The 288,358-nt window shown below is 37.9% G+C and overlaps 1 protein-coding gene and 1 long non-coding RNA gene across 8 annotated transcripts; both read left to right on the top strand.

The window, feature by feature from the left end:
* The first annotated feature begins 53,171 nt into the window (after nucleotides 1-53,171).
* LOC309974753 lies at nucleotides 53,172-55,374 on the top strand. The gene is made up of 3 exons (XR_014326908.1): nucleotides 53,172-53,232; nucleotides 53,541-53,621; nucleotides 55,010-55,374. It is a non-coding gene; the product is annotated as an uncharacterized lncRNA (long non-coding RNA).
* A 43,275-nt stretch (nucleotides 55,375-98,649) lies between these two features.
* On the top strand, nucleotides 98,650-255,875 carry LOC309974752 (uncharacterized protein). Of its 7 annotated transcripts, none has more exons than XR_014326902.1 (6): nucleotides 98,650-98,896; nucleotides 100,745-100,848; nucleotides 110,749-110,786; nucleotides 136,866-137,936; nucleotides 143,750-143,833; nucleotides 246,622-246,706. XR_014326902.1 is itself a non-coding variant. In XM_082859488.1 (5 exons), the coding sequence occupies exons 1-5, from the start codon at nucleotides 98,758-98,760 to the stop codon at nucleotides 255,804-255,806; spliced, it is 399 nt and encodes a 132-aa protein (XP_082715614.1). In that variant the 5' UTR covers nucleotides 98,650-98,757; the 3' UTR covers nucleotides 255,807-255,875. The 7 variants fall into 7 exon arrangements, 1 of the variants encoding a protein (XP_082715614.1); XR_014326903.1 differs by lacking the exon at nucleotides 246,622-246,706 and adding an exon at nucleotides 236,413-236,908; XR_014326904.1 differs by lacking the exon at nucleotides 246,622-246,706 and adding an exon at nucleotides 225,120-225,187.
* The last annotated feature ends 32,483 nt before the right edge of the window (nucleotides 255,876-288,358 follow it).

The raw sequence follows: 288,358 nt of genomic DNA, 5'->3' as shown, positions 1-288,358 counted from the left end.
TTGTCTGATATTTTGGTTCTGTTACCTTGTTACATTTTAATGCTAAAAACTAAATATTATTGTTATTATTTTCTACAGTCAATACTTGTTTAGGTTTAATCACAAATATAACAGTATCTTTGCTTATGATTCCTCCTTCTTTGCACTCAGTCCTTCCCTCTGGCTTCATTTTAATTCTGCCTAAAATATATACTTTAGACTTTTCATTATAAATGATTTTTGTTGATAAACTCTCAGATGTTTTTGTTTGTTTCTTTTTTTCATTCTCATTTTTTCTACCTCCCCTTTACTAAAGAGATTCAGTTTTCTTTTGTTTACTCAAAAGAAAGCAGTAGTAGTTAAAATGACAAGAAATGGCGGAGGGAGCAGGGAGGAAGGAGGATTTTTTGCCTAAAGGGTATAGAGTTTCTGTATGGGATGAGGAAAAAGTTGTGGAAATGAATAGTGGTGATGGTTGCACAATACTGTGAACGTACTTAATGCCACAGAATTGTACACTTGAAGATGGTTAAAGTGGTAAATTTTATTTTATGTTTTTTTTTTGTTTTTTTTTTTTTGCGGTATGCAGGCCTCTCACTGTTGTGGCCTCTCCCGTTGCGGAGCACAGGCTCCGGATGCGCAGGCTCAGTGGCCATGGCTCACGGGCCCAGCTGCTTCGCGGCATGTGGGATCTTCCCGGACCGGGGCACGAACCCGTGTCCCCTGCGTCGGCAGGTGGACTGTCAACCACTGCGCCACCAGGGAAGCCCTATTTTATGTAGATTTAAACACACACACACACACACACACACACACACACACACACACACAAAGCAGGCTCAGGAGATGGATTGCCTATATTCAAATTGCCTATCTTTCATGACATAAGAACCTCAGGCAAGTAAATCAACATTGATTTTGTTGTTCAGCCTTTGTTTTCTCATCTGTCAAATGGGGAGATAGCATTATTTACCTCATAAGGCTCTTATGAGGACTGAATGAGTTAGTATACGTAAAATGCTTTAAGTATTTTGCCTGTCCATATTCTCCATTCAGTGAGCATTAGGTACTATTATTTTTCTTTGCTTCTCATATAGAGAGATTACTATCCCAGGATAAAAGTGAGAACACAGACCTAGGAAGGGCATGTAACTCACCTAGAGTTTAAATATAATGTTATGACTGAAAGTCTATGCTTCTTCCCCGGAAATCTTGGCTGTATATCCAATGGTGTTTACCCAATTCTGTCTTAGTTTCTATTTCTCTGCCACGTTCAGAGATATGAGCATGTAACATGACAGCTATTATTTTTCTTCATGTATTTGCTTGCTTAGTTTCTGTGAGTTTACTGAATGCCACCATTTAAAAAACAAGTTTCTGTCATTGATTAATTTAGTGTTTAAGGTCGTTTATGAAATAAAAGTCTTCATACTGTGAGAGTAACTGTCATACTCTTTCATGTTACTATTATGGTACTTGAGTACTTGTCAGAAAACAAACACAACTTTGGCTGCCTTTCAATTCTCATAGTAGCCTGAAGGTACTTGTGAGGATGACAATTTTTAGCTGTTTTATGTATTTGTTTGTAGTTCTGAACAAAGGAATATATTTATCTTGGACTTTAAAGACCCAGTCTATTTCCATTCTTTTTAAAAAACTTTATATTCTTTCTTTGTTGTGACAAAAGTTAAGAAAAAATTAAATTAAATATATAACTGTAGTTTATGAAGAAAAATAATAGAAGATTATATAATATAACCTTATCTAGTTTCTTAATCTGTAGGTCTTCTGGGCATAGAATATATATTTTGAATACAGTTAAGTAATTCATAAAGTTTTTTTAAAAATAAATTTATTTATTTATTTTTGGCTGCTTTGGGTCTTTGTTGCTGCATGCAGGCTTTCTCTAGTTGTGGCGAGCTGGGGCTACTCTTCGTTGTGGTGCACAGGCTTCTCATTGCGGTGGCTTCTCTTGTTGCAGAGCACAGGCTCTAGGCACGTGGGCTCAGTAGTTGTGGCACGTGAGCTCAGTAGTTGTGGCTCGCGGGCTCTAGAGCACAGGCTCAGTAGTTGCGGTGCATGAGCTTAGTTGCTCCATGGCATGTGGGATCTTCCTGGACCAGGGATCGAACCCGTGTCCCCTGCATCAGCAGGTGGACTCTCAACCACTGTGTCACCAGTGTTAACCCTATTGATCAGGCAATCTAAGTACCTTTTAAAAGTCTATAGAATGTTGAAAATACTTATATATATGTAAACAGGAAATATTTTATAATGTTCGTGAAATAGTCCCAATTGTTTGATTTGGAAAAAATTTTTTAATTCTGTGTAATTGCATTTTTAAAGTGAAACTTATAGTGGAGACAGAAAGTAATTTAATTGATTAGGTCAGAACCCATCAACAGAGAAAGACTTTCCAAGTGTCCATGGGACATTTACAAAGTAAACTTCATACAAGGACACAAATAAAACTTCAACATGTTCGAAAAATTTAAAATGTACTAATCACGTGTTCTGAACACAATAAAGCTAAACATTTACAACGAAGTTAAACAATTTAAAAAATATTTTAAAAACATGTATAAAAAAACTCTCCTAGATTTTATGCAGAGTGAAAATCAGAAATGCAAAATAATTTATTTAGGAAATAGATTTAGACATTGAAATAAATGGGCAGTAGCCAGATCTATAATTCAAGCAAAATCATAGCCACAATGCTTCCATTATGGAAATGAACGAAAATAAACTAAAAGATCAACTCAAGAAGTCACGAAAGAAGCACAAATTAGTGATAAGGAATAAAAGAGAATAAAAATGAAAAAGATAATGTAGAAACAATAGATAAATAGAAATGATAAACAAATCCAAAACTAAGTTTGGCCAACCTCTGGCAAGTCAAAGAAAGAAAGAGAAAATTAAAATGCAGAGAATCAGGACTACCACAAAAGATATTAAGGATGACTAAAATTTTGAATAGCTATGTTAATATGTTAATATAAAAATGACCTTTTGTATTCTAGAAAAATATAAATAATCAAAATGAGCACATCCATAAGAAAAACTAAGTAAAATTTAAATGTTAATAAATGAAGGATATCCAATGATCAAATTACAGCACATGCTATAGCAGTTTTCAAACTTTATTACCATGACACATGGTAAGAACTACGTTTCACATCATAAGCCTTTGTATAAACAGTTATATGTATATAACTGAAACACAAAAGGCAATCTATGGAATGGGAAAAAAATATTTGCAAACCATATTTCTGAAAAACGGTTAATCTCCAAAAATAGAAGTCCTATAACTCAATAGTTAAAAAAGACAAACAAAAAAACCCCCACTAATAACCTGATTAAAAGATGGGCTAAATACTTGAATAGACATTTCTCTGAAGAAGAAAAACACAATGAGATATCATCTCTGATGATATCAGCTCTGAAAGCCGAAACCACAGTGAGATATCATCTCACATCTGTCAAGATGGCTATTATCAAAAAAACAAGACAAGTATCGGTAAGGGTGTGGAGAACACTTTACACTGTTGATGAGAAAGTACAGTGGTGCAGCTGCTATGGGACAGCATGGAGGTTCCTCAAAAAATCAAAAATAGAACTACCGTATGTTCCAGCAATCCCACTTCTGAGTATTTTTCTAAAAGATTGGAAATCGGGATCTCAAAGAGATCTAACACACCTATGTTCATTGCAGTATTATTAACAAGATATGGAAACAATGTAAATGCCCATCAACAGATGAATGGATAAAGAAAATGTGGTTTATACATATAATGGAATACTCTTCAGCCTTAAAAATGAAGGCAGTCCTTCAACACGGGACAACTTGGGTGAACCTTGAGGACTTTCTGTTAAATGAAACAAGCCAGTCGCAAGAAGACAAATACTGCATAATGCCAGTTGTGTGAGATATCTAAAATCGTCAGTCTCTAAGTGGCTCCCACACCACTCTAACTCTAAACTCACAATCTCAGGTGTATGGAGGAAGGCTGCCCATCCATCCTTTGGCTGCAGCCAGAGCAGAAATAGGGCTGTCTGTGTAGGGGTGAAGCAAATCTGCAAGGTTGATTGTGTTCTGTGCTGGTTTCCATAGTGTGCTCCCCTAATTTGGCCTTGGGTTCGAGCAAGAGAATGTGGTATATTAGTACCTGGCCATGGGAGCACAGCTAGGTACCTCCAGAAGTCCCTTAAAATGAAGGACCTCACAAAAGACACACATACTTTAAATACACATTTTTCCCAGAAGATCATCCACTTCATGTAAGTTCCTGCAGGAATATTTCAGCAAGCTGGAAGATAAAAATATCCTTTAGCATCAGGCACTTCAAAAATTTTAATGAGATGTTTTTAATTGGCTCTTCAGCTTTCATTTTTTAAATAAGGCAGCATTTCCTAACAACTCAGAGCTGGCATAGCTTTTGGTGGCAAAATGTAAGAAATGCATGAAGTTCAACCCTTTGGTGTAATAAAGATCAAGTTGCTACTGATTTTCAAACCAATTGAAGTTATGTCATAAAAACTTTGTTGATGTCTACTGCATACAACTGACCTTACTAATGTAATCTTTTAAGGGCAATTAAATGTAATATTCATCCCTAGGAGAAACTGTGGACTAATTGTTGTAATTTTTGTTTGTTATGAGACCTACAGTCTGGATGGTCCCACCCCCAACCTGGTGAGAATAAATAATATTTAAAAAATGGAAGAACCATGGAAAATTCAATTAATTTTCCTGAGTCTGTTTTCTTCATCTTTAAAATATAACTGTTGGATAAGTTGATCTCCAAAGTCTAAATGTATGAAATTCCAAGATTCTAAAATTCTGGGTATAAATTTTTATTTTCACCTTTGCTATCTAATAAAACCGGAAATTAATGTTTTTCAGTGATTAAGTTGATTAACTAGTGTACTGAAGACAATTGCAGAGGTTCTCCATAGCACAAATCTGAATGTTATTACCACCAACATATTTTTATTGTTGTTCTAATTTACTATGACTTAGAAATCATAACCATTTTACCTTAAAACGGTAATGGTGTAAAAAAAAAGTTCTGATTTAGTAATTTCTTCACTTTTTACTTTACATATGTTAGAAATGTAAGGATTCTATATGGTAGGTAGCCCTAATAGTTCAGGTGTACCTTTGTACAATATGCTATGTCTGTCACTTTTAAGCATTGAATTTGAAGAACAAACGTTTAAGACATTTATGACAGTCAGGATATTTTAAAGGTGGAGGGGAATATATGGGTTTCTCTGATCCCCGTGTTTTACAGGTGAAGAAACTGGGACTTGTTTATGCCAAAAGAACACAGGCGTTAATGTACGTCCATTGTCGACTCAATTCCGGACATTACTACTTTCCAGCCCTTTGACCCAGTGCAAATTACTTAAACTCTCTGAAGCTCAGTTTTCTAGTCTCTAAAATAGAGATAACAAGACCTACCCTGTAGGATTGTAGGGAGTATTAAATAAGAAAGTTAAGTGTGGGACTTCCGGGAAGATGGCGGAAGAGTAAAACGCGGAGATCACCTTCTTCCCCACAGATACACCAGAAATACATCTACACGTGGAACAACTCCTACAGAACACCTACTGAACGCTGGTAGAAGACCTCAGACCTCCCAAAAGGCAAGAAACCCCCAACGTACCTGGGTAGGGCAAAAGAAAAAAGAATAAACAGAGACAAAAGGATAGGGACGGGACCTGCACCAGTGGGAGGGAGCTGTGAAGGAGGAAACGTTTCCACACACTAGGAGCCCCTTCGCGGGTGGAGACTGTGGGAGGCGGAGGGGGGAGCTTCGGTGCCACGGAGGAGAGCACAGCAACAGGGGTGCGGAGGGCAAAGCGGAGAGATTCCCGCACAGAGGATCAGGGCCGACCGGCAGTCACCAGCCCGAGAGGCTTGTCTGCTCCCCCGCCGGGGCGGGCGGGGCTGGGAGCTGAGGCTCGGGCTTCGGTTGGAGCGCAGGGAGAGGACTGGGGTTGGTGGCGTGAGCACAGCCTGCAGGGGGTTAGTGCGCCACGGCTGGCTGGGAGCGAGTCCGGGAAAAGTCTGGAGCTGCCGAAGAGGCAAGAGGCTTTTTCTTCCCTCTTTGTTTCCTGGTGCGCGAGGAGAGGGGATTAAGAGCGCTGCTTAAAGGAGCTCCAGAGACGGGCGCGAGCCGCGGCTAAAAGCGCGGACGCCAGAGACAGGCAGGAGACGCTAAGGCTGCTGCTGCCGCCACCAAGAAGCCTGTGTGCGAGCACAGGTCACTCTCCACACCCCCTTTCCGGGGAGCCTGTGCAGCCCACCACTGCCAGGGTCCCGGGATCCAGGGACAACTCCCCCGGGAGAACGCACGGCGCGCCTCAGGCTGGTGAAACTCACGCCGGCCTCTGCCGCCGCAGGCTTGCCGCGCACGCAGTGCCCCTCCCTCCCCCGCTGCCTGAGTGAGCCAGAGCCACAGAATCAGCGGCTCCTTTAACCCCATCCTGTCTGAGCAAAGAACAGACGCCCTCAGGCGACCTACACGCAGAGGCGGGGCCAAATCCAAAGCTGAGCCCCTGGGAGCTGTGAGAACAACGAAGAGAAAGGGAAATCTCTCCCAGCAGCCTCAGAAGCAGCGGATTAAGCCTCCACAATCAACTTGATGTATCCTGCATCTGTGGAATACATGAACAGACAACAAATCATCCCAAATTGAGGAGGTGGACTTTAGGAGCAAGATTTATGATTTTTTCCTCTTTTCCTCTTTTTGTGAATGTGTATGTGTATGCTTCTGTGTGAGATTTTGTCTGTATAGCTTTGCTTCCACCATTTGTCCCAGGGTTCTATCCGTCCGTTTTTTTGCTTTTCTCTTAATAATTATTTTTTTATTTTAATAACTTTATTATATTTTATCTTACTTTATTCTATTTTACTTTATCTTCTTTCTTTCTTTTTTCCTTCCTTCCCTCCCTCCTTACTTCCTTCCTCCCTCCCTCCTCTCTTTCTTTCTTTCTTTCTACTTCTACTAATTCTTTCTTTCTACTTTTTCTCCCTTTTCTTCTCAGCCGTGTGGATGAAAGGCTCTTGGTGCTGCAGCCAGGAGTCAGTGCTGTGCCTCTGAGGTGGGAGAGCCAACTTCAGGGCACTGGTCCACAAGAGACCTCCCAGCTCCACGTAATATCAAACGGCAAAAATCTCCCAGAGATCTCCATCTCAATACCAAGACCCATCTTAACTCAACGACCAGCAAGCTACAGTGCTGGACACCCTATGCCAAACAACTAGCAAGACAGGAACACAAACCCACCCATTAGCAGAGAGGCTGCCCAAAATCATAATAAGGCCATAGACACCCCAAAACACACCACCAGACGTGGACCTGCCCACCAGAAAGACAAGATCCAGCCTCATCCACCAGAACACAGGCACTAGTCCCCTCCACCAGGAAGCCTACACAACCCGCTGAACCAACCTTAGCCACTGGGGACAGACACCAAAAACAACGGGAACTACGAACCTGCAGCCTGCAAAAAGGAGACCCCAAACACAGTAAGATAAGCAAAATGAGAAGACAGAAAAACACACAGCAGATGAAGGAGCAAGATAAAAACCCACCAGACATAACAAATGAAGAGGAAATAGGCAGTCTACCTGAAAAAGAATTCAGAATAATGATAGTAAAGATGATCCAAAACTTGGAAATAGAATAGACAAAATGCAAGAAACATTTAACAAGGACCTAGAAGAACTAAAGATGAAACAAACAATGATGAACAACACAATAAATGAAATGAAAAATACTCCAGCTGGGATCAATAGCAGAATAACTGAGGCAGAAGAATGGATAAGTGACCTGGAAGATAAAATAGTGGAAATAACTACTTCAGAGCAGAATAAAGAAAAAAGAATGAAAAGAACTGAGGACAGTCTCAGAGACCTCTGGGACAACATTAAATGCACCAACATTCAAATTAAAGGGGTTCCAGAAGAAGAGGAGAAAAAGAAAGGGACTGAGAAAATATATGAAGAGATGATAGTTGAAAACTTCCCTAATATGGGAAAGGAAATAGTTAATCAAGTCCAGGAAGCACAGAGAGTCCCATACAGGATAAATCCAAGGAGAAATACGCCAAGACACATATTAATCAAACTGTCAAAAATTAAATACAAAGAAAACATATTAAAAGCAGCAAGGGAAAAACAACAAATAACACACAAGGGAATCCCCATAAGGTTAACAGCTGATCTCTCAGCAGAAACTCTGCAAGCCAGAAGGGACTGGCAGGACATATTTAAAGTGATGAAGGAGAAAAACCTGCAACCAAGATTACTCTACCCAGCAAGGATCTCATTCAGATTTGATGGAGAAATTAAAACCTTTACAGGTAAGCAAAAGCTGAGAGAATTCAGCACCACCAAACCACCTCTACAACAACTGCTAAAGGAACTTCTCTAGGCAAGAAACACAAGAGAAGGAAAAGACCTACAATAACGAACCCAAAACAATTAAGAAAATGGGAATAGGAACATACATATCGATAACTACCTTAAATGTAAATGGACTAAATGCTCCCACCAAAAGACACAGATTGGCTGAATGGATACAAAAGCAAGACCCATATATTTACTGTCTACAAGAGACCCACTTCAGACCTAGAGACACGTACACACTGAAATTAAGGGGATGGAAAAAGATATTTCATGCAAATGGAAACCAAAAGAAAGCTGGAGTAGCAATTCTCATATCAGACAAAATAGACTTTAAAATAAAGACTATTAGAAGAGACAAAGAAGGACACTACATAATGATCAAGGAATCGATCCAAGAAGAAGATATAACAATTGTAAATATTTATGCACCCAACATAGGAGCACCTCAATACATAAGGCAAATACTAACAGCCATAAAAGAGGAAATCGACAGTGACACATTAATAGTAGGGAACTTTAACACCCCACACATGATCTGAGATTTTTCTCATTCAGTCCAATTTTAAAAAGAAACATTTATGTACAATTGAACTGAACTAGCCATTCTTAGGTGATTCAGTTTTTTTCAGAATGATGTTTCTGACATCACTGCCATAAAAATCCACGTGTGCTTTTTATAGAATATTGATATAATTTTTTTTCATTTGAATACCATTCACTCTTGAAATCAGCATCTTAAAGGTGAAGTATTGAATTTTAAATTTCCAAATTACTGAATCATAGGTCTTCAAGGGATCTTGTTTTGTTTTTAAATTCCACTTTTCTGGCTGTTAGGAGGACTGTACATAAAGTATCACAGTCAACTAAGGTTATACCCTGCTTTGAAAATTCCCCCAAAGGGCTGTAGTATGTAGCTCATTTTTTCAATAATAGACAGCTATTTGCCTTATCGGAAGCATAGGAATCTAGGCTAATAGTTTACCATCTCCAAGCTTTTGAAGATAACATACTCTGTCTTTTATTATTTAGAAATTGCTGTCAGCCTAATTATTGAACCCATGTAAATAATCTTTTTTTCTGGTTGCTTTAAATGTCTTGTCTATGATGGTCACTGTATAGATTCACTATTATCTTTTTTTTTTTTTTTTTTTTTTTTTACCAGTACGTGGGCCTCTCACTGCTGTGGCCTCTCCCGTTGCAGAGCACAGGCTCCGGACGCACAGGCTCAGCGGCCATGGCTCACAGGTCCAGCCGCTACGCGGCATGTGGGATCTTCCCGGACCGGGGCACGAACCCGTGTCCCTTGCATCGGCAGGTGGGCTCTCAACCACTGTGCCACCAGGGAAGCCCTATTCACTATTTTTGTTTTTTGTTTTTTGCCCTATTCACTATTATCTTTCATCCTCATCATCTATCTATCCATCTCTTAGTCTTGAATGGATCTTTTGTTCTTTGAATCATAAATTACAATTGGAATATTTTATCACTTCAGGAACAATGTCAACCATTATCTTTTGTGTAATACTTCTCCTGTGTTCTTTTTGTTATCACCATCTAGAACTTCCATTAGCTATATGTTGGAACTTCTCATTTTGTCTTCTTTGGCTCTTAAATTCTCTTTTACTTTTCTAATTCTTTATCTCTCTGTGGTACATTCTAGGTAATTTCCTAAGGTCTGCCTTATCCTTCAGTTCAATAATTGTGTCTTAAACTGTGTTTTATTTGCTGTGTAATCTGCCTGTTAAAATGCAATTTCTGTGATTATATTTTTCAATCTTAGAAGTTTTAATTATTCTTTTTCAGATATACCTAATCTTTTTCCATTGTGTCACGTTCTTTTCTTAAGGTTTGATTCCTCTTTTAATAATACTTAAAATGTTTATTTCTCAAGGGTTTATCAGATTCTTTTTTATGTAAAATTTGCGGGGTTCTAAGCTTTTTGGTGGTTGTCTCGGCTAATCATTGCCGATGGTGCAATATATATATATAATTATATATATAATCTTTAGCATTGCATGTTTAGAGTACCTGTAAGAATATAGTGAACTTGGATGGAAGTTTTAGCCCTCCAATACAGTTTTGTTTTTGCTTCTACCAGACACCCAAGAAGTAATCAGATGCCCAGGATCACTTTTGTTGTTGTTGTTGTTAATTTCTTGGTTTGGGAGTTCCTAGATAACCTGGTAGGAGAATTTTGAAACCCAAACCCATCCAAGGTGCTGGCCCATGGTTTGTTTTCAAAGGAGAGTTATTGTCTTTTTAAATTTTTTCTCCACCAAAACCCATGGCAGAGACTGTTTCCTTGTTATCTTGGGGAGTTTGTGAGTACATTTTTTTTTCTAGTCTACTTCTCACTGAGAATGAAACATTTTGAGGTCCCAGATTTATGCAGGGGTTTTAGCTCTAATTTCCTACTTTGCATGGGCCCAAGACCTTGTTTCTTGCCACTCATGGATATTTAAACCCAAATTGTGTGTTTACAAAGACTGTCCATATCAACCACTCGTAGGCAAGGAGAGATGCCTGTTGGTATATTCATTTACTGCATTAGTTGTCAATTCTCCTTTGTTTCCAGTTCCTGCATATTTTCCTTTCTTAGACTTTCAAATATGCATTTAGGTGAATTTTATCTAGCATATCTAGATGTTTGTGCCTGGATAATTTTTAGTATATCCTATTCCACCATCTTGTCAGAACATGTCATATAGTTATTAATGGCTGTTCCCTTAATTAAGTACTTGAAAAGCCAAATGAAGCTTTAAAATGACCTCTTCTTAGGCAAAATTCCATGTTCCTCCTGGGCTTTTCTTTTGAAGTAAGTTAGTTGTATTTACCTTTTATTGAGTTCTTACTACATACTCACTGCTTCAGTTATGTTGCTTTGGTTAACCGTCACAAAGTAATGAAAGGTTGGGTTTATATGCATTTCATAGGAGAGGAAATTGAGACTCGAAGAGGTTAAAGTTTCTAAGGTCACATAGTCGGCAAATGGCACAGGCAGGATGACAGTGAAGGTCTATTGGATACAAGAGTCCTTGCTCTTAAAAACTTGTCTGTATGGTGCACTGAGATGACCATTTTCAAGAGACAACAATATTTGATGTGTATTATCTGATATACTTATTTTAAAAAATTTTACCTCCTTTTGTATTTGGCTTTACAATATGCTATAAATTTGTATATGTATACACACATGTATCAATATATATTTATTTAAATAATGATCTTCTTGTTAATGTTTGGCTTTAGAATGCACTTTATGATTTAAAAAGTGTGCTCCCTAGCGATGTTTCCTAGGCAGATGTTAAAATCAATCAGTGCATCTTTATCACTAATGGTAATTCACTAAGTACATTATATTCTTTCATTTACTTATATGACAAGGCAATGCTGGCCATGATTTAATGACTCATGATCATCTACAGGATAATGCCCATCATTTTCAGCCTGTCACTTAAAGCCTTCATGAACTAGTCCCACCCCCCCTACCACTGACCTCACCAAACGTTGTTCTGTGCTTTTGGAGTGAGAGAAGATCTAGGAAGGGCCCCTAAGCATATGGCTCCCCTGATTCAATTTAGGGATTGGGTGGGTCAGGGCCAGTTGCTGAGGGAGAGAATGCAGGAGGTGAGGACCACAATGGGAGACAGAAGGAGAAAACGCATTCAGCATTGCACATAGTAAGTTTTAGCTACTAAACTTGGGTGGGCCGTTCAAGTGGAGATGTCTATGAGGCAGTTTGGTTCTGGAGACAAGGAGAGGGAGTTTGGGGCTTCATCTTCTCAATCACAGTGAAGTTCCTGGGTACCAGGAACTGCATTTATATTTTTTATAATGTCTTACTCTGTGCCTGGCTCAGTAGGTGTTCTCTGCCTAGCATTAGAATCTTTGGAGTTATTTACATTGTACTTCCATGTATTTCCAGAACACCCTACCTACCAATGCCTTAGCCCTTATCACACTGTATACCTTAGCTACTATCACACTGTACTGAAATCTCCTGCTTAATTTTCTGCTCTCCCCACTGGACTGTGAGTTTCTGGAGAGCAGGGACAGCAGTTTCATTTATTACTATAAAAGGTACCTGGTGTTAAATACATACTGTGGAATAGATTAGTAGATACTTCCTAATTATATTTCTAATTCAATATGGTATTAGGAAAACACATGAGGAAAGCAAGTAAGCCAGACAAGTGTTACCGAGAAATGAGTAGTAAGAAATAAAGGCATTCTCTTCTGACTGGCCCAGGAGGAATGTGCCAGAAAGTATAAGCCCTCATGAAATGTACTTGTTTGGAATTATTTCTTACTCTTTAGCCTGAGAATGAGCTGGAATAAAAGCTCACTTATTTCTGCTCTTATTATGCTTTAGTGCTCTATACACACCAGTTCCGTATTCATTTTTCACAAGGTTAAAAGGGTTATTTGGAATTGTACAGAATGTTCTTACATTGCTATGAAAGGAATGCATGTTGGCAACTCCCATTAGCATTTATCAAAGTTTATATGTACCTAAATGAATGTAAACAAAATGCTTCAAATTCACATTTCTTATAAACCTTGTTTATCACTAATAGTTTCACTATTTAAGTGATAGGAACATGGACATGCTTTAAAACTCTATTAGTTGTTTAAAAATGTCAAGAAAGGTAAAGTTTATGTAGTCTGCCACCTGCTAATGCCTGTAAAATCATTCCTGCTGGTGATACCAAATTGTTTTCCATTATATTAACATTGCATGAATAAAGACCCAAGCCTTTTAAATCACAAGTTTCATAAGGTGTTGATTGGCCTGGAGCAGGATAAATTCAGACCAATATTTATGGTGCCAAGAGTTGTGTATATAAATATCCTCCCTTGAACATGTTTCCAGTCCACTGTTAAACTGCCAGGGTGATATAATTTAACAGGTAGAGCAATGAATAGAGAGCCAGGGGTCACCAAGTTTGAATTCTTTCTCCATTCTCACTTTAATATATGATCCTGAACCATTTGGAGCTTTCCAAAGTCAAATTCCTAATCTGTGAAATGAGGAAAAATTAGCCATACACTTGTTGGGGCATGGGGGCAGCGTCCATGGTTATAAACACTTCTGAAGTGTTGAGTTATTATTAAAATTCAGAACTGCATAACATTGCCATTTATGAAAAAACTGGTTTGCATTTATTGTTAATCTTCACGATGTATTTGAGAACTGTAATTTCTAATAATACCAGTTACCATTTATTGAATGTTTGCTGTCATCCAGACACCATCCTGAGTGCTCTGTATGCTACGTTTACTTCTTGTAACAAGCCTTTGAAGCAGGTATTATTCTTCCCATGTAATAGGATTAACATTGCAGATGTGATGTGCTCAAGATTGCTCAGTTTGAGGATAGACCAACCAGGATTCTAACCCATGGGATTCCGACGCCAGAACGTTGGGTTCTTACCCTCTATGCCACATTGCCTTCATGCTTTACAAGTGTGGTCTCTGAAGCTTAGAAAGGCTGAGCTGATCGATGAAGATCACAGGTTAACCTGCTGGATGGTTTGAAAACCCAGAGAGTTTGATGAGGGAGCCCTAGCTGTTTCTATTATTGCTTCTCTAATACCAATGTGCTTGGTGTCTTTCGTACCCTTTCTCCATTGGATTACCAGGATAATTGGAGTCAGTGTTCTACTGAAGGCCCTCACCTCTCTAATCTCAAAAATCCAATCTTGCTAATGAATTCTACTTTAGTGGATATGAAGGCAGAACCGGTTGCATTTAAATCTCTTTGGAATTCAGTTCCTTGTGGCTTACGTGAGGGTCTAGGACGGTAGAGTCTCCAAGTTTTCAACCTTCATTACAGTGTAGCCTCTTTGAGAGAACATACTGATTTCATCTATTGAGGCTCTGGTGCCTAACTTAGTGTCTGAAACTCTGTAGATATATCAAAACTATTTGTAAACTTTTAATGAAGTTGCATTAAATTCATTAAGACTAAATCAAATAGAGTTTCCACTCTACTTCAATGCTTACTAAAATGGCACATATATATTTCCTTTATAAGATGAAGGGAATTAATTATAGTGGCCAAATGATTTCCTTGAATAGTTGATTACATCTTTGTTCATAAGACAGAAAACGTGAGCTAGTGTCATGGCCACACTGCTGAGGTAGATACACTTAGAATCATCCATTTACTTTATCCAGATGAAGCTGCCCAAACCAGTCACGCCATCCTGCATCTTTTTTTTTTCGTTTTGTTTTTAAGGGATTATTAATCACTTACATCTGATAGTGAATGAGTTAGAACATACAGTGTGATATTCCCAGACAGTGCAAAGTGGTTAAACAGTAAATCTCCAGGTAGTTGTATCCATGGGATATGATGATTCCAATAGGAAGATAGTTCCAGAGAGCCTGAGGATTTCAGCATAAATGGACTTAGTTTTAGTTCCTCTTCCATTTGCACACTGCTCTCTTATAGGTAGTCAAAGAGTGTTATGATTGCTTCTAACGATAGAATTTATTCTAATGCTTTCATGTTGGTAGAGGAAGCATTGAAAGAGTCTTTAGGATCAATTTACACGTTGCCAAGGATGTCCAGGACAAGCAGCAGTTACATCTGAGTTCTTGCCATTTGTGCCTCAATAAGGCACCTCCCGGTTGGTCCCAGTGTGCCTGCAGTAGGCAGAATAATAGCTCCTCAAGATGTCCAGGCTTCAACCCCCAGAACCTGTGAAGATGTTACCTTACATGGCAAAAGGGACTTTGCAGATGTGATTAAGGTTACAGACCTTAAGATAGGGGAGACTGTTTTGGATTACCTATGTGGGTACAATCTAATCACGTGGACCTTAAAAGCAAAGAACCTTTTCTGTCTCTGGACAGAGAGATGGATGAGGAAGGACTCAATCCGCTGTCACTGTCTTTTTTAAAGGGGTCACAAGCCAAGGAATGCAGGTGCCTCAAGAGGCTGAAAACGGCAAGCAAACAGCTTCTTTCCTGGAGCCTCCAGGAAGGAAGGCAGTGCCTTTGATTTTAGCCTGGTGAGACTTGTATTGGATTTATGATCTATGAACTGTAAGGTCATAAATTTGTATTGTTTAAGCTGCTTAATTTGTGGTAATTTGTTACTACGGCAATAGGCAACTAATACAGTGACACTGTACGTGATCTTTCCTGAATCACAACATTAGATTTATTAAAGACTACCTTTTGAGGAGTATTTATGATGTCTTAGGTATCATGCTAAACAGTGTGTGTGTGTGTGTGTGTGTGTGTGTGTGTGTGTGTCTAATCATCATGCAACAACCCTAAAAAACCCAACTATGTTATCGTTCCTGCTTCACAGATCAGAAAACTGAGGCCTGGGAAGTCTAAGTAACTTACATAAATCACCTATCCAGTAAGTGACATAACTATTACTTGAAAGCAAGTCAGTCTGGTGCCAAAACCCACACTGGGTCTACTATACCATTCATATACAAAATGTGAAGATTAATTGCCTTTTTTAGAAGGAGTTCAAAGACAATGAAGTTCATGTAAAAATAGACTGTCATGTCAGATCTTTAGTTATCTTAGGTGTTAAATAACTTTCCCCAGCACAGTGCCTGGTGTGTTATAGGCACTCAATATAATGTAATTAAATAAGTGAAAAATCATTGTTGTTGAACAAAAATAAGGGTTCTAGGTATATATTATTACATTTATTGTATTCCACATATATATTACCTGTACTGTTGATGCATATGTATAGGAATCACATTTTTTCTTCATAAAAATAGCATAGAGATGTTACTATTTGCCACAAACATCAAGGATTCAAACAGATTTCTTCTGCATTTATAACATTTCAAGTTATAATCACATATTATTTTTAAAGAAGTGATTTGTAGGTCATCTGCAGTTTATATTTAATACCAGTAATGAGTCGATTTAATAAGGTAAAGAGATTAAAGTGGAAAAAATCTATATAAACTTTGGCATGAATGTTCTCATTAAAGTATTAAATGAAGATTACTGAACAGTGCAAAGGAAATTAAATGACCTTTGTTTTTCAATCAGTGTTTCATTTTCTTATTTAAATTGCCAGTAAAATTAGAAAGATAACAGCAACTAACTAAATCATGTTCTTTTGATTCACAAAAAGTGCCCACTAATATTTAAACACAAACTTATGAATAATAGTGCAACTTATTTATTAGTTAAGCTCCATTCCAAATTATTCCATTTTAAAATGATTTCTAGATGCCCTAAGGAAAAATATAGATGCTACAGAAACTTCAATTTTATAAGAAGATCAGTTACAACTAAATTGGTCCAGAGGACTGCAAATACGAAATAAAATCTTCATATAACCAAAATAATATTTTACTGTTTATTTCCTTCCAAATCTTTTATACCTGTTTCAACAAAGACTCCTAAATTATACTGGTTCATTTTATTAATTAAAAAAATGGTCATCATTTTTTATTAAAATGACAAAGGTTAATATTTGGCAACAATATAATCAGAGGAAATGGAGAATGTTATCTTCCATTTAGTAGAAATTTATTAAGTAGCTATGAGTAAGATAGTTAACTATGCACTAAAGAAATTTTTAAAATACTTAGTTTTGATATTAATAGCGTGTGCATTTATTTTAAATCTGTTAATATAATTATACCTATATGCATCCAATATAATAATACATAATTATGTAGAATTAATTATATATAATATAATATATTGATGCCTAAGTAATCTAAATGCAAATACTTAACTCTGAAGACTTAGGGGACAATTCACATGTGTTTTGTATCACAACAATCTAGACTGTAACATATATCAAGTAGCCAAATGATTAGGCCATTCGAACATTTTTTAATGACTAAATAGTCCCAACCTTGGGAATGGAAGTGGGTAGTTTTAGGAGAGTGAAAAATAGAGGAAATTTCAGATGGGAACAGCCATGGTGATTTGGGGAATTCGAGTCAGAAATCAATCATGGACCCCAGTCAGGTCCACAAAGCACCAGTGTCCAGAGAGTAGTTATCAAAATGGAAATAGGGCTTGGAGCACAGGGAGAGGGGTTGAATGCAAGAGATCTTGAAGCACTTCCACATACTGGTGACCAAGAAGGAGTGGTTTAGAACCAGAGAAGACCGCAATTGGAACCTATGAAAAAGTGAATGTCTTGACAACTAGTAGCTAATTATATTTGTCTTCCTTTTCCCCCTTCCCTCCTATCTCTGCAGAACCATTGTTTCTCTGCATTTATTTCCAGGGTGATCCCCCTCAACGTGAGTACAGGATTCTCACTGCTTCCATCTTCCATGTCTGGACCACTGCTTCCTAATTAGCTCTTCTTTTTTGCATTTTTATCCTCACTCTCTTTTCTACCTCTGTCTTCTTTATTATGACAAAGTCAGGCCTGTCTATGAAAACTCTTCCATGAGTACTCCTAATTTTAAAGGGAACCTAGTTGATTCTTTTTTCATTTCCTGTAAATATTCACACACATTTAACTCAAAATGCTTTATTATTTTCTGTAACTTCTGGTTTGCATAAATGCTAAAATAATGTATATATTAATTATGCTTTGCCATTTACTTATCTTTGGCTTCTGTGAAGGAAAACGCCACTATTTTTAGTTCCTGATCTTAAAATAACTCACTTTGAAATGCTGTAAAACCTTAATGAATATCTAAATTCATATAAATTATTTAAGCTATAATTTCCTATCCTAAACAGTCATTAGATTAACATGCATCCTTAGATCTCTTTCCAGCTGTACCAAATTAGCTTTTTTGAGTCCTTTTAGTTTATGATTTCAGGCAACGCAGAAAGTATTGCTTTCCTAAGTTGTATTCTAAGGTTACAAACAGCAATCTGACTTTAAAATGCCATTTAGAATGTTTCCTCCAGTTAGCATTCATGTAATAAAAGCGCAGTTTTATCCAAAGAATTACAGAATGTATAACATCGCCTGATTTTCTTATTTAGAGACGACGAAACTGAAATATAGAAAATTGGATGAAGTGCTCAGGGTTTCAAAAGGAAGTCTGTATTTGGGGATGCTCTCTTTTCTTTCTTTTTTCCTTTAAGAAATCAAGTGCAACAGAACGGTTTTGTTTGAATAGTAATGACTAAGAAATCAAGCAATTGAAATGGTGGCATTTTAAAATTAAAATATTACCTTAGATTTTAATTTTTTAACTACACAATATCTAAGCATTTATAAATTCCAATATATGTTTTTCAGAGCATCCCTGATTTTATTTTTCACTACATTCTTTTTCTGAGGGTTTCAATCTCCAGAAGACAACAAGGAAGAATCATCTTCATCCGTTCCAATAAATGCATTTTCTTGTTCTTATATTTTCTCTTTCTAGCCTTTAGATTTGGGCTGTCTTTCTGTTTCTATCTCACATCTCTTAGGGATTCATTCCACATACTTCACTCTGCTAGTTATTAACGTTTCCTCTCTGACAATTCCTTATTTCTTTTCTCTTGAAAGGGAAACCCTGGTGCTGTCATTACTTGTTCTTTGGATTTCCTTCAGACGTCCCCTTTTGCCTGCTACCCAATTCCCAGTTTGCAAAGAACCTGTGGATGCCAATATTTCTTCTTCTTCTTTTTTTTTTTTTTTTTACTCAAAATGCTCAGAATGCTGTTTGCATAATAATGATGATAGGTGTATTGTATTTATAAATAACACTTCATTTGGTGACCTCAGTGTAATTTATGTGCAGAAATTCATTAATAGTCTCAATTTTCCCATGAGGTGGTGGATCAGTGTGTTTTTCCTCCCCATGAGTGAAAGGGAAAGGAATCAGAAAGACAGGATTTGGAACCACTGTTAATGTAGAAACACGATGCTGGTGCAAGGTCTAATGGGACAGGTTTTGAGGGAACAATACAAAAATCTGTGTCAAAACCAGACTTCACTAATTTTAAGAAAATGATACGAAGTGGAGTAAAATTACCAGAAAATTAATTTTATTTCAAAAACACTCTACTTTCAGTTTCCCTTCCCCTACTAGCACTTCTAGACTCAGACAAGACATTTAAGGGGTAGCAGATCACTTTCTTCTTGCCATTTCTTTTTTTTTTTTAAGATTTTTTTTGATGTGGACCTTTTTTTTTTTTAAGTCTTTATTGAATTTGGTACAATATTGCTTCTGTTTTATGTTTTGGTATTTTGGCCACGAGGCATGTGGGATCTTAGCTCCCTGACCAGGGATCGAACCTGCACCCCTGGCATTGGAAGGCAAAGTGTTGTCCTTCCAACCACTGGACCGCCAGGGAAGTCCCTTGCCATATTTAAGGTGGATTCAATTTAGTCTTGTTGGCTTATTACATTGCCCTATGCATTTGCATTTCAGCCTTTTATGTCAAACTGTGTCCTGATTATGATTGACAATGAAAGAATTCTTGGAAGTTATCTTAGGTTTCCTGAAAGCAGAACTTGAGATGGCAACTTTTGAACAAGTGGTTTATCGTGGGAGTACTTGCTGGAGAAAGCGAGTGAGGGAAGCAGGAGACGGCAGAGAAGAAAGCTAAGCAAAAATTTCAGATGGAAACTAGCTTCAGTCTATTCCCAGAGGGAGCCTTGTGGAGCAGAATTGCTTCACTGAGTCAGTCCCACTCTGAGCAGGCGCTTGGCTTGTACTCGCCTGTCAGTCATATTTTTGTGCACCGCCCTCTGGAGAGAGTGTAATCACCCAGGTGAGGAAGTTCTCCAGCGCAGGGGGCAGGTCTGAGCCCTCAGTAACCTCAAAGAAGCTGAAGAATGGACACCCAAGACTGGGACAGAAGATTAAAATGTATGTATCATATAGCTTTTATGGTGTAGCAAACCACTTAGTGGCTTAAAACTACAGTGAATTATTACATTTCACATTTCTTTAGGTTGGCCATTTGGTGGGGACTCAGCTGGACAATTCTTCAGGTCTTGGGAGGTTTCAGCTGTCCTCAGCTGGGTCTTGCCCACATCTCTGGGGCCTCTGCTGGAATGGCTGAAACAGTTGGGGTAGCTGCAGCTCTTCTTCATATAATTTCTCATCATCTATCACAGGGATCTGCCAGGTACACCCTGTGGACCAAATCCAGTTTGCTGCTTGTTTGTGTAAATAAAGTTTTATTGGAGTATAACCACGCTTGTTTACATATTGCTTTATTAAAATGATGGTGTTGAGGAGTTGTGGCAGAGACTGTATGATCCCCAAAGCCTAAGATATTTACCATCTGGCTTTTTACAGATGAAGTTTGCTGATCCCTGATCTATCAGGACAGCTTCAAGCTGGCTTGAATGGTAGAAGAAGCATTCTCAGTGCAGAAGTGGAAGCTGCAAGGTCTCTTGAGGCCCAACCTTGGAACCTGCACAAAGATCCTTCTGCCTATTTCTGCTCATCAAAGGAAGTCATGAGGCCAATTTGGATTCAAGGAACAGGGGAAATAGACTGCACCTCTGGGGAAGGAACTGAGGAAGTGGGTGGCTGCTGTCTACCACAGTGGTGTCGCCATGGCATCCGCTACAGAAGTTAGCCTGAGGTAGGTATATTTTGCCAATGAGGAGACCCTGACAGATGATATATGTGTGTCACGTATCATACAACTTGTTAGGAGGAAAGTCCAAACCAGAATCTTGGTTTTCTGATCAATATTGTACTACTATTTGAGCTCTGCTATGGCGCTTTTGCTCTATAGTTACATGTTGGAAGCAACTTTTGTTGGATGTTGAATATTGCTCCCCAGGACTTTTAAGCTGTTCAGTATGACTTCTATTACATACCAAAGAAAAATACCATCAAATATTAATCAATCACTGAAATTTAGACTTTCCCATTTAAAATCAACTGTAATATAAAAATTTAAAACTTTATTTATTATATGTTGTATATAGTGCCATGACACAAATGCACTCTTCAACCAGGTAGACAAACTAAAAACATAATAATGAAAAGTTAAATATTAAGGGATCTCATTGTAGACCAACTATTTACTATTAATCTTACTAGGATATGTCATTAGAACAAACATGAAAACAAAAGTATGTGATACCCTGCATATTTCTTATACATTGTCTTTAAAACATTTTGTGATTGAAACTGCCAATATAGGATCTGGAACACAACATTTATAGGCATCATAATAATTCATAGGTTTATTGAGCATTTACTACATGCCTGGCACTGTTGAAAGTTCTGTATATATGTTGTTTCATTTAATCTGCAAAAATCTATGAAGTCCTATTATTATTTCCACTTTATTGATGATGAAATGGGGACAGAAAGGCACACAAATAGTTAGTGATTGAGGTAGGATTTGAATCTAGGCAGCTGAAATCCACTCCCTGTACCTTCAACTATGTAAGAATCCTGTCCCAACCACATCACTTACCAGTTCTGTGACTTTGGTCAAGTCACATAAATATACTGAGCCTCAGTTCCATCACTGAAGAGTGGAAATAATGATACCTATCTCCGCGAGCAATCCAGTGGAGTGATGTACGAGTATATGGATTTCTCTGGGGAGAGCATCAGATTATCCAATGGATATGTAACAACAAGAACTATAAAGTTTATGGACCGCTACACAGAATGGCCAACTTTAATTATTAGATGGATATTTCTGTTTTTTTAGGGCGAAAATTCAAGGCAAGAAAATTTTCTCAAAACATGGACGATAATTACATAAAACTTTAATGTTCATTTCAGTTTGTGGTAAGTGATTCAAGGGAGCAGACCTTCTTCAGTGACTTATACTTTGGTTTCTGTCTTTCATGGAATCTAGAGAGAGACTGGGCCTACATAGTCCCTGATGGCCAATGAAATTCACTAACCTGAACATCAGGCAGAAAATCAGTACAAGTGGTTTTTTCCCCCTTTATTCTTTCTTATATTTCCACATTATTTTTGAAGTTGTTTTGAGGACTGCGATGCTGATTTTTTTCTCCTGCGTGTGTATTGTCAATATCCCAAACACAAAGTGAGGAGAGCTGGAGATGCTAAAAACATTAGCTTGCAAGGTTTTTTTGCACTCTTCACATTAAGCCTGTGATAAAAGGCCCACTGGAGGGCTGTGTTCAGTGCCTAAAGTGAATGCTTTAAATTTAATGATACAGGGCTTCCCTGGTGGCGCAGTGGTTAAGAATCCACCTGCCAATGCAGGGGATACGGGTTTGAGCCCTGGTTCGGGAAGATCACACATGCCGCGGAGCAACAAAGCCAGTGCGCTGCAACTACTGAGCCTGTGCTCTAGAGCCTGCAAGCCACAACTACTGAAGCCCGTGCACCTAGACCCCGTGCTCGGCAACAAGAGAAGCCACCGCAGTGAGTAAGCCCGTGCACCGCAACTAAGAGTAGCCCCCACTCATGGCAACTAGAGAGAGCCCGCATGCAGCAACGAAGACCCAACGCAGCCAAAAATAAATTAATTAATTAAAATAAATAAATAAATTTAATGATACAATCAACATCATTTTCCCCTAGTAACTACTATTATGCTCATTTAAGTAGATTCCAGTGTAGTTGTTTTTCCTTTTACTTGATGCTTTGTGTATAAATATAAGTGAGATGGGTTAGTTCAGGTATAACAAGTATCTAGCTAATAATTTACTTTGCCTGTTATTTATCTCTGTCAAGATGAATGTCTGCCTCTTTCCCATTCTTGGTTCATAGCCATTATTCTAATAATGTTAGTTCTGCATTTTAAGAATTCCACGTGGAGTTGCTGAAAATTGCTTAGAAGTACTTCATACCAGAAGGTTAAACCTCAAAGAATTTTGGTCTTGGATCTAGCAAGCTAAATTGCTGCTAACAACATTATATTAATTAATGTCAGGTCAAACTATTTCCTTTCCTCTGCGCTCAGTTCCAAGTACCCCAGCAAGTGATCTCAGCTGTGCCAACCACAAACTGATTCGAATGGTAGAGGTTGAATGGACTTAAGCTACTTGGTATTCTGAAAATAGCTACTTAGTTACAGATTTGACAATACTTTATCAGCTTTCAGAATCACTTTTAACAGTAAATCAACTCTTTCTTGAAAAACTGGTTTGAAATTGCCTAGATACCGTTTATTCCTCTTTTCCCCAGATACTTGTATAAATGCGGTAGGATGGAATTAGTTTACATTCAGAGACAGATCTAGCCCTGGATGATTTTTCTGCCCTTTGGAAACAGTGATCATGCTTTTCTTGTCAGTCTTAGCAGGCTAGCAAGGAAGTCAGAGCTGAAGGCAAAAGGGAAGGGAGGATGTTAAGTGGATAAATCGTGGTGCGCTCACTGCCCACCTAGGCACCCTCTGTTCTGGTCCTGAGATTCTGCCCAGTGCATGCTCAAATTGTCCTTCCATACGCCCTTGGGCTCTAAGTGGAGCCCTGTTTCAGGCCCGCTCACAGTGTGAGAAAGGTCCTTGTGAAACTGATTAACCAACTGATGGTCTACTTGTGGTTTAGTACACTAACCGAAGCATTCTTAGTTTCAGGAAGTCGGAAGTTCAAATGAGCTTTAACCCATGAATTGAATTCTTCTAGGTGTGAAATATATGTGGCTATTATAGCCATAGTTATCTAAGAATTTCTTAACCACGTTGATAGGAATGAGTTTGTTAATATTTGAAAGTCTCATTAGGAAAATATCATATCATTAGCTAAGCCTTAGATAATAAAAATGCAATAATATATAGAATATTTCAAATTTATTTATGGTATATTTCTAAAGAAATGTTTTATCCAAGGGGAGAAAGGTTTTATCAATACACTTTTCAAGAAGAAGAAATAGAGGAAAAATCTGAAAAATCTAAAGAGATTTAAATAGAAACCAGAATAAATACTGATTATATCAACAGGTTATCACCAATGAGTGATATTTTGCCTTGTACATTGTCGGTTATAATGAAATCAGTTTTATAATGAGTCACCATATCTACACCAAAGGTGCCTGGGACTGCCATGTTAGAAGCTGAGCTTTCTAAAATTTATCTCAAGACAATTGCTGCAGTTAAAGGGTGCTAGTCGATAATACAATATGTGCTGCCATTTCTGTTAGTAATTTTGGAGGACAGCACTACGACATATTTAGAGTCTAAACAAAATTTGGATTTCTCCATTGGGCATTAGATGGCAGTATTAATCAAGACATTCAGAGCTGACTTGTGTTACAGCTATTTCTAAAGGTCCTCATAATTCTCCTAAGAACGTTTCATGAAATAGTTATTTATCCTGCACTTTCTACTTCTGCAAAGGGAAAGCATATAATATACCACAGGTCTGGTTTTGTAATCTTTTGCCTCTTCTATTTACTTTTGTTTTAGGGAAGCTGCTAAAAGACAAGTGACTTTATTTCCAGTTGGTTATTTCTAATGTTAAGTGGTCAAAATGTTTCTTTTGTAATTTTTAAACAGTTTTTCTCTTCTTGTGGATATAACTGCATATATGTCATGATTAAAATTTCAAAGTTAGAGAATGGCCAATATGTTTTTTTTTACGGGCTTTAAAAACTAATATATTATTATTATTTTTTAATTTTTAAATTTAATTTTATTTATTTTTTATACAGCATGTTCTTATTAGTTATCTATTTTATGCATATTAGTGTATATATGTCAATCCCAATCTCCCAATTCATCACACCACCACCGCCCCACCTGCCACGTTCCCCCCTTGGTGTCCATACGTTTGTTCTCTACATCTGTGTCCCTATTTCTGCCCTGAAAACCAGTTCATCTGGTTTTCACCATTTTTCCAAGTTCCACATATATGTGTTAATATATGATATTTGTTTTTCTCTTTTTGACTTACTTCAGTCTGTATGACAGTGTCTAGATCCATCCACGTCTCTGCAAATGAACCAATTTCATTCCTTTTTATGGCTGAGTAATATTCCATTGTATATATGTACCACAACTTCATTATCCATTTGTCTGTCGATGGGCATTTAGGTTGCTTCCATGACCTAGCTATTGTAAATAGTGCTGCAATGAACATTGGGGTGCATGTGTCTTTTTGAATTATGGTTTTCTCTGGGTATATGCCCAGTAGTGGGGTTGCTGGATCATATGGTAATTCTATTTTTAGTTTTTTAAGGAACTTCCATACTGTTCTCCACAGTGGCTGTATCAATTTACATTCCCACCAACAGTGCACAAGGGTTCCCTTTTCTCCACAGCCTCTCCAGCATTTGTTGTTTGTAGATTTTCTGATGATGCCCATTCTGACTGGTGTGAGGCGATACCTCATTGTAGTTTTGATTTGCATTTCTCTAATAATTAGTGATGTTGAGCAGCTTTTCATGTGCTTCTTGGCTATCTGTATGTCCTCTTTGGAGAAATGTCTATTTAGGTCTTCTGCCCATTTTTTGATTTAGTTGTTTGTTGTTTTGATATTGAGCTGCATGAGCTGTTTATATATTTTGGAGATTAATCCTTCGTCTGTTGATTCATTTGCAAATATTTTTTCCCATTCTGAGGGTTGTCTTTTCGTCTTGTTTGTAGTTTCCTTTGCTTTGCAAAAGCTTTTAAGTTTCATTAGGTCCCATTTGTTTATTTTTGTTTTTATTTTCATTACTCTAGGAAGTGGGTCAAAAAAGATCTTGCTGGGCTTCCCTGGTGGCGCAGTGGTTGAGAGTCCGCCTGCCGATGCAGGGGACACAAGTTCGTGCACTGGTCCAGGAGGATACCACATGCCGCAGAGCGGCTGGGCCTGTGAGCCATGGCCGCTGAGCCTACGTGTCCAGAGCTTGCGCTCCGCAACGGGAGAGGCCACAACAGTGAGAGGCCTGCGTACCGCAAAAAAAAAAAAAAAAAAAAAAAAAAAGATCTTGCTGTGATTTATGTCAAAGAGTGTTCTTCCTATGTTTTCCTCTAAGCATTTTATAGTGTCCAGTCTTACATTTAGGTCTCTAATCCATTTTGAGTTTATTTTTGTGTATGGTATTAGGGAGTGTTCTAATTTCATTCTTTTACATGTAGCTGTCCAGTTCTCCCAGCACCACCTATTGAAGAGACTGTCTTTTCTCCAGTGTAAATCCTTGCCTCCTTTGTCATAGATTAGTTGACCATATGTGCGTGGGTTTATCTCTGGGCTTTCTATCCTGTTCCATTGATCTATATTTCTGTTTTTGTGCCGGTACCATATTGTCTTGATTACTGTAGCTTTGTAGTATAGTCTGAAATCAGGGAGTCTGATTAATCCAGCTCCGTTTTTTTCTCTTGAGAATGGCCAATATTAAGCATTATTTAGAATGATCACATGTAATCTTATTTCAAGTGTACCATTTACAGGGAGTGGAGTGCCACCTCTGACTAGAGTCCCTGCTCATCCACCAAATAGCTGTGTCCATGGGCAACCGATTTAACCCCCATGCCTAAAATTGCTTACCTGCAAAATGGTGATAATACTAGTTTCTATCTCACAGTCATGTTGTTGAGGATTAAGTGAATTCATATACATAAAGTGCTTAGAACAGTATCTGGCACACAAAAAGCACTATGTAAGCGTTTGCTGGTAACGGGGTGGGAGATGCCACTGTAATCCTTAATTCTAACACCTGCTCCCAGAGTGTCTCTCTATAAAATCAGTCTGATTTCTTCTGTCTCAAGTATTTTGCAGAACACACCAATCAGGAATGACATTTTAAAAAGTGAGCTCTCTTGGCTGCTGTCGCCAAGCAGGTCGATGTTCAATGGAGCCAAACAGATGGCATCGTGGTTTGCATGCCACACAATGGGGGATTCTTTTCAGCAGTGACCGAACTCAGAGGTGACTCTTCCTACCAGAAATGTCATGGAATCTGTTTCCCCCCATGCCCGCAGCAGAGCAGGGCACAGGACGCAGACCTGGCAGCAGGCACAGAGGTGTCAGACTAGCAGCCATCAGAGAGGACCAGGAAGCTGCAGGATGCATGAGAGAGAAACCATTTTCAGGGACATGAGTAATCCTTGGCAGGCATTCAGAGGGGCACTTTGGAGGACAATTGGAAGATCATTCACCGCTGGAGACAAAGACTTGGATATTGAATGGGGACTTTTGAGATATTGCAGATAACACCTGAGATTTCTCAGCCCCAGTCCTGGGAGGCATCCGACCCCCACTAGGGGCAGGATAAGAACATTGTGAGGGACTCCAAAGATGGTATGCAGAACCCAGAGATCAGAAGAGAACCGTAGATCAGATGCTTAGCATCGTACACAGCTAATGGTTTTCACCACTTCTCAGTGAGGAGAAAGTATATTTTCCATGATATGTATGATGAAAAAAAATAACTAGCCTTTTAAAAAGCTAGGTGCACTTTATGTGCATTATTTCACTTCATCCACAATATAAGAGTAAGGTATTCTTTCCTATTATGATCCTCAGGAGAAAACTGAAGTTGAGAGATGTTAAGTAACTTCCCCCAAGGTAATAATTCAGTGTCAGGGCATAAGTTAACTGATTAGTAAAACTGAATATAAGGTTTTACTATGTTGGTTCAATCGTTCTCCATTAAGTCTTTTATTGTTTCCTAAAGCTCTGAATGAAAGAACCCTTCTAGGAAATTTTAAAGATACTCTTGTATTGTTACTGATACAGAAGGACTGAAAGCATTCTACCTGTTGATTTCAGTAAAGCTACTGGGTCCAAAGACAGGGAAACAAAATAAGTAGCTTTCTGTTAAAAAAAAAAAAAAAAAAAAAAAAGTAGCTTTCTTTAGAGAATACTGCCTTCATAGGACTGACTGTGGTCTGAGTGTGTTACATATATGTGTGTCTGTACCCACATACACACACAACATGCACACACATGCATACATTTAAGTATATATTTGTATTTATATATTTATATGAATGTCTATATTCAGGCATATGGATCGTGCCTTCTTTATGCCTACTAGATCATCCAATCAAAATTAAATATAGGATAGTTTTTGTCATTCCAAGGCTGGGATTTCAGGAGCTCTGGACTTAAGGTTTTATATCTTTTAATTTTCTAAGACATAACATTCATTGCAATGTTTGAATTTGACCTTGTGTGCCCTTATAACTCCCACTCATCTATATTATCAAATGGAACAACATCTCATTCTAATGTTAATATCAATTCATGGAAATTAGGTTTTTCATGTAAACATTCCTAACTTAACCTTTCTAATAGAGAGGTAAACCTCATTTAGAAGGTTTTTTTTTTAACTTGAAGTAATCTGAATGAAAGTATCATTTTAAAGTCTCCCTGACATCCCCTTTCATCTTATATTTCATAAAATGTATCATTAGCGTTCAATAAAGCTGCCAGTGATTTTTTTCATAATGCTTGTGTCTGACACTAACGAAAAAAATATGACTTATCTGCCACAGTGGTTGGATGTAATGTCTGAAACCACTGTTTACAAGGTCCATTAGTGTTTACAGCTCTGCCACTTTCCTTCATGGTCTGCAAAGCATTTTAGTTCAGGCTGAGTTTTTCCTTCATAGCAACCAATTTTCTATAGGGTGACTTCAACTTATCTCTTCAACTTAGAAACTCCAAAGGGAGTTCTGATATCTTCCGTGTGAAGGCCAGGTAATACATTAGTGTTGCCGGGCAGCAGAGCCCAGTAGACTGTGATTTGTTTGTGGTGAGAGGGGAGACATGCATCCTGAACTCCAAAGTCAAAATGGTATCACAGATGACAATGTCTGGTTTCTACTAAACAGTTCGAAAGCTTGTTTTATTTTTTCTATTGTTAAATTGTTAAAGAAACAATTCTTGGTGCCATTGCCTCTTCAGATCCTCCATACCTGCAAACACTTCATGCATGAATATATATGCATATTGGAAAATGTGATTTGGATGGAGTGAGAACTTGGGCTGAAAACATCTATACAACTTATCTATAAAATGAGCAAAATACTTGCTCATTAAAAAAATTACTACACAAGATGTCAAGCAAAGCCAAGAATACAGTGAATTAAGAAAGATGCCTACAGAGATAGCCTTTGCAGTGTCCTGAGAGGGAATATGCCTCCTTAAAGTTCATGCCTGAGGAGTCTCTTGCTTTGCCCTGGTCTCATCCCTCACCCTCCCATGAGGCTTCAACCTACACCTTCATACATACATATTATTTTCATGAAGGGATATTGTCATTTAATAGATTTTTTAAAAATTACTTCAAGTTAAAGTTGTGTTTTTACAACTACATGCATAAACGAGACTTCACGTGGTAGCTGGCTCCAACTGAATTTACCTAGGTACTCTGTACTTGACAATTCTGAATTTCTAGATCTTAAAAATATTAGGGTTTCACTGTAGTAGATTATGTGGGTGTCGCTACACCTCTTCTTAATTTAATGGCAAGTGAGGTGTCTGGATGGCAGGAAGTGACTTTGAAACATGACCATTAATTCTAGTGGGATTAAATGTGAGGGAACAGTCGTTTGCTTTTGAATCAATGGCTTCTTGTTTCTTTTTCAGAAGAAGGCTACCAAATCTCAAAATAATTGCCTTTTTCGAAAATTACAATATGACATTTGGGGAAAAAAAACTTAAAACACACACACACAACAAAAACTTAGCTTCTTATTAAAATACATAATACTGTGCTGAAATGCAATAATTTCATATTAATTCTGGATTAAAAGAATCACATATTTTAAAGCAGATTGCATGCTAAATGGAGTGCAACTTGTGAACGTATCTGTTATTTAGGATTTTTTCTTTTAATAGAATTCATTTTAGCCTCACCACAGCCAAGTAGTATTAGTAATGGCTCTCTGCCAGCACCTAGAAATAACATCATTCAGTAGAAATGGATGCTGTAATTCTGGTCTTTAAAATTGAAATCTAAGCATACATGTATAGTTTGCTAAACTTATGAAGAATGGTGAATAGAGAGGTGACGCAGGTGAAGAAATAACACTAACATTAACCGACAATAAGCTTTTCCAATGAAATATTTATTTTGAGTGGTTAAAGATATGCCCCATTTTATGCAGCGATACACTGTTTTATCAAAGACAGACATTACTGGCTTCCCCTGCTATCGAAAAGTAGAGCGTTCCTATGAAACCTTTCGTAAGCCGAAACAGCTTAAAGTGAAGCAGCGAATTGCTTAGGACACATCTTGCTAACGGATGCACAAAATAAATCGAGATGAAGCCCAGATGTTCACAGACACAGTTCAAAGCTATGGAGGCCTGATGCTGAGATGCTGAGTGTAGTTCCTGGGGAAGGAGCTCGGCGGTGCCACTCTTGCTGCTGGGACGCACCCTGCCTCTATAGCAGCTCCCTGCAGAACAGATGCTGAACGCAATTTTCACTTTTCACCTTTTTTCATAAAAATGAAAATCCTTTTTGGATTTCTTTCAGTTATTGAAAACAGGTACTAGTGCAGAACTTTCATAAGAATAAAGTTAGAAAGCAGAGGATACCTGTATTTCTTATAAAAATAAAACATATATATATAAAATCTTCATTATTTTAGATGCCCCAAAGCCTTTATTTTATTCAGCCTCTTCTTTATCTGACAGTTGGTACAGTTTCTCCAAATACCAACCTAGCACATATGTGGAGAGCTGGCACTACATCTTGGGGAACCACATGTAGGCATTTAAAACACATTGAAGGGCTTCCCTGGTGGCGCAGTGGTTGAGAGTCCGCCTGCCGATGCAGGGGACACGGGTTCGTGCCCCGGTCCGGGAAGATCCCACATGCCGTGGAGCGGCTAAGCCCGTGAGCCATGCCGCTGAGCCTGCGCGTCCGGAGCCTGTGCTTCGCAACGGGAGAGGCCACAACAGTGAGAGACCTGCGTACGGTAAAAAAAAACCAAAATAAAATAAAAAAAAATTTTGAGTACATAACCATTTAAGGACCTACTGTGTGCCTGTCACAGTACTTCAGGTGATAAATACAAAGATAAACACAGCCTCTATTTTCCGTCTTCAAGGAGCTTAGGGAGAGCCAAACTCCACACAAACCTCTGTGTAGATGCAGAGCTGCTGGATGGGGTCTGAGTATGGACCTAGCTGACGTCACAGTCCACTTGGAAGACTGCTGTGACTCACATGTGCCGCGTGTACGGCCTGTCCTACATATCTGTTTGTTGGATGCTCATAATAATGCCTGTCTACAAAAAAAGAGGGAAAACGGACTTTGATCTCAAGTGATTTTAACACATCCTCTAGCAAGCCTGGTCTTTCACACGAATGAGAAGAAAATGTATTTCCCTCTCTCTATTCTTTGTACCTTCCTATCCTGTCTTTCCCTGCCCTTCCCAGCACCTCACTATTTCACACAATCTCTCAGTGTCCTCCCACTGCCTGTGGCTGGTGAGCTAACAGAGTCTCCACCATATGACCCTCTAGTCTAGAATGGGGCCTTTTTCTGTAAGAGGCCACATGGTAAATACTTTTGGCCTTGTGGGCCACCTAGGTGTGTGTACAGTGTTCTTTGTCTGTTTACAGCCCTTTAAAAATATTCCAATCTTTCTTAGCTTTCTGGGTGGCACAGGTCAGCCAATCCCTAGCGGTTCTTCAGCACCCCAGTAACCTGGAAGGCTTGTTGAAACACACATTGCTGGGCCTCACCCAAGAGTTTCTGATCCAGTGATCTGGGGTGGGATGGGAGAATTTGCTTTTCTAACAAGCTCCCACGTGATGGTAACGCGGCTGGTCTTGAAGCCACACTTTGGAAACTGCTTTAGAGTAACCGTTCTGAATTATGCCAGCCTTTTAGCATCACCCGAGGAACTAAAAAAATCAAAACAAAATGAAAAAATCCCAAATTATGTCTAGGCCTATCACAGGACATAGGAATAGCTGCTCTATTTTTAAATGGTTGATATATACCCCAGCCCCAATCCTGGTACTTTGTGTGTACACACACACACACACACACACACACACACACACACACGCACGCACACACACACACACACACACACACACACACACACACACACACACACACACACACACACACACACCCGAACCCCTCCATTACATCTTCCTGTTTCCTAGGTGATTACGACACGCAGTCAGGACTGAACGCCATTGTTCTACGCCTTGCGGGACTCACCCCTCCCCACCAGGAAATGGTATGTCCTGGGTACTCTTTCCCCAGGAACTCAAAGCTGGGCGTTTATTTAGTCCGCTTGAGAATTTTGCCCAGAACCAGTGATTCTCTTGCACTCTGTTTTCAGGTGTGCGTGGAGGGGTGGGTGGGAGATGCCCAAAATAATTTCCGTTGATTGTCTCCAGCAGCTTTATCCTTTGCTATTTCTTTTTCAACCCTACTTCGAAGGTGCTTCCAGGAATGTGCAAGGTCAGGAGTCCAGTACGGCAGCGGCTCCCTCCCACCTTTAAAACCACTGTGTGGGAAGAGAGCCGCAGAAGGGTCCAGAAAAGAAGGAGCAAGCGAAGGGGAGGACGCGGAAGAAGGGCGCAGCAGGTGGGGCAAGAAAGGGAGGCGACCCCAGGAGGCCGAGAGGTACCGGCAACCCTGAAACCCCGCCCTGCTTCCCTGCGCACCGCGCAGCGCGTCCTGGCCGCCCAGGAGAGGCGGAGAGGGGCCGCCTCCGGCCGGCGGCGGCCGACTTGCTGTCCCCCACCCCACCCCCAGGAGGCCGGGAGTACCAAACCCCAGGCCCAGTTCTGACCGCTGACTGTCCGCTCCCGGGCGAGGGCTGGTCCCCGCGTTCCCGTGGCGCGCGCTGGGCACTGGGAGCGCGCGTCGTGCCGGCGGCGGAGACAGAGGTGCGCCCGGTAGGAGGAGCCGGGGCAAGCGGCCGGGGAAGTGGCGCCGTCGTCCGGAAGCTTCTTCCTGGAAAGCCCCAGCAGATCAGCCCTTCTGCTTTTTCTTGCTTCTCGTTTGCTCCTTGCCTTCCTTCTGGGTTGCACGGGAGGACCTGGGCTTAGCTGATGAGGGACCCCTGGACCAGAAGGAACTGGCGCACACCGAGGGGGTGTGTGTGTGTGTGTGTGCGCGCGCGCGCGTGTGTGTGTGGTGTCTGTCGGAATCTGGCTTCACTTGGGTGCTGGGCATACTGGGTCAGAGCCTTTAAATTCAGCAAACCTTGACCGGTCAACTTCTGAGAAAGGCTGGAGCTGCAGTGGGGTCCAGCAGATAAGGAAATGCAGCTTGCCATTTATTCCTCTCAGTCTTGGGCTCACTCTGTGTAACTGGGCTGGCAGATCTCTCATCAGAAGATGGAAAGTAAACAGAATATTTGGGTTTAAAGTCACCAGCCTGTGGTCTGTGATGACCCGCCAGATATGACCTTGTCCATGGTTTCTTCCTCTAGAGTTTTATAGTACATGGTTAATCTTTCCTAATGGTACTTATCACACCAAATTTGATTTTTTAAACTGTTCTTTCATCTTTATATACTGAGTGCTTGGACACAGGAGGGACTCACAAAATGTCATGGAATGACTGTCCTAATGCAGTCATTCTCAAACTTGAGCGGGCATGTCAGAATCGCCTGGAGGTACTGCTAGCAAAGAGTCTTCAGTCCTACCCTTGGAGTTTCAGATTCTGTAGAAGCCTGAGAATCTGCATTTCTGACAAGTTCCCAGGTGCTCTTGTTGCTGATCTGGAGACCATACTTTGAGAACCACTGTTGTAGGGATTGATCCTCAGTCCTCACTGAATATTAGCATTAGATTCATCTTTGGAACTTTAAAACACAAACAAAACAACAAAAAATATGGCTCAGCCCCAGTGCCAGGTATTCTGAATTAATTGGTTTGTCATGACACCGGGCCATTTTGATATGTTTTAAAATCTCCTCTGGATTCATTCTTAGGTGATTCTCATCTGCTGCTAAGGCTGAAACCCAGGCCACAGCACTGGCAAATACCACCATTAGAACCACCCATTTAGAGTAAGACATTTTTCCCCAAGCACACTCACTGCCTCATTCGGGGATCAGTTTGATTGATTTGCTTATCCTGAAAAATGGGAAATGAGACATATGTAGTCCCACATAGGGAAATACTCTGGAAAGAAGGAGGGTTTGTGTTGCAGGCAGATGATCCAGAGAGAGGATAAAGCAGAGGGAAGGACATTCAAGTAGAGGTGACCTCGTCGAGAATGATGCTCTTGGGCTTCCCTGGTGGTGCAGTGGTTGAGAGTCCGCCTGCAGATGCAGGGGACACAGGTTCGTGCCCCGGTCCGGGAAGATCCCACATGCCGTGGAGCGGCTAGGCCCATGAGCCATGGCCACTGAGCCTGCGCGTCCGGAGCCTGTGCTCTGCCACGGGAGAGGCCACAACAGTGAGAGGACCGCGTACCGCAAAAAAAAAAAAAAAAAAAAAAAGAATGATGCTTTCATGTGGGCCTGAACTTCATCCCACCTGCATCCCCACTCCTCCAGCCTTCTTCTTCCTAATTAGCCAAGAAACCCTCTTTATAACGTTGTCATTTAGTTTTAGCCAAAGGAAGTCATTATTTAGTGCTGGCCTTTTTAGGGAGGTGATCATATTTAAAGGTATGAACACCAGAAAGGATCTTCTGGAATCTAGACAAGAACAGAAAAAGAGACTGGTAACTATAGGTGTGAATAAAGGCACATCTACTGAACCCCCTGAGGATCAGAACACAGGAGAGAGAGATCCTGTCAGTCTGGAAGAGACGCCCCTGGCGAGGCACAGGTCATCCAAGTGGGAGGAGAGATTTCATAAACCTCAATTCACACCTACTCTCCAATCTGCGAGTTCTCCTGCTAGTGGAACGAGCTTCTCTACCAATCTGATAGTTGAAATATAGCCTCTCGTTTTCATTTTGATTTGGAATTTTGAATTGCTAGTGAAGCTGAACATATTTATATGCTCACTGTCAATTTTAATTTACTATTCCACGACTTGATTATTCAAATCCTTTGTTTACTTTCTATGGGAATGTTTTTTCATAGTAACGCTTAGAGTTTTATATGTTTTAAAGACATTGATTTCTTTTGTATACATTTTATATATTTGTCATTTTTCTTTGAATTAAAATTTAGTACTGAAGGTTTAAATGTTTGCACAATCAAATCTATTATTAATTTTTCCTTCTGGAGGTTCTGTCATTATCAAAAATTCTTTTTCATTTGTTAGTTAAATTAGATAAATATTCACTGTGAAATTTGTATATTTATTTTTCATTTAAGCTTCTAGTTGGTCTGGAAATAATTTTGCTCTAAGACATGAGGTGGGGATTGATTTTTGCTGCAGTTTTCAAATGGAGAGTTAGACCCAACACAATTTTTATTAACAACTTGTCTTTTTTCTTGATTTGAGATACCACCTTTATCTGTAATTATACCTAAGTGTATCTCTCTCTATATATATGTTTATATATATATATATTCTGTCTCAAATATCAATCTATCTCTTCTCTGGCCAGTACCTCCCTTTTAAAACTTATTGTAGTTTTCTTTAAAGAGGATTTTAATATTTCAAAGATCAAGAACCTCCTTATTTAAAAAAGTTTCTTGTGTATTCTAGCTCATTTTTTCTTCCAAATGATATAAGAGTTTGCTTTATTGCCTTCCCCAACTCAAAAATTATAATTATGACAATTTGGAACAGCTAAAGATGTTCAAGAATGTCATTCAGATGGAGGGAATAGTGTCAAGAAAATATCCCATATCATTTTCCCACATCACTGGGAAAATACCGCTCATGGACAGTTATCAACAGGTTCATAAGAGATTTCCTTTAGTTTGCTCAGGAATGACAAGATAGTGAATATTCGAAGTTGCCTTTTGATTAATAAATTAGTTTAAAAAGAATTAACTAACCGAAAAATATGACTAGATAGACTATAGAATGTCTTAGAATGTATATTATTTGAGATAAGCTAAACTGCAAGGGATGGAGGTTTAAAGAATATGGAAGATGATTTCTTTCACAGGTAATATTTGCAGGTCGATAGGGCAACTATACTCAAAGTTATTTGGTACCCAGGTTTCTGCCAATTTCATGTGGTGCATGGCAGTCAAGAAACTGGATTGCTGCAATGTCTGAGTTACATCAAGAAAGAAGGGGAGAGAGTGCATGGAACAGATAAGCTCAGGGTTTTAAGGCACGGCCTTATTTCATTATGAGACTGAAAAGGCATCCATCACTTCTGTTTATATTCCTTTGCTGAAAGTGTAGTCATGTGGCCACACCTAACGGTGAGTAAATTTAGGATGTACAGTCTTGATTGGGAGGGGACATGCCCGGGACAACTGTTTAAACACATAGTGGGAGAGAAAGATTAGATCTTGATGGCCAGCCTGCAGTCACAGCTCAGGAAGAAAAGAAGCTTCTGTGCCTAATCCTATTTGAGCTTTCTGAAATGAATCCCACCTTCCCACACAAAGGATGTATCAATATATGAATCTTGATTCATTTAAATGAAGGATGAGCCCTGGCCAGACTGCATCTCCCTTTCCAGCTCTGCTTTTTCTCATTCTTGTTTTCCTGGTTCTTTGGCTTTGCCTTGGCTCCTTCTTATATGGAGGCTAGCATTCCCCACTTAGCTCCCAGATAATATGATAAGATTTGTACTTGGCAGAGAACCTGGTGGCTCCTCTCTCACTTTCCACCCTGGTCATGACGTCCAGGTCTCACTCTCCGGTTTCACATTTGTGAGAGAAGCCAAGAGTTACCCCTCTCCTGTATCTTGTCTCTCCAATGGGCTTGTTGATTCTTTCTTCAACCACACCTTGACAGGAGAGAGGGGCCTGAAATCTGGTGCGGTATTTTTTGATGGTAAATGAAATATTCGGCAACTTGCTATTCAAAAATAAGACAGAGTGAAAAAATGCAATTCAAGCTTGGGGTGTTCAGATATTGGTAACACTATTAGTAGCGATGGGAGAAACTGATAGGTAGTTAAATGGAGGCTTGGGTAAGAAAATAAAATAAACATGACATTTGATCTGCTCTGCTAAAACATTTGTTTCTGTGTTGAAAACTAGCCTATTTGTGGTGGGTGGATAGAAAGACATCATTGTAATGCATCAATCACGTAGGTCAGTCCATGGGTGATTTGCCCCAGCAGGTTACTGTTTTACACCATCAAGTGATAGCAGCTGAACACAAATACAGTAACACAGCTGGTGTACAGGAATAGAGTCTGTGCGTGATGTTCCTTACCCTACGCTCTTCCTGTTGACTCAGCGTGGCCACAGGACACGGGCTTTGTCTTGGAAGTTCCTATTTTGCAACTCTCCCCAACATTTGTCCATTTTGATCTTGTTTACAACTCAGCAGCCTCAACTCTTCCTTATATCCCCTTCCGCCAATACTTTCACTTAGTATTTCTTTATTTATTAGGAATGTCAATGTCTTTTTAACAGAGCTAGTATTTTTCTCAAAATCATTATTGTTTTTGCTAGCATTCTTGTTATGGATTGAATTGATAGTGAGTGGTCTGCCCATAATCTCACTTTTTGCATAATCTGTGGTTATTTTTCATGTATGATTTTGCTGAGTGTGGGTTTTTTTTTTAGGAGTGGATATATTGCCTCATAGCATAAATTATATTTTGTAAATGCAACATGACCTGAGAAATGAAGTCAGCTGGTGATCTTGCTGTAGCATTTGATTTTTATTTTGTGTATATTTTGTTTTTCTCAATAAGAAAAGAACCCTAAAAACTTAGGGATATTTTTAAAAAATTATTCCTTATAAGGCCCAGCTTAGGGCTGTGTATTATATGGCTTCTAATGTTATTTACTTCTTGTACATCTGCCTTCCTGGGTGTGGGGAACTGAGAGTCTCCCCTTTGGCCCAAAACATGCCTTTCCCCGGGACAATGAAACCATCTTTATTGAGGACAGTGGCACGTAGAACTTACTAAATGGTGCTGTGTGTGACCTAGGTACAGTGACTTAATGCGAACAGTTGATGTGCATCTTTTCCTTTGTAGATTTAGTAATAATCTATTAGATCAGATTAGGCATCCTAAGTCAATGTGGGCATCCCCCGTCACACATAGTTAGGTTGGTACATCTTCTCTGCCTCTGAAATGAGATGGATGGCTGTGTATTTCAAGATGCAGGACCAGCCAATGGGTCAGCGCTAGAAAAAGCAAGTGGGTACAGTATTGCTCTAAAGCACTCTATTGGCTGAACATCTAAACTCCTTGCTTCCCGTAATTCCTATTAATGTTACAAAGAGCCAAAGCCAACTCTTTGCTTTGCCAATTCATAGCTGACTTTGCTGGTCCCTTATTATGTGAGCAGTTGGAAGGGCAATGGTACAGGAAGCTTGAGATGACCTGTAAAAATTGGCCCGGAGTCATTTGGAGTGATAGCTTCCGTTTCTCCAGACACTGTTGAACCAAACTAGTGAAATTGTTGGAGATGTTGGATTGGCTACAATGGATTTGTCTGTCTGGCGTTTCTGCTGCTGTTCTTGGCTGCTTTCCCTTGTCTGCTGATGTCTCTGCAGCAGCGGGAAAGGGCAGAGTGATCTCAGGGGCATCATACCTTGAGAAGTCTCAGGCCACTTGTGTCTCTATGGAAGCTCCTAGTGTACCCATAGGCATGATAGGTTAAGAGTAATACATATCCTTTTGCTTGAGTGGCTGATGTTTGAGATGGTTGCTTCCATATTTACTAAACCTGTATCAGGAAAAGCAAACCCACATGGTCTCGAGTTAACTGAGAAGGTCGTACACTGACATTTAGACCAAATCTGTTAGCAGCCAAGCCAATACTTGATATAGATTTAAACTCCATTTTTATTCACTAGAAGTCCTGTGTTTACTATTATTTTTTCAAGCAAAGATTTATAGCTGTTTAAGTATATAGTGTTTTCATACAGTTTGAGTGAAATTATGTTTGCCGCTGTGTGAAATTCTTCCCGGTATTCTAAAATTAAAGCCATTCTTTGGCAATTTTCACACCCTTCCCCCACTGAGAGGGTCATTCTAAAATATTTATCTGTCATTTAATGAAGCCAATGCTATTTAAGGCAGTTTTGTACTAATTAACTTGGGTGTCATGGATTTTTTTTTTAAATAATTAGACCCTAGGTCTGACAGCAGGAAAATAAGATTTGATCTCTGTGCCTTTTTAGTAGCTGTGAAGCACATGAAACTGAATTTGTTTAATTTCGTTGAAAAGATTTTCCTTTCTCACCCCATTGCCTTATGTCTCTTGGGGGGAAAATCCCTTCTTTAACTAAATACATAGATTTCTGGGTACAGATGGAGACTTCTTGATATTCTGTTTACTGGTAATGGAAAACCAAACCTACGTTATGGATGGTGGGATCAGAGAGCATTCCCCAGAAGGGGCTAGACCAGGGCTATTTGATTTCCAACTGAAAACCAGAGTTGAGGATTACTGACTCATTTTTGCCTTCAAGAGTATCCATTGCCATTTTCAAATAGTATTTTTCTTGAAGATTTAGTATGGCCAAATCAAGTAGGCAAAAGACTTCTCAGCCTCTCTCTGTGTATATACATATGAACGTAGGGAGTGTGTGCAGATGTATGTGTCTTAGCCTGGCACCAAGGAACCTGAGCCCTTCTCCTCGATGAGGTTTTCTCTAACACCACTTTCATTGTATCTTTCTTTTTCCTCCTCAAGAGTTTAGAGGAGTTTCTCATGGGCCATCCTATTTCTGTCTCTCTTGGTGTCCAGAATTTCACTCCACCCAATTTCTATGTCTTTGCAACCCCTTATCAAACTGTCTGTTCCATCAAGTAGCTTCTTCATTGTTCCCTGTACACATCATGCTGATTTCTCTCTTTACTAGAAGTCTGGCATGTATTAGGTTTACTTGTCAGATGAATGAATAATTAAATGAATTCCTGGCTTAAGTGCTTTGCTCAGGCTGATTCTTAACAGGCCTGGGATGAAAGGAAAAGACATTCACACCCTTTTCTCTATTTGGCTTCAAATCCTCAGTGCTCATCTTCCATTTCTCTTCCTTCCTGAAGCCTTTCTTGGTAAGGGTCTAGCTCTTTCCTTTCCCTTAATTCATCCTGAAGGTATCTATTATATATTTTAGTACTTAATTTTATGTTTAATTTAGCACTTTAATGAACAATTTCTTATATCATTTGATTCCCTATTTCACAGAGAGTTTTAACCACACGAAGATTTCTGAGTGCTGGGACCCTGCCATCTTTTTCTTTCATATCCTCCAAGGAATGTAGTGCACATATCAAGCACGTAATATGCCCTTGTTAATAAATACTTAGAGAATTGAAGTGAATGATGTTGATTAATCTCTGAATGTGATCGATTTGTGTTATTGCTGCAGTGCAATCCATCACCTGTCTCTCTCTACTATGACCACTAAGCCAATAAATCACGTTGTCTACACACGCATAGCCATGTGTGATTTGCACACACAGACACACACACCAAAGAAGCAGTTGTCTACTGGAAGATTAATTTTTAGGTGGTTTGTGATGCTGTGCAAAAGAAAAGGAAGTAATTCGTTGCAATCTCTACTCAACCTCCTTCCCAACCATGGGAAACTTCCATGAACAGTCAAAAATGTTCTACCCTCTCCATCCTGGGCAAGCCTCTGTTGTTCAAAAGTTGTCCTGCATTTAATGACTGCTCTTCCATTTACAAACTGTATAACCTTGGGCAAGTGATGGAACCTCTCTAAACCTTGATTTCATCCTTATAAAGTGAGAATAATCATGTCAACCTTTTAAGGCCACTTTTGGGATTAGTAAGAATGCCAATACCAGTCACCATTTATTGAGATTACTCTGTTCCTGGCAGTGTGCTCTGTGCATAAATTTTCTCCTTTAATTGTTACAATATCTTTGGCATATACTAGATGCTCAGTAACAGTGGCTATTATATTTCATACCTTGACTTAAATACACACTGAGTCAGATTGAAGATTGCCAAAGACTCATTTTTCATTTCCCAGTATTGGCAGAGAAGCTTAATGCAGTCAGGCTACTACCAGGTGCCTGTGGCCACAGGCCAATGTAAGTTGGTCTGCATGGAGGCCACGGAGGTCATTTAAAGGTCTGCCATCCCATCCCCATAAATGGCCCTCGGGCCCCGGGCGGCTTGCTATCACAGCAAAATCTGGCTTAGGAAACAAGAAGGTACTGCCCTGCGTTGCTTGAGAGCTGATTCACACTACAGTTCAGTAGAAATGGCAAGTCAATTTTATTAAGCACAAAAAGAGCTCACTTATGTAAAGTGAGGTGACACTTCAAGGATGGAGAAGTGTACAATCTGAATGCTGTGAGCAGGTCTTGTTTCCTCTGAGCTAAACACTGGAATAATAGGACTTAGCTTTTAACAGGAGGGATTTAGATTAAACTTTGGTTAAGAGTTTCTTGATGGTGAAAGTTTTGAGCTATTCGAGCACATGAACAATAGCACGTTCAGGAACTTATCTAGGGGTTTTATCTTTTCTTTACAGATTTCAGGGAACTTCTAGGAAGCAAAGAAATGTCCTGGATGGCCTCGAACAGTAATTTCCCAGGACAGCGATTCCTTTCCCCCTCGTTTCCTCTTCCCCTTCCTTTCTAAAATAAAATTACATTTTAAATTTTATTTCTTCCCCCGTTTCATCCAGTTAAACATTAGACTTTGGGGTGCGGCCTGGAGATTGGTGCTTTTGAAAAACTCTGCAGATGATTCCATTGTGCACACAAGGTTGGCACCTGCCCCTTGGGTAGAACGAGTCCCAGAAACCGGGAGGGACTGATCCTGTGATGGGATCCAATACTGGAATGTAGTCCTATTACCTGGCACCTGTGGTTGCATCTTCCATTGTGATCCACAGAGCTGAGGTGAATGGAGAAAAGCTGTCTCCCCTCCACTTTTACAATAATTTTATAAAGTTCCCTAATGGAGTGATCTTAATATTAGTTTCTTACAGGTACTCTGACTGGTACATCTTCTAGGAACTTCTTACTGCAACCCCTCATGAGAAAATCAGTTGTAGAGCCTTTTCTATTACTGTATCCCACCAGAAGCTTTGCCTACTCATATAATTAAGAACACTCATTGAGATAATAATCAAGGGTATTTTTTATGTGCCAGATTCATTAGCATCCTCATTATACAAATAATGCAGACGAGGCATTGTTAAGGTTAAGAGAGGTTAAGTAACTTGTCTAAGGTCACACAGCTTAAGAATGATAGAGCTTGATTCAAAGCCAAATCATTGACTTTCGAGCTCATCTTCATGGTAGTGGGATCCAGCCACAAGGGAGCTAGAGATTGGTGGCCAGGTGGTTAGCAAGAGATGAGCAGGACAGTAGTACTAGAAAGGGCTGTTGGAATACTTATGTTTTTTAACCCAACATGGAACTGAAGAATGCTTTTATTTGCAAGGTAGCAGCCTCAGGAGATTGAGGTCAAAATAAAGAGAGATGACTAGAACAACGCAGGAAATCCGTCAAGATCACTGGAAGCAGATGGCTTACATCAGGGTTCTCCTCAGCTCTGGGAGGAAGAGGAATCAAAAAATCAAGAATTTGTTCAGAGTAGCTGTGTGTGTTGGGAGTCCCGTGAGAGGGCGATGGAGCCCCACCGTGTGAGTGGTTAGAGTGGCTGATGCTCTACGAGCACTTGCCCCTGTTCTAAGCAACCCGTATGCAAGTGGGATGCTTTTTTAAAATGTCATCCTCAGAATAATTCGAAGAGATGAATAGCCTTTTCATTTCCATTTTAACTGTCACACATATGAAGCTGTAACAAAATTACCCAAGTTCAAAGACAATAAATATTATAACTGAGATGTAAACCCTAGACTTCGGAGCCTCGGCCCTTCACCCCACACATGACTGTCCCCATCCCCAGCCTGGGGACTCCAGCTTCCTACTCATTCCTTTTTTTGTGAGGAACAGATCAGTCAGGAAAACTGAATTCTAACTATTTCCATTTATTAATTCAACTAAGTTAAACTGCTAGCACTGTCAAACATTCAGTATTTATGGAGGGCATTCGATGTGTCTGGTTTGGTGGGAGGGTAGGGAAGAGATTTCTGTTTTTGAGGAAGTCCCCTACAGTCTGTGAGCCGTGGTGAGAGACATGGCAGTTCACTCTCTCCCACGTCCTAGAAGTGATCGTGTGCTACAGGCCCAGTCAGCAAGGAGAGGTTCATGCCTGGGGCTTTGAACTTTCAGATCTTCAGGGGAGAAGCGCCCAGTGAGACATTTCCCACAGCGGTCTTGGAGGCTTCGCTTGAGTGCCCGCTGGGAGCACTGTTAATAAGAAAACACCCTAATCGGGCTGTTCTGTGGGAGCGCGGAGCCCACCTCCTCTCCCTTGGGTGCTGTCCATTTGTGAGACTCATTCCCCAGCTGCCTTCCACCTCCCTCAAGCAAGCCTTTGAGATACTAGATACCCTTCAGTATTTTGTTTTTCTGCTTAAATTTTTTTTTTTTCTGCTTAAATTTGAATTGATTTCTGTTGCTTGCCACGAAGGACCCCTACTGATGCTGACTGCTACACTTTCGAACAACTTATAAGCAGACAGATCATATACAGGAAATATACAGACTCGATATAGATATATATATATATATATACACACACATATATTTCCCTTAATTGTTATCTTACACTTTAGCTCCCTCAAAATCTTGGTCATATTATAGAAAAGTTTTTTCCTTCTCTTCTAATTCACTTACATTTATCTCACTTTCCAACTTTCTTTTGATCTACTTTCCTGATTTATTCATTTGACTGCTTCTCCAGATTTCTTTCCCAGCCAGGTGGGCCACATATGGCGTCTTTAATACTTCCGTCAGCTCTCTCTCTGGGTATTCTGCACCTTGGCTTACCCTAATCATAACCATGATCGCCTTGTGCTTTTACAAGGGGTTCGCTTATTTCATTTATTTAGTGTAGTTCATGACGTAGTCATTGTCAGCTGAAAGTTTCTGCACTGCTTCAACTTGGAAATAGAAAAAGAGAAGTGCTGCCTTTTTTTTTTTTTTTATCTCTGAACTGGTTTGTATTGAAACAGAAAATGAGTATTTTAATTTTTTCATCGCTGTTGTATCTTCTGTGACCTCAAGTTAGATCATCAGAAATTCTTTCTCTTGTAACAGCACTTCTAAAACTTGAGGGTATTCAGGGACTATCTTTGGTTATTATGACCCTGACATAAAGGACAACATGAGCTGTTTTTGAGTAAAATAAAGTAACACGGAGGGAAAAATAGGCTGGTTAAAACTGCAAATAACATAGCTGTTCTTGCCTCTAAGGAAGTGGCATAGTTTCTCTCTGGAGACTTTGTTTAAGAAAATATTTAAAGGTCTGACCTTGGGAGCCAATGCCTATATGATTTGAAAGGAGACAGCAAAATAGAAGATTGGTAAATTGACTGCAAAATGAAGAGAAATTGAATGGTGGGAGCTTCCTAGGAGAAGTGAGAGGGACAGATCAGGACTTGCAATATGGGAGGAGGTCACCACCACACAAGGGTAAATGTTCTGTAGCGCAGGAGATAGTTGAGGGACTTTTAAGTGTGGAATGTCTAATATTGAATTTTTGTTCCAAACCTCCAATAAAGAATGCTACATGTCCCCTTGATTTAATGACCTTCTGAGGTGTGAATGGGTAGGGGTGATTGCCAATCAAGAGAGTAGAGGCCTCAGATGGGATAATGAAATAGTGCAGAGGGGAAGTGACTTAGTAATTGACATGAACCAGTTTCTCTTTCCCCAAATTGACCAGAGGAAGGAGAATCCTGAAAGAGGATAAAGGTGGCCTGGAAGTACTCAGGTTGTAATTGTTACTACACAGCCAACGTTTTGGGGAAAGAAGTTGACCAAATAGGAAAGCAGAAAAGGAGACATTAAAACAGGTATAGCAAAAACAGGATCGGCTTGCTGAACAAAAGCAGAAAGAACTGGAGCTTCTCCTGTTTTCCCCGTGTTTTGCAGTGTGGCAGGTCTATCACTCCTCAGTAAATATAGCTCTTAAGTGTGCAACCAAGTGGCATTAACTCTGTTTAGCACCATCTGAATGAGATGAGCAGGTTCAAGGTATTTTTCTCCAAGAGCCTTAGTCAGAATCAGAAAATATAAAAGAATATTTGAACATCTAACAGAAATGTAATTAAGCGTATTTAGAATGTAAATTTCTTAGTGGGAATGTTTGTGTAATGGAAATTATTTCCTTATAGATGATGGGTGGAGGAGGCTACTTTATATTCATGTTTATAATGCCAAATGTATGATTTATATGACTGTAGTCACAAATTCTTAAAAAAATTTTTTATCCATGTATAATTGACATATAGCATTATATTGGTTTCAGGTGTATAACATAATGATTTCATATTTGTATACATTGTGAAATGATCAACACAATAAGTCTAGTTACCATCTGTCACTGTACTAAGTTAACCTTTAGGATTTCTCTCTTGGCAACTTTCAAGTCTGCTGTACAAAATGATTGACTATAGGGCTTCCCTATGGCGCAGTGGTTGAGAGTCCGCCTGCCGATGCAGGGGACACGGGTTCGTGCCCCGGTCTGGGAAGATCCCACATGCCGCAGAGCAGCTGGGCCCGTGAGCCATGGCCGCAGAGCCTGTGCGTCCGGAGCCTGTGCTACGCAACGGGAGAGGCCACAACAGTGAGAGGCCCGCATACCGCAAAAAAAAAAAAAAGAAAAAAAATGATTAACTATAGTCACCATGCCCTATGTAACATCCTTATGACATTTATTTTATAGAAATTTGTACCTCTTGATCCCTTTCACCTGTCTTGCCCATTCCTCAAACCCCTGGCAACCACCATTCTGTTCTCTGTATCTATGCTTTCGTTTTGTTTGTTTCTTTTCTTCTTTAGATTCCATATGTAAGTGAAAGCATACAGTATTTGTATTTCTCTGACTTATTTCACTTATAATTCCCTCAAGGTCCATCTGTGTTGTTGCAAATGTCAAGATTTCATTCTTTTCATGGCTGAGTAATATTCCCTTGTATGTATGTACCACCCCTTTATCTGTTCATTCATAGATGGACACTTAGGTTGTTTCCATATCTTGGTTACTGTAAATAATACTGCAGTGAACATGGGGGTGCATATATCTTTTCACATTAGTGTTTTTATTTTCTTCAGATAAATACCCAGCAGTAAAATTTCTGGATTGTATGGTAGTTCTATTTTTAATTTCTTAATACAGCAGGTCTTGTTAATCTCTTTACGACCAAGAAACAACTTTCCAATTTTAAAAAATGTCATTAAACTCCATGGAAATGAACAGCATAAACTGGTTAGAACCAACTAGGTCCAAGACGGTGGAAGATTCGGCTTCCAGTAGACCTTGACCCTCATTATACACTCATAATACATTAGCATGTAAATGACATACCCACAGGTGCCATGACAGTTCCCAGGCCGACCATAAAAGATCAAAAGGTGGGTGGTGGCCCAACTCCTGGAAATCCCCGCCCCTTCCTCAAAGTAGTTGGAATAATCCCCCCAGTCATTAGCCTATGAAATTACCCAGCCTATAACAATAACCACCCCATATTTTGGGGCCTCCCGCCTTCTGAGATGGCCCACACTCTGTCTGTGGAGTGTGTATCTCCCTGATTAAACCTTCTTTCACTTTACTGTGGCTCACTCTTGAATTCTTTCCTGCAAGAAGCCAAGAGCCCATACTTGGCAGCCGTCTCAGGGACTCACCTGAGATCTGGGACATGATCATCCTCTTGCGCCCCACTTTCTTTCCTGCAGCAGAGCTACTTTTAAAATTATGAGCAGGTAGTTTTGCTTCCTGTCACTTTGTCCAATCTCTACCACACACTGCAGCTACTTCAAACGTCCCCTAGCATGGAGATGATCACGTCGCTCTTCTAACCAAGGACTTACAAAGAGTGATTCTTCCCTGTGTGTGCATTTGATTGGCAGCAAATAACAATTACTCAACTTATCTTTTTATTCTGTATCCTGCTCTCCTATTTCCTTAATAATTTTTTTAAATTTAGGTGAAATTCATACAAAATAAAATTAGGTATTTGAGAGTGAACAGTCCGGTGGCATCTGGTACATTCACAGCGTGGTACAACCACCATCTCTCTCTCTCTACTCCCAAAACATTTTCATCATTTTGAAAGGAAACGGCACAGCCATTGAGCAGGAGCTCCTCATTCTCCCCTCCCCCCAGCCCTTGGAAACCATCAGTCTGCTTCCTGTCAGAAAATGGATTTGGCTTTTCTGGATATTTCAGATATTTGGAATTATGTAATATGTGACCTTTTTGTGTCTAGCTTCTTGCACTTAGCATAATTTTTTTGTTTGTTTGTTTTTAAAGGAATTTCGCCTTTTTTATTTTTAAATTTTATTTATTTATTTATTTATGGCTGTGTTGGCTCTTCATTTCTGTGTGAGGGCTTTCTCTAGTTGCGACAAGCGGGGGCCACTCTTCATCGCGGTGCGCCGACCTCTCACTATCGCGGCGTCTCTTGTTGCAGATCACAGGCTCCAGACGCGCAGGCTCAGTAATTGTGGCTCACGGGGCTAGTTGCTCCGCGGCATGTGGGATCCTCACAGACCAGGGCTCGAACCTGTGTCCCCTGCATTGGCAGGCAGATTCCCAACCACTGCGCCACCAGGGAAGCCCAGCATAATGTTTTTGAGTTTCATCACTGTTAGCATGTATGAGTACTTCCTTCCTTTTCATGGCCAGATAGTATTCCATGGTATGGATATGCCACATTTGTTCATCTCTTCACCCATGGATGGACCTCTGGGTTGTATTTAGATAGCGTGAATAGTGCTGCTATGAACATGCATGTATATATAGTTGTTTGAGTACCTGCTTTCATATCTTTTGGATAGATACCTAGGAGTGGAATTTCTGGGTCATAAGGAAATTTTATGTTTAACTTTTTTTTTTTTTTGCGGTACGCGGGCCTCTCACTGTTGTGGCCTCTCCTGTTGCGGAGCACAGGCTCCGGACGCGCAGGCTCAGCGGCCATGGCTCACGGGCCCAGCCGCTCTGCGGCATGTGGCATCTTCCCGGACCGGGGCACGAACCCGTGTCCCCTGCAGCGGCAGGCGGACTCTCAACCACTGCGCCACCAGGAAAGCCCTATGTTTAACTTTTTGAGGAGCTGCCAAACTATTTTCCACAGTGGCTGAACCATTTAACATTTCCACCAGCAAATAAGGGTGCCAGTTTCTCCACATCCTTGACAACACTTGTATTTTTAAAGAAATTATAGCCATGTTAATGGGTGTGAAGCAGTACCTCACTGCAGCTTCAATTTACTTTTCTTTAATGGTTAACGATGTCGAGCATCTCTTCATGTGCTTTGGACAGATGTTTATTTAATTTAAGTCCTTTGCCCTTCATTAACTGTGTTTTTTATCCTTTTGTTTGTTTTTGGGTTTCAAGAGTTCTTTGTATATCCTATTTACCAGATGCTTGTCAGATAAACGAATTACCAGTATTTTCTTCCATTCTGTTGGTTGCCCTTTCACTTTCTTGATAATGTCCTTTGATGCACAGAAGTTTTAAATTTCTGCTGAAGTCCAATTTATTTTCAATTTTGGTGTTTGTACTTTTGGTGTCATAGCTAAGAATTCATTGTCAAATCTAGTGTCATGATTTGCCTCCATGTTTGCTTCTCGGGGTTTTAAGTCTTATATTTAGATCATTGATCTCTTTAGAGCCAATTTTTGTATATGGTGGGAGGTAGAAATTTCCCCCTCATCTTTAGATCATCAGGCAAACAGAAATGCATTCATTCAGAATAAATTACTGTCTCCAAGCCCTTATTATTCTTTCTGCCTCCAATGGCCTTACTTACTATTGTCACTACCTGGGTTTATATTAACAATCATTCAATGTGCTGCACAAATCCCAACTATATTTTATATCCTTTCTTAAACTCCTATAACTTGTCTCCACTCCCCAGCTTACCAAAATTAACAGAAATCATTTGTCTTTTCTCTGAACTCCCATAACCTCTCTTAGGACACTAATTCATAAATCCATTTATTCATTTATCCAAATAGTTATCCACACATTCGAAAATATAATTATTGGGCATCTACTCTGCTAATTGCTAAACTCTTTTCAAATATACTATGTATTTGTGAGCCATATTATGTCACATATATTTATGTAAAAATATATACATATAATATATACATATATTATGTATTTATGAAGATATCTTCTTTCTCCTACTGGGGTGGAAGTTTTATTTTTTTTTTTACTTTTATTTTTTTGGGGGGTGGAAGTTTTAAAACATGGAGACATCATCTCATTGATCTCTCCATCACTCTTTGGTCTCAGCTCAGCAAACTGAGTGAATTAATGAAACGCAAATGCAATCATTTTCTAAACATTCTACCATTGTCTGTATAAACAACTGTCTTGCCCCTCACATATCTTTCGCTACCATGAAGGACTCACCTCAGCTGCAGTTTACAGCAGCACACTTTCCCCAAACTTATCAGATTTACTGCACCCTCTCTCCTTTGCCCCACTACTCATCCTTTCTTGGTCAACGTGGTTTGCAGTTTCTTCAGGGTGGGAATTGTTGCAGCAAGATGACCTTCAGCTATTTCCCGGCAGTGAAACCAAAGAATACAGGATTATTTCAACTTACTTGCTTATAGAGTTTATATAGATGATTGTGCCAGGCTCATCTGAAGTTTTAGTAGAGCCCTTTTGCAAAGTGCTAATATTAGAAGTGGTTGATATATCTTTTAAGTATTTTTCCCCAAATATTCCTTATGTAAAGATTAGGGGAAGTTATGATAGTTTTATTGTGTGTGTGTGTGTGTGTGTGTAGGTGTGTGTACATGTGTGTGATATGCTTCTTTTAGCTCAACCATGGTGAACAGGTTTTCAAAAAATTTTTTTCAAAATAGTCTTGAAGCAATGAAAATGGCCATGGTGGATACAGGATTGATAGCTTCTAACACAACATCTGACATTTTAATCACATCCCACATTGAATAAAGACACACTGATGGATCTTTTCTAGGTCTTTGGATTTTTTCAATTGATATGTTTTGATGACCTGTGTTCTCCAAGCTACAAAGCAGCCCTCAGATAGAAAAGGTCTTAATTTAAATACTATTTGCTACACAGCACTGGTAAGATAAAAAAAAAATCTATTCTTGGAAGATGAGAAAAGATAGAGGTATTCAGAAAACAAGTACTGCTGGTGTGCTGAAAAGTAAGGCAAAAGAGCCATGATTTATGTGAATACTGTATTCCATTTAATGTAAAGTAAAATCCTGACGGTGGTGATCTTCCTTAGGTGGTTATTTTCTGTTTCTCTTGCTTCCCAGCAAAACTTTCCGAAGCACTTGCCGATTTTTAGCAATGCATTAGATGGCAGTGTTCACATAGTTTACAGTGGCACCTACTGCCATCGTTTTATTGCACAGAACCAAATATACACCTTCATTTTGGGTTTTACACCATTTCAGCTCTGTCTCGAAAGCTGCTCTTTTCTTGGAGTCCTTTTATGCCTTTGGTGCAACGAGGGAAAAAACGTTTATAAGAATGTTAGTAATCGTGGATATCCCAGACAGACATAAGAGCATGAATCCTGATGCCTTACTTAAGCCATAAGGAAATATGGCAGATCATATCTGTTTTTCCCTCACGAGTATTTGAAGTTCACCGAAATACACATTACTGTCATTGCTGATCTGAAGCCACCCATACTCACCTGAAATTAAAGCCAGGTCTTTTTTTAATAAGAAACTTATAAGGTTTGAATCACAGTTTTATTAAAAATTGTGTCCAAAAAAAAACTTGTTTCCAATTTAAAAGTCTTAATTTCACTGTTGCTGTTGTTTTTTCTTATGCCTTTATCTTTTGACTTTTTATTGACTCTGAGCCTTTGGCTTTGGAAAAGAAAACCTCAATTCTAACCCTCCTTGTGCTTCTATTTATTTTTATCCTCAAATCCAATAAAGATAATTTACCAAGTCCAAGGCTGAGTAACTCACTTAGAGCTGAGTCCATTTCACACATGGACCAAATGCCAAATAATTTAATATGTCTTAAATGCCATCAGGGAAATATCTCAAAGGCCTAAATCAAGAAGGCTTTTTAGCATTAGGGCATAGCTTTCTTTTAGAAATTTAGTTTAAAGCAACCCCACATCCTCAAGTCACTGTTTTTCTCCAAATAATTGAATGGTCTTCCTTCTCCAATTTCTACCACCCAGCAAAATCTGTCTTCCAGTTTTCCAGAAACACAGGGACCTCTTGACCCAGGAAGGTATGATGCCATATGTTAAATCCACTTAGACTATATTTAGAAGCATCTCTTTCCCTACCCCAAGTGAGATCAAGCTGTCTGCATGGAGAGGATAGGCAGGACTTCCAGAATTAAGGGTTTAGAGGTCAGAGGAATAAAGCAAGCTTTGTGATACCTGAGATATAACCCTTCTTATTATTTCCAGAAACACCAGAGGTTTTGGCTACACCCAATGATAATAAACATTTAAATGGAATAAAATCCTTTCGGAAGGTGGAACTCTCAAAATGAGTCTGTTGAATGAATACCCTCTAACTGTGAATGATAATGTATATCTGATTATAGTTATGAAATTCTCACATAAAATAAAGATTGGCCTAATGGATTCTCTTATCCTATTTTGTAGATGAGGAAAGTGAGAATCAGAGAGGTACTGCTCAAGTTTGCATATCTAAGACTAATACCCACATCTTCTGATCCCTGATCTAGTCTTTCCATCAAACTCTGAAAACTCAACCAAATCCAATACAATTTTCTTTTCGGTATAACAGTCTGGATTATGGATGTCCTATTTAAACATTGGCTCAAATTTGTCTTGACTTATTAGCTCAAGGTGAAGCTAGAAGTTATTTTCTCTTCTGGTCAGGAAATCATGAGGAATAGCTAGAAAGGCCCACATACTTCTTAGCTGGCTAAACTGCCGTATTATTTCCAGGTTAATCTGAATACTTTTAAGAGCCACTTTTCTCTGGATTTAAGGATTTTGAAAGCGGCGGGTAGTGTTTTAGAGAATTCATCTCTTAAAGGAAGACTGAAGCAGGAAAATTCCCTTTAAGTGAGAGGTTCCATGAAGAAAGAAACAAAAATTTACAAAGTTGCGATAGACTACATTTGCTTTTTAATACCCACCATATGTCTGGTTTTATTCAGGGACTAGAAGAGTGGGTTAATGCTTATTTTCACAGATTATATAAATAACAGCCCTGCTATTGCTTATTTTTTCTAGGAGATACACCTAGATTGGATTGTACTAAATAAAGTGCTAGGGAAAAACTTAAAGTCATCCCTAATTATTAATAGAGACAGTTCAGTGATAGGTCTTTGGTCAGTGTCTGTAATACTTTGGACTTGAGTTTTAGAGTGTGGACTGTTTTACAGCTAGAGATAAAGGTGATTGCTTTTAGGGGTTTCAGCATTAATATTTTCATTTCCTGTTGTCTTTTTCTCCCTTTGATTTTTTTTTCAGGCTTTGCTCAATGACTTATCAATCTAAAACTGAATTTTAAAATAAGAGTCCAGCAACATTCTTTCATATTTTTCTTTTCTTCTGTATCTATCCCCTCTTAGGACACCAGCTTTCCCCTATCTCGGTGGTAGAAATGCAACTAGACCCGCCTAGGTTAGTGCCCAGAGGGAAGGAAGGCACTCCCTTTCGTGTCCAGGCGCTGTGCTAACCTGTTACATATGTGCTGGGGTAATATTTCAAAGTCCTAATTGTCCAGTATAACTGCCAATTCTCCCCAGCTTGGCAGCTAAATGGAAAAGCAACGTGGCCTTGGGGACGATTTACAGTGGGGAACAAAGTTCTTTAGCTTTTAAGTTCAAAGGGCACCATCTGGGTATGAGAAAGGAAAATTTTTGAAAAGGAATGCAGTCAGGGAGAACAGGTTTTTCTTCCTAATTTGAGACGGAAGAGATAAAGGAGCCTGGAGCTGGCAACCAAAGTCGTTCAGTTCCCAAAACACTGGACCTGAGGTTACATTTTTACTTTCCTTCCTCAAAATGCGTGTGCTGCAGCTTTGTTTCTGAGGCCACCCAGAATCAGCAGTTTCGCAAAGGGTAACAGATTGAGGTTACTTCTCTGGGATTTGTCACAAAAAGGGAACAACTGAGTACCATGGACATTGACGGAAGACTTGATTAAACATTTTGGTTGAAGCGCTTATGGAAATGCTGTTGAGTAGTGGACTTAAATCTTCCTGTCCTTCGTCGCTTGTGAGTTAGTAGCCACAGGTCCTGCCCCAGCCCTGCCCTTCCTGACCGTTCTTTCTTTTGGTTTTAAGGGTTTAGAGGCTCCTGGTACAGTGAATCCACCTTCAAGGGGCAGCACTTTGAGGCTTTTCTAGCCTTTGTAGCCGGTCTCGGTAAGTTCCCCATTTTCTTTCAACTGCTCTCTTTTCTTATCCAGCCCTGACTGCTCATCACCTACCATCTGCCTTTCCGTCTTTCCTGGCCCTTCTCTCCTTCACACCCCCATCCCCAGCGCATGCAGCCTCTGCAGCACACTGCCCTGGGTCGCACGTCTTTTTCCACGGAGTTCCCTGGCCATATGCAGGACGGGAGGGGTTATTTATTTCCTTTAGAAAGCTGTCATTTTGGGGGTGAAAAGTGTGACTTCCAGGAGTGACCAGTTTAGCATCCTGCTAAGAGGAGTTCTCCTGCCCCAGAAAACAAACCCAAACGCTTTCTCTTACTTCCCGAGTTTCTACTTTTAAAGTGTGCCTGCAGCAGCCATCTTCAGAAGGGTAGTGACCACTGCTGCTGGAATTGCAGAGGGAGATAGGAGCTTTTATATCAGTCGCCGTTGCTCCTGCAGTGTTGGCTACTGCGAGCAGAGCAAGTGGCGCTGGATGTGAGGGTCTTAAGTTCACGCAGGGCCAGCCCTTATGCAGATGTCACTTTGGACAACAAATCATTTGTCTCTGTCTCAATCTTTCATCTGCAAGATGGATTCTACTGCCCCTGAATTAGGATACAATGAGATGAAAGATATTCCAACTTTTTCAAGATAAAGATGCTTTTTTTTAAATGCAGAGTAGTGGTATTATTCTGCAGAGGCAGTCTGATAAAAATATCCACTATCTTTTATTAAAGACTAATAGACTCAAAATGTATATACTAGTTAGATTGGATTTCAAAGCAAATCTGTTTTAGAAGATAAGTAAAATCTGAAGTGTTTTTGACATCTTCATTCTGTACAAATTATTTAAACCAAACAGTTTTTGTAAAACTGAGCAAATTGTGTTGATTATAAATCAGATTCTTCCTTTTACTTTGAAGGTAACAGTTGGGCAAATTAGAAGTCATTGTGTAAGGAAAGTGAACACAAAGAACAAAGGCTGTTGGATTCTTTGCTACTTAATGAGAGATCTTGTTTCGTTCCAGCCGTTAGGAAAACTCATCACTTCTTATATTTGCTGGTGACAATCAAATGCAAGAAAACACAGCTTTAAAGAAAAAAAAATCTAAATAAATACTTTAGAGGAGATGCGGATCCTTTTACATTTCCTCAGATGAAAATACTGCAAAGTTGGTTAGAGGATATTTATTTCATTCAGGAAATCCCAGTCAAATCTTTCCTTCTATTCAAAAAATTGGAATTTCAATAAAAAACATGTCTTCATGTCACAGTAATGTCCTACGTGGCCTACATTTCAAAATTAATAGACGATATGCATAATTTTTTCTATCTTGTTAAAAAACTAAGGTCAAATCATAAGTTTGTTTCTCTTCAAATGTTGTGATGTGGCAGGAAAAGAGGAGAAGATTTGGTCAGGGATTAAGGCGGAAAGATTGATGAAGTCCAGATAGTTGCAACATGAGACGGGAAGAGGGACAAGGTGACTGCGGAAAAAACCATCTCGAGTTTCTGCAGGAAAATTATGAAGAGTGGAAGGAAGCCTAATCTGCCTCAGAGATGCAAAGGCATCTCAAATCTCTGCTAACTACGTTCCTGGGATGAAATGCAGAAGTATCACAGCTCTCACTTCACCCCCCACCACAAACACTCGCACGACTGCCGCGGAAATTTAAAGCTCTACGCGTAAGGACGTCAATATTTCAATTTAGAATTTTACACCTGATTAAAGACACAGCCTCCCCTCCCTTTCAGTTTGTTCCATGTACTGGTGGGTTTTGGTAAATATTTCTATCTTCTGCATAGTGTTATGAATAACTTAGAGGTCAGGGAAACCCTCTCCCCGCTTTTCCCACCTTTAATTGTTTCTCCGGCAAGACTTACTTATTGTGAGAGCTTAATAAATACCCTTAATTAAAATTTAAGAAATGAAATGTATCCAGTTTACAAGGTGTTTGTTTACTGTACAAAAATTATAAACACAGGTTCACAACCTGTAGAATGATACTGATCATAGGGCCGACTAGGCAGAAGCGTACACAGACAACTGAAAAACATGTAATGAAATTTCAGAAAAATAAATACTACTTTTAAAAGAAAAATCTCGCTCTGGGAAATACTAGAAGAAAATATTTGCTTACAGCAGAGACATGCAGTTTTCTCTATTTGCCCCCTGCTGTCTGGCCCCCAGGCCTTTCTCTGCCTTTCTTTGCGCTCTAGGAATACAGCTTCTATGAACATAAGTTTTTATTTCTCTGAGATAAATGCCCAAAAGTACAACTGCTGAGTTGTATGTTCAGTGCATGTTTTATTTTGTAGGACAGCCCCATTTTAACCTTTCCCATAGCTCTGTCAATATTCTCTTAATCCTTTGAGTTAGCCGTCTCTTTCCTGTTTGAACTGATACACGGAAATTGGAGAAAAATGAAATGCTGGAAATATAAGAAGTCTCTGATTTTGTAAAAGTTGTTTCACCATGTGATCTCTGCATGTAAGTATATAGGCCACCAATTTGTTAAAACTCACAGCTGTAAACATAGGTCAAGAAAGTTGAACAAAGAAAAATCATTGTCTCTCCCCACCTCTCACAAGAAATCCGAGATAACATCATCTTCTGAAATACAGCAGCCAAGGCTTAATTTGGCTCCGGTTATACCTCTTAGCTATTGTCTTCCATAGGTCATGTGGATTCTACACAGTGAAAAATAAAATAAAAACAGCAAAAAGCTACAAAACTCAAATTAACAGTAAAGTGAGAATCACCCACCTATATGTGAATGTGTGGTATCACAAGCATTTCCAGCATTGCCTAGCACAACTGCGTAAGTTGTTAGAAAGGGCAGAGAACATACAGCGTGTCCAAGGTATGGTCCTGAAATAGTGGGATGATCTGAGCCTCTCTTCTAATTAAAGTGCTACGTATCATTAATCATCCATCCATTCATTAATGCATCCTGCAAATATTTGTTGGTCATCTACTGTGTAAAATGCATTATATGGGGAAGTAAGTTATCTCTCTATGCTCCAAGTTAATTCTCTGAGGACAGAGTAATTCATCAGAAGTAGCTTGACCTGGAGGGGTGGGATAGGGAGGGTGGGAGGGAGGGAGATGCAAGAGGGAAGAGATATGAGAACATATGTATATGTATAACTGATTCACTTTGTTATAAGCAGACAGTAACACACCATTGTAAAGCAATTATACCCCAATAAAGATGTTAAAAAAAAAAGTAAGAAATACTGCATGAGAGAAAAGTAAAAAAAAAAAAAAAAAGAAGTAGGTTGAGATATCATCCAAACACTAGTGAATGTGTTAACAAACTTGAAAGAGGAACTCTGTACTTGAATTTAGATAGCTGCCCAATTCTGCACGAGAAAATAATGGAATCATATAAATTCACCCCAAAAGAAAAGCTTGATTTTAAAAGGTATTGGTGGCAATGGTACAAGAAAAATATTGATTTAAAAATTTTTCTTACTGAGCTTATCATTCATGGATGGCATAAACCTAGATATAAAACTGCTAGATCTTACAACATCAAAATTGCTGCCTTACAAATACTATGAATGGTGTGTTAGTTTAATACATGATCAGAAGCTTAACATGCTATATGGCTCAAAAGAGTAGTGTAGATGAGGAAACAGCTCAAAGATAAAAAGAAATACAGATATCCTTATTACTCTCCAGAATGCGTGGCACTAGAAAATGGGCAGGGATCAGAAGATGCTGGACAAATTCAGCCTCTAGCACTTTCCCACTGTGTGTAATCTTGGGTAACTCACTGCCTGGGTAGCCTACCTGTCTCTGTCTCTGTCTCTCTGTCTCTCTGTCTGCATGTCTGTCTCTCTTTCTCTGCAATTCTAATATTTTTTCCCCAGTTTTATTGAGAAATAGCTGACATACATCACTGTATAAGTTTAAGGTGTATAGCATGATGGTTCGATTTGCATATATTGTAAAATGATTACTACAATAGGTTTAATTAACATCCATCATCTCATATAGATGCAAAAAGAAAAAAAAAACAAATTTTCTCCTTGTGATGAGCACTCAGGATCTACTCTTTTAACAACTTTCCTATACAACATTCAGCAGTGTAAACTATAGTCCTTATGCTGCATATTACATCCCTAGTACTTATTTATCTTATATCTTATAACCAAGGTTTGTTCCTTTTGACCACCTTCCTGAAATTCCCCCTCATCTATCTCTTCCCCTCCAAAATTTAAAGGAATGGGATATTAACCCCTGCCTTCCTAAAGTGATTATAAGCCTTACTTCACCAGATTTTTGGAGTGGCCCAAATGAGAAGCTATATATGGAAGCACAGTTAAATACATGCCTTCATGATCAAATAGCATGATTTCATACAAACAGTACACTTATTCCTATCAGTTTTTTCTAACCATTAAAATTCTTGGAAGTCACCTTTTGAAATGATATTTTTGTGACCACTTTCTGTGCTTCAATAAAGAATCTCATTATGTTACAGCGGCACTTCCTTTCTGGTCAGAACACCTTTCCTGGGTTTAATCACCCACTTTACTCAACAGCTTCAAAATTACCTTTGATTTTTTTCAAAAAGTTCACACCCTCAAAGAAGTGAACATTTGCCATTACTGAAGATATTCAAAAGAAATTCCCCACATTTTCATTTTAACTTTTTAGTATAAATATTATATACATATAGATAGCTCCGTAAATCCTAAGTGTAAAGCTCCATGAATTTCCACAAAATGAACACGCCAGTTAGTCGCAGCCCAGTTTCCGTGTCAGAAAATAGAACATTGTTAGCATCCCAAAGCTCCCTTTTTGCCCTCTTACAGTCTTTAACAATTCTTTTCTTCCCCAAAGGTAACTACTATCCTGATAGCCATTAACATAATTTATATAGATGAACTTTATATACACAGGGTCACAAAATATGCATACTTCTGTGTTATTTACTCAAAACTGCATATATCTACAGTTGCATATATCTACAGTTCATTCATTTTCACATGATGATATAGTGAATGAATATTATGAATATGGCGCCATTATCTACTATAATGGTCTGATGATCTTTTGAAGGGAATGTCAACCAATTTGGGACTATTTCAAATAGTGTTGCCGTAAACATTTCTGTACATGTGTTTTTTATGTATGCATTTCTCTTGAGTACATTCTTAGGAGTGGAATTGCTGCTTCAATGGACATGCATCTTTTTTCAGTTTCATGTGATACTACCTGTTTTCAAAACCGATGATACCAATTTGGACTTTTATGACTGGTATCTAAAAATTCCACTTCCTCCCTTCCTCCCTCCCTCCTTTCCTTCTCCCCCTCTTTCTTTCTTTCTTTCCTTCTTTCTCTTTCTTTCTCTCTTTCCTTCTTTCTTTCTTCCTTTCTTTTTCTTTCTTTATGAATTACTCAATTTCTGAACATAAGGTGGTTTTACAGTGATTTGACTGTTATTGATTCCATTATACTGGAGAAATACTCTGTCTGATTAAATTCCTTTGAAATTTGTCACAGCTTGCTTTCTAGAACTGCATACAGTTTTGATAACTACTCAATGTTTATTTGAAAAATAATGTACATTCTGCAGTTCTTGGTGCTTTGTCATATATTAAGTCAATTAGGTCAAGAGTGTTAGAATAATTGTCCAAATCTTTTAGAACCTTAATGATTTTTTTGTCTGATTTCTCTTTCCATTACTGAGATAGGTATTTAAAATCTCTCACTATGACCTTTCTACCTCTCTTTATATTCTGGAAATTTTTGCACTATATATTTTGCAGGTATATGTTATTAGGTGCGTACAAATTTAGAGTTGTTTTACCTTTTTTGTGGAGGAATGTGAAAGAATATCTCTTTTTATGTCTAGCAATGCTTCTTTCCTTACTTTCTTTCCTCTACTTTGTCTGATATTAATTTATATATGCTAGTTTTATTTGAATTTGTGTTTGCATGAAATATCTTTTTCTCATGCTTTTGCTTGCAGCCTTTCTTTGTCTTTTCATGTGTCTTTGTTAATGTGTCTTTTAAGCAGCATTTAATTTGGATTTCAAAAAACCCAGTCTGGTAGTTTTTAAAAACATTTAGAGTATTTAGTCCACTTATTTTTATGCATGGGTTTTTGTTGTTTGCTTTCAATTTTTTATTGAAGTGAAATTTACATACAGTGAGATGTATCTTAAATGTATAACATGATGAGTTCTTACAAATGTATACACCCATGTAAGCAACACCTCAATCAAATATAGAACTTTCTCGTAGTCCCAGAAAGTTCTGTTGGCCACATTACGGGCAATCTCCATTCCACTTTCATAGACAGTCATTGTTCTCAGCTCTAATACCATAAATGAAATTAAATATGTAGTTCATATAAATGAATGATACACCATGTGAGCTTCGGGATATGGTTGCCTTTGCTCCACGTGAAACACCTGAGACGTGCTTAGCATGTATCAGCAACATATTCTTTTCTATTGCTGAGTAATATAACATTGTATGACTGTTTTTCTGTCAACATAGAATTGACTTGTTTCCATTTTTTGCATATTATGTATAAAGTTCTTATAAGCATTTGTATGTGTATACATTTTATACATTTCCTCCTCTCTTGGGAGAAATACAAAGGGTTGATATTTCTGGGTCATAGGATAGATGTACATTTAATTTTGTCAGAAGTTGTCAAAAAGTTTTGCAAAGCCATTAACTTGCTTTACACTTTTTCTAGATCATTTATATGTGATGTAATCATTGATACATTTGACATTAGCTCTATTATCTCACTCTGTTTTCCATTTGTTCTGCTTGTTCTAAGTCTCTTTTTTGTGGGGTTTTTTTTTTTTCCTTTAGCTTTCATAAAATATTTTTATAATTACATTTTCCTTCCTTTAGCTTTTTAGTTACACATTAACTAATTATATTAGAAATCATAACATACTTGACCTATAAGAGTCTAATATAAATGGAATCTTTATTACTTCTTAGACTATATGAGGATCTTAGAACACTTTAATAGCATTTATTGCCACGCCTTGCCTTTTGAATTATTGTTGTCATGCATTTTAATTCTATAAATACTTTTTATCACATAGTGTGAAATTATAATTATTTTCAGTTTATATTTATTTATTTAGACATACATATTTAAGATTTCATAGTTTTTTATTCTTGCCTGCATTTCTGTGCTTCTATTATAATTTTCCTTTTGCTTGAAAAAGTACTTGTACTACTTCTCTTATGAAAATCTGTGGGCAACAATGTTATAATTTTAGTTTGTCTAAAAATGTCTTTATCTGTCTTCATTTTAGAAGAATATTTTTACTGATTACACATTTCTAAGCTGGTAGGTTTTTTTTCTTTTTACTTAAAAGATGTAAGTGCATTGTTTTCTGGCTTCATTTATTTCTATTGAGTTATTATAAGCGTCATTTTTCTCCTTGAAAATAAAAACTTGTAATTTTTCTCTAGATGTTTTGAAGGTTATCTCTTTTCTTTTTTTCTTTTTTTCTTTGGTCACATTCTGGTGGTTTGCCTAGGTGTGTTTTTCTTCGTATTTATCATACTTGAGGTTCATATTGCCTTTTGAATCTGAGGCTTGATATTTTTTATTTATCTTAAAGAATTCTTGCCTATTATATCTTCAAATATTAATTCTCTCTCTTTCGGCCCTGTTTTCCGCTTTGGGACTCTAATCACACATATACTGGATTTTGGCGTCTTGTCCAATAGTCTCCTAGTCTCTTTTCTAGCTTTGTTTTCTCTATACTTCAATCTGGATATCTTTTCCTTGGATCCATTTTCCAGGTCATTTTCCTTCCTTCAGTTGTGTCTAACCTATTATTATGCCTATCTATTGCATCCTTAATTTCACTTTATCTAATTTTTAGTTCTAGAGAGCTCGTTTGATTCCTCCTTTGAATAGATTTCAATTTTCTTATAGTCTTAGTCTATTCAGGCTGCTATAACAAAATACTATACACTGGGTTGCTTGTTAAACAACAGTGATTTATTTCTTACAGTTCGTGAGGCTGGGAAGTCCGAGGTCAAGGTGCTGGCATATTTGGTATCTGGTTAAGTTCACACTTCCTAGTTCATAGATGACCATCTTCTCACTGTGTCCTCACATAGTGGAATGGTCAAGGGAGCTCCCCGGCATCTTTTTTATAAGGGCATGAATCCCATTCATGCAGGCTCCACCCTCATGACCTAATCCCTTCCCAAAGGTCCTATCTCCTTATATCATCATACTGGGGATTAGCTTTCAACATATGCACTTTGGGAGGGTGTAAACATTCAGTCTATAGGACTAATGATATTCTTCATTTTTTCAAGTACTTTCTTGACCTGTTGTAAAGTCTGTACCCCATAATTCCATTATCTGTCTTATACCTGCCTCTGTCACCTAGTTTCTCTATACATCTGATCTCAGATTTTTTGGTTCTCTTCTCTGTGTTTACTTTCTCTCCACGATCTTGGCCCCTCAGTTCCTGGACTCCAATTTTTCTCCCCGCAGCCCTGTGAGACTGTAGAAAACTCTGCTTATCTTTTCTGCCCCTTCACACCCACATTCTCCTCAATTTGTCAGTCTTTATATCTGTGATGTTTGGGAAGGGCAGAGAGCTCAAGGGAAAACTGACATAAAATGGAGGCTAATCTCAATGAGTGTCTCTTCCGCTTGGGATCTTGGCCCCTTAAGACTGGCTGCCCCGATTGCTCTCCAAAACCTTCACGCAAATTCTTAAAAAGTATTTTGTCAAGCTTGTCAAGTTGCTCTTGGTGGGAAGACCAGTCTACACTAGTCTGCAATAGCTCGAGTTATTTACCTTCAGTGTTTCTGGCAAAGCCACATGACCTACTAGCTATAGAAACTCTGGGGTTGTGCAATAGTCCAAAAGCCCTTTTAGCTTCAGGGCAGAGGCAAACTGCCATCAAGAAAAGCCTGTGAAGACCCTGGGGGTAAGACGGGAATAAAGACACAGACCTACTAGAGCATGGACTTGAGGACATGGGGAGGGGGAAGGGTAAGCTGGGACAAAGCGGGAGAGAGGCATGGACATATATACACTACCAAACGTAAGGTAGATAGCTAGTGGGAAGCAGCCGCATAGCACAGGGAGATCAGCTCGGTGCTTTGTGACCACCTAGAGGGGTGGGATAGAGAGGGTGGGAGGGAGACGCAAGAGGGAAGAGATATGGGAACATATGTATATGTGTAACTGATTCACTTTGTTATAAAGCAGAAACTAACACACCATTGTAAAGCAATTATACTCCAATAAAGATGTTAAAAAAAGAAAAGAAAAGCCTGGCCAGCTGTTCTTCCAAGTCAGCCATAAGCAAAGCTCAGAGAAAATCAAAGAAGTAGGTCCTTGGCTATCCCAACCCCCTTAGAAAAAGTAGATCCTTGACAAAGTCTGCTCTGAGGAGCAGCTCTGAACTATGCATGGAAATTTCAAAATGTCCGAATTTTCACAATACTTTTTGTCTGATTGTTACACTATAGGAATATTATAAAACATGAGGCACTACCCTCTCACCTACAGAGAGAAGTGGAGACTGATACGATCATTCCATCAACTTGGGCTGTGTCTATGCTATTAGTTGAAATATCTTAATCATCAAATCTCCTGCCTCTCTCCCAAATACACACACACCCCTTCTAAAATGCTCTAAAATTCATATGTGTAAATTTAAATATAGGGTACATCAAGAGGAATACCACAAACACTAATTTGAAAAGATATATGCACCCCGATGATCATAGCAGCATTATTTACAATAGCCAAGACATGGAAGCAACTTAAGTGCCCATCAACAGATGAATAAAGAAGATGTGTTGTGTATATATATAAACAAGGGAATATTACTCAGCCATAAGAAGAATGAAATTCTGCCATTTAAGCAATGTGGATGGACCTAGAAAATATTATGCTTAATGAAATAAGACAAAGACAAATGCTGTATGATATCATTTATACGTGGAATCTAAAAAATAATAGAAATGAATGTATATGCAAAACAGAAACAGACTCACAGATTTAGAAAACAAACTTACAGTTACCAAAGGGGAGAGGGAAAGGGGGAAGGGACAAATTAGGGGTATGAGATTGATAGGAACTACTATGTATAAAATAATAAGCAACAAGGATATACTGTATAGCACAGGAAATTATAGCCATTGTCTTATGATAACTTATAATGGAGTATAATCTGCAAAAATACTGAATCACTGTGGGGTACACCTGAAACTAGTATAATATTGTAAATCAACTATACTTCAGAAAAAAAGAGAAATACCACAAACTTCTGTTTCAACTTTAATTGGACTAAAATACTGTAAGAATTACTTTTTATTCTCTGAGTTTTTTTTTTAAAGAAAAAGCAAAAATAGAATTTGAATGACTAAACACTAAATATACAATTAACAAAATAGTTGATTAATTACTGTAATAAATCAGAGTAACAGAATTAGAAAATAAGTTTATAAAGACAAATATTGTTCACTCATTTCCTTTCAGTTACAATGAATTTCATCCCTTACTATCTTAATGTATTCTAACTTCTGGATTTCTCATTTTGCTGGATTATTGAGATTAACCTCAAAATCCTTAGAAAAAGAAATTGAACAGCAAAAGCAACATTTAAAATACTGTGAACCTTTTAACTATTAAATATACTTTTGAAACTAGCATTTACCAACATTTCAGTGTCTACTGTTTACCTAACAACTGTATAATAATGCATTTCTGCCCAAGTAATTTTATCCTTTCCTTCTTTTTAAAAATCAAGTCCTGGGGCTTCCCTGGTGGCGCAGTGGTTGAGAGTCCGCCTGCCGATGTAGGGGACATGGGTTCGTGCCCCGGTCCGGGAAGATCCCACATGCCGCGGAGCGGCTGGTCCCGTGAGCCATGGCCGCCGAGCCTGTGCGTCCGGAGCCTGTGCTCCTTAACGGGAGAGGCCACAGCAGTGAGAGGCCCACGTATCGCAAAAAAAAAAAAAAAAAAGAAAGAAAAGAAACAAAGGTACTCCTAAAAATCAAATCATATTTTAATTGTGGTAGAGGATTTTACTATTTAAACAATCCTGTAATAAAAGCATGAGGAAAAAGAATTTCTTTGGTAAAGTCAGCTCTTCCTTTTTGTTTATGTTTTTCCAAGTTTGGAATATCTATTATTAAATTGAAAAAAATGAAGCAGAGCTTTTTTTTTTTTTTTTTTTTTTTTTACAGTACGCGGGCCTCTCACTGCTGTGGCCTCTCCCGTTGTGGAGCACAGGCTCCGAATGCGCAGGCTCCGGACGCGCAGGCGCAGCGGCCATGGCTCACGGGCCCAGCCGCTCTGCGGCATGTGGGATCATCCCGGACCAGGGCATAAACCCGTGTCCCCTGCATCGGCAGGCGGACTCTCAACCACTGCGCCACCAGGGAAGCCCGAAGCAGAGCTATTTTTGAGCAGGTATAAATTTTAAGTAATTCTGAAACCCTATTCAAGAATTGAATTATATTTGAGGTAATATGACAGATTTTGAAAACACAATTAGAGCCTTTGATATTAATGAATGCATATTTAGCTAAATTAACATTTATGGGTTGGTTGTCAAGAGAGCTATTTCCTAGGAGGGACATCTGCCTCCCTGTGTTTCCCCCTATTGAGAGGCCATCTTCAACACAACATTTTCCCCTTAAAGCTTGCAGTAATGTGAATTCATTTTTAATCATAAGGTTAAACGTAGTCTTATGCGTTCTCTAAGTTCTCATTCTCTTTATTTGCTTTCCTTTGGTAGTTGTCTGAAGCCAGAATCCTGCAGCTTATTCAGAAATGTTTAAGCCAGACTGCCAAACATCTCTTCCTGCAGCTTTTGAAAAACCATTTCTCAGATGTATAGGAATTCTTGTTTGTCGAAAATCTGCATGAATCTAAAATTAAACACAACAACAGAAATTCGTGTTGAAAAGAATTTGTAAAGAAGGAAACCATGGCAACAGAATCATTTATTTTTAAACCGCAGCAGCCCTTATCTCTACCTTCACCCCAAAACTAAGCACACTTAAGCCATAGCTTTCTCCATGCTGCTTTATTCCCATTGTAATTCAGCAACAGTCAAAAATAGCCACAGGAATTGTTATATTTATATTACTAAGTACTGTGCAAGCCAGGCTTCTTCATGTTTACTCACTCACATTATCCTGCAAATGGTCTTGGAGGAACCTGCATGGTTGTCAAGGGGAAGCTCAGGTAATACATCCTTCAGGGGCAACACCACTATTAATGCCAAGGAAAGGCTCTTTAGTGGGGAGACTAGAGTCCTGATTTAATTACTCAGGGATTACCCATCTTATCAGAAGTGGGCTGACCATGCTGGGCAAGAGCAGATGTAACTGCAGCAAATTCCAACATGGTTTCCCTTGGCCCCCAGGGACCCTGTCTGTGCACAGTATCTAGAAAGCTCTGTTCCTGCTATACCACTGCCTTTTATATCAGTGCCCGATGTTACATCACCATGCCAGGAGAGCTTCCACTTACAATGTACGGGCTTTCTTTAAGCAAACGATTACAAACTTCAGGCAAAGACTGTTTGGTTAAAATGTCTTAAAAGTGCTCATCAGAAATTTTCAGGTGATTGATAACACTGGAAAACACAAGCATACTTTCTATGAATAATTTCAAAACCAACACACTTTCCAGATGGGTATACATTTGAAAATCTACTAGCCTCTTTTAATAAATATCAACTGGTAGGGTATGGTATTTGCAACGTGTCTTTCCTAATTCCTTTGTCTATTCTGATTTCCCTTAGTTCAGTCGCTTGAAAAACTTAGGGTGTCTGCAGATACGGGTTCATTCCTCATTGATTCAGTTGAGCTATGCAACCCAGAAGAGCCCTAAGAGAAATGCAGACTTTAGTTTTGAAGATCAAAGCCTTGAGTAATAGAAATAGGCACAAGAATACATTTGAAGCCATGAAGGGCATTAACCCAAAAAGCCAATTGAATTACTTGGAAAATTGATCTTATATTTTCTGAAATAAATCAAAATCTGAGAGTTAAAAGGATGCTGGCCCACTATCTGTGAACCACGTTAATTAGGTGAGCAAGTGACAGGGAACATTTTGAAATGTCTGAACAAATTGCTTTTAGGCATTCAAGGTGCACCCACTTTGGGGAGGACTTAAGTATTTAAACTCCTTTCTGTTGTCAGCAAACACCGTAATGAAAAGAATGCTGAAGTGAGAATAAGGATAATGGAAGAGCTGTACTTGAATATTTTATTTATAGTTAACCTATTATTGTTTTAATTTTTATTTTATATTGGAGTATAGTTGATTAGCCTTTTTTTTTTTTTTTTTTTTCTTCAGTACGCGGGCCTGTCACTGCTGTGGCCTCTCCCATTGCGGAGCACAGGCTCCAGGCGCGCAGGCTCAGCGGCCATGGCTCACGGGCCCAGCCGGCTCCGCGGCATGTGGGATCTTCCCGGACTGGGGCACGAACCTGTGTCCCCTGCATCGGCAGGCGGACTCTCAACCACCGCGCCACCAGGGAAGCCCCAGATAGCCTATTCTTAAATTGATGTTTTAAAGTGTCTGATGTGTAATAAGATAATGAGAATTAATATGTGAGGCAATCAAGGAAAGGAGAAAGCAGGGTAGAAAACAGCTGAGATTAGCGGGAGGAGGCCTGGGATGCAGAAGGTATGTTTCATGAGGTGCTGCCCCCTTGCCAGGAGGGAGCCACCGCATGGCCCAGAAGCTTTCTGGCCACCATCCTAAGTGGAAGACAAGCACTTACATGATTCACATTGTCCACAAGCTAAATCTGGAGCAGTTGTTCAGAGGAAGCATAATTATTTCTGGTACTTAGACCTGAGAGAAATTTCCCCCTCTCATGGGTCCCCGTAAAAAAGCCAGTGAGTCATCTGGTGAAGGTCTGGGAGAGCATCTTCCCCGGGGCGGAGAAGGGGGGCAGGGACATTTCATGGAGGAACTGCCTCCTATCAGGCCACTCTTCCACTCAGTAGTAAATGAAGTCACTTAACCTCTTGGTGACAGAGATGCTTCAACTGGAAAACAAGGGCCTGGGTGAACTCTTGGGCTCCATCCAGCAGTAAAATTCTGTGTCTTGGATACTGATCGCTGCAGTATGTCCTTTAAAAGCTCTGCTTGCTACAAATTTTTCATCTTAGAAGGCATATTTCAATATTCTTGAGATAAAACTATGTACGTGCGCTTGTGTGTACGTATTCAGACTTTTTATTCATTGACCCACTGTTCCAGACAGAGTCCAGGGAAACAGAATCCACACCAGTAATTTAAAAAGGGAACATTTCATACAAAGAATTATTAACTGGTAGCAGGTACATAGCCTCTAAGAGGGCATAAAGGAGAACTCAAAGAATCTCCTCGTGCTGAGAGACAGTACTCAATGAAGGAAGACCACTGGGGTGAGAGGGGGCATCCTCTCCAACACAGATGTAGAATTCATTGCTGACAGTGTGGCTGGACCCACTGGATGGCAGAGAAGTTCACTGAACAGCGCCAGGACAAAACTGGTCACAGCCAGCTGGCAGGGGCTGGTGAGAAGGGAAACCTGCCAAGGGATTGAATTCAGAAAGCCTTCCACTGGGGTCCCGGCAAGACTCGCTGGAGGACTGTGCCACTGGGCCTCCCGAACACACACCTGTAGCAGCTGCATCCTAGGAGCAAGATGAGAGGATGCGACCAAGTCAAGAGAAGTCTTTTCTCTGGCACTGTCCCTGCTCTGACACCCTCTACTGACAAAGCTTACTACGCTGCCAGCTGGCAAAGGAGAAATCTTCATGGGTTCCAACTCCAATATCATAAAGCAAGGCAACAAAGGGTACATTTGGAGCCCAGAGGCAATTAACTGATCATGGGCATACCTACCTTTCCTTAAGTCATTAAATTCCAAAATGTGTAGTGTGCAAATGCTCATGACACATTTTATGCTACAGTATAAAAAAAGCGATGCATTTTACAGTGTTCAAAGTGTTGGAATAACAAACAGTGGGAGTGAGGCCTAGGTTATCAGTCATTTCACCAACAGTCACTCAGTAAGCCAATAGTCATCTGAAAAATATTTGGGGTAAACGTTAATTCATTTATTCAGGCAGCCAACAAATATTTTATGAGTACAGTCGGCCCTCTGGATCTGTGGGTTCCACATCTGTGGATTCAACCAAACATGAATTGGAAATATTCTACAAAAAAAACTTCCAGGAAGTTCCAAAAAGCAAAACTTTGATTTCTCATGTGCCAGCAGATATTTACATACCATTTACATAGTATGAGGTATTTTAAGTAATCTAGAGATGATTTAAAGTATACAAGAGGATGTGCATAGGTTATATGCAAATACCATGGCATTTTATATGAAGAACTTGAGCATGCATGGATTCTGTTATCCATGGGGGTCCTAGAACCAGTCCCCTGTGGATACCAAGGGACAACTGTACCTACTATATGCTAGGTGCTGGAGATACAGAGAAAGATAAAAATGAAAAAAGCCCCAAGGACTTTGCAGTGATAAGTGCTCTGAAGAAGTTGCATAAGTGCTGTGGAAGAAAAGTTAGGGAGACGTTACCTACCCAAGAAGGGGGAGAAAAAATGTCATCAGGAAGTGCAAGTGAAGGTGAGTGGAAAGGAGTTAATTGCCCAAATGGAGGGTGTGGTGGGAAAAAAGTATCCCAGGACTGGGGACATCAGGTGCAAGGACCCACCATGGGAAGGGACATATATTCAAGGAACTGAGAGAAGGTCTGTGTCCCTAAAGCCTGAGGATCCCTTCTTAGGAAGGGGTCACTAATAGAGATGAATATTCCAGTGGAACACCTTTCACTTCATCTGTGCCATCTGTTCTTCTGGGTCTCCAGCCTGTTGGCCCATGCTGTGGATCTGGACTTGCCAGCCTCCCTATTTGCCTGAGCCAATTCCTTATAATAAATCGCTTTCTATCTATACTACACTTTTGTTTCTCTGGAGAACCCTGAATAACACAGGTTTTGATAGGTACAAAAATACCATGCAGACACTTTTTATTTAAGGATTTTTGTCTCTATCTCAGTGCTTCACAACACGGGGAAATTTGAGGACATTTGGCAATGTCTGGAGACATTTGCGGTTGTCACCACTTGGGGAGGGTGATATTGGCACCTGGGGAATAGAGACCAGTCTCTATCTTCTGAAATGAAAGAAGACAATCCCCACAACAGGGAATTATCCCATCCATATTGTCAGCAGTAGCAATGTTGAGAAACCCTGCTCTATCTGGATGGATAGTGACTGACATGTGTTAAGCAGAGCTGCGCGTGTGCAGTTCGGGAGAGGTGGTGGAAGGTGAGAGCAGTGAGACCGATGTTTTGCATTTCGAAAACATCTTGCTCTAGAGGAAGTCCATAGTAGGGGGTCTTGAGAAATACTGCTGTCAATATTAGCCTTGTAAAACCCTAAGTAAAATTGGTTTGTTTACTATCTTTCATAATATTATTATTTAAAAATCACAACTATAAAAATTCTAGACCCTGTCTTTCAGGAAGAAGGAGAAAATGAGAGACAGCAGTATTTCAATGACTCAAAGTAGGGGAAACACTTAAAACATGGATAATGTCCATCAGTTAGTTATCCAAATGATGTATCACAGATTTCTGTGAAATTAAGGGATCAATTTATTTTCTATTGACTCAACTTTCAGCCTCAAAAACATGTTCGGGTAAGAAATTCAACAAATTCCCTCAAATTTCCATATGGTTAATTAAGTTTTATTGAAGACTAGCTCTACAGGAAGTCATAAATATTCCAGTGGAAAGGTAACAAAGACTAAATTCTGAGATTTCTAATTTGAAACCACAGGACCCTTAGCTGAGATCTGAGGGGAAAAGATCCTTGTTGCTGCAGGAAGTTTTTGGTATTGTGGTGATAGAAGTGAAAATTAGGAAAAAGTACATTGGAATAGCACAGGATGTCATATAGTATGAAACACGTTCAGAGAGCATAGTATACCTACCACTCCATAGTTTGCTGCCCATTCACTTTACCTTACCTTGACCTTAGGAAGGATAACATTTTAAAAGTTGGACACCTTTCTAATGAATTCTGTCTAGAGATTACGAAAACTATAGATTGCAGATATACTTCTATAAACAGATTTGTATTAAGATTTTTAAAAGAGATTTTGTTTTCAGCTGTGTTTAAAATGAATTACAAATACTGAAAAATCTTTGTTGCAAAGATTTTAACTAGACTTGTTTGAGTTCTTGGCAAACCCTTAATTTTCCTTCTAAATTATAATTGAACCAGGTCATTGCTTATCTAGAACTAACTTCATCAATGTGCCAGTTTTCACTGTATTTTCAAAGTAGCAAGCACTTCTTTTGATCCTTAGGGAATGAGAAACTATCAGGAAAAAAATGAAATTGGCGGATTTCCACTATACAGCCAGTGAAAACAGCTAAAAATTAAACCGTCCCCAAAATAAATATTAAAATATTCTATCTTAATGCAAAAAAAAAAAAAATCTCCATGCGGGCTGGGAAATAAGTAACCACAAGAGTATTCCTTAAGTAGACAAATCCTACAGTATTAAAATTCAAGAGATTCCATTTCTTCTCATCCTGGTGGAAAAGCATACATCACTCTTTGCTGTATTGAGCCTTCTAGACACTTTTTTAATCTGTATCTTCAAGTGTCCCCTTCCCCACTATTCGTTTAAAATAAATAAGCAAGGAAATAAACGAGTATTAGAAAGGAAAACTAGTGAAAACTCGAATTACTTGATAGTTAACCAATCAGTAGTGTATATTAGATCCTTAACAGTTGATATCCTAAAGACTAAGTTTGGGATTGACATGTACACACTGCTATATTTAAAACAGATAACCAATAAGGACCTTCTGTAATAAATAACTAATAAAAATTTAAAAATCACTGTAAAAAAAAAAGACTAAGTAATATTTGGGACTTAATACTGTATATATTCAGTAACTGACTATTCAATCCAGAGGGCTCCTGTATACATTTTTACAGCTATGAACTGCCTTGGTTCCTCAGCTGCACTCGAGCTGGTTCCAATTCTACATTTTACTCCCAGTGTTTACACATATTCACCTTTCACTCACAATCCTGATAAGGGGAATTGCATTTCTTTGGAGATGGAAGCAATTTAGATAGTGGTTAAAAGGAAGTGTTGATGAACACACAGCTGTGGGGGTGATGTCTGCAAGTTTTAATGACCCACCTGCAAAGAATCAGAAGCACAATTTATAACAGCACCAACCTTCCCACCGCTTGCTACATCACATTTTAAATCAAAGAAAACAAAGATTTTAAGAGAGGGAACATGTGGTCAACTGTTCACACTGTAGTCCCTGAAATCAATCTGCTCCACCGGAGGACACTTTAAATGTTAGCCATTTTCCTTCGGGCTTTGTGTTTTTTTGTTTTTGTTGTTGATGCTTATCTTCTCTTGGCCAGACTGTTGGCTGACACACTATTTTTAAACATTTATATGACTTCTTCTTATGCATTCCAGAGGGGGAAAGACCTTTTGTTATAGGTAGTAAAAATCAAGTGAAACAGAGAGTCAGGGTTGTGATTTGCCAAAGGTCAAAGGTCATGACAAGTGAATGACTCCAGAGGCCTTGAGGTCAAAGGTGCAACTACAATCCCATAACCTCCACTAGGTTTTTTACATCACAAAGGAGAACAGAGCTTTTCTAGCTTCTGTGAAGGAATCCATAGGCATGTTCACATTTTTCCTTGAAAAATGATTTCGAAATGATTCTGCCCATGATTATTTTTCCTCTTGAAACCAAGTGGCATGAAATAAGCTTTTATATAAATTGAATGTCTCCTTAGCCTTTTATTAGTATTCTATATTGGCAACCTAGAGGAGGAAGAACTAACAAAGATTAATATGTGCTTTATAAATGGAAAATAAACACATTTTTTTAGAAGATCAAAACCCAAACCAAAGAAGTACATTTATCTTTTTTGTTATTTTTTCCATGTGTGTTTATTGAGTGTACCTAAAAATCTGTTTTTCTTGAAAAGCTAACAGCAATAGTGATCTCTTATGCTTTCTATTTGACATATATCTTTACGCTAAATTCTGAATACAGGTCCCAAATAAAGTTTTTGTAATGGGCACCATTCTGGTACTATTTTAATGTGTTTTTTCTTTCTTTCTTTTTTTTGCTAATTTAAAACAAGTAAATACCAGGGCCACTGTTTAGGTCAGAATGTCTGTGGCCCATCTCATAATATATTAGTAGCTGGAGCTATATCTATACCATGTAAACGGGAAGAAAAATGCAAAACCTTATTTTTCAACTCCATTGGTTTCTAACCTCTCACGAGCACTTAATTCCACACAGAGAAGGAAATAGTCACGCTGTAGAATCCTGTGGCCCATGAAGGGTAATTGGATAACATCTTTTGAAAGATTTACAAGGCTGCCAAGGATTTTGCCAGCTTTAAACCTGATTGATTCAGTGTGAAAAGATCTGAACAATTCTGACCTAAAAGTTTAAAGGCAGACCTTTCCTGTGAAAGTGTAATTTAAAGCCTGTAATAAAATTGTATTGGAAAACACCACATTGAAGAACACAGCCATAAATTGCAAAACAGCATTATGTTAAAGGACATTTTTTGTCCGTTAAGTCCTCTGAAAGAACCCTAATTGTTCACCAGATACTTTAATAATGAGGTGTTTTGGGTTTGGCTTTTTTTTTTCCCTGGAAAAAGTCCCTAAAGAAAGACAAAATTAGCCAATTATTTTGCCTCCCTAACCACAGAGTTTTACTTCTTGCTTAGAAATGCAGGTGGAATTTCTACAACTTTTTTCTTATTAGGTAAAATAAGGAAAAGTGAAATTTCATTTATCTTTATCAAACAAAGAGTAGACCAAACAGACTTGTTTCATATTTTAATTTTTCAGAGTGCTGATTCTCATCATATATTTATTCCCATCTTGACAAAATATATATACACATAATTAGTGCAATACTTTGTGGGTAGGCGCAAATGCTTGTGATGACTCAGACAGATTAATGATTAAACATCTTCCAGCTAATTACTCCAGGCCATTAATTATTTATCCAAGTCCATAAGTCTATCATCTAGTTTAGCCTCTCTCTTCTACTGCCCATTTTAGAAAAGACAGGTTTAGAAAAATGGAAGTGTAAAAATTTCAAATAAACAAAATTACGTAGAGTACATACATTTTTTTTCTTTTTCTTTAAAATCAGGGAAAAACTGAGACCATGGTATTTAGACAAAAGCCTGTTTATCTTTAAACAATACCTCCTTTGTGACACGAACACTAACTTTGCATTTCCTCCTCAAATTTCAGTTTGAAGGATTTAGGGAAAAATTCCATGTGCCCACTTACCTGTGATTTGAGCAATATGCCATTTGCCTGTTGATTCTTTGAACCATGTGAACTGGTCTTAGATGTTTAAAATAGGAATCTTGATTTATGGGTACTTTTGTCACTACATACATATTTACATGTGACCAGAAATGATTGCTTTCTATGTAAATTTGTGAGCACACTAACTTTCCAACAAATTGAAAGCCCTCCCATCTTTTAAAAAGGCAGAATAAGAACAGAACTGTGGCACTGAGGGAAAAAAAGCTTCAATTAAGAAACACGTAAAGGAGGAGCCCTCTTCTGCGTAAAATAGTTGGTACCTAGAAGAGGCATTCAGAAAGGAAGGAGGGACAATGTGCTGGGCTCTCAGATTTCTTTCCTGAAGAATTAGGTAATTAGTTAGCTCGGGTTTTCACCTCCTTCCATACTCTAAGTAGAGTTCAGTGTCTAGGAGGTAATTCAACAAGCCACCTGAAAATCCTGCCTTGTGAATTAAAAGAGTTCCCCCTTATTGCATAAAGAGTCGAATAATTTCCACCGTATCAGCTTCCAGCTGGCTGTTAGCAATTTCTGCCGGATGCATTACTTCATTGGTCTATACCAGTACTCTAACCTGGCAGGGTCCCCAGAAGCTGTTCTTCAGAACGTTACAGTTAGTTAAGCTGAAAATTGTTAACTACTGGAAAAATACCCCAGGGTGAATGAAGAGACAAATTAGGAATTGGCAATAAAAACATTTTTTGATATGTTCAAATCGCATCAAATATCTTTATACAAAGTCATCCTCCAAGAACGGCTAAGAACAGAGACAGCCTTTTCTAGTGGCCTGATTTTGGGTTCTGGTGCCACCTAGTGGGGCAGGGAGGAAGAGAAGATGCAAAAGAGGACTGACCCTAGTCATCCCTCAGGAGATCAAGACGACTGTGTTAATTTCCTTCATATCACTATGTATATATATATTTAAAACTTTATCACTTTCCTCATGCAGTACTTTTCAGCACTCCCCGTCAGTTAAAGGACTGAGATCGAATCCCTCTTTTGCTGACGTTCAAAGCCTCCTGCAATCTGATTCCTGTCTATCTTTGAAGCGCTACTCGGCAGCCATCCTCCGTGAATTTTTCGTAACAGCCAGGCTGGTCTGCTCTGGACAACATTCCTTACCTTTGCTCATATTGCCTTTTCGGTCAGCATAGATTCTCTTACCCTTTTAGAATCTCATATGTAGAAAGATCTTATGGTTAGATTAGATGTCTTCAATACTAGCACCTCCCAGAAAATTCCCACTGAAGAAGTCCTCCAACCTCTTTCTGAGGCAATGAATTTAATCTTATCTGAAATGGCTTGTTATATTTTCAGCTACTCCTGGTACACAGTACTTTCTTATACTGGACCCACACCTCCAGTTCAAGAGAGGGTAAGTGCTAGATGTAGGTGGTTCAGTGCACAGACTCGGGAACAAGGTGGGTTCAAATTCCAGCTTGGTAACTTTTTAGTTGTGTGACATTGAGTACATGGTAAGTTCCCCAGGTCTTAGTTTCTTTACCTGTAAAATTGAGATAAGAACAGTGCTTATTATCATTCAGGGTCATGAATCAGCGTATATGTGTGAAAGTGCTTAGAACGGTATGTGACATGCAGTACGTACATGCTTTGTAGGTGTCCGATTTATTATATTTATAGCTTTGGGAAATCATTAAGATACAGATGATGACTGCAGTAATGAAAAGAGTGTACTGAACAACACATCTCAGTGTGTATACTTGGAGCACCCTACCTGTAAGATGCTCCCCTAGCTAAGGTTCCATGGGGACATAAGCTGGGGAGATGCTACATGCTATAGGCAGCCCTGCTGTATGCAGCTATATCCTATATTATATAGATATATGATAGCTAGCATAATCAAGGCTGTCAACTCCTGACATATAACAACCTACCTTTGGTATTTCCTAAACCTGTTTGACTCAAGAATTCTTTTTTTTTTTTTCTCCTGATGTGGACCTTTTTTTTTTTTAAGTCTTTAGTGAATTTGTTACAATACTGCTTCTGTTTTCTGTTTTTCTGTTTTTGTGGCCACGAGGTATGTGGCATCTTAGCTCCCTGGCCAGGGATCGAACCCACACCCCCTGCATTGGAAGGTGAGGTCTTAACCACTGGGCCGCCAGGGAAGTCCCAAGAATTCTTTTTAATATAACATCTTAACATCTCATTACCTATTTATGTTTTAGGAGAGGGAGCTTCAACTCAGATCCTTAAAGGACAAAGCAAACAGTGTAAGCCAGGGAAGTAGGCCGAGTAATACAGTATGGAGTTGGGTGAATTAAGGAAAACCAGAGGACACATGTCTTACCTAAGTGCATTTCAATTTGGTTTGTGTAAAAACACCGTGTAGGCCAATGAAAACAGAGCTGCAAGCTGAATCTGGGCCATGTTCAGCAAATTTGTGATTCCTGTAGAGCAAGAAAAGACAACTAGCTGCGTAACCTGGGGAAGAACCAATTTTTAGAGATATTCAAGAGAAGCTAACAAGAAATTGCGAAAGAACAGTAAGAGATGTGGAACCAGGAAAGAGGAGTACCCTGGAAACAAAAAGAGGCAGAACGGGGAGGTCTCTGGGGCCACAGAGAAAGTGTATTGGTTTCCTTTTGCTGCTGTTACAAATTAGCACAAACAGTGGCTTAAACAACACACACGTATTCTTTATCAGTTCTACCGGGCAGAAGTCAGACCTGGGTCTCACGGGCTACAAGGAAGGGGTCAATTGGCAGGGCTGTGTTCCTTCTGGAGGCTTTAGGGGAGAATCCACTGCCTATCCTTTCCCAGCTCCTAGAGCCTGCCTACAGCCCTCGGCTGGTGGTCCCTCCCTCCAGTGAAGACGTGTCCAGTCCTCTTCACCTCACATCACTCTGACCACCTCTCCTGCCTCCCTCTTCAACTTCCAAGGAATCTTGTGATTACATGGGACTCACCTGGATATTCCAAGATACTCGCTCTATTTTAAGGTCAACCAGTTAACAACATGAATTTTATCTGCTGAATTTTTCCCTGCTCTGGTATATATGATATTATCTAGGTATTATGTAGATATTTTATAGATATCTATTGTGTAGATATCATACCACCATACCTATGATCTCTGAAATTCCTATAGGCACCTAAAGTAGCTCCTTTATTACTGACTTAACTAAGAACAAACCCAACTTTGCTCAGGTCTGCGTGAATCACGCAGCACGATGAACACATGCAGATGTCAGCATACCTTAACTGTAAGTGAAAGTCTCCATCATTACATGACAGAGTTCCAGCTGCACATGAAGCAAGACCAGCTGAGCAACAGCAGCGATGCCAAGCTCCACCCGGATTCCACAGGTCCCAGGAATGGAATCCGCCACATCCTCATTCCTTGATATGCCCCACTGGCAGCAGACATGGGCCCCTGCAGGCAATGGACAGCCAGGAGTTATAAATAAACAGTCAAACAGCCCTTTGCTCTGAATGGCTAATTGCTAGCTGTGCTTTGAGGCTGCTGCTTGGGGCAATACAGTTTTACTCTTGGAATCCTGGGCATTAATTGTTCAACCGTATCATCCTTAATCTAGCCCGCATGAAACCAGGAATTTTGGAGGGAAAATACTTGAGCTATAAAGCCTATTAATCTTCTCAGGCTTTCAAAATAGCCGTGCTTCCTGATGCAGATAAAGGAAAATGCTTGTCATGATTCTGTAGTCTGTTTACAAGTAAATCTTTTATGGGGTCACATTAGGGACATTGCAAGGCTGTGTTATGCTGACTTGAGTTTTCCAAATGCCAAAATGAAGTGATTCATGAGTGGCTTGGAGTGTAGTTTTAAGATCAGGAGGCCTGGGGCATTTGTACCTATGGAATATCACTCACCTTTAAGGGAATCTCATTATTTGAAAATTTAGGGAAACTGGCAATCAGCCCTGTATTCACTACAGAATTGATTTAATAATCTATGCGTTTCTAGTATGAATTGTTGACAATTGAAGCCATTTTATTATCTAAGACATTCCAATGATCACTTCTGCATGTAAAATAACATCAAAATAGATGTAAGAGCTATAATTTAATGTTTATCAGATATCTTGTGTTTTTTTTTTTTGTATCTTCTCACTTAATCCTCACAATTTCCATTTTACAGGAGAGAAAACTGAGGTACAGTTGAGTTGAATCCAGGCAATCTGAGGGCCAAATTCAAGCTCTTAAGCCTTTCATTCCCTGCTTGTCATGAACTGAAACTTCTTCTTTTTTTTTTTTTTTTTTTTTTTAGTTAATAGTGCCTGTGAAGCATGAGTCTGTAATATTAGGGAAAAAACTGGCTGGCTTTAAATGAAAATAAATTGAAATGGAAAGCAATTAATTTCTCTTAATGTGAATGAAGCTTGATCTAAATGCTTATAGAGAAGGGATTTCATGTATGAAAACTTACCAGAAAAAAAAATACTCTTCTCTGAATAAGCAGTCATTGCATTAATCCTTCTGGTTTTTTAATCTTTATATTTACATTTTTTATATTCTTAAAATTTGGTATTTTCTACCAAAACCACTGGTATATTTTCTCTCTCTCTCTCTCTCTTTCTATACATACAAATAATGGAATATATGTATTCCATTATTTATCCATAAACCAACTGAGAATCATTGCCCTGGCCCTCTTTACTTGTCTATAAATCTTTCAGTTCTCCAGTGTTTGGAAAGGAAGTACAAGCAGTAGAATAACCTGCAACCAAAGAGGCTTTTAGTCAAAGCCTTGCCCAAGCCTCACTGGCTGCGCCTCAGTATCTTCTATACGTAACATGAGAACCATAGCAGAACCTAAAAGACAGGGTTATTGGGAGGATTACATGCAGTAAGGAATGTCAATAGTACCCTCCCTATGGAGGAACTTGAGGATTCGAGGCTTCTCAATCAGCCTGTTTGCTGATGTGCTGGTAAAAGACATAGTCTCGTTTTGGGAGGTGCTGGTTAAATTCCAGCCCTTCTGTCTGAGTCAATAAGCTAGGACTCAATATAAGCCCCACTCAGGCTGACCTGCCTGTTCCGTGTCAGTTATAAACTGCACCTCTAGCAAAGACAGGTTTTCCTCCAATGTGCGGTGGCCTTGAGGGAGATTGAGAAATAGTGAAACAGAGATCTAGGAAAATTAAGTTACTGAAAAATGACGTTGGAAAGCGCATGATGGCACTGTATGTATAAAATTTTCAAATACAAAATTTTTTTCTCTGTGGTTATTGTTAACAAGGCTGTTGCCCCAGAATCATACCCCTGCCCCTCCCTCTAATAGAAACCAATTACTCTTATCTCAGTTTCAGGAGGAAGCTGCAAAGAGAAAAAACAAGAACCGGTTAGGACCAACTAGGCCCAAGATGGTGGAGAATTTAACTTCCAGTAGACCTTGAGCCTCATTATTCACTCCTTGTAATGTATTAGCTAAATGACATGCCCACCAGCTGATGATTGCCATGACAACAACCGGAAAAGCCCAGACAATTGCGGAAAAGGAGAGTTGCATCAGTTCCGGGTTCAAACCACACCCCTGTTCTTGGATAACTCATGAATATTCCTTCTGCTCTTTCCAATTCCCTCCCTTTTTACCTGGACCCTCCTATATATTTGGTGTCTCCACCCAAATTGGGTTAAGAAGTTAAGTTTGTGAACTAGGCTCCCACTTCTCCGTTCCTTGATCATTGAATAAAGCTTGTGCTGTTCCAGTCTCAGCATTGGTTTTGCTATTGGTTTTGGTGCAGAAATCTGATCAGAAGAGAAATCTCCAGGGTCTCAGCCCTGGCTATGACCCCAGCCTAGGTCTGGTTGACCAGTTTGGTAACATTTTGACCATGGGTGCAATCATTTATATGTGGCCATGAGACTTACATATGGATTGTTTAGATTTCTTTCTTTTGTATCTTTCAGGAAATCAGCCTCTTTTTTTTTGTTGTTGCCATTATGAGATTCCTTAAAGAAATCTGAAAAAAGACACTCAAATGTTTCAATTTCAAAATAACTATTTTGCAGTCCTAAATTTTTTATACTTAGAATGTATTAGAGTATTTATAATTTTAAAACACTTTATTTTAAAATTACTTTAGATAATGTTTTCTGAAATGGCTTTTTAAAAATTGCTTTTGAGGATGTGTATAGCCATTGTGTGGAGCCAGCAATTAAAGAAGGATTTGACACTTCAAAAAATAAAAGACTTTTGGCATGTGAAAAAAAGTCATTTATAATCACACTTCAAACTTTAGCTGTTAATATTAACAGGGATAGTTATAGCTGAAAGGGTCATTACACACATAAAGGAAGTTTCACTAAATATAGTCAGCATTAATGAGAAGTGTTGACAAGAAGAACTGAAAATAAAACCTTAAGACAACTTTTTTGATTTAAAATTCTAAATTTTGTGTGTGAATGTCATTTTTGAGGCAATTACACTTTTATGCAACATAATAAAGAAATGAGAAAATAAGCCAAAAAAATGCTATTTAGCTAAAGTAGTAGGATAGTCTTAAAATAGGCACATAACTAGCCCATGGGACAGCTGGAAGCTTCAGCTTGGTCACCCTGTTGGTCTGTTCAGGAGACTTGTCTATCCCAATTTTATTGCAATATATCGTCTTATAGTTTTAATTGAATTACATGAAAATGATTTTGTCCTGATAAATAATCTGGATATTCTTCACTATAACACAGGGTTAATATTCTTATAAATATTAAACCAACATTTAAATTTCTTACTGAAAACATGTTTCCCTTCAGGTCAAGGATATAGGGGAAGACAGAGTTTGGTTTCCTTACTTAAAATGATAGCCTTGCAAACCCAGTTATTTTCGTGAGAGGGTTTTCCTAATTTATTTATATCTTCTATAAGCATATCAGGGAATAAACCTGGAGGCCCTGAACTCAGGTTTTCCACAGAGAAGATAATCTTTCCGACATAAAGACACAGTAAACTCTTCTATCTTCATATTTTTAAAAACCCACAGGACTCAAATAACCATTATTTCTTTCATTGTGCTATAGAATAGCAATATTCTCATAATGACATTTGAATCTTTAAAAGAAGGTTAAATTCATCTCATTATAAATTGAGTGATTACATTCATTTCCTCAAGTTTGTGCCCTGAGGAATCTGGGAATCAACCCCAGTGCCACTGGATTTTAGATATGAGATGTTGGACAAGTTACTTAAATTTCTCAGAGTTGATGGAAGCATAATACACACACACACACACGTGTATATATATGCCTATGGCTACCATGGCTCATAGAAAGCACTTATTAACTATAACACAAATTACAGAAATATAGTAGTGATTTAGGCAGCCAAGATATCAAGCTAACTAAACATATTCCAATGCTCTGGTCATACCAACATTCTCCAAAATGTGCATAGTTTTCCCCAAAACGTGCGTAGTTTACTTCAAATGTGTGAGCACAGCCTAGGTGTATCAGGAACACTAGTAATTTGACTGCAATAGTAGGATGAATATGTTAAATAATTAATTGCTTAGCTTTCATTCATTCACTTGAAATATATTTAATGAGCTTCTGCTCATTAAATGCTATATGCCAGGCAAGGGTCTGGGCAGTGTAGATACAATGGTAAACAGTACTCGCCCGAATGGAGCTTGCATTCCAGAAGGTAGAGACAGCTCAGTAAGTAAGTAAACAAACAATTCACCAAGATAACTTCAAATAATGGTAGGTACTTTGAAGAAAATCAACAAGAGTCATATGTTGAGTGACGAGGTTAGATCTACTTTGAATTGGGAGCCAGGGAAGTCCTGGATGAGGAATTGACATCTAAGGTCATAAGTAAGGAAGAAGGAGCCAGCGAGGCACAGGTCTGGGAAATCAGTGTTCCCAGCTGCGTCTGCAAGGAAGCAGAAAATGCAAAAGACTCTAAAGAAGAAGGAAACTTGCTTATTTGAAAACAGGAAGAAACCGATGAAGGTAAGAAAAGCACAGTAAGTGAAGTGGGAGTGGCGGATGGGATCTGGGTCATGGAGAGCCTTGCTGGTCATGGTAAGAGTTTGGAGGTTTTTAAGCAGGTGAACGAGATCTCTGATTTGGAATTTAAAGATCGCTCTGCCCGCTGTATGGAGAGTAGCTATATGGGGATTTAAGAGTAGAAATAGAAGATGGATTAAGAGGCGATTTTGTCAGAGAAGACATGAAGAGATTTGGCTTCAGGTAGTAGCTGTGGAGATGGAGAGAGTGGATGTTATAGGCCCTATAACATACATGCTCCAAAAGGGCATGTTTTGGAAGTAGAGTTGGTAAGACTGCTTGACATGAGGAGAAATGAGAAAGGAATCAAGAACAACTCTAAGGTTTTTGGCTTGCAGTTGGGTAGTTTGTGATACCATTTTCTGAGATGAGAAAACTTAAGGAGGAAGAAGATGATGCCATGAGGAAAATTTTCAGAGCCACCTGGCCAATCTCAAGTGTTGGATGTTGTCCATTTCTCCAAATGTGATGCAATGACTTGGGAACTGAGAAAACCTGCCTTTTCCTTCCACCTTTTAAAATATCATTCACCTTCTAGCTCATGTCTAAAACTTTATGCAAAAATTTGAATCTTTATGCTTAACATATGTCCACAGCTCCATATCTGCAATTCTAAGATCCATTTAGGTTGAAAAACTAAAAGATTTGCATAACTCACTTGGTGGCAAAACTCATCTGATGTGATCTCATTTGGTGGCAAAATCCAACTTGGATTTAAATGAGGCCATTTATAGCCTTCATTCCTCTTAGTATCACAATTCACACATTTCAGTGCAGAAATATTAACACATCTGATTACAGGGTGCCACCCTAGATCTTATTGGATTACATAGGATATGGTATATGTATGATATTATCTTTATAACATTAAAAGAAAATTGAGAATTCTGAAACATCTGTCTCAAGGTCTTAGAGAAAGGATTATACAGCTTGTACCCTTAAACTTCAAATTGGACAGTACTTAATTATGTATTTTACTAATTGGTATTAAAAAATGTTGAATCCTTTTGTGAGAGAAGGGGTTTACAAAGTACACTCTGCTCAGGGGAAGAGAAATTGGGAAAACAAACCTTGCTGACATTACAATCTCTTTAGATCCAACCATGGAGAACAATGTAGGGGACTCCAAAATAATGGATTTTGAGGGCAGGAAGGTCAGTACTCTTATGAAAGAAAAAGTCATACAGACAGGTTAAATTAATCAGCAGTTGTTTCACTCTAGTAAATATAGAATTATGTCAAAACTGTTAAATTGTTTTGCACAGTTAACAAAGAACAGCTTGAACACTTAATGTCATTAATTCTAACTGTACATTTTCCACATTTTAGCTTTTCTGAAATTGGCAAATATCTTACAATCTGTGTAATCTTAAAATGGACTCTGATCAGGTAGAAGGGATGATGTGTTATTGCTTGAGTGTGCTCGACCTTGGCTGTTGTTTCTGACAGCGTGATGGGAAAACTGAAACCCTCAATGTCTCAATCATAAACTATCTAGGGACCTTAATAAGATGGTGTCTTAGTTCACTCAGGCTGCTATAACAAAAATACCGTAGGCTGGGTGGCTTATAAGCAACAGAAACTTACTCCTCAGAGTTCTGGAGGCTGGGAAGTCCACGATCAAGGCAAGGGTAGATTTGGTGCTTGGTGAAAACCATATTCCTGATTCACAGATGGCTGCCTTCTCGCTGTGTCTTCACATGGTGGAAGAGGCAAGGGAGCTATCTGAGGCCTATTTTCTAAGGGCACTAATTGTATTTATGAGGGTGTCACCCTCATGAACTACTCACCTCCCAAAGTCCCCACCTCCAAATATCATCACATTAGGGATTAGGTTTCAATATATGAATTTCGGGCAGACACAAACATTCAGTCTATAGAAGAAGGTCTTAAATGTTACCTGAAACCTTCCATTGTCAGTATCAGTTAAGATCAAGAAAGCACAAGTATCAAAACTTGCAGGATGTCAGAAACTTCCAAGAAGACCCCAAAGACAATATTGAGACATATTTTAAAAGTATCACTAGTTTTCTGGTTGGCATAGAGGGTGATATTTTATGAGAAAACAGAGCTCTCTATGACTCTTTGTGGGAAGTGATCCAAAAGAGTAAGATGTGGTGAAGAAGTTTTGGAATTCCTTTATCACTTCATTTTTTATTCTTTTCCTTTTTATGAGTGCAAAATAGTGAGATATGAAAAGCATTATATGCATATATAATATTTTGCATATTTTTCAACAAGTATAAAGTAAAAATTCTAGTTATAAGAAAGCATTGTCAGTTTAATTGGCTGATTAAAAAGCTCTACATGAACCACAGGTGCATCTTAAAATTGATAACATCTCAGATTTGATGAAACACTATTCTCCTTTACAGAAAAAGGCTAAAAGGACTTGGAGGTAGAGGGATGACTGTGCAAAAGGCAAAGATTCCGATCTCAGATTATACTTCTTGTACTCTGTTTTTTTTCTGAGCCCAGGTTGATCTTTCCCTTTGGCCTTTTCCTGGTACTCTGCTGCTAATGCTTAAATGGAGTATCCACTTCATTAACTTCCAGCATTTCCAGCACATAAACCTTTCAGTACAGGTCAAAGACTGGACTTTTGGCCACAAGCAACTTAGGTGGATGTTTTTCTCAATGATGGCTTATGCCTAGAAAGGTTAGGCTTTGTTTTCATGAATCCTAACCTAATGCAAAATAAACTTTGAATTTATATTCCTTGAGTCTATCCAGCCTACATGATTTTTCTCTTAAATTCTCATTACTAAAGAAGAGCATGAGACCATTTATCTGTAAAAGTTTTTGATGTGCAAAATTGTATATCTACAGGTTGCAAAAAATGCACACGCAATAGAAATTGTGTCAGATTTTCAGCTTTTAACCAAAACACATTAAATGTCACGATTCATTTTGTATTTGATCTTCCTAGAATGTCACAGTGACTAGGACACTGGTTTTCAGATTCTTTTAACTTGACTTGTATTAGTCTGAATAAAACTGTATCCATTGAGGCCAGTTCAAATGTGCTAACACGATTAAAAGAAACACAAATCTTTTTTTTTTTTTACATCTTTATTGGAGTATAATTGCTTTACAATGGTGTGTTAGTTTCTGCTTTATAACAAAGTGAATCAGTTATACATATACATATGTTCCCATATCTCTTCCCTCTTGCGTCTCCCTCCCTCCTACCCTCCCTATCCCACCCCTCCAGGCGGTCACAAAGCACCGAGCTGATCTCCCTGTGCTATGCGGCTGCTTCCCACTAGCTATCTATTTTACGTTTGGTAGTGTATATATGTCCATGCCACTCTCTCACTTTGTCACAGCTTACCCTTCCCCCTCCCCATATCCTCAAGTCCATTCTCTAGTAGGTCTGTGTCTTTATTCCTGTCTTACCCCTAGGTTTTTCATGACATTATTTTTAGAAACACAAATCTTAATTCTGAAAATATTAGAAAGTAAAGTCTTTGTGGATATTTTCTGTAAGTATTTTTGATGTTGCTATAAAGCATATTTTGTAAGTAAAATCTATCTACAGTCTAATGGCTAAGTGAATAAGCTAAGAGCCAGACTGAGTGTGAATTCCAATTCTGCCACTTTTTAACTGATTTTAGCAAGGTACTTATTTTCAATGTTCCAGGGTTTTTTTTGTGTAAAATGGAGGATGCTAAGATGCTATTACTATTTTATGGTGGTGTTGTGAGGATCAAGTTGAAGCCATACATGTAAGCCACTTAGAACGGTGCCTGTTACATAATTAATAATCAATAAATTTTTATTACTGCTATTAATTTTTAAAATCTCTTTTATATATTGCTTTCCCTCATAGTGGCAGTTATTTCTCAAATTTCTTTCCCTCGGGTCTTTCAAAACTCTAGCTTACTTCATTATGACACTTTCTTCCAGGTCACTTGTTCTCTTATTTTCTCCTAAATGTAGCTCTGTTCTTTCTTATATAAAGCAACTTAGATTTTGTAGGCACAATTCTCCACACATTATTTCAGGTAGCCTAATAAAAGTCTGGAGTCCAGTAAAATCTGGAGAAGGTAAATAAAGTATCTTTCTAAGAAAGAAAAGTGACTGGTACAGGAGTATGAGGTTGTGAGGAGGGGAGACTGTTATTTCTTATATTTTATATTGTGTCCATTCTGGTGGGAATTTTTTCAATTCTATTTGTAAAAGTTGTATAAATATATAAAACAGAACATGAAGTCATTTGGCTTCCCAGCCAACAATGGAAAATATATGCTGACAGTTATTTTTAACAATTGATGGAATGAAATTTAATGGGTCAAGTCTGGACCGGAAGGCAGGGTGTGTTATTGATTTCTCACTGAGGCTGCCAAAACACTCTCTTTTCTTCTTGAGTACAGTGGGGTAACACATTTAGAAATGACCTACAGGAACCCTTTGAAGGTTCATTGCCCTAAAATTAATTTCAGTACTTTAAGAACATGACAAAAATATTTATAGTATATATTTTAGTAATATACTATACCCTGTATACAGTGGTGTGCTGGTAATATACTGTACCCTATATACAATGGTGTGCTGGTAAATGTTTCACTGCTGCACCCCTACACCCATCTTCTCCCCCACCCAAAAAAGCAACAACCTGTTTTGCCGTACTTTCTGGTTTCCATGGTATGAATACTTCCACTGTGGCCAATTTCAAAGTACCAATGTGACATCACTGAGAAGATTTGGGAAGAGATATTAGTAGGATACCATTATAGGATGTTTCCACCACAAATATATAACAAATGTAAGTAACCTTAAGAACATAGATAATAGGAAAATACGTTAAAGCAACTAAGAAGCGATGAGTTTTAAGTATTTACTGTCTTTGATTTTGATGTAATTTATTTAATTTTAAGTTTATGTGATTAAATTTTTGATAATGGCTATGTTTAGTGACTGACTTTCAAACTTCCTGAAAATTAAAGAATTGATGCTTATAAGCCTGTAAGAGCTGGCTTTAAGCACAGTACTTCTGTATATATGTTATTTGATGTTGCCCCTTATAACATAATAACATAGGTTAAAATATTGAAGCTTAATCTCATGTGATGTCCCTCCCTCCCTCCCTCCCTCCTTCCCTCCCTCCCTCCCTTCCTTCCTTTCTTCCCTCCTTCCTTCTTTCCTTCTTTCCTTCGTTCAGTTTTTGCAGATTTGCTGCACATGTCAAGGACTTAAATGGGCAGAAATCAATTTGGACAAATGATCAAGTTACTCATTTATGGTGTTGACATGGGGACTGAAACAAGGTTATATTTCATTAGAATTTTATAATATACACTTTCATTATATATCATGACATATGTACATATCTGCCAATGTATCTAGATACAGTAGAAGATCTATCTTTGTTTCTATGAAAACCATGTTGAATGCTATGGAAAGAATCAAGAAAGGCGAGTCACTAAAAGGGCTCTCTAGGTATGATCAAGAGCTGTGAAAGACAGAGATACGGAGTACCAGCTGACAGTTTCTGTATCTGATTATACTGCTAGCTGCTGCTTTAAGTTGGACCACTTTAAAGAAATAAAACTGGAAATTTTAGATAATGAACTTCTGAATGTGGAAAATACTAATCTGTTGATTTCTAATCAAAGCAAATATCCATATGTAAAGAAAGGCAAACAAATGTGTTTTTATGTTAAAATAAATTTTAATTTAATTATTTCTAATGATTACTTGCTTGAACCTTTTCTTTTTTTGCCATTAACTGACAAACTACTTCTCCAAACCCAGTGAATAATATGGCTTCAACTATATTTATACTTATCATTTCCAAAATTTATAAATGGAGATTAAGAATGTTGTAAGCCCACCAGATAATTAATAGCTTTAGATGTTTCTCTCCATACATTTAAATCTGACTAAATTCAATACAAAAAAAAATGTAGCTAGCTCACCTCTTTTGTTGAAATTATTACACAATTTATTTATTTTAGAATCAATCTGCTAACTCCTAACAGGTCTTGTTTACATTTTGTTATGTTGTCCAGGCATAGTAGGTACTTCTAAGGGGAAAAAAAATCCAAATTCTCTTTATCACAAAAGTCTTTGTCATGAATGTGACTTTATAGATGCTTCTAAGGGGTGTGTGTGTGTGTGTGTGTGTGTGTGTGTGTGTGTATGTGTGTGTGTATGTGTGTGTGCACAAAATAATTATTAAGGGATTTTTGTTTAAAAATTAATATAAATTTGTTACAGTCACAAAGTTTAAAATTTAGTTCTTTGTTAAGTTGTAAATCAATTTATAGAGTTATAAAACAAGAAGAATTTAATAATACCATAAAGAGATTTATAATTAAAATGATTGGTGCTATTTAAAACTTAAAGACTAGTAAATATTTTAAACTAAATTTTCATTTAACTAGTCAAATATACTTTTAAAGTAATTTGATTTTTTGATCAACATTCAAATGCTCAAGTAGTACATTTACTTATTAAAATTATTAAAATGGTTATTTGTAAGTTCCATTAAATATCCAGTACTTTTCATTAGTATTTCACTTGCACTTTCAACTTTAAATCACAAGTTGAAACCAATTATTCAGCAACACATTAACTTGAAATCACAAGGCTGTTCTTCTTATAGGACAAGTTCTCTGGAACACTACAAATTATAGAAACTAAAAGCCCAGATAGCTTAACACAAAGATATTAACACCACATGCTTGATTCTCTTAGGCTTTTCTATGCTTAATTTTAAAACCTCCCTGGGTTTAAAGAGTCTTATTTGTTAAATAAACAATTTTATTATCCTAAGCAATTTGGAGGATAACTTCTTAGCTGGTTATGATTATGCAATGACCAGAAGCATTTGACAGAATATTCACTGGCCTCTTTTTCATGACATTTATGGACCATCATAAGCCCTATTTATAATCTCTCATATTTAGAGCCATAGCCCTATAGCCCCAGAGGTCTGTTTTCCAGGGCTACTCATGGAAATCTGAAATTCCCACCCACGATGCTATATTAATTGATTGGTCTTTGCATTTCTTTGGCTCTTAATATTTAAATGCCTCCTTTGCAAGTTAAAAAGACCTTAAATATTGTGGAGATCCTACATTCATTTCATATTCATTTTATCTGTTTGGGGCCATACAACTTTTGCAAATATAATAATGATATATGATTAAAGTTTGAACATCTCTCATGGCTTTAACTATTTGGCCAAGTCTTCCAAGATCTTTCTACTGTCAGAAAAGCATTTGAGGCTTCCTGTTAGTTTAAACAAGATCGTAGTGGTGGTTCTATGACTTTACCACCAAAAGAGTGGAACGGATGTATGCTGAAGAGAATTCATCAGTGCTGTCTGTTCAATCCTCTGTTTTTGGATAATGTCTTCTCTATGAAGAGAGTATGCCTATGACATGAGAATATAAAGAGCCCTTGTAAAAATTTTAAACTTCTCTAATTATAAATACTGTCAAGTGGGACTATAACCTCCCTCAAACCCTTGGTCTCCTGGGTCCCTTAAAAAAAAAAAACAAACCAGCATCATTGATTTCTCATGAAAATATATGGAACATAAACACAGTGGGCACATAAATCAAAGATGTTGCAGCAGCAGCTGTAGTATAAGCATCATATGCCTTCAGAATGGGCTACGACATACCACCATGGGCAGAGGGGGGTGCGGGGTGTGAAAAGGAGGAGAGGCAAGTCAGGGAACGGCCTAAATGTAGCATTATTTCAACCCCACCTTCATATCTTTCTGTATTTTGATGGAAAATGATTAGAAAGTAATATGTTTTTTGCGTTTGAGTGCCTGCACCCTGCATATTATTAGAAAATTCACTACATACATCATAAATCAAACGGCAATCATAAAATCTCAAAATACACCCATAAATCTTAAAAATGCTTTTCTGGGATGAGACTTGGTGTAGGCTAGTCAACTTTTCACAATACCAGGCAAGGAGGCATTGGGCCCACCAGTAAATCTGTTCAAAAAAGTCATGTCAGAAAATACCAATCCACTGAATTTTGTTTTTAATCTACATTTCAAGCAGTTACACTTTCCTTTGTGGCTACCCTTGCCTGCTACAAAAGTTGTCCTATTAATTGCTCAATGTCTTGAAATCATTTTCCAAGTAAAATGTGATTTTCTCATGGGGACAACTTGTATACCCTGAGACCATGTTTGTACGCATAAGTTGAAGTAGAAAGTTGAGAATTTTAAGTCAAATGCTTTCAACCTTTGCTTGCAGCAAATCAGTCTTTGGATTTGAATTATCATGGTTCCAATTATAACTTGGAAAATAGTTTCACTTGAAATCAGCTTTAAAAATACTCGAATCAGTAACAATTAGCTTTGAAGGACATGCAACTTTTTTTTTAACCAATGTTTTCACTCTATAGTTGTTTTTTGGTTGTTAACATCTGTGTTAACATCCACTCATCTGATGGATGGGGCACAGCTGTAGGTATTAGCTCAGGAAAGAGGATGCTGATCTAGATTAGAATGTATGTTTCCTTGTACAAAGAAAGTGAAATGCTAAGTGAACATGAGTCCATTACTCAAGTCTAAATTCACGTCACCAGAAGATCTTATTGATGAGTTTGAAACAGATGCAGGGCTTAAGACAAAGGCAGGAATAAAAGATAAATGCAGGAATGTGTGTGTGTGTGTGTGTGTGTGTGTGTGCGCAAATTGTTAGCTTTTATGTTGATAAAAGCTAAAAGTTAGGTGAAACTCTTAACATTAAAATTACTTTGATGTTACTTTGAAAAACATATCAGTTTTCCATCATTTGGCAAGCAAATTTTTTCCTGGGTAATCTCTCCTTTTCTTCCTTTCACTGTATATTTTTCTAAATCAGTACCACTCCAAACTGATATTATCTATCTATTTAACAGTTCAATCAATGAATGTATTTATGCATATTCATAATGCAGACCACTGTTTTAATAGTGATCTCCTGGACTGTATATTCAATGTTTTATATAGCCTTCCTAAGGATCACAAAATTATTAGAGAAATTTGGTAATTGGAAGAGATCTGTATTATCAAAGTGAAGAATTGAGCAAACTGTAAAAATAACTGTGACAATTAGGGACAGAAAAAGAAAGGGAGGAGAATACTTTTACCCTAATTCGGATTCCAGGCAAGAGGAATTGTCATTTATAGAACTATCTGGAAAATTACTTTTATACTTTAATTCATTCAAATAGTATAAGCTTTGGCCTCATTTATAGTTCATACTACATACATATAAATTATGATCAAATCCAGGAAGTACATATTTTAGTAAAAGTGACTTTTTGTGATAGAAAGCCTTGTATTCTGTAGTTTTCATCTTTTTTTTAAAAAATTCAACTTTCCTTTTTGGTTACCACTGAATCCAGTTGTCTGCTGTGGTTTGAATACATGCAATGAATGCTTAACTCTGTGGTTCTACTCAAGTGTGAAATTAACAATGGTGCTGGTTTGTTGTGTGGCCTCTGACTCACTTCCCACAATTCGAGGAGGTGTCAGAATTATGGGTCCTACTAATATTTCTTTGTGAGGGATTTGCACACCAATCAGATTTGCTCCCAGAGAGAATCAGAAGAAGTACAGTAATAATATTTGTTGTCCTTCATTTCAAACCTAAGAAGGCACACCAGTCTCACCTTTTCAAGTCATTTCAAACCACCCACTGATCTGAACTTGTCCAACTTGATAGCTCTGTGCATCTTCCGTGATTGTGGCTAAAGTGGTCAAGAGCTGAAAAACAAAATAGAGTCCCTGGAAGATACTTCACTAGGATGAAAATCAACTTCCAGAGAAAATGTTTTCCATTTCCCAAGAAGCACAGCTAACATCCTATTTACTGTGACTCATTTACTGCAGGGGAACATTTCCTCATGGATTCAGTCCTGAAGGTAGGTCAGTGGCATTGATAGTAAATGCATTACAGCAAACCGTAAGTATCCTTTTGTGTCCAAAAAAAGAGGCTTTTATTTAAATATCATGTAAGAGATGTCTAAAGTCTGCTGAAAAGAGTTTACAACGACTGAGTAAACTTAACACAACAGGAGTAAGGAATAATATTATTCCCAAAGAAAACTTTTGTCCATAGGACTTGTTTTACTTAAGAAAAAAATCCTCTCACCTGTGGTATCCTTTGAAGTAGAGAAATACAGCTCAACAAGTCTACTTACCACAATTGTGGCAGGTTTTAATTGTTGCTGTTTTTGTTTTAGCTTATGTTTCTCCAGTGAGAGGGATTTCAGTAGGTTTGACTATTAAATCAGTTCAATACAGAGCTCTTCTTCTACTGACAGAGAAGCATTTTGCTTGAAGATCTCTTTCAACCTTGAAAGGGTCAGTTAAATTTTACCCCAGCCAATGGCTTTATTGTCTGAGTTGCCTTGAACTGTGTTTCAAATAATAGGGTCTCTGCTCTACTTTTAAATCTAGTACTTTCTAGTGTGTGTTGCTTTTGTTTCTCCTAAAAGGAAGGGCACTGGAGGCATTTTTTTTAAAAGTAAATACAAAACAAACTTTAACCGTTGTTAGTATTATTTTTACCCCATGAGAGACATACTTTTCAGTTCTTTATGAAAACAAATTTTTTGTTGGGAAAAAGCTTGACTCTTTAATTTTTACACAGAATTCAGCTGGGTCAGGGTACCAATGCTTTGTAATCGATAAAGGGGATATGATATCTAAGATATGCATTTTTAGCTAAATCTATATTCTCTGCTTCCTAAATGGGCATTTCACTGCATATGTTAATGCTACCAATAGTAGCATAAAATCCCTTCTCCCTCCTCTATCTTCCCTAATCTCTCCTGAATGCATTCACCTGAAATTCCACCACTGAAGGCTTTATTTCTGCCATTAGATGTTTTCAATGCCACCATAATTTTCCAAATCTTTGTTGAAAAGAAAATTTTTCAGGGAAAGGAAATATTTTAAAAAGTCATCAGTCATTTTTACCTATGTCAGAATTAACTTTGGTTCCATTCCTGAGATTGGATGTTGATCAAGGAAGGAAAACCACAAGTACTGGAGATTGGAAAAGATAGAGGATGTGACTTAGGGCACAAAGATCAACATTTCATTAGTAATTTTAATTGATTGCAGCCGGGAATCTTAAGGCTTTTATAGGATTGGCATATAACTTGAATGTTTACATAGAAGAAAGGTTTCCTCATGCCCAGGTTGCAGACTAGGTTTAGAACATGTTTTTTCTTAATCAAAAGTTGTGCTGGTGGCACTAAAACAGAAGCTTCAAATTATTAATACCTGGTATTATTTTCCAGTAACATATGTCCCCCAGTCAGTTAGTGATAAGTCTCCTGCTTTCACAGGGAGATCCTATGAAGACTGAGCCCTGTTCCATGTAGCTGACTCTAGTTGGAAAGGTCTAGGAGGTCTGCCAAGGGTAGAAACAAAATAACTTGAAGGAATTCTCATGACATTTCTGATGGCCGGTGGTAATTGGATCTCTTCTCTACTTTTCTCTCTTCTCTCTCTGGATGATCTCATACATTTTCATTCCTTAAATACTATATTGTGCTGATGATTTCAAAATTAATATCTCAGCCACGATGTCTCCTTTAATCTCCAAACTCACATATACAGACATGCCCACTAATCAGTATTTCCACATGAACATAGCTAAGCATGGACTACTGATTCCTACTTCCACCCAATCTTGATCTTCCGCCCCTTTTGTTGGGGAGGGAGAGACCAAACCAATACATGCATTAACCTTCACCCATTTCCTCTAAGGGTCAGTCCTGGTTCCCTACTTTCCTCAATCCCATCTCCACCATCTAATCCTTCAGGAAATGCTATTCAATCAAAGAGCCCTACTTTTCCCTGTCATCACCATGATTGCCCCAACTGAGCTGCCATCATCATGCATCAGAGATGCTTCTGTGGCCTTTAACTGGCTTTCCCACATCCACTCTGGTTTCCCTTAAAATCTAATCTTCACAAGGCAACCAGAAAAGTGGTTTTTTTGTTTTTGTTTCTCTTAAGTTAAATTAGATCATGACCTCTGCTGTACTTGGAATAGGTGTGAAACTCTCTCATTGCACTTGGAATAAAATTTTTACCTTGGTTTTCAAGGCTCTGCATTATTTCAAGGCTCTGGCCACCGCCTCTTCCTCCAACTTCATCTTCTGCCAAACCCCCTCTCACTTACTCCTCTGGCCTCACTGGCTTTTATTTCTGGTTTCTTGGACTTTCTGTTTTCTCTCCCTCAGGAAACTGGCATGTGTTCACTCTGTTTGGAATGCATTTCTTACCACTTTTTGAATGGTGGTTCCTTTTTTCTCACCTTTTAGGTCTGAGTAGATGTCATTTATTCTCAGAAGTCCCATCTGACCCTACCCCTTGTCCACACATTACTATCTACCCAAGAACAATGCTTATTTCCTTTACTATGCTTTCCACTAGGCAACAAATTACAGGAGGTCAGAGAAGATGTTTGTCTTATTCATTGCTCTCACCCAGCGTTCTCCATGCAGCCTGGCACTTACCTAATATTTGGGTATTGAATGAAATGGATTCTCACTTTGTCTTGATTCTCCAGTTGCTGCAACCATCCTGAAACCTGTCTGTTTGCTTCTTTTTATTTTTTAGAACCTCTGCTGTTTCTCATTTATTTTCCTTACTTCTTTCTAAGTACCTTCTTCCTGTTGGTTTCTGTGCATTATCTTGGACTTTGATTCTCCAGTTTTGAATCCATGGGTGTTCATCTGATCAATTCATGTAAACGTATTTGTGAACCCTTTAAATGAAAGGCGATTGGTTGGACATTGCAGACCACAGAACTATGAGAAAAACAAAAGCTTACTCTTATGCCATTGGCACGTTTTTGGAGATAGGCATGAGGCAGAGATCAAGGAAGGAAAGGTAGGTAAACAAACAACTACTACATTCGAATAAGGTAAGAAATACAGGGATTTCAAAATGCCTCGCTATGTTCTTTGTTGCTGACATACTACATGGTCTAAATTTTCTGGTTTCTAGGACTCAGCTTCATGCTTTTGTTTATGCTCTGGGATTTGTCATAATTCTAAAACTGAATATAATATTTTTTTTGTTACTCACATACATTTTTATATTTCTATAAACTTACCTAAGAATTTCAGCTCATTCATTCAACAGGCAGTTACTTAAATGACAAACAAAAGATTTAGAGAAGCTTGATTTATACTTTGAATGGCACAGATAATGGAAAAGCCAACTGACTACAGTATGTTATTAAATATACTGTGACTAGATTCACCACCTCAAAACACTGATGTCACCCTGAAAACACACCCTTGACAGTCATCCGTATCAGCAGCACCAATAGAATTTTTCATTAAATTATTACGCCCACTCTCTTATAAGCAAAATTTCGCTAAGGTTTTAGAGTCTACAAGTGAGACAGCTGCTTGAAAGTATGGAAAAAGTTCAATCAAACTTTAAGAAATGTTTAGAAAAAGTTAAACCAAACCTATTTCCTTTACTCAGTTAATATAATGCTTTTGCTTTTTCCTTCTTTATAAGGAGAGCCTTCAGCAGTATAAAAATTCATTATTACTTCACATTGGTCTCTTTGATTATTCAAATATTAATCTGCAAGGGAACCAGCCAGAAAGTGTTCATGTTGATCAAACCTTGGATCCAAATGCAACGGACCAGTGGTTATTAAAAACTAGTGGAAGCTTAATTGCATAGCCACCTCACTCCAGCAAAAACCAAAACACACAAACAAAAACAAGGCAGAAAAGGCCCACAGAATTAAATTCTAAGCATTTGAATCCTGCAGTATCAAACTAACTTTAATAAGAAAGATTAATGCTTTCTTTAAGTCTATCCAGGTAGAAACAATACTTTTCTGATCACTAACAAGAAATTAATGACTAGAATCTTGTGTCTGGTGTCTCAGTTTAACATTGTTAATTGTTTAGTCAGCCATCAAACATATATAAACACATAGAAAAGTTTCCAAAGTTGCATAAGAATGGTGTTTGAGATCAATTCTCATAGTAATTTATCGGCTCAAATATATTGATACTTTGATTTCCAATTCACATAGTAGGCAGAACTAGCAGCCACTTGCCAATGTGAAGGGAAATCACAGGAGAGGATAAGGACTTAGAGAGGTGTGAAAAAGAAATTTTATAATTTATCAAAACAAAACATTATGAACAAAAACCTTACTGAATAAACCCAGGTCCCTGCCACCAAGGAGTGTACACTCTCCAGAAAATTGTGAATGAGTAACTGAAATCATTTTCATTCATAGACTCTTTTAAAAAAAGAAATACCGTAGGCAGCCATAAATATAGTCATGTCACTTTTTTAAAAAATAAATTTATTTATTTATTTTTGGCTGTGTTGGGTCTTCATTACTGCGTGTGGGCTTTCTCTAGTTGCCGCGAGTGGGGGTTACTCTCTGTTGCAGTGCACGGGGTTCTCATTGCGGTGGCTTCTCTCATTGTGGAGCACGGGCTATAGGCACGCGGGTTCAGTAGTTGCGGCACTCGGGCACAGTACTTGTGGCTTACGGGCTCTAGAGCACAGGCTCAGTAGCTGTGGCACACAGACTTATTTGCTCCGCAGCATGTGGGATCTTCCCGGACCATGGATCGAACCCGTGTCCCCTGCGTTGGCAGGCAGATTCTCAACCACCGCCCAACCAGGGAAGCCCCATGTCACTGTTCTGATACTTCTTTTTCTTTCTGTTTTATGTTGTACAAGAGGATATTAATTAGCTTAATTAGATGGTATTGAAAACAAACAGAAATTTCGTTTGAGAATAATTACAAAGCAATGTCTCCTTCTTTCCTTTGTTTCCTAAAGGTCAGTGTGACCCTGAGACTGAACTAAATATAGTCCAGTCCTTATCCAAGAGGAATGCTCATCAGATTTTATAGAATTACTTGAAATGCAACTCATCACTCTGTGCTGAATACAGCAACATTTTGATAAAACGAAACTATCAGAATAAAAGAGAATTTGGAACTAGTGAACTTCAAAGAGAACATATTACTTTCAAAATTTGATCATTTTGAAATTAATGCTACCTAATGCAAGCATTATTGTCTTAAAATGATTATTGAGATATTTCATACCTTTAATGAAGAAAATTGAGAAATTTCATAAATAATAAAGCTAGTGTGCTGTGATTTTGAAGGCACAAAGAGCGAATGATTTGAGTTGCAGCGTTTTATTATGTAAAATAAGCGTCAATATCATTGATTTGAGTTATACGGGTTTACTATGTAAAACAGGTGTCAGTATCATTATTACTTCACTTTCCAGGATACTTTATAAGCTCTTAATATAATTTAGTTTAGTGGAGTGCACAGCAAAACAAGTAGTATTCTCTGTTACTACATAACTAATCTTTGCAACAGCTGTGCATTTACCACTCTCAGCTGCCCCAGTTACATTAATCATCCTTTTAACAGCCTGACACCTGTCTCTTATTATATTTGAGAACAACTGTTAATTTCTTTAAATTTTCCCATCCTTCTTAGTGCCTTTGCACTGCTTTATTTCTCTAATGCACATTTACATGGTCTGTTATATTAATTCTCTCATTTAATCTTGAGAATTTAAAAATTATTAGGAAGTTAATTGTGCAGGGATCAGAGGTTTTGCTCACTTACAGCATAACGCTGTTAAATGACACAGTTTGTTCCAGCTTCTTGCTGACACTGCAAGGGATTGTCTAGAACAAAGGGTTCAATTACTTTCACAGTGCTAATCATATATCATTATGTAGAGGCATGGATCCTTAATTCCCAAGCCAGCGCCGGAAGCAGTGTGGCAGCAATAAAGGACACATTCCAAATTCCTCTGTCCACTGCAGCATGCAGGTAATAACTGAAGAATAAAACAAGTATGTCTCCTTGGCTATGCTCTTTACTAATTTGAATGTTTGATGCCCACAATGAATCATGTTCCATTAATTTTTATTCACCCGCACAAGATTTTTGTCAGAATTGATTTAAGATGCATCGTTCAAGGCCAAATATATATTTACACTTTTTTCTTTGAGAACTTTTCCTCCATGATTTAGGAAACACTTTCTGGTCCTTTGTAACTTTTCATGGTACAAATAAAAGTCAGGAAATAACACTGACTTTTGAGTCTCACAGGTAAAGAATTCCTCAGCCTTAACAAAGCCTGAGTGCCCCTTCTCCCCACACACTTTTAGACACAGAGGTTAATGTGTAATCCAGACCATTCTCTTGTTCAGCTATCCCAAGGTCAACAAAGAAACTGAATCAGAGAGAAGAATATTTTGTTTGTTTCATGGGCAGGGCAATGGCTTATGAAATCTCAGAGCAGGGTGTAACCTCATTAAGATAAATGTAAAAATAACTCACCAGTCATAAGTTATGGAAACAGGAAATCAACGCCTGTGTTTTACAACAAAGGCACTCTTACATTTCCGGCATAAAAAAAGCTTCTGTTACCATTTTCTTTCCTCTCCTCCTATCCTCTCTGTTTGCCTGGGCAGGAAACTTGGCTGACTCTTGCTCATGTTGTCTACTGCCCTTTTGTTCTATCCTCTGCCCAGCCGTGGTGGGAGGAGGCTGATAAATTTCCCCCGTCCCCCCGTGAGTCGGATGAGTAACTTCCAAATCTGGGAGAGTTACAGTCAAATTGCCTTTTGGAAGAGAAACATGGGCAGTGAGCGCAGTCCTTACTGTTAAAGGCTTTTTTCTTGCTAAAACAGCTCAGGATCTTATCACCTATTTTTTTACCTGATGTTTTGCAGGCTCCACGTAACTAAGAGCATTAGAGATGTTCTACGGTTGCAAGCACATCATTTTTATTTACAGAAAATAACTCCAAAAGGAGTTTTGTATTGTAATCACTTCAATCAAGTAGCAAGATTGGCAAGTTGTAAGCTTGAAATTGTTCCATTGTATTTATTTTGCTTGATTTCCCCCCAGATTGATTTTCTCTTTCTTTCTCTCTTCCTCTCTCCCTTCCTCCTTCCCATCTTCTTTAATTTCTTCTTTCCTTTTGGTAAGTTACTCTGTGCCCTAGGTATTCCGCGTACCTAGCTCCTACACCTGGACTTCAGTCGATATTCAGCTAATATTTCTTCTGTGTCTCTTTTATAAATCACCTGTAAATATAGCTCAGTATTATGTAATCTATATTTTAAATGTCTTTTATTTTACACAAGTCGAACCTAAGACATTGGAGTTTTCTGTTTTTCAGTCCCTTCCACAGCATAATGTTGAAACTAAACATGCACTCTGCTTCATATAACTGGGAACTAGTATTTTTGGCATACATAGTCATTTCTATAGATATAGCAGATTCTTTTTAGGGTTAACTGGTAATCTGTTGCCTTTATCTGTTATGTAATCCACCTTGACGACTGTGAGACACAGCTTACAAAAGTATCACTGTGCTACTTTGTAAATATTTAATAACGTGACCGTTCTTCCAAGTTTAGGTAATCAGAGCACATAACCCAATCAGGTTGAATGCAACCAGACAGGGAAAAGCCTGGGACTGGAGAATTGGCAACTGTAATTAATCATTAATTGACTTATGTATACCTGGGATAGGTCAAAGTAGTGATGATTATTAACCTTGGTTACAATTTAAATGGCCTAGGGATCTTTTAACAAATACCAACATCACGCCAATGGAATCCGAGGTGGGGCCTGGGCACCTGTATTTTAAAAAGCATCCTAAGTGATTCTGATGCAAGCGAACCTAAGAATCCTTGGGTTTGAATCTCTTAGTAATATCAATGAAAAAACAAAACGGTTTGGGGTCATTTTAACCAGGTCATCAACTGTTGTTCCTACATGCTCCTGACCCTCTTACTGCTCTTTTTTCACTTTAACCCTTTCCTATTTATGAAAATATAAAAAGTTTGGGTTGGAGTCATAGTCCTGCCAAATCAAAATTTGCTTTGCATATATTAGCTAAGGCCTGGTTACCCTCTTGACATCAGTCTCCATTTCAGAAGGTATTTCAAATTAGCTTTCTTAAATATGTCATGATCTCATTTGAAAAACTGTCATTCTGAAGTTTATGTTGTAAAAATTTGTTTACATTTTTATATATTTTTTTAAGTCACTGAATTCCATGGTTTTACTCTTTGAACTAATGCTTTCTCTTGTTTTTCCAAAAGTCACTGCCTTCAAAATTCAGACATCCCTTTAATTCTAATACAAAAGGATTTTGTAATAAACATCATGTTCAAGTTTATAATTTTATAGGCTGATTATTAATGGCACTCATGTATATTATTGGGTGTGTTCCAACTTCGTTGTTTGCTGGTTTTTAAATAAAACCATATCTTATATAAAAATGTCAAATTTTGTAACTTTGAAGCTTTTTCATGTAAATATAGTCACAAACCAGAACATACACTCTTAGTTCATGTATCTTGATTATTAAAAAAAAGTCACATTAAATATATTCATTTTTACTTTTCTTTCCTAATCCTCAAGAATGCTTTTCTTTTTCTTTGTGTGGCAATCTCCAATCCTTTTTGTCTTCTAGATTCTGGATTTGTTTTTTTTCATCCGTTGTACTTTATGAATGGCCAGTGTCTGGCACATGTACCATATATTGATTAGTTCTTGCTGCAAAACAAATTACCCAGAAGTTCCATGGCTTAAAACAACAGTCGTTTGTAACTGTTCTTGTCTCTCTGAAGGTTGGCAGAAGTTCAGCTGATGTAGGCTGGGCTCAGCTTTGTGACTTTACTTCTCTGTGCAGATTTATGGGATGCCTGTGGCAGCTCTTCTTCAGGCTGTGGCGACCAGGATGGTTTCCTATCATGTATGTCTCATCCTTCTGATATGACCACAGCACCACTTGAGGTATGTTTTTTTTTTTAATAAATCTATTTTATTTTTATTTATTTATTTTTGGCTGCATTGGGTCTTCATTGCTGCGCCTGGGCTTTCTCTAGTTGTGGCGAGCGTGGGCTTCTTATTGCGGTGGCTTCTCTTGTTGCAGACCAAGGGCCCTAGGGTGTGCGGGCTTCAGTAGTTGTGGTACGTGGGCTTCAGTAGTTGTGACGCACGGGCTCAGTTGCTCCACGGCATGTGGGATCTTCCTGGACCGGGGCTCGAACCCATGTCCCTTGCGTTGGCAGGCGGATTCTTAACCACTGCGCCACCAGGGAAGCCCGAGGTATATTCTTCTCATGAAAACGGCAGAGAGCAAGTGGAAACACAGGAGGACATTAAGGTCTTGGTTCAGAAATTGCTTACTTCTACCCACATGCCATTGACTGAAACAAGTTACAGAGCCAACCCCAAGTCAAAGGGTAGAAAAGTCTACTCTGTCCTTCCTGAGGTCATGCAAAAGTATGGATGCAGAAAGAGGGCTGGAATTGGGGCAATAAGTCAATCCATGATACAGCAATACTTCTCATTCTTGTGCTCTTGGCTGATGTCATTTACCTGTTAAATCAGTCTTTCCTATTGAGCTAAGATTGGTCTCAGAATTGTTCTATGAAGCTATGCAAAATTGATTCCCTAATAGAGTAGGAACTCTTTTCCCTTCCTTATCTAGTGTTTGCTTTCTTCATGTTGATTGTTTCTTTCTCCTTTATATTAATTAAAATTTGGTCTAGATTGGCTGACCAGTATAAAGCATTAGTTACTCAACATATTTTTATTTAACAAATAGTTCATTTTTGCCTTCTGTTAGGACAAGACTGCAGTGAGGGATGATACTTCTCTGCCCTCATAAGGGCAAATGTGTGGCCATTGACTTACGTTCCTAATGGAATGTGAGGAGAAGTGACCCATGTTTCTTCCAGGATGAATCCTTTAATTTTGAGACTCTTCAGTGCTTTTACCCTTGCCATGTGGTCATGGAAGCAAATATTGATCTGGAGACCCTGGGTCATTACATAGAAAACAGATTCCCCTTAAGCATCAGCCAGGCTCACCATCTATTTGCTTAAGTGAGGAATAAAACTTTTTTAGGTCACCGAGATTTTGGGACTTTGTGTTACCCCAAAACTTAACCTATTGTGAACAAACTGTGTTTTCCCAAAACTGAAGCTGAAGATAAAGATATGTATAAATGAATGCAATTCACTGGAGCCAATTCACAATTTTAGATGAACAAGAACAATATAATCATAGAGATCTAGGAAAAGAAGACCTCAGCAGACAAATGTGAGTGATTTTCAATAATTCGTTTTCTTATCATGGGTAGCAACTCAAATTGATGGCCTTTGAAAGAGCTCTCATGCTGATCACTATATCTACCCAAGTAGGAGAGAATTAAACAAAACAAAACAAAAAAAACTAAGTGAGAAAAGGAGAGGCTTAAAAACACCAAACAAAGGGGGTATCCTTAGCAAACTTTCCTTTTCTGCTGTCACTCACACCTGACTGAACTGATGTTTGTATATGGGGGTATTGATTGGGAAGGTATCTTTGAAGAAGTTGTCTATTCAGCCTTTGTTTTACATCAGGCTAATCTTGGACTGAAATTTAAGACGCTGCTCTTACAACTCTCTGAATTGATTTATCTCTTGCCTGCCCTGCAAAATTGATTTTTGACACTTATTTCGGTATCCTGGAAAGTACAAAGTTGAGACTTTGATATATTTGTGGATAGAGACAGGTAATAATTTTTTTGACATTTGGCAGAGAAGTGTCCTAATTCATAAAATATTTAGGGACATTCTTAAGAATGTTCAGGAACATTGCTTCATTCATAGGGACCCAACCAGTCCCTTGAGAAAGAACTTGAACACTATATATAATTAGGGCTCAGATATATAGAAACAAACTGATAGACTGATGGACCTGGAAGCAAGGATGGATATGAAGAGTTCCTGTTGGAGAGTTACCATGAATGAGAAAGGAATCTGGTAGTGTAGGCCAGAATAAACAGGTAAGGATGGATGTCAAGTGTGGTAGAAGTACTAGGTATAGAATGAAGCAGTGCTTTAATACTCTCAAGCCCAGAAGGTTATCAGTGCTCATGGGCTTTGAGAAGAAAAGGGCTGAGATAAAAACAAAAGCCTAGGGAACTGGAGGCATGGTTCTCCTGTGACTAACCACTGCCCCAGCCCTCAGAGACCTGAAGGTAAGATGTGGGAATCACTTACTTATTTCCTGAGATAAAAAAAAATTACCAGAAACATGACGGTCAGCCTCAGCATAAATATGAAAAAATGAACTATCCCAGTTTACAGAAAGCAAGAACTGAGAACTCAAAGTGCAGAACAACTGTTGGAAACTGATCATATGTGAGACACACCCCTCATGTCAGGACTCCCAATAGGAAAGAGAGTGTACTTTTGGAGCCGTAAAAATGGTAAGGTTTGGGTGCCTAGAATATAACTGAAACTATCTCTGGAAGATGATAAATCTGAAATATATATCTCAATTTTATATGAAATATACATCTTCAATTTCAGTTTAAGATTACCTTGATATAAAAGCAAAGGCTGAGTAGACAACTTCTGTAAAGATACCTTCCCAATCAATACCTCCATATTTAAACCTCAGGGCAAACATTTTAGTGAAACATACATACATACAAAAAGAGGACTAATAATAAATGTAGAACTCAAGGAACTTCCACAAAATGAACAGATCAGTAACCCCAGAACCCAGATCAAGAAACGGAATATTACCAGCATCACTGAAGCCTCTTCATTCACCCTTCCAGTCAATATACCTTCAAGACTGACATAGTGTAGTTTTGCTTGATCTTGAACTTTATATACATGGAACCACACAGTAGACACTTTTTGTATCTGGCTTCTTTGACTCAACATTTTATGTCTGAGATTTATTCCTGTTGAATGTAGTTTTAATTTGTTAATTTCTTATTGCCCTATAATAATCCACAGCATGAATATAGCACAATTTATTTATCCATTCTACTGATGACGGATTTTTTTTCCAGTTTGAATTTACTAGGAATAGTGCTAATGTGAACCTTCTAGCATATGTGTTTTGATGAGCATTTGTACAAATTTCTGTTCTTTGTATAACTAGGCATGAAATTACAGGGTCATAAGAGGATGCATATATATAGCTTACTGTAATGAACAGTTTTCCACACTGGTTGTACCAATTTACATTTCCATCGACAGTATATGAAAGTTACACTTGTTCCATGTCATTACTAACACTTGATACCGTCTTTTGTTTTTTCATTTTAGCCATTCCCGTGTAATTATAATAGCCTCTCACTGTGGTTTTAAATTGAATTTCACTGATGACTAATGATGTTGAGCACTTTTTCATATGTTATTAGACATCTTGATATATTTTTAATGAACTGGTTCCTGTTCAATTTTTTTGGTGGCTTTTTTCCTATTAGTTTGTCTTTTTCTCATTGATATGTCTTTGATAATTATTTCTTATGTCAGAACATATTCTGAATTATTTCAATATTTTAAAGTTTGTTTTCATTATGGCCCAGATTATGGTCAGTTTTGGTAAATAGCCCATAAATATTTGAAACAAATGTTAATTCTATCACTCTAGCACATTTTACATATGCTAATTAGGTAAAGTTTGTTAATTCTAGATATTTTATATCTTTACTATTTTTGGATGATTTATCTGCCAGCTATCTAGAGGCCTGTGTTAAAATCTTCATATATGATTGGGGATGCGCATTTTCTTTATTTCTGTCAAATTTTGCTTATATTTTTTGAAGCTATGTTTTTGGATACACATAGATTTAGGATTGTGATATCTTTCTCTTGATTGGTCTCTTTAGCATTATGAAATATGCCTTTTTATCTGTGGGAATCCTTCTTACCTTAACATCTAATTTAACTTCTACTGATAGAACTGCACTATCTATGTGTCTATCATCTATCAAGTATTATTATTAGCATGGTACAGGTTTTCCTATCCTTCTTTTCTCAAACTTTCTGTGCTCTTGTATTTAAAGTGTGTTTTTCTTTTTATAAGTACTATATAGTTGGATGTAAGCAGCCTGTAGTTTGCCTTTTATTTGGAGTATTTAGTCCAAATTCATTTAATGTAATATTGATGCAGTTGAGTTTATAGATATCATTGTATTATTTGTTATCTTTTTGGCCCACCTGTATTGTTATGTTTTCTTTACTTCTTTGCTTTTAATTTGAATAAAAAAATATAATTTTTTATTATTTAAATTTTCTCTTCTAAGAACAATGTGGTAGCTGCTAGCTGCAGGTGGCAATTTAAATAAAATAAAAATTTTAGTTCCTCAGTCATACTAGCCACATTTCAAGTGGATAATCATCTCATATGGCTAATGGTTAAGATATTGTCAGTACAGATATAGGACATTTCTCTCATTTCAGAAAAATCTATTATACAGTATGGTTCTAGAGGGTGCTACCTGCATCTTTATTAGACTCTACGTTAAATTATTATTATTTTTTTTACATCTTTATTGGAGTATAATTGCTTTACAATGGTGTGTTAATTTCTGCTTTATAACAAAGTGAATCAGTTATACATATACATATGTTCCCATATCTCTTCCCTCTTGCATCTCCCTCCCTCCCACCCTCCCTATCCCACCCCTCTAGGTGGTCACAAAGCACCCAGCTGATCTCCCTGTGCTATGCAGCTGATTCCCACTAGCTACCTATTTTACGTTTGGTAGTGTATATATGTCCATGCCACTCTCTCCCATTGTCACAGCTTACCCTTCCCCCTCCCCATGTCCTCAAGTCCATTCTCTAGTAGGTCTGTCTTTATTCCCATCTTACCCCTAGGTTCTTCATGACATTTTTTTTCTTAGATTCCATATATATGTGTTAGCATATGGTATTTGTCTTTCTCTTTCTGACTTACTTCACTCTGTATGACAGACTCTAGGTCCATCCACCTCGCTACAAATAACTTAATTTCGTTTCCTTTTATGGCTGAGTAATATTCCATTGTATATATGTGCCACATCTTCTTTATCCATTCATCTGATGATAGACACTTAGGTTGCTTCCATCTCCTGGCTATTGTAAATAGAGCTGCAATGAACATTTTGGTACATGACTCTTTTTGAATTATGGTTTTCTCAGGGTATATGCCCAGTAGTGGGATTCCTGGGTCATATGGCAGTTCTATTTGCAGTTTTTTAAGGAACCTCCATACTGTTCTCCATAGTGGCTATACCAATTCACATTCCCACCAGCAGTGCAAGAGTGTTCCCTTTTCTCCACACCCTCTCCAGCATTTATTGTTTCTAGATTTTTTGATGATGGCCATTCTGACCAGTCTGAGATGATATCTTATTGTAGTTTTCATTTGCATTTCTCTAATGATTAATGATGTTGAGCATTCTTTCATGTGTTTGTTGGCAAACTGTATATCTTCTTTGGAGAAATGTCTGTTTAGGTCTTCTGCCCATTGTTGGATTGGGTTATTTGTTTTTTTGTTATTGAGCTGCATGAGCTGCTTGTAAATTTTGGAGATTAATCCTTTGTCAGTTGCTTCATGTGCAAACATTTTCTCCCATTCTGAGGGTTGTCTTTTGGTCTTGTTTATGGTTTCCTTTGCTGTGCAAAAGCTTTGAAGTTTCATTAGGTCCCATTTGTTTATTTTTGTTTTTATTTCCATTTCTCTAGGAGGTGGGTCAAAAAGGATCTTGCTGTGATTTATGTCATAGAGTGTTCTACCCATGTTTTATTGATATGTATGTTCCTATTCCCATTTTCTTAATTGTTTTGGGTTTTTTATTGTAGGTCTTTTCCTTCCCTTGTGTTTCTTGCCTAGAGAAGTTCTTTTAGCATTTGTTGTAAAGATGGTTTTGTGGTGCTGAACTCTCTCAGCTTTTGCTTGTCTGTTAAGGTTTTAATTTCTCCATCAAATCTGAATGAGATCCTTGCTGGGTAGAGTAATCTTGGTTGCAGGCTTTTCTCCTTCATCACTTTAAATATGTCTTGCCAGTCCCTTCTGGCTTGCAGAGTTTCTGCTGAGAGATCAGCTGTTAACCTTATGGGGATTCCCTTGTGTGTTATTTGTTGTTTTTCCCTTGCTGCTTTTAATATGTTTTCTTTGTATTTAATTTTTGACAGTTTGCTCCATATGTGTCTTGGTGTGTTTCTCCTTGGATTTATCCTGTATGGGACTCTCTGTGCTTCCTGGACTTCATTAACTATTTCCTTTCCCATATTAGGGAAGTTTTCAACTATCATCTCTTCATATATTTTCTCAGTCCCTTTCTTTTAGTCTTCTTCTTCTGGAACCCCTTTAATTCAAATGTTGGTGCATTTAATGTTGTCCCAGAGGTCTCTGAGACTGTCCTCACTTCTTTTCATTCTTTTTTCTTTAGTCTGCTCTGAAGTAGTTATTTCCACTATTTTATCTTCCAGGTCACTTATCTGTTCTTCTGCCTTAGTTATTCTGCTATTGATCCCATCTAGAGTATTTTTAATTTCATTTATTGTGTTGTTCATCGTTGTTTGTTTCATCTTTAGTTCTTCTAGGTCCTTGTTAAATGTTTCTTGCATTTTGTCTATTCTATTTCCAAGATTTTGGATCATCTTTACTATCATTATTCTGAATTCTTTTTCAGGTAGACTGCCTATTTCCTCCTCATTTGTTAGGTCTGGTGGGTTTTTATCTTGCTCCTTCATCTGATGTGTGTTTTTCTGTCTTCTCATTTTGTTTATCTTACTGTGTTTGGGGTCTCCTTTTTGCAGGCTGCAGGTTCGTAGTTCCCATTGTTTTTGGTGTCTGTCCCCAGTGGCTAAAGTTGGTTCAGTGGGTTGTGTAGGCATCCTCATGGAGGGGACTAGTGCTTGTGTTCTGGTGGATGAGGCTGGATCTTGTCTTTCTGGTGGGCAGGTCCACGTCTGGTGGTGTGTTTTGGGGTGTCTGTGGCCTTATTATGATTTTAGGCAGCCTCTCTGCTAATGGGTGGGGTTGTGTTCCTGTCTTGCTAGTTGTTTGGCATAGGGTGTCCAGCACTGTAGCTTGCTGGTCGTTGAGTGAAGCTGGGTGTTGGTGTTGAGATGGAGATCTCTGGGAGATTTTTGCCGTTTGATATTACGTGGAGCTGGGAGGTCTCTTGTGGACCAGCGTCCTGAAGTTGGCTCTCCCACCTCAGAGGCACAGCACTGACTCCTGGCTGCAGCACCAAGAAACTTTCATCCACACGGCTCCTCAATTTGGGATGATTCGTTGTCTATTCATGTATTCCACCGATGCAGGGTACATCAAGTTGACTGTGGAGAATTTTTTTTTTTTTTTTTGCGGTACGCGGACCTCCCACTGTTGTGGCTTCTCTCGCTGCGGAGCACAGGCTCCGGATGCGCAGGCTCAGCGGCCATGGCTCACGGGAGCCAGCATGTGGGATTTTCCCGGACTCGGGCACGAACCCGTGGCTGCTGCATCGGCAGGCGGACTTTCAACCACTGTGCCAACAGGAAAGCCCTGACTACGGAGATTTAATCCGCTTCTTCTGAGGCTGCTGGGAGGGATTTCCCTTTCTCTTCTCTGTTCGCACAGCTCCCGGGGCTCAGCTTTGGATTTGGCCCCGCCTCTGCGTATACGTCACTGGAGGGCGTCTGTTCTTCGCTCAGACAGGACGGGGTTAAAGGAGCCGCTGACTCGGGGGCTCTGGCTCACTCAGGCCGGGGGGGGGGGGGGGAGGGAGGGGCACGTAGGCAGGGCGGGGCCTGCGTTGCCAGAGGCCAGCGTGACGTTGCAGCAGCCTGAGGTGCGCCGTGCGTTCTCCCGGGGAAGTTGTCTCTGGGTCCCGGGACCCTGGCAGTGGCGGGCTGCACAGGCTCCCCAGAAAGGAGGTGTGGAGAGTGACCTGTGCTCGCACACAGCCTTCTTGGCGGCAGCAGCAGCAGCCTTAGCGTCTCATGCCCGTCTCGGGCTCGCGCTGTTAGCCACGGCTCGCGCCCGTCTCTGGAGCTCCTTTAAGCAGCGCTCTGAATCCCCTCTCCTCGCGCACCAGGAAACAAAGAGGGAAGAAAAAGTCTCTTGCCTCTTCGGCAGCTCCAGACTTTTTCCCGGACTTCCTCCCGGTTAGCCGTGGTGCACTAACCCCCTGCAGGCTGTGTTCACGCCGCCAGTCCTCTCCCTGCGTTCCAACCTCCGAAGCCCAAGCCTCAGCTCCCAGCCCCGCCCGCCCCGGCAGGTGAGCAGACAAGCCTCTCGGGCAGGTGAGTGCCGGTCGGCCCTGATCCTCTGTTCGGGAATCTCTCTGATTTGCCCTCCGCACCCCTGTTGCTGTGCTCTCCTCCGTGGCTCCAAAGCTTCCCCCCTCCGCCACCCGCAGTCTCCACCCGCGAAGGGGCTTCCTAGGGTGTGGAAACCTCTCCTCCTTCACAGCTCCTTCCCACTGGTGCAGGTCCCATCCCTATTCTTTTGTCTCCGTTTATTCTTTTTTCTTTTGCCCTACCCAGGTACGTGGGGAGTTTCTTGCCTTTTGGGAGGTCTGAGGTCTTCTGCCAGCGTTCAGTAGGTGTTCTGTAGTTGTTCCACGTGTAGATGTATTTCTGATGTATCTGTGGGGAGGAAGGTGATCTCCGCGTCTTTCTCTTCTGCCATCTTCCCCCTCTCTCTCCTAAATTATTATTTTTACCACTTGCCTGATAATGCTAGAATTTTAGAATACTCTCTTGTTTTTTTAACATCTTTATTGGAGTATAATTGCTTTACAATGGTGTGTTAGTTTCTGCTTTATAACAAAGTAAATCAGCTACACGTGTATGTATATCTCCATATCTCCTCCCTCTTGCATCTCCCTCCCACCCTCCCTATCCCACCCTTCTAGGTGGTCACAAAGCACCGAGCTGATCTCCCTGTGCTATGCAGCTGCTTCCCATTAGCTATCTATTTTGCATTTGGTAGTATATATAAGTCCATGCCACTCTCTCACTTCGTCCAATTTACCCTTCCCCCTCCCCTCCCTGTGTCCTCAAGCCCATTCTCTACGTCTGTGTCTTTATTCCTGTCCTGCCCCTAGGTTCTTCATAACCACTTTTTTTTTTTAGATTCTATAGATATGTGTTAGCATACAGTATTTGTTTTTCTCTTTCTGACTTCACTAGGTCCATCCACCTCACTACAAATAACTCAATTTCGTTTCTTTTTATAGCTGAGTAATATTCCATTGCATATTTGTGCCACATATTCTTTATCCATTCATCTGTCAGTATACACTTAGGTTGCTTCCATGTCCTGGCTATTGTAAATAGAGCTGCAATGAACATTTTGGTACATGACTCTTTTTGAATTATGGTTTTCTCAGGGCATATGCCCAGTAGTAGGATTGCTGGTTCCTATGGTAATTCTGTCTTTAGTTTTTAAAGAACCTCCATACTGTTCTCCATAGTGGCTGTACCAATTTACATTCCCACCAACAATGCAAGGGGGGGGGGGGTCCCTTTTTTTCCACACGTGTCTCGTATTTACTGTTTGTAGATTTTTTGATGATGGCCATTCTGACTGGTGTGAGGTGATACATCTTTGTAGTTTTGATTTGCATTTCTCTAATGATTAATGATGTTGAGCATCCTTTCATGTGTTTGTTGGCAATCTGTATATCTTCTTTGGAGAAATGTCTATTTAGGTCCTCTGCCCATTTTTCGATTGGGTTGTTTGTTTTTTTGATATTGAGCTGCTTGAGCTGCTTGTAAATTTTGGAGATTAATCCTTTGTCAGTTGCTTCATTTGCAAATATTTTCTCCCATTCTGAGGGTTGTCTTTTTGTTTTGTTTATGGTTTCCTCTAATTCTGCCTTTTTAACGCCTGTCCCCTTCTGTGATTTTCAAACAGGAATATGAGGACATCCATGGACAGTGACATCATACCAGGTAATATATATTCTAATCATTTTTGTTGTTGTTGCTTCTTTTTCAATCTTTGTGCAAAACTAATTACTAGAGATTGATTCATGAAAAATAACTAAATGGTTCAGTTTGTACAATGAGTAAATAGAAAACATAAAAATCCTGATATTCTTTTCAGGTGATATCACTTCAAAGTGATCTGATAAATAGGATTTTTATAATCTTTTTTTTCAGTTTTTGAGGTTAAATAGTAAAAATTTAAGAGAGACAATTATTTAATTTTATGAAGATCTTAACGTGGCAAGTTTAAAATTTTAATTCACTTTCTTGGTGTTATCACAAAGTACTTTGTTTCAAGACAGCATCATGTAGTTCTGAACTATTTTTTCTTTTTCCTAAAATTATTTCAGTAAAAATTCCAAATATACAAGGAAAATATTTTACATATAACACAACTTTAATATATATGTATGTGTATATATATGTTACCACATACATACAAGCATACACACACATTACAAATAGAAATGTAAATAATATTCTGTTGAATCTGTAATGGTAGAAAATATAATTTTCAATTATCCAGTATCTTGTCACCTCTTGGGAGAAAAGTGATCTTCATTATGTTGTCAGCTTTCAAAGTTGAGTGAAAGTTTACTGGCTAGTTACAGTGCTTGAGCTCCTGTATAGTAAATTAGGTTCTACAAAGCTCCCATGTATTTACTGGAGTTTAACAAAACTGCATGATTTTGTACTATTTGGGTACCAGCGGGAAGCAACCCCTGGGAGAAGAAATCACAGCTGGGAGCAATTAAGACTGATTAGTTTGTGGCTGAGGAAATCAAAATGGAAAGAAACTTCTCTTCGGGGGGAATTAGGAGCTGCATTCCCGAATTAAGTGCAATTCTCAGAGGAATTTAAGACTGAGGGAAAAATGTGAATTTCAAATATTTGGAGGTTTTCTCAGCTTATTTAACTTCTGCGTAATCACTATGTGTTGACTCTTGGATATTTGAAGGAAAAGAAGTTCAAGTAAATTGACCAACTTTTTACATATTTCCCTTTTTCCACATAGCTGAAGGTTTCTTTAATATTTTCATTTGCCCTTATGGACAGAATATAGATGGTTTCGTAACATTTTACTGTTCATTTTATAGCGATTGGGATAGCTGTGCTTTCTGAGATATTGGCAAAGCATAAATATCACTTCTCTTGAAAAAAATACACATTATTGTGTATGAGATTGGTCTGAATTATCTTTTAGAAACTGTAAAATAGTCCAGTTGAAATTTTAAGTAAGAAATATGTATAAACTTTTTTTTTTTTTTGCGGTACGCGGGCCTCTCACTGCTGTGGCCTCTCCCATTGCGGAGCACAGGCTCCGGACGCACAGGCTCAGCGGCCATGGCTCACGGGCCCAGCCGCTCCGCGGCACGTGGGATCTTCCCGGACCAGGGCACGAACCCGTGTCCCCTCCGTCAGGAGGCGGACTCTCAACCACTGCGCCACCAGGGAAGCCCGTGCAGAAACTTTTTACATAATTCCTGAAACTGCCATCTTGGATAAAAAATTGGTTTCTAAAGAGCTAGTAAGGATGTACTTAATAAAGCAAAAGAAATTAAATATAATAACAGAATGCATAGTCTATACTGGTTTCTTTTCCTTTATATTTGAATTATAGATATGCATTAGAAACATATTTCTTTTGAATAGGCTGAACTGGGTTGCTAACAAATTATAATATAAATTAAATAGAAAGTTGTTTTTCTAGATTTTTAAAAATAATCAGAGATTCATTTATTCTCAATTCTACTTGTTAGTTGGTACTAACCTTGTTTTATGTGGATACCTTTGTTACTGTATTGAACCTTCTATAGCAGAAATATTATGACAATACTAGGATGTTATAAGCAATAATGATTCTATTTTTCTTTCTCTTAACAGATAGAATGGGTTATTTTCATATGTAACCATCTATCTAACATGATATTCATCTGTATCCAGATTTTCAAAATAATCTTTTAAAAATTTTTTCCTCTTGCCTTTCATTCCATCTCTCTCTCTCTCTCTCCCCTCTATCACTATTGGGTGTGTTGAAAATATCACAGATGAGGAGGAAAGTGAAGGCCAATATTTGAAAACATATTCCAAATAATCACTTGGAAGGACTGATGGTACAAAGGGCATAAACAATGTAAGAGAAGGAATGCGTAATTATTAACTACAAAAGATATGGCTTGGTGGGGTGATAAATAACTGAACCAAAAATTGCCTTGAGTTTTATTTCTAGATATACCTCTGTGTCACCTCAGTTAGTTTCCTTTAATTTATTTCACTACTTTAACCACTTTAGAGAATGACTATGCTAGTTCTGGATGATTGGATAACCTTAATGTTATACTTTTAGAAAAAGCTTTATTAAAAATATATTGAGAATCATACATGTTATTTCTGGTTTGGGGAAATTATTAACTAAATTATAGGAAGTCATGGTTCAAAATTCTGCAATCGCTGACCAGAGATATATGAAAAGGGATGGTTATTGCCCCAGTTGATTTTCTCTTTCCTAAACCAGTAGTTCTCCACTTTTTATGTTTTACGTCCCATGAGTTCTTCTATAAAAGAACCCAAGTTTCAACATAAGAAATACAAAAGCTCATTTCCACATTGGACATGCATATATTTGCCTGCATTACAAAGACATTCACAGTAAGATCTACCAACATAAATCACTGCATTAATGTCGGGGGTATATATTCTTGACACTGGAGATTTTATATCTCATAATACTGTTTTTCTCGGGCAGGACAAAATACATTACTATCATTAGTAGTTTAATAGAGCTGCTACCTATGCTGACAAGACACAGTAATAAAAAGGCCAGCACATTGGGAGTGAAGTGGTGTGGAGTCTACAAAGAACCACAGAAACCATTAGAAAGAAAGCCCCGGAAATGAGTTAAGCACAAGTCTCAATTTCCAAGTTTATCCCATATGATCCATAGCAGGTCAGGTCAGCAATATAGTCCTACTTGCAACTGGATGTGGGAGTTAAGTTATCAATAGAAAGAATTCTGGGAACATTTAGGAAAGCGCTTTTTGTCACCAGTGGCCTTCATAGTGGGACACATATAATCTGGGAGTGAAAGAAAACTTTCCAAGGGGTAAGAAAGCCCAGCTGTTTTTTTTTTTTCTTTTTTCTTTTTGCGGTGCGCGGGCCTCTCACTGCCGCAGCCTGTCCCGCTGCGGCGCACAGGCTCCGGACGCGCAGGCTCGGCAGCCATGGCTCACGGGCCCAGCCGCTCCGCGGCATGTGGGAGCTTCCCGGACCGGGGCACGAACCCGGGTCCCCTGCATGGGCAGGCGGACTCTTAACCACTGCGCCACCAGGGAATCCCAAGCCCAGGTGTTTTTAAGGGACAGTTTTCAGATCTTCCACTTTACTATGAACTCTTTCCTAAAATTAGTCTGTGATTGCTTTCACAATAATACTTCTTCCATTTTATCTAAGTAAAGCATCCCTCTTCACCCCAAATCTTACTACAGAGTTTTAGACCCCTTTGGATACTTCTGTGAAAGCTTTAAGGACGGACAAAGCACAAAACCCCTCGGAGATTACCATCTTTCCCTCCTTGTACATATTCTCTTAAGCATAGAGTATGGCATTTAGAAAGCAGGGTATTTTGCTCTGTATGGGATCTTCATGGAATCTTTTGAATTCAGGTGTTTGGTAGCGTTGCACTGTGGGATTAATGGCCACATTTATTCAAAGGTTTTCTTTTTATTTTCATCATCTGTCCTCTTATGAAAAGTGCACTACTTTAGCAGGAGAGTCTCAGGAAAGCACATCTAAACAAATATCAGTATGAAATAGTGAACAGTAAAAATGTTTTTCCCATGTATGTAAAAATAAACCACTCTTTTCCACTATTCTCAATATTCATCCTTGGGAAGGTTTTTAAAAATTACCTTCAAATAACCAAAGCAAACATAGATTATTGACAATGCCTTTTAAATTCTAACTGAAATATTTTCAAGTGCTACCAATTTGTTCATGATTCATTGACTAAAAGTCTAAGGCTAAGATTTTGTTATGATTTCTTTGAGATTCATAATAAGTCATATTATGAAATATTCCAATTATGGCTAAGCCTTATCTTATTTTACCGTCTAATATTTAATATTTTCTGCCATCTATAGACAAAGTCTAAAATCATATAGTAGCTCAGGGATAGATTCACTTTAACAGTATCTATGCCTTTCCATTTCATTGAGTACATTAAAAACATTCAGTCATGATATATATAGTTAAATGGGTTGTTTCTGACTTTGATGCTTGATTATTATTTAATTATTCTACTAAGTTGAATCTAGGACTTTAATACTTGCACATAAACATTTTTCAAAGAATACAGATAAGTTTAATTTTAGCTATTATAGTATATTCATTTATATTATATCTCATTACAAATTAAAGAGAAACTATATTTTTCTACTCATTTTCTAAAGTTATAAATGTGGATAAAATAAATGCATTTTGATCTTTATCAGTTTAATCTTGATGAGACAACCTTTAGTTATCAATATTAAAGGTATTTTATTTCTTATAGAAGGGAAGTGAGATTGTGCCATTCAGGCTATATTGAGAACACTTTTCACAAATAGAATAATCAAAATATGTCAGTTCAAGGTTTGGATGGAAACATACTTAGAGTATATTTTAGAAAATGTGATATTATAAAAAAGTTATTAAAGATATTGTATTGGAAAATATATATTGAAGTGAACTATGTTCGGACTTTTTCCCACCCTTTCTGAGTATTCCAGGTGTGCTGAGGGGTCCCCAAGACCACCCATAGGTTTGGTGGTTTCAGTAGGGAGACTTGCAGGGCTCAGCATATAAGTCAAAAAGAAGTGCTCCCAGCTGAAGGAGTTATGCTCATAATTAATGGTCACTTAAGTCTCGGTAAAGCTTTCCTGACGTACTTCTTACACACTCAGAAGTTAAAATCTAATGTCTGAGCAACAAATCCTTTTGCAGACAGGTGGTTTCAAATTTTCTGCTTTCAAAGCAATTGGAGGACAGAATATTTGAGTTGGTAGCTGATATATTACTTAAATCATTGTTGATATATCATGTGTAAGAGCCCTTTCATTCATTGGTCATTCACTTGTTCAAACATGTATTCAGTAAATATTAATTGAGTTTAAAGTCTGTTAGGAGAAACTGAGTATTACGATGTAGTAAATGATGTGATAGTAGCATGTGTGAGAAATGTGTATTCACAAATTGGGGTCACCTGAATCGGACTGGTGTTCTGGAGGAGGTGGTAGAGAATATGGGAAAGGATGAAGCAAGTTCAGGTTTGCATCTGGCCTGTAAAAGATACGTATTTTACCAGCAACTTACATCCCTAAAGGTTAAAACTTCACAGGAAGTGCCCCTTAGTGGGGGAATGGGTAAGCGAACTGTGGTTCATCCTCACAGTGGAATATTACTGAGCAACAAGCAGGAACAGACACTGATCCATACAGTAACATGAGTGGATCTCAGATGGGCTATGCTCAGTGAAAGAAGCCAGATTGAAAGGTATGCTTCTGTTTATATGGTGTTCTGGAACAGGCAGAATTATTAGGACAGAAAACAGGTTGGTAGTTGCTAAGGGATTCGCATAGGAAGGGCTGACTGCAAAAGGCATGGGGGGATTTCTGGAATGACAGAATTTTCCTGTATCTTGATAGTAGTGATGTCTCAGAACTGTCCGCTACAAAGGGTGATAAGTACCTTAATTTTAAAAAAAGCAAGTAAGAGTTCACATGACCTTAGCTGTATTCCCATAGGTGCAGCTATGCATGTGCACACACACATCCACTCACAAAGCTGTGGGTCACTCGTTCCTTGCCGTTCCTGTTTCCCTGTGAAAGGGTCCCCAGCAGTGCTTCTCAACTGGAGCGCTACTGGATTTTAGGCAGGATGATTGTTCATTGCCTGGGAGTGTAGTGTGCTCTGTAGGATGTTCGGCAACTCTGGCACTCACCCGCTAAATGCCAGGTGCACCTACGTACATTTCCCAAAGTCCTCTGGTAATATGTCTGCACCCCTGCTGAAAACTACATGCCGGACGTTTTTTTCTGGACTCTCTCTATGTAGAAAGGAGTAATTCTCTAGTTTATCAGTGAGGAGGAGGGAGCTGGCATGTTTGCCTCACTCTTTCTTTTTTGTGGGAGAGAACTGCCTACCTATAGAGAAAGTACACTCTAGTCTGCTCTCTTCCATGAGTAGTGGAATTGACTTTGCTTCTGCCACATCTTGGGATTAGGAAGTGTGAAAAGGAAATTCACGTGAGTGTTAGCAGGTCATCTGCCAGCACACCTGCCTTGTGTCCTGTGAGCTAGCTTTTAGCCTTAAGAGAACTGACACTTCAGCCTCCATCAGTCTGATGGCTGTATCTGTCTTATGAGAGTTTGGGAAGGAAGGAGAGGAATGTTATATAGAGACCCCCTGCCCCTGCCTCAAGTTTACGTAACATTCATTAGAAGTATCGAAGGGTTACTACATAGCTTCCAATCTTTAGTTCCTATCATAACACACACACTGAGCATATTAACCCAGACCTTGGAACTCAAAGTAATACTAAGGCACTGAACTTTCTGGAATTAGTTCAATAGCTGTGTATTACAAACTAGCGCCATTTGCGCCTCACAGCACACCAGTTGTTTCTAAGTTCTTTGTCCGCCTTCAAATGTTTCAGGTCAAGGCTAGATAGCAGCAGTGTCTACCGTTGGAACCCAATGTCAGGATCTGTAATTGTGACAGCAACTGATCTACCCTAATTCCTGCACTGCAATTTGTACTCTGCACGCAATATAGATGAAACCACCAGTGTTAGGTGGAGACGAGCTTTCCCTTTGAAGCATGGAACCACTTTAAAAAAACAACAACAACAAGAAAGTCTTTATTTTGTGGGATAATGGAAGTGTCATAACATGGAACATTATCAGATCTTTTTGTCAGTGACTTCAAAAGCTAGACTCACTACCACCTACATCCTGAGGTTGAAAATTCTTGTTTTAAAATAGTATTGATGGCATTCTGAGATGACAGAGGTATGCTAGCCTCTGAAAAAAAATTAAGTAGGCAATTTATTCCTCCTACCTTATCACAGAGCCCTTCCAGCAGTCTCCGGTTAAGCTTCCTTGTTTTCTCTGGTAGAATCCCACTGACTGTAACTAGTTGACTTAATCTAATAAACTATATGGCTAAAGTATCAGTAGGTATTATTTAAATTCCCTACCTTGTTCTGAGTGGTTGACTATGTTTTAATATGTAATATCACCTCTTTCCACTCTTTATCATCTGTTTTTTAAATGGACTTTCAGTGGTTTGGCCAAACCATCTTATTGGGTGGGCTTCAGGCACTAGAGCAGAATTTATGGGAATGATGGGGGGTTCTCAGAGCCCCTCAGATAGCACTGCATAAGCCACTCCTTGCTTTGCAAATACCAGCCTTCAAACTTGCATATTTATCAAATGTGAGAATACTTTGTGTTATCTGATTAGGACTGCTCTACATTGTTTTATTTTGGAGGAGCATTTAATTCAGCAAATGTTTATTGAGCAACTATGATACAATGGGAACAATAATGATGAAACATATACAGTGTAACTCTGTGCCAGGCCTTCTTCTAAGTATTTCTGTGTATTGATTCATTTTAATCCTCACAGTAATGCTATGAGATAATTCCTATTATTAACATTTCCATTCGATCGATGAGGAAACAGGCTCAGAAGGGTTATGTAACCTGCCCAACGTCACACAGCTGGTGAGCGTTGATTTGAGTTTGAACTCTCACGTTAGGCTCAGGTCTCTGCTGTAGAGGTTAATGTTAGAGGAAACTAATGAAGATTCCATTTCAAAGATAATTTTGTGGCTGCATACAACAAAAACAACACACGCACTAAATTTCTCCAGAATGGCTCTAATTATGAGGTGATTGTTTTCTAAAGGGTATTATTTTGTTCATATTTTTAGTTCTTTTTTTCTCAAAGTTAATTATTCTTTCCATAACTTCCTCTAACAATGTTAGTTTTGCATGTAGGCAGAAGCAAACTTTACAGAAATAGAATGTGTAGTTTTATCACAGGACAGTATAACATTTCTGAGTTTTAATTGGTAAATGACTAAAAATCAACTTAGTAGTGGTCTCTTTTCTCTTGGAAAGGAAGCTTTACAAAATAATTAAAAACCTGCATTTAGACTATGTATGCTATTCAAACTGATCAAAAAGCACAAGCAAAATTTGATAACTCTAAGTGTGTTTGTAAAATAGTTTTTAACTTTCTCATGAAGATTTGTTCCTACGGAGTCTATCATGTACTATATCTTCTCACTTTTAACTTATAGTCATTGATGTGCATGTAAACTTTGTAGAATGGCTTTTATAAGTATATTCAAACTGGCCAGGCCTAAACCAATACCCAAACCAGGGATACCAGTGTGCAGGGAGAACTCACTCATAGATCTTATGCCTGCTTATTAGGTTTTGAAAAATGTAGCAATGGAAATAATTTAGGTACCTGAATTTATCAGGCTATCTTTTTTGAAAAAGTTATTTACATCAGTACTATCTTCTGTAGGCATAGAAATATTGTAATTATTCTTTCAGTATTTCATTCTAAATTGACAAATTGCTTAGAAATCTTTTCAGCTCAATAAATAAACAGAAAAGATTAGGGAGGAAATTATTTCAATATTTTATGTTTCTTTTGTTGACTTGAATATACGTCTTCCATTTTGGTTATGAAACATGTCTTTTTATATTAAGCATTCTCCTCAGCGTGGTTGGTGACACCTGGCTCCCTTCCTGGAGGGGGGCTGTGACACTGCCTGCCTTCTGGGAAGGGAGAGAGGGTAGCCCACACTCTTCCATCCCTCACTTTTAAGTCAGCCTCGTAATAAAGAAGGTAAACTTTCTAATGACTTTATAAATAATTAACTTCCATCAACTTTTGTAATTAAAGTAAGCAAATCATTTAATTTTCTGATATAATTTTCTCAATTAAAAAAAAATCAAAAGGTGGTGAAAGATGAAATTTGTATCTCTCTTAGAATCTGGAAGAATATTTCAGTAGTTTTAAAAGTGGAAAAGCTAGTATCAGTAGTGGAACTGCTCTTACCTAGAACTTTGGGTACCTGGGTCTACGTCCCTACCCTTCCACTAATGATCTGAATGGTTTTGTGTAAACCACTTAAACTCCTGGCGCTTGGTCACCTCATTTATCAAAGTAAAGGCTGAAATAGGAAAATAATGAACGGTGTATTTTTAGTCTCTTCTCCATCCTTCACTCTGATTTTACAAAGATGGTTGTTCTTCTCTAGAGAAGTTAATGATGAGTCAGGTCTGGGGGGCCTGGAGTATGGAAAAATGGGGCTGGGAGACCTCTCCAAGCGGAGCTAGTTCAATGAGCACCCACTGCTTTTTTCCAATCTTGTTGTTCTATGAAAAAACAGCAGAATGCTTCCTCCTTACCCTTCAAAGTGCCACACCCACACGTAACAGATAACTGGAGCTCATCAGAGTTCATGCTCTTAGAATTTAACATCTCAACATTAAAATGATGTCAGAGAAAGTGAATCAGTTCTCCCCTGAGCATTGCTTTTTAGGAAATTCTATCAATGTCCCAAATTAATTATATTAAATCACCATTTATCAAAAAAAATCTAAATTTACCTGACACAGATTTCTTTCAGACATATGTCTATTTGCCTGTTTTAAAGGAATTCTTATTATTTTGTATCATTTTATATTTTCTAAAATTTATTTTCTGATGCATATCATGCAGTTCGGACTTAGATTGGGTTGCCTGGAAGCAGACCCCGGGATGAGGCTTTAAGTGAAAGTGATTTATTAGGAAATGTATCCAGGAAAAACACATCGATGAGTGGGGACCTGAAACAGGGACGGGATGGGTGGGGAGGGGAAGGGAGGAATCAAAGCAAGCTTGTGATATCAAGTTAAATCCCACCAAGAGCAACTGCGACCGAATCCAGCAACGTGTATCCAGAGAGAGGCTATGTCAGACTCAGATCTGTCCTAGGCAAGGATGAGGGAGCCGAAGTGTTTCTACACACCTGGTGTCATTGATCGGCTGCCGTGAGGTAGCAGTGGGGCATGTACATTTCTGGGCACTTCCATCTTTCCTGTGCATGGGTGGAAGGGTTTTGGCAATCAGGAAGAACAGGTGTTAGCTTAGGGGATGAAAATGAAAGAAACCAGTGGAGAGATGTGGCGATATGGACCTAGTGCTGACCAGGTCTGCTGCAGAATCCTTTGTAATTGCTCCAGGAGCAATTACCTAATGAAGTAGTTTCCTATAAAGAACAGAAGGGTAGAACCTGCTAATCCGTTTTACAGACAGGTTCTTGTATTAGCGAGGTTCCTACAGGAAACAGCTGGCGCATCATGCTGAGTAATTGGAGGAATTTAATAAAGGAACTCTTTTCAGAGGTGAAGGCAGAGAGCAGGGAACCCCAGGGGCTGAGTGCAACACTGGCAGAGGGGTGTATTTCCATCCTTAGGCTTGGAGGGGTGAGGAGGATAGAAATGCTGAGAAGAGAAGCCCTGTCCGCTTTAGTGGGTGGGAAGGCGCCGCCCGAGGAACGAACCATCTAACTAGCGTCACTCTCCACCCCCTTTCCTGTCCAGCCTGTTCTCCCTCCCGTCAGCCAAACCGGAATCCCGAGGGCTGCGGAGGCCTTGGCTTTGATTCCGATTGGAACTCACAGAGCAGAGGGGGTGGAGACAAGGGCTGGAGGGCACAGAAAGACAAATGGAAGGTCTGCACAGGGTGGAAGGTAAATTGTTAAATTAACTTAGTAGAATTAAACGGCCTAAGTCCACACCCAAGGCATTCCTACCATTTTTTTATTATTATTCCTGGAAGATATTCCAAAGATTTTCTTCAGGATCTTTAGGATACAAATCTATTCATCAAACTTGAATTTCTTTTCTACCCCTTACCAGACTTCCCTACTTACCTTTCTAGAATTACTAAAAGAGAAATAACCCAGTCTTCCGGAGTTCTTTCACACTGCCTGGACACAAGGCCTTTTCTCAGTGCCCCAGGATTTGGACTTTGACTTCATTTCATGTTATCTTTTAACATTTGAGTTTCTGTGGTTTTCTTCTCGACAGAAAAATCTTCTCTGGCCACATACATTTCTTTCTTTTTTATCAAAATAAAAATAGCCTTATTTCCTGTAATTATATAATATATGCTTATTATAAATAATGTAAACAATATTATTTTTTTTTAAGTTTAGCAAAAATTTTCCTTCAGTCCACAAACCAGGGGATAATAACTGTTAACACATTGCTGAAGAATATCTATCCAATATTCTCCATTACACACACACACGCAGATACTTATTTGTCAAAGTGGGATGGTTTACAAAATTATTTGGATTCCTTCCTTTAATAATTCACAGAAATTCTTTCGTATCTAGGTAGACAGATCTTCATAGTAATTTTATGATCTTATATATATTTTATTTTATGAATACCAAGTAATTTATAATATATAATAAATTGCACAATATTAAACACATAATCTCTAATTTTTTGACATTCTTCACTATTACAAACAATGTGACTATGGTCTACTAGTACATATATGTTTTTGTTTTTATCCCTGATTTTCTTAGGTTAACTTTCTAGATTTAAATCTCTTGCTAGAAATTTTTTGGTAAAGAAATTCTTCCATTTTCCACAACTGGTATTCTTTTCGGAATGCCAGTTCTAGGTGATATTTTTAATTTGCCCCACATTTTATTTTATCAACTGAGCTGTTCATTAATGCAACAAGAATATTTCCATTATATGTTTATTGCTCTTTTCTGGTAGAAATAAATAGAAACTTCTTGAGGCTAGTATATGTAAAAACGGGACATGTATTATGATGCTACAGAGCTTTTTCCTATGATCCAAGGTCAGAGTTATAGTAGGGCCTTAAGAACAGATTGAGTTGGAGAATGGAGGTAAAAAAAAAAAAAGGGAAATCTTTTGTGGGCATGTACTTATTCTCTCCTTCTGTATGTATATAAATCTGTTTAAAGCCCGTCTTCCTTAGTTTTCCATTTCTTGTATAAGCCATTATTTGTTCCATTGAAAAATAGTGTTGGTGATTCTCTGGTCCAGTTCTTAATTTCCTTGGGAAAGTGCCTAGTTGATTGGAGTAGTTCAGGTTTGAATGCTCACTCCTGATCTCTCTCAATCCATGAGTGATGAGTAGGACCTGATAACATTTAAAACATGGCCACTAGAAGCCCCACTGCCATAACCATGTGGATTGTGGTAGACAGTGTGATAGACAGTCTTAAGATGAAGGTGGATGGGCAGACAAGGCAAAAGTTAAAAGTAATAATTGGAGACTTCAATAACTAACTTCTAATAATGGATAGAACAACTAGGCAGAAGATTAACAGGAAACAGAAGACTTGAACTTCACTATGCACCAACTAGACCTAACAGATACCTTTGGAACACTTTACCCAACAGCTGTAGAATACACATTCTTCCCAAGTATACATGGAACACTGTTCAAGATAGGCCACATGCTAGGCCATAAAACAAACTTTAATAAATTTAAAAGAATTGAAATCATACAAAGTATGTTCTCTGACTACAATGGAATAAAATTAGAAATAAATCAACAAGAAAGAAACTTGGAAAATTCACAAGTATGTATTATAAAAATTAAGCAACACACTTCTAAATAAACAGTGGATCAAAGAAGAAGTCACAAGGAAAATTAGAAATTACTTTGACATGAATAGAAATGAAGATACACATACGAAATATACGGCATGTAGCTAAAGCAGTGCTTAGAGGGAAATTTACAGCCATAGATGCCTATAATAAACATTTATCATCCAAATGGAAGCGTATTACTTGTTCCTGATGCATCTTCCTGAGTTCTTGATAAGACATATAGACTTGTGAGAATATGAAAAATGGTGCCACAATATTGATACATTAAAGGTGAGAAGTATAGGTCATTTAAGGCAGAATTTCCAGTAAATTCATTTCTGGTGAGTTAAAAGGGATTAAGATGCACATTATTGAAAAGCACAACCAGTATTCTGACCTTTGAACTAGAACAGGAGACAGAAGCTGGATAAGCATTTTGGCTATTTTCATTAACCAATTTTTTTTTTTTTTTTTTGCGGTACGCGGGCCTGTCACTGTTGTGGCCTCTCCCGTTGCGGAGCACAGGCTCCATACGCGCAGGCTCAGCGGCCATGGCTCACGGGCCCAGCCGCTCCGCGGCATGTGGGATCTTCCCGGACCAGGACACGAACCCGTGTCCCCTGCATCGGCAGGTGGACTCTCAACCAGTGCGCCACCAGGGAAGCCCCATTAACCAACTTTTATAATGATATGTAATATTAACCTGATAACCAGAGGGTGAGCCCCCATTATATAGAAATAAACCCTGAGTTACAATGTCTTCACTTTCATTACTAACAAAGGGGACAAATGCTAATTTTGTTCTCTGTGGGCTACAACATCACTTTGGTTTTGTAGTTTTCCAGTTGTATTATAAGAACAGGGTCTTCCTGTTTCATTTGTTTGGAAAAGGAATATCATATATTTTTTAAATGTCTATTATGTGTAAGGAACTATGTTAAGCACTTTTATGCAAATTTGTTCACGTCTTTGTCTCATTATCTCTCCTGAGACATTATCATCATTACTTCAGAGATTATGAAACTGAGGCTGTGGGACTTCCCTGGTGGTCCAGTGGGTAAGACTCTGAGCTCCCAATGCAGGGGGCCTACGTTCGATCCCGCACGCGCGCCGCAACTAAGAGTCCACATGCTGCAACTAAAAGATACCGCATGCCGCTACCAAGACCCGGTGCAGCCAAAATAGATAGATAGATAGATATTAAAAACAAACAAAAAAAGAAACTGAGGCTGTAAGAAATTAAAATTTAACCAAAGTCATGGCCTGTATATGGGGAGGTGGATTTAAAAAGCTCTGACGTAAGCCCGAGCTTCTACTTTTTCCATTTCTCCAGGTTGTCTGCAATCTGCCACCTCCATTCCTGCATTTTGCTGGGAGAATCCCAACTCGAGTCCTTTTAGCTTGTACTTTCCCTTCAGATTATCTCAATGGCAGCACATAAGAAAAACTTTTGAATTGCTCTTTTTATTACTTCAGTTGCTAGAGAAATTTTGTGTTCTACCTCACAGCTTAGCAGAATGATCATTGAAGGGCCAATCTGATTGAATTTGAGAAATAAAAGTAATGACAGTTCTTCAAATATATTATTTTGTCTATTCATATGTGCCTGTTCAGACCTCAGCAAGATGTAAGACATTTAATTCACGTTTGTGAAGGCTTTAAACTGCTTCAGGTGATTTTGCACACATTGTCTTGTTCTGAATTTGATATTATTTGCTTCTAATCTCAACTTATTCTCAACAAAGTAACCATCCACACTTATAATAAACTTTATTAGATTCTTGTATTTTCTTTTCCATTTTTAGAACATATAAATTCTTTATTATCACTACGGTGGTCAAAATTTAGCTCTGTAATTGGAATTATAAATATGTGTAGACAAAAACCAAAACACATTTGTTTGTTTTATATGTTGTTGATAGACAACTGATGTTCCTCTGAAAAGTGCTACATGTGCCTATGTGCTGATTGATTGATGATGATATCAATACATTCTATTTTATAAATTCCAGGACTTTTACTGGTTTATGGTGACTGGTTCACTCTGAATGCATGATGAAATTGCCTTGCCTACCTGAGCTAGTATAAAAAAGTCTGTAGGTTAAAAGGGAGATTCAGTTGAGCCAGATAATAGTACTGATTTAAGAGCAAACGTATCCAATATCAAGTAAGAAACTGTTAGACCCTTCAGCCTTTCCTCTCTCGCTTCTCTGTCTCCTTTGGCCCACGATAAATTTCAATTACACAAACTATTTCCCATTGCTAATCACCTATTCTAGTCAGTATTCCTTAAATAGTCATTTAAGGCTGGGATGAGATCTCTGTGATTTCTGAAACTAAGAGAAACTTTGGAGCAGCCCACTAACAGAGCAGGAAATTCCCTAATATCCTCAGGATATGTTTAGAAACGCATCACGATTAAATACAAGAGGGACTAACATCTCCTGGGGATATTTATTAAATAAACGTGCCTAAATACGTCTGACAAATACATTATCTTTCCAAAAAAAGTCTAATTACTGAGATCCATTTATCTAATTAAGTGACACTCGAATGCCCTAATTTTTCTTTTGAAACTCCTCTTTGACAATGAATTTTCTGATCATGAAACCAGCTTGCTAAAATGGGTACCAAGATAATCAACTCATTTGTGCATTTTTTGTATTTCCTATGTGAGATAAAAGCATTCAGAGGAAAAAAAAGCCATCATTCCATCCTCTAAGATTAAAGTAACTTTTCCTAAACAATTATTCAAGGAAAATGAAAAACGTTATTTACTTCATTGTTATTTGTGGCAGTGACAATAAGATGAGTGAAGGAGATAAATATTAAACAGCATGAATTATATTTGTAAAAGAAAGGAAATTTCAACTTTTTTCCTTCAAAATTGTGAAAACAATAACACACCATTATTCCACATAATCAAACAATAATTATCTCATAAAAATAAGAAGGCAAGCATTAAAATATCTACCCATAAAATGCAGACTTGTTATAGCACAACTTGCTTTGTTTTGGAATTCAGCAAAATGGAGTCTCATTCAAGGAGACTTAGTCATCAAATACTCAAAATATCAATACTTTTTCCTGTCAGGGTCTTTTCAGTTTAATCTGTCATTAGTTTCTTCTTTTCTGTACAAAATCACTCTTTTCCCCCAATCCAGGCATATATATATACACCTAATTGTTTTCTAAACATTCTTTTTTTTCTTCCTTTGGCACCATTTGCTCATGACTTGTCTCTCTGTTTCGAATACTCTTCCCCACCTCTCCTTGGCCTAGAATCACACAAGAGGCAGTTCTAGAGAATGAGAAGAGCAAAGATTTTGAAATTTGGAAGAAGTGGGTTTGACCAAGCTCTGCCTCTTGCTAGTTGTGCAACAGTAGGAAGTGTAAGACAATAGGACCAAAATGGAGTCACTTATGCTAAGCCCCATGTCACCAAACCAAGACTTAACTCTATAATTTTGGATCTCCCAGAAATGGAATCTTAAAGCCGTCAATTGGGGATCACCTTATCAGCACTAGTTAGGTCACCTGCCTGGTAGACCCCTGCCATCCCCTACAGAAAGTAACCTGCAATAATCAACCCACTTTTTCTGCCAAGTATAACTTCCTTGTTCCAGCTCCCTCTGCCTATAAAGTCCTTTACTTTGTACAGCTCCTTAGACCTCCTTTCTATTTGCTAGATTGGATACTGCCTGGTTCATGAATTACTGAATAAAGCCAACAAGATCGTTAAATTTTACTCAGTTGAATTTTGTTTTTTAACAGAAGGAAGCTTTGAAGTTCAGCTTTTGTCCTTTGTAAACTGGCAATGTATTATCTATTTCACGGGATTGATCTGAAAATTATGTGACATATTTGAATTAAAAAAAAAAGTCAGTGGGATGGAAAGTTCTCCATAAAACCTACCCCTCCATAGGATTTTTGTAGCAATTACAGCCACAGTGATCTCTCCTTTAAACATGCCTCACCAAGCCTGCCTCTTATTTGACCCTTCTCACAGGTTTTATGTAGTTAGCCAACTTTTAAAGTTCACTGAAAAACAGTTACTGAACACTTGCTAAGAGTCATACTCAGTGTTACATGGTGGTGAAGACAGAAAAAATATCCACGAGAATCTTGTGATCTATGTTGAATGAGGGTCTAGTAATTTGGACTCTGCAGAGCTGAAAAAACCAACTAACTACATCTTACCCCAAATTAAAGCAGTTATAGAGGGTGGCTCTGAGGAGGTAGCTTTAGTAGGAAATAAGACTGTGACCCCAAGATTTTCTCCTGTTATATATTTCTGTCTGTCAACAACAAAGATCAGATTATAGAGATTGCCTTCTTTCTAAAGCCTGTTCTTTCAAATTCTAAGGGAAGCCACAATTAAGTTGAGAGAAGAGGGAAATTGGAAGGGCCAAGAGGCCAGTAAGTAAAAGTCTTCAGACTCAAAACTTCTAGAAGTCTTTCTAATGGAGACTAGTGCCAGAAATTTACTATAATCAAAGAAACCATAAGCCTGACCTAGAAAGCCTGTGATTTACTTCAGCTCTGCGGAGACCCTCAGGAACCCAAACCTTCACTAGCAGGAATAAGGCTGCAAAAGTGTAGTCCCTCGGAAGGGCAGACTTTCCTTTCCTTCCCACTTTGATGGGACCATAGAGAATAAAAAGAAGAAATTTCTGGAAGTAGAATTAGGGGTACAGGAATCAGGGGCTGCCAGATGGAATTGACTCAGAAGCTGAGTCCCTGTCTGGGCAGGAGTCTTCCCAGTTTCTGCCCAGCAGGAGTTGATAGTTCCTATGGACCAGAGATTACTGTGCATTTCCTATTCTTCCCTCTTTTGGAGGAAAGTTCTTATTAAATTATTATTTTAAAAATTACTTCTCCTGTTTCTATGACATGATCAGGTATTGAGTTTGTAAGCATGTGTATGTCTGTAGTGATGGGGAACACAGTACTTTTCTTTTACTTCATAGTTTCCTGATCAGGAGAAGCAACATAAGGAGATTATGGAGAAAGCTATCCCTCAGAGACCCTGGACTTTGATATGGGTGCAGGAACTGGCTGGAATTTTGCAGTTGTTTTCCTTGGGCAAAAATGTGAATGCATTTTTTTAAGAAAAGAAAGATGAACATCTGCTATTTCGGTGATCAAGGAGGCACATGGTGGCAAAAACTGCTGGTTGTTCCCTGATATGTATTCTTCCCACTTTGATTCTTTATTCATTTATTTGTTTATTTTTATTAATATTATTATTTTTCCAATGGAAACTTGAGTTTTACATTTCTCAGCCTTCTTTGAAGCTAGTAGAAGTGATGTATGCATTTAGGTTACACCCTTAAAAGGAAAAAGCTCACTCACTTCTGGTTTTTATCTTCTTGTTGGCTAGAATGTGGACACGATGGTAGTGAGTCATCTTAAGCCTTGTGGATGAGGAAAAAAATTCTTAATTTGATAAAGCCAGAAAACAAAAACAAAACCAAAACTGGGTTCCCAACAATACTGGAGTTGGACAACTTCACCCCTGGACTGCTATGAGAGAGAAAGAGGGTGAAGGAGGGGAAAAGGGAGAGGGAAAGGGAGGTGGGGGAAAGGGAAAGACAGAAAATGAGAGGGAGTGGAAAAGGAGGAGGAAAGAGATCTAGCTTATAAAACTCTTGTCGTATTTGATATATAAAATCATGGATTGGGTTAGTTCACCAGGGCAATGATTCTCAACAGGAGATGATGTTGGCTCCCAGGGGACATTTGGCAAGATCTGGAGACATTTTTGGTTGTCTGGAGGCTGGGTGCCACTGCCATCAGATGGGTTGAGGCCAACGATGCTGGTACACGTCCTACAATGCGCAGGACAGTTCCCACAACAAAGAACAAGGCCAACCCAAAATGTCAATAGTGCCAAGTTTGAGAAACCTTGACTTAGGGAAAGTGTTGATAAAGTTGAGAAGAAGACCTAAGATTGAAATAACCAATCAGTTTGCCTACGACATGGAGTAACACCAGAAAGAACTGGAAAATCAGGCAGGTTCAAATAGTTAACATTCTTGTAAGCCACTGAAGAAGTTTAGACTTTGTACTAAGGACAAATAGAAACTGGGAGTGAAAAGGGGCTTACCATAATAGGATTTGGATTTTAATGACACGAATTTGGCTGCAGTGTGCAGACTGACCTGGAATGAGCAGGTCTGGAGGCCACTGAGCCCAAGTTTAAGACACAGTATCCCTGGCAAGGGCAGCGCAGTAGGAAAGGAGAAAGCAGCAGACAGATTCAGGGGACTTCCGGAGGTAGAAACAAAGTATTTGGTGATTGTACTGACATGTTGGTGAAGGAGAGAGAATTCTAGTTTGGACTAGAGGCACACAGGTGACACTCAGTGAGCAAAAAATCATTTTTTTTCGCCTTGTATATTTTCTCCAGCACTTTGGAGACAGCAGTTATGAGGCAAGGGACTTCACAGTAAAATCACTGAAATCATCACCAGATTCCTATAGGTATTTAGGATTGGGGAAGAAGGCATTGTCTTTCATATGCAGTGTAACAAGCAAATGGAAGTCATCTCTGAGGAGCTGTCAGGAACTAGGGTCCTGGTGAATAAACACCAACCTTTTCACGGAAGGTAACCATTTTCTACTGTAGCAAGTACATTCTGTCATGTTGAGGGATGGTGTCAGACTGGAATATTTAACCTGTCCCCCATCTTTGTAATTAAACTTGAAGTCAGAAGCACTACCAGTGTTCCAGGCTGCTTGCATCTGAGTTGCTATGGTTAAATATATACATCTTAGCAACTGTACGCAACTTTCTTAAGGTTTTCCGGGTGCCTCCACATCAATGAAAGAAACAAAATCAAGTTAGAAAATTATCCTTAAAAATGATTTGTAAATGATTATATATATATATAAAATACATGGATCAGTTGACCCAAGAAATCCAACCTATCAGTCCTAGTTCCAGGACACATATTAAGAATTCATAAATGCTAAATGCAATGGGTACGCATAAAAAATGTTCTCCCTGCTCAAAGTCTATAATAAAATTTTGGGTCTTATTAGGATTGCTCAGAATGAATGGTCATTAATTTGAAAGACTATTAATTTATTATTTCTAAGACTATGAAAGAAAAACTAGGTAAGATAGGATTTTAAAAACTCACTAAAGAATTTTTATTTTATTAAAATTTTAAGCCATTTAAAATTATTCAAATAATTTGATATTAAATATGAGAAATCACAACGTAAAAATTGTGATTTTGAGGCCTAAATAATTAGATCATGATATTCCAATGTGAATTTCATATTACACAATTAATTCACAAACAGCTTATCTCAGAATGTGTAACAATTTTTTTCCATTGTTTATGTGGCATGTTTGTACTACTATTAGCTTTCTAAAAGGCGGGTTTAAAAAACCCAACAAAACCAAAAAACTCTAGAGCAGATTACTGTTAAAAATGCACTACGTATACTTTAGTATTTGAAGAGCTTAAAAACATTTTTTCTTTGTTTGGCTAATGTTTTGAATTAAATCTTCACAGATGTAGTGCTTCTAGAAAAATGAAATCTTAGGATTTACACACAAGTGTTTTATAAGCATTTAATATATGCTATCAAGATTAGTTGATACATTTTCATTACAAATTTGTTCTTCAATATAGTCTCTTATTCAACACATTTTATCCGATAGCACATTGGAATTCACAGAAGTTCTATTTGGTAGAAATGAAAATGCAAAAACTTATTTGCTCCCTCTGCTGGAGAAATGGGTGTTAATTTAAAGAGACAACGTGGTTTTGAACTATGGAAAGCAATGTGTATGTTTTATTTCTCAAACCCAAGAAGTGTCTCAGTAAGCAAATATAATGGCATGTAGAGAGTAGAAATAAAGCACATTTAGTAAGGTACATTCTATTTTAAAGACTAAAATAAAAAGATGCACTTCTGGAAAAAACTGTTAACTCGAGAATGAAGATTTAAATGTTTGTCTCTAAAGCTTCCTTTAGTATTTATTGTACAGATTCACTTCCCAGAATTACCAGTCTATTTTGGAATGACTGTTCTGTATTCTTTCATAGATGATGTGGACTCTTGAGTATTATATTTGTATAACGTCAATACCCAAGGAAATAAAACAAGAGATCTTGCATAACTTTTAGCCTAGAATAGTTTTCTTTTTCTCTTCTCCTCATTCTTCAAGTAATCTTTAAGCACATGTTCTGGTGCAATTATTATGCAAGTGTACTAGCAAGTCTGACAGTATATCAGTTTATAGATATAATAACAATAATAATATTTAACTTTATTGTGCCCCAAGTAAGTGCTAAGAATTGTACTAAATTCTTTATGCAAATTATCTTATTTAGTCATTTCTCAAGTATGTGGGGGTTGGTATCAAAACTAGAGTTGACTTTCTGTAGAGATCGACACAGCTGATTGTGGGGATAAGGTCCTGTCCTAAAAAGAAGGAGACTGAGTCTGACTTGGTGAACTGCTTATCAGGGTGTTCCTTCACCGACTGCACTCCTCAGATTCTGAGAACCAGATTTATACCCTCCCGGGCAGAAAATCAGAGGATTCCTTTTTAGGGAACTAAGCCCAAGAAACAATACAGGTGCTGACATTAGAGTTTCCCTCAATGAAAAATTCAGCTCCCTGTCTCTTCACCCCCTTTAGAAGTTCACCACTCAATAACCACCCCCACCCAACATACCTCACAAACATGAACTCAGGTAGCAGTCATCAGATTTCCAAGGAAAACTTCTAATATAAAAGACTGGGACCAAAATAAATGAACTCAAACAAACAAATGAAAAATCTAGCCCCATTTTACAGGTGAAGAAACTGAGGTCTAATAAATAAGGAACTTGCCTAAATTCAAACACCTAAAACTTTCCAAGGCAGAATTTTAAACCAGACTGCCTGGCTCCATCCTGGAGCTGACACATGTAACCATTATAAGAAAGTCTGAATGATGTCTAGAGTGAAATGTTACCTGCACATTGTACGACTGGTTTTAAACCAATAAATAATAAAATATGTCACTACAAAGCTGCTATTTCTTCCTGCCAGGCATTATGTTAATGCAAATTGCTGTAAAACGTAAGTTTCTGGGAGATTCCTTGTTCTCTCAGATGGAGCAGTAAAGACAACCTGACGAGGCTTGACGATGCATGGCACAATGGAGTTCTTAGTTAAGAAGTCTGACTTTGACTGCTGATCCTCTGAGTCAAAAGGTCACCATTTGCTCAGGTTTTCTCATCGTTAAAATGGTTGTGCCTCTTGCAGGAAAAGTCATGATGATAAATTCGAAAAGATCTGCTGATCCTTACAACCTGGGATAATAGTCTCTGTAAATACTCAGTAAAAAACCTGTCAGCCCAGGGCTTCCCTGGTGGTGCAGTGGTTGAGAGTCCGCCTGCCGATGCAGAGGACATGGGTTCTGTGCCCCGGTCCGGGAAGATCCCACATGCCGCGGAGCAGCTGGGCCCGTGAGCCATGGCCGCTGAGCCTGCCGCGTCTGGAGCCTGTGCTCCGCAACGGGAGAGGCCCGCGGACCGCAAAAAAAAAAAAAAAAAAAAAAAAAAATCCGCCCAAAACTTGATGTGTAGCTGTACTCTTGTGCATCACATGTGGTAATGGAATAGAAAATTACCTGGAAAAAATCTTTTACACTGTTAGAAGGATCAATTCAATGCCCTAAAGCTGAAGAATTTTGAGTTAGAGTGTTAACACCTTATTTAACGGTTTGAATACTGACTTCTCACCAATTTAAAGGAAATGTAATAATGTATCTGCTGCTTTTTTGATGATAGAGTCAAACTGTAATACAGGACCATTGAATCCACTGCTATTTGAATGAATCAGTATTTTCTAAATATCTTAGCTGATGATTGCTGACTGATTGATTTGGCCAATTATATATCTGATTCTCATAGGCCTGCTATATTGAATAAAAACAACGGTATGGGAAATTTTAATTGTGACCATCCAACACATAGTTTAAGATATAGAAGCTATGATAGTTAAATTGATTAATTGGTGAATCATAAACCATTTGAGGTCTATACTTTTCAAGTGAGCTCGGTAACAAAAAATTGTCTGCTGAATTTTGTACTCCATAGACATCCTTAAAAACATAAATCCAATCCCTCAACCAGAACATAGTAATTCTATTTCTAATACCAAAAAATCTCCAACACAGTGTGATGACATTGCACAGAAAAATCTCTTCAGGAGAAATTGCACTAGCAGTATTAAGACTCCTTCAGATCGCCCAATGGGCATCAGATATATCTGCCACATCAATTCAGGACACTTGAGCTAAAATACAAGACAAAAATAGTTCTGTCACAATATTGTAGATAGGGCTGTGTTAAAGGACACAAGAGGTATGCTCAGGGCCACTGAGAAAAATATGTGTGTGGAGTGTTTCAGAAGTCCCATTATAGAGGCTGTTGTCAGGGACAAAACAATCTGTATTCTATTAGTATTATTTTATTTTGATTTTACAACCAGTATAGGCTGAGAAAATACACGTGTATTCATACATGTTATGTTGCACACGAGAAAATGAGGCCCAAGGAGGTGGTAACTTTTTCAATAATATCACTACTCTTATTGGTAAAAATAAGCTGTAAATACTATTTTAGAAAAAAACTCCTTGATATAGTGAGTATCATAGTTGAAAAAGGTCTAGAATTAGAAATATCAGATCAATTCGGAGAGGCTATGTTTGTGAAGAATGAATGAGCCAGGAGCTGATTAAATAAATTAAGGTTCATCCATACAATGGAATTTTTATGCAGCTGTTAAAAAGAATGTGGCAGATACGTAAAAAAACACTATAGATAAATCAACCTGGAATTCTAAAATATGTTCAGGTAAGACACAGGAAGGCAGGAAAAAGAAAAGAGAAAATAAACAGAAAATCAAAAAATAAAATGGAATCATAAACCCTAACGTATCAATAATTTCACTAAATATAAATGGTCTAAATACATGTTAAAAAACAGAATTTGACAGAGCAAGTAAAAAATTATCAAACTATATTTTGTCTACAAGAAATTCTCTTCAAATATAATGAGATAGGTAAATCGAATGTTAAACAATGGGAAAATATATATCATGCAAACATTAATCAAAAGAAAGCAGGAGTGGCTATATTAATATCAGATAAAATAGACTTCAGAGCAAAGAAAATTTCCAGAGACAGATAGGAACTTTACATAGTGATAAAAGGGTCAATCCACCAAGAAAGCATGACAATGATAAATGTGTATCATAACAACAAGTTTCATATCCTTAAAACCTGTTTGATAGCAGTATTTTTGTACAATTAAAGATAGCTGTTTAGAATATCTTACTGATAATTCTGTATATTTATAATAACAATTTTATGTTTTCTTTGGCCTTTCATGGTTTTAAAAATGGACATTTTTCCATTACCGAACAACTTTATCAACCCTTTCTTCTCTGGTATAGAGTCACCAGTTAGGCAGATAGACACTTTCAGTAGTAAAGATGTTAAGAGGTTTAAATTAGCACATGTAAGGAAAAGTATATAGTGTATTTTGAGAAGCTTTATGAGAGAGAGAGAGAGAGACTTTTCCCTAACAACTTTGCTCAGTGTATACTGAGTTATACACCAATAATGCTATGTAACAAACTACCCCAACACTTGATGACTTAAAACAGCAATCAGCTATTGGCAGAGATCTGTAGGTCAGTAGGCTTGGCTGATTTAGGCTGGCTCAGGTGAGCAGCTCTTTTTTGGGCTGGAACAGCTTGAGTAATTTTGCTTCTAAACACTGGTCTGTAGGTTGTCCGGGGTGGCTCTGCTCACATGTCTTTCATTTCCCTTGGAACAGTTGGCTAGTTAGAGAATGTTTTTCACATGGAAATGGCAGAGGCACAAGAGAAGAAGAGAAAAGATGTGTTATCATAAGGTCTAGTCTTGGAACTGGCACACTGTCCCTTCTGCTCATACGGCATTAGGTAAAGCAAGTTACGTGGCCAAGCTCAAACGTAAGGGGCAGGTGAATATAAACCCCTTTTAGAAGAATTGCAAAATCCCTAAGCAAAGGATGTAAATACAGGGAAGTGTGAAGAATTGGGGCCAATGGTGAGATTTAGTAAGACTGTTAACTGTGCTATCAATCCCGCTTGCCAAACAACACACACACACACACACACACACACACACACACACACACACACACACACACACACACACACACACACACACACACACACACCTGACTAATGTCTTCCCGCTAAGTTTGGGTGGATTTTTGAGTTACTTGTCTTTATTTTGTATTTTTAAATTTTATTTATTTATTTATTTTTAATTAATTAATTTATTTGGCTGCATTGGGTCTTCATTGGTGTGTGTGGGCTTTTCTCTAGTTGCTGTGTATGGGCTTCTCACTGCAGCGGCTTCTTTTGTTGTGGAGCATGGGCTCTAGGCCTGTGGGCTCAGTAGTTGTGGCTCACAGGCTTAGTTGCTCCACGGCATGTGGGATCTTCCCGGACCAGGGCTCCAACCCATGTCCCCTGCAGTGGCAGGCAGGTTCTTAACCACTGCACCACCAGGAAAGTCCCAACTTGTTTTTAAATGAATATGAAACTTAAAATCATGAAAGATGATGACATTGAACTCCCATATTTTTGTTTGCTACATACTTCAGAGAGATAGGCATAATCAGGAAAGGGTGGGCAGTGGTAGGGGCTATGCATCTAGTGGTAAAATAAATTTTATACTATATGCCTGGAGTTTCCCTTGTCCACTTGGTCAATAAGTATGTATAATTCCTCCCCACTTTTCTTTCTCTTTTGAGGCTGTCATAAAATCATGGCATGATTAAGCTAGAAGAATCCAGACACTTTAAAAGTGATCAAGTCCTTGGGCTTCCCTGGTGGTGCAGTGGTTGAGAGTCCGCCTGCTGATGCAGGGGACGCGGGTTCGTGCCCCGGTCTGGGAAGATCCCACATGCCGCGGAGTGGCTGGGCCCGTGAGCCATGGCCGCTGAGCCTGCGCGTCCGGAGCCTGTGCTCCACAACGGGAGAGGCCACAGCAGTGAGAGGCCCACATACTGAAAAAAACAAAAAACAAAAAAAAACTGATCCAGTCCAAAAATATTCAATCTCTGTTCCTCATATATATGGATTATATAATCCATATAATCTTGGATTATAAAGTGGGAGGGTAGATATTTTAGGACCCTTCTCCTACTTGATAAGAAAAGATCTATTTTAGCTGTTTTGTCTATTGGCCTCTCATGTGATGTTTCATGACATAAAATGGTTGGAGCATCTTTGATTTTACTAAAATTATTCTCTCTCTCTCTTTTTCTTTTTTTAACAGCCGAGGAAAATGAGGCCCTGAGATGTGGAGTGACTTATTTCTACACTACCAACATGTAGGTTAGACTTGGGATTCCTGGCTTCTGTACTCGATTAGGTTTCCTATACAACAAATTGCCACAGACCTAGTGGCTTAAAGCAACGCACATTATCTCAAAGTGTCTGTGGGACAGAAGTTCGGGAATGGCTCAGCTGGGTCCTCGGCAAGTCTGCAATTAAGGTGTTGTCCAAGGCTTCATTCTCATCTGGAGGCTCGACTGGAGAACGGTCTACTTTCAGGATCGCTCAGATTATGGCAAAATTCACTTCTTTATGGCAGTAAAATTCAGGTCAGCTTGCTTCTTTGACCAGTAATAGGCAGTGAGAGACCCTAGCAAGAGAGGTGCTACACTTATGTAATCATGTATTTACCATTGCCTTTCGCACGTTCAACTGATTAGAAGCAAATCAGCGTTTTGCCCACACTCAGGGAAGAGGATTATACAAAGACATGAAGACCTGAAGGTGGGGTCATGGAAGCCACCTTAAAACCTGTCCACCACCAGTACAATAACTGTTTTAGCTGCCAAAATGTTAGTAGGTGAGAAGGACACTATAGTGGTTTAAAATCTGTCTAATGTTCAAAAAAGTATTCTCTCCTTTTACTCTACTCCCTTGAATCTGGACTGGACTTGGTAATTTATTTCTAATAAACTAGAAGATGGTGGAAGAGATGGTGTGTGACTTCTGAGACAAAAGGCATTGTGATCTTCTCTTTGCTCTCTTTCTTCGATGATTCACTCTGGGGGAAAACAGCTGTTATGTCACAAGGACATTAAAGCAGGCCGGAGGAGTGGTCCATGTGGCAAGGAACTGAGTAACCCTGTCGAAAACCAGAAAAAGGTTTCTGCCAACAGCTATATGAGAGCCAGCCCTCCGCTGACAGTCACGTGAGTCAGCCGTTTCAGAAGAGGATTCTTGAGCCCCAGTCGAGCTGTTAGATTTCCGCAGCCCCAGCCAGTATACCCTCCTGAGAGAAGCAGAGCCAGACCACTCAGTGGAGCCTCTCCCGAATTCCTGAGCCACCAAAACTGTAAGATCCATAAATTTTTTTACTTTAAGTTACTAAGTTTAGGGGTAACTTGTTACTCAGTTAATAGAGAATTAATATAGATATGAAGTGCTTTACTGTCTGACTTCACATCAATCAAGGAGTCTCCCTACTGTGCATAACGGGAGACTGTTTCTGACAGACTTTTTTATATTTATGAAAATCCTTGCAAAATCTTCTGCTTATTTTCCCTTATAAAAGGACACCAACCCAAGATATAAATGTCCACTTTTGTTAGCATCTAAGAATTCTTTTCAGAAAAAAACGAAATGTCCATGCTCTGTCCTAAAGCATTGATTGAAGGGGTAATTTCCCCTGGAAAAGGCTGTGCTGTAGTCAACATTCACATCTCAGAGCTGACATAACCCTTTTCCACTCCGTATTCTAGAGGGTTTCCAGCAGCTAAATCAACACATTTTCTGCAGAGAAATGTTCCAAAGATAAAGTAAGAAAGATGAGGACACTTGTTCTTAGACTCTTCCAGGTGAGTGAAGCCTCAGTGTGGATTCAAGTGAATTTGCTCGGAGGCTTTATTCAGAGAAAACAGTCAAAAGATCAACCCTTCATGGGGGTTATAACCTTAAGAAACTTTAAAGAAATGGCTTGTCTCTCCCTCCAGCTGTGAGCATAGGAACAAAGCAACAGAAAAGTTTATCAAAAAAGTTTCTAAAATTTATTTATTTTATTTATTTATTTTTGCCTGTGTTGGGTCTTCGTTGCTGCACGCGGGCATTTCTCTAGTTGTGGCGAGCTGGGGCTACTCTTCGTTGCGGTGCACGGGCTTCTCATTGCAGTGGATTCCCTTGTTGCAGAGCACGGGCTCTAGGCACACGGGCTTCAGTATTTGTGGCTCGTGGGCTCAGTAGTTGTGGCTCAGGGCCTCTAGAGCGCAGGCCCAGTAGTTGTGACGCACGGACTTAGTTGCTCCATGGCATGTGGGATCTTCCTGGATCAGGGCTCAAATCCCTGTCCCCTGAATTGGCAGGCGGATTCTTAACCACTGCGCCACCAGGGAAGTCCCAAGTTTATCAAATTGAATTGATTTTCTTAACAGGACTGAAATAATCTGGTCTAAGTGAAAAAATAGACTTTCTTCGTTAGGGCTGAATTTAAAAGCGCAGACTTTTTTGGTATCAAAATAACTGGCTTTACAGTTGGATGTTAGCTCTGCGTGGCAATTATTCTTTACTTCTTTACTCCTCGGATCCTCTTGTGTTCCTTTTTATCTGCCATGCGTTACACTTTTATAATTAGGAGCTGATTAAGCCATGGTAGACTATTTTTACTTTTTCACTTCAAAAATTATTGTAGAATGCTTTTTTCCCCAATTGTCTATTTCACAAATAGCCTGATTATTGGTATTGGTGTTTCAGTGGTGAGTGAAATCAACTAATGTATATTCCATGGTGGAGGAAGCAAAATGCCTATTGGGTTAATTTAATCCATATTAAATTGTGATATTTGTGCCTTAAAGGGGTAAATTTAACAAGGCCTGGATTTAATTTATCAAGTATACTGACGTAGGTAAATAACAGCATGGAGCCTGATGCATCAGAGTTGGAAGTGTAATGAGATCAGTAGGCAAGCCCTCCATAAAATTACGTGGGGCGTAGGAGAATCCAGACATAGCAATTATACTTAGCAAGAAGAAGCAGTTCTAGAGTGTGAAACAATTAGTCAGATTTACAATCTCAGAGGAGAGAAGGGAAAATTACTTAAGGTAAACTCAGAAGCATCTTAAATCATCGTTACACTGTATTGATCTCAGTTGAAAGTGACTGGCTAGAAATGCTTGGTTTATCTTTACCATTAAATGTTTCCATGGTGTTTGACTAACACCAAGAATATATAGCCTGGCATTTGAACTATAGTGAATTATAAGCACCTAGGCTTTTGCTGTGTGTGCATGTCTTTTGGAAGAAGAGTCTCAGAACACTTAAGAGAGTTGATGTTCATCTATAAGCTAGTTGTATTTTTTAACATTCCTGATAATACACCAGAGTAAAGGGTGGGCAAGTACATTTAAAGAGAATGAAGAAGTATACGTGGCAGTGGTTTTAAGTGAGAAATAGGCTGCACTATTTTAACTAGTTTTATATCAATACATGTCATTGTCCATTTACTTATTAAATGGTGCTTATTATTAAGTGTATAAGTGTAAGGAGAGTGATTTTAAAAAGCTGTGGTCCCTATAGAATCTCTCTCTCCCTTTACCATTTCCCATAAAGGGATGGTTGATGGGGAAGGAAAATCTGAGTTTTAAAAGCTTCCAGGATTTGGTTCTTTATATTGCTAAAGGTGAACACTAGGGTTTACACCTCTTTGATATTTTTTTTTAATTTTTTTTTTTTTTTTTGCGGTACGCGAGCCTATCACTGTTGTGGCCTCTCCCGTTGCGGAGCACAGGCTCTGGACGCGCAGGCTCAGCAGTCATGGCTCACGGGCCCAGCCGCTCCGCAGCATGTGGGATCGTCCCGGACCGAGGCACGAACCCGTGTCCCCTGCATCAGCAGGTGGACTCTCAACCACTGTGCCACCAGGGAAGCCCCTCTCTTTGATATTTTTTGTATTCATGTTTGGGAAACACTTTAATGAGTCCTCATTTATGAAAATAGAAGGTATTAGAAACAATAAGAAAAATGCAAAGGTTTTTTTGTTCACACATATTGATGCAAAAATCTTAAAGTTACCTAGTAGCATCCAGCAGCACATGAGAAAACAATACATCATTACCAAGTAGGCTTCTTTCCAGAAATCTAAGGATGGCTCAGTTTTAGGCAGCTTGGACGGTATTTAATAGACCAAATGTGAATCCAAAAGATCATTGTCCGTGGATATTGAGATAGCTTTAATATAAAACTCTACACCCATTCTTCACGGTGTGCTGGATATATTATATTTGCTCTCCCAGATCATTCTTCACTCTGCTCTCTGCCCCAGGAGGCTGGCCTGTATGGATTCCGTCAAAGGGCTGTTTCAATCTCTGGGGTCTAGCTGGGTTCAGGAGGAGCTCATGCAGTGAGAAGAGATTGAGGTCAGAGTATTTAGTGCCTGTTTTCCTCTCTGAAGCAATGCGTCCAGCTACTTGTGTGCCTCAGAAAAATGTCCCTGCGACCCCAAAGTTGGCTTTTCTATATGACTTTCTCCCTCTGCGTTCTGGACAGTGCTTCATTTCCTTGTCCCTTCTATCCTTGGAATAGTCCCAGTTTTATTGAAATAGGCTTTGAGGTTCCTTGATACTCCAACCTCAGCTTAATAAATAGTCCCTTTGTTAAAATAAAATTACCCTAATTTCAGTATGCCACCTGTTTTCCTTGTGTGACCTTGATCGGTTCATATGGGAAACTTCCTTAACATGATCAAACATTGTATATCAATAAAGTAAACAGACAAAGAAGGAACGTATCTGGTCTTTTGTCTGAGGTTCCTGGCACAGAGCTGCAAAAACCCTTGGAATTGCCTGAGTGATAGGAGTGTCTTTGTTATGCTAATGGAGTGACTCACGGTGGGTCCCTAGGTAGCTTCAGGATGGGGTCTGGTCCGCGAAAGACCAAGCACATGATTAAAGGGTTGGGGACTTTGAGGTAGCCTGACAGTGTAGGAAGCAGAGAGGGGCTGGAGATTGAGTTCAATCACATGGTCAATGACTTAATCATTCATGCCTAAATTATGAAACCCCGATTAGAAGCTCTGCGGAACTTCCTGACTGGAGAGTACATTAATGTGCCTGGAGGGTGACATGCCCTGACTCCATGTGGAGGTGGCATGGGGGCTCTGCATTCCCTTCCAGTACTTCACCCTATGAGTATCCTTTGTAACAAAGCTGTAATTCTAAGTACAGAACTCTCCTGAATTCTGTGAGTCATTCTAGTGAATTATCAAAGCTGAGGGGGTTATGGGAGCCCTCCAACTTACAGTCAGTTAGTTGGAAGTCCAGGTTGCCTGGCAACCCCCTAAAATGCAGCTGGCATCTGATGCAAGCACAGTCCTGAGAAGGGTTAAGCCCTTAAACTTGTGGGGTCTGCTGCTAACTCCTGGTACTTAGGGTTAGAATTGTATTGCAGTACATCCAGTTGTGATGGAAGTGAAACAGAACAAACATATACCAAATCAGGAGACAGCATCATGTTTAGTGGTAAAACTTCAAAAATATTTCTATTAAGGTGGAGATATCCACTATCATATTAATATTTTCATTTTTAGTAATACAAATTTATTAAGGCTGTGAATTTTCACAGAGTAAAACATTGGTTTTGCTGAATCTTGTAAGTTCTAATATGTTTCATACTTACTTTTACAAAATACTCTTTCTCTTCCCTGGAACACTCTTTTGGTTTTACTAGAATTTGTGTCTCCCAAAGTGGAATTCCTAAGACCCCACAGTAAACTCTTTTCTTATTTGTAGCCTTCTGTGTTTCTTCTTGGTCGACAATAGGTTACCTTAGGGTTTGCTCTTGGTGTTGTACAATCTATGGTATCGGACAAATGTGTAATGACATGTATCTATTACTGTAGCATCACATGGGGTGTGTTCATTGCCCTAAAAATCCTCTGTGCTCTGCCTATTCATCCCTCCATCTAACCGTAACCTTGGCAACTCTGATCTTTGTTGATTGTAGAGTTTTTTGTTTTTTGGGGGGTGGGCGTGGGGTAGGGTTAAATGAAATGATGAAATGTTTACCAAATCCAAAGCAGTGCGCCAGGCACATAGCAAATGATCAAAAAATTTTAGCTTCTTCCTTTTTCTCAATTTCCTAAATATACTCTGAGATCTGGCTTTTATTTACAGACATTTAAAGGCTACTCTGTTTTTTTAGATTCTCTTTATATAAGGACTCAATTATGGAAAATGACTTTTATTATATTTAGCCTATATGAGAAACTAAGAAATAATTTACTGGGTGTAAATTTGGGTAGAAATGGATGTCTTTTTAAAGTTCCCTAACTATAAATCAAATTTATTCCTGGACAGCTATTAGTGATGTTAAAAAACAAAATTCTACTGAATAAATTTGAAGTTCTAATTAACTTTATTCAGTGATTTATGAATCAGGCAGCATTCCGTCTAACAACTAGAAGCGAGCTCTGAGGGGTTATACAAAATGAATTTATAGAAAGGAGGGTGGGGCAGGAAGTCACTATTACAAAAAACAAAGTTATTTTGGGCAAGAAATCTTTTCAGGGGAACCCAAGGGCAAGCGTTTTATCATGCAGATTGCCTCTTCTTCCTCTGGGGGGAGATAGAGAGGGCCCATGTGACAGATTACCTTACTGGTGCTGCCCAGAAAATTCCAGATTGGTTAATTAAGATTGCATTTCTGAGGGGCTTCCCTGGTGGCGCAGTGGTTGAGAGTCCGCCTGCAGATGCAGGGAACAGGGGTTCGTGCCCTGGTCCGGGAGGATCCCGCGTGCCGCGGAGCGGCTGGGCCCGTGAGCCATGGCCGCTGAGCCTGCGTGTCCAGAGCCTGAGCTCCGCAACGGAAGAGGCCACAACAGTGAGAGGCCTGCGTACGCAAAAAAAAAAAAAAAAAAAAAAAAAAAAAAGATTGCATTTCTGGTGAAGGTCGAAACTACAGTTGGGTAAGGTGTTAAATCTAGGTTCGGCATCATGGGCTTTAGCACAAGTGACACCATTTTAGGTCTGTGGTTTTTTGCTTTAACAGTGCTATTCTTCAATTTGAGAAGTATATTTACAGAATTTCAACATTTATGGGATGAATACATTGTTATAAATTCACTCTGAGGTATAATGCTTCTCAGATTTTGAAGTTTAAGCTTTTTTTTTTTTTTGTCAGCATCAAGTCTTTGATTTTGCTACTAGCAAAATGGTCTGGATTATCATACTCAAAGCCTGGATACTGCTGGCAAGGCAAACTATGGTGAGTACTTTTTGAATCAAATATTCCTGATTTGATGTGCTAATAACCACAGTCAGTCCCTGGCAAAAGGCAAAATTTGTTTCAGTTTTGGTTCATTTTGTACTTTTATTCTTTTTTGGTAGCAAACCTTATACTCTTTTTCAAACAGGTTTATTTTGCCTTATTCTTACTTTCATTGTGATTAAACATGTTTATTCTAAAGCATAAATTCACTAGGCAGTGCATACAAGGAGATATTCATTTTATTCCTATGCAAATTTGTCTTTTTGGCAAAATAGAGTTCTTTCTGGTATTTGGGCCATGTAGGCCAAGTATCATATTGTTCTTTCTTGTAGCAGGAAAATAGATGCACATATTTTCTATAGTAAATTTTCATTGAGTTCACTGAAATCAACTGCTGTACATTTCTGTTTAACAATTTGGAACTTTAAAAGTGCTTTCATGATTTATCTTCTTAATAACTGTGTAAGATAGACAGGGTAGGTAGCGTTGTTGGTATTGTATAAAGAAATTGCAAAATAAAGACTCTGAATAACATATCCAGACTCTAGGAGCTGGAGGATGGGTTGAAAACCCAGTCTTTGGCCTTTTGGCACAATGATTTCTCTGCTAACCACTACGCCTCTCTAATTATAACTCAACTAAACTTAGTGACTGTTTATGTCAGAGAAGTTGGGGATATGTGGTTATGTATATTAATTCTGGCATGTCAAATCATAGGGTTGTTTGACTTTTTTTTACTACCCATAGTTGTAGCGAGTTGTGAGAGGTGAGCTTATAATTCTAGCTTTTGCTGTTATAGTAACTGATGACTGTTGACTCACAGCCAGATTCATTTGCTTAGAATTATTTATTTGGTAAGCGAATTTGTGTTGGGCCATGCCGGCCAGTGTCAGGCAATACAAGATGACTGGACTTGAATGCATCAGAATTTTGTAATTGGAGTTTGTCTAAACAAAAATAATGAAACAAACAAAGTTAGAATGTTCCCAGCCCTACTGATAAATTATTGTATTCCCAAGAATTTAAGTCAGAAACCAGAAGAAATCTTTCTCTCCAATAAAAGTACGCGGATCCAAGTAATTTCTTGTCAGATTTTCCTGGTATAGGTATTGACAAAAAAGGAATCATTATTCATTGAATAGCATGTGCTTGTTCCTTTACTGCCCAGCTCTTTTAAGCCTATCAAATCTGCAAAGTCTATATTATTGTCCCATTTGACAGAGGAGAACATTGAGACTCAGGGAGATCAATTGCCAGTAATGACAGAACTCAAATTTGAATAGTGTTCTCAAACCAAAGTTCATGCTTTTTCTGTTCTCCCAACAATCCTCTCTCACAAACAAATGTCTACAATTTCTGTAATCTCAAAATGTTTGTATTTACAAATCTTATCCCTAAGAGATAATCATTTCTTAAGTAAATTAGACGTTTTTATTTGCCTGAGTCACCAGAAGAACTTTTTCAAAAAGGGAGATAAATTGTAGATTAAAATATGTTCCTTAAACCATTTTGATAATGTCAGACCATATGAAATAATTGCAGATAATTTAAACCCCATGCTTAACCTAAGTTTGATTTGGAGGTCAGGAATTCCTCTGATAAACTACAGTAGTTGTCCCTGGAGTATAAAAAATTATTTTGCATAAGGGAGGGAATTCAGCAGGGTTAGTGAAAATTTGCCAGCATAAAAATTTAGAAGGCATTGACCTGTGTAGCTACATGCGAAGTAGACAGATTTAGTGTATAAAAGATTTGTGTGTTCTACTTATAAATTTTAATTACCATGCACATGATAAAAAGACTCCTAATACTGTAATTTAAAAACCTACATAGATTTATTTTCCCAGAAAAAAATCTTTATGATTAATTGCATGTAACACCTCTAAGAGATCCTCAGTACTTTGCCTCAGTGTACAAAGTTTTTGTTAAAAAAAAAAAGTATAATAACTCATTAAGGATTCATTTTGAATACTGTGTTGCATTTTAAATACTGTTTGGTAAATTCTAGGTTTGACAGTAGTGAAATGATTTAGTTTGGAGTGGGCTCTTCGTCATGCTGAAGGACTGTAGTAAATCAGTTCTATGAAAAACAATTTGAGTGTACTTCACTCTACTAGCTCTAGGACATTCAAAAGCAGTTAAGCCTTTGTTTTACCTCAAAAAAGAATGTTTAATTCATTAGAACAGGTAGAAAAAAACACACCTATGCTTTTTCTTGGTATTTTACTTGAAGATTAATGTTTTTTTTCACCACTGGATCTGTACAAAAACAAATTTATTTGAAAGGAACTAACTGTCATGTGGTATGTGGGTCTTAGTTTTCTTAAAGTGAATAGGAAATGTCTGGGGCCTAAACAATATTTCAGTTTGAGGGTAATGTGTTTTCTGGTTTCTACTCTGTCAGATTCTCACCCTGGTCTCCAGGGAGGCAAGAAAAGATTGTCTGTATGACATATTTTGCCTAAAGCAAGTCCTGAAACTAGGATTCATATTATTCATTTGACTGAGTGTTGATTTCCATAGATTTGCCAAGGCTCAGAATACAATCCATTTTCTCAAAAAATGTAACACTTCTCTTTTACAAATGAAGTTGTATTTTGTACAAAATAATGACGGAAAATGGGGAAATAAAGAATGTTTGACTTTGAAACATTTTTTACACATTAAACTACATAGAATCAGGCTTTTAAATGGGCTTGATTTTTTTTTAACTTATTTATTTTTGGAGGTATTGGAAAATTTAGGACTCTGAACACCCTTTTCTGGCCAGATGGAAAGAAACAGCAATAACAACAACAACAAAACAAAACTACGTATATAGAAAAATTACTTAGAATTCATGAGGTCTTGTCTCTTTTCAATATCTGAATCAAAATAGTAAAATATAAACTTAGTCTGATAAAGTAAATGAAATATGACTTATTCCATTCCAGATGTTAGTTGCCACTGATAAAAATCTTCTTGAGGGCTTCCCTGGTGGCGCAGTGGTTGAGAGTCCACCTGCCGATGCAGGGGACACGGGTTCGTGCCCCGGTCCGGGAAGACCCCACATGCCGCGGAGCGGCTAGGCCCGTGAGCCATGGCCGCTGAGCCTGCGCGTCCGGAGCCTGTGCTCCGCAGCGGGAGAGGCCACAGCAGTGAGAGGCCCGCGTACCGCAAAAAAAAAACAAAAAAAAAACTTCTTGAATTGCTGACTGATCTTGCAGAGATGTAAAATCCATGGACTCAGTTGATAAAGATTAATGATGGTATTATAGTTTTCAGAGATTAACAGAAGATCATAATCATATTTTGCTATATGGGGAAGCTTTTTAAAAATAGGGAATATCCCATAATTGCATTCCAAACATAGTAAGTATAAGAACAGACAGTTTTTGTTGTTGTATTTCTTCTTCAAATCCAGGGATAAAATAATAGAAAAGTTCTATGAGGTCATGGAAAAGTTTCTACTCTAGAATTAGGTAAAAAAGACAAAATAAGTACCCAAACCATATGATTTATCTGTAGTATAGACAGGAATTACTTTTACACTACACTATTCATTCTCCAAGGCCTAGTCACTTTGTTGAATTTTTCTGTAATGACTATTACAACTATAATTGCCCTTTATATTGAGAAAAGTCACATCATAATCCCCCCAACAACCTCCCAAACCAATTCCTTGACCTGAATTCCCCATAACTGTTAACATCATTACCAATGGACCACCCTTGACATACTGGAATACCTTTTATAACAATTCTTAAGTTTCATCCTCTATATTCCATAAAATGCCAATTTATGAATATTCTACCTACACAACACCTTCTTAATCCACCTTATTTTCCCCATATTCATTGCCATTACCCTTGTGGAAGTGTAAGTTAAGTTAATTCAGATTTTTTCTAATAGGAAAAATGAACTTCTTCCACTTTTTAGAATTTAAATATCTCACTACCACCATCCCCAAACACACAAATATCAACTCACTCAGAGTTTCAGGATTAAACCCTTCTTGCTGTAGAGCAAAGATAAATAGTTATTTGCTGAATTGGTTCTAATGGACCATCAGAGTCAATTAAGAAAGAACTGGTGGAGAGGATTTTTGCATAGCAGCTAGAAGGGAGGGAGAAAAGTGCTTGAAAAAGCAAGAAGGAAAGTAAAACATTTGAGGGAGGAAGTCATGTCCTAGTCTAAAAAGGAGATTAGAGGATGAGAGAGGAGAGAAAAGAGGGCTTTCCAGAAGAAGAGACCAATATTTGCCGTCTGGGGAGATGTGGAAAAGAACCCACTGTTAGGGGGCATTGCTGACACGCGCAGGGCTCAGGTACAAGATTTGACTCCCATACTGTGCCTCTTCTTGCCACATTGAGGTTTTATGCTATTATTTTTACTGGATGCGGTTTTCCCTTCATCTAGACCCTCATTGGGTGACTATCCGGTAGGAGAGATGCTGCTCTGTTGGACTTTGCTTGGTTTGGTCCTCACCTTAACACCCAGAACATCCCTAGGATCAATAGGGGGCTGATGTGCCTGCTTAGTCTCTAACCTCCATATATACTTGGGGAATTGCTGAACTTAATAACCAGAGACACCCAGAACTCCATGGTGTTTAATGATACACTGGAACATGCGTAACTCTTAGAGACAGCTTTGATCATCTCTAATTTATCATCTTTTTCTTTTCCTATTGTTAAAATGTGCATTTATAAAAAGGCCAAATCTTGACTCTCATAAAAAACATAAGATCAATACATGTCAAAGATTTTATTTAACTCATGAACTTATGAGGTAACCAGTTAGATATTAACAACCAGTTCAAAAAATAAATCAAAAAGCAGAGATAGAGGCCATGAAATGATTTTATAGACGGAAGCAAAACCAACTCTTTTTTATAGGGATGGGGCGGGCAGGTGGGGTTAGGGAGGAGAAATGAAATGTCTCTCCATCAGACAGGATTGTCTTGCATGCTAACAGACAAGAGCCATTTGCAGTGCTATCAGTTATCTACAATTTACAGAATTCTAAAATAGCTCAAAAGACCAAGAAAGGTGCAAATCCCTTAGATTCAGAACCTGGGAGAATGTTCTTTAGAACAGAGGTTAGCAAATTTTTTCTAGAAGGGACCAGATAGTAAATATTTCAGGCTCTGTGGTCCACATACGGTTCTTGTTACATATTCACCTTGGCTTTGTTCTGTTTTGTTTTATAACGTTTCAAAAAATATAAAAACCATTCATAGCTCCAATACTGTTCAAAAACAGACCACTGGCCCATTTTGGCCCATGGTCCTAGTACACCTGACTCCTGCTCTCAACACCTGTAGTTTAGGATTAAAGTCACCCAATAACCTTTTTGGTCCATTTCAAAGTCTTTCACATTTTTCCTTGTACCATCTGGACCCGTCCTTCATTTTGTTGCAAAATAATTCTTTTAAGATGCTAATTTGGTCTCAAGCTTTCTCCTTTCCAGGAAATTTCATTGGATCCTTGCAGAATTAATTAAGTGCAGACTTCTTGGACCTGGACCTGGCATTCAGGACTTTTGCTCATGTGACTGATGCAGATTTATTCCCCAGTATCTTCTGTGTGTGAACCACTCACTCACTCTTACTTAAATATGCCTCATTTTCTTACTACTGTACATTTTCCCGTTTTAACCATTACTCAGAATTTTCTTCCTTTTTTGAAATCCTAGGCTTCCTTACAAGGCCTGTTTCAAAAGCTGTCTGCCCACTGGTGTCTATCCCAATTTTTACATGGGGGGATGTTCTTCCTCGAGTCATACTAACATTAGCATCATTATTACTATCCTTCAATCTAATCTTCCTCTATTAACTCATCTTTACCTGTATTACTTCCTGTCTTAGTCTGTTTAGGCAGCTATAACAAAAATACCATGCACTGGGTGGCTTATAAACAACAAAAACTTATTTCTTATAGTTCTGCAGGTTGGGAAGTCCAAGATCAAGGACAGATTCAGTGCCTGGTGAGAGCCTGCTTCCTGGTTCATAGAAGGCTGTCTTTTCATTATAATCTCATATGGTGGAAGGGGTAAAGGAGCTCCCTGTGTACTTTTTCATAAGGGCACTAATTTCATTCATGACCTAATCACTTCCCAAAGACCCTACATTCAAATACCATCACATTGGGGATTAAGTTTCAACATATGAATTTTAGGGGTACAGAAGCATTCAGTCTATGGCATTTCCCATTCAATATTGAACTTTTCTTTCTTGTTTACCTAATCTAGGCCTTTCAAAGATTAGGGGCTCAGTGAATTTTTTGTTACATTGCATCACTTGTTTCTTCTCTTGCTTTTGCATAATTTTCAAATTTGCTGGCATAAGAGTTTCTCTTGACTTACTGAGATAAGCTAAACGTGTTTGCTGCCTAAAGGCAACATCATTAGCTAGGCTGGTATCTATGGGAAATCACTGACTCTACTGGTATTAGTTACTGCTGCATACCAAGCTACCCTAAAACGTATTAGCTTCAAGCTAAAAACATATTTATGAGTTAATGGTTTCTGTGCATGAGATATGCGTGTGTGGCTTAGCTGGGCACTTTGGCTTAGGGTCACGTGTGGTACTGCGGTGAAGATAGTGCCAGGGCTGCAGTCACCTCAAAGGTCAGCTGAGGAAAGATCTCCTTCCAAGCTCACTCATGTGGTTTTGGCAGGATTCGGTTTTCTGCGGGTTGTCGGACTAAGGGCCTCATTTTTCTCACTGGCTGTTTGTCAGAGAACTCCCCCTCTTCCTTGTGTCTTCTCCACGGGGCAGCTCACAGCATGGCTGTTTGCTTCATCAGACTCAGCAAGTGAGAAGAGTCAGAGGGAGAAGGAGGGAGACAGAGAGAGGAGAAAGAGAAAGAGAGAGAGATGGAGGTCAAGTCTTTTATAACCTAACCTCAGAAGTGGCATTCCATTACTTTTGCTGTATTCTATTTGTAAGACGCAAGTCTCCAAGTCCAGAACACAGTCCACAGGATAGAAAATTACACAAGGGTGTGAATACCAGGAGGCGGGATCATTAGGGGTCATTTTAGAGTCTACCTGCTCCAATTCTCTATATTTCAGTTACCAGACCACTCAGATGAAGGTAATAAACGTTGAATCTACCAAACTCAGAGAACTGCAAAATTAAAATGCTATCGTAAGTTCAAAATGCTATGGAATGCACGTTGTGGCCCCTAAATGTAAGAAGACCACGGAAAACTTCCCCTGTCAAATAATGGAGAAAAGGATCATATTTATGGAAAAATAATTAATTTTCAGCAAAAATTAATGTTTGCTGAAAATGAAAATGATTTAGTATGACTCTGCAATTTTCCCTCTATTATCCAAGCCTCCAGCTTTTGGAAATCCAGACTTTTTTCTCTTGTATTGCTACGGCATTGCATATTCTAAATAGACACACTTGCATCTTAAAGGAACCTTTGCAAAGATAGTAATCATAGACAAAGGAAAGGTTCTCAGGCTTCCCTGAAGGTCTCTAATTTTGGAAGATCTCTTTCCTAACAATCTTGAAAGAGACTGATTACTCTGCTTGTATATGTGTTAGAGCCCTGAGAAATCATCTTTAAAGTGTCTGGTTAATCCAATTTAATCACCATTGTCTCAACCCCTCTTGCTGCAGATTATTACACCTGCAGTCTATCATTGTTCCAGCAGATGGCAAAAGCATACTATGCACCGGGTTGGAATAAGTTTGAAACTTGTATATTGAAGGCATGAACAAATGGTCTCAACCTGTTTTAAAAATCTGCCTTTGTTGTGTTTGGGACACCGTGGATGTGAAGGGAATTGTAGCATTCTATCACGTACACCACTGATGCAGACAGGTTTTGCTGAAATTCTACAGAATTAAAGACAACAAATAGTTCATAGGAACGAGTGATCTCAAGCAGAATTAAGTCATGCCTGCGTGTTAATCTTGTAGTTAATTCAAGCAGGCTTTTTTCTTTTTGATTTATTTTAATAAAACAAACTGGATATAATATGGAAATCATTTAATTAAAAGAAAGGCATATGGCACTTTGTAATTATAAGCCAAGAAGATCCGTTATTTAGATAGTGTTCTGCAGTGGGAGTTAAAAGACAGAAAGACATAAGACATTTGCATTCAAATGCTGGTTTTCAGTTATGGAATACCAGTATTTTTTAGAGTGTACATAGTATTGCACATATTGTAATTTGGAAAGCATATACGCATAACAATTCCATTGCTATTCTTGTCTATGTTCTTGCTAATTTGACAATACTGTAATTTAAACCAAGAACATTATGCAGCTCTGTGATTGTAACCACTGAGAGATAGGGATGGCAAAATTTATATTCATGCAAAATAAACATGAATTAGGCAAAATTCAGATAATTTTTCTGGTATTGATGCTAACTGGAAAGAATGCACACAACCAAAATGCAGTGAAGTAAAGCTTGATTTTCTGTTTGTTTTCATTATATTAAATGAGATGCATTCTCACAAAAGAAAGAAAGAAGAGAGAGAGAAAGAGAGAGAAGAAATCTCCATAATATATCTTGATAATAATGTCCATTGCTTTACTTGTTCTTCTGGCCTCAGCAGAATATCATGTCCAGTCCTTCCTGTGAGGCATCCTACCCTCGGTAAGGGGTTCCCCGTGGGGAAAGGCCACATCGGGCCAGAATAGGTATCAGGAGTTTTGCTGGTGATGCTTTCAGTGAGCAGGTAGGCAGGCTTTTAGCTGGAGCTAGCTCAGGTTGTCCGATCTGAGAGCTCGGAGCAGCAGCATAAAGGGAAATGAATTCTGAAGTTCGTAGCTGGGAAATGAGAGCAAGCCTGGATGAGCTGTGAGATCGAATTGGGCGGTTCAGGAATTAGTTTCTGAATAGAGGCTATAATGCGTGGCTACTTTTTCCGTGTGGCGTTTTGGAAGACTCTCTGTTTAAAGGCATTAGCTAAAAGGAACGCGGTACATCGATGTCTTGAGGGATTGTCAGTCTACAAAGTCCTCTCTGTCCCTGCTTTTGCTGATAGCTCAGACCTAGTTAGATTGTAAATGGGATTTGGATTACTTTTTACTTAAATACATTCTTATATACGCTTAGAGTAAAGCTTAGCTGGCATTTTTCTATCCACTTTAGACATCTTTCAAGACAACCCATTTGATTGGACATTTTATTATCTCAAAGTGCTTGGCTTTGAAGTACAGTTTTAGAGAATTTATTGTGGCTTGTGGTCTACAGTAGTTAAAACTTGCATCTATTGTAGCACTAATCCTTGGAGAGCCTTATTGTTCCCTTTCTTTCTCCAGAAGTGTGTTGATTTCCCTTTATAGATTTTTATGTATCTACACTGTTTGTTTATCCATTTTTCAATCCCATGGAGATTTTTAAATAACCATGAAAGTAGTTTTATTCAAGGTTTTCTTGATAACATAAATAAAGTGTATATATCTATCCATTTCCTTTTTACATGCATATTTTCCTTCATTCTAGATACTGTATGAAATCAATTTTGCAAATGTATCATTGTTTATCACAACACAAATCAGCTGAAAATAAGGATATCTTGAAAATCAGAGTCTTGAAAAAATCAACAAAAGGAAAAATCAGGTTCGAAGAACTTAAGACCTTACAGTGAAAATGGCATTAGAGAACTTACCTATATGGTTTTCACATCTGACATTATTAGAAAAGACAGCTTTATTATTAATACAGTGATATTTTTATTTACTGTATATGATGTGGAGGAAATTGTTAGGGTCTCTATCCACATTAGTTCCAGTGATGTATTTATAATTTGTTTTCTTTGTTGGAGAGCGCTTTCAGGCAGAGAAGCTCTTTGATGCTGGTTTCTGTGTCTTGGCCGCAATCTAATTGTGAATACTTGTGTGATTTTGTTGCTTAGAGCAGCTGACAACAGGGTTCTTATTCTGGTTCCTACTTCCGTGTCCTTTTATCCCTTTTCTCACTTTGTTAGTGACATCATTGCTTGGATATTTAACTTTTAAAAACTTTTTGACTTTTCTAAAAGTCAAAAAGTCGACTTTGGGTGACTTTTTTTTAACGTACTAAGGTATTTTTCACCGCTTCCCAATTCCCAGGGTTTTACACTTTTAGCTAGGCTTTATGTGAAAATATACACTGTCAACCCATCTTACTTATGTCTTAGCTTCCCCATCACACAAATACAAACACCACCACCGTGTGATTCCAAAGCACAGCATTGTAGTCTTTTATTTTCACTTGTTTCTAAAGGATTTATTGAAAAGTCACTCATTATTTCTCTGCTACTCATTTTAGCTTCTTTTTTCCAATTTCTGAATGCCAAGGTCCTCTTTCTTTAACTCTCTCTAACAGAACTGCATTTAATAATTTTACAGTTGTAAAATTATTGATATCTTCTTGATATCTGGGGACTCAGTTGGAGGAATCAGAGCAAAGAGGCCGGAATTGTCTGAAGGACATTCAGTCCTGTGTCTGGTACTTGACGATGGCTGTTGGCTAAAATCTTAGCTGACTCCGGGCCAGAACAACTCATAAGGCCACGAGCTTGGGCTTCCTCACAGAATTATGGATGAGTTCCAAAGCTATTGCAAGAAAAAGGCAGGCAGAAGCTGTATCCCTTTTATGACCTAGTCCCGGAAGTCACACAGTAGCACTTCTGCCTTACTCTACTGGTTGGAGAAGTCACAAGCCAGCCTAAGTTCAAGAGGAGGGGAACCAGACTTTAGCTCTTACTGGACAAGGGACAGAACTCTGGGAAAGCATATAAGATAAGAAATATTGCTCTGCTATAAACGTTTTCAGAAAAATACAATCTGACACAGTCTCTTTGAGAAAGTGATACTTAAGTTGAAGCTGTTTGCAAGGGAATAAATATGGAAAGACATTATGGTCAGAGGAGGCTGTCTGAGTAAGGATCCTGAAGTGGGACAAACAAGTGACTTAACTGAGAAAATGAGAGCCAGGTGATTGGCAGGTGATAAACCTGGAGAGGTAGGGCCATATAAGTCTTGGCAAAGCGTTCAGACTTCAAGCAAGGCCCTACACATCATGTTAAAGATATGCAGACCTCATCATGAAGATTATAGGAGACTGTGGGCAGGTTATAGTTCGGGAATGATGTGATCAGATCTGTCGTTATAGATGTCAGGCTGCTGGATTGCAAGATAGAAGTGTGGGTGATGGGAGCAGTTCAAGGACAATTGCAGTGAGCCAGGTTGGAGAGAAAAGTGGCTTGGACTAGGGCGGTGGCTGTGGAGTTAAGAGTCAAGTAGACAGATGTGAGATCTAATTAGTTGGGATGGGCAAGATTTGGGAAATGGTTCGGGCTGCGGTGAAGTAAGAGGACAGTCAGATTTGGGAATATATTTCTGAAGTTTTGCTTTGGAAACTATATATGGAAAGACTGGAGTAGCAGGAATGGCTTTTCGGGTAGAAATTATGAGCTAAGTTTTAGAGATACTGAATTAAGTGTTTTGAAAGCTATATTGAGATGTCCAATGGTAAGTGGATTAAATGGGTCTGGAGCTGAGGAGGGATGAAGTATATGTTTGTGAATCATCTGCATATAGATGGTACCTACAGCCATGGATTAGATCAGAAGAGGCTATCGGCAAAAGGGGAAGCAGTGTCACAAATTAGGTTACTTAAAAATAGATTAAGTTACTTTCATCTTGCAGAAAAAGAAAAGCAGCTTGGGAAAAGGAATTTGACTTTTCTTATAGTTTAAACTCCTTCAGGGCAGGAGCATTTCCTTCCAGGATGGATTGAGATATAATTACAGGTAGAATGGGTAGAGTTTGGGAAGTGGTTTGGCTTTAAAAGATCTCTGCAGAGTCCATTTTCTATAGCAACTGAGAAAATTCATAGACACGAGCTGAAAAATACTGAATTCATCAATAGTGGAGAATAATGCTTATAATTGGAAAGGCATGGTTTTACGTAGGTTTTGTTTTATGTGCTGTGAAATAAGAAAAATGCTCTCTAGATAGTAAAAACATAAAACTGTATTTAGAGTGAAGGTGAATAATCAGAACTATTTGTACAAATTTGCAAGCCTGTGTTCTGAAATTATGCTCAATGAAGCTGTAGACCCATGAATTTTCTATGGGAGTGAATATTTTCTGTGTCTTGCAACATAGAAGAGTGGTTTTGAGAAGAGTGTGTCCAGGCCTTTGAAGTCCTTCTCTATCCCTTTGAGTGTGAGTAGGTAGGAAGATAGGAAGAGTAACAGCAGTGCGTTGTTAATAACTACTGGCATTGCTGTGGTTGGCCACATGTAAACAACTAGTTGGTGGAGCTAATGTGGGCAATTTCACTTCAATTTGCAATAAATAAATAGCCACCTGGCTGTCTCTGGGTAACCCGTCTTGTTTCTTAGTGACCAAAGAACATTGCCAATAAAATTATAATTCTGTCAGTTATGTGTTACTTTCTGATTTTTGACTGATTGCTCTCAAGGAGTGGATTATTTTGTAGAGAATGGGCATTATGAATAATGCCCATTATGAATAATAACTCTGTTATTAAAATACTTTTAATCCCCAGAACCCCAGAATGTTGTATCTTCTCAGCAAAGAGAGACAGCGCTTTGGTAATAACAGTATCTGATGTGAATGGGTTTAATATTTTCGAACCTGCATCAGTGTAGGGAAATCCTGAAGATGGAACTTATTAGTGAAGTATTATAAATTATAAATTTCAATACTAGGTAATTATAAATGGAAGGCTGATTTTCTATAAGGTGAATTCATTCATTCATTTAATATATACTGAATATTTACTACTTGCTACTTATGGTTCTAGGCTATTGAGGTCTAAGAAATGAGCACAGTAATTGCCATTCAGGAGCACACAGTGAAAGAGAGGAGAAAGTCTAGAATACTCCCTATTGCGTTCAGGGCGTTATGATAGTACAAAGAACTGTTACCTAAATCAGAAGCTTTTCCTAATGCCCTGGTCTAAAAGGAAGTTGACTTGAAATGAATCCTTCACCAGACAATAGGTGTTAATATCTCTAACGTTTTTCTTTTAACATTTAAAATCTCCCAGAAAAAAAGTAACATGGTTCCATAGTGTGAACAGGTAAATACTTCATCTTCTGTATGATAATTGGGATCCAGACAATGAGACACTGAATATACTGTGGCTGCTGGAAGCCACATGAGATAGATTTCCCCATAGGTGTAATTTTCCTTCTAGATTTGACACTGCTAGGTATACTGCGCTCAGTGCCTGAATGTGGTTCACCATTAGTAGTTCTCAAAACCATTAGTGAGTATCTGGATCACCAGGAGGACCCCTTAGGGCAGAGTCCCGGGCTCCAGACCTGGGGTGGGGCCCAAGATTTGCATTTCTAACCATTTCCCAGGTAACGCTGGTGTCAGTACCGCTGGTCCCAGAACCACCCTTTGAGAACCACTGCATTCGATTTACCCCTTGTCCTCAGTGAGTTTACAGCCAGGTGGGGAAGACAGCAAATGAGCAATATGGTGTGGTAAGTACAAATGGAAGTGAAGATTTCAGGTGAGATTGCTTAGAACAATCAGATTTATGTCAAATAGTGACCTAGTGATTTGTAGACAGGCAAAATGAAGTAAACATCTGATGTAATTATTAAGACACTTCCTCCCCACAGCCTAACAGTATAAACCTTTTAGTGAGGAAGAAAAAGTGACAATGCTGCCTTGACTGCTTGTCTGTGCTGATTGGTTTCACCAGTTAAATGCTTCCCTTTACAATTCCCCTTATCTTTGTCGAATTAACCTCACATCATTTGGGAACTACTTTTCTCTCCAATGTCATCAGATAAATAGTGGCTGTATTTGTGTTTCTTGACAGCCATATAAAAGTGCATTTATAGGCTGGGGTTTCATCTGTCTTTTTATGTGTAGTTGCAAATATAATGAATTATGTCAGAGCCTAAATAAAAGTCCTTTCCTTTGACAGTGTTTTTCTTCTGACCCAATTTAAGAACTGTGAACTGAGAGATTATCTTATACAATGAAGAGAATAGAAAAATCCTAAACTTTTGAAGATAGATTTTGTTAGTACAAAGTATATGAATAGTCTGTAATCATTTTACTTGAATTTCCAGAGGAGAAAAAAGTTATTTCTTTCACATTTCACTTTAGTGAAAGACTGAAAAGCAGTTTCAAACAGTGTAGGTGTTTCCCTTAGATATTTAGAATTGGCCCAAAGTAGAGAACCGTGCTTTCTAAAAACATATTTTGGAAATTAACGAATACTGCTTTGCCTCATAGTTCTGTCTCCTGGTTGCTTTAATATAATTTTATTGCCCCCTTAACTCTTCTCTTCCCACCCCTCATCCCTTTGCTTTCTGCTACAGTCTTGTTGCAGGGAAAAGAGGAGTTTCTTGCCAGATAATGTCTCAGGGTTATGGACACCGTCTAATCCTATATCCTTCTCATTTTCTTTTCCTCTTACATACCTGAATTTTTGACCTACTTTTCCAATTTATGTCAGTTAATCTTCCCTGTGATTTTGTTCTCTTCTCCAAGACACTGTGGAATAGAACATAGGATTCCTAATCCCTATTTCTTTTCTTTAAGGTACTTAACTCCCTTTTTATTTTTAAAGAACTTAATATCTATAAGAAGGCAAATATAGATTACCAAAGTTAACAAATGATGAGTATGTTATAAATACAAAAGAAGTCTTAGAATGTCCTCTTTGTAGCTATATCCAGTTTTGTAATGTGAACCAGATTTGCTTTTTTTTGTTTTTGGCCACGCTGCTTGGCTTGTGGGATCTCAGTTCCCCTACCAGGGATTGAACCCGGGCCACGGCAGTGAAAACTTGGAATCCTAACCACTAAGCCATCAGGGAGTTCCCCCAGATTTGCTTTGTAAATGTTTTTTTTTCCCCTGACTCTCTGATCCCTTTGACGACTTGACTTTCTAAGTTTCTGATTCTTCTGGGAATCTCTAAGAGATATTTTCTCATAGGACACAATACTAAATCTTCTCCCCAGACTTACTCTTGTGCCCCTTGGTTTTCTCCTAATGACAATCCTACATGCTATTACACTAGTGCAAGCACCTTGCTTTTCACTGTCTACACTCAGCAGGATCACCTAGAACCAGAGCAAATCTTTTCCTTACGAAAACTTGATTTAATGGCATAAGGAATATCTGTATTTACCTTATATTCTGTAACTTAGTACCCCCAAATTTTCTTTCAGTGGTATGATCTGGTTCCCACCAGGTTACAGTAAATAAATTAATTACATGTGTCCCCAGTGCATCCTACAGATAATATCCTAGCCCTACCTGCCTTTCTCCTCCCCTACCTGAGAAACATCCATTTCTCAAAGCCATAGGCAAATCCCTATCTTGCTATGCTGTCCTTTGGTATCAATTTCTATTCTAGACAGGGGTTACTGGTTGCAAGGAACTGAAACCTGCTCAAGATTCCTTAAACAGAAAGGAAAGCTTATTATATAGGTTTGGATAAATACAGCCAGGTCTATTGGGAATTGCCATTGGAAACAAGGCTTCTGTCTGGAACCATATTTGTTCTTTCAGTATCCTTTGGGCAAAATGGTCTCCTCTAGGCCTTTATTTGTTAAGTCTGGCGTGTTTTTGTTCCCTGTGATTTTCACTTAGCTTTGCTCTTTCACTTGGTTCCCCACAGTTCATTGATTCCCTCTTTGTGTCTCTTTGATTAAATTCAAGAGAGGGGTAGGAATTCCTGATCCACCTGTTGTCATTCGTGGGGGGCTGCAGGAGAAAGTCGGCCACACTTTTCACCTATCAAAAAGATTTCATCACATTTGAGGGAAATTTTTTTTTCTGAGAGCCACCCCTCCCAAAAGGTTAGATTAGGTTAAGCTATTTTTAGAAGCAAATTAAGCTAAAATTCTGCATGGAGAAATTTTCTTAAAACAAACTGTTCTAAAACTATCTCAAAAGTAGAACCTTGATACAATAAATAAAATATATTTTTAATATATGGCAAGAAGTGCTTTGACAATTGCAACCTCTCTTTTTATATCTGGAATGAATTCAAGTACTCAATTTAAGAAGAAATCTGTTAATAAATAATGATAGGGACCTAAGTTAGTACAGAATATCTACCAATCAAAATAGTAATCACTAACTGTCAACAACTTTAAAGAAGGGAGAAAATAAACTTTGTACTATTTGCTTTTCATAGCAAGCTTGAACTATAATTTTATCTGATTTGTGAAGAAGTTCTACAAAGGCCATTTCTAAGGTCAGGAAGGTGATGCCCTCATGATGAGATTAAGGCCTTAAAAGAAGAGGCACCAGAGAGCTTGCTGGTTTTCTCTTTCCATGCGTGCACACACAGAAGAGGTTACGTGAGTACACAGTGAGAAGGCAGGTGGGTGCAAACCAGAACAAGAGCCCTCGCCAGGTCCTGAATTGACCAGCACTTTGATATTGAACTTTTCAGACTCCAGGACTGTGAGAAATAAATTTCTGTTGTTTAAGCCACCAGTTGATGGTGTTACGGCAGCCTGATCTAAGATGCTGTACATTTTAACTTTTGCAGCTATTATCTTTCGCAGAGAATGCTCAAGTTCAGTGTATTCAGTACATTCAATGGAAATAATTTCCAGAACAATAGTCACTTCCTTAATCTGCACAGATTTGAATAGGAAACAGCACATAACAAGAAATACTTGATATACAGTAGAAAGGAAGGCAAGGAAACTTTCTGGTACATAGGCTTGGATCTAGAGTGAAGTCACCTGGGAATTTAATTACCCAAAGTCTAGTTGTCTGGTTCGAAGGTCAAGATCTGTACGGAGTAACCTTTTAAGTCTTGTTAGTTCAGAAGTTTCCAGTTAAGTCTTTCATGGATGATGCAGGTTTCACACTTGTACTTGATATCCTAAGGCAGGGATTGGCAAACACCTTCGGTAAAAGACCCTACAGTGTCTTTGGCAGTTAATCAACTCCTCTTGTTGCAGCCACAGGCAACATGCAAATGAGTAGGCGTGGCTCTATTCCAATTAAACTTTCTCTACAGAAACAGTCACAGTTCACGTGCAGGATGTGGCTCACGGGCCATAGTTTGCTGGCTTCTTTTTTGTTTTTCTGCCCCCCCAAGCCATCATGTATCAATCTTAGGGTCTTAGGAAAAAGGCATTTCTGGGCAAAACTAGGCTTTTTCATTGCCCTCTCACAAGGGCATAATAGCTGGGAATCGCACCACAGAACAATTCCAGTCTATCCCATCTGTAAGAAGGACTTACTTTTCCTGTGGAAGTGCTTGCTTCTTTCTTTCCAGTATCCCTCAGTATCTAGGGTCTGTCCATGGAATAATTCCTATTATACTATTCATAGCTTGAGTAGAGTTGGTTTGTTATAGTCATAGATCTACTGCATATATTTATTTTCTCCTCAGTTATTTGGATTGAACTCATATCCCACCTCCAAACTGAGAAATCAGTTGAACATTGGATTTCTGATTTGTGGAGAACATTATGAAAATAAATATCATAGTGTTCCTGTTTTCTACTGATGCCTCATTATCCAGAATCTTCAGTGAAAGAGGTGTTCCGTGTGACTGATTTCCTACTTATGAAAGCTCATTGTTTTAAGCACCAAGACTTCAGTTTATTAAAACTATTTTGAATTAAAGTTTGAAAAAGGAACTGTACCCTTTTAGTGCCTTAAAATCATGAGAGGAACCAACACAGTGAACGGTAATTCAGTTATACTCTCAGAAGATGGTGAGCTAGATAAAGATATTTTCTTTTATACTAAATGACTCAAGAGAGCTATGCTTTTGAGCATTGCATGATTTGTGCCACTCAGATCATTTGTTTCACAGCTCAGCTCACCATGGGATTATGCCCAACTTCAGATGTATGGAAAGTTATCGTGTGTGAAAAATAAACAAGCTGTATCTATATATTTACACTGATGAAAATTTTTTATTCAAAATCTCAGTGAGAGGCTCAGGGAAGCAGTTTTCAACTCATTATCTGAGCCTAGTAGGAAGGTGAGGGAAAGTTCTTTCCCTCCTTCAGAAAAACACTTTCAGCAGAGTCATTGATCCGCCTTTGGGACGAATCCACGGTGTCAGCAGCAGCTGCAGTGTGAGAGGCTTAGAAGGCCTCAGCACAGTCACCATGTCTGTGCCAGGGCCAGCACTGGACTTTGCATTTAGCGCAGAGTGTCTTGACCTGGGGGAACAACTTGAGGACAGCCAATCAGAAACAGCCAACTAGGCTTTAAGCTCCAGTCCATCAATAGTTTATTCATGACAATAATTTAATTTCTTTATAATCCATAAAAAGAAAGCTTATAAGAAAGCAAAATGTCCTCTGAAGGATAAACTTTTTTTTAAGCTATTTGCTAATTTTGGTGTTTTTCTTGAACAAATGATTGTGTCTTCAACTTCTGGGTAGAATTTAACTTTACGTGGCTATCATCCATTCTTTTTTTTTTTTTTGATATGACATAATATTGTTATTTTATTTTATCCTTTTATAATCCATCCTTATATGATGACATAATTGTTCACATAAACTGAAGTAGTGTAAATTGAAATATTACCCTAACTAATTAGAACAACCTGGACTTCTCAAAATAAACATGACAAAGCATAATTTGAATATGGTATACTTAAAGTTTTTAAATGCTCACCAATTTTAATTCTAATATTCCAAATAAATTTGTCAAAATCTTCATGTATTTAGCAATGGTCAGCTCCCATTACTAAAGGTAATGGAATCTCATTGTACGATATTTCCACAGGCCACTCCTACTTAAAAGACCTCATCTCTTTAGTATACATATTGTCTTTAGATAAACATACTTATGTTTTGCATACACCAAACTGTTGCTTAGTGCATATTCTTCTTTGAGATTTAATATTAGAAGTGTCCTCCTCTGTGTAAGGTTCTACATTGGACACACCACCCATCTTCCCAGTCAGTGATTTTCAATTCATTTCCTTGATATCCTTGTATTTGCCTCAAGAAGGTGGATTGAGGGTGAACAATAGGGTGGAAGTTCAAATAAAAACAGGCAGGAGTCCATGTCCCTTATCTTAAATGAAATGTGGATTTCTGGCCTTTTTCATGGTGATATAACATATCAATATCAAGGTACAGATCAAGCCAAGAATGACCTCATTGACTGAGGGGCCAAAGAGAGATGTGAGCAGAATTCAATCTTGAGAGTGCTGCAGAACTCTGCTATTCCCTTAAACAAGCTTATCCTCATCTGGAAAAAAGCAGAAGGGCAGATTTGAGTACAGTTTCTTTTACCTACCTTGTGGGTCGGGGATAACAGAACTTATTTCCGCCAATAAAAAATTTAGAATTGACATTTGATGTTTACTCACAGCATTTTAAAAAACAGAATTCATGTGTAATATTACTTGGATGATTTGAATCTTCCTTCCTTTCCTCCTCCTCTTTTCCTTTTCCTTTCTCACTTTATCTATTTTCATAAGAAATGTATATTTTTCATTTTTTCTAGGAAAAGCAATATATTTAAAAAATGAATATGTATTTTATGTTCTAGGTAAATGAATCAATGTCCTATGCAGTGAAATGATTTTTTTCCATTTAAAAATTTTTGTATGTATTTTTGAAAATCAGGAGTTCACTTACATGTAAGTCAGGATTCTTCTTATTTTAAATGACTAAAAATCACTACTGCTAACAGGTAAATAGAGAAACCATTGGCAAACATGGCATTCTCAGTCTTAGAGATGCTTGGAATTAGAGATCCAAATGCTGCCAGGAATCTGTTTCTTTCCATATCTCATCTAGTGCCTGGAGGCTTTATTCTCCTTGGTTAGGTCACAGACCCTTAACTGGGCAACTCCAGGGTTTATCGTCTCATAATCCAGACTTACAGTCTCATAATCAACAGCCTCCTCCTACCAGTTCCTATCTGAGAGATAATAGGAAAAACCACTGTTTGAAGCACGCTGGGCCATAGGACATCTCTGCGTCAATCGTTGTGGCTTAGAGAGCCTGTGATTGCATACACTCGTCTACCGTCTACCCTTACCAGTCCTCCATGGTTGGAGAGGAAGAAAAGCAGTTCCCCCCAAAATGGACTCTGCTATCTTATGCAGGTTAATCAACTAGAAGCACTTTCACAGGAAATCTGTGTCCTGAAAGCACCTGCCAAGTGCTGCCTTAATGTATCAGAAATACTGCAAATGTAGAATATTGTAAATAAATCTGTCAACATGGTGTAGTGGAGGAAGTGGGAGCCTTAGAGTTTTCCGCTTAAGAGCTCTGCTGCTTCTGGCGAGTCCCTTAAACGATCTGATCCTTTGTATCTCTGTCTGTAAAGTGAGCATAAATAACCACGTTATAGTTCTGTTTAACGACGGGAAACTAGAAAGCATGTGTGTATACTGCCCCCAGTATACACTTGGCACTCAGCTGGTGGTAGCCTTCACTGCTGTACGTTGTTGCTGCATCATTTTGCAGGGAAAGCACTTTTCCTCAGCTTTCTTACAGCAACACACGCCATCTGGGCACTCTGCGCAGACTGTGAAAGCTGTTTTTTCCACCTCCTAGCACAAAAGAAAATGTTCTACGATGTGCACGACGCACATTTCTCCTGCTTCCTTTTCTTTTGCCTTCTTCCCCTCTAGGTCCCTACTTTCTGTTTCCTTTTTCCTCCTATTCTCTCATCTCCACTTTACGTTTTTCCTTTTACATCTATCTTTTATCTTTGACTTGCCTGTGCTGACTCCCTGCCCACCAGCGGCTTTGGTGTCCCTTCAAACTTGGGGGCACAGTTTATCAGAGAGTAGGAGGCCCATTAAGCTTCCAATGCCATGACCAGATCACGAGTAACAAAGTTTTAAGCCCGGCAAGCTGTTTCTCTGGGATGTGAGAGGAAAGTGATGGTTAATTACACAGGAAACAGTGAAATACTGAAGTTAACTGCTTGTTCTTGCAAATCACACTGACAGGTTGCTATAGGCAGAGTTCAGAGCAAGTAGTTTCGAAGGTAAGGTGTAAGTGTATTCTTTGACGTGAAGCCTCAGTGAAAGGGGAATGGATTCAAGATCCAGATTCTCCAGATGTGTGTGTGTGTGTGTGTGTGTGTGTATGACAAATAAAATCCCATTGTGTCTTTCATATTTGCATGGCATTAGCATATTTCTAAAGCATCTTCCTTTTCAATAAGCAGTGTGTGTTCTGGAAATGCCAACTCATATTAAAATATAATTAGGAGGGCTTCCCTGGTGGCACAGTGGCTGAGAGTCCGCCTGCTGATGCAGGGGACACGGGTTCGTGCCCCGGTCCGGGAAGATCCCACATGCCGCAGAGCGGCTGGGGCCATGAGCCATGGCCACCGAGCCTGCGTGTCCGGAGCCTGTGCTCCGCAACGGGAGAGGCCACAACAGTGAGAGGCCCGCGTACCGCAAAAAAAAAAAAAAAAAAATAATCGTCTCTTCCTTGTAATGAGTGCCTTTCAAATTCAACATACATATTTTGATACCTGCCGCATGTTTCCAGTCATTAGTGTATATAAGCCATTCTATTTCCTGTTCATACACATTGGTGGACTGGTCAATATATGAACATAAACCCAATATAACAGCATCCACCTGAGATGTCATACTCAGATATGTACGTGTGGGACTAAATACAGCTCTTCTCTATCATTGAACTTCACCACAGTTTCACCTTATCGACAGTACATGTCACTCTCAGTTTCAAAATACACTTAATTCTGACTTACTCTTCAATATCCTCTTGACTTTGTACCTTATTTTATGTTGTACTTAGGTCCTTTCTCTGTGTATGCACAAGTGTGTTACTATTTTCAATATGGAAACCCTCCTTACTAAAAGGCGTTTATGTAATACTGTTAGCAGAGGTAACTTAAGTACTTTTTTTAAAAAAAATTATTTATTTATTTATTTATGGCTGTGTTGGGTCCTCGTTTCTGTGCGAGGGCTTTCTCTAGTTGCGGCAAGCGGGGGCCACTCTTCATCGCGGTGTGCGGGCCTCTCACTATCGCGGCCTCCCTTGTTTCAGAGCACAGGCTCCAGACGCGCAGGCTCAGCAATTGTGGCTCACGGGCCCAGTTGCTCCGTGGCACGTGGGATCCTCCCAGACCAGGGCCCGAACCCGTGTCCCCTGCACTGGCAGGCAGGCTCTCAACCACTGCACCACCAGGGAAGCCCCTTAAGTACTTTTTTGACAATGATGATGTTAGTATAAAAATACCCCACATTATGTAATTGAGAGTGTTTGACAGTGATTTATGCATTTGTAACACCTTAAGACTTTGCCATTAACAAGTGTCATCCATGTCAAAACATAAAAAGGTAATTACTTTGTGCAAAGAGATGTTACCCAAGTAATTCCTTAGAAGTGTATGTTACTCCAGTAGAACTGAAATTGCATGCCATCATTGCCGGTGACTTCAGTCATCAGTGCATAATCTTAATCTTAATGAGGTTCCAATCACATTTGGCTGTCATAGGCTTCTAAACATCTCCTAGGTCTGTTACTTGGTTCCATTAATTAGTATGTATATTTTCAAAAGCCTAAAATAGATATCATATTAAGTAGAAAATTTAGAGATGTTCTTGACATCCTGTTTGGTTTTTACACTATTCATAGGCTAGAGAGGCTTAAGTATTAGTGAAACAACCTTTTCTTTTCTGATAAGATAGAGAACATGTGTTCCAGGCATTTAGTAACTTCACAAGAAAGTGCTATTAACGTTTTATTTTTTTCTTTAATGGCTTTACTAGAAATGGAAAAATAATTGTCTTAAAGGTTCAATATGCACATTTTGGGTATATTTGGGAAGCGTGATGAGGGATGGAGAAACTCTATAGATATTAATGAATTTTATCAATTCCTTGGGTGATGTGTCGTAAGTAAGAACAAGCTTTGTTATGGACTGAATTAATGTCCCCCTAAATTTCATATGTGGGTGCCTTAACACCCCATGTGGAAATGGGGCCTTGGGAGGTAATTAGGTCATGAGGGTGGAGCCCTCATAATGGGATTAGTGTCTTTATGAGAAGAGACTCAAGAGAGCTTTCTTAGTCTCTCCCTCTTTCAGTCTCATCCTCTCTCCACCATGTAAGAACATAGCAAGTTGTAAAGCAATTACACTCCAATAAAGATGTTAAAGAAAAAAAAAAGAACATAGCAAGAAGCCAGGAGGAGAGACCTCATCAGGAACAAAATCAGCCAGCATCTTGACCTTGGCCTTCCAGGCTCAGGAACTGAGAAATAAATGTCTGTTGTTTAAGCTACCCTGTCTATGATATTTTGTTATAGCAGCCCGAGGAACTAATACAAGCTTTGTAAACTAAATAGACAGAAATATGCTAATTCTATTCGAAGAGTTAATAGCTATTTGATAGGCAGTGATAAAGAGAATGTTTCTATTTGATTTTGCAGGGAAGATGTTCTCGAAACTAAAACCAGACTATCTTGAATGGCTCAGAGTTTAAAAGTCTGACTCAGAGTCTTTATGCTCCAATGACATATTTTACTTTTAAAGTTGGCTGAGCATAAAGCATATGAGTGATAAATATGTGGTAGAGACATGTGACTATAGGTCATGTCTCAATGGTATTTTTCAAGAGCTAGTAAATGTAATAGAGCTTTGTAAATTTTTTGAAGCATTCAAATGACTGTGATAACTTTCCTACAGTTCCATCTAAGTCATGTAACATGTTGCAAACATTAAAATCAGCTTATCTTTATTTAAAACAAAAGTCAGTGTTTCTGTGACATGCTTTCAAATGGCTGTCAGATATTAACTTTGCACTGTATATTTCAACATTTATAAATAGCCCTCTAAATAAATCATGGCTCTCAAACTGTGCTACGTTAGCTTCTTCTATCAAGGTTTTATATAACTAAAAAACTAATGAAGAAACAACAATTATTTTAACAATTTTGAAGAGATGTTGTTTGATAATGGTGATAATTCTTCCTACAAAAATATTTTTGGTTAAAATTCTACACGATAACATAATAAGGTTCCAGGATGAACAATTTGAAAATAGCAACAGTTTCAGACTCCTGGATATTCATTTTTCTATATAGGGCAATTTTAATTTTCTACAATAAAGTTGTATTTCTACATCAATACTATGTGGCAATGTATTTGAGTAGGGTCAACCAAAAAAAGAAAAAAGTAAAGATAGTTTTCAACATAGTAAAAATTCATGCTCTTTTTAGAATCAAAAACATTTTTCATTGTCCTGATTTATAGATTTACAGATTTAGAGACTGAAATTAAAAAGAAGTTTTACATATGTATTTGAGTCCATTAGAGAAGCTGAACTCAGAAATATGTTTAATGAAATAAAATAAATTAAAGCACTTCATAAACTGTAAAGTGCTGAACAAACCCCTCAAACAATATAAAAGCTTCTTCCCCTTAGTTTAGAGATCCTTCTCTTGGAACAAAGTAAAGCAGAGCGTTCTGTGCCTATAATTAGTAAAAACAGTTTCCCCTATGCTAAAAACTTAAATAGCAGGGCAAGTATCTGAACTGATTCCTTTCCAGCCCAGGATATTTAGTTGTTTCAGCAGGCATTTGAGAATCCTAATGGAATGTTCTATGAAGCATTCCTAAGGAAGGAAATTCAAAATGCTCACTTAAGTTTAGACGATTAAAGTCAAGAGTTTGTTCTTTGGTTCAAGGATTCAGTTGGACATATACTTCGCTTTTCAAATGATTAAAATGAGAATGATATTGTAATAATGGTAGCCTTAAGTGCAGTTGCCAGTTACATAAGCTTATTTTAAAGGATAGAAATACCTCTTGTACATGGGTCTTATTTGGCCTGAACAAAGGTGGTCTGTGATATAATATTAATTCCTCTTGGAAGAATCAGTACTTTTAATACATAGTAAAACGTTAAAAATGCACAAGTGGCTCTTTGGGAGAAGTAAGTTAGCATAAACACTTTTATTGCAAATTGCTACTTGTGTCCTTGTGCTTGGAGTATTAAAGAAAATGTTCTCTTACTGGGGAGAAATTAAACTGAGAATAAAGATAAAAGGCTTTAATATAAGCAGTATCCAATATAAACATAAGTTGTTTAAGTTGGTTTAAGTTTTCTGAATATTAAGAGAATAAAGCCAGTACACACACACACACACACACACACCCTACACAAAACTTTGCCTTAATATAACTGAAGAAGTAAACATATACAATGGGAAAACAAAGGTAGAAAAGATTTCTGTGCATCTTGAATCCTGCTGCTGAGGAATATTAGTTTATTTAGAAGAGGCAGCTGGACAGTTTTGTGAGCAATGAGGGGGAAATTTTCAATTCTTTGGAGGGCTTAAAATATACTCTATGGTTTTTATTTTTCTTGATTCAGGTAGTTAGTAATATTATGTTTTATCAGCCATGTTGTTTTTGGTTCTCAAGTTAAAATTAGATTGATGATGAGAAATTGCTGATGAGATTGAAAGATGAGGAAAGAGACTTCGTGAGGCAATGGGGGCAGCACAGAGAAAGCAAGAAGAGCAATGGGATCTACAGTAGCTGTAGCTCTGGGCAACACAGATATTCACCGTGTTGAAATTAACTGCATTATGGACAACACGTATCAAACAAGAAGAAACAAAGTGAAAGAAGCTATGCCTAAACATTGATTTCTGAAAGAAATTAAGGAGCATCTGGTCATCAACTCTCATAACCAGCCAGTAGGTGGGGCCCAAGGCCCAGAAGAACTGGTAATGGTTCAGAGAAGAGCATTTAGGGTGAAAAAGCCCTGAGGAAAAAGGTGAAAGTCAGTAATTTGAGTGGAATATTTATTACCCTAGAAGAGGCTGAGTTTTCTCCCTCGTAGACGAGTATGAGGTTGATAGACCTGCCTTTATTATTATTATAATTATTTTTCATCTGTCTAATTTGTTACTTTTGGTTGTGTTTTAAAACATTAAGATCATGAAAATGGATATTGTATTAGTCCTATCATGAAAGAATAAAAATTGTAAAAGATACATAATACTTTCCATTGCCATTAAGATTTCAAGGACTTGAAGCAGATAAAAAATATGATCACATCGTTGCCTTTCATATTTGAAATGGATTTTGGCATTGACAGCCCATGTCTGAGAAAAATGGGCAATCACCATGCCTTCTTTATGCAAAAAATTTCATGTACATCTAGTTGTAATTAAAAACAAACTGAAAACAAGCTGTTCAAAAGTATAACTGATGTATTTTAAACCACATTTTAAAACATTTTGGGATGCGCTAAAATAGCATTTGATTTTAGGAAAAGGATTTTGCACTTTATCAGTAAAAACTAATTATCTGCTTTTTCATATTTAAAAGTAGTATAGGAAGTTAATGCCAACTCTTTTTTAGGTTATTGTGCAACATTACCATTTTTGACATTAAGCACCATGCTTATTCCAAGAATAGTTTTCTTTAGAAATCATCTGTTCAAATATGTGTTAGCATTACCATATAAATGATGAGTAGTTACATTTAGTATTAGTAAATGGAAATCTTACTGTTGCACACACTTAGCACATCTCTTGCAATCTGATCTAGTTTAAATGTATTCTTTAACTTAATTATATAAAGACAAATTTAATCTTAATATGTCAGAAAGTATCATTTTGCAAGCAGTTCTCCAAGGTTAATAATGTCTGGGAATGTAATATGCTTTTGACTGTAAAATTAGTCTTCTTATTTGAAAAAGGCTTTAAATTTCATTTCAAAGGAGATTTCACGCCCCATGAAATTTAAACTATGACATTTAGAAAACATTCACTTTATTATAATGCACTGAAAAATTATAGTGCCAATGCTTCTTGTTCCTACCTATCAAAACTGTTGTTAGAAATGTAAAGGGACTATTTTCGTAGGTAAAAGTTATGTGATATGCTGGAAAAAAAAAAAAGAATGCCTCCTACCGTCCTTCCTGAAGTCAGGTAATTACTGTTTCAGTTATGTTACAGAATGCTTTGAAATTAGGTCCTACAGGTGTTTTCAGTAGAGTTTATGTTTAGATAACCTTTTGGTCACTGAGTTTGCCATTTATCCAAAAGTTTATGAAGTTCTCCATATGCTTTAAAAATAAGTTTTGAGGAAATCTTTATATGTACTCTTGATATTACTTCTGTCACAAACTAATACTGAGGTCTAAGCCACAAAAATGTGCCACTTTTAAATACTAATGTATTTCATTTGTTATCACATAGTAATTTTAGATGTCCTTGCTAGAACTCAACTTTGATTTGAGTGTCTTCTTGGGCCTCTCACTGTTGTGGCCTCTCCCCGGAGCACAGGCTCCGGACGCGCAGGCTCAGTGGCCATGGCTCACGGCCCCAGCCGCTCCACGGCATGTGGGATCTTCCTGGACCAGGGCACGAACCCGTGTCCCCTGCATCGGCAGGCAGACTCTCAACCACTGCGCCACCAGGGAAGCCCCACAAATAATCTTTTGAAGCACATTAAGCAGCACAAGTCAAAAAATAAACATACATACATAGAAAAAAGGCACAAGGAGAGAATTGGCAGAAAAAAAATGAAAGCTGAAATAGACTTCAAAACATTTAATAAATTGTAAATATCAGGCCAGGTTAGAAAACAACTATTTTTATGTTCAGAGAAGGAAACGACAAGTTTGTATATATCTGAAGGGAACATAAAAGTATAAAAAATAACGAAGCAGATTTGAAAAATCATGAAATATAACTTCTAGAAATAAAAATGACAATAACAAATATTGAAAAGTCAATAAATGGGTTTAACAAATGATTACATACAGCTGAAGAGAAATTAGGTAGAAGAAAGATCAGAAGAAATTACCCAGAACACACTTTTCAGAGAGACAGGTTAAGTGGTATGGGAGGTTTCATTGGATCATGATTAGAAGAAAGAATGAATGGCATGGAGGGTTGTTGTCTTTCCAGAACTGGTGAAAGACACCAACCCATAGATTCAAGTAGTTCAGTGAATCTTAACCAGTGTAAGTACAAAGACCATTACGTTTAGGCACGTTATAATGAAATTGAAGAATGTCAAAAAACAAGGAAAAATCTTAGAATTCACCAGAGCAAAAAAAAAAGAAAAAAAAAAGAGGAATGTTCCCTTCAAAAGATTTTTAATTAGACTGATGTGGCTCTTTTGTCATCAGCAATAATGGTAGCCAGAGAGAGGGGGCTGACAATTTTAGTATACTGAAGGAAAGAAAACTCTCCTAATCCACTAGTACCCAACATCGGCAAGAAAAAAATATTTTCAGATAAAGAAAAACAGAGGATTTTCCATCAGTAGATTTTTTACTAAAGGAAGCAGAACAATAGTATGAGTTCTAGAAAGACATGAAGCACAATAAAGGTAGATTGATGAATATGTTTCATCCTTCTGTGTTTTCCCTCCAATAGTTTGGAAGCTATGTACGTTATTCCTTTTACCAGTTTACATACAAATTTTCACATGCATCTTGAATTTTTCTAATATTAATAGAATGTGCCACTTCCTGAATAATACAAGGACTTGACTTCACATTATCTTATCCCCAATCTATGCATTATTGTTGTCATGTGTTTTAATGCTTACCATTTTAATCCACTATGACATTATTACTGATCATCCTTCCAAAAAAAGAACAGATTGAAAAAGAAACATTTAAGAAACAGGCTAATTAGAAAACCCAAAATAAGATGATAGGCTTAAATATAAATAAATCAGTAATTACATTAAATGTAAATTGTCTAATTGACCCAATTTAGACAAAAATATTGTTAAATAAAATCACTGAGCATGTCACATTTAGGACGCTGAAGACTTTTTTTTAAATATGCAATTTATAAGAACAGAGCACAGTGGGATTAGAATTGTCTGGAAGTATTGCCCTGGGCAGTATGAGCTGGGCCAAATGGAATGAGTTTTATAATTTTGAGCAGGTTACCAAATGAAATGTCATGTCTTTAGTTTGGTCAGTTTGCTAGGAAATTTTTTTAATGTACCTTATTTGTTTTGACTTACGACTGATTTGAGGAAGGCAAAAGTTTATGCTGGGCTGATAGAAGGACAGAAAGTAGACCTCATCCATGCTCTTAGCTCTCTAAATGAGCCTGGTAGGGGCAGTCTGTCTTTCTCTGTCAAATCAGGAAAACTATCAAGAACTAGCTGTCATTTCAAAAACTGCAGCACCTAGTAGAATACCCTGCACACAGTAGATGCTCAGTAAACTTTTATTGAATAAATTTTCTGAGACCAAAAAAAAAATCATCTGAATGAAAAACATTATGAAAGACACATCTAAACTATAAGGCTATATAAAAAGTTAAATGCAAAAGACGAAGAAGGTAACCATGCAAATAAAATCTAAAACAAAGCTGGTATGTCTATGTGATATTGGACAAAATAGAATTTAAGATCCATAGCATTACTAGAGATAAGAATAGTCACTTAATATTAGTTTAATATTAATAGTCACTTAATAATAGTTAAGTTAATAGTTAATAATATTAATAGTCACTTAATAATAGTTTCAATTTCCCAGGAACATAAAATATTCTAAATGTATGTATGTATCTAAAAACATAGTCCCAAAATACACAAAGAAAATACAGAAATAAGGGGACATTGACAAATTCACAATCACAGTAGTAGAATTTAACAAATATCTCTCAGTAATTGATAGGAAGCAAACAAAATCAGCAAAGACTATGGAAGGTTTATAGGATGTGATTAACAAATATGACCTAATGGATGCAAGTAGAATACCATATCATGTAACTCTAGAATATACCTTCTTTCAGGCACACGTAGGACATTTACAAAAGCTGACCATTTGAAACTTGACCATAATGAACATTTTCAAACATTTCAAAAGATTGCTATCTTAACTATGTAGTTAACCTAGAATTCAATTAGCAATCAATAATGAAATTAAGTAGAATGTTTCCATATCTTGGAAATTAAGAAATTAGCTAAAAGAATCCATGTGTTAAGGAATACATCCTCACAGGTATAGAAAGTGATGAAAAATGAAGAAAATTATAAGAAAAATACTACTATGTCTTAAATTATTAGAAAACAGCCCAAACACTTCTTATTTAGAACCGATGTTGAAAATTAATGAGCTAAACATATATCTCCTGTTTTAAGAAGAAATCCAGAACAAATGCAAATAAAAAGGACGTAACAATAATGTAGATGAAAGCAGAAATTAGTGTCATAGAAATAAACACCAGGAAGTTTGAAAAAAGCCAAAAGGTTGTTATTTGGGAAAGTAATAAAATAGACAAAATTTGATTAATGATACAGTTCAATAAAGTATAAGGCACAAATAACTAATACCAGAATGAAAAAAGAGACCTAATTACAGGTGTTACAGAGATTTAAAAAAGGTAACGTGAAGAATTTATGAACAACCTTTGGGCCAACACATTTGAAAATTTAGGTGAAACGGGCAAGGTCTTACAAATGGTAGAGCTTAGTGCATCAAAGAAAGAGGGAGCCGGAACTAGTCGTCAGAAATCTCGCACAGAAAGATCCAGGCCCTATGGACTTTAATGTGCTATTATTACAGAAAAAGATAATAATGGCAAAACATAGTAAATATGATAAACTGCAAATTAAGACTCTTCAAAAGCATTTCCCATGCTTACAGATGGTATCATCAGATTGCTGTGAAGTTCCAGGGCCTTGGGCTGTAAAGAAGCAGATGCTTGCTATCGTTTTCATGACCATCTCACTCAAGCATGAACAGCTCCATTCTCAGCCTCCTAATAATCCTCAATCATTCTTTGTCACAGCATTAAAGAGCTAAATGTCAGGCCAAATGCATATTGGCACGTTTGCCTTTCTTTGAACCTTTATAAGATACAAAGAATGAAAAAAATACTGACGTGTCATACTTGGCGTTCAAGCCTGGCACTGTGTGGACATTTGGATTACAGAAGGAATAAAATCAGCACGTTAGAAGGAACACTGTGTCTTCTAATCTTTGAATTTTAAAGCTGCAGGAATGATCACAGTGAATCGATTTTATTTTTAGTGTGTCTGCCTCCAACAAGTTTGATTTTATGAAGAAAAGGCAACCTGAGTTTTTGGAACTTAAAAATAAGTATATTGGGCACCTTTCTATGGGTCTCACTTTAAAAAATACATAGAAGCCACCATATGTAGCCATAAGCTTTCGATTTCTTTATTTTTACCTTGACCTTGAATGTAATTTAAGCATTTTATTGAACTCGAACATATTGAAGCATATTATTACTTGATCCTGTTTCACAATGACATGTAATAATAATAGTGATAATTAAAATAATAATCATACTAGCGGCTGTTTACTGAGTTGCTTAATATAGTCCAGCACTATCCCAAGTACTTTAATAACAGCTAACATTTATTATTCTGTTTCATACACTTCACATGGACTATAGAAATTTAGTAACTTGCCTGTGGATATGTAGCTATTACATGGCCAACCTAGGATTCAAACCCAAGGAGACCAAGTCTAGGGTTGTGGTTCTCACCTGTGTTGTGCACCAGACCCACCTGTAGGACTTGTTAAAACACAAGCTGCTAGTCCCACCCTGAGCAGGTGTGGAGCAGGTCCTAGGAATTTGCATTTCTAACATGTTCCCAGCAGAAGATGATGCTTCTGGTCCACGTACCATACTTGAGACCCCATTGTTATAGGCCCTGTGCTCTGAAGCACTATGCTGTATTGCCTCTCTGCAGCATCTCATTTATTCCTGTCAGAACCTCGGAGATATGACTATATTATCATTATCTCCATTTCTAGAAAGGAAAATTGAGAATGTGAAAGTTGAAGAATTAATACTCAATTTCGAGCAGCTAGTAAAGTCAGAATTTGAACCTGTCTGTCTACCTCCATTCAATTTCTTTTGGAATGTGTGTGTGTGTGTGTGTGTTTGGTTTAAAAAATAGTTCAATGTAGATTTTAAATTTTAATTAAAATCCAACCTTTGCAGAATCCATGATTCTCTGTGGAACTCCACCCAGTGGTTTCTTGGAACATGGTTTAAAAACCACTGCAGAGTCCAAAATTTTAACCACTGTTTCTAACATAAGTTAAAAATAACCAAGACCAATCTATGCATTTCTAGCAATCCCTTAAAGAAAAATTAACCCACAACTTTTGTCTTTATTTCTACCAATTCTGGATATTTATTGCTGCTTACAACATACAGAATTTTCTGGGACTATTGTTTATTCTGAATAATCCTTTATTAAAATAAAGGCTTTTGATTCAAAATTGATAAGTGATTAATGATGGTGGAAGGAAATTTTCTCTCCAGATTATAATACAAAATTCTCTAGTTTAATGACAACTCAGAACAGTTTACTAAACTAAAAGATTTCCCAAATTAATTTAGGAATTCACAGTGGAGAAAAGGACATCACAGAATTATAAAGTTTGAGGCATCTATGCATCTAAATTCTTGCATGTTTCCTTATCACTAAATACTTGGACCCTAGCTCCTATTTTTTGGATATCCCACAGGGACTAATTCACAAGGATCAAAGGGCTTCCACATTGATCGTTGCTGTTGCTTATTCTTCAGTTTTTTAAAGTACTGCATTAGTTTTAGATCAAAGCCTTCTTTTGGGTGGTCTTCCTGCTTAAGAGGCAGAGATGGTGTGGTGGGGGAATTTTAAAATCCAAGGGACATCCCATTTGGACAAATGTAGCTATCATGGAGACTTCAGGAGGATATGGAAAAGCTATATCTTCGAGTTCACGGTTGCAATGCTTATCTTGGTACTTGAAGACATCAGGAAATAACTTTGACATTAATAATACATATTTTACTTAAGTGTACTAATTCTTAGGAACTTCCTTTGTAAGTCTAGCCAAAAGGTCGCTATCTTACCTTTGCTGTTTAGACATAGAATGCCTTAGGCATTAAGCCCTGGGTTAGCTTTGGGCTAGAACAGTGGGCTTGCCTGGCTTCTTCCATTGCCTTTTCCCTTTGAAGCATCTTTAAAAATGAGCTTATTTCAGGGAGAAGCAAACATTACACTGTACTATTAATATTTGAGTGGGGTTTAAAATATTTATTAGAATATTTTTATTTCTTATGTGTAATTTTAAAAGGTCTTTGGTTTTCTTCAGTGATCCAATAGACCTATAGGCTTAATTTAAAATCATGTAATTAAAAAAATTTAAAATGGGGGACTATTATAATTCACCTGAACAGTTCTTAATTCTAGGTAAATCCACTTTATTTGTTGAGGATGGTAAGTGGATTGGGGACTCTTCAGTGACGTATTTATTAGAGCTCCATGGAAAAACATGGCTCTTTACCTTTCCCTGTATCAGCTACCTTTACATGCAACATAAGGGTTTCATCATCATTACATTCACTGGTACCATCATTAAAATGGTTAATATGGTCCTGAGTTTGTTCCTCACAACAGAAAGCAAATACTTCATTTTGCTCTGAATTTTCTAAAAAAGAATGACAAGTCAGTGCAGGAATACATACTCCTTGACTTTGAGAATTCTTAGTCTAACTTTCCTTGATCTTTTTCCCCATAAATTATTTCCTGAACTATTAGAAAACTCTTCTAATATTCCTATCACCATAAATGCTTTGAGTGGTGATAACCATGAGTGGATAACATTTCCTGTGGCTACCTTGTTTTTAGTGACCAAGTCACTTGGGATTTTTTTCCCCCCAATTCTGAGCTCATGTATCATTTTAAAGACCTTTAACTGGATGTCTAATTTAATAATAAATATGGCTCATTTTCTATAATGTAAAATAATTTCCTTTTATCACATTATTGAAATATCTGTATTTTCTAAACGATTTGAGTTTATTTCTAATGCCATATTCTCTTTCAGTTGTGAGTTGGTCAAGCTATAGGCATTTACTCTTTTCAGTCTTTCTTCATAAATCAATCCTTCTGGTTCTATCGGCCTTTTCATTACTCATTCTTGATTTCTCATATAAAATGCTAACTATAAAACTATATAATCTCAATGCATTTCTGAAATGTAATATGTATGACAAGATTAAGTATATTTCTGTGCATTTTATGAAAAAAAAAGGGACCTCTCATGAGAATCTTCTACTTGTCTTCCTGCATCAACCGGATACAAGTAAATGTGGAATAATGTGCTTGGGTTGCTAAGCTCACTTGTACCTCTGGGGATTTTGTGGTTATTTGGTTAATATCTGTCCTCTCACAAAACTGTAAACACTTGAAAGCAGGAACTATACTTTTCAGTTTGAATAGTTATATATATATATATATATATATATATATATATATATATAAAAGAACGAATGATTGAATTTTGAGTTTAAAACTCTAGTTTACAGTGTAATGTCTTAAAGTAAAAACATCAGACTTTCTAAAATTACGTTTCTAGAATTATTTTAGCAACCAGTTAGCAGAGTGCTTGAATTGAAATAATTGAATCACCTGCCCCATCCCTGGTATTACAGTCTGTTGGAAAAAATGTCAGTCTTTAAGCTAAAAAAGATTTAGGTGTTGACTAGAATGTGTTAATATTTTAAACATTCTTTCAGATTACATTAGTTAGCTCAGGCTGCCATAACAGAATACCAAGACTGGGTAGCTTAAACAAAATAAATTTATTTTGTCAGAGTTCTGAAAGCTACAAGTCCAAAATCAAGGTGGCAGCAAATTTGGTTTTTGGCGAGACTTTTCTTGCCTTGCAGATAGTAGCCTTCTTGCTGTGTTCTCACATGGCCTTTCCTCTGTGTGTATGTGTAGAGAGGGAGAGAGATCTTTCATGTCTCCTTCTCTTCTCATAGGACACTAGCTTTATGAAATTAGGATCCCATCCTATGACCTCATTTAACTTTAATTACTTCCCTAAAGGCCTTATCTCCAAATACAGTCACATTGGAAGTTCAGTCTTCAACATATGAATTTTAGGGGAATACTATTCAGTCCATAACACAGATTATTTTCCACATCAAGTAATACTGTTTTCACAGTGCTGCATTCATCGATACTGATGCCTGCACGCTTGGGATAGGAATACGAGAGGCGTGCAGTGGTAATACAGCAAAAAGCCATTGAAGGCATTGCTTAGTTTTGCTTAGTTTAGACTTTCAAAATCACCATGTTGTGAGGTGTTTCCTGACACCGACGATCAGTTCGCTGATTCTCCAGACACGTACTGGCGTCCAGCAATTTAATTTAATTCTGATACTAACCACCTGGAGTTAGCACAGAGCCTACAGGTTAAGGATACAATCCCGCAAGATCTCCTGCACTTCAGGTGCCAGCCACAAGTCCTGGGCCACCTTCTGACAACTAGCTATAAATCAGGGGTCTCTACCAACCACTCCTCAGTTTCAACAATTTGGTAGAATAGCTCACAGAACTCAGGAACATACTTTACTTATATTTATTGGCTTGTTATAAAGGATACAATTCAGGAACAACCAAATTGAAGAGGTGCATAGTTCAAGGTATAAGGGAGGAGATGTGTGGAGCTTCTATACTTTCTCTGGGTGAACCGTCCTCCCTCTTAGCACCTTGATGTGTTTATGAACAAGGAAGTTCTTTGAAGAATCTCATTGTTCAGAGGTATTACAGGGTTCAATCTCCAGCCCCCTTTACTCCCTAGAAGTCAGGAGTGGGGCTGAAAGTTCCAACTTGCTAATCACTTGGTCTTTCTTGTGACCTCCAAACTGAGGCTAAATAGGGGGCCCACCCTAAGTCACCTCATTATCATAAACTCATATGTGATCCAAAGGCGCTAGTTATGAATAACAAGACACTCTTTTTGTTCAGGAAATTTCTAGTGTTTTTGGAGCTCTGTACCAGGAACTCAGGACAAAGACCAAATATATTGTTAAATTATACCACACCATGTTTAGACTAAAGCAGAAAGAATGAGTCCTGAAAGTCAGAGTTTCATTTGCAAGGATCAGATTGGAGAGAAAAAGGCTCTTGATTTCCCAAGTCTATTCTATAAATATCAAGATCCAGAGTCTAGAGGAATCAAGAGTTTTAGGATATTTGCAGGAATCAATGGGAAGTTTTTCATTGAAAAACTGCAGTTTTTCAGACTGAACAAGGTAATGGTTTGACCAAGGAAACCCCAAAGGAAAAGAAGTGGAAAAGAGAATAAGAATTAAAAATAGGTGAGTGTTTCTGCGAGGGCCCTGGCCTTGGACTCTCCTAAAACTGAATCTCTGGGGAGCTGGACACTATCAGTTTTCCCAATAAATATGGAGATCCATGAGCAGACAAGAATTGTATTCCAACTTCTATATAGACCGCTGGGAGTGATTATTCTTATAGAATTTCCTAAACTATGGTAGAAATTTAAAATTGAAAATTTTTTCTTCTCAACTCTGCATGACATGACATTTCAGGCTTACAATTAAAATTAATTATGTCCTTTATCAATTTTTAAATAAATGAGTGTATTTCTATATTAAATATATTGGGGCCTGGAATATGGTGTGTCTTCTGAATTTGGGCAGTTTTCCCTGCCTTCAGAAATGCTGTATTTTGGGCCCCTTCTTGGAATACTAAGCTGTTAATTTCCTGGTAACAGTTACTAGAGATGAAAACAAAGGTAATGAACTGAGAAAAGATTAGCTGTCTTTCCAGAATGGTTTTGGAAACCTCTAGACTTTCGCCATGATAGAATTGTCACGGTGAATCTCTAACTCTAAATAAATTAAATGTCAGATAATGTCTTATTGTAATCAGTGGAACTTCAGAGGTGGTAAGGTGATCCAGTCACTGTTACGAGTTGTGGTCAAACACATCACTTTAGGGGACTGTTATATGACAAAATGGAAAATACCAGAAAATGTCTTCAGCATAATGTGTTTAAGATATTGACTAGAGAAAGGAAAATCCATGACTCCTAGAGTAAAAAGTTATTTTTTTCTGATATCTGGAATCAACTCCTCTTATCAGATGCATAGTCTTTCTGTATGTGTATTATCCATACCTTAGTTTTATAGTTTTAAGATTCCTGAAGTTTTGAAAGACCAAAGAAGTTAAGTACCAATTGCCCTAAATAGATTCTGCAGAACATTTGTAGAGTCCCTCAGGAGAATACAAATTGGAAAATGCTTGAGAAACATTGATCGGAAACAAGTTGTGATAACTTATGAAAATTTGTGCTCTCCTGGTTATAAAAAAGAATCTTCCCTCTCAAAACCTGAAACAGATTTTGTACTTTGATCCTTTTATCAAGTACTGTCCATATTATTTTAGATGATAATATCAACTGGTAATTCCTGCTTCACTCTTTTACTTAGAATAGTTGAATTTCAGATTTTAAAAGGTATCTATAGAGATAGGAAATGACAATCTTTATTGAAACTTTCAAAATGAGCAAAATAACCACATGAGCTTTGGATTTGTATAGTAGAATTACTTTTTGGTAAAAGCACTCATAATGAGATCATTATGATAACTTAAACTGTTATGAGGTCTGAGATGGAATTTCCATATTCAGAATTCCTTACCATAATAGGCTTATAGTGGCATTTCAAGGTACTCTGCACATATCAGGTATTTTCTGCATGGAACTTCTCCCCGCTAGGCTTCTACTAAGTATGGAATAGAGACAACATGTTTTCCTTTATAGGACAGCATCAAGAGTGACTATTTGTAACAACATTTGCTCTGTCTTGCCAACTCTATGGAGTGTGCCAAACCAAGCCAATTACACAGCAATTCAGGTTTTTGGCAGATTTTTCTGCCATTTGAGTAAGACCAAAGGTAATGTTCTCTGTAAATAACACCTTGCCTAATCTGTCTGAAGAGCTGTAAGGCATGTCATACCAAGATGCAAGCTTGGTAAGGACATGTTCACTGCAAATAGTAATTGTCATCAGTATATCTAACCGCAGCTACGTTTCAATTTCATTTCCCTTACATGTAATTAAATGAGGTCCTAAACTATCCTATAATAAAGAAAAAAATGACACATGTCATAGATCTTTATATGTTATCAGGGTTGTACTGTCATAATGAGTGAATGCTGAAAACACTCAGTAAGATGATGGTAATTACAGATGGGGAATATAAAATTAAATCTACCTGAATTTTCATGTTAGTAATGAGTAGAGGGAAGGGAGTTTACAGAAACACAGTTTTCAGGAAAGTGGCTAAATAATTTAGCACAACACTCAACATGTTGACTGTTTTAAGTAAAAGGCCTAAACTCTTAGTGTATACCTTTCAATTTGTTGGATTACCTCTGAGTGACAGAGAGAAGCAAATTATAAAGAAAGATATTTAAAGAGAAGTCATGGTTTGATCATGTCTTCTTGAACCAAAATGGAAGAGGAAGTACCTTCCTTAATAAATCTAAATGATGCATAATGTTAATGTTACTATCAGTAAAAATATAATACTTATTAAGGGCCAGGTGCCAGTCTAAACATCCTACATATAGTAACTCATTTAATCCTTCCAACAACACTGTAAAGTCATTAGAGTTATTATTCCCATTTTAAAGGTGAGAAGCTGAGAAAATGAGGGGTTAAGTAAATTGCAGGAGTCACAAAGCTGATAAGTGGTTAATCTGGGATTCCAATCCATGCAGCCTCCCACTATGGTCCCTTACTTACATAATATACTACACTGCCACTAAAGTAATACTAAAACTAACACTCATCTCACAACTTCCCTACAACAGGCATGGCTGACACAACTAATCATCACAAAAACCCTGTGAGGTAGGTACTATTATTACCCACATTTCCTGAGACTCCGAGACCCAGAGAGGCTAAGCAGCTTGTTAACATCCCAGATAATACATAATGGAGCTGTGATTCACACTTAGAAAACTTGGTTGTAGAATACCTATTAACTATTCTGTTATTTACCTAATTTTTTTAAAAAAGTAGGCAGTTAATTTAGCTTTGTCTCAGTCTTAATAATCAAAATTTGATGATTTGTTAAGGTCCCTTCTTTTTAAACTTTCCATCATTTATAAGGCTTGAATCAATGAGAAAACTTTATGCTCTACAAGGAGCAATGTTTATCACACAGGAATTAATGAATGGATATCTACTTTGCTAGATTTGGATTTTCTGGGTTGGTTCATTGGATTGATCGACTTCACTGGATTCTTAAAATTTTTTCTTCTTTCTATTGTTAAAATGTAGATATAATCAGAATCCACTGATGATTAAAATTACTAAATTACTAAGACATACTATAGTAGAGTGGTTATGGGCATCAACCCTGGGGCCAAACTGCCTGGGTCTGAATTTTTCACTGATAGTTTTGTGATCTTGGGCAAGTTACCTAACAACTTTTGCCTCACTTTACTCATCTATAAAATGGGAATAATAGTAGCCCCTGTATCAAAGGGGACATCTGCATGGATAGGCCTAATGAAGACTAAATGGGTATTTCTATGTAAAATGATTAGCACACTGTCTTGCATATTTAAGTGCTATATATATCTGGTAGTACTAACTCTCCAACTCACCAGGCATAATCCCACTTCAGGGCCTTTGCACATGCTCCACGTTCTACCTGGACCACTCTTTTCCCCAGATAAGTACATGACTCATTCTTCATTTCCTTTAGGTTTTTACTCAGTTGCTGTCTTTGATGTAGGCCTTTGCTGGCCACACTCTCTAAAATTGTAATGCCTTCCCCACCTTCCCCATACTCTTTATTCCCTTTCCTTGCTTTATTTTTTTTCATATCGTTTATGTATCTCCTTATATTTCTCCTTATCATTTCTTCTGCTGCTTTATGTTTTATTGATGCTTTATGTTTTATTAATGTATTATAATTTAGAGTCCGATTTAGAGTCTGTCTCTCCTCACTAGAATATTAGCTTCGTGGGAAGAGGGATTTCTTTCAGTTTTCCTCTGGGTTCTGTTTCTTTTGGGTAAGCATGCATGCATGAATGAATATTTCCTCTCAGTGTAGGGGGTATCACATATCAGGTGTTCTGTGATAACTTTGATTTTGAATTAAAAATGATAGAGACACTTGAGTTTTTATAGAACTATAAAATCTCCTACCAGCCTTGGTGTAAATTAGAAAAAAAGATACTGCTTCCTCCAGGATATAGCCTGAGCTAGAGCATGTGACTTGGCTAGGGAAGCTCAGATAGATTTCAGGCTGTGTGCTGCCTTTGTACCTGCTAGAAGCACAAATTCCTTTTAAACAGAGGATCAACTGAGACATGAATATGATGAATTGAAATATTTTTTAAAAACCAACTAAAATTGGTTAGTAAATATCTATCAGCATCATCATCGTCATCTAGCTAGCTATCATCTATCTAGCTATCATCTATTTATATCTATGTATCTAAGTATCTGTCGATCTGTGCACATCAGGTTCTAATTTCTTCTTTATCTTTTCTGATGAGGTTGATATTATTTACTTGACAGCAATATGTTTTGTTTTGTTTTGTTCTTGCGGTACGCGGGCCTCTCACTGTTGTGGCCTCTCCCGTTGTGGAGCACAGGCTCCGGACGCGCAGGCTCAGCGGCCATGGCTCACGGCCCCAGGCGCTCCGTGGCATGTGGGATCTTCCCGGACCGGGACGCGAACCTGTGTCCCCTGCTTCGGCAGGCGGACTCTCAACCACTGCGCCACCAGGGAAGCCCCAAATTAACTTTTTAATATCAGAAGCACCAAAGAAAAAAGAGTGAAAAGACAAGTAATGCAACACATGGAGCCACTTTCTGTGCTGCTGTGTGGATGGGAGCAGAACCTGTCCCTGTTGACAGGCACCCCAAAGGAGGGGGGCAAGGGAAGGGGAGAGCCGGTGATCCTCACAGCTGCTGACTGAATTGTTGCAGAACCAATTTGGCAATCTGTAGTCAGTAAAAGTATGCTGCTGCCCATTAAAAGGTAGCTTTACTGAATAACTTAAATAGATTTGAAATGTTAAATAAATAATAATATTAAATTTGATAAAAGAAAAACATTCAAGAGAACATACTAATTAAGCTGAGAGAGGGAGGATGAAAAAGTGTAAATAAGTAAGGATGAGGAAGGTCAAATAAAGCTAGGGAGGCACAGGGAACACTATATGCTTAGGTTTTCAAGAGCTGGGAGGTCAAGGATTGTGGTATAAGGTGTTTGGGGAAGAGTGTTAAAGGAAAAGAGTGTACTAAGAGGTGTCACAATAAACTTTTAGGCTTTCAGTAATCTGAATTTTAGGTTGCTGGCTAGCATTATTCATCCATAATATAGTTCCCCCCAAAGCTTATTAAGATTAAATGAGAGATAAAAATCTAGTAATCCTTTTAAAGCTAATTATAAGGTGCCAAAGTTTACACATAATTTGCTTTAAAAGATATAAATTAGAATCACATTAAGATTATATATATTTATATTAATTGTGCTCTCACTTGCAGTCTGTCCTGTTTGCTTGAGGGATAGATTTACAGTCGGTGGCTGGGTAATTACATTTCCCTCTGAGAATGCCCATGGGAGTGGGTGACTCTTATTAGCAGAGTAGGGACTGAGATCCTCCTTAGTAGACTGTAGGGAAGATGAGTCTGGATAAGTTGGTTGGAGCCTGATTTTGGAAGTCTTTGAATGACATATTAAGTAAAGCATTTGAGTACATTGGAGGGTCATTTCCAGTTCGGATCTGTGTTGCTGGAGGACATCAGGCAGCAATGTGAGGGCAAGAGATTGGAGCCTAGGAAACTACTTACAAGGAAGTTGTAGTCATCGAAGTGGCAATGACCTGAATTCAGGTCATGTCATTGGGGACGTATGAAGATGGATTAATGAGTCACTGTAGAGATAGAGCAAGATGTGGCCATGAAAAGTAAGTGGGAAATGAGGGAGAAGGAAGAATAACAAAAGGATTCCCTGGGGGCCGCATATTGGTAGGATGATGGCTTTATTCAATACGGTAGAGCTCACAGAGATGAATCATTTACTGGGGGGAAATAATGAATTCAACCTTGGACAGTTTTGTATTTGATGTATTCCTGGGACATCTGCATGGATAGGCCTAATGATGATAATTATAGTAAATACAACATTTCTCAAATCCTTACTTCTTAATAGGCACTGGGCTGCATGCATTTTTCTCAATTTAGAGATGATGAAAGTGAGGCTTATTGAAGATAAATAATTCGGCCAATGAGTGGTGGCTGGGAGTTGAACACAGACTGGCTCTAAAGCCTGTATATACATCCTTAGCCACTGCACCATACTGCCTCTAGGGCTTAGAAGGGATGTTGAGTTAGAGATGGGGATTTGAGAGCTATTAGTTTATAAGTGATCCCTATGGAAAGGAGATGAGTTTTCCTAGGGAGAGATTATAGAGAGAGAATGCTGACAGAACACATCTATACAAGTTAAGCAGAATAAAGTGATTATAGACATTTAATGTCATGCAATGTTGTAAGACTGCTTTATATCGATTTCCTGTTGCAAGCAAATGGTTTTCTGAGTGTAGTGATGTCTCTTTGTTCAGTGCAGTTCATCTCTCATTTATTCTTTGGGGATGAAGCCAATTTAACAATATGTATGACTAATTCTTTTCTTGAGAAATAGAGATGAAGAGGTGACCTTCTGCCCAGCCTTCTGATGGCAGGTTAAAACGGAAAGATTGGGGTCAGATGAACTATCTCTATTTCCCTGTAAGACAGTGACTATTTTCCCTCTTTAGTTCACTTGGTGTAGTAGATTTATTTACTCTTGATCAGGGTGATAGATTGGGAAAGAAAAACTATAGGAATTTATAACATAAAAGAAGTAAAACACCCCACCTTTGGATGTTACTCTACAGGCTAATTTAGAATGATTACTTTTAGTGCAATATCAAGGAATAAAAATGCTTCATTGTTTCATAATGCCCCTCAGTCTATTTTCAAATTTCTTTTAAAATATTACTTTCCAGTCATAATAGAAGTGACGGCAGATTTTTAAAGGACCCAGAAGTCTCTAATATATATTGTCACTATTCTTAGTTTCCAATACATTCCCTGGTACAAATAATTTGCAACCAGGCATTAACTTTTCAGAAGGTCAAGAATATTTTTGGTCTTTCAGAATAAAGAAACCCTCACTAAAATTATAATAACTCTGGAAGGGGAAACACTTTTAACTTTGAGCTTCTCAACCTTAATTGCATGCAGAGTTACGACTACCCCAGGGGCTTTAAACAACAGCAGAGTGCCAGGACTTCACTTCCGGAAGGTACTGATTTAATTGGATAGGCGTGGAATTTGAGCACTGGCGTTTTCTTTCTTGGCTTAAAACAGAAATTTATTCTCTCACAGCTCGAGATGCCAGAAGTCCAAAATCAAAGTGTCAGCAGGGCTGTGCTGCCTCTGTTGGCACTAAAGGGAGAACCAGTCCTTGCCTCTTCCAGCTCTGTTGGCTACAGGTGTTCCGTGGCTTGAGACTCTATAATTCCACTCTCTGCCTTGGTGTTTGCTTGCCCTTTCCTCCATGTGCTTAATCTCCCTCTGCCTTTCTCTTCTAAAGGACGTCCTGTCATTGGATTTATGGCCCACCTGGGTAATCCTAGATGATCTCTCCTCAAGATCCTTAATATCTACAAAGACCTTTTTTTCCATATAAGGTTACCTTCACAGGTACTGTGAACCGAATTGAGTCCCCCATAAAATTCATATGTTGAAGGCTTAACCTCTAACGTGATGGTGTTTGGAGACCGGGCCTTCGGGAGGTGATTAAGCTTAGATGAGGTGCTGAGAGTTGGGTCCTCCTGATGCATTTAGTGCCCTTGTAAGCCGAGACCCGCCACCACTCCCCCCCCACAGAGCTTGCTCCCTCTTTCTTTCTCTGCCATGTGAAGGCAACGATCTTCAAACCAGAGGAGGGTTCTCATCAGGAACTGAATCTGCTGGCACCTTCTTTAAAGACTTCTAGCCCGCAGGACTGTGAGAAAATAAACATCTGTCGTTTAAGCCACCCAGTTGATGTTGATTTGTTATGGCAGCCCGAGCCGACAAAGACAACAGGTTTCAAGAGCCAGGATGTGGACACATCTTTGGGAGCCACCCTTCAGTCCACTGCAACTGGTACTACCCGGCGCTCTTTGGTTACATTTTTACTTGCCCGGGCCAGGATTAAATCATAGAAAAGAAAACTTCGACAGACTCTTTTCCTTTCTCCCTCATCATTGAATTTTTGGATACGAGTATTTTTTAACTCCCCATGGAATTCTAGTTCACAGCTAACACACACGATTGGATAGTCAAGTCAGATTTCGTAAATCAGAGAGCCTACTCAGCTCAGATGGAGCAAAGAGACATATGGGGACTTCAGAATGAATCCGCAGGTCCTATCTTCCATCGACAGACATGCACTTTTTACCCAGAATAATAGGTTGAGACTTGTGTGTAAGATTTGTAGGAATCACCTCCTGTGGTGAAGCATTCGAATTGTTAAGCAGCTCTATTTTATATGTGATAAAGCATGTGTAGCATTATTCATGGCTTATAGATGCTACTTTCCTTTTACTATAAGTAATTGTCAACCAGGGATGGCTACTAAGGGCATTTCAGAGAAAAAGTCTGTTCTTCTTGTTAAGTACTATTGGTCCATTTATCTGGTGGTCCAGTTGACATAAGGATTAAACAAAGTCATCTGCTTTCTTTTCATTCCCCCAGGCTGCCCCTTTCCTCCCTCATCCCTCCCCCTTCCCCCATGGATCAGAGGTTGGCTGCTTTCATTCTTTGCTCCCAGCAACCAAGGTCGAGATATAGAGGGAATTAATAGCTTGCTGGAGAGCTGCTAGCTACTAGCAGAAATGGAGCCAGACAAAATGATACCAGGAGAAACAGTGCCTGTATCTGTCTTATTTAGTGCTGTCATTCATGTAACAAACATTCATTGATCACCTATTATGTGCTAGACGCTGGGGATGTTAAGAGTAAAAAAAAAACATAGGCACCGTCCCTAATGGGTAGACAGACAACAACTAAGTGAGCAAACACATAAGAAAATTAACTCTAGAACTATGGAGAGATTAAGAGGGCAACGAAGGAAACTAACTGGGGGAATTCATATATGGTGCAGTCATGGGAGGCCTCTCTGGGGGAGGCATTGCATGAGCTGAGAACTGGAGCATGAGAACGAGCCCGTTACCTGAAGGGCTGATAGAAGTGCCTTCTGGGCAGAGAGGGGAAAGGGATTGGTGTGCTCTTTTAGCCAAAGAAAGGAGGCCAGTGTGGCTGGAACACGGCGGCCAGCGCAGGAGAGAGTGGCTGAGATGGGGCTCGGTGGGGAGAGTGGCCACCAGACCATGCGCTTGGCCAGAGTTCTAGGTTTGTTTTCAGTGCAATGGGAAGCTGCTGAGGGTTTTGAGGGGTATTTAAGTGGGGAAGTAAAGCAGTTCCTGATCCATTTCTCTTTATTTATTTTTTAATTTTTATTTTATATGGGAGCATAGCTGATTAACAGTGTTGTGTTAGTTTCAGGTGTAAAACAAAGTGATTCAGTTACACATATACATGCATCTATTCTTTTTCAATTTCAATTAGGTTGTTACAGAATATTGAGCAGAGTTCCCTGTGCTATACGGTAAATCCTTGTTGCTTATCCATTTCTCTTTAGTAGGCAAAAATTAAGGATGCTTATCCTTTGACAGAGGGTACTTGTCAGGGAGAACACCAAGAGTTCCTTAACCAACGACTGTGTCTGCTGACAAAGGTTTTGCTGACCAGAAAAACACTAATTCCTTCAAGGGAAAGGTCAAAAGCTGCTCTTGCTGTGGTAGGGCAGAACCTTGCGTGGCAATTTGTAAAGTGGGATAGATAACAGAGATAGAAATGCTTGGTGTTAGTGCTGGGTTAGGATTATCTACAAGAACTCTGAAAATGGGAAAATATTTTGAGCTGTCTTTTATAACTTTGAAAAGAAATTTAAAACTGACTACTCAAAGAAATAAACTGCATACAGGGGCTGGAAAATATTTATTCTTTCATACTTAATGCAATACATGGGTTAAGTTCTTTATTGTAGTAGAGGCAAAAAAAAAAAAAAAGGGATACAGTAGACAAGCCAAAGTAATTTACATAAAACACAAAGGAAAGTGGCTGAGAAGAGGATAACTTTGGAAAATGATCTCTCCAGGAATGCTGCCAAGGTAAGTGGCAGTAGATATTGATTACGTAGACGTGTCATGGATTGGTTAACCAGTCATTCTGAAAACTGAATTGGATTTTTCTTCCTGAAATAGTGTTCTTGAAGCTATGCCAAACGCAGTCTCTCTTCCCACCCATTCTGGTTTGTTTCCGCTTTTCAGACTTAATAGTGCTCAGTCGTTTATACTGTTGGTCACAGGAAAGTCTTCCGTATACCCAGAGCAAACTGATTATGTTACATCATTTTACATGACAATTTCCCTCACTTTAAAAATACTGTATATTCTGCAACAGTGGATGTATAACGTGCAATGCATTGTGGGAATAGGTGAAGCACAGAAAAGAAGGAAAAGCAACAAAGCACGAAAGCTGCATAAAATAAGGTGACTATATAATTTATCCTCCAAAACATGGAAACGTTTGGGAGTAAAAAGGGATGCTACGATTACACTTGTACGACAGGCTTAAACTGGAGATGTTCTAGGCAAACCGGTTTGTGTGTTTACCCTGTGAGTTAGAGGAGATAAGAGAATCCGAGTGAAGGCAAAATGTTGTGACAGGTAGGTATTTATTTAAGGAACAAGGGTCAGAATGAGGCTTCAGAATAGGATGTGTGAAATGGTGGACTATGGAATGGGACACGTGGAAATCTGGAAGCCAATAAGAAAGGCTGGTAGCAACATCCTCTGTAGTAAAAACTTACCCAGCATATTAATGAAGACTAAGAAGCTGATCAAATCTAAACTTCAGCTCTATGCAGGGATCCCATATATGTAAGTAAAAGGTGAATGGAACTTAAATGTTGTCCTGTGAAAATGGGAGAAAGCAAAAAATATAAATACCAAGAGGCAGGTGACTACCATGAAACATAGTCATACATTCTGGTATGGTTTGGGAAGTTTTTATGGATGACATACTATTTCAGGAAAGATGGCTAGGTTTAGGGGGAAATAAAGCAGATGATAATAAAGAATATTCCAAGTATAGGGAATGTCAAGATGTAAGGTGTACATAGGTAATAATTTGGCTCAAATATTATACATGAATGGGAGTTTCAGGAAATAATAAGTTTTGAAAGATAGATTGTCCCCAACTCATAGAATGGCCCTGAGATTCAAAATGTGCCACCTGCTAATTGATGAATATCTCACTAAAACTTAGACATGATAACAGGTCAGCAGAATCTGAAAGTGAAGATCTTGACAGCAATAAACTGGTTCAGAAAGCCAAATTCGTACCATCAGCTTTATTAAATTAATTTTCTTCTACTTATCGTGAGCCTACTGTGTAATTACAAGTTAGTTAAGGTTGCCCTGTCATTTGAGATATAAATAAGATCAACTCAATCCTCTTGTCACCCTTCCCACAGAAATGTCAGGGCCCTTCAAGACCCCGGCCTAGAGTCCTTGTTCCTCCCTGGTCTTCTCTCTCCCCCAGCCTGCTGGCCCTCTCAGCTCTGCACTGGCTCAGGCAGGGAACTCAGCCTCTTTCCCTCTGTTTGTCCACTCAAACAGTTTCCACAAAGCATCTAGGTTTGGAGTCTATTAAAAGAAGAGTCATGGATGGGTAAGGCCTTGGGAGTCTATTGGGAAGATATTCCTGGGCAGCCAGAGCGAGGGAAGCCGGGGGAGGGGTAAGGCAGGGCAGGAGGAAAAGCTGCGTGAGGTGTGCCATGGGTGTTGCTGTTATGAGCAGTGAAGGCTCCATCCCACAGGAGCCCCCCGAGAACCATGCGGGATGCCTCCCTCCATGGGCAGGGGCTGAGCAGTTATTTGCCATCCCCTGCCCCCTGTGGCTGAAGGTTGACATGGTCATGCATACTTACCTGCCTCCTGGGCTGGGCTGTGTTTGAATGAACAGCTCCTGTGGCATGTGAGAAGGCTCTGGGGCAGGATGCCCCAAGAAGGGGGTACAAGCATGCAGGGGGCATCGATCTGTGTACGTCTAGGCTCGCTCAGAAATGTCCTCCACAGATGTGCTTGAAATTGGAAGTGGGCGATGGAGCATGAGAAAATCCACCAGCAGGTATCCACAGGGTACTTTTACAGAGTGGATCTATCTCCATTTTGGAGAAGGTTTTTATTGCAGAAAACTTAGGACATCAGCTTAAAATAGAATATTAGCACTATTTCTAAAGGGCTTTTTACTGTCCCAGATTTCTTACGGGACATCTTAATTTGTAGGCTCCAAACTCTTCGAAAACCTGCTGCCTCATCCCTTAACTCACTTCACACCTCATGCTTCTCTCTCTTTTGGGTACCCACCATTGGGGCTTTCTTATGAAATTAAATATCCTGATATTATCAGCCAGAACAATCTAACTTACTTCCTCTAACTAGACTCTGGACTAACAGCTGCATGTCCCCAGATGTATTTATGTTCTTGTCAAAGACACAGTCATCTACACTTGGAGTCACCCAGGCACATTAGAAAACTGGCCAAGATTTTGAGAAGGTTAGTCTTTTCTTATCCCATTCCCTCTTAGCCATAGGTAGGTTGAATGGAGCAGTTTAAAATTTTATTTTCCCTTTAATATGAATGATGCCTCCTACTCTTAGCCTGACAACTTCCTAATGACAGAAAGGTCAAGAGGCAGTTTTGATTCTAAATAGTTTCTTTTTTCCCCGAAACTCAGAGAAATTAAGTAACTTCCAGCTCACATAGATAACGAGTGCCAAAGCTCAGATTCAGATCCACTTCTGTTTTTTTGACATCAAAGCCTCATACCAAATTGTAACTTTTCCACCATATCGCCTTCTTAAAAATAAGGTCGTGCTTATATTTAACGTATATGTTAGCTCTTTCTCTCCTAGCTAGGACTGATTGGAAAGCTCTTAGTTGAAGACAGAAAATTCTAATTCTTGAATAATTCTTGTAGCTAATTACCAAACTTATTACTTTGAGACTGAGGAAAACTTTGCTTTTCCTAGTTGGTTTGTCAGTTGCTTTCACATCAGCTCTGTATTGAATTCAGCTGCATTTTGTTTATAAATAAATTTGAGCAAATGGGATAAAGAAAAAATCGAGTAAGATTTCTAAACTACAAAGGAATCAGATCAAGGGCCTGTGCATTTAGGTCACGAATGCTCAGTGTCAAAAATAACATGGAAAGGAAAGGATTAACATTAAGTGGGGGTCTTTAACATAACTTGTCTTGAACTTCTTGTGATAAAACTCAGGCTAATATTTTTCTAAGTCTCCCTTCCCCAAATGATTTTATATATTAAACCTCACAATTATGTATATGCGTACACACATATTTATATATTTACACATAAAAGGAGTGATGTATTGACTAATTTTAAATTTCTTTGGATATGTTTTCTGTTATCAGAAAAGTTTCCAGTACAAAAAAACATACAGAATTTTAAACTACTATGATTAAGAATTTCAGATTTGTCTTTACTCTTTTGTTTCATCTTATAGCATCTATGTGTTTATTAGAAAGCTTAAAAAAAGGTATTGGTTACACATATAGTTGTTGATATGAAGCTTAATACCTTTCAGTTGTGTTTGTCCATATCATTTGTCTTTGATTATTAGTATGTTTAACTAGTAAATCTGTATCTATAAATGAGATCCTTTCCGTGTGTGTGTGTGTGTGTGTGTGTGTGTGTGTGTGTGTGTGTGTAATGCATGAGAGAATTCTTTAAAATGCTCCAAACTAGTTTTGAAATTAAGTCTTGAAGGAAGGAGCCCTTGCCTTTAGAGATTAATTATTTCCAGGCTTTGACATTGTGAAGTCAACCTTTATTTTCTCCAAAGCAAAGTAATTGTGTTGATATTGAGCTGTCAATGGAAAAAAATAGATTTGGTCTCTCAGAAATAGTTTAATGATTGCCATTCCTGTCATTATGGGGACAATAATGTACTTAGTTTTTCCTCCAGAAAGGTTAAGGACAATGTTACATTATCGCAAATACCACTTTCAAAATTGCACAAAATGATACATGTTCTTTTGAAGGCATTTTGTCAATGACTATTGATTTAACCCAGAAACTGGATTTAATAATGACTGCTTTACTGAGTACATGTCACAGTAAAGTCCCTGAACCAGCAGTCTTCAAATGAGTAGCCTGTACCTGCATTGACTCCTTTTCTTAAGACTTACTCCTAAAGACTTTTAGCTTATCAAAATATTTATTTAAATTGGCAAAAGATAAATTGTGGTAATTTTGCTACATTATTTCTAACATTCCTTGTTAGCATATCTTTAAATTTGTACCATTATGACAATGAATATTAGTTTAATGAACATTAGCTTTTTTCTTAGATTTTAGGCTGGAGTGTATATTCTGAATGTTTAGAAAAATGTATGCATTTGATTTTCAAATTATGCAATTAAGAAATTGATCTAGTAGTGTAAAAAGATTGAAAAATTTGGAGTAAATACACAATCTCACTGATTTTTTTGTGTATTTTAATCTTTAATGTTTTATATTAATTGTCTAGTTTTTTAAAAATTCATTGATATTTTCCATGCCAAACTTTTATTTTAGGAAATAATACCAAAATAGTAAAGCAAGTAAAAATTATTGAGTACAAATTTACTAGGTCCTGTTTTTTTCAAATGGTTGAATTATATAGTACTGCACAGTTTTAACTATCTACAAAATAAGTTTGGCCTTTTCTGCTCTGGAATAGGGTTGGCACACAACAAAAGGAAGGTTTAAAGTGGACTTGTGTTCAGAACTCTTAGGATCTTGAGACTGTACCTTACTTGCAAGCTAATAAGTTGACCCACTACAGTTTCATGGATGCTGGCAGAAGCCACAAGACTCCTGTGACAGAGACAAAGGAGTAGACATAGTATCAGCATTTACTCCAATTCTCCAAGTCCCTGATCCCACCTGGTGACACAAAGAGGCACAGGTATTATCTGCACACCTAGCAGGTTGTGTTACAAGAGAGAGCCCTGAACCTGGATCTTTAATCTTTCTTATGGGCAGTAAACAAACCCAGCTTTTGCTCCCAAAAGACACTATCTTCATCTTCTAAGGCTATTCATGATCCAAACATACTTGAGAAGATAATCTGTAACCAAAGGACAGCAGTGCCTTCCTGAAAGAAAAACCTGAGAGACCTCTGGAGAACTGTCTCCCAACAAAGTGGTTTACACGTTCCTGGATTCCTATAAGTGGTGTAGATAGTTTTGTGAAGTAGTAGAATCCTATGAGAGTGTAGATCAGTTTGAGAAATGGATATATCGATTCCCAATTAGTTCAAATTCTCACTGCTAGATAATATACATTGGGAGGTGGCAATGTACTTTCCTGTCTACATCATTTTACTATGAATTATCATGACTTATCATGGCAGATGTCAGCCCCTTTGGGTTAAATTGGACTCTCATTTATATATTTTAAGCTGTGATTGATACCATTGTTAGAAACATGATTCAGTGCTGTAACAGGTGATTCTTAACATATATTTCCTTTAGGTGACTGTTGCTGTTAAATCTTTGCCATATCATCCAAAGTTCCTTCCAGGTATCACCAGAATTTATTTAACTTCCTTGTTTTAAATTTAGGTTTAATTTTTTAGCATACATTATCTCAACTAATCCAGTGGTGTCTCATAGTTTAATTTATAGCTTCCGAGTTCCCCCATTTTAAATGTACATTTTGATGAGTTCTACTGAATTTATACAGTTGTGCAACCATCACTAAAATCTAATTTTAGAACATTTTCATCATCCCTAAAAAGCTTCTTCCTGCCAATTTGCCCATCCTCACTTCCATCCCTCATCCCTAATAACTTCTGATTTGCTCTGTTTCCATTTTTACATTTTCTAGAAATTTCTTATAAGTCAAATCAGTTTTTGTGTGTGTCTGTGTCTGATGTTTTTAATTGAGCATATAATACCTTTGTGATTCATTTATACTGTTGCATACATCAGGAGTTTTTTCCTTTATATTTCTGAGTACTAGTCCAATATACGGATGACTATTAGATATTTATCTGTTGAGCAGTTGCTTATCTATTTTTGTTGCTTCTAGTTTTGGGCTACGAATAAAGATGCTGTAAACCTTCATGTATGTCTTTGTGCAAACACTTCATTTCTTGTAGGCCATATGGTAAGTGTATGTTTAATATTTAAGAGGCTGCTAAGCTGTTTATCAAAGAGGTTTTACTATTTCACGTTCTCATCAGCAATACACGAGGTACACTTTTTCCACATCTTTGCCCACAATGTATATTGTCAGTCTTTTTGATTTTATCCATTCTGGTGGGTGTGTAGTGGTATCTCTTTGTATTTTTATTTTGCATTTTCCTAATTACTAATTATGTTAAACTTCTTTTCATGTGCATATTTTCATTTATATATCTTCTTTGGTGAAATGTCTATTTGACCTTTTCTAAATTGGATTAATCTTCTTATTATTGAGCTATAAGAATTCTTCATATATTCTTGATGACAACCTTTGTTACATATATATTTTGCACATATTTCCTCCCAGTCTGTGACTCGTCTTCTCATTTTTTAAACATTAACTTTTGAAGAGCAAAAGTTATCAATTTTTATTATATTTTTTATTTTGGGGACCAGAATATTTAAAATCCATTGGCCATAACCACCTACATTTATCTCTGTTGCTGGTTCTAGGCCACTTCAAGCTTGCTTCTCCTATACAGTGGTGACATGGGCATGCACCACATTTACCTTGTTGACTGTTTCCTTCGGGTCCTGTGGTTAACAAGTACTCCTAATTGACACAATGTTTATATAGTTAAATATGTAGGATTCTAGTCCTGCACACTTGATCCATCTTCCTCTTGTCATTGACTCCTAGAGAGTTTCATTGATTTCTACATTCTTGGTGGAGCCACCCTGTATCTCCTAAGAAACTATAATAAAATAATTATTTTATTATTATGGTCACATTATAGCTATGTAAGGACACATTTTCTTGATCTTAACCACCTATTTTTTAACATCTTTATTAGAGTATAATTGCTTTACATTGGTGTGTCAGTTTCTGCTTTATAACAAAGTGAATCAGTTATACATATTCGTATGTCCCCATATCTCTTCCCTCTTGCATCTCCCTCCCTCCCACCCTCCCTATCCCACCCCTCTAGGCGGTCACAAAGCACGGAGCTGATCTCCCTGTGCTATGCGGCTGCTTCCCACTAGCTATCTATTTTACGTTTGGTAGTGTATATATGTCCATGCCACTCTCTCACTTTGTCCCAGCTTATCCTTCCCCCTCCCCATATCCTCAAGTCCATTCTCTAGTAGGTCTGCATCTTTATTCCTGTCTTGCCCTAGGTTCTTCTGACCATTTTCTTTTTCTCTTTCTGACTTACTTCACTCTGTATGACAGTCTCTAGGTCCATCCACCTCACTACGGATAACTCAGGTTCATTCCTTTTTATGGTTGAGTAATATTCCTTTGTATATATGTGCCACATGTTCTTTATCCATTCATCTGTTGATGGACACTTAGGTTGCTTCCATGTCCTGGCTATTATAAATAGAGCTGCAATGAACATTTTAGTACATGACTCTTTTTGAATTATGGTATTCTCAGGGTATATGCCCAGTAGTGGGATTGCTGGGTCGTATGGTAGTTCTATTTTTAGTTTTTTAAGGAACCTCCATACTGTTCTCCCCAGTGGCTGTATCAATTTACATTCCCACCAACAGTGCAAGAGGGTTCCCTTTTCTCCATACCCTCTCCAGCATTTATTGTTTGTAGATTTTTTGATGATGGTCATTCTGACTGGTGTGAGATGATATCTCATTGTAGTTTTGATTTGCATTTCTCTAATGATTAATGATGTTGAGCATTCTTTCATGTGTTTGTTGGCAATCTGTATATCTTCTTTGGAGAAATGTCTATTTAGGTCTTCTGCCCATTTTTGGATTGGGTTGTTTGTTTTTTTTATATTGAGCTGCATGAGTTGCTTGTATGTTTTGGAGATTAATCCTTTGTCAGTTGCTTCATTTGCAAATATTTTCTCCCATTCTGAGGGTTGTCTTTTCCTCTTGTTTATGGTTTCCTTTGCTGTGCAAAAGCTTTGAAGTTTCATTAGGTCCCATTTGTTCATTTTTGTTTTTATTTCCATTTCTCTAAGAGGTGGGTCTAAAAGGATCTTGCTGTGATTTATGTCATAGAGTGTTCTGCCTATGTTTTCCTTTAAGAGTTTGATGGTGTCTGGCCTTACATTTAGGTCTTTAATCCATTTTGAGTTTATTTTTGTGTATGGTGTTAGGGAGTGTTCTAATTTCATTCTTTTAAATGTAGCTGTCCAGTTTTCCCAGCACCACTTATTGAAGAGGCTCTCTTTTCTCCCCTGTATATTCTTGCCTCCTTTATCAAAGATAAGGTGACCATATGTGCATGGGTTTATCTCTGGACTTTCTATCCTGTTCCATTGATCTATATTTCTGTTTTTGTGCCAGTACCATAGTGTCTTGATGACTGTAGCTTTGTAGTATAGTCTGAAGTCAGGGAACCTGATCCTTCAGCTCCATTTTTCTTTCTCAAGATTGCTTTTTAACCACCTATTTTTCAAAGGACGCTATATAATTGAGAATCATAAAATGTACATCAACAGAAGACTTGCTTATAAGATAAATTTTATTTGATTTCATGTTTAATTGCAATATTGTTAATTCGATAAAGTGATATCATTCAACCTCAATGGATTGCAGTCAAACATTTCATGCTTAATATTTTAATAAAAATGGTATTTTTCTATAAGAATGACTAACTTTTCTAGTTTTAAAGATTACTTAAAGCCCAACTCACAGTTGACATTTTGCTTTTATTGTGGAAATAACAGTAATAAGAAAGATTAAATACATGTTAGCAAACTGATACACTTAAGAATACTATGTCATTTGCTTTAGAAGATTTGTTGTTCAGATTTTCTGAGTCTTTAAAGATTGACACATGTGTACATTGTGAAGAAAGGTAAATAGCCTCTGAGGCTCAATGATAGTTCTACAGAGTATTAAAAGCAGCAAAAAGCATGAAAGTTAATAACTCTTATCTTCTAATGCAGAAAAGTGAATGAAATATTTAATGCCCTACTAATCTACCAAGGGACCTTTCTAGTCTTGTCATATTTTCTTCCCCTGTGAAGAGCAACTAAAAAATTATTAGAATTCTATATTATTTTCTATAATTACCCAGCTTTAAAAAAAAATACTTAGCTGTTAACATTTGTTTACAAGCATTTTAGTGGACTTTCAACCTCACATGTATTTCCCTCATCTTTTACCTTCACAAAAATATACATATGGCAGAGATTTAAAATATACAAGGTAAAAAGATGCAAATCCTAGATATAACAGTAGTGAAGAAATAGAAGAATACAAACAAAATGTTCTTTAAAATAATAATTAAAATTTCATAATTTTTCTATAGTCTACAGTAATAGACATGAGAACTCATGGCTGAAACAAATATATATTTCCATTTATATACATAGAATAAAAATATATTCAATCTGTTTTTTAGCCTGCTGCCTATATTTCTAAAATGGTAATACTTATCATGTCATTTCCATGTTTTAAATATGTCAGTGGTTACCTATCGACCACTAGGTAAAATCAAGTTTACTTTCCATATGTAGTATTTAATTATTTGTCCTCCTATACTTTTTTTCATATTTGCTACACATCATATCCTGAGCAGCTACTTATAGTTTTAAAATTTAACGAAGATTTGTTGATAATCCGTAGTGTAGTAGTTCCTAGGCCCTGGAGATAATAAGATCCCTATGTTTACCTCAAATTGTCAAAAATTCAAAGACCCCACAGTCTAGTGAGGGTATGTCAGCATCCTCATCTTCATCCTCATCATTGTCATGATAACTGTCCTTTCTTGTTTACTCAGGACAGATGCTGTGTAATGGGCATTATATGTATGAACTCACTTAACCATTAGTGTAACCTGTAAGGTAGGCTCCACTTTAAGAGGAAGAAACTGAAGCTCTGAAGATTAAATATTTTGATTAAAGTTAAACTGCTAATAATTCATAAGCCATACATCTGGAATTCTAACTGATAACCGTCTTTCTCCTTTTCTCTACATGCCTTCTCCTATGACACATTTCAGTACCCTACAGGAAACATCACAGGAGTACAGGAAACTATGGAAGGGGGGTTGGGGTGTCCACGATCCTGCCTGTGGTTGTCAAGCGTTTAGGTTTTGCTTCATAGAGAAAGAATCACTTCAGCTGAATTTTGAAGGATGCCTGTGACTTTACCAAGTGGACAAGGAGTGCGAAAAAGAGTATTTCAGTTATTTGCACAGTTAACAAATAAGAGCGTGGCATTGGAGGAACAGGGAAGGGACATTGTAAAGCACAAATAATGTGGTAGAAGCCCTGTTTTCTGTGATGTGTGTGTGTGTGTGTGTGTGTGTCTGTGTGTCTGTGTGTGTGTGTAGTAGAATGCCTTAATATGAAACATAGTATGTGATTTATCAATATAAAAATTTTCTGAGGTTTCAGAAAGCAGTTTCCTAGAAAGATATTTAATTAGATAATCTTTTGTTTTCAAAAGAAATGTTGTTAGCACCATAATAAATCTCATAATAACACTATAATAATAAAACTAATAATAATAACACTATATTATTAAAAATCTTCCGATACAACACAGAAATTGTTTAAATTATTAGAACAGTTTTTAAAATTGGTATCTTGAACCCAAAAGACAACACTGATCATGGGATTTTTTTTAGGGTTCTGCTTTGGATTTTTGTTAATAATCTATTTCCTAACCTAAGGGAATGCTGTTGCCCAGCTAACAAAAGTTATAGTTTTCAAATGAGTTTCCATGCACTCCTTCCATTTTCTATGCTGTTGATTGCTATAGGTTTATTTCCTATTGATTTCAATTTTTCCTAAATAATACCTCTTTCATTTTCATACACATTTTCAGTCTCTTCTGAATAATAGTTGGATACTGAATCTCCAGGTGCATAAATCTTTTGACATAAGCATTGTTGCTACTGCTCTGTTAGACGTTCCGTATATGTACTTCTTTTTTATACCTGAAGTAGAGGCCACAACCTGTTTTGTACAGTCAGTGTCAATGTGGAGGAAACAATTTCTTCCACAGTCCATATTGGAATGCCAAAAAGGGAATAATTGACATAATCTAGATGTTGAATTTCATAGGAAGAGAAAAACTCTATTAGTCTAAAAATGTATCATCATCTAGAACATCAGAGATCATCAAGAATACCATTTAATTTAGAAATCACTGTGGAGTAGAAGAGAAACTAAAAGATTCTACTGTTGATCAGTAGGCATTTAATATGTATTTCCTTTTCTCCCCTTATATGATCCTAGGCTGGTTATTTTCTAATGCAATCATTGTGATAATCATTGAAGTGAGTTGTGGAATAGACACACAACACATCTAATCATTTATTAACATTCTCAGCGATTTCAGGGAAGAAAACTATTTCTAAATCTTATTTTGATGTTAAAAAAATATACTAATTTGCTAGTAGAATAAAGAAATGGAAGCCTTACTTGATTTTAAAGAAGGCCAGCTGACAAGCAGTTCCAGAGCAGGAGAAGGCCTAGAAATTCAGATTTTTGAAGTCGGAGGCTCTGCTTATATTTATAGCAAACTGGCTGAACTATTGTAATCATTCTTAAATGTATCCTTAAGGTATTTTTAATAAGAAGATTTCATAACTTAATTTTATAAATTGTCCGAGTGTTTTATTACAGCTAAAATTAAGTAATTTTTCCTGTACTGTAACCCAAACTTCCTTTTCCGATTAATATTTATGAGTTGCAGTCCTTAATTCAGATACCAGTGTGAATATGTTGTGACTATCCACTCCTTTGTTGCCACTCTCACAAAGCATTTTCCATTTGTCTATGTCTTTAATGTCAGTATTTCTAACTTTATTCCTTTATTTAAATTATTTCGCCAGCTCACGTTTCTTGATTTATTTTCTTTCAGTCTTTTCCAATATAGGTGTAATTATTTTTATTATTTAAATTTTAACTCAATCTTCTGATTGACAGTAGTAATGCATATATAAGGCATTTTCTTATTCTTATATTGGACTTTGAAAATGAAAACCCAGATACAGAGACCCACAGTTGTCTGCTGGAACTAAATCACTTGTTTGGAAGGGATGAAGAGACCCGTCACTCATAAATATTCTTTATGCTCATGACATTTTTAAGGTGCAGTTTTGAAAGTGATTATTTAAAGCTAGAGAGTCAACTTAGAGCAACACATTTTCGACTTCATCAATTGTTATTTATCGAATGTCTGCTGAGCCAGTGGCCTGTGATTAGTATATGTCACGGGCTATCATGGGAAGATTTACCAGTCAACTCTAGATGCCTCGGTTAAGATGATTAAAACTTCCAACGTGGCCTTTGAATTTCTAACTCCAGTTTTACATCTAGGAGGAGTTTGTTTGAGATGACATCAAAATAGGCAATTTTTTCTTTGAGGGAATAATGATAGCAAATTATTTCAAATAAATAAGAGTCTTAGTATTGGGGGAATTTTGTTTCTACAAAAAGTGCAATAAAATGGCAAGAAATGCAGAAATATTTAATCTAATTTAAAAGTTTTAAATCTGTACAGCACAGAAACATTTGTATTAGTAATTTTCAACAGAAGATATAAATGACTATCAGCATCTCCAGGGAGCTTTTAGAGAGGAGGAGCTACCTCACCCTTCAGTCTTTAGAGTGTCTCTTGCTCAGGAGTGCACAGTGGCTCAGACCCACTGCTCAGCATCATATAATATTTCTGTGGGACAGTCAGGCATTTGCAGAAATGGGATGAGTTAGCAAAATATGTTATCTTTAATCAGTGCAAAACTCTAGGTGAGAATGTGAAATGACAGGTGGACTAAAGCAGATATTTTTTTCCTCTAGGGAAATTGAAAGTAGGAGTTACTGTAGTCATCTGGTAACTTTAAGGTTTAACTTCGCCGAAAAGAGAGAGCACACCTCTGATCCTTCTAAATCCAGGTGGAATTAGGCAATTCATGAGGAGCTTCTCACTCATTACACATTTTCAATGTCCTTAATTCCAGAATTCCCTTCCTGCTCCTCTCCTTTCCTATCTATGCAAAATAAATATGGTTTTAAACAAGGACATCAGGTAACCTCTTTTCTCTGAAAAAATTTCTGGAATTCTCTACTTGTTCTCTGTTCTTCCTCTTTGCTTAAGTTCGAGATAGGACTGAGCCCCAGACTTTGAGATTACTTCTAAAATAGAAGTGAAGATCAAAAAAGGCTACATTTGGCCAGGGCAGATATATGGGAGAAGGTGGAGAAATAGGACAGCACACCATGTCCTGTCAACTTTGTAACCATCTCCTGCTGGGTGACATTTTCTTGCTATTCATCAGTTGAAGGTCTACAGATGAGCTTTCACGGAAGCATGCCTGAGGCAAGTCTGTGGAGAGGGTGTGTAGTGAGAGGTATCTGTATGGATGTGCATATATATTGAGCTCCAAGAATAAAGGAGATAGGGGTGGAACAAAACAAAAAAGGAGGAAAGAAATTGCCTTTAAATACTATGTTTGCAGTGGCTGTAGTTTTTATAGAACGATGTTGTGTTCTGGAAAAATGGAATCAAACTAATAGTTTCACGACTTATGACAAGAACAAGAAGATTAAAGCGTAAACCGGGAATGACTCAGGGAAAGGGTGAATGGGCCTATTTGGCAAATACCCTTTTTTAGTGAGACTTAGGAGAGAGCTGACACATGCATTGGTACAGACTACACAGGTGCAAACAAAGGAAAATAACATTTGAAGTTAAGTTATCCCAGGACCTACATCATAAAATGAGTTATAGATCAAGACCAAAGCTGTGCTGAGGTTTAACATAAACTGTTTGCCAGAAACAGGCGTTCACATGTCATTTCTGAATTTTTATTAAATTCATGGCAGGAGATTACGAGTATCTCTTGAATCTAAAGACCCTTTCTTGGTTGGCAAGATTTACTACTTCTGAGGGCAACATAACAGTAGACAAGTTAGTAATGCTATTGATGGCAGTCAATGTGTGCTGGGAAAATAAACATCAATCTACTAAGTAGGATGACAGCGTGAGGTACCAGAAGACTGTAACAACAGTCTTAACAGTAAGAAATTGCAGTTTCCCCTGCTGTGTTTTAAGCCTCGTTTATATGACTACTGCATTATACAAATTAATATTTAATGCAGTTCAACATCAAGCTTGTCAAACAGTAGTGCAGGATGTAGACCCTTGCAAAATCACACATTTTCCGTGTTTGATAGAGGGTAATATCATACTTTTTTTTTCTGTTTTTCATTTTAGCTGATTCAAGCCCAGAGTTGTCTCACCAGCCAGTCCCCTTTTTGCAACCAATATTGTTGTATAAATCACACTGACCCAGTGAAAATGAAAGGAAAGCAGATTTTGTTTTCAAGTGTTCTGAGAAATAATACCATGGATTATGGGAGAGTATTCTGTATGTGGAAGGACTGAGATAACATTGAAATTAAAACACTGACTTCTGTTCTTCTCTCTTATTCAAATTTACATTGAGAAATATGACTTTGGGGGATGGGGTATGATAATGACGCAGAAAGACTCCCCTGGGCTTATCTTCTTTCCTTTGGTATGTTAGTAGTTTGGTCAGGGAAGGTGGGCAGGTCAAGGAAATAATTTAGTAAACTCCTTTGATCTAAAGGGGAAAGATACCCACTGTGGATTCATGGGCAAATATGTCATGATTTACAGCAGCCTGTGACGATATCCTGCTGCCCTTATGAGGTGGATGGCAGTCCTGTCTGTTCTCAGGCTCAGGGGGGAAACTGAGATGAGTTTCCTTATTTTTCTTGACTTGAAGTCAACCTAGTTATTTTTCTTGCATTGGAGATGGGTTGGTGCTCAGTGAAACTTAGCTGTCATATGGCAGATGGCCATGACTATGGCCATTACTGACTATGATCGGTCTTAGGCAAAATAATGAAGCCAACAAAATTTGTCATCCCCCTCCAGCCACTTCTCCCTTCTACATTCCTTTGCACATTTTCTTTTCTTTCTTTCTTTTTTTGCGGTACCCGGGCCTCTCACTGTTGTGGCCTCTCCCATTGCGGAGCACAGGCTCCGGACGCGCAGGCTCAGCGGCCATGGCTCACGGGCTTAGCCGCTCCACGGCATGTGGGATCTTCCCAGACCGGGGCACGAACCCGTGTCCCCTGCATCGGCAGGCGGACTCTCAACCACTGCACCACCAGGGAAGCCCCCTTGGCACATTTTCAACCCCACTTTCAGTTTCTATTCATAGTCCTCATGCACACCTTAACCAGACTGGTTGGTTTTCCTTTGGAAGTACACATCCAGCCATTTTAATTCTTTCCCATTAAAATATACATCCCCTTGATGTTCTTACTTCTACTAAATATTACAGGAAGGTTATTGTGGAAATTTTTAATCTAATTTACTCTAGTTTTAGAAGCCATTTGTCATAATTAACAAGGCCCCTATATTTCCAGTCACTGAGTATTGGTGAAGAAGTATTTTGGTCACAAGAGGCCTTCCCAGGAGTCTCATAGTGATCACACTTGAAGAAATGATGTAATCATAGCAATCGATAGCTTTTGTCTCTGCAAGTGGCAACTGCATTCTCCAAGTTTCTCCAGCTGGAATACCTGGAATCATCCTCGACTCCTCTGTTTCCCTCACACCCCACATCCGATCATTGGCAAATCCTGAAATGTCTAACTTCACATCCTGAATCTGCTACTTTTAACCACTTGCACTGTCTTTTTTCACCTGCTTTTTGCTTTAGTCTCCAGAGTCAGTGATTCCCAATGTGAGTATTATCAAAATATTTTGAAGCATTTTCAAAACATGTAGAGCCATGTTCCTTAGTCAGAGGGGTTGAAGAAGACATTAGGCCTTTAATGGGCAGGGGCCAGTGATGCTAGATGCCCTTCAACACACAGAACAGCCCTCCAGAAAAAATGAATTCTCCTCCATCCTGCTTTCCTTTTCAATGTCTCACATTCATGGTCATTCCTGAGCCTAGAATCGAATTCCATTTTATTTATAAATACAAAGTGGGTTTTTGTTTTTGTTTTAATGTATAGGAATTTTCCAGGACTGTGCCTGTTGTGTAAATTGAAGGAATGTTATATTTAGTGTTGTTTAAAACTATTAGGATTTTTTCATCATCTCAGAAAATGACATCGTCATTGGCTGTGCTGTTCTTGGTCTTTGAGTTGCCCGTATGAAACACTGGTCAGCTCTTTTAGCTTTCACATTTACAGCAGGCATACAAATGGGTGTCAAAATCTGATCCTTAGTCGCTGTTTTCTAATGTCTTCTTGCAGGAAAAGACACATTGAAATACATAATTTTTCAAATAAATTATTTTTCATTTATTGATGCTTGGTATTAAAAATAGGGCTTTTGAAATTCTGTATTATTCTAAGTGTTGCTTTCTTTTGCTAATCAGTGGTATTGGTAGGTTAGATTTATTTAGAATTGTAAAGAGGGCACTATTAATATTTTTTATTTAAAAAAATGCACTGGGCTTGATAGGGTTGAGAATCACTCTCCTACTGGTTTCTTCTTCTTTGCCTCCCCACCATCAGTTCTTCCCACGGCTGTCAGTTATCCTACAACCCTGGAGTAGACCCTGCCACCTCTTTTGGAAGAGTTCTCCAATGGCTTCTGTGTCACGTAGAATAAAACGCCAGATGAAGGGCTGTGTGCTTTTTCCCTGATAACCTCTCTGCTTCCCCTCCTAACACCCTTGCTCCAGTAACACCCCCAGCTAACTCCTCTTTAGTCAAACCGATCTTGCAGTTTTCTTCACACATCCAGCAAACACCCACCCGCTTGATGGATGGCGGTGCTGTACTTCATTCCAGCCTCCGCTCAAACGTTTCCCTTTCCTCTCAAAAATTATCTTAGACTCCCTGCCTTCATGATATCTTCCCTCACCTTGGTTTTACTTTTTTCATCCTGTTTATTAGCTCCTGATACATTACACACATACATTTCTGTCTCTTCTCCTGAGTAGAATATAAACGGTATGAGAGCAGAGATTCGGTCTGTTTTGTTCCCTGCTTGATCTGTGATGCCTAGAATGGAGCTGGCATGTCATAGTCACACAACTGTATTGAATGAATGAATGAGTGTGTTTTCAAATTTCAAGGTTGAATACTGGGAGTGACTTCTAAGAGCAAGATCAGGGGCAATTCAGCTGTTTGTTTGTTTGTTTGTTTTGCTCTACGTGGGCCTCTCACTGTTGTGGCCTCTCCCGTTGTGGAGCACAGGCTCCGGACACGCAGGCTCAGTGGCCGTGGCTCGCGGGCCCAGCTGCTCCGTGGCATGTGGGATCTGCCCGGACCGGGGCACGAACCCGCATCCCCTGCCTCGGCAGGCGGACCCGCAACCACTGCGCCACCAGGGAAACCCGGCAATTCAGCTTTAAGCCTCAACTTCCACATCTCAATCAAGATGCCTAATTCTTAGGATTCTTATAAAGGTTAAGAAGGATAATTTATGTAAAGCCCTTATATATTGCACAGAATATATAAATATTCAATGTAAAATATCTATCTATCCATTTATCTCATTTATTCATCCAAATGTGCATTTATACTTGTCCTTGTATTCTCTCTCTCGTATCTGATCCTCTTACTCTGACAATTCACAGAGTAGTTAGATTAGCTCCAGTGTGCCTTTGGTCATGTGGTTTTTGAGATTTGTATATCTTGTAGGTATACATAGACCCTGAAAGTGATTCTCCCAAAGAAGACAGAAACTTTCATAATCTGTTAGGTGTGATAGAAAAATTGATATAGAAAAACTCTTTGGGAATATATAATATTACTTTATTATTATTAGTCTATTCTAGAAAATGTTTTCACCTAGTCGATCTGTTTTACTGGATCTCATCTTTTCTTCTACCTCTGCAATTGTTATAAGAATTTAATTCTAGGAAACGTGTTAAACTTAATTGCCAGATTGGGGGAACTGATCATGACGTTGCTGCATCATTGGAACCTTTATAAAATTATTCATATAACTAGAGAAGTTGAATTTCAGTAGAAACAATAATTTAAATCCATTTATAACAAATTTAATTAAAGAATTTTTGTCCATTAGAGACATAGAAATCAATCACACAAGTGCTTTTTTCAGTACTTTCACTCTCCAATTTTTCCTTTTTCTGTAGGTCATCCAGAGATTTTTGCCTTATTTCAGTCATTAAGGTAAGTAGTAATTTGTGGGTCTACTTATTGGTTATTTGCAGGAAAACTCCTGGTTACTAAATAACCAATATTTTACTCTTATTCCTGGAGTTTAGGGAAGAGATATGCCCTTTTATGAATACACAGTAATTGAAGATGCAATAAGTATTTCATGTATAAATTGATTCCTTAGAGGAAATTTCAAAATCAATTGCAGCATCATTTGAAAGAGCAAAAAACTAGAAACAATTCAACTCATAAGGAGGTTGGTTAAGGGGGGAAATGGCATAGCTATATAGACGTAGTATTTGTAAATTAAAACATACACATTTACCCAGAAGGATATATATCAATTTGTTGAATGGTTTTTGCTTCAGGATTAGAGTTATGAAGTAATTTCACCTTCTACATATATCAACTTGATAGATTATGATTATTATCTAATAATAATTATAATATAATGGTACTAATAAAGCAATGCAGATTAAAATCCTCTGCATTTAATATCTAGATACATTTTCTAGAAAGGAATCATATCTGATATTAAGTACATTTTCCTATAATTTAGGAGTCAGAAGAGCTTATATATTCAGTTCAATGCTTCTGGGAAGTATGTAATTTGTAACATGCATAGAGTACTTGGACAAGCTACTTAACCTTTCTGAGACCGTTTCCTCGCTTGTAAAATGCGGATTATAAGAGTAACTACCTCAAAGACAGTAAAACTGAATAGGAGAATTACTACTCACACTAACTGTTGGCTTGACTTTAAATCAGAACAACAAAGCCCTTCCAGAAGAATAGGGGACACAGAGGAAATACTGCTTTTTAGTGGTCGTAGCCTTTGCCTCCCCTCCAGAACTTTACATCTATTTCTTCTTTCACATATTTAAATAGAAATTATTATTTTACTGCACCTTCTTTTGGGCTTTCTTCCTAAGCTCACTGGGAAAGGATATTTTCTCCTCAGAAGCTAAAGAAATTTGTCTAATTCTCCAGCAAGAGTTTAAGAAAGGTTTAATGCTGTAACTCTAGGTCATACCACAAGGACTTGGTCCCAATTGTGTACAGAAGTATATGTGCTCAATATCAGGTAAGAGAAAAGACAGAAATTGAGCCAAGTCCTTACAGGTGTAGTCCAGATCTCCAAAGATCTTGAGTTGATATGACTCATGGAGAATAATCATGTTAAAACGAATGTCTTTATATTGCTGTCTCATTACCTGCCATCTGAACAAAAGTAGGGTCTTGGCTGTTCTCCTCCCCTAAAATTTCCTTATGAATGTCTCTGGGGGTTTTCATGTACCCATGACCAGCACTTTATGTTCCTCTATCATGTCAAATAACTTGTTGATATTTCCTGCCTCACCTTGCAGTGCTTTTGCTACAAAGCATCCTGCAGTGGCTCTGCTTTTTACAAGGATGTTCCATGAGGCTCCAGGTTCCCTGCCTCCTGATGCTACCCAAGATGTAGAACCTTTGAGCTGCCAAATGCTGTACATTCCTTTATTTTTATTGTGTTAGGGTCAATCTCAGTAGCAATACAGAAAATAACTCTTTCCCCAAATAATGAGAATAAAGTCGTCCAAAGGTCCCAAAGCTTTGCCAAGTACGTGCTCCTTGAATGTTGCCCATTTCCCAAAACTGTCCTTTTCATTTCAGTTCTTAGCCCAGTGAATCAAATCTACTTCCTGTCTGGGGGATAAAGTTCACATAGTCTTATTCCTTCCTCACCTTCCAGGTTTATCAGAAGAACTTGGTCCTCCTTCCAGGTTCCTCACAAGAACTTTTTCTCCTATGAGCTAGGAACATCGTCCCATGAATTCTGTAGATAAAACCAGATTTTAAGGCTAGACTGTAAGATTCATCTGGGAACCCAGATATTTGTAGTTATGAGAAGGGAAAGAGAGCTAGTATTTTTGATGGCCTTGTCATATGTTTCATCCCGTTTTGTGTTTACAGTAGTCCTGTGAATTAGTTTTAGTGCTAGGTTTTGTCTGTGGGCTGAATTCTCAATCCTTTCTCAATCATTCTGCATTTTCATCTTTTTTATGGGGGCTAGAAGTCTTGAAACTATATTCCCCAGACTCTGACTCTCTTGCTGCCAGGTCTTGGGTATGGTTTAGGTTTGGCCATTGAGATTTACTTATGCAAGACTGGAAAGGTGAAGGGGTGCAGGAGTGGTTTTTCCCCCTTCAGTGGTGGTAGCTGATACGTAGACTTCCACAGACAAATTTGACAGGAGCTGAACTCAGTGTTGCACTACCTGGTTCCCAGATTTAGGGCTGTGGGCAGTTGGGAAGTTGGCAGTTATGTCAGGAGGTTTTCTCACCTCTGGGTAACAGCAGCAGTTTTATAATCTTTCACAACTGCAGTGGCATGAGTTGAAATCTAACAGCAACCCTATGAATTTTGTTCATCTCACACTCCTAATAAGTTTGTAAGCATCAAATTCCTCATAACCAATCTCTTTCAATATGGAAATACTTAGAGGAATTTCTATTTTCCTCCATTGAACCCTAAAAGACATTGTGTTTTTTTCATGCTATTATACATATGAGATAGTGATAAAATTAGTAAATCTTATAGACATATTCACTGACTGAATTTTTTTAAGTTATAATATTCTATTGCCTGCCCAAACCACTTAACAGTGATTGGAATATATTAGACCTTCAACAAGTGATAGTTTTAATATGATATAATCCATCTCTTCTTGCATAAAAAATTATATTGTCAGTCTCATTTTTGGACTCCTTTATTTATTTGTTTCAGGCATGTTAGAAGTGAGCTTTTGTCATTTTTTGAGCTTAGTACAAGAGTTTTTTAAAACAATTCTCCATTTCCCTCACCCTCTATCCCCTGGCTATCACCATTATATTCTCGGTTTCCATGAATTGGACTATTTATATACCTCATATAAGTAGAATCATGTAGTTTTTATCCTTCTGTGATAGATTTATTTTACTTAGCATAATGTCTTCCAGGTCCATTCATGTTGTCACAGACGGTAGGATTTTCCTTTTTTAAGGCTGAATAATATTCCATTATATGTACAGACCACATTTCCTTTATCCATTCATGTGTCAGTGGACATTTGGGTTGTTCCCGTATCTTGGCTATTGTGAATAATGCTGCAGTGAACAAGGGATTGTAGATATCTCTATGGGATCCTAATTTCAATTCTTTTGGATGTATACCCAGGAATGGGATTGCTGTATCATATGGTAAGTTCTCTTTTTAACCTTTTGAGGACACTTCATACTGTTTTCCATAATAGCTGCACCAACTTACATTCCCATCAATAGTGCACAAAAGTTCCTTCTTCTGCACATTTAGCCGACACTTGTTAGCTCTTGTATTATTGACGATGGCCATTCTAATAGGAGTGAGATGATAGCTCACTGATTTGCATTTTCCTGCTGATTAGTGATGTTGAGCATCTTTTCATGTACCTGTTAGTCATTTGTATGTCTTCTTTTAGGAGACTGTATTCAAGTCCTTTGCCCATTTTGTGATATGGTTAATTAATTTTTAAACTATTGAATTGTAGGAGTTCCTTATATATTTTGGAAATGAATCCCTTATCAGATACATGGTTTGCAAATATTTTCTCCTAATCCAAAGGTTGCGTTTTCATTTTGTTGATTGCTTTCTTTGTTTCTAATTTTTGAGCTTAGTTTATAAGAAATCTTTTTGATGAATCCATCTCATTTGTCTGTCTACAAAAGAAACTTTTAGTCTTTATGAATAGGTATAATGGGTATTCATTAAGCTAATATTAATTACTGAGGTTAGTAGATGGCATTAACCTGTTTTACATTCATTATTATTTTTAACATAATCTTGCTGTTCTTCCATCGTTCTTTCCTCTCTAGGTGGGTCACATTTTCTTCTCTCTTTTCTATGCTGAAGAAGTTTAGATTGTACCCTGAACATCATGAATGTTATGTTTTGGAGGCTTTGTATTCTGTTAGTCTTCCAAAGAGTGTTAATTTCTTGTTTCACAGACAATTAACTTCATAGACAAAAACAATCTCTTGGGTTGTAGTTCAATTCTCAGCTCAGTTATTTTATTCTTACCCGGACTGTTTTGAATCTGCCACATGCATGCATAATTCAAGGGTCAGCCACAGACGTTTACACAGAATTTGTAGCTCCCCATCTCAGTCTCCCTTTCTTCCAAGATTCCCCTCTCACTTGCCAGAATTCTGTAATCTGTTATTTTCAGGCTAGAAAGATGGGGATTTTCCATGAGAATTTTAGCTACCATGAACAGCATCAGCTATAATACAGTGTCAAGTTAGAGCATGTTGTCTCATGTTGTTTGCTGATTCAGTAGTTGACTCCCCTACAGAATTTGCCTGTTTTGTTCACTCTCCAGGGTCTGTAGACAGTGGTTTGTTGCATTTTGTCAGAAGTTTATAGTTTTTTATCTATGGGAAGGATGTTCTGGTAGAAGCTTAGTCCATCATATCAGATCTGAAACTTCTTTTTAAATTTAATTATTTATTTTTAATTGAAGTATAGTTGATTTACAACATTATATTAGTTTCAGGGGTACAGCATAGTAATTTAGTATTTTTACAGATTATACTCTATTAAATGTAATATATGTAATTCCCTGTGCTGTACAATATATCCTTGTTGCTTATCTATTTTTATATATAGTGGTTTGTATCTCTTAATCCTGTACCCCTAACTTGCCCCCATTCCCTCTCCTGTCTTCCAAACACCACTCTGTTTTCTATATCTGTGAGTCTGTTTCGCTATATACATTTGTTTGTGTTATTTTTCAGATTCCACATGTAAGTGATATCATATAGTATTTGTCTTTCCCCATCTGACTTATTTCACTAAACATAATATTCTATGGGTCTTTTTTATTATTCCCAAACAATAGAAGTTTATTTATTGCTCACATGAAATCTTAAATAGTGATTCCATCCATTGTCATTACTCATGTCTCAGTTCCGTCTGTCTTGAGAGTCTGCTCTTCTCAGGAGCAATAAATGGAGGAAGAGTATGGAGCGTCACACACATGAGGTTTCGATGGGCAGTTTGAGAGGCAGCACACTGCATTTCCACTCACATCCTACTGAAGTCAGTCACGAGGCCGTATCTAATTTCAATGAGTGCCTAAAGAATGTCGGCCCAGGAAGAAGAGGAAATCATTTTCTAATCAGCAGCCTCTGACACATACCGTTTAAATCATTAATGCTTTTCACAGAATTACTACAAATTGCATCTTCTGAGGAAAACTTAATATGTTCACAACATCTTTCCTCAATATCCATTAAGGATTCCCTAAACTGTGACTAATATCTTCTTATTGTTTTCATATCATAACATTGTCTGAAATATACTTCTGTGGAAATATCATGTTGGGATATGACTGTCATCCACATCTATGTGTTCATTTAAAAACATTGTGGAACACCTCCCATAGCTAAGATTTATGAGAAAGAGTCACTATGGCAGAAAAGCTCTTTATGGTCACTTATGCAGGAAAAGAAGAATAACAAAGTCAATTCTGCCAAATCACTACCATAGTGCAATTTACTTTGTATATTTCATACTTCAGTGTATAAGGTCATGACTCATTTCTAACAGACAAGAAAAATACTTTCACTCATTTCCTTTTATGAATATGAAGAACATTCCTGTGGCAATGAGATGGACTAACAAGAAAAGAGGTTCCTAGCTTGCTATAAGTCAGAAAAGCAAGTCCCAGTTTGGACTATGATGCTAAAAATAAAAGGATAAGAGTGAAAAACAACTCCTTTATATCTATCTTCTAAAAATGAAGGGACAGAACTCTCAACCTCAGCAGCTTTATTTCGGAGACAGATTCAGGCCTTTGGGGAGTAACAGACACAGCACATTGTTTCCTGCTCTACTGCTTGCATCTTCTAAATCCTGTGTGTTGTTTTTTTTTTCTATTCTGAGAAATAGAGAACTAGTGTAATTTCTGGATCTTTGCACCTTTGGTACGCTGATGTAAGTCCGAGATGTGCTAACAGGCGAGCCAAGGTCAATGAGACTGTCATTTTCCTCTCTAGAGAAAGGAAGAGGCTATACTTGCCTATGTCACAGTTTTCCTGTCTTTGTAGTAGTTTGCTAACCTCTGTGAGCATAGCAGTTGGGTACTAGGAAGGGAGTGGCAAATTGTTGTACATCTTCCCCTGTTATCATTTCCTCTTTGTTCCTAGACTATCATTTCACGAGTTATTTCAAGGAAAATTGGCTCTCACTAAGCTGAGGAAAAAAACCACACAGGTCTATGGATTTTATTTGGTATTTTAGGCACAAAAAGTGGGGCTGCTGGAAATTTCCAAGTCACATGGAGCCAATCCCTACGTAATATCCATAATTATGCAAGAAAGTGATCATATTTTCAATCAATTTAGGGTGTAGGATAAATAGGTGTAAGACATCAAGTAGAGAAATGAGGACAACAGGTTTTCCTTAACAACCTTTCTCACAACCCAGAACAATTGTGACTTGAGATATGGACCTACCCATTCCCTTAGCCTTGTGTGCTTCCGTGTTTGCTGGGCAGTGGTTACCTTTCCCCTGGCTTTCGGAGATACAAGCTCTATACACACTGTTACAGTGTAATTTGCTTTATCATGCAATAACTCATAGCAAACCCATTTCAGGGGGGCTTTTACATCAGGTGGACTCGTGAATCATAAATCAAAAAACTACTGTTTTCTACGCCTCCATACGGGAGCACTACCTCCTTGAAGCAAAGTAGAGAACCGAATTTTCCTGGGGGTATCGGTTGATTGCTCAGAACTGTGGAGGTCCGGCATGAGACCCACAAAGCACAATGCTTATCTCTATAGGAGGTGGGGAGATGCCAGCGTAAAACTAATCAAGTAGGCCTTTACCTACAGAACTAAGGTACTTTCTGAGTAGCCACGTGTCTCATGGTAGTTAAGAAATATATTACAATTCACGGAGAAGACTACAGGTAGGATTTGGGGATGTTTCTGTTTCCTCAAATGCAATAGGATCAAATATTTGCCAGGTAGAAGAAACTACTATTCATTGTTTCCCACCAAATTATGCACTGCACTTGAAATTATTTATTGTGCCTTTTTATATTTGTTGGCTATGTGTTAAGTATACATATTATTCTAGAAAAGCACACATTTTAACTGTCTTAATCACATATATTCTTCTAATGTTTATTTAGGTCAGACTCTGAAGTAGTGCCTACAGTCTTGTACATAATAAATATTTCTGAGTTCTTTCATTTTCATCCTATGACACAAGGCAAGGATGACTGCAGACTCTTGGCAATTGTTACGACTCTGATATACTCACATTATTTAGTGAATGACACTGAATCAACCAGAGAAGACATTTATTGGAATTTAGGTTAGAATTCCATTTTCTTTTCTTATGACATTTTCATTTCTTTTTTTAAAATTTTGTTTATCATTTATTTATTGAAAACAAGTGCCAGGAAGTATTAAAAAATGCTTTATATATCCATTCATTTATTAAACATTTATTGAGCACCTACTAAGTGCACAATACTTTTTAAGCACGTGGGCTACATCAGTGAGATTAAAGATAAACAATAAATATTACCTAGCTTTTTTTTTCATCTTTATTGGACTATAATTGCTTTACAATGGTGTGTTGGTTTCTGCTTTATAACAAAATGAATCAGTTATACATATACATATGTTCCCATATCTCTTGCCTCTTCCGTCTCCCTCCCTGCCACCCTCCCTATCCCACCCCTCCAGGTGGTCACAAAGCACCGAGCTGATCTCCCTGTGCTATGCGGCTGCTTCCCACTAGCTATCTACCTTACGTTTGGTAGTGTATATATGTCCATGTCTCTCTCTCGCTTTGTCACAGCTTACCCTTCCCCCTCCCCATATCCTCAAGTCCATTCTCTAGTAGGTCTGTGTCTTTATTCCTGTCTTACCCCAAGGTTCTTCATGACATTTTTTTCCTTAAATTCCATATATATGTGTTAGCATACGGTATTTGTCTTTCTCTTTCTGACTGACTTCACTCTCTATGACAGACTCTAGGTCTATCCACCTCATTACAAATAGCTCAATTTCGTTTCTTTTTATGGCTGAGTAATATTCCATTGTATATATGTGCCACATCTTCTTTATCCATTCATCTGATGATGGAAACTTAGTTGCTTCCATCTCCTGGCTATTGTAAATAGAGCTGCAATGAACATTTTGGTACATGACTCTTTTTGAATTATGGTTTTCTCAGGGTATATGACCAGTACTGGGATTGCTGGGTCATATGGTAGTTCTATTTGCAGTTTTTTAAGGAACCTCCATACTGTTCTCCATAGTGGCTGTACCAATTCACATTACCACCAGCAGTGTAAGAGGGTTCCCTTTTCTCCAAACCCTCTCCAGCATTTATTCTTTCCAGATTTTTTGATGATGGCCATTCTGACTGGTGTGAGATGATATCTCATTGTAGTTTTGATTTGCATTTCTCTAATGATTAGTGATGTTGAGCATTCTTTCATGTGTTTGTTGGCAATCTGTATATCTTCTTTAGAGAAATGTCTATTTTGGTCTTCTGCCCATTTTGGATTGGGTTATTTGTTTTTTTGTTATTGAGCTGTATGAGCTGCTTATAAATTTGGAGATTAATCCTTTGTCAGTTGCTTCATTTGCAAATATTTTCTCCCATTCTGAGGGTTGTCTTTTGGTCTTGTTTATGGTTTCCTTTGCTGTGCAAAAGCTTTGAAGTTTCATTAGGTCCCATTTGTTTATTTTTGTTTTTATTTCCATTTCTCTAGGAGGTGGGTCAGAAAGGATCTTGCTGTGATTTATGTCATAGAGTGTTCTGCCTATGTTTTCTTCTAAGAGTTTGATAGTTTCTGGCCTTACGTTTAGGACTTTAATCCATTTTGAGCTTATTTTTGTGTATGGTGTTAGTAGGGAGTGATCTAATCTCATACTTTTACATGTACCTGTCCAGTTTTCCCAACACCACTTATTGAAGAGGCTGTCCTTTCTCCACTGTACATTCCTGCCTCCTTTATCAAAGATAAGGGGACCATATGTGCGTGGGTTTATCTCTGGGCTTTCTATCCTGTTCCATTGATCTATCTTTCTGTTTCTGTGCCAGTACCACACTGTCTTGATTACTGTAGCTTGGTAGTATAGTGTGAAGTCAGGGAGCCTGATTCCTCCAACTCCGTTTTTCATTCTCAAGATTGCTTTGGCTATTCGGGGTCTTTTGTGTTTCCATACAAAATGTGAAATTTTTTGTTCTAGTTCTATGAAAAATGCCAGTAGTAGTTTGATAGGGATTGCATTGAATCTGTAGATTGCTTTGGGTAGTAGAGTCATTTTCACAATGCTGATTCTTCCAATCCAAGAACAAGGTATATCTCTCCATCTATTTGTATCATCTTTAATTTCTTTCATCAGTGTCTTATAATTTTCTGCATACAGGTCTTTTGTCTCCTTAGGTAGGTTTATTCCTAGATATTTTATTCTTTTTGTTGCAATGGTAAATGGGAGTGTTTTCTTGATTTCACTTTCAGATTTTTCATCATTAGTGTATAGGAATGCCAGAGATTTCTGTGCATTAATTTTGTATCCTCAACTTTATCAAATTCATTGATTAGCTCTAGTAGTTTTCTGGTAGCATCTTTAGGATTCTCTATGTATAGTATCATGTCATCTGCGAACAGTGACAGCTTTACTTCTTTTCCGATATGGATTCCTTTTATTTCCTCCTCTTCTCTGATTGCTGTGGCTAAAACTTCCAAAACTATGTTGAATAAGAGTGGTGAGAGTGGGCAACCTTGTCTTGTTCCTGATCTTAGTGGAAATGCTTTCAGTTTTTCACCATTGAGGATGATGTTGGCTGTGGGTTTGTCATATATGGCCTTTATTATGTTGAGGAAAGTTCCCTCTATGCCTACTTTCTGCAGAGTTTTTATCATAAATGGGTGTTGAATTTTGTCAAAAGCTTTCTCTGCATCTATTGAGATGATCGTATGGTTTTTCTCCTTCAATTTGTTAATATGGTGTATCACATTGATAGATTTATGTATATTGAAGAATCCTTGCATTCCTGGAATAAACCCCCCTTGATCATGGTGTATGATCCTTTTAATGTGCTGCTGCATTCTGTTTGCTAGTATTTTGTTGAGGATTTTTGCATCTGTGTTCATCAGTGATATTGGCCTGTAATTTTCTTTCTTTGTGACATCCTTGTCTGGTTTTGGTATCAAGGTGATGGTGGCCTCGTAGAATGAGTTTGGGAGTGTTCCTCCCTCTGCTATATTTTGGAAGAGTTTGAGAAGGATAGGTGTTAGCTCTTCTCTGAATGTTTGATAGAATTCGCCTGTGAAGCCATCTGGCCCTGGGCTTTTGTTTGTTGGAAGGTTTTTAATCACAGTTTCAATTGCAGTGCTTTTGGTCTGTTCATATATTCTATTTCTTCCTGATTCAGTCTTGGCAGGTTGTGCATTTCTAAGAATTTGTCCATTTCTTCCAGGTTGTCCATTTTATTGGCATAGAGTTGCTTGTAGTAATCTCTCATGATCTTTTGTATTTCTGCAGTGTCAGTTGTTACTTCTTTTTCATTTCTAATTCTGTTGATTTGAGTCTTCTCCCTTTTTTTCTTGATGAGTCTGGCTAGTGGTTTATCTATTTTGTTTATCTTCTCAAAGAACCAGCTTTTAGTTTTATTGATCTTTGCTATTGTTTCCTTCATTTCTTTTTCATTTATTTCTGAGCTGATTTCTATGATTTCTTTCCTTCTGCTAGCTTTGGGGTTTTTTTGTTCTTCTTTCTGTAACTGCTTGAGGTGCAAGGTTAGGTTGTTTATTCGAGATGTTTCCTGTTTCTTAAGGTGGGCTTGTATTGCTATAAACTTCCCCCTTAGAACTGCTTTTGCTGCATCCTATAGGTTTTGGGTCGTTGTGTCTCCATTGTCATTTGTTTCTAGGTATATTTTTATTTCCTCTTTGATTTCTTCAGTGATCACTTCATTATTAAGTAGTGTATTGTTTAGCCTCCGTGTGTTTGTATTTTTTACAGATCTTTTCCTGTAATTGATATCTAGTCTCATGGCGTTGTGGTCTGAAAAGATACTTGATACAATTTCAGTTTTCTTAAATTTACCAAGGCTTGATTTGTGACCCAAGCTATGATCTATCCTGGAGAATGTTCCATGAGCACTTGAGAAAAATGTGTATTCTGTTGTTTTTAGATGGAGTGTCCTATATATATCAATTAAGTCCATCTTGTTTAATGTATCATTTAAAGCTTGTGTTTCCTTATTTATTTTCATTTTGGATGAGCTGTCCATTGGTGAAAGTGGGGTGTTAAAGTCCCCTACTATGAATGTGTTACTGTCGATTTCCCCTTTTATGGCTGTTAGTATTTGCCTTATGTATTGAGGTGCTTCTCTGTTGGGTGCATAAATATTTACAATTGTTATATCTTCTTCTTGGATCGATCCCTTGATCATTACATAGTGTCCTTCTTTGTCTCTTCTAATAGTCTTTATTTTAAAGTCTATTTTGTCTGATATGAGAATTGCTACTCCAGCTTTCTTTTGGTTTCCATTTGCATGGAATATCTTTTTCCATCCCCTTACTTTCAGTCTGTATGTGTCTCTAGGTCTGAAGTGGGTCTCTTGTAGACAGCATATATAAGGGTCTTGTTTTTGTATCCATTCAGCCAATCTGTGTCTTTTGGTGGGAGCATTTAGTCCATTTACATTTAAGGTAATTATCGATATGTATGTTCCTATTCCCATTTTCTAAATTGTTTTGGGTTCGTTATTGTAGGTCTTTTCCTTCTCTTGTGTTTCTTGCCTAGAGACATTCCTTTAGCATTTGTTGTAAAGCTGGTTTGGTGGTGCTGAACTCTCTCAGCTTTTGCTTGTCTGTTAAGGTTTTAATTTCTCCATCAAATCTGAATGAGATCCTTGCTGGGTAGAGTAATCTTGGTTTCAGGTTTTTCTCCTTCATCACTTTAAATATGTCCTGCCAGTCCCTTCTGGCTTGCAGAGTTTCTGCTGAATGATCAGAGGTTAACGTTATGGGGATTCCCTTGTGTGTTATTTGTTTTTCCCTTGCTGCTTTTAATATGTTTTCTTTGTATTTAATTTTTGACAGTTTGATTAATATGTGTCTTGGAATATTTCTCCTTGGATTTATCCTGTATGGGACTCTCTGTGCTTCCTGGACTTGATTAACTATTTCCTTTCCCATATTAGGGAAGTTTTCAACTATAATCTCTTCAAATATTTTCTCAGTCCCTTTCTTTTTCTCTTCTTCTTCTGGAACACCTATAATTCGAATGTTGGTGCATTTAATGTTGTCCCAGAGGTCTCTGAGACTGTCCTCACTTCTTTTCATTCTTTTTTCTTTATTCTGCTCTGCAGTAGTAATTTCCACTATTTTATCTTTCAGGTCACTTATCCGTTCTTCTGCTTCAGTTATTGTGCTATTGATCCCATCTAGAGTGTTTTTAATTTCATTTATTGGGTTGGTCATCATTGTTCGTTTCATCTTTAGTTCTTCTAGGTCCTTGTTAAATGTTTTTTGCATTTTGTCTATTCTATTTCCAAGAGATTGGGTCATCTTTACTATCATTATTCTGAATTCTTTTTCAGGTAGACTGCCTATTTCCTCCTCATTTGTTAGGTCTGGTGGGTTTTTATCTTGCTCCTTCATCTGCTGTGTTTTTCTGTCTTCTCATTTTGCTTATCTTACTGTGTTCAGGGTCTCCTCTTTGCAGGCTGCAGGTTTGTAGTTCCTGTTGTTTTTGGTGTCTGTCCCCAGTGGCTAAGGTTGGTTCAGTGGGTTTTGTAGGCTTCCTGGTGGAGGGGACTAGTGCCTGTCTTCTGGTGGATGAGGCTGGATCTTGTTTCTCTGGTGGGCAGGTCCACGTCTGGGGGTGTGTTTTGGGGTGTCTGTGTACTTATTATGATTTTATGCAGCCTCTCTGCTAACGGGTGGGGTTGTTTTCCTGTCTTGTTAGTTGTTTGGCATAGAGTGTCCAGCACTGTAGATTGCTGGTCGTTGAGTGAAGCTGGGTGCTGGTGTTGAGATGGAGATCTCTGGGACATTTTTGCCGTTTGATATTACGTGGAGCTGGGAGGTCTCTTGTGGACCAGTGTCCTGAAGTTGGCTCTCCCACCTCAGAAGCACAGCACTGACTCCTGGCTGCAGCACCAAGAGCCTTTCATACACATGGCTCCTCAATTTGGGATGATTTGTTGTCTATTCATGTATTCCACAGATGCAGGGTACATCAAGTTGATTGTGGAGCTTTAATCCTCTGCTTCTGAGGCTGCTGGGAGAGATTTCCCTTTCTCTTCTTTGTTCGCACAGCTCCCAAGGACTCAGCTTTGGACTTGGCCCAGCCCTGCATGTAGGTCACCGGAAGGCGTCTGTTCTTCACTCAGACTGGACGGGGTTAAAGGAGCCGCTGATTCGAGGGCTCTGGCTCACTCAGGCCGGGGGTAGAGAGCGGCACAGAGTGCGGGGCAAGCCTGCGGCGGCAGAGGCCAGCATGACATTGCACCAGCATGAGGTGTGCTGTGCATTCTCCTGGGGGAGTTGTCCCTGGATCACGGGACCCTGGCAGTGGCGGGCTGCAGAGGCTCCCCGGAAGGGAGGTGTGGAGAGTGACCTGTGCTCGCACACAGGCTTCTTGGTGGCAGCAGCAGCAGCCTTAGCGTCTCATGCCCGTCTCTGGGGTCCGCGCTTTTAGCCGCGGCTCGCGCCCATCTCTGGAGCTCCTTTAAGCAGCGCTCTTAATCCCCTCTCCTCACGCACCAGGAAACGAAGAGGGAAGAAAAAGTCTGTTGCCTCTTCGGCAGGTCCAGACTCTTTCCCGGACTCCCTCCCGGCCAGCCTTGGTGCACTAATCCCCTGCAGGCTGTCTTTGTACCACCAACCCCGGTCCTCTCCCTCCGCTGGACTGAAGCCCGAGCCTCAGCTCCTAGCCCCGCCCACCCAGGCGAATGAGCAGACCAGCCTCTCAGGCTGGTGAGTGCTGGTCGGCACCGATCCTCTGTGCAGGAATCTCTCCGCTTTGCCCTCCGCAGCCCTGTTGCTGTGCTCTCCTCCGCCACCTGCAGTCTCTGCCCGCGAAGGGGCTTCTAGAGTGTGGAAACCTTTCCATCTTCATGGCTCCCTCCCACTGGTGCAGGTCCCTATCCTTTTGTCTCTGTTTATTCTTTTTTCTTTTGTCCTACCCAGGTACGTGGGGAGTTTCTTGCCTTTTGGGAGGTCTGAGGTCTTCTGTCAGCATTCAGTAGGTGTTGTGTAGGAGTTGTTCCACGTGTAGATGTATATCTGGTGTATCTGTGGGGAGGAAGGTGATCTCCGTGACTTACTCTTCTGCCATCTTCCCTAATCCCCTCTGACATTTTCATTTCTTAAGTGATTATCTTTTCAAAATGAAAGACTTTTTCTTTTCATTAATTTACTGTGTATTGTGTTAAAAAAGAAAGAGAGTAGGACTCATCTTCAAGTTTTATATTTGAAATGGTAAGATCCTTTGTTCATGGGTCAATTACTTCACTCTCACCATGCTTACAGGCTGCCAAGATAATAATACATTGATACTACTATGTCTTAAACCTTTAGCAAACCTAGTAAAGAAAACAAATTTTATTTAGGAACTAGCTTTTTCAAGACAGTGAATAAAACTTTCTTGCAATTTACAAAAGCATGAACAGCCACATACACATTTTCAGCCTAGGTAGTAAAATATGCAAATTAATAATACAATGGTAATTCCCAGTGCAGATGGGAAAACATTGTTTTAACTTCTCTGATAATAATTTGACCTTAGATATCAGGATTTTTACTCCCAGCATTTCATTTTGATTAGAACTTAAGAATATAATACAATAAACTTTAAAAAGTTACCAGAAGGACATTCATCACAGCGTGGCTTATAAAAGCACCACAATGGATATCTTCTCAATATCCCATGGAATTGTTGGGAATTACTGAAATAAGTTATAGCACCCCCATGTATTAAAGTATTATAATGCCATTAAAATCACAGTCTGAAATTCCATTTATGAAATAAGTAAAGTGAGTTGAGACTCTCAGTGTGTTTTGAGAAGTGACACACTTGAATGAATCCATGTACCCATTATACTACCTGTGATTATTTCTGGTTATTTGAATAATGGACAACTTTTTCTTTGAACCAGTTTGCATTTTTCTAATTAGTTTATAGGTAACAGACATTACAGACAATTTAAAATTATTTTAAAAAAATGGATCCAGGCAAGCCCATAATTTTCAGTAGATAGTATCCACACAGGACATAACATTTTGTCTCTGTGTTCAAATCTGAGGAAAGACAAGTTAAAAACAGTTATCAAAGCTGGGTACTCTGAATAACCTCTTCTACTACTTTGTCAAGCGGAGTATTTTTAGACATTTCAGACACACACACTGTGCACCATTCACTTGCTCTCTGTCAGAGCCTTCTGTGTCCTGTAATTTTACACTCTAAAAATAGTGGTGAAATATTGATTTCCTTTCTAACTTCTGCCCAGCCTTTAGTTGTATGCCTGGTAAGGATTCCACTCTGAGAAGATCAGTACTTGACCCTGCACTTTATTCTTTAGTGAAGAAGCACATTGCATCTTCATACTCTCACCTCCGGATGTCTATGTCTTTTTCTTGGCATTTGTGTTGTTATAGTACATTCAAAGGAGGATCATTATTTTACTTTAAACCCAGCCAATGATCAGGTATCCAAAGTGTGTACAGGTTTTCCAAAAAGGCAAACACCTATTCCCAACAAGGCAGTAGCTATATTGGTTATTTGTTTATTTATTTGTAAATAAATTGCCATGGATTAAACTCAGCAATGTATATAAATTTGTAACATTTCCTTGGAGTATTAGTTGTAATGAGCAACTAAATTATAATCTCTCTGAAAACAGAAAGATTTATTTATCTTTTTTGGGATTTATGTCAAAATAAGTATTTAGTACATAGCTAGTGAATCATAGAAGAGACTAAAAAGATCAGTTGCAAACATAAGCATATGTCAGAATTTTGTATATGATTCATTCACTTATTTTCCCAACAAATATTAAATTATTATTTAGTAATTATTAATTAAATAGTTTAGTGGAAGACTATAATATAAAGTCAATACTTTCAATCAATGAAAAAAATGATCAATGAATAAATGATGTTGGGACAATTTGAATAAATCAAACCGAATACCACTGTGGCAAGGAGGCATATACTTTCTGTAGGAGGCTCTGAAAAGCCATTTGGGTTTGGGTAACACAATTGAGGGTAAAATTGGTTCCTAATGGAATATGTTTTCAATTTCTTTATTTTAGTGAGTCTGTAGCCTTATTTAAGCAAAACTTGAATCAGTAATGGATGGGAAATTTAAGTTTCTAAGGATTTGTAATATAATATCACACAATATTATAGTGATGAATAAGTTTTTAAAGTGGTGTAAATGTTAGTTTAATTTAGCTAGCTAGTCTTTCAAAGAACTAGAAGTATTTATATGAAAGTAATTGAAATTAAATACAAGTTGCAGAAAAGAGGAAATATACCAAACAGTGTAATGCTTATTTTTAAACCAGTAAAATAATAGGAAATGTGGAAAAATAAGTACATTATTTGTAGAGTAAAATCAAGGAGTGTTAATAACTCATTCTTTTCTAAAGTAAATACCTTAAAGCTTTTTAGACTTTTATACAACTTTTTCAGAAAATAGACTATTATGAAAATATCTTTAAAAATGCAATGATACAGAATTTTATAACTTGTATATAACTAGTTTTCATGGAAAAAGAATATCATCCTTGCTCTATTTGTAGATACTTTATAAATTTTTATATAAATTATTTAGCAAAATATCTAAGCCTAAATATGTCTTCTACTGAACATCTTCTTAATAATAACAATCCAGATGGCAAAAGTGGGGTTTGTATGGAGCATTTGCTGCTGTAATTGGAGGCCTGGGGTGTAGAAAACACAGGGTGGGAAGATGGCGGAAGAGTAACACGCGGAGATCACCTTACTCCCCACAGATGCACCAGAAATACATCTACACATGGAACAACTCCTACAGAACATCTACTGAAGGCTGGCAGAAGACCTCAAACCTCCCAAAAGGCAAGAAAGCCCCACGTACCTGGGTAGGGCAAAAGAAAAAAGACCTGCACCAGTGGGAGGGAGCTGTGAAGGAGGAAAGGTTTCCACACACTAGGAAGCCCCTCCGCGGGCAGAGACTGCGGGTGGCGGAGCGGGGAAGTTTGGAGCCGCGGAGGAGAGCGCAGTAACGGGTGCGGAGGACAAAGCGGGGAGATTCCTGCACAGAGGATCAGGGCCGACCGGCACTCACCAGCCCGAGAGGCTTGTCTGCTCACCCGCCGGGGCGGGCGGGGCTGCGAGCTGAGGCTCGGGCTTCGGAGCACAGGGAGAGGACTGGGGTTAGCAGTGTGAACACAGCCTGAAGGGGTTAGTGCACCACGGCTAGCTGGGAGGGAGTCCGGGAAAAGGTCTGGAGCTGCCAAAGAGGCAAGAGACTTTTTCTTCCCTCTTTGTTTCCTGGTGCGCGAGGAGAGGGGATTAAGAGCGCTGCTTAAAGGAGCTCCAGAGACGGGCACGAGCCGCGGCTAAAAGCGCAGACCCCAGAGACGGGCATGAGATGCTAAAGCTTCTGCTGCTGGCACCACCAAGAAGCCTGTGTGCAAGCACAAGTCACTATCCACATCCCTCTTCCGGGGAGCCTGTGCAGCCCGCCACTGCCAGGTTCCCAGGATCCAGGGACAACTTTCCCGGGAGAACGCACGGCGAGCCTCAGGCTGGTGCAATGTCTCGCCAGCCACTGCCACCGCAGGCTCGCCCTGCACTCCGTGCCCCTCCCTCCCCCCGGCCTGAGTGAGCCAGAGCCCCCGAATCATTAGCTCCTTTAACCCCCGTCCTGTTTGAGCGAAAAACAGACGCCCTCCGGCAACCTACACACACAGGCGGGGCCAAATCGAAAGCTGAGCCCCTGGGAGCTGTCAGAACAAAGAAGAGAAAGGGAAATCTCTGCCAGCAGCCTCGGAAGCAGCAGAGTAAAGCTCCACAATCAACTTGATGTACCCTGCATCATCTGTGCAATACATGAATAGACAACGAATCATCCCAAATTAAGGACGTGGACTTTGAGAGCAAGATTTCTGTTTTTTTCCTTTTCCTCTTTTTGTGAGTGTATATGTGTATGCTTCTGTATGAGATTTTGTCTGTATAGCTCTGCTTCCACCATTTGTCCTAAGGTCCTATCCGTCCGTTTTTTTTCTTAGTATTTTTAATTTAATTCCTTTATCTTCTTTCTTCCTACTTCTACTAATTCTTTCTCTCTACTTTTTCTCCCTTTTATTCTGAGCCACGTGGATGAAAGGCTCTTGGTGCTGCAGCCAGGAGTCAGTGCTCTGCCTCTGAGGTGGGAGAGCCAACTTCAGGACACTGGTCCACAAGAGACCTCCCAGTTCCACATAATATCAAACAGTGAAAATCACCCAGAGATCTCCATCTCAACGCCAGCACCCAGCTTCACTCAACAACCAGCAAGCTACAGTGCTGGACACCCTATGCCAAACAACTAGCAAAACAGGAACACAACCCCACCCATTAGCAGAGAGGCTGCATAAAATCATAATAAGTCCACAGACACCCCAAAACACACCACCAGACATGGACCTGCCCACCAGAAAGACAAGATCCAGCCTCATCCACGAGAACACAGGCACTAGTCCCCTCCACCAGGAAGCCTACACAACCCACTGAACCAACCTTAGCCACTGGGGACAGACACCAAAAACAACGGGAACTATGAACCTATAGCCTGCAAAAAGGAGACCCCAAACACAGTAACATAAGCAAAATGAGAAGACAGAAAAACACACAGCAGATGAAGGAGCAAGATAAAAACCCACCAGACCTAACAAATGAAGAGGAAATAGGCAGTCTACCTGAAAAAGAATTCAGAATAATGATAGTAAAGATGATCCAAAATCTTGGAAATAGACAAAATGCAAGAAACATTTAACAAGGACCTAGAAGAACTAAAGATGAAACAAACAACCATGACCAACCCAATAAATTAAATTAAAAACACTCTAGATGGGATCAATAGCAGAATAACTGAGGCAGAAGAATGGATAAGTGACCTGGAAAATAAAATAGTGGAAATAACTACTGCAGAGCAGACTAAAGAAAAAAGAATGAAAAGAAGTGAGGACAGTCTCAGAGACCTCTGGGACAACATTAAATGCACCAACATTCAAATTACAGAGGTTCCAGAAGAAGAAGAGAAAAAGAAAGGGACTGAGAAAATATTTGAAGAGATGATAGTTGAAAACTTCCCTAATATGGGAAAGGAAATAGTTAATCAAGTCCAGGAAGCACAGAGAGTCCCATACAGGATAAATCCAAGGAGAAATATGCCAAGACACATATTAATCAAACTGTCAAAAGTTTAATTTCCAAAATTTACAAGCAGCTCATACAGCTCAATAACAAAAAAAACAAACAACCCAATCCAAAAATGGGCAGAAGACCTAAAGAGACATTTCTCCAAAGAAGATATACAGACTGCCAACAAATACATGAAAGAATGCTCAACATCATTAATCATAGAGAAATGCAAATCAAAACTACAATGAGATATCATCTCACACCAGTCAGAATGGCCATCATCAAAAAATCTAGAAACAATAAATGCTGGACAGGGTGTGGAGAAAAGGGAACACTCTTTCACTGCTGGTGGGAATGTGAATTGGGCCAGCCCCTATGGAGGACAGTATGCAGGTTCCTTAAAAAACTACAAATAGAACTTCCATATGACCCAGCAGTCCCACTACTGGGCATATACCCTGAGAAAACCATAATTCAAAAAGAGTCATGTACCAAAATGTTCACTGCAGCTCTATTTACAATAGCCCGGAGATGGAAACAACCTAAGTGCCCACCATCGGATGAATGGATAGAGAAGAAATGGCACATATATACAATGGAATATTACTCAGCCATAAAAAGAATGGAAATTGAGCTATTTGTAATGAGGTGGATAGACCTATAGAGTCTGTCATACAGAGTGAAGTAAGTCAGAAAGAGAAAGACAAATACCATATGCTAACACATATATATGGAATTTAAGAAAAAAAAAGTCATGAAGCACCTAGGGGTAAGAAAGGAATAAAGACACAGACCTACTAGAGAATGGACTTGAGGATATGGGGAGGGGGAAGGGTGAGGTCTGACAAAGCAAGAGAGAGGCATGGACATATATACACTACCAAACATAAGGTAGATAGCTAGTGCGAAGCAGCTGCATAGCACAGGGAGATCAGCTCGGTGCTTGTGACCACCTGGAGTGATGGGATAGGGAGGGTGGCAGGGAGGGAGACGGAAGAGGGAAGAGATATGGGAACATATGTATATGTATAACTGATTCACTTTGTTATAAAGCAGAAACTAACACACCATTGTAAAGCAATTATACCTCAATAAAGATGTTAAAAAAAAAAATGAAAACACAGGGTGATAGGAGAGACAGCAGACAAGTTTGAGAGCCCTGGCCTGGCTGCTCTGAGGCTGGTATCCCAATAAATTAGCTCTTCAAAGGGTTATTCCTAAAACGTTAGGACCTGCTCGGAAGGGGAGAGGCAGCGCATCCAAAGGAGGGCCTCTGGAGTGTGGAGTTCCAGAGTTTGGAGGCAGCAAACTCATCAACATCTGCTCATTTGTTCTGATGTCTCGGAATAAAGCATTTGCTCTGGTGCACATGAGGAGAGTCTGAAGGGAATTGTGCCTTTACGAATTGTGGCCAAATCACTTCATACCTATCAGTGCCAATAAATTATGTCCGTGAACGTCTGGTTCTTCAAAACAGAGCCGTTTGGCTGACAGGGTCTTCGTGCTCTGACCACGTGTCAGACCTGAGCCTCTGAAGTGGGAGAGCTGAATTCAGGGCATTGGACCACCAGAGGCCTCCTGGCCTCACGTAATATCAATTGACAAGAGTTCTCCCAGAGATCTCCATCTCAACGCTAAGACCCACCTCCACTAAACGACCAGCAAGCTCCAGTGCTAGACACCCCATGCCAAACAAATAGCAAGACAGGAACCCCACCCATTAGCAGAGAGGCTGCATAAAATCATACTAAGTTCACAGACACACCAAAGCACACCACCGGACATGGTCCTGCCTACCAGAAAGACAAGATCCAGCCTCATTCACCAGAACACAGGGACCAGTCCCCTCCACCAGGGAGCCTACACAACCCACTGAACCAACCTTATCCATTGGGGGCAGACACCAAAAACAACAGGAACTACAAACTTGCAGCCAGTGAAAAGCAGACCCTAAACACAGTAAGTTAAGCAAAATGAGAAGACAGAGAAATATGTAGCAGAAAAGGAGCAAGATAATAACCCACCAGACCAAACAAATGAAGAGGAAACAGGCAGTCTATCTGAAAAAGAATTCAGAGTAATGATAGTGAAGATGATGCAAAATCTTGGAAACAGAATGGAGAAAATACAAGAAACGTTTAACAAGCACCTAGAAAAACTAAAGAGCAAACAAACAATGGAGAACAACAATAAATGAAATTTAAAATTCTCTAGAAGGAATCAACAGCAGAATAACTGAGGCAGAAGAACAGATAGGTGACCTGGAATATAAAATAGTGGAAATAACTACCGCAGCAGAATAAAGTTAAAAGAATGAAAAGAATTGAGGAAAGTGTCAGAGACCTCTGGGACAACATTAAACGCACCAATATTTGAATTATAGGTGTCCCAGAAGAAGAAGAGAAAAAGAAAGGGACTGAGAAAATATTTGAAGAGATTATAGTTGAAAACTTCCCTAATATGGGAAAGGAAATAGTCAATCAAGTCCAGGAAACGCAGCGAGTCCCATACAGGATAAATCCAAGGAGAAACATGCCAAGACACATATTAATCAAACTATCAAAAATTAAATACAAAGAAAAAATGTTAAAGCAGCAAGGGAAAAGCAACAAATAACACACAAGGGATCCCCATAAGGTTAACAGCTGATCCTTCAGCAGAAACTCTGCAAGCCAGAAGAGAGTGGCAGGACATATTTCAAGTGATGAAAGGGAAAAACCTACAACCAAGATTACTCTACCCAGCAAAGATCTCATTCAGATTTGATGGAAAAATTAAAACCTTTAAAGACAAGCAAGAGCTAAGGGAATTCAGAACCATCAAACCAGCTTTACAACAAATGCTAAAGGAACTTCTCTAGGTAGGAAACACAAGAGAAGGAAAAGACCTACAATAACAAACCCAAAACAATTAAGAAAACCAAAACAATTAAGAAAGTACATATCAATGACTACCTTAAATGTAGATGGATTAAATGCTCCAACCAAAAGACATAGACTGGCTGAATGGATACAAAAACAAGACCATGTATATGCTGTCTACAAGAGACCCTCTTCAGACCAAGGGACACATACAGACTGAAAGTGAGGGGATGGAAAAAGATATTCCATGCAAATGGAAATCAAAAGAAAGCTGGAGTAGCAATTCTCAGACAAAATGGACTTTAAAATAAAGACTATTAGAAGAGACAAAGAAGGACACTACATAATGATCAAGGGATCAATCCAAGAGGAAGACATAACAATTATAAATATTTATGCACCCAACATAGGAGCACCTCGATACATAAGGCAAACGCTAATAGCCATAAAAGGGGAAATCGACAGAAACACAATAATAGTAGGGGACTTTAACACCCCACTTTAGCCAATGGACAGATCATCAAAATGAAATAAATAAGTAAACACAAGGTTTAAATGACACATTAAACACGATGAACCTAACTGATATTTATAAGACATTCCATCCAAAAACAAGATAATACACTTTCTTCTCAAGTGGTCATGGGATATTCTCCAGGATAGATCATATGTTGGGTCACAAATCAAGCCTTGGTAAATTTAAGAAAACTGAAATCGTATCAAGTATCTTTTCCAACCACAATGCTATGAGACTAGATATCAATTACAGGGAAAAAACTGTAAAAAATACAAACACATGGAGGCTAAACAATACACTACTAAATAACCAAGAGATCACTGAAGAAATCAAAGAGGAAATCAAAAGATACCTAGAAACAAAATGACAATGAAAACATGACAACCCAAAACATATGGGATGCAGCAAAAGCAGTTCTAAGAGGGAAATTTATAGCAATACAGTCCTACCTCAAGAAATAAGAAAAATCTCATATAAACAACCTAACATTACACATAGAGCAATTAGAGGAAGAAGAGCAAAAGCCCCCCAAATTTAGCAGAAGAACTCATAAAGATCAGATCAGAAATAAAAAGAAATGAAGAAAACGATAGTAAAGATCAATAAAACTAAAAGCTGGTTCTTTGAGAAGATAAAAAATATTGATAAACCATTAGCCAGACTCATCAAGAGAAAAAGGAAGACTCAAGTCAACAGAATTAGAAATGAAAAAGGAGAAGTAACAACTGACACTGCAGAAATGCAAAGGATCATGAGCAACTACAGGCCAATAAAATGGACAGCTGCAAGAAATGGACAAATTCTTAGAAAAGCACAACCTTCCAAGACTGAACCAGGAAGAAATAGAAAATATAAACAGAACCACCACAAGCACTTAAATTGAAACTGTGCTTTAAAATCTTCCAACAAACAAAAGCCCAGGATAAGATGGCTTTACAGGCAAATTTTATGAAACATTTAGAGAAGAGCTAACACCTATCCTTCCCAAACTCTTCCAAAATATAGCAGAGGAGGAACACTCCCAAACTCATTCTACGAGGCCACCATCACCCTGACACCAAAACAAGGCAAAGATGTCACAAAAAAAGAAAACTGCTGGCCAATATCACTGATGAACCGAGATGCGAAAATCCTCAACAAAATACTAGCAAACAGAATCCAGCAGCATATTAAAAGTATCATACACCATGATCAATTGGGGTCTATCCCAGGAATGCAAGGATTCTTCAATATATGTAAATCAGTCAGTGTGATACACCATATTAAAAAACTAACTGATAAAATCCATATGATCATCTCAATAAATGCACATAAAGCTTTCAATAAAATTCAACACCCATTTATGATAAAAATCCTCCAGAAAATAGGCATAGAGAGAACTGACCTCAACATAATAAAGGTTGTATATGACAAACCCACAGCTAACATCGTTCTCAGTTGTAACAAACTGAAACCATTTCCACTAATATCAGGAACAAGATAAGGTTATCCACTCACCACTATTATTCAACGTAGTTTTGGGATTTTTAGCAACAGCAATAAGAGAAGAAAAAGAAATAAAAGGAATCCAAATTGGAAAAGAAGAAGTAAAGCTGTCACTGTTTGCAGATGACATGATAGTATACATAGAGAATCGTAAAGATGCTACCAGAAAACTACTAGAACTAATCAATGAATTTGGTAAAGTAGCAGGATACAAAAATTAATGCACAGAAATCTCTTGCATTCCTATACACTAATGATAAAAAATCTGAAACAGAAATTAAGGAAACACTCCCATATACCATTGCAACAAAAAGTATAAAATACCTAGGAATAAACCTACCTAAGGAGACAAAAGACCTGTATGCAGAAAACTATGACACTCATGAAAGAAATTAAAGATGATACAATCAGATGGAGGGATGTACCATGTTCTTGGATTGGAAGAATCAACATTGTGAAAATGACTCTACCACCCAAAGCAATCTACAGATTCAATGCAATCCCTATCACACTACCAGTGGCATTTTTCACAGAACTAGAACAAAAAACTTCACAATTTGCATGGAAACACAAAAGACCCCGAATAGCCAAAGCAATCTTGAGAAAGAAAAACGGAGTTGGAGGAATCAGGCTCCCTGACTTCAGACTATACTACAAAGCTACAGTAATTAAGACAGTACAGTACTGGCACAAAAACAGAAATATAGATCAATGGAACAGGACAGAAAGCCCAGAGATAAACCCACACACATATGGTCACCTTATCTTTGATAAAGGAGGCAAGAATATACAATGGAGAAAAGACAGCTTCTTCAATAAGTGGTGTTGTGATAACTGGACAGCTACATTTAAAAGAATGAAATTAGAACACTCCCTAACACCATACAGAAAAATAAACTGAAAATGGATTAAAGACCTATATGTAAGGCCAGACACTATCAAACTCTTAGAGGAAAACATAGGCAGAACCCTCTATGACATAAATCACAGCAAGATCTGTTTTGACCCACCTCCTAGAGAAATGGAAATAAGAACAACAATAAACAAATGGGACCTAATGAAACTTCAAAGCTTTTGCACAACAAAGGAAGCCATAAACAAGATGAAAAGACAACTCTCCGAATGGGAGAAAATATTTCCAAATGAAGCAACTGACAAAGGATTAATCTCCAAAATATACAAGCAACTCATGCAGCTCAATATCAAAAATACAAACAACCCAATCCAAAAATGCGCAGAAGACCTAAATAGACATTTCTCCAAAGAAGATATACAGATTGCCCACAAACACATGAAAGGATGCTCAACATCACTAATCATTAGAGAAATGCAAATCAAAACTACAATGAGGTATTACCTCACTCCTGTCAGTATAGCTATCATCAAAAAATCTACAAACAATAAATGCTGCATAGGGTGTGGAGAAAAGGGAACCTTCTTGCACTGTTGGTGGGTATGTAAACTGATACAGCCACTATGGAGAACAGTATGGAGGTTCCTTAAAAAACTAAAAACAGAACTACCATACGACCCAGCAAGCCCACTACTGGGCATATACCCTGAGAAAACCATAATTCAAAAAGAGTCAGGTACCACAGCGTTCATTGCAGCACTATTTATAATAGCCAAGACATGGAAGCAACCTAAATGTCCATCGGCAGATGAATGGATAAAGAAGATGTGGCACATATATACAGTGGAATATTACTCAGCCATAAGAAGAAACAAAATTGAGTTATTTGTAGCGAGGTGGATGGACCTAGAGTCTGTCATACAGAGTGAAGTAAGTCAGAAAGAGAAAAACAAGTACCGTATGCTAACACATATATATGGAATCTAAGAAAACAAAATGGTTCTGATGAACCTGGAGACAGGACAGGAATAAAGATGCAGACCTACTAGAGAATGGACTTGAGGACAGGCGGGGCGGGAAGGGTAAGCTGGGATGAAGTGAGAGAGTGGCATGGACATACATACACTACCAAACGTAAAATAGCTAGCTAGTGGGAAGCAGCCGCATAGCACAGGGAGATCAGCTCGGTGCTTTGTGACCACCTAGACTGGTGGGATAGGGAGGGTGGGAGGGAGATGAAGAGAGAGGAGATATGGGGATATATGTATACGTATAGCTGATTCACTCCGTTATACAGCAGCAACTAACACAACAATGTAAACAATTATACTCCAACAAAGATGTTAAAAAATAATAATAACAATCCACCCAAGGACTGCAGTGACTGCTATTGCTATGGCAATAATTTTTGCTGTTTTGAGGGGAAGAGGATACCCATTATCAGAATTAGGAAGTTCTATTATATTACTGTACTGCAAAACAACAACAACATTTTTATGAATCAATTTTGAATTTTACCAGATACTTTTTTCTTCATCTGTTGTGATATTATTTTTCTTTTTTTTCCTGTTAATATAGTTAATTGCATTGATTGATTTTCAAATATTAAACCAAATTTCCATTCATAAAATAAACGCTACTGTGTCTCGCAGCATCAGTGCTTTCCATTCTGACAGATTCAGTTTACTATAATCTCGGACAGGATTTTTGCTTCTACAATCATGGAAGAGTTTGGCATGTAATTTTCTATTACAAAATCCATGTCATGTTTTGGTATGGGGGGAGGGTTTGATTTGGTAAAACATGTTGATATCTTTTTGGAAGGAGATTTTCATGAGAAGATTTCTAATTACAAATATATTGAAAAAAAATTTTTTTCTTACGTTGGTTTTAAAATTTGTGTTTTTGAGAAATTTGTACATTTTATATTTTTCACACCTATTGGCCTGAATTTGTTTGCAATAAACTTCTGTTATCTTTTAAATTTCTATAGGATTTGTATTGTGTCCCTTTTATTTCCGTTGTTGACAGCGAGTACTCTCTCTTTTTTCATAATTGCTATTAGTAGGAGTTTATCAATTGTATTAGTCATTTTAAAACACCAACTTTTGGCTTTGCTGAATTTTTCTGTTATATTTTTCTATTATTTTAAATTTTGTTCTAAGCAGTATTTTATCTATATTCCAAATCTTTTAATGTATTTTATTTTCATTACCATTAAAGTTAAAAATATTTTCTAATTTTCATTTTGGATTATTTAGAAATGTTACTTAATTACCAAATATTTGAACTTTTTAAAGTTATTTTATTATTGATTTTTATTATTGATTTTTTTTACTTGTGCTGTTCAAATCCATATTTTTCTGTTTTTGTGTGTACATGTGGTGTGTTCTATCAGCCTAAGAGACATATGTTAAAATTTCTAAGTACATATGTAGATGTATCTATTAATACAGTCTCTGTCCATCTTTTGCTTCATTTATTTTTAGCCCATGTGATTAAATTTATACAAATTTAGAGTTGTGACATCTGCCTGCTGAATTAACTGTTTTAACATTATGAAATATTCTTTTTAAAGTGTAAGTTTTATGTAGAAAGTCTGTTTACATTCTGAAGTCCCATTGCTGAAACATAATTACAGCTCCTTACATAATTATAGATTCTTATGTGGTGTATTGGCTCTGGTTTCACCACATTATAGAATGTGTAGCACAGAGCAGAGTACACAATGGATTTTAAATAAAATAATCTCATTTTTTTCTTCAAATCATGGGATTTCTTTGTGCCTATATATCATGTTTGATATGGGCCAATATTGTTGAAAAATCTGGGAAAGACCTTGATACCCTAGGTTTGGTAATAATGGAAGGTTTATTTTTATTCTAAGGTAAAAGTGGATATAGATAATTAGAGCCTTTAAGGGAAAACAGGTGATAAGCCCCAACCTTTCTCTGTGCCATTAACAATGGAATTCGGTGATGCTGTTAACTTAATGGATAATGGTGGAAGCAGAGTAAGGATCTGGGGCTGGCAGAAGAAGTGGAATTGCTGAATCAAGGATTTGCTTAAGAAGTCAGGAGCAAACTGTAGAATACAGATTCTTGGGAAGTTCTGGGACAGGATTGCTCCCTTTCCCTCTAAAACTTACTCGGTTCAATTTAGCAGTCTTCTACTTGACACTAACCATATTCTAATATTTCTAGGTGTTGAAGTTCAAAGACAAATAAGACGCAGTTGCAGTTCTTGAGATATCTGTCATCTGATGGATGAAAGAAACACAAACAAATGTTTTGAAGTGAAATAAAAGAGAATGTGAAGTCAGACCATTGCCAGACACAAAGGAATACCTGTGACAGTGCCGACTTGTAACGCAGCCACTAACACAAAGGGAGAGGTGGGCATAAGACAGGGAGTAAATGGAGGGGTGAATAGTAAGAGCTAATTAAATGCTTGTTTACTGGATCTTGAAATTATTGGAGATTTTTGTCAAATGTTTAATTTTCATATGCAATCTAGAATATTAGTACAATTTTGCATATTACATTTAGAGAGTAACATGTTTGTATAATAACATTAAAAAATTTTCTATATATTATATGCACTAAAACTTTGTAAAATATATTAACTCCTCTTCCAAAAATCAATAATCTATCATCTTGTAGAAGGCACTTGTTTGCTCAAAGTTACATGTAAATAAAATTCTATGACCTTTTTTTTTTTTTTTTTTTTTTTTTGCGGTACGCGGGCCTCTCACTGTTGTGGCCTCTCCCGTTGCAGAGCACAGGCTCCATACGCGCAGGCTCAGCGACCATGGCTCACGGGCCCAGCTGCTCCGCGGCATGTGGGATCTTCCCGGACCGGGGCACGAACCCGCGTCCCCTGCATCGGCAGGCGGACTCTCAACCACTGCGCCACCAGGGAAGCCCTCTATGACTTTTCTTTCCTTGTAGGTGATATTTTGATGAGAGAAGGTGCATAGCAAGAGACCTCCTATTTATATGAAGGAAACTACAGCTTTTAGATTTCTAATGCTAGTGGAGGAGAATTTGACTGAGCTAAACATGTTGAAAATTCAGCCTTGACAGCTGGAAAAGATAAATCCAGTTTTTCTGCCTGGGTCATTATTTAAGTTCCTGCTTGGGATTAGGATAGGACTTGAAGGCATCACCTTCTATAGATCATCTGCCTTGCTCCTAGATGCTTCCATTTATACTGGGTATATTTGCCCCAGCAGAGATGATTTATAGGGGATGATATTCCTTGTATATGGTAAATGTCACTAAATTATACCAGGAAATATGAAAAGCAATTAATTTAGAAAAAAATTAAGTATATGAATAATTTTTAAAATCCTAGAAGTTAATAATAGTTCAGTTCCATCTGGAATGTTACAAAATTGAAAGCCCTAGATATAACTTCTTGAGCAACTGCTCAGAAATCTGATTTTAAAAATTGCCAAAGAGCAGAGAACTGGAATGGGAATCATATGATGATGCATATGACAAAAGAATAAGAAGTTATGTAATTTTTTTCCTCTGGATTGATTGTCTTAGAGGTTGGAGTCTTGGTTTCCTATGTAAAGGTATGCAACTCATTTTTGATGCCTAAATACTAAGTGAATAACTCAATTATAATCTATCATCAAATTAAACATGAAAATAGACTTTTTATTTCAACTTAATAAAAATATTTTATATTAATTGAACATGTACCTACTATGTGCAAGGCACTGAGTGAAATAAACACGTCAGGAATGCACAGGATCTGCTCTCAAGGAATTTTAATCTAGTAGAAGAAAGAAAGCAGACACTCAGGAAAGGATGGAGCACATTCCAAATAGTAAATTACAGACTTTCAGTGAGTAATAAAATCATGTTAAGGCACTCAGAAAGCAGAGTATTTCCAGCTCTGTTAGTCCAGAGACTTTTAATGGAGGTCATGAAGGCAATTATATTTGAACTGCCTCTTGAAGAATGAGTAAGATTTGAATAGATGTAAATGAGTGGGAAACTTTTCCACAGAGGAGTATTAGTAAACATGTAAATAGGAAAACACAATTGAGCTGACTTGGTAGGCTACAGATGACAAATTCATGGAAGACAGTTATGAGAAAAACTGTTAAGGGAGGTTGGGACCCTGTTTGTAATGGGCATTGAAACCTGTGCCAGGAATGTAGACTCTAATAACCATTGATATCACAAGTCCTTCGCAATAAGCGAGGGAGTTGTATGATTGAAACAGTGCTGTAATAGTTCTAGAAAGATTGCAGAGGAGAGCGGTGAAGCAAGAAGGCTGTAAAGATGCTGTTAAGTGTCTAGGCACCACATCTCAAGATAAGGGGACTGGGGGCAAGGGATTTTTAGTTAGATCTATTTGTATAAAATGAATAAAATATGGAGAGTGATTAGATATTGTTGGTTTTAGGAACAATACAAAGAAAAGTAATGACTCCGTGAATAAAAATACACAGGTCTGGAGAGAGAACTGGAAAGGGCAATACAAATGGAAATTCCCACCATATTGTTTCTTATAAGGAAAGAAATTTTAGAGCTACAACATTGCTGAAGGAAAATATTTGTAGTCATCAGTACAGCTATGAAAGTTGAAGCCAAGAGGGTGGGCAGGCTTCTTATGGACTCCATACAAGATGAGAAGAGTCATATAGCAAAGGCTATGATTAGGGCATGCCCACAATTAATCCCATAAAGAATCCAGTATAGGACAAGGGAATGAGTTTTCAAAAAATTAAAAGGACTAAAAGAGATAGAGTATTACTGAATCTAAAAAAGTCTTAAAAAGAAGAGTTGGTAGTTTTCTAAGGTACAACAGAAAGATAGACAAAGTAAGGACTGGCAGCCAGCCATTCTAACGTACGGTTATGAGGTGCCTGTAGGATTCTAAAGGTGCAGGTTTCAGAAAGTGAAGAATAAGGGGGAGTACATGCATAATTCAGGCCTGACAGGTTATCAGTTTTGGTTTCTCTCCATTCAATCATTCACAACATATTTGTGGAGCACCTCCAATGAGCTTTAGGGATTGGGGATATAGCAGTGGACAAAACAAATTCTTTCATGCTTCTTATATTCTAACAGGGAAACAAATGTATATCAAGTGGTGATGAGTTAAAGAAGAAAAATAGGAAAGAATGGCTGCGTTGGGTCTTCATTGCTGTGCACGGGCTTTCTCTAGTTGTGGCGAGCGGGGCCTACTCTTCGTTGCAGTGCACAGTCTTCTCACTGTGGTGGCTTCACTTGTTGCAGAGCACGGGCTCTAGGCACATGGGCTCAGTAGTTGTGGCTCGCAGGCTGTAGGGCGCAGGCTCAGTAGTTGTACAGCACGGGCTTAGCTGTTCCGCAGCATGCGGGATCTTCCTGGACCAGGGCTCGAAACCATGTCCCCTGCATTGGCAGGCGGATTCTTAATCACTGGGCCTCCAGGGAAGCCCCGGGGATGCTTTTTCTTCTCTTATTTACCAGTGTTCCATCTTTGCATCAGACTCAAGCATGGCCACAGGCTTATTTCAAGAATTATTGAAAAACTGCAAAATGCCATTGGAGAATGGAGTCACTTCTTGGCCTTGCCCTTTCTTATAGAGCACACTCCTTAGAATGTCTGACTCTATTCTTGTCGTTTATACAGAAGAATTAGCCCTTTCTGCAAAATTTAAAGATTTTGTAGAAGCTGTGGGTAGAAAGATAAAACTGAGGAAATACAAGGAAATAGAGTGCCAGTCCCAAGATATCTTTTTCTCTATGTCTGTCTTAAACAGATCAGGAAGAAGATCAAGTTATTTTATTTTAAGGAATTGGTTGCCAGGACCATATTAACACAACACACATGTGCCTCCTACTGACATGGCTTGAGCATATTTTCATCTAAACTCAGTGGAATGAACAAATATGAAAGCTTCTACAATAATTCATGGTTAATAATAATTCAAGGGCTTCCCTGGTGGTGCAGTGGTTGAGAGTCCACCTGCTGATGCAGGGGACACGGGTTCGTGCCCCGGTCCGGGAGGATCCCACATGTCGCGGAGCGGCTGGGCCCGTGAGCCACGGCTGCTGAGCCTGCGCGTCCGGAGCCTGTTGCTCCGCAACGGGAGAGGCCACAACAGTGAGAGGCCCGCATACCGCAAAAAAAAAAAAAAAAAAAAAAAAAAAAAAAAATAATAATAATAATTCAAAGTCATAGCCTTCAGCATGCACAAATAAGAAATGCATAGGCAAGTTCTGATTTAATTTAACACTTTTTGCAAGGTCAGTTTGCTTAATAAGGAATATGAATGAATAAGGAAACCATGAATAAGGAAACCATGTTTCAAGCAGGACAGAAATCAATGCTGAGTGCTGGAGAGAAGGCCCTTTCGCTACCTTGATTAACCTTGCATTACCTTCTTAAAATGAATATATCTATAAACACAGGAAATTTCACACTTCCACAGACAGAAGGTAATTAAAATTGCCTTATGTGTCTGTTTAGTGGAGGATATGTGATGATATTCTGCCTTTATTTAAAACAACCTTTGGTATTAAATGTTGTCTTACCTAAAAAGCAATATGGCAGAATGACTTTTATTACAGATGGTAATTTATGAAAAATGTAGCCAAAGGAATTGATGTGAAACTTTTGTCTGCAAGCTCTATTTACTTTCATATTGCTCGCTATTTACCAAGGTTTGCTATAGCACGAGGCACTATCTCAGCTGGCATTCTGCCTGTTTATATTTTTTAAAGTGGTTTTGTTTTTTATTCTCTTACAGCATTGGAGCTAATTACAGCTGCTCACTCTTCTAGTTCAACCCCCAAAGCTCTCCGTTTTCTTTGGGTTTTGCTTTCACTCACAGGCATAATATTTTTTTTTCCATTTTGTATCTGATCCTCTTTCATATACAGCCAGGAGAGGAGCGTCCTCTGCCACAGAGAATGAAAAGGCTTTTAGAACTAATTTTCATTTGCTGTGCAGTGCCCATGGCGTTCTTGGAGTGTGTGATGTGCTATCATCAGGTTTTGATTATGCAATTGAAATGCAAAAAGTTTAAAATCTCAGCTTTATTGGCCTTAGCAGTTTGCACTCTTCCAAAAGCTCTGTTAGAACAAATACATGATCACATTTGGTTTAAAATTACTACATGTTTTAAGGAAAGGAATCTAATAGATGATGCTTAGAGAGAAACTGGTGTTTTGAAATTTTATACTGTATTTTTATGCCAATTTTGTTCATTTTTTTCTGTTAAAAATGGTCTTATTTGAATATGAGTTAAATTTGGAAAAAGTGCCCAAATGTACCTTGTCTCTCAATTTGCTGGCAAAGACCTGGGAGGATAGATCTTTATCAAAATATTCTACATAGAAGTAAATGCAGTAAAAAAAAAAAAAAAAAAAAACTGGCTGTTTGTACTTTTTTTTCACCTTGCAAGTCTTCCACTTCACATCACTTTGAACGGGAGGGGACCTTGGATTATTGTAAAAAGCAAAACAATCTGTTTTCTTGGGAAGGACCTAAAAATCTGTGTATCTGCATGGATATGTGAGTGTGTGTGTGCCCACCCATTATTCTAGGCTAATCAAGAAAAGACTTCGGTAAACATGCAAAATTAGAGCAACTTCAGTTAGGTTTTAAGGGTCTTGTAGTTGCATCCATGAGACTAGACTAGAAATTAAAAATGAGCTCTACTGTAGGGGATGTGGCTTGCTATATTTTCTCTTCCTCCACTGGTTCAGATATTGCTTGGTGTCTTAGAAGCTGATGTAGGGAGAAAAAGACTGGACTATAAGAAAGTAAGGAATAGTTGAATTCCTTTTTTCTTAAATTTTTGAGGCTTTGATAGTCACATTAAAATAATTTTGTGGCCATTTTAGAAATAGGAGAGCAAATGCTGAATTACAGGATTCTTACGTAGTTTATATTCATATAAGACATTATGCCTAAACTGAGATCTTAAAAGAGCTTATGCCACATTTGAATTAGATACACTAAGCACCCTTGGAAATAATAATGATCAAGTTAACCTGCCATGAAGCTTGAATATAAATCCCTGTATTAGTTTAGCAATGTTGACCTCACTACCTTACATTCTAATCATGAGAATGAGATCTGTATGTGACAGTGTACTAACACCAAAGAAACTTGGGCAAAAAAAATGAACTTCAGCTTCCTTACAGAATCAGAGATCAAAAGATCTGTTCCATTAAACTTTGAACCAGAGAAATTCATCTGTCTGCCCCAGTGCCTAGTGTCAATCAGTGACCCAGCTTTAGCTGGATTACGGTTAAGCCTGAATGGTCATGCAAGAGAGAATTTCAGACAGCCAGTCTCCAAAGAGATTCCTATTCTAAGACTCAACATGAAACAGAAATATGCTTAGGTTTTTGCTGTGTAGCGAAGAAATCCTGTTCACCTTTAAAGACATAGTGAAAGAACTGTATACTGTATTTGTCCTACACATATACATACAAAAATAGGATAATCATTAGAAATGTGACACAAATGGACATTTTGTTTCATGTATTTCTTTCTAAAGATTTGGGGCCTTTCTTTGCTCTCTTAATTTGCTTAATATAATTTAAACCAAGATTCCAATAGGCTATGGTATTAAGAAAACTTCTGAGAATCTAAAGTCTCATTGTGTCTTTACAGCTCATATAATTACAGCCAGTTTACTGAGGAATTCCAACTCACTGGAATATCAAGAAGTAACTGTTCCCTACCTGTGTCTCGTTGAAGCCTCCCTTTTCACTGATGAGTCAATTTCTTTGCAACAACTTACTCAAATTCTGTAACTTTTCAGTTATATCAGTTGTTGGAAAAGTCTCAAATTTGATATTAAAACCTAGTCTTATTTATTATGAAAGTTCAATATCAGTTTCAGTTCTATTGTTCACTTTTAAATATGCAGAATCAGAAAGTCAGACTGAGATTCATACATGTTTACTGGCATCAACTGAGGAGTTGATCATGTGGTACACGTTGAAAAGTACAGATAAAATAAGGTCTGAATTTAAAAACATTTTGATTTTAATCTTAACATGAAAGCAATGAAATAGATTAAGTCCACGTATATCCTGTTGGTTAATTGCACTATCAGAAGACAAATTTAATTTAGAGGATACATTGACTCTAAATGAAATGAGTCATGAGATAAGAAGTTTCAAGATTTGTGACTCCTGTGGCCATAATTACATATGAAATCTTTGAACATGAGTAAATTTCTATCTTTAAGCAGAGTGTGGAAAGGGTTTAGACTGGTATCTTTTTTTTTTTTTTTTTTTTTTGCGGTACGCGTGCCTCTCACTGTTGTGGCCTCTCCCACTGCGGAGCACAGGCTCCGGACGCACAGGCTCAGTGGCCATGGCTCACGGGCCCAGCCGCTCCGCGGCATGTGGGATCTTCCTGGACCGGGGCACGAACCCGTGTCCCCTGCATCGGCAGGCGGACTCTCAACCACTGTGCCACCAGGGAAGCCCCTAGACTGGTATCTTTTGAATACATATATATATATATATATATATATATATAATTTTATAGTAAATTAATGTAGACTGAAATGTCTCTCTTTTAGGTAGATTCAATTTTATTATAAACATGTGGTGCATCAAAATATTAAACTGTATACATAAAAACCTGGATAACTTTTTCACTTATTTGAAAGTAGTTAAAATAATTATTTTCTAACAGAATACTGATCAGATATTAAAATCTTTATCCTAATTGCAAAAACACCCAGGAGATGGAAAGCATGTTGACCTGAGTTCTGGATCATGGGTTAGAAGAGGAAAATAGATGAAGGATAACTAGAAACCATGGCGAGATTGAAGTGTCATCTGTGTATCTGCACAGTGTCTGTCATCATGGCACCTGGGCATGACAGGGAAATACGCATGTGCACAGTCATAATACAGCTTTGAGGCTCAGAGTCCTGGTGACCTCAAAGATCTGAGAACTTGGAGTGGTTTTATGGATTTCCCTTTCCATTCTTCGGCTTAGCTTCTAAAATGATTCATTAACAAATAGTAATCACATAACAGTTTTCACTTGGGTGCTTATAACAAAATGACCCTCTCCACTTTACAGCCTCTACTTAAAGACAAAAAGTGCTTAACGCCTAAGTAGAAATAGCTCCTGTTCATTGCCTTTTTGCATATAAGGAATGAGTCTGTGACTGATGTTTATGGCAAAGAGTTTTTATTAAATAAGAGTCTTTCCTTGAGCAGCAGAATAATTTGAAAAGGAATTTGAGTTCATTTAAGAACATTGCCTCACTTTTCTCCAAATACTCTCGTGTTCTCTTCTAAAGATGTTGCTTGGCAGCCCTGTCATCTTCATCTGATTCAGCCTCCTAATTATTTTGCTTTAATGGAAGAAACTCTGATAACATATTCATAAATAAATGCTTATTAAAACAGCTCATTTATCAGTGCCTCTTTGTAGTCAGTTCAGTTGGGTTATGATATTATTGGTTTATGTAATCAGTTCAGTTGGGTTATAATGCCTGCAGTGTGTTAGTTATTCAAGTGCAATAATCAGGGCAGACTTGTGTTTATATTTTGAACTTCCTTCTAAAGATTAATACCACCTTCAAAACAGTACACTAATAAAAGTATATGTGAAGTCCATTTGAGCATTGTATTATAAGAAAAGTCTGCAATTTGACCTCGTATTAGGCTAGAATAAAATATTATAAATATAAAATATGATTATCTAATTATATTTTTGTTTTTGTAGAATATCTGTTTTAAAAAAGAGATACAGCAAATGCTACCCCTCTAATATGAAAGAGTTAATAAACTCTCTTCATAACTTATTCTGCATCTACATAAAGTTTAAAAAATGAAAACAAATTGCCCATGGGAAGGGAATGCTTTGTCCACCGAGACGCAGAGGTGACAAAGACTTGTTTAGCAGCACGACTTGTCTGGCCTCCTACTCCAAACCTCCAGCTTATTCCGGAGTCCTGTTTTTCTCCTATTATCTACATCTCTCCACAAATTGCTTTTTTTCAGTTCATTTCTTAATGGCTACTTTTTAAATGCCTGCAATTTTCATAGCAGTGGGTTAATTTCACTAAGTTGCTCAAATTATTACAGTGAATGTTGTTATGAGGATTATATAAAAGCATCTATTTATACAATGCTTAGCCCACACACTTAATATCTCTTTGTCTCCTTTTGCCCATCTCTACACACTGAGATATGGTTGAATAAATTTATTTTTAATTTTTAAAAATTTCTAATTTTTAAGATATAATTGACATATAATATCATGTAAGTTTTAGGTATATTGTGTGTTGATTTGATACATTATCCAATAATTACTAGGTATCATTTTATGTCAGCTTTCAACAGCACTTGGTAGAGTTGGTCATTATGTTTTTAAAATAATTTCTTTCTTTGTGGACATCATATTCTCCTTTATTGGTTGCTTCTCAATTTCCTTCTGGCTCCTTATCCTTCCGATATATTAATTTTGGAGCGCTTCAGTGCTCAGTGCTTGTACTACTTCTTGACAGTGTTAACACTCATCCCTTTGGTGAGCCCATTCAGTCTTCTTACCTTTTATATCATCTATACATTAATGACTCCCAAATTTATATGTAGCCGGTAACCTTTGTCTGAAATTGAGACTTCTACGTCTGATGCCCTCTGCAATGTCTCTTTATTGATGTCTAGTGGGCATTTCCAGTATCTCCAATTAAATATAACCCAACTGAAACCTGTTATTACTATCCTTCCAAACTTCACCATCTGAGTAAAAACCAACAAATTAGTTCTAGTTGATTAAATTGAAGACTTTAGAATCATTCCTGACTTCTCTTTCACACCTCTAATCTATATACAAATAATGTTGGCTGTACTTTATGAATATTTTTTACCCCTCTACTACTACGTGGTCCAAGTTACTTTCCTCTTAAAAACAGATAATTGGAATTGCCTCATAATTTGTATTCTTCCACCTATCTTTACTTTGCCTCCTAAATCTATTCCCATCTCCACAAAGCGAACCTTAAGAATTCAAATCAAGCCATATTACTTCTCTACCAAAATCTTCCAAATGGATTTCCTTCTCACTCAGAGAAATAGCCAAGATCTCTATGAAATCTAGCATCTATCATTTCTTCATCCTTATTTCATCTACTCACCCTCTTACCCATTCTGGTTTTCCAACGCTCCTAATTCCTAACACACACCAGGCATGTTCTTGCCTCTGAGCTCTTACACTGGCTATTTACTTCTCCCGAAATTCTCTTTCTCAGCTATCCTCATAGCTGCTGCATCACATACTTCAAGTTTTGCCTCTGCCTCCCTTCCCACTTACTTAGTACTTCTTTTCCTCTCTCATGACTTGTTTTCATAGCATTTACTATCACCTGATGCACTATGAAATTTACTTCTCTGTTGCCTTTCTCCTTTCATTAGAATGTGAACTACATGGAGACTGGAATTTTGACGATGTTGCCCACTGCTGTGTACATTCTTTGGCACAGAGTAAGTACCTAATAAATATTTGCTGAAAGAATGTGGTGAATGAACATCTTATGCCCATCACTTGACCACTGGCAAAAAGTGATGAATGACTCTGATTTATTAGGCCAATTGGTCCTCTTCCCCTGGGGCTGGGTCTTATTTGCCGCCTAGACAAAATTGGGATTCTGTTAGTAAGGAAAATGGATGGCCACGTGGTTGGCAACCAACATAATTGCTGCCCAGAGGAGGAAGACAGAGGGTAGTGTCTGAAGTGTTTAAATGTGTGTGCATCTTTAAAATAAAGTAAAAACATGAAAATTCATTTAGGTACATATAAAAAGGTTCTATAATTTCTTGTGCTTCTACATTTCTTTTTTAAAAGTTGGATTTTTAGAAAGGAATACAAGTCTTTGAAATATCAAGAATCCTAATTACAATTTCAGGTGTCTTATACTATCAAACCCCCTTTAGCACCCTGTAAGCACAGAGTTTTCATTGTTGCTGTTGTTTTAATGCAAAAGTCCCTTTCTTTTCCTCGGTGTGCTGAGAATGCTACCAAGAAGGTTTATCTCCCAGTCCTCCGCCTCTCCACCAGCGTGTGATTCATCCCTTCCGCCTCTACCTACGTGAAAGCATCCCTCTGTGATGAGGATGGGGTGGTCCACACAGAGTTCAGTGCCAAAAGAGAAGAGGTCTTGGTGCTCCGGCCAGATGTCAGGCCTGAGCCTCTGAGGTGGGAGAGCCAAGTTCAGGACACTGGACTACGAGAGAACTCCTGGCTCCACGTAATATCAATGGGCGAGAGCTCTCCCAGAGATCTCCGTCTCAACGCTAAGACCCAGCTCAAGTCAACGACCAGCAAACGCCAGTGCTGGACACCCCCTGCCAAACGACTAGCAAGACAGGAACACAACCCCACCCATTAGCAGAGAGGCTGCCTAAAATCATAATAAGTTCACAGACATACCAAAAAACACCACTGGACACAGCCCTGCCCACCAGAAACACATGATCCAACCTCATCCACAAGAACACAGACACCAGTCCCCTCCACCATGAAGCCTACACAAACCACTTAACCAACATTACCCTCTGGGGGCAGACACCAAAAACAACAGGAACTGTGAACCTGCAGCCAGTGAAAAGAAGACCACGAACACAGTAACTTAAGCATAATGAGAAGGCAGAGAAATACGGAGCAGATGAAGGAGCAAGGTAAAAACCCACCAGACCAAACAAATGAAGAGGAAATAGGCAGTCTACCTGAAAAAGAATTCAGAGAAGTGATAGTAAAGATGATCCAGGGCTGCCCTGGTGGCACAGTGGTTGAGAGTCCACCTGCCGATGCAGTGGACACGGGTTCATGCCCCGGTCCGGGAAGATCCCACATGCCACGGAGTGGCTAGGCCTGTGAGCCATGACTGCTGAGCCTGCACATCCGGAGCCTGTGCTCCGCAACAGGAGAGGCCACAACAGTGAGAGGCCCGTGTACCCCAAAAGAAAAAAAAAAAAAACAAAAAAAACGAGATCCAAAATCTTGGAAATAGAATGGAGAAAATACAAGAAAAGTTTAACAAAGGACCTAGAAGAACTAAACAGCAAACAAACAATCATGAACAACACAATAAATGAAATTAAAAATTGTGTAGAAGGACTCAATAGCAGAATAACTGAGGCAGAAGAACAGATAGGTGACCTGGAAGATAAAATAGTGGAAATAACTACTGCAGAGCAGAATAAAGATAAAAGAATGAAAAGAATAGAGGACAGTCTCAGAGACATCTGGGACAACATTAAATGCACCAACATTCGAATTATAGAGGTCCCAGGAGAAGAAGAGAAAAAGAAAGGGACTGAGAAAATATTTAAAGAGATTATAGATGAAAACTTCCCTAATATGGGAAAGGAAATAGTCAATCAAGTCCAGGAAGCACAGAGAGTCACATACAGGATAAATCCAACAAAAAACATGCCAAGACATATATTAATCAAACTATCAAAAATTAAATACAAAGAAAAAATATTAAAGCAGCAAGGGACAAGCAACAAATAACATACAAGGGAATCCCCATAAGGTTAGCTGCCGATCCTTCAGCAGAAAATCTGCAAGCCAGAAGGGAGTGGCAGGACATAGTTCAAGTGATGAAAGGGAAAAACCTACAACCAAGATGACTCTAGCCAGCAAGGAACTCATTTAGATTTGACAGAGCAATTAAAACCTTTACAGACAAGCAAAAGCTAAGAGAATTCAGCACCACCAAACCAGCTTTACAACAAATGCTAAAGGAACTTCTCTAGGCAGGAATCACAAGAGAAGCAAAAGACCTACAATACCAAAGCCAAAACAGTTAAGAAAATGGTAATAGGAACATACAAATCGGTAATTACCTTAAATGTAAATGGATTAAATGCTCCAACCAAAAGACATAGACTGGCTCAATGGAAACAAAAACAAGACCTGTATATATGCTGTCTATAAGAGACCCACTTCAGACCTAGAGACACATACAGACTGAAAGTGAGGGGATGGAAAAAGATATTCTATGCAAATGGAAATCAAAAGAAAGCTGGAGTAGCAATTCTCATATCAGACAAAATAGACTTTAAAATAAAGACTATTATAAGAGACAAAGGACACTACATAATGCTCAAGGGATCAATCCAAGAGGAAGATATAACAATTGTAAATATTTATGCACCTAACATAGGAGAACCTCAATACATAAGGCAAATACTAACAGCCATAAAAGGGGAAATCGACAGTAACACAATAATAGTAGGGGACTTTAACACCCAAATTTCACCAATGGACAGATCAACCAAAACAAAAATAAATAAGGAAACACAAGCTTTAAATGACACATTAAACAAGATGGACTTAATTGATATTTATAGGACATTCCATCCAAAAACAACAGAATATACTTTCTTCTCAAGTGCTCATGGAACATTCTCCAGGATAGATCATATCTTGGGTCACAAATCAAGCCTTGGTAAATTTAAGAAAATTGAAATCGTATCAAGTATCTTTTCCAACCACAATGCTATAAGACTAGATATCACTTACATGAAAAAAACTCTAAAAAATACAAACACATGGATGCTAAACAATACGCTACTAAATAACGAAGAGATCACTGAAGAAATCAAAGAGGAAACCAAGAAATACCTAGAAGAAAATGACAATGGAAACACGATGGCCCAAAACCTACGGGATGCAGCAAAAGCAGTTCTAAGAAGGAAGTTTATGGCAATACAATCCTACCTCAATAAACGAGAAAAATCTCAAAAAAAACCCCAAACCTTACACCTAAAGCAATTAGAGAAAGAAGAACAAAAAGACCCCAAAGTTAGCAGAAGGAAAGAAATCATAAAGATCAGATCAGAAATAAATGAAAAAGAAATGATGGTAACAATAGCAAAGATCAATTAAACTAAAAGCTTGCTCTTTGAGAAGATAAACAAAATTGATAAACCATTAGCCAGACTCATCAAGAAAAAAGGAGAAGACTCAAATCAACAGAATTAGAAATGAAAAGGAAGAAATAACAACTGATACTGCAGAAATACAAAGAATCATGAGAGATTACTACAAACAACTATATGCCAATATATGACCACCTGGAAGAAATGGACAAATTCTTAGAAAAACATAACCTTCTGAGACTGAACCAGGATGAAACAGAAAATATAAACAGACTAATCACAAGCACTGAAATTGAAATTGGGATTGAAAATCTTCCAGCAAACAGAAGCCGAGGACCAGATGGCTTCACAGGCAAATTCTTTCAAACATTTAAAGAAGAGCTAACATCTATCCTTCTCAAACTCTTCCAAAATTATAGCAGAGGGAGGAACACTCATTCTACGAGGTCACCATCACCCAGATAGCAGAACCAGACAATGATGTCCCAGAAAAAGAAAACTACACGCCAATAACACTGATGAACATAGATGCAAAAATCGTCAACAAAATACTAGCAAACAGAATCCAACAACACATTAAGAGGATCATACACCATGATCAATTGGGATTTATCCCAGGAATGCAAGAATTCTTCAATATATGCAAATCAATCAATGTGATACACCATATTAACAAATTGAGGGAAAAAAGCATATGATCATCTCAGTAGATGCAGAAAAAGATTCCAACAAAATTCAGCATCCATTTATGATAAAAACCCTCCAGAAAGTGGGCATAGAGGGAACTTTCCTCAACATAATAAAGACCATATAAGACACACCCACAGCCAACATCATTCTCAATGGTGAAAAACTGAAACCATTTCCACTAAGATCAGGAACAAGATAAGGTTATCCACTCACCACTATTATTCAACATAGTTTTGGAAGTTTTAGCAACAGCAATCATAGAAGAAAACGAAATGAAAGGAATCCAAATTGGGAAAGAGGAAGTAAGGCTGTCACTGTTTTCAGATGACATCATAGTATACATAGAGAATCCTAAAGATGCTACCAGAAAACTACTAGAGCTAATCAATGGATTTGGTAAAGTAGCAGGATACAAATTAATGCACAGAACTCTCTTGCATTCCTATACACTAATGATAAAAAAAACTGAAAGAGAAATTAAGGAAACACTCCCATATACCATTGCAACAAAAAGTATAAAATACCTAGGAATAAACCTACCTAAGGAGACAAAGGACCTGTATGCAGAAAACTATGACACTCATGAAAGAAATTAAAGATGATACAACCAGATGGAGAGATATACCATGTTCTTAGATTGGAAGAATCAACATTGTGAAAATGACTATACAACACAAAGCAATCTACAGATTCAATGCAATCCCTCTCACACTACCAGTGGCATTTTTCACAGAACTAGAACAAAAAACTTCACAATTTGCCTGGAAACACAAAAGACCCATAATAGCCAAATCAATCTTAAGAAAGAAAAATGGAGCTGGAGGAAGCAGGCTCCCTGACTTCAGACTATATTACAAAGCTACAGTAATCAAGACAGTATAGTACTGGCACAAAAACAGAAATATAGATCAATGGAACAGGACAGAAAGCCCAGATATAAACCCACACACATATGGTCACCTTATCTTTGATAAAGGAGGCAAGAATATACAATGGAAAAAAGACAGCCTCTTCAATAAGTGGTGTTGTGAAAACTGGACAGCTACATTTAAAAGAATGAAATTAGAACACTCCCTAACACCATACACAAAAATAAACTCAAAATGGATTAAAGACCTAAATGTAAGGCCAGACACTATCAAACTCTTAGAGGAAAACATAGGCAAAACACTCTATGACATAAATCACAGCAAGATCCTTTTTGACCCACCTCCTAGAGAAATGGAAATAAGAACAAAAATAAACAAATGGGACCTAATGAAACTTCAAAGCTTTTGCACAACAAAGGAAGCCATAAACAAGATGAAAAGACAACCCTCAGAATGGGAGAAAATATTTGCAAATGAAGCAAGTGACAAGTGATTAATCTCCAAAATTTACAAGCAGCTCATGCAGCTCAATATCAAAAAAACAAACAACCCAATCCAAAAATGGGCAGAAGACCTAAATAGACGTTTCTCCAAAGAAGATACACAGATTGCCCACAAACACATGAAAGGATGTTCAACATCACTAATCATTAGAGAAATGCAAATCAAAACTACAATGAGGTATCACCTCAAACCTGTCAGAATGGCCATCATCAAAAAATCTACAAACAATAAATGCTGCAGAGGGTGTGGAGAAAAGGGAACCCTCTTGCACTGTTGGTGGGTATGTAAATTGATACAGCTACTATGGAGAACAGTATGGAGGTTCCTTAAAAAACTAAAGATAGAACTACCATATGACTCAGCAATCCCACTACCGGGCATATACCCTGAGAAAACCATAATTCAAAAAGAGACATGTACCACAATGTTCATTGCAGCACTATTTACAATAGCTAGGACATGGAAGCAACCTAAGTGTCCATCGACAGATGAATGGATTAAGAATTTGTGGCACATATATACAATGGAATATTACTCAGCCATAAAAAGGAATGAAATTGAGTTATAGCATATATAGCATAACCCTTCCAATCTCTTGCACCAGACAACACCTGAGTGCTTCTGCTGAAACCCATGGTATATTATTTTAGGCACATTGTCTCAGACTTTGGAAAATGCAGCACCGTGAATTACTGTATTCCTTGTATTTCCCTGGATGAATGAAATGAATACCTGTGATTTAGGAATGGACTTTTCTTTAAAAAGGTGAAAGATTTGCAAAATGAGACGTTGAGAAAGAACCACTCTCTTTGAGGAGAAGGAAGAGAGAAAGATGAATCTTGACTCAAGAATGCAAGGATGAAGATCAGATCATGTGAGGTTTATATATGGTTGATGCAATTAAAAATACTTTTTTCTTCGTACTCTGAGAACTGTTGCGGTACGTGGGCCTCTCACTGTTGTGGCCTCTCCCGTTGCGGAGCACAGGCCCCGGACGCGCAGGCTTGGCAGCCATGGCTCACGGGCCCAGCCGCTCTGTGGCATGTGGGATTTTCCCGGACTGGGGCACGAACCCGCGTCCCCTGCATCGGCAGGCGGACTCTCAACCACTGCGCCACCAGGGAAGCCCCCGAGCACTGTACTATTTAATTCATATTTGCTTTGCCCTATGCTGTAATCCCCTCTTGCTCCAGTCTCCATGAAGTCTTATTACATTCAGAATTGTTTTGTGTTGGGGCGGTAAAAGAAGGATGAGCTTTTTTGCATCTGTCTTTGCAGAGGCCACTGTAACCGCACTGTATTTAAGGAGGAGAGAGGTTTCAGAATCCCAGAGCACAGGTTTCAGTGAGGTCAGCAGAGGCTCAGGGCAGATCTGAGAGCGGTGGGTAGTGACCATGTTAGGGCAGAGAACAAGGCTACACATGCACTATTTCAGCAGAGAATAAGAGACAAGACCCCGTTAAATCAAATATGCTATGAGCCTTTAAAAACGATGTCAGGCAATTCAATTTGTATGTATTTATCAGTTTTTCTCACCCCTAAAGCAGAAGAGAGTTAATGTACCTTCTCAGGGATTCCACTGAGGAAACTAAGCAGTTGGGTATTTATAGGAAGTCTTTTATTTTGAACATTCATTTATCAGAGGAGTACAGAAACAGAACCGCAGTGAATAATATAAAATAAAGGATTTATTATAGGGAGAGACCATAAGCATTTGTGGGTATTTGTTAAACAGTCTATTGAAGGCTGTTGTTTCTGTTTCTTGGGTTAGGTCTGAATGGTCAGCTGGGAAGGAAAAGATAGAGGAGAAATGGGGAAAGCAACTGACTGACAAGGATGTTTCTCATAGTCTCCGTTCTTAGATGCAGGTGCCCCACAAATATGTGGGTGCCCCTGACCATGACACCGTATTCTCAGTCCAGTTGCTAGAGAAGCTGAAAGAGGAGATGGCAGGAACTAAAGGAGTTTAGAGGCCTGGCTGCTACTGCAACAAGATCAACCAGCAGATCGGCGACAAAGCGCGTGAGCTACAATAGCTCCCAAACTTACACTCCCCTTCTGAGGATAAACATCGGTGCTGCTGCCCTGCCATCTTTCAAGATATATGCAAATTCCACTTGTGGCCAATTCTCACTTGCAACCTTCTATATTCATCTATATGGAAGACAAATGTGGGAAATGTAGTTCCAGCTTGGCTAACTTGACAATAGAAAGCCACTGTATTTCTGTTCAATTTTGCAGTTTTAATATACTGTGCTTTAAATTGTGGACTTCGGGTTAATAATAAAATTTCAAGAAGCTGTGGCATGTTATCTCATGGTTTTTAATGAATCTTAGCATGTCACTCAGGCTACTCTGTTCTATACAGTAGCATTATATTGTGGTTATTGTATAGAATGGATTCAGTAATTCTGAATCATTATTGTTGTCTTTACAAAAGTTATTGTTATGTCCTTTCAGCTATTATTATTGGCTGTTTTCTGTACCAAGTAAGAAGATCTCAATGATAATTGCAATTTAAATTCTGATGTCTGGAGTGCGAAACTCAGCTAAGCAAAACTCATTAAAAAAAAAAAGCAGGGGATGCCTTAACCGGGGCTGTGTATTATGCTTTATTTTAGGTGAGAAAGAAGTGACAATTCTTGATTTTCTGAGTTTAAATATTGAATACAATGTTAAATGTGATAAGCAGATAAGTTCCATATACAAGCCCTGGCACATAATCAGGACTCCACCAATGGAAGAAGCAACAATAATGATGGTGATGTTGATGAAGAAAGAAGGGGGATACTGGGTTATGACGGTGATGTAAGGACACAAAGTACGGTAATAAATAAAGGAAACTCCTCAACCACTGTTTTCAAAGCAATGCTTGGCTGTTCTCATAGAAAACTGGATAAATCACGTACGGATTAGCAGTTCTAATGAACCCTCCTCTTGTTGTATCCTCAAAGGTGCTATTCTCTGAATGTCTCTTATTATCTCCAACCCGTAAGTAACTCTTGTGTGAGCTTATCATAGCTCTTCATGTGCACACCTATCATATGTCCCTGATATGTCATATCATGACATATGATCATATCATATATCACACCATACATCATGACCTCTTACAGCTAAGGGATAATCTGGCTTTCAGGGTCACGTGGCAAAGAGCATGACATCTTTGGGTAGCAAGAACCACCCTTATTTGGCAAAGACCTGTAGAAATGGCAGGCTTTTTGGTTTTACGGACTGTGCGTAGCTATCTGGATGAGCTGCAGGATATTCTTACTGTTAACTGTCCTAAGGAAAAACTTTTTTGAAATAGTGAGAAAAGGAAAAAACTTGAAGGATATGATACAGAGATGTTCTGTCTTGAAAGGGTGAAAAGTATAATACATAATTTTTATAAGTTTGATTATTAAGATAGAAAACATTACTCTCCCCCTGTATTCCTCAGAGAGGCGTCCACCTCTATTCCAGTTCTTCTCCTTGATGAGTGGTTGCACTGTACTGTACTCCCCACCACCTCCCACACTTCAGCTCTGCATGGCCATTGACCTGCTGTGACCAATGAAATAGAAGCAGAAGAGAAACGTGTCGGTTCCTTGTAGGAGGAATTAATTGTAGACACTCAGATTTAAACTTCTATTTCTCCTGTAGTGATCACAGGAGCAAGAGCTGAGACGGAGCCTCCAAGAGCCTGGGGCTCTGAGTGACTTCCGTGAGCTGAACATTACGCTGCTCCATTTGGACATTTAGGGTGAGTGAGATATAAACATTTGTTGTGTTAAGCCACCCAGAATAAGGTGGTGTTTGTTCTTGCTGCCTGACCTAGCCCATCCTGACTAGTAAAGGTGGTGACCTGCACAGCTTATATACTAAAAAAAACACCGTCCCAGAATGTACAGTCCAAAGCTACTCAGCTTCTTGTCACAAAATTCATACAGCAAGGAGGAGGCCACAGATCCACAGATGGTGGGCCAAACTCCTTGGTGGTTGGTATTGGGAGAACAAGTGTTAAGCCTAGGGAGAACGTGTGGGCAGCCATCTGTCTCTGGCCAAGTGAACATGCAAACGTTCCAGGTCTTAAGGCAAAAGCAGAAAAGGGATGGCAGCTTTCTGCTCAACAGATAACCTCAAGATGCAAAACATTTTTGCTCTGTGCCTTGTTTTTCTACGAAGCCTCCAGATCTCTAGTTCTCAATCATCAACAAACAACTATATGAACGCATGACTTTGTTTTTAATCTACTTCTTGAAATAAATAATTTCAGACACTTGATAACCTGGCCATGCATGTGTTTGGTGAAACAGTTGCACTGTTAAGATAATGACACAAAACATGTAACATGCTCAATTAATTTCATGTTAAAAAAAAAAAGGAAATAAAATAGTTTGAGGATTACCCAAAAACTGCTAGATACAAATGTGGATGTTATATTCATTCTAAATAGGCTTGCTCTCCTTATTATGAAGAATATCATTTTACAAATACTTATTAACTTAAAAGAAACTGTTAGTGGCTAGTGCTTTATAATTATTGTTCAGAGATTTTGAATGTTTTTTAATTCCATGATAACATAGCTTTTTCAGACTAAAATAATATGCTAAGAAATATAACCTATTCATTAGTTACAGTCCATAAAGCACTTAACTAGCCCACCTGTTTAAAATTATCTGGATTATCCTGAAGTTTGATTAAGAAAGAGAGATTTTTTAATTTCTTGAAGGATGCTAAAGGATCTCATATAACTTTTACCCTAACACCTATGTCGAAGTCAATAAATATTTATTAGGAGCATATTAGGTGTCAAAGCCTGTGCTAAATGCAAAGACACATAGTGAAAAATACAAGTAGGACCTGTTTGAATGTACTTTACAGATTATATTAAGATCAATATTAAGCATGCAATTACACAAGTAATATGTTGTGGTCTGATAAGTGCTAAAAGAGGGCCATTCAAGCTACTGTAAAGAAGATAATAGGAAGATATAATCTTATCTGAAGTTCAGGAAAGTTTTTTAGAAGAATAAGATATAAGCTAAGAGAAACTTGAAAGATAGGTAGGAAGCAGGTAAAGGGGCAGAGGAAGAATCTTCCAGGTAGTGGAATTAGCTTTGCAAAAGCTAGATACCTAGAAGTGATGTGATATATTCAAGGAATAGAATAAAGAATAAGTGTATAAAAAAAAGAATAGTGGGATTGGTGGAAGCAGACTGGAGCAGACTGGTTTGGAAAAAGACCTATGTAGGTTGCTGATATAGATAGATAGATAGATAGATAGGCAGATAGATATTTAGATATAAATATATATGTAATAAGTGAATGAGTTTGCCTAGGGAGAGCATTTAGAAAGAGAACACAGAACCTTCTTCAGGACTTAGAACTGAGTCCTGAGAAATTCCCACATTTAAAATTAGAGGAGGATGAAAAAAATAATGGGGGAAGAACTGTTAGTGAATCAGGAAGAAAACAAAGTATGATATTACTTAAAGCAAAGAAAGAGTCTTTCAAGAATATGGAGTGGTGGCTAGCCGCCATCTCAAGCTACTTGTCCACAGGAATAGAGACCCTGTGTTGTGAGATCTTCTGATTTTATAAAAAGGCAAAAATCTAGATTATGTAAAATTCTTCAATTTTTAAATCAAGATTGACTGTTAAAATTGTACAAACTCAATCAAAAGGCTGGAAATGATGCCATTTACAAACTCTGTGTTATACCAAGATTTGCAAACAAGAGTGATAGCTATTTGGTTTAATCAGACATCTAGAAAATTAGCAAAAGCATTTGGCTGTAATTCTTAATTCAGTAGGTACTGAAACACTGTACAGCCAGAAACAGGGACATATTGAAACAAGGAAAACTACTGAAGTTTTACAACCAGAAGTGTTCAATTCAATTGACAGCTAGTAGGGCTTACTCTATATATGAGAGTATCAAATATAGTTATTGTCTTAACACCAGGGAAAAATTTGCACATAAGCAAGAACAGGCCCCATTATGTGTTATTTTACTGCTTGTTCTACGTAATGCATAAAAAGAAAACTTTTTTCATCTTCTCTGGTTCTAATTTCACCAGACATACCCCCAAGTACAAGAAAATGTATTGACATCCTTGATAACATGATTATCTCCTCAACTAGGTGGCCAGCGCTATTGTACTACAGCCTGCATCTCTACCAGGATGCACACCAGGGAACCCTGTATCAATCTACTCTCAGATCCAGGCCTGCGGCGTCTACTGTGGCCGCTGGGATGGTGCAGTGACCTCAACTGAAGCATGATTCCTTCTCTGGAAGTTCCAAGTATTCTCTCTTTGACTTGACACTACACTGGTGGCTTCGTGTGTACATTGGCTCTTTCTTCCCTGGTAGTATCTGAAATGCACATTAAAACTACAAATAGAACTACCATATGACCCAGCAATCCCACTACTGGGCATATACCCTGAGAAAACCATAACTCAAAAAGAGTCATGTACCAAAATGTTCATTGCAGCTCTATTTACAATAGCCCGGAGATGGAAACAACCTAAGTGCCCGTCATCGGATAAATGGATAAAGAAGATATGCCACATATATACAATGGAATATTACTCAGCCATAAAAAGAAATGAAATTGAGCTATTTGTAATGAGGTGGATAGACCTAGAGTCTGTCATACAGAGTGAAGTAAGTCAGAAAGAGAAAGACAAATACCGTATGCTAACACATATATATGGAATTTAAGAAAAAAAAATGTCATGAAGAACCTAGGGGTAAGACAGGAATAAAGACACAGACCTACTAGAGAACGGACTTGAGGATATGGGGAGGGGGAAGGGTGAGCTGTGACAAAGCGAGAGAGAGGCGTGGACATATATACACTACCAAACGTAAGGTAGATAGCTAGTGGGAAGCAGCCACATAGCACAGGGAGATCAGCTCGGTGCTTTGTGACCGCCTGGAGGGGTGGGATAGGGAGGGTGGGAGGGAGGGAGACACAAGAGAGAAGAGATATGGGAACATATGTATATGTATAACTGATTCACTTTGTTATAAAGCAGAAACTAACACACCATTGTAAAGCAATTATACTCCAATAAAGATGTGAAAAAAAAAAAGCGCGAGGGAAGTCTGGCAATGTGAATTTACATTAGACTTTGGAAGAGGTTGACAAAGAAAGAATTTGAACGGAAAACCTGACTAAAACAGTACACATGTCAAGTTCAAAATCATTTCTCCTCTTCTATATCTAGATTTTGAAATAATATTTTTGGTGCTTCTAGCAGCTACAAACAGACTGCTCATTAGTTAGGGCTCTAGAAGCTGTAACTTTTTGTTTTTGGATTTAAAATTACTCGGAAAAAAAAGTACTTGACATGCATTAGTATCACAAGAGAGAGAGAGATGATGCAAGAATGTGACTGAATATTTGATTCTTTTGTTGTATTAGATTCACCCCCTGAAATTATAAACTATAGTTTCGTGAGCACATCTTTTTTACTTTTTAATATTTCTTATTTCTTTATATTTATGGGAGTACTAAGAATTATGGTTACCAGAGTCCTCATTTCCATAAGATATAAATGAAGTTTCAAATGAGATATGACATTAAAATAAGATTTCTAATGTCTGTATTTCCATTATTTCCACATCTATGAAATTTGAAATAACTTCATTAAATTGAAAGGTAAATAAATGGAATTTGCTAACAAGTCTAAAATGTAGCGATGTATATATAATGAAGTCAGCATAGGCTAGATTATTTTTCATACATCATGTGTAATTAAAGAGGTGATATGTTATTATGTCATTGAATATAAAATATAATCCTTATTTCTGCAAGATAAAATGCTCAATGGCAGTGGGGTGTGACTGAAACATCTACGACCCAGTGATGGTCAGTGTTGGTTTGACCCCCTAAAAGGATGTCCTATTTCTTTCCTCACGACTCCTTCTTGGTTAAATGTGTTTAAAATCTAAGTTTGGAGAGAGAAAGGAAACTTTCCTGATAGGCAGTGATTTACAACGTAACTTCACTATGGATACATTTACCTAAATGCAGTCTGGCTGACTATAGAGTACCAAGGAACAAACAAAAAACCCCAACTCTTCTAGACATGAAATCTATATTAGGCAGGGGCCCAACTAGAGGAATTTAATTCCGATGGCTTGAATGAAGATAATTTAATGAAGAAACTGTTTAAAAGAATCATAGGCTATAATGAAGGGACTACTTAAAAGAACAAAAGTAAATCCTAAGTGAAGCATCCAGGGAGTAGCATCTTAGGAAGCCATCACCTCCTTTGGTGTTGAAGGAGCAAAGGGAGGAGATAGTGTCCATCCTGGAGGCCAGAGCCCTTTGGAGCAGCTGAAGAGGGGTCGCCCAGTAGGAGCTCTGGTTGTAGAGGGATGGGGCCTTGTAGGGAGCAAGTTGTAAGAGTAAGTACCCTGTATCTCTCTCCTACTCCCTGATCTGCCGATGCCAAGTAAGGGTCAACTCAACAGACGTCAACAAGCCAGGGACCCTGGGTGATGCAGCCAGCAGAGCGCCCAGCAGGGCAGAGAGGGGTCGTGAAAGGATCTGAGTGGAGGGTGCAAACGGTGAATGCTCAGCACAGATTTGAATCCAGAGAGGCTGTGAAGGTCTCCAGATAACCTTGGGCAGTGTGCCTACGACTGGCCTCAAAACGCATGTCCAGAAACTTGGAGATTCCAAGTAACTGTTTGGAGAGGTAACACTCTGAAACCAATGGTGCGTACTGGCCCTGAATACGGTCATGCCAGGAATAATATTGGGCCCTTTTAACATTTTGTCATATTTCATATTGATAATACCCAGCTCTGGGAGGAATCATTACCAATGTGTATAGATTTTTAAAAAAAGAAAGAGAGCCAAAAAAAACCAAAGAAACAAAACAAAAAAAACAAAACACAGCCAAAACCCAAAAAACTCTGATTTTTGAGAGCTTAAATAGCTGGTAAGTAGAGAGACTGGTCTTCAGGCTGAATTCTCATCATATCTTCAGCCTGCATTCTTTCCTTTACACCATGCTTCCCTTTGACATTTGAAAGTGTTTGCTTAGCTTAAGGAAAAATAGGCAGCAAAACCCCTCTATTGTCTTTTCTGGAGGAAGCAGTGACCACTTCTGTCAGCAGGATTGTCACTGTGGCCTTTTACTTCAGACCTCCCAAGTCTGTTCCTTTTTCAGATCTGGCTTCAACCCAGGCCTGGTCCTCACTTAACTTTCCTACCATCTGGTCCACTTCTTTCCTTTTCTTTTTTTTTTTTTCTGGCTCCAGTCCCTAGACTCTAGTCAACCACCTCTCACACATTAAAAAAAAAAAAAAAAAATCTTCTTGGGTTTGGAAAAATCTGGAATCAAAGGTGAAGAGTGTGAAAGAAAAAACTGGAAGTAAGTAAAGAGGCTAGGAAGTGTCCACCGAAAGAGCTCGCGCTTCTGAAGTGGGCCAGTGGAGTTGAAACTGCCAGGGAGCCTGGGCTGCTGCTCTGAAGCTTCGGGCACATGGTGAGCCCTGCAGAGAGCACATGGCTGCCCTAGTTTGTCGTTCTGAGTTGAAACCTCAAAAAGAACTGGAAGAAAGCAGAGCAGGAGCGAACTGAAGTGCAACGGGGCAGAATTACACTTCTGCAAGCATCTCTTTGGTGCAGCAGTGTAGCTGTTACCCTCCGCTGTGGTGTCGTGTAGTGTATCCACAGCTGGATATCTTTCTGAGAAAATGGGGAGATCTAGCAGGACCTTACTTGCTTAAGAAGTTAAAGTTATATAAAAGATACTTTCATAATTCAGAATGAAACTGAAATCTGGAAAATTCACTTTACGATTGAATCTATTTATATTTTCGCATCGCAAACATACTGCTGAATATGGCCACTCCCTCTCTTTGATGCCTCCAGTCTCTCTTTTCTGTTGAAGCAAAAGATGATTTTCTTAAAGCTAATGACATTTAATTTTCAGTATCCCTCACTTGTCTGGGCTGTTTCCAAGACGTTATGTCTAATTTTGTGTTTGCAATTTGGTATTCTTTTTCTTAGAAAGGGCCCATCAAATTTTATAAGCTTCAGGTTCCACAAAACCTGGTTCCTGGGAGTGGGGTGGAGTTTGGGCTTGGGCCTTAGGAAAAGACATGCCGTGGTGAGACAATCCTTTTAGCACCCGTTGGCAGAATCTCAACTCCTTGGTGGAAATACTGTCAAAATTGTCACTTGTGACTTCATCTTTGTGCTCCATGACACATCTAAATAAGAGTTAATCAGTGACAAATTCTTATGTAATAAAGTGCCTCCAAGATGCCTTTCACAACACTCAGGCCAAATAAACTTGAGAGGCTTAATGGATGCATGACTTAAGTGCTGCAAGCCCTTCAAAGAAGCTTTCAAACCAATGGACTCTAAATTGTGTGGAAAGGAAAATGCAGAGTGATTGATTGTATCTGGTGCATTATTGCTTTCTAAAAATATTACTTATCTGTACTTTGGAACAATACTTTTTTCACTTTATTTTTCCTATGGTTCCACTTTCTATCTAAGCTCTAGGTGTAGACATACATTAATGAGGAAGCACGAATAGATAGCTGAGATCTACACACTTTTTCCGTAAGGGGACAGATAGAAAACACTTTCAGCTTTGCAGGCCACATAATCTCTACTGTAACTACTCATCCTGATGCCGTAGCAATGAAGCAGCCATAGTCAATAGTTCAATGAATGGATGTGATTGTGTTCCAATAAAACTTTATTTGTGGACACTGCAACCTGAATTTCATATAGTTTTTATGTGTCAGGAAATATTACTTTTCTTTTGTGTTTTAAAAAAATCCTTTAAGAATGTAAAGTCATTCTTAGCTCACAAAAGCAGAAAACAGCCTAGATTTGGCCTGTGAGCTATCATTTGCAAACCTCTGATGTATAGTAACAGTGGAAAGAATATGAGTTGTATTCAGACTTGTTTTCAATCTTGAGTCTATCACTATTAAATAAATGAACTTGTGTATCAGTTCACCAACTCTCCAGAGCCTTTGCATTCTCACCTATAAAATGGGGTTGCAATACTTATCTTGGAGGGCTGTCGGTAGAATTACATGAGACATAGTATTTCAATGAATCTATCATAGTTTCTCAAAAGTAGTAGTTACTCAATATATTTGAATTCTCCTCAGTTTTCTTGACTATTTTTTTGACTGACTTGACTAGTCCGTTTTGAACAGGTATTTTACAGCCATAAAAATTGAAAAAAATGTTTTGAAATTAAACACTAAAGTGGTTAAGTTTTCAAGTAAATTAATGAGATGATATGATGAAAACAGCATTCATATTCATGTTTGTATTGCCATTATTTTAATGTTGCTCTTTGGGGGTCATATAGTTTTCTTTGCATTATTAGAATTTTTAGTTTTCAATGAAAATATTTGTTTGTTTTGAATTTGATATAATTAGTATTATGTTAACTTTGTGCTTTTCCTGTGAGGCCTTACTCTACGTGCTCCACTGGGCTTACCCTATATAATTTATGGCCAAGATGACACTGACAGTACAAATGCTACATGCTACTCTAATAATGTATATTTATAGAGCAATGTGTGTGTCAGTGATTTAACTCTACTAGTGTATATTGAAAGTGTACACTGTTGACTAAGGTCACAAAGACCCTTGAAAAAAATGCATTACTTCCAGACAATCTGCATTCAATTAATTCTCCATATGACTTTACTAGTTAAGCCAAAATTCTAGGGCAGGAATTCTAAACAGAGGGAAGAACTAATGAGCTTTCAAATCATCCTAAGAATGTTTTCAAAAATATCCTGATTCTTCACCACTCGCCTTACCCCGCCCCCCATGCTCTCAACACACAAAGAACTGTGGGGTAGGGAGTGTGGTTTGTTTATTTATATTTTGAAAAAGAAAAGCTCCTCAGGTGATTCTGACACCCCTACACACACACACACACACACACACACACACACACACACACACACACACACACACGTGCGCACAATGAAACATCACTTTTGAAGGTCAGTGGCAGTACTTTTCTGTCTGTTAGGATTCTTCCTAGTCAAGAAGCTATTTTGCTTTAAAACCTGCTCTGAATGTAGAGATTATTACCAGGGAGTTACATTCAGTTTTCTCCAGGTCAGCAGTCTGAATTTTGATGATTTTCTCCTTCAGTCTTTGATGCCGGAAACAGTTACTGAGCATTCGCTGCAGGCAAGACACTGCCACATGCTGTGAGGTATGAAAAAGGATGAATACTACTTCTCATCTTTAAGGAGGTACAATATAATAGAAGCGATAAGACAGGTACACACCTAAGTGTATATGACAACATTAAATGAGAGGTATGCAAAAGAAATACAATGTCCTACTGGAAATTAGAGGATCGTGAGATCATTTGTGATTTCAGGGACCAAGAAAGTCTTCATATATAATTGGAATTGCTATTTTTAAATGTTGCCAATTTCTAGGAAAATGGGTAAGCCTTTTAATGCAATATTGTTTGTAAATTTAAGATTTGATTCATGGTATTAAACTGTTAGGTACATCTTGATTTAAAAATATTTGAGCCTCCCTGGGCTATGCGGCTGCTTCCCACTAGCTTTCTATTTTACATTTGGTAGTGTATATATGTCCATGCCACTCTCTCACTTCGTCTCAGCTTACCCTTCCCCCTCCCCGTGTCCTCAAGTCCATTCTCTACATCTGCGTCTCTACTCCTGTCCTGCCTCTATGTTCTTCATAACCTTTTTTTGTTTTTTTTTGTTTTTTAGATTCCTTGGTGCTTGTGACCACCTAGAGGTGTGGGATAGGGAGGGAGACGCAAGAGGGAGGGGATATGGGGCTATATGTATACGCAGAGCAGATTCACTTTGTTATAAAGCAGAAACTAACACACCATTGTAAAGCAATTATACTCCAGTAAAGATGTTAAAAAAAAAAAATTTGAGTCATCCTCTTGTGAGTAGGTTTAATGCATCTGACAGCACCAGCCTTCCTAAAATAGTTCCTTTCACTATATAAGAGCATATAGCTATCAAATTCAAAGTTTCTTTAATGTAACAGTTTATAATTCCACCAAAAAATCCTCAAACGGATCAAACCATATTTGTTATATTTAGCTTTTTCCCTCCAAGTGAAGGATTCCATCATCGTGCATTCTAGCTTTCCTGACTCTTTCATTAAACAGAGAAGAAAGAAAAAAATCACTAAAAAAAAATCTACCTATATATCTAACGTATGAAATAAAAGAAATAATTTCCAGAATTCTTACAACGTTGCAGACATAAATGGATTGTTTCCAACAGTTTTTGTTAAACTCTATGCCCCTTAGGAAAGAATTGCTTTCTGGGTTATAAACAGTACACATGAAAATTACAAGCTTCACAATAATATTTATATTAGAAAAGTGGGGCACCAAATGGAGATTTTCGATTTGATGCTAAAAGCATTTATCAATTTCTTTCTTTCAGTTTTTATCCCTCCAAATTCTTCAGCAAGAAATTTTGGTCATTTGTTAAAGTCTAGTTTGTTTGATTACACATGAAAATTAGGTAAGATTTAGTTCAATTTAGTCATGAACAGCTCATGAAACAGTTAATTCATAATAAAATGAATTTGTCTCTCTCCAGATCCTCATTGCAAATTTCACTAGAGGGACTTTAGGCGTAGAGATATAATGAGTAGAAATCCAAATTACCATTGGGAAATTCTCCAGTAAGGCCAGGGTTTTTAAAAGGTAAATTTTGAGCAATATATATTGAACTTGATTTCAACAACTGCTTGAACTTAAGAGTTTAAAATGAAAAGGCAAATTGCTGGGTACTTTTCCTTATTTTGTGACCTTAAAAATTTTCCTATAATCATAACAAAATTCTTTTAATTAAGAGGAACTTAATTTATGTGGTGTATTTGGGAGAAGTTGCTCTTAAAAAATATTTTTAAAAGGTGAAAAAAAATTTTCTAATAAACAAATTTTTGTTGTCTTAATTGTCCCATTTTCTCACAGTCAAGAGGATTTCTTTCATCTGGATAATTTTCTCACAGTTTAGAAGGGCACATGGATGAAACTATCGCCCAGAGCATTCCAGTGACTCAAGAATGTCAAGAGCCATCACCATATTTGAGGAGAATGAGACAATTAAATGGAAACTCCAGAAGGGGTATACCTTTAGGCTTTAATATTAACATTGCTGTTATATGGCCATTAGTAATTTGAGTAAATACGAATTATATAGGTTATGTTTATTGATTTGAAGTGATGGGGTTGCAAATCATTGGGTCCTGGATAGTAGAGAAATATAATGTTAGTTATGTAGGCAACGGCTGTGCCTATAATACTCATTCTAATATTAACCACCGATGCCATCACACCTGTAGACCAGGAAAGTACTAGCCAGGAAGATAAGTTGACATATCTTTCCTTATCCTATTCATTTCTTCATTCATTTGTGAAGCTTTCTTTTTACTTTTGTAATCCTCCAATGGTCTGTACCCCTGTACCTTGCTCCAAAAATTTTTTTTTATTCATTCAAAATTGAGTTCTTGTAGAACAGGCTTTCTGCCTTTGATATATATATCAAAAATATATATATTCATACGTGTTTTCTTTATTTCTACTTCTGTTCCTGACTGCTATTAAACAGCTCACACAAGAAGTAAACTCTCAAGAGTGACTTTCTTCAAGGGCCCTAGAATGCCTGTAAATTATCTATGAAAGCTTATGTAGTTCCCTTGGAGCATTTTTTCAAAGAACATCCTAATGTTAGGAGAAAGTGGTATCTTCCAGGCTAAGTAACTTTCTTCCATTACTCAAGCACTTTTTCTTTCTTTTATGGCTGTTCCCTGCCTGTCTGCAGTTGTAATGGATGGGGAGAAAATTCTAAGTTTCTAAGCTTATGGCTTGAGGGTTTAGGTTTAACTCTTTCATATCGATCAGGATTAAGTTACAAGAGGTGGTAATTCTATTCTACATGAGCAGATAGGAAATCAGGAAAAAAAATTATCTGAACCAACCAATCCATCCAAGTTATATTTTTTAGTGTAAATTTGTCACATGACATAAGTAGTGTCTTCTGAATGCATACATGAGTGATATAATTGTAATTATTTACCCAGTTCTGTGTAACTTTGATCTATTACCATTTGGAAAAGGTCTGATCTAAAGATATAGATGTATAACAGTTTCAAGTTAGTGGAGAGAGGTGTCACAGATTATCTCTATTAGTAGCATTAGTGCAACTACTATCACCACGACCACTACTAATTTCAATCATTACTACCTTAAAACCTTCACATATTTTCTTGTTTATTTTCACAATAACCCTGACAGAACAATAGAGAGATGATATTATTACCTTACTTTTACAGATGAAGAAAGGGAAATACAAAGAGGTTAATTTGGACAATGTCAGGCAATGGTAGGAAAGGAGGCAGTTTTCTGATTGAGAAAGTCGGGCTTCCAGAGCCCACGCTTTACCACTCTGCTACGTGTTTATTCTGTATCCACTCAGTATTCAATAAATGTCCAAGTATTAGCCATCAACACAGACACACAGACACTCAGTTATAAAAATGAGTGAGAGATATCCACAAGGTACCCTGCGTATAATAATAACAGGTACCAAAGACAGTAAATGCAACAGAAATTAGTTTGATAAAAGTATGCACAGGATCCAATGGGAACATAAAGAACAGATAGCTTATTTGACTTCTGTGCAAAAGTAAAGATCAGACAATCCTTCATCGAGGGCATGGACTTATGAACTGTGTTTTAAAAGTAGATTAGTGTTTGTTAGGAGGACAAGAGAGAAGAATGGTACAAATGGAGTTGCCACTTGAAATGAAGCCCAAAGAAACCATAAGGGGTTTCTTATGGCTGTATAGTCGAGGGTAAGGGTTGAGAGCAGTGAGAAATGACTCCACGGAGTGATGATGCAGTCGTGGAGGACTCTGCATAGCCACAGGGAGGAGTTTGATTTTTTTCTTGTGGAAATTGGATACTCAGTAGGGGTTTTAGACCAAAAATATCTGGGTTTGAACGTTGGGCCCAATAACATGTGTGATTATATTCAAGGCCTGGCATCTAAGTCTCAGTTCTCTCACTTCAGAAGCACAGGTTATTAATATTTAACCTCATTACCTGTTGTGAGTGGTGAGACAGTTATATGTAACATACACCTGATCCCTTATCCCCTAGTCGAGAGAGAAAGGAGGAGCAGAGAGAGCGTGCGTGTGTCTGCATGTAGGTGTGGAGTGCTGGTGGTTTTAGTGGTTGTCAGGATGCTTGGGTGTGGCGGTTGATAGGGCTGCCTATCGTTTGAGTTTTCCTCTTCCTTATGGGTTATGGGAAGATTAGACTTCCTTCCTCTCTAGAACTGGGACATAGCCATTGGCAGGCTTGTCTATTGAGATTTTTGCAGAAGCAGTGTGTGTAGCTTTAAATGGGTGCATTTAATTATCAGGATAAGACCCACAGCACTCTCCCCCTCTGCTCTGCTGTTTATGGAGGCTTCTATGGAGGTAGAACTTCCATATCCTGTAGGGTCCTGCAAGGTTATCAGCCCCGCTACCAACTCCTGCTGGGCCTGTACTATACGAGAGAAAACAACTCTTGCTGAGATTAAACCGCTGAGAATTTGGAAGTTGTTCCTGAAGCATAACCTATCCCATCCCAACTAATACATGAGTCAAACAGAGTGTAGGTTGTTAATGGGGTTTCACGGAATTGGGGTTGGAGTAGGGAGTCTCTCACGTGGGGCTAGGAAAAGTAGATTTAGTGGTCACTGGAAGATGAGTGGCAACTTGACATTCAATACCCTCCAAACTCAAGGGACACAAAACCAGGAATTCTTGTCCCCAGAGAAAAGTCACTATAACAGTAAGCTGGGAGAGACCTGAGCCAACCACTGGCAGTCTGTGTGGTCCCCCTGGTATGACTGATACATGTTTCTCAGGACCATTAATTATACTAATCTCATTTTAAGATGCAGGGATGGGACCAGCATGGTGTCTGGCATATAACTTAAGCTCAACAAATGTTACCTGCCTTATGAATCTTCTTTTTCCTTCTTCTTTTATAAGATCCTGTGTTTGCTATTTATTTAGCAAATGGTTAGGATTGTTTGAACTGAATAACCTTAAAAATGCAACTCATATAATGATTTATTTCTGCAACTTAGTGTTTCTATAATTAAGTACTTCACATGCAAGCATAAATGTACTCAGAATTATTCTTTTGTATCCATTCATTACGCAGTAGTGAATAAGGCATGACCTTATAATTTTTATATTAGAAGAGTAAATGCACCAAACATTTTCTTCATCCTATAAAGTTTTATTCCTTTGTTGTTGCATTTGTATGGATATCTGCAGGGTGTTTTTAATCAAAGCATTTCATTTGGTGACTATATGGATGCCAATGCTTTGATACTATTAACATACCTTAACAATCAACTGTGATGACTATCTGGTCAGTGAAGGGCTATGCAAGGAAAAGTCTGTGCATGTGATTAAAATGTGTGCTTGTGGCATGCTTTATGTAACATATAATGATAACTTATCAAACTTCTAGGAAACTAGAGTCTCAAAAATTGTGGAATAACATCCAGTACTTGAGGATGGACAACCAAAAGAGGAATCACAAGGCAGGGCAGGCAGAGAAACATATAAAAGTCTGCAGTAGAAAGGGTGGAAACCTGAAGTTTTGTCACAGTCAAGTATGCAATGATCGAGATAAAATACAGCTCACCAGTAACTGCCACCAGAGCCTCATTATTTCCTTGCCTTTCCTTTTTTTTTTTTTTTTTTTTTTTTTGTGGAAAAGGACTGACAAGACCAACATTTCTAAGTGTCTGTCTCCTGAATGCTCTACCAGGGCTAAAAAGATGAACTAGGCATTGTCTAGGAGTTCACAGAGTTTAAGCGCGACAGTTAAATTAATGTGTAAGACTACCCTAGCACAGAGTTTTAGAAAAAAAGCAAAAGCTGAACTGAGTATTAACAGTTCCAGTTTAAATTATGTGGGGAGCAGTCATAACATCATAGTTTGTTGGAACCTTAGCATTCACCTAGTTCAGTCTTTTAACCAATCAAGAATCTTTGTGCAAGATCAAACAGCCTTCACTTGAATATTTCTAAATGCTGACTTGAGACTAAATCATATCCCAGCTTTGGGGTATGCTCACCAGGCAATTTATTAACCTTAATAAATTTTCCTTTTCCATTTAGCAGTCTTCTTTCTGATACGAAGAAGATTCTAGATACATTAATTATATTATTTGAAGTCATACTAAAAAGAAATGTTTATTAATGTTTAATAAGCTGAATTCAATCAATGTTTACACTCCAAAAATACAAATAAGAGCTAAAGTCAAAATTGGATTAGATGTTTTTTCCCCCTGGTAATTAATTTGACAAAAGTCCAGGATTAAGAAGACCAATGTACTGGTCTAAAGGCTTTTCATAATAGTAATAGATTTGTATATACTCTATGCTAAGAGTGTAAAGTTAGAGCATTAGTACTGTAAGCCTGTTTTAAACTTGTACTTGGAAGTCTAGGTATCTTAGATATCAACTATGAAACTCTTTAACATGATACACTGGGAAATAAAGTCTTGGTTGTCCGATTCATTTATTTGCAGATTTGGGGACTTTCAGTCAAATGCTGCTTCTAACATACATGAGCTGATCAAAGACAAAAACCATAACTCACTCTATTTTACTCTTATCATTGAGCACAATTTGTTGATATCTTGGTATATAACATGTAATCTCTGGACCTTAGTGTTTCTGAAATAAATAAATATCTCTTAGATTGACCACTGATTGTATTGGAAATGCATTTAAGTTATAGCCATGGAGACAATTTAAGGAAGAAATAAGATAGATTGCCAGGAGCTGTTAACTACTGGGGCATATCTGCTCATCAATATCTTGATAAGACAGACAACTCACACAAATTCAGATTAGCCAGTAGTACACGAGCAAGAAAGTACAGTCCTCCCTCAGCATCCACAGGGGATTGGTTCCAGGACCCCCGCGGATACCAAAAGCTGTGTATGCTCGAGTTCCTTATATAAAATGATGTAGTATTTGCATATAACTTATGCACATCCTCTCACATACTTTAAATCATCTCTAGATTACTAATAATACCTAATACAATGTAAATGCTGTGTAAATCGTTTTAAATACAATGTAAATGACATGTAAAAATTTGCTGGAGCATAGCAAATTCAATTTTCGCTTGTTGGAATTTGGAATTATTTTTTCAAATATCTTTAATTTGCAGTTGGTTGAATCTGAGGATGCAGAACCCAAAGGTGAGGAGGGCCGACTGTTATGTCTAAAAACGTAAGGGCGTCTAAGAATTTTAATGAAACTTGAAAATGGGTTCAACATTTACAGTGAATCACTAATCACTGTAGGTTGATAGGTTTGTATAAACGTCAGAAGCCACATTAATTTGTGTAGATTCAGTAATATTATTTAAAGATCAGGTTATTTAACACAGTAATATATAAGGTTTGATTGTATTTCTATAAATAATATAATAAACTTACCCAGTAAAATATCTTCCAAAAAGTTACTTTGGGAGAATATATACTTTTTTGAAGATGATTAAAATGTAGCTTTTTACTTTTAATTTTAAACTTCTCACATTGAAATTGCCTTCACAGTCAATTTATAATGCATTTGAGGGAAAATAAGTATCATTACTGGATAGTTACACTTGTTGATGTCTGAGCTCTTTCTAAAGAAACACATTTATTGTCAAAGGATAAAGCTTTGCTACCGTTGATGATATTAAAAAGAAAATGCTGTTAGTTCAGAGGGAAGATGAAAGAGAACCTAATAAAATGCTTTGAGCAATGACAGCATCACTGAAATAAATGGACATCTTTCCAAGGAAATTCTGTGTAGCTGACAATGTTCATTTGTTCAGGGAAGCAGGGTCTGGTGGGTACAAAAAAAAAGAGCTTCCGTACATTTCATTCTCTTTCACAGCAGCTTCTTTCCGCGCCAGGTTCTTAAATATGGGTGTCATCTGAGGTTTTGCCATTTGCTCTCTTTTTTCTCATATGATGTCCCTTGTATCATTTAAGCTCTGTCACTGGCTACAATTATCACTGTTATAACTACCTAATGTATGCCGCCATACCACATTCTTCTTCTCGATTTTACGATAAATACATCCAGCCTCTTGTTGGACTTCTCCAACAAATAACTCAAGTTCAACATGACTGAAATGAAACTCATCATTTATTTTCCTACAAGACCCTCAGTCTGTTTTTGTCCCAGTTCAGTGAAGAGAACCACCAGCTGGCCATTCATCCAAGCTAAATGCATATGCTTACCCTAGATTCTTCTTTCTATCTTATTCCCTGCATCAGTGGGCCATCAAATTCTTTTTTAGAATATCTCCTCATCATTCCCTCCTCTCCATTCCCACTATCATTCTTTTTTCAGGTCCTTTTTTTCTGCTTAGAATATAACAGGCTTTGAACAGGTTTCACTGGCTCCTGCTTCTTTCTTACAACACATTTTCAAGTGTTGCCAAAGTAACTTTCCTAACATGAAAATAATATGTCACTTGCCCCACTACTCCAGAACAAAATGCCAATGCATTTCTTTGGACTTTTGCAGAAAACTTAGGTTTCATTTCCTCTGTCTGAAATGCCCTTCCTCCATGGCCACTGTCTGCTGGTATATACAGCAGCAGTGAAGAGCCATGCATGCTGGGCCAGCTTTTCTCTGATTTTTGGTTCCAAATTTCACGAGACTCAAGTTAGTGCCACCTCATACAAGGTGCTTGTTACTTGTGTAGAGTAACAAGGATGAGCTAGAGTTAGGTGACCTTCTGTGACTGGGACTTGCTTCTTTTCTTAAGACAAAGTTGTCGTTGTTGCTGTTTTTCCTTTTCAAAATGTCTCTCTCCAGGACCTAGCAGAGAGCCTTCAGGTGTTCACTGACTGAATGAAAAAGTCTCTCCCGTATTCTAGGGATTATAAAGCCGAAAAGATGAAAGACACGCCCTTTAAGAAAAGGTTATATACAGCCTTCTGTGAGTGGTCTAATTACACACTTATTTCAGTGGAAGAAGATAGAGTAGAAATTAAAATTATGTTATGGTGAAATAGTATTATTTTAAACACAGAGGGGATTAAACAGCTTAATTCATTTAAATAATCTACTAGCTAGAATAACGGTGGGAGCATTCAAAACTTATGGATGGATTTAGGGAGCCTATTAACATATAAAATACAGTGACAAAAACATGGAGAAAATCTACATTTTATTGTTTTTAAAGTTTAAAAGGGATAAACAAGGCTTATATGTGAGCACTAGCATAGTTCAGTATTATCATCTGCCGCTGACCAGTACCTATAATAAAACATATTTTTAAAAGAATATTTTATCAGCACAGATCATGAAGACCTGCAAAAGTGAAAATATAATGGAAACTGATAAATGTTAAAGGAGGAAAATTCCAGATTCACAATCTGCTGTTTCTCCTCAAGTGTTTTCATAATAGCATCGAGATTAACTCAAATCTAAAAACATAAAGAAAAAGAATTAATTTGACTTTAAGTTATGTGGATTTCAGACATGCCTGTAGGTTACATTTGTAAATTATTTACATAGGTATTTTAATAATTTTTCTCCTAAGTTTAGATAATTTAAAAAATGATTTCAATCAAGTAATTCAGCATAAAACCCACACAAGCCAAAAACATCTTATTCAACAAAGTAGTCATAAAATTTTACCAAAAGAAATAAAGAATCTTTGGGAGTATTCTGTATTTTGCAAATATCCATGTTTACACTGTAACTTTTATATTTTTACATTAAATTATGAAAACCATAGTGAATTATTAAACATTGGAAATCTTGAAACAAAGCTTCAGGATATCTGAAAGTAAATATTAAGATAATATCTCTCACATATAGATTTTCATAAGTGTGTCTTTATGAAGTATCAATGGTGAAACTGGGGAAGATTAAGCCTTTAATGGAAATTTTAAAATCGTTTTTATATTAAATAGTTTCTATTTACCTAAATACAGAATGGTATGAAATTTTAGATAAATGTTAAGGCTTCACAGAAATACTATGTTTCCTGGGTCTCTTGGGGCTCCATTTACCAAGTCCTAGAGATAAGTGCCCACTCTCCTCTGCCGATACAGTTACTTATACGTAGTAAGCAGCTTAAGCTGAATTGCACATTACAAATACATCCAAGGCTATTTCTCTATTATTCATGGGAATAAAGAGGCAGGTGTACAACTCCTCTATTCTATTCCTTGCCAAGGTGAGTTTAGCTGGAAGAAACTGATGGAAACTCTGCTTCCATTTTGACACAGAGATTCTTACTATGTTTATACAGCCCCAAGTACCTTGCCCAAGAGTAGGAACATAATAGCTTTCATAACAGCATTTATTCCCTGAGTGACAATCACCTGCTGAGAGATTAGTACTATATTATTATCATCATAGTAATGTGTAACTAATATACTTTATAACTTCTTCTTCCTGATATTTCAAAATCTAAACTTTTATGTTTATTAAGTTTCTATTTTTCCTTATGGCATGCCATAATTACCTCTGCTGATGATATCAGTTCTAGATCTGAGTTTATAACATGACAATATCTTCAACTAAATCAGTATCATACGTTGTTCATTGTATATCCAAAAACAATTAATAAATTCAACCATTTAAAAGATACATATGCAATTTATGCACGTGTTAGGAAGGATGAGTTGAACTGTAGAACTAAACACTCAAAAGGTTTCTATAATTCCTAAAATTTGCATTAATTATATATCTGCATATATGTGTATACACACATATGTAATGTTATATATGTTGTATTTTATGTGTTTTTAAGAGATTCAAATTATATTTTAGTATATATTTTTTCATAGCTAAGAAAATAATATTAGCAATTCACTGTTCCATAGAAAATCTTAGGACCAGTTGAGTTGTTTGGTAATGTAAATATTCTCCTAAAAATACATATTAAGCATTAAATAATATATTTTAATCAATTTTACTTATTATATATTATTATATATTTCCAGTATATTAAAAAGTGATGACATTAGAAATAATATATTTCTCTCAGAGTTGGTTTCTATATAAAGGTAGAAGTTACTTTTATAAAACACATAGCAAATTCCTTGTGATGTGGGTCTTCTGGTCAGCTGTAGACCTATATGAACTACTATATCTACACTATGTATCTGAGTATATACTCTCACGTCTATTTGTAGAAGGAACCTAAAACCACACCTGTAATTTTAGAGATAAGACAAATGAAGATAACCAATAAAAAGATGTATGATGAAAGAAGCTGGGTTTGAATACAGACAATTTCGCATTCTAATTTCGCCCTGTGCCACCTATCCAGTAAGGTGTTCTGAGGGCGACCACAGAAGCCCCCGAGCCTCATTCTGCTCATTTATAAAATAGGGCAATAAAAACCTTCCTTACAAGCTATTTTCTGGACTCAATGAGATCAATGGAATTAAAGCTTGAAATAGTCCTGAGATCACAGTTGCAGAAACTCAGCAAATTATTACAATTGTTAAGATAATCATGAAGTGCTTAACATTTTTAAATAACTTCTATTCATGATTTTTTTTTTTCACCAGTGGAAGATGCAACAACTTTTTCGGTCTAAGTGACCCAATTGTAGAAAATTTTAGAACCTGACATTTTAATCTTTTTATGATGATTCTAAAACTACTTCAAGTTGAAACAAAGACACCAACAAAAATCAATAGATGAAATATATATGAAAATGGCTTCCAGGGGCTTCCCTGGTGGCGCAGTGGTTGAGAATCTGCCTGCCAATGCAGGGGACACGGGTTCGAGCCCTGGTCTGGGAAGATCCCACATGCCACGGAGCAACTAGACCCGGGAGCCACAACTACTGAGCCTGCGCGTCTGGAGCCTGTGGTCCGCAACAAGAGAGGCCGCGACAGTGCGAGGCCCGCGCACCGCGATGAAGAATGGCCCCCGCTCGCCGCAACTAGAGAAAGCCCACGCACAAAAACAAAGACCCAACACAGCCATAAATAAATAAATAAATAAATAAATAAATAAAATTAAAAAAAAAAAGAAAATGGCTTCCATATTGTGCCTTAAATGATCTCAATGTTTCCTGAAAATTATGCCTTATGTAAAATATTCTGACCTTAAAGTGGAAGGTCAAAATTTAGTAATCTGTAAGAGAAGTTTCATTTTAAAGACTTCAAAGTGCCACTTAATAAGTATAACTGTAATCAAAAAAATTTTTTAACATCTTCATTGGAGTATAACTGCTTTACAATGTTGTGTTAGTTTCTGCTGTATAACAAAGTGAATCAGCTATACGTATACATATATCCCCATATCCCCTCCCTGTGCATCTCCCTCCCACCCTCCCTGTAATCAAATTTTGTGAGATAGCTTTTATATTCCCTTTGGTCTTGTTTTAAATTTGTTTTTGTGTTTTGATCTACAAATATTTACTATATTCACTGGGACACTCTCCAAGGACACAAGAATGTTTAGTTCAGGTTCACTTTGGGTGTGGGCAATGTTTGAAAATACTCTCGATCTGAACAACAACAACAATAAATTACTGAAACTTTGTTTTACCAAAGCTAAAGGAATTAATCACTGAGAAGCAGGCTCTAATGACTTTACAAGTGTATGGGGCGGGGCAGGAGACAAATCCAAAAACAAAAAGCAAAGGCACTGTGAAATCCTGTTCAGAGAAAAGCAGTAGAAAATGTGTTTTACATCACTGATGGTACACATATTTGTTTTTACATGCTTGTAGTTTAAATTGTCTTTGTGAAAATTGATGATGCTGCTTTCAGATATAAAAGCTGGTAGAAAAGAGTGCACTTTAAATTTTACTCACTGATGTTACAAGTTACTGGATGCTATTAGGAGCTCTTTTAGAAAGATTTATGATAATAAGTATTCATCACAATGCACATCATTCTGGAGAACAAAAAGTGACGCTGCATTCATTTTGTATGATTAATGATTCACACATAATGAGGAAAAAACGCTCAGGACTAATCTAAGATTGTAAATGAAAATGAACTTTATAAAGAGATTTTTCTTGTTAATGTCAACAAAAGAAAGAAATCCTGCATATGCACGATATTTGCCAGTGTGTTGCCATCAGCTAACAACAAATATTATATCAAGTAATAAGACAATCTGTTAATTTGTATCAAAAGTAAAAATTCACATTCTGTAATGTCTCACGACTCTAGGCATGTTTAATAAAATTTAGGTGGTGTATTTATTTTGCTACCTCAGATATGATATTAATGAACTGGTGGATTCAAGCCTAATTTGCATAGTAAGTGAATATAATTAAAATCCATCTTTCATGAAAAGCTCACGAGAACTATTTATTCTGTAGCGTATTTGCAGGAAGGCAAGTAGCAGAGATTATTTTCAATTCCAGAACATTCCACAAGATCAGCTGTACAAGGAAACAAATTAGGCGTATTGCTTGGTTACTTCCTTGCCACTGTGCTTTGGCATCATAATCATGTATTTGGGGAGAGGCTGATTTAAACTTCAATATGGTTTAAAAACCCTGTAAACATAAAGTGGGAGATGGTTGCTTTTATTGCTGGTGTAGATATTTCCCTTTTCGAACTCTGTGAATGGATTTGCTTGTTCGCAGGCACCCCTTGTTTGCAGGTGGGAAAGCATAGCTCACTACCAAATACATAGCACAGCTAAAATATTAGATTCTCATGGAGAAAATCAACCTAATTGTCTATTTAAAGATTTTTTTAACCTTGCAAATATTATAGTACACTTAATTTTGTTACATAAAACAAAATAAGAATATTTATTTCATTTGAAACATTGATGGGACAAATTCATCAGAAAACACAAAAAATAACTAAACTGATCTCTAATAAAATCATTTTATTTTTCTGACTTCTTTCTGATACATGGATCAACTCTGGTTGCTTTAGCTCTCCCTGAATATAGGTGGATGGTTTTCAGTATGCTGTTTAACTGGGGTGGATTAAAGCAGGGTCATTGATCACCTTTCTCTGATTAATTTTTAAAAGCTGTCTTGCTTTGGGTCTCATGATGAAATCTATATCGTTCAGTTATCCAATGTCTCATTCTGAATACAATCTTTCCTTTCCTTTTATTCTTTTTCCCCCTTTTCCTACCTTTTGTGGCTCTATTCTCCAAGGTTTTGCTTCCTTTCCCTTGAAACCCCTTTTTTTTCTTGTTTCATATTAACTTCCAGTAGACTTGCAACTCTGTATACATTAAATACCTTAACGTACTCAATAAAGTTTCATTGATTGTCTGACTCCAAATTCTTCTCCTGTTACATTCTGATCCTTGATCTCTCTTGATCCACCCTCTGAAACATGTCTTCAATTTCTATTTCTCTGCAACCTGAAGATTCAAGTTCAGGAGCACAGATATTTCCCCTGGTGTGGTAAGAAGTACCGTAGCGTTGTTATATCCAAATTAGAACAAAAGCAAAAAATAAATGCAGCTGATTACATCCCAATTATCTCTTACACTTTTTTTTTTTTTTTTTGCGGCACGCGGGCCTCTCACTGTTGTGGCCTCTCCCACTGCGGAGCACAGGCTCCGGACGCGCAGGCTCAGCGGCCATGGCTCACGGGCCCAGCCGCTCTGCGGCATGTGGGAGCTTCCCGGACCCGGGCACGAACCCGTGTTCCCTGCATCGGCAGGCGGACTCTCAACCACTGCGCCACCAGGGAAGCCCTCTCTTACACTCTTTACATTATCAAGCAAGGGGGTAAGGTTTCTTCCCTGTTTACTTTATCACGTGGGTATTCATTCCAATTTCCCGACACAAACTCACAGATGCTGTGTAGTCTAATGCCTAAGATGGTAAGCTATAAAGCCACACTCCGAGTTCAAATTCCAGTTCTTCTATCTATGATATATATGTGTGTCGTCTTGAAATACTTCAGGCATCTTGCTCTGCAGGGACCTACCCTATAAAGATTATGGCATAGAGAAAGAATGTTTGCTGCCTGGGATAGGCAGGTTCCCCTGTATTAGGAAGTGGAGGGAAGTGGACCCGCAAGTTTAGTTTTCCAAATTCAACAGTCAGATAAATCACACCTACCCCAGGAAGGTGCAAGTGTGGGGATGGGGCAATGCCTCCAGCATTACTCTAGAAGAGGTCCTTGCAGAAGGAAACACAGAACGAGGTGAAAGAGGATTCCCACACAAGTTAGACAGCATGGATACACAAACTGCTTTTCTTTAACTACTGTTACCAAATTATTGATATTTCAGCCAGCTCCCAAAACTTTTTATCAGTCTTCTTAGCATCTTAAACATTTTTATTGCTGAAGTCTTATTATGATAAAAATATGTGTCATAACCCAAAATGTAGAAATAGCCATTACACATAGACTCTAAAAATGTGAACTGATAAAAAATTTTACAATCTTCCACATTTGGAAGTCACCAAACATTGTCACATTAGGAAAATAGGAAGACATGTTTGAGGAAATGTTGCTAAATTAAATTTTTTTAAACATCTTTATTGGAGTATAATTGCTTTACAATGGTGTGTTAGTTTCTGCTGTATAACAAAGTGAATCAGCTATACATCAGATATATACATCAGATGTATATCCCCATATCCCCTCCCTCTTGTGTCTCCCTCTTACCCTCCCTCCCTATCTCACCCCATCCCGCTTTGTGTGGACACAAAGCACCGAGCTGATCTCCCTGTGCTATGCGGCTGCTTCCCACTAGCTATCTATTTTACATTTGGTAGTGTACATATGTCCATGCCACTCTCTCACTTCATCCCAGCTTACGCTTCCACATCCCTGTGTACTCAAATGGTTGTTGGTGGTCTTGGGGGCATATTTCCTTTTCTCATTTTGCTGTTCTGTTTCACGATCATTCTGTTTCTTCAACTTCCTCCCTCTTCCTCCCTCTCCTTTCCACTTCCCCTTTCTGAATTTTCTTTTGGTAACAACTTTTTGAGATATAATTCACATACCATACAATTAATCAATCAAAGTGTAAACTTCAATGGCTTTAAGTATACTCACTTCCTTCCATAATGGTTTTCATTCCATGGTCAGTAACATTGACCCCTTTCTTGCATACCCCACAATTGCCCTATTCCTCTCTCACCATGTCATACTCTTTTGGCTAAATTACAACCTAGGTTAAATCCAACTCTTCACCTATTCAGTGTCTATCCTTGTGTAACCAAATGTAGCTGCAGAAAAACCCACAACCAGTTTGTCAGCCTCACTTTAAATTGATAATCACTAGCCTCTAATGGGTCCTTAATGCTGACTGGCATGGATAATTTATACTCCTGCAGAATACTCTTATTAGTTCCAAGATCATTATTTTATATTTATTCCTCTCTCCTCAAGTCTCCAATACCTCTTTCCCATCTCCACTCTCCACTGATGATTTTCCTCCTATTTCATTGAGCAAAATGGAACTATCAGAGAAGTTCAGTGTATTCTCACCAGGGTGTATCCAGCCACCTGCCTTGGTGACAATGTACCCTCACTTCCCTCCTGTTCCAATGACTGAACTCTTTGTTTCTAACACCAACTCGTGTGTAACACATCCTATACTGTCTTACTTACTTAAAATCATTCCTCGAGCCATTTTCTTCTGTGCCTTACAAATTGTCATATTTCCCTCCTCTACTTCATTATTACTGTCCACATACAAACAAGCTATTTTCCTCAGTTATTTAAAAAAGCAAAAGTAGAAACAAAGCACTCAATGTCTTAATGATTTTTTTCAATTATATAGGTAATGACTGGATTTCCTATTGCAACTTACTGGAACAAAGTAAACAATACTGCTTATAATAAATTACCTCAATTCTATTATCACTTCTCCCCACCCACCAACGTTTCTTAACATCAATTTTCTTCTGGATATCAGCCCTTTGCTTTGATTCTATTTGTAAAACTCCTTGAGAAAGTTTTCTGTACCAAGAGTCTTCAATTCTCCTTCCACTTTTTGAGCTCACTACTACCGTGGGGCTTTTATCTCCACCCTCCCCCAAAATAGCTCTTCTCAGGGTTACTGATGACAAAAGTAATGCTAATGCCTAATTCCTACGTGAATTCCCAGTTCTCACTGTATTTAACCTATTTGTAGTTTTGACAAACCTGATCACTTCCCTCTTTTTTTTTTTTTTCTGTTCAAATGTACTTTGATCACTTCCCTCTGGATGTGATTCCTTCACATGGCTGCCAGAGTATCACACTCACCTCTCACTACAATTTATGGGTTTCTCAAGTCATCCTTGAGTTTCTATCAGTTTTTGCTTCAAGTATTTTGAAATTTTGTTTGCGTAATTCAGACATTATTTATGCAGTGTTTATCAGTAGTTAGATATGGATTAATGATTCATTTTTTTGTATTGGTTGGGTAATGTTTTAAAATGGTTGTACTGCCCACCATTCTCATTCATTTATATACTTCCTGCCCCATTTACGTTATTACCTACTTAGGGAAAAGCAAAACCAAAAACCTGTATTTGAGTTGGCGAATCTTGAAATAAACACTTATGAGTCTTTTACTCATTGGAACATTTCTAACTTGATTTAAAAATAACTTCATTTTATTCTGATTTATTGCTTTTTCATTGTATTTTATTTAGGACCTTTTGAATATTTTCAAATATGATTGATTCTGTTTGAATTTGCTGGGTATTTCTTGTTTTCACCCTCATTTCTCTATTTTCCAACTCTAGGTGTATTGTTGTTTAATTTTAATTCCTTTTTCAACAAGATATTTACCACTTACTTCCTTTTATCTGAAATGTCTCATGTTTCTTGTTATTTATTTACTTGTTTGACAATATCAACTATTTTATTTTTATTTGCAAGTTCTTATCGCATAGATTTGGTGATTAGAGGAGAGGAGTGACATATGCTTTCAGGAGGTGAGTCAGCAGTTTGTCTTTTAAGAGGGATCCTCCTGGGAGAAGGTTCTTCACCCATTGATGGCCTGTGGCATGGCCGTGTCTTTCAGGGTCCAACACCAGTACTGGCTGCTTTAGCTGTCAGCCAACTTGGTGGCTGTACTCAATTTAGCAGAGTGGGAAGAGAAGAGAGATGTTCATTTTCCCAGCCTCCCTAAAGGCGTTTTCTCAATTAATTCTAAAAGACAAGTATCCTGAAGGACTCCTCTGATTATGATATTGAAGCACCTCTCCTTGGTAGTCCTCCGGGCACTATGCCCGGATGAGATTTCTCGAGTCTTGCCTAGTTCTCAATCCAGTCCTGTCTGCTTTCTCTCTTTAAAAATTGTTCAATATTTTTCTTACTGTTTTGGCACTGTTCCTTGCTGACCAGCATTATTATGGATTTATACATTTTAAAACATATTTTTCTGTCATTTCAAAGGATTTTAGGTAGAAGACAAAAATGATGTATGTGCGCACTTTGCTGTCATGATCAATCCTTTGTACTGACTTTTCATTTTAAGTGTGGTTCCCTTTTAATAGTTTTTGCTTTTCTTTGAAGCTTTTTAAACATCATTTTATTGGATTTAGGTTGTTCTGGCTTTTGTGGTATAATATTGCTCTTTTGCTATTAATATTTTCCTGATTTTCTTTTTTTCTGTTGCATACTAAATTCTGATTTTGTCCTTCCTTTTTCTCTTCCCTTATGTTTTTACTGTTTTATTTTTTCCTGCCTTTCAATTTTATTATGTTAATTCATATCTCCTGCTAATGTGCTGCTTGTTAGCAAATTATTGGGTTGGCCAAAAAGTTCCTTTGGTTTTTAAATAAAAATAAAACACACATTTTTCATTTTTACCAAGAACTTTATTGAACAACGTATTCACCCTTTTGTTCCACTATCTTCTGCCATTTTTCAGGCAACCTCATAATTCCATTGCCCCAAACGTTTTATCTTTTTGAGCAAAGAACCGTTCCAGGTGCCTTTTACAGTATTCCAGGGAATTGAAATTTTTTCCATTAAGAGAATTTTGTAAAGACCGAAATAAATGGAAATCGGAAGGTGCAATGTCTGATGAATACGGTGGATGAATCAGAACTTCCCAGCCAAGCTGTAACAGTTTTTGCCTGGTCATTAAAGAAACATGTGGTGTTGCAGTATACTGATGGAAGGTTATGCATTTTCTGTCGACTAATTCTAGATGCTTTTTGTCGAGTGCCGCTTTCAGTTGGTCTAATTGGGAGCAGTACTTGTTGGAAATAATCGTTTGGTTTTCTGAAGGAGCTCATAATAGAGGACTCCCTTCCAATCCCACCATATACACAACATCACCTTCTTTGGATGAAGACCGACCTTTGGTGTGGCTGTTGTTGGTTCATTTCGCTTGCTCCCTGATCTCTTCTGTTCCACGTTACTGTACAGTATCCACTTTTCATTGCCCATCACAATTTGTTTTAAAAAGGGAACATTTTCATTATGCTTAAGTAGAGAATCGCATGCAGAAATATGGTCAAGAACGTTTTTTTCGCTTAAACCCAAACATCAAAGTGATTAACATAACCAGGCTGGTGATTTTCAGCACTTGATTTGGATATTTTGAGTATGTCAGCTATCTCCCGGTTGGTATAACGTTGATCATTCTCAGTTAATGTCTCGATTTGATCTCTATCAACTTCAACTGGTCTACCTGACTGTGGAGCATTGTCCAACAAGAAATCTCCAGCACAAAACTTCACAAACCACCTTGGACATGTTTGATCAGTCACAGCACCTTCTCCATATCTGCACAAATCTTTTTGTGTGTGTTTCAGTTGTGTTTTTACCTTTCTTGAAATAATAAAGTATAATATGCCAAAAATGTTGCTTTTTTTCCTTCCATCTTCAATATTAAAATGGCTACACAAAAATTCACCAAGTTTGATAGTTTTTTTTTTTTAATGCACACTGATATGACAGCTGTCACAATACAATCTAACAAAATTGTTTCTAATGTAGTGTAAAGACAGCTAAGTGCTACTAGAGCCATCTTATGGAAAAAACTGAACAAAACTTTTGGCCAACCCAATATTTTCAAAGTGTTAATTTACTGCTTTCATTTTATGTTTATTGCATTACTGTTCAATGTGAATAAGTAGATCTAATTTCTTTAAAAGTTTTGATACCTTGGATATATTTTTACTTATGATTTTCTTATTTAATATTTATAATTCAACATTTTAGATGGCAAAGTAAGTTTGACTTCAGCTTGTCTTGTTGGAATTCTCTTTGCCCCACCCTCTGCTTTTTTAGAAGAACTCCTAGTTTGGTGCTTATTTTCATGACTTTATAGCACATATTACGAAGTTCCACTACTGTTTGCAACAAGTTTCAAATAAATTTTGATTCATGCATCACACCAGTGATGTGACTTCTGACAAGTGCATTTAATAAACCTTTGGGTCTATTCCAGTCTCTGAATCTGCTGATGGGCATGTGTTGTAATCCGTCATTTCCATTCTAAACTAACTAAACTAGGACATCTATTGATACATAAGCCAATCCAAAATTTCCCACAAAGTTCTCAATTTGAGATCAGAAAGAGAGACGATGGAATTTTGCTAATAGAGATGTAGGAGAAATTGTTACCCATTTTCAGGAGAAATGTGTTTTTAGAACTCTATTTCTACTGGTATGAGACTATGAAACTACAGTTTTTTGGAAAACAATGCGAATGTCTACCATGTACATAAACTGTGATAGAAAAACACTGACACACTCTACCTTCCACACTTATCAGTGATTCCCTCGGTTGATCACTACACTGGATGCTCAGAGAATGTGAAGTATCATACACTCATGAAGTCAATTTTAAATTTCTGAGGGGAAATAGGTAGTGGAAAGCTAGATAAAAGAGTTTTTTGTACTTGCATGAGGTGAATCAAATGTCTGCCATGAAATGTCAGACAGAATAATGTTTCCTTTCATCTCGGTTGGTTATAATTTCAGAAGAAGGGAAAAGGAAGGCCAAATTCCATATTATATAAGAAGTAGGAATTTCACAAGAGATCATTGACCTGCTTTCTTATTTGGCGAAATAGTATATTAAGCAAAACCTGTAGATCTGGTGTTTAAGGCTTGCTTGTCATTTCACCTGAAATTTCCGAATACATACACCTTTCTCTTTTGAAAAGAAAAAGAGCTCTACCAAAGTTAACTGCAATCTTTTAGGACAATGGACCGCTCTCTGTTCCCTTCTCATGCCCTAAAATTTCTAAAATCTGCACTTTTATTTGTACTGTTATCGTCTCCAGAATTTCCATTACTCCATTACATGCTTTATGTGCAAAATAAATGTTACAACCTCTCTCAAGTGCGCTATCATTTTTGCAGTCTTCTCTGAATTCCTATATATAAGTCAGAGAGAGAGAGAGAGAAAGACATATAGACAGCCACTAACTCAGTACCTTGAATGTAGACTAGCAGAAGTTGAGCTATAAAATATAGCTTTATCTGTGAAGCTTTAAAACCAAAACCAACTTTATCCACATGGATTACTGTTTATATTAAATTAAATTAGTCTGACTTTACCATTTCACTTACTTTGTCATCATGATTTTATTATTCTAGGAAACTGTGTCTCGGGAAGATAAAGGTTCCAAGTAACTTTATCGTTATGGAGAAAATCATTTAGATGAATATCAAACTATTGAACTCTTAAAAAGATAACTTTGACAGTTGTTTACTTCCCCAGTTCTTTGAAACCTCTTGACTTCAAAACCCAAATCTTGCCATGTTCACCAATCCTAAACCAGTATTATTATGAGCCTTCCCCAGTTCTGACCAATCCCCATCTCACCACCATCTACCACACATACTGAAAGACCTGCCTTAAGCCAGATTCCAAAGCCTTGTGAATATCCTGACTTCACCTTTCTCTTTGAGAGGCTAAGACTCTGGCATAGTAGTTCCTATCCTTGCTGAGATAGTGCACACCTAGCTTTGAGTGATTAACAGCTTGTTTGAATGATATATTGGGGGAGCCAGCATTCAACAGATATGTGTCATTTACCTGGTTTTCCCACTTTGGGCACTAGAATGTTGAATTTATAAAGAGAACACAAAAATATTCGAGAAAGAATGAACCACACTATAATTAAAATAAATATGTAAAATTACTATATAGGAGCTTAAACACATTTCACACTATGGATGTGCTGTTATCTCCCAATTCTTCCTCACTAAGAAAAATAAAACTCTTAGCCACGTGTGTCCAAGGAAAATTTTCTGTTGATCAGTGTCTGTCTAAATCTTATTTAGCAGAGCTGATTTTACATCATTTGTTTATGGATTTCCTTTCCTTCTCTGTTCACATTCAACACCATGCATGTAAATGACTGCTTCCTTGTTTTAGCTATTATTTCTGATACCAGTATATTCCTCAATAAATTTGCTCCAAGTTTTCCTCAAAATTCAAGGTCTTTATCAACAATATTTCCGAGGAGATTTGCTTTTGTCCAGTCTACAATGTCTCCTTGCATTTCTCTGCTCTATCTGCCTTTCTATATTTTCTTTTTACTTCATCTCTTATCTCTAGATTATGATGGTGGAGTTGGTAAAGTGTAGGAGAGAGGAATTTATCTTTAAAAGTCACTTTGTTTTTAAAAGGAGAAGACAGCTTTCAGATGAAATCTATCGCTAGAATGCAATATTCTTTGGGGAAATTATATAGTTTATTAAGACACCTGTGTATAGTATTTATGCACATTCCTCTTGGATACAAAAGCTAAAGCTCTTTAGGCTCCATTGGTGAAGTTTTATTTTGCAGTTAGTCTCTTTCTGTAGCAGGGCATCCAAGATGAGGAGAGAGGAGGTTCTTTCAACCTTCCTCACTCAAATAAACCGTTGTTTTGCCCAGTGGGTATTACTAAGGTGCCTAAGAAACTGAGTTGCCAGTTAATCGTTAGAGAGAATCAGATGCTAACGATAATGCATTAGCTCCACATTCTAGAAATACACTTTGTACAGTTTTCCATCCGATGTTATTAGAAGTGGAACAAAATGATTACACAGAATTAGTTAAGTAAAGGGAGGAAACTACGTGGCAAGATGCAGAATTGACAAAGCACCTAAACTTTATTAGGTGCGTGCTAACGAATTAACTAGTCTCAAAGAGACCTCCTAATAGAAGCCTAAATTAGCTAAAAGTGATAAAAATTGTAATTGGTTACTTGGATCTTTAGAATGCAGGCTGCCCTGAAAAGGGGAAGTATAAATGACAATATAAGTGAAAGTGTAATTCTTTACACAAAAATGGTTAATAATTTCTGAAGCATATTTCTATTTTTGGTACATTTAAAAAACAATCCAACAAACATTTGGATTAAAAAAGTATGCAAAATTATAAACCATATATAAACAGTCATGTGATTAAGTTTTAAGAATTATTTTTGCCAATTTATCTCTGTGGTAATCACTATAAAGTCAATGAATAAAATTGAGTGATAACATCAATTTATGTATCTATACATTGTTCTTAACACATTTGGTGAATGTCAATTCTGTTCCCATCTCATGGTTTAGGGGAGACTAAAGAATGACTGCTGTCTTGGGAGACTGAGTGGATATGTATGTCACTGACAGGTAGGAAACATAAAGAACATAGCTGAGGAAAAATAATGAATTCAATTTTAGACATTAGGTCTAGACTTCTAGGTCAAGATTACACATTAGTATAGGTAAAACCCTAGGATTTAAGAGTGAATTTTGTGATGGAGACATTTTGGGGAAGCATGACCAGCCTATGGCTTACAGAGAACTTTGGGATGGAGCTGGTCTTCTTGTGATAATGTGTAGAATGAGAATAGATGAGGGCTAGAATAGAGCAAGGGAAGAGTGACAGGATGGATCCTAAAGAAGAGAAAGAGAAGACCTTACACTTCTGAGAGGAAGGAAATGCGTTGTGAATCTGTAATGGATACTATACACTTTAACGTGTTGGTATTTATAAGCCATTCTGGTGAAAATTAATGATGTAGAGAGTCTGGTTCTCCTATTTACTTATTTCAAAAGTTTTAATTTGCTTTAACTTTCAGGAAGTGTATACTCCCTGGTGTGAAGGAGAAAAGGTGCCCTTTGCCCTCTTCCCTGACCCTAAGAGTTCTGAACTTGACGAGGCCAGATTCATAACAGAGGGGCCTTGAAACTTTGGAGAGTTGGGTATCGAAGCTGTATCTGTGAATCCA

This window comes from Leucopleurus acutus (assembly GCF_964270905.1).
Source record: "Leucopleurus acutus genome assembly, chromosome: 18".
NCBI lineage: Eukaryota > Metazoa > Chordata > Mammalia > Artiodactyla > Delphinidae > Leucopleurus > Leucopleurus acutus.
The sequence above is the reverse complement of the archived record's forward strand: the minus strand, read 5'-3'. Positions and strand labels throughout refer to the sequence as shown.

What these genes read in the sequence shown, in the direction of transcription:
- LOC309974752 (XM_082859488.1), top strand. Translation starts at nt 98,758, where the DNA reads ATGTTTTGCAGGCTCCACGTAACTAAGAGCATTAGAGATGTTCTACGG. An exon ending in TGACCACAGCACCACTTGAG is followed by an intron (nt 100,849 to 143,749) that starts GTATGTTTTTTT and finishes TTTTTTTGTCAG; the next exon opens with CATCAAGTCTTTGATTTTGC. An exon ending in TGCTGGCAAGGCAAACTATG is followed by an intron (nt 143,834 to 246,621) that starts GTGAGTACTTTT and finishes TCCTTTCATTAG; the next exon opens with AATGTGAACTACATGGAGAC.